The sequence below is a fragment of the Falco biarmicus genome, chromosome 3 (assembly GCF_023638135.1).
Source record: "Falco biarmicus isolate bFalBia1 chromosome 3, bFalBia1.pri, whole genome shotgun sequence".
NCBI lineage: Eukaryota > Metazoa > Chordata > Aves > Falconiformes > Falconidae > Falco > Falco biarmicus.
The window spans coordinates 28,391,496-28,659,570 of NC_079290.1; the positions used below are offsets into that span (position 1 = coordinate 28,391,496).

The following is a 268,075-nucleotide window of genomic DNA, read 5'->3' on the forward strand; positions in this document are numbered from 1 at the left end:
TGCCCCAGAGAGGAGGGCTCAGGAGCAGCCCTGACCCACTCTGCCCACACTTAAAACCACTGTGGTACTGAGCATCCCTCCTTCTGAAGCGGGAAACCAGACAGCTCCTTAAAAACCCTGGGTGTGTTTCACCACTATATATTTAACATAATTAGTTCCCAGGTCAAGGCTTACCACTCCGTATTTTACCCCCGGTGAACCCTGAACTGCTAACACCTTGCGGATTGGCTTTGCTGAATTTCCAGCACCTCCTGTCCTACCTGTTTGCTTCTCCCTCTTTCTTGTGCTCCGTCTTGTCATTGATTTTTCATTTAGTGTCCTTCTGTCTGGAAAGACAGGTCTTGTGTGAGAGGAAATGAATCCCCAGCCCACCTGCCCTCCTCCTCAGCACAGTGAGAGTGGGCAGTATAAAATCCTGGTGAGGGATCCCACCTACACAGCTCAAGTGCCCACAAACGGGAGGAGCAGGACTTGCTGGGCACGGCCCTTACATTTTGGCCGTGAGGGCAAGAAGCTGTTATTTGTTTTGCAGCCATTACCTTCATCTTTAGTGGCATCACTCAGCCACTTCTCAGGATCATTTAATGCACCTTAGTCCTCTACAACTGTCTTGCAAAGTGCTGCTTGCGTGTATGTTCTGCTGTATCTGGTGTTTTCCACAACACAGTCACTTTTTGGGCACAAACAGCTGGGTCCTGGACTTGCTCAGCTTGACTGTGGCTCTGCATAAATACAATTTACGTATGTCTTGATACGGGGCCATGAATTGTCAAAAACATACCTTAGGTGCTGGTTCAACTTCAGCTGGAGTAAGATTAGCCCAAAATTTCAAACTCCCTTTGCAGTTGGCATCTCTTCCTGCACATACATTTTTGCTTGGGAAAAAAAAACAAAACAAAACAAGCTGTTTATAACCACAATTTATAAAGCTATATTCTCAGCGTTAATCTTTTTGCTATTTTGTAGACAGAGCTACAGGGATACTCCTTCAAGCAGCTATCAGGGTATTCCCCTTCCATGCTGATTTAAATTAGCCAAATAATAACCCCTTCAGTAATTAAAACACTCACAAAAAATCAGAACAAAAAGCTTCCCATTTAAATGTGTTAAACCGATTCATCGGAGTGACACGATTAAAATCTTTGGGCGAAATCCTCCTTGTCCTCTTCATGTAAGCGGAGCTTTTGAGAGCAAAGGGATGAGTGAGAACAGCATTTAGTCCATACATTAATAATGTATATCCTTTGACTGACAGGGAATGGGCTGGCAGAACAAATGAAAGCACCCTGGGGTAAGAGGAAGAAAGCCTCAGCTTGCTGCTACAAACTGCACAGGCATAAAAGTACATTTTGTTCCACTATTAAATAAGGAGATTTGGGATACAATACTGTCTCCCTCTGCAGCCCTTCCATTTTCTGCTTGTGGCAAAGAGGATAAAACTGTCCACGGCTGTAATTGTTCCGTCCAGTGCTCACATGCCTGGGAGAATTAATCGTGATCCGCAAAATCTACTCCTCTTAGCTGCAAAGCAGCATGCTTCTGTACAGTAAACATCTACCAGCCTTTGCGTCCAAGTACACCAAAGACTGTCCTCCAAGTCCCAGCACTGCGCCCCGTGAAGCTGCTGGCTTCATGACTGGGATAGCTCGTGGTGGACATCCAGAGACTCCTTATTTCACCTAGCTTTTTCCTGGTCGGAAAGGCATTGCTGTCTTTCTTTTAATTAAGCCATTTGGGAACGGATCCACGGAGACAAGAGCTGCAATCCTACATGAGCAGCCCCAGCCCCTGTGGGCAGGACGCGCTGGGTGGGTGCCTCTGGCTGGTGGCACAGAGCTACCACTGCTGGCGCGCAGAGGGGGCAGCCTCCAGCTCTTGTGGCTTCGTCTCTATGTTATGTCTTACGGGGGGTTAATGCTCGTTCCAGCTGGATTCACTGCTTTCCTTCGTTTGCGGGCTGGTTTTTTGTTGTTTTGGGGTTTTATTTGCAAGAGGAATTCTAGACAGTCATTATCTGGTGAATTCAGTAAGATGAGGGAAACAAAGCAAATTCCAGGAGCAAACTACCTCAAATTCTGCACAGTGTAATAACACAGCACTTCCACCCTCCTTCCAGCCATTCGGTAGCAATTATTGTAGTTAAAATGAATTCACAATGTTCCTGTCTAGCTTCTGCCAAGCAACTCTTCCCTGTTTGTTACTGAGCTGTTTCTCTGGATGATTTTTGTGATCTTATTGTACCTGGTGCTTTTCATGCCTCCAGAGCAAAGCCAGAAAATCTTGCTTCAGTGCTGAAGGTAGTCGGGAAGGGTGAGTCAGCTTTTCACTTTCAATTGTAAAGTTAAGGCTCAGTAACCAACAAAGACCTGCTAATCAGGATAAGCACCTTGCCTTTTCCTTGGTCTTGAGCAGCTAATTTCTACCGTGATGTAATTATTACACTAAAATATCTTAAAAGAAGCTGGTTTGGATGCTTCACGGCAGGAAGGCAGGCGGACAGCCTCCCTCCCCCCTGGGCTCCCCTTCTGCAGAGCAGCTGAGCAGACCCATGTGCAGTTGCATTTCTTCCCCGGCCTGCACCCACACACGGTCAGTGCTGGGACACGTGCCCGAGGCAGCTTGCGGGAATGCCTGCAGCCACCCAGCCCTGTGGGTGGACTGGCGCTTCCACAGCCCAGCAAGCCTGGCGTAGGGACCCAAGAGGACAAGGGAGGACAGTGACGTGTGTGGGGCAGGGGTGCAACTGCCCCGCTGCAGGGGAAGCTCTCAGGATGAGGTAGGTGTTGTGGGGGTGGTGAAAAAATAATACCCTGGCTTGTTAGGGGTGAACATGTAATAGCATAAGTTTTTTATAAACACGTAAATAACCACTAAGAAACAAAAAATATGTAATCATCATGCACACTAGTTTCCATCATGCCATTTGAAAGCCTGCTTCTTCCATGGCTGAAAAGCAAAGTGCCTGAGTCAAGCTCCTCGTCTGGGCAAATGAGAGCAGGTGCGTCCTCAGAGGCACTGCTTCCCACCCAGGGAGGGCCTCAGGAGGGACTGGGGAGATGTCTCCTCAGGAGGCTTCCATCCCGTGTTGATTTTGACAATTAGTTTAGAAAAGACATGACTTTTAGACAGTAAATGTACATGAGGGCAGTCCTGCTCCTGAAGTCTGAATGGCTTTAAAGCATGACCCAAACTCCTGGGTTTCATGTATAGGCAGATAAACTTTAGTTTAAAAATACAATCAATTTAAAAATATTATTTCTCTCTCTAAAGTTTTTTTTAAAGACTTTTTAAATCCTCTTCAGCTGTCAGGGTGAAGCTTCTCCAAAGCTTTTGTGCCAGCCGGGCTGCTGTGCAGCAGAAGCGGGGGGATATTGCAGCTCTGCAGTCCCAATGGCAAACTGAAACCCAGGGCAAGTGACACCAGCCAGCTACTGATGACTGGTGCATGCTCGGGCCATCCTCAGCACAGTGCTACCTGTTGCTTGGCCATGTGAAATGGTGTCTGGCCACGCAGTCCTTGCTCTGAGGTTTGAGGAGCCTGAGGCTGGCTGGCAGGAGATGGGGAATGGCTGAGACAGGGCAAAGAAAGTAGAGAGGGGACAGACCAGTGGGGAGAACTGGGACAGTAGGTGAGGGGAGGGGGCGATTAACCTGGAGGAGAGTGGGGCAATGGGGACAGGTTGAATGACAAGAGACTGATGCGTGCAGGGGGTTGAAGTAAATGAGTTGCTGCTGTGGTACAGGTGGGAGTAGGTCTCAGCATCACCTGGGGATGTCCCCTCCCGAGCAGAGATGGAGCCCAAGCCCTCTGCTGTGAGCGAGCCCTTCTGAACTGGGGTGCTCACGGCAGCCGGGGGTGCTAGGGCCATGGGCTGGGCGCTCTGTCCATCCACACCTGTGTGTGGCCCCGACGGGCACCGGGGGGCTTGCTGGGTTCATTGTTTGGTGGTGGAGGAGTTAATTCCACGTATGAAACCCTGTGGGAAGGTAGCAATGCCAGACACCCACAGCTGGGAAATACCACCTACACAAACCTAAATTCAGCCTCTGGAAACCAGTTACCGTGATACAGTCTCCAACGGCAGCCCCACAGGCATCCTTCCCAGCCATGCAGGGCCCAGGCACCCTTCTCGTGCTCCAATGGCAAGAGAAGGTGCAGTCCCTCCTGCAGGGACACAAGTCCTCTAGCTCAAGTGAGGAGACAACCCCATTCTTTCATCGTTCATCTTTTCTTCGTTAGAACCTGATGTAAGTTTGAGCCTAATGAGATCAGAAGAGAAGGTGAGGTTGTCTAAAGGATGATGGTAGGAAGCTGCAGATCCCAGGAGGAGGGAAAGTCTCATGGGTTTTCTTGCCTGATTTGGGACAGACTATAATGTCAGAGCCCTGCAAGCTTCATGTGTTGTGTTGGGCCCAGAAATGCTACCAGGGCTGTCAGTCTGGAGGCATTCAGCCCTGGAAAATACTTAAGCCTTGTATTTACCCTGAAAGCACATTGTTTGCTCAATGCCCAAGAGCCACTGTCAGGGAGCAGGAAGGATGTGTAGAGGTTTTACTGACCAAATCAGAGCGGAATGTGCCATCAGTAGGGCTGTGAGAGCAGCCACCAATCTGACACTTTCCATTTTCTAGCTCAAAAGCTTTTGCCAGCGTATGCCGCGCAGCAGACGGTTAGCGACTTGCTCTCCCCTCAGATGTGGTACCACCACGATGCTGTTGGTTGCTGGTCCATCAACAGGGGAAGGCATAAAGCCACTGCAGATGCTGGTGCTTCTCCCTGCCCTGCTCACCAGCTCAGCAGCAGAGCTCCTGCCAGCTTTGGTGATGGTTAGTGCCTAACTCAGGCTTATGCCCATGGGAGTTTGAAACCAGGGGAGCTCCCCTGAACTGGAGACCCCATTTGCTGGTACCCATGTTACTGATACAAAAATCAGGAAGGTCATTGCCAGCAGATCACAAGCTTCTCCTCCTGCAGGGATTTGGTTAGCAGACCACTAGCAAAGGTCCTCGGGAGCTGTGTGTAAAGCGTATTTTTTCCAGCAAAGGGCTAGTGTTGGTTTGTGATGAGCTCATTGCCTATTACTCCAAGGCAGAAAAAGTAGATTTGGCCATAAGGTGGCCAAACACACTGCTGGAGTGTTTGAAAAATCAGACCAGAAGTTTCCAGAGAGTTGTTAGACGCTTGAGACTTTAAAATTTTCTATTTGGGTATTTGAAGTTATGAATTGGTCCGTAATTCCCACGCTAGCAGCACCACTGCCTTGGGCCTGCATAGTTCGTGTGCTCCATCTAACAATTAGAGGCAGCAAATGAGTGAGCTTGGGTCCTAGGCCCTGTGTCCTGGTTTCAGCTGGGACAGAGTTAATTTTCTTCTCAGTAGCTGGTGCAGTGCTGTGTTTGGGATTTGGTGGGAGAACAATGCTGACCGCGCACTGGTGTTTGTAGTTGTTGCTGGGTGATGTTTACACTAAGTCAAGGACTTTTCAGTTCCTTGGGCCCTGCCAGCGAGAGGGCTGGAGGGGCACGGGACATTGGGAGGGGACACGGCCAGGACAGGTGACCTGAACTAGCCAGAGGGATATTCCATACCATATGACGTCATGCTGAGTATATAAACTGGGGGAAGAAGAAGGAAGGGGGGGACATTTGGCATTATGGCATTTGTCTTCCCGAATAACCGTTACGCGTAACGGGGCCCTGCTCTCCTGGGGATGGCCGAACACCTGCCTGCCCGTGGGAAGCAGTGAATGAATTTCTTGCTTTGCTTTACTTGCGTGCACAGCTTTTGCTTTACCTATTAAATTGTTCTTCTCCCAACCCCTGAGTTTTACATTTCTTTCCATTCTCCTCCCCATCCCTCTGGGTGAGGGGGAGTGAGTGAGCGGCTGTGTGGTGCTTGGTTGCCAGCCGCGGTTAAACCACGACACTGGCAGACCAACCCCAAAGTGCTCATGCTGGGCCTGAGGGCTGCTTCCATACTTAGGGACCTAGATGGGTGCTGCCCGTCAGGTTTTCTGAGCCCGAGGGTCAGAAGTGTAAATCCCACTGGCCATCCTGGGGACTGAGGGCGAGGTCTGGTGTGTGTAACTTCTGGCTTTTGGGTGAGCTGGGGCCAGCACAGCCTGGCCAGGCACTGCTGTGAAGCCAGGTAGCTCCTGCTGCCATCACCCACCCAGCACCAGCAGCCACTGCAAAGAGCTTCAGCCAGAGCTGGTGGATGCCTTCAGGCTCCGAAGGATGTCCTCTTTTCACCAGGCTTGCAGGGCTTGGCAGGAGAGATGGATAGACCAGATGGTCCTTTCAAACCAAAAGGAGAATTTTGGCCTCCTCTGGGTAATGTAACAGTCCAAAAAAGAGGGAAGTTTTTGATTCAAAAATCATGGCTTTACACCCCTTTTCTTATAGAATTATAGAACGGTTTGGGTTGGAAGGGACCTTAAAGATCATCTAGTTCAACCCCCTGCCATGGGCAGAGACACCTTCCACAGACCAGGCTGCTCAAAGCCCCATCCAGCCTGGCCTGGAACACTGCCAGGGATGGGGCATCCACAGCTTCCCTGGGCAACCCCTGCCAGGGGCTCACCACCCTCACAGTACAGAATTTCTTCCCAATATCTAATCTGAATCTACCCTCTTTCAGTTTAAAGCCATTACTCCTCATCCTGTCACTACCTGCCCTTGTAAAAAGCCCCTCCCCAGCTTCCCTTAGGCCCCTTCAGGTACTGGAAGGCAGCTGCAAGGTCTCCCCAGACCCTTCTCCAGGCTGAACAAGCCCAACTCTCCCAGCCTGTCCTCATACGAGACGGGCTCCAGCCCTCTGACCATCGTCATGGCCCTCCTCTGGGCTTGCTCCAACAGGTCCATGTCCTTATGCTGGGGGCCCCAGGGCTGAACACAGCACTGCAGGGGGGTCTCACAAGGATGGAGTAGAGGGGCAGAATCACCTCCCTCGACCAGCTGGCCACACTTTTTTTGATGCTCCTTTGCTCCTTTACCTAGCCAAAGGTACAGGGGAGGTGATGCTCTCTCCAAGGGCTCCTGTGGGCTGCACTGCTCCCCGTGGTCACCCAAGACCTCTCGTGGGAGCTGGCTGCTTGCTGTGTGTTGGAGGGGGTGGAGGTCGTGCCCCCCAGACAGCAGAGGGGAGCAGGGGGACACAGTGCCCATGGCTGATTCACTGGCTGGCTCAGCTGAGTTCATTTGTTACTGGTTTAATGTTTGCTTTTAGCAATGCTGGATATATTATACTCTTGGAAGATTAATCGTCAGTGTGGCAAGAGCTTTGTGCTTTTTACTACTAACCAAAGCTAAATAAATAGAGTTCCTTTTCTGGACCTCACAACTCTAAGATTTGGCCAAATTCCTCGAGTGTTGCTGTGCTGCACTCAGCAGCATTATGCTAGTTGGTGTTTTGACATCTTTCCTTATCCTTCCTTCTTCCCAGCTTCCTCCTCTGCTGAGAAAACCCTCATGGCCCCACTCCCTCGGGCAAATGTGTCTTTTCACCCATAACCTGCTCAGGTTTTTCTCTCTCTCCTCTCTTCCTTGCACAGCTCCTGGGCCAGGGATCCTCCATGAGCTGCCCTGGACCTCTCCAGCACTATGATGCCTTTCTCCCTTTCCTGCAGTGCCTTGGGTGCCCAGGAAATCCCCCTTAATTAGGACATGCCCACATCCCTCCTCCTGTTCCTTCTGAAAACCATGGAGGACCTCACCTATTTTGTAAAGCACAGAGCCAAACCCACGGGGCAAACCAACCATGCAGCTGGTGTGCTGCCAACCAGAGTCTGCATTACAGCAGGACTCTCCCTCCTGCCCTCCCCTCCTTTCACAATCCTCCTTTTGCCTCAGAGCTCATTTCACATGGCCCCAACACGGGCTCTGCAAAAACACGGCTCTGTGAGCTGGCGTCCATGGCACATACCAATGTTTCAGAAGAAGACGTGGGATTTTGGCTAGTGTCCTGCAGTATTCCCCATCTTTGTGTGGAGCTGGGGCTTCTGCATTGCGTGGTGTGCTGGAAGGCAATGGCATTTGAGGCATCAGCATCCAACAGGGTTTTGATTGAAACATCCTTGGTTTATGGTGAAAACTGCTGGATGCTGGAATTTGCATTGGAATGTGGACTGGATGCTGCAAATAGGGCTTAAGCTACGTATGTATTTCGGAATCAAGGCAATAAGGAAGAGGAGGCTGAAATTATCCCTTTATCCCTTTCCTTCATGCTGGAGAGCTTCCACGCAGTGGCGTGCTGCTCTGGAGCCTGAAACCCAGTGAAATTCACCTTCCTTCAGCATTCCTGGGTCATGGTGCACCTAGTATGGTAGTGGCAGAGCCACCGGTAATACATAACGCTGCATGAATAGCTACCAAAAGACCAAGCAAAAGCCAGCAGTGGTTGGCTAGATGTGTCAGAAGCAACACAGCCAGAGCCGACCTTGCCCTGTGGCAGCCTGATAAGCTGTAAGTTATTTCCAAGACTCTTCCAGCTCTGCTTTCTGTGGTTTCCATGAGTCAGTCCCTCCTGTAATTGTCCCATCTGCAGTTTGGGGCTCTGCCCGTGGCTAGGGCTCATCCTTCTGCATGGTCAGCTCCTCAGAGGGCAGCTCCGCCTGCTAAATGGGGCTGGGAGGTGCTGGCAGGAGGTCCCATCCTGCTGGAAGCTCCCAACGGCAGTCCTGGCTCTGTTGCTGGCCTCCTGGAGCACAAATCCAGGCTTAAGGGTGTGTGCAGCACATCTTTTCTCCATAAACATATTCCCAGGTCAGGGCAGCAGCAGTTCAGCTCACACTCCCGTAACAACCAACTACCTGCAGAAGGAAATGCAGCTTCAGGCAAAAGGGCAGCATGGGCTTGTCGCAGTCACAGGCTTTGACTAGCAGGCAAGGACAGCGGCACTGGGCTGCTGTGTAAGCAGATGCTGAGGCAGAGCATCTTTCACCTCTGCAGTGAGGCTGTGGGCCGTGATCCAGCCGCTCTCCTGGCCAGCCGAGCCTGTGGATCACGCAGAGCACGGTGGCCCCAGCCCCACAGCAGCCGGGGTGGCTGCAGAGGGGCGGCAGCGACCCGCATCATGCTCCAGGAAAGCAGCTTCATTCTCTTTGCACTCTGCACTCAGAGAAGCCGAAAACATGTCTGCACCATGCGTTTGACAGCCGGGGCTTCTCTTCTGAAGGCTGCCAGGCTGGTAACAGCAGCAAAACCCAAATAACCCACATTTGCTAGAGCTCGGCTCCCAGCCCCGGTGCTGCGGAGAGGCTTGCCGCTCCGGTTCACATGGTTTACCACAGGGTCTCTCCTCTATCGCTGTATTTCTGCAGAGCAAATACCAGCTCCCTTCACTCTCCCATCTGTTTACCTACCATATCTAATCTGGATTTTTTTTTTTAAACGAGTTTATCTTCGTGTTGTCAAAGGTCCCTGCCTTAGGAAGGCCTGTATACCTGCCCTTGCTCTACTGTAGCCGTTCTTCCTAACCTCACTTACTGAAGCTCCTTGTATAGCGCACCCCGGGTTTTTAGCAATATTAAAGCTTGTACAAATTTGAGCTTTCGTAGCAGTAATTAGTTTAAAGAAACCAAGGGTTTATGAAGTGGTCCTGTGAGAGCAGAGGCAGCTCAGCTTGGACTATGGCCATGGCCTCTTGCGAACAGCTCCTCAGAGCATCTCTGCCAGCAATGCACAAGGCCAGAAAACGGGGACTCCCCCAGACCTGCTTAGCTATCAGGTTTCAGCATCCCCCTTGCTGTCCATGGCAATGTCTCCGATCAGAAGGTGCCTCTTCCCTACAGGACAGTTGAGTGACATGAAGGCCACGGTGCTGGGACAGCCATGTGTCTCAGGAACCGATAAGCTGAGTTTTGTAACCTGCATTCAATAAGTGCCTTTACATAAGAAGGTGAGGTTGGTCACTCTGGGTCAGGCCGCCCAGGCGTGGGAGCTGCCTGCAACAGAGCCCACGTGCCGACAGGAGCTGCGTGCACCCAGGAGGTATTTGCCCTCCAATTTCTAGCCACTCAGAGCTAAACCAGGTGAATAAAAGAAGCTGCAGCTGGCTGACAAAGTCCTTCTTTTTTTTTCCTTCCTTGTGCAAATTTCCCCTGAGCTGCTCGCTGTTGTTATTGTGCAAAAAATAGAGCAAGATATTTATTAACTCTCAAAGGAAGGAAACTAGAAAAGCGAGCAGGAGCAGGGCACCCTCACTGACTCCTTTGGCTGAAAGTGGGGCACTCGCCGGTGGCAGCGGACGCCTCTGCCCAGGCTGTGGGGACAGTACGTGGGGGCAGCTCACCCACCACCTCCGGGCAGTGTGGGGCGAGGGGAGGCGAGTGTCCTACAGAGACCACCAGCCACAGCCCTGCTGCAATCCTGAAACGGGAGGGACCCTAAAGGGCTGTGGTGCCCAGCTGACGGTCCCACCAGGTGCCACAGAGGGCAAGCCCTTGGTCTTAGGTAGAGACAAGCAGGGATGGGTGTCCAAAACCCTGTTATCACCCTGGCACTGGAGAACGTGATGTTTTCCCCGGGTGCTCGAATAACCTCTTCTCACAGCTAAGCAAGAATAAGGGGATTGAAATGCAACGATGGCCTCTGTTTTGCACAGCTCCCCTGTGCAACTGCCCACCGGCGAGGTGGCACTGAGTGTCCCCCTGGCTCCTGGGGCAGGTTGAGCCATGTCCGTGCTGCCAGGCTGTGGAGCTTCACTTGCCATTAACCAGCAACATCGCTGCTGGCAAAGCACACTCTGGGGGTGTGTTGCTAAAGATACACGCTGGGGCTGTAAGGCACGAGGCGTTTCTGCTGTTCCCTGAGACACTTTCGACAGCCCGTGGCCGTCTGTCTGTTCCTTTGTCCCCCCTGTAAAGCACCAGCCAGGGCTAAAACAAGGCCAGGGACTCTCAGCTGCCTTCATCTGACTTTCCTCATTTCCAACAGAATTATACTTTATGAATATCCTAAAAGCCTTTTCTATCTTTGTTTCATATTGAGATTTGACAGGACGGTGCCGTTGGAGAGCTGCAGCCCACACTTGAGCCAGCTCAGCCAGAATTTGGAAATCCGTACGGGGTCGGATTTTGCCCAGGTCCATTAGCAATCGCTCTGTTGGATGCTGTGATAGAAATAAGGCTGTGCAGTCAGCTGGCGAGCCCTTGCCTTGTTTTGTGCTGGGCTTCCGAGATCAAAGTTATCAGTGGCTGCATTTACTCTTTTGCCTGATAATGGCAAAACTTTTAGCATATTTTATGTATTCAGGGCTCAGCTTCAGCGCTTCCTGGAGAAGTAGCAGCCTTTAAGCAGCCCCGTGTAACATGTAACGCATCGCTGCAGTTTGAGGGGCGATGCAGAGGAGAGCTGCAACAGTAAGAGAAGCCTTAACAGGAAAAATAATTAAGCTATAGCACAGTTCCTGGTTATTACACCAGCAATATTTGGCTGGGGTACTGGAGCTATCATGTCTACCTCTACAGAAAGAGTCACAGGTATTTTACTTTTATGGATATTGCCCATCACGCAGAAAGCAGGAAAGCTCCGCAGGGGTATCACAGGGGAACGTAAAAATAACTTTAAACCCAGCAAAAGATAAACAAGCATCATCTCCTTGCTTTCTGGTTTGCTGAGCTATCCCAAGGAAGAAACGGTTCAAAGACTGACAGGAAGGGCTTTAACCCCCTGCAGACCTGGGGAGCAGAGCCCAGGGATGTTCAGTGCTGTCCTGGCAGGGTGTGGGTCTCCAGCCATGGGTACCGCAGTGTGGGGAGATGCTGGACAGGGGGTCATGGCCCCAGACACACTGGGAAGAGGCATGAAACCACCCTTCTCCTTTTATATAGAATTTTATGCCTCTCCCTGGCTTTAGCTATCTGCACACAAACATTTAAATGGATTTGTGTTTACAGCTGACAGGTAAGCGGAATGCCACCCTGGGACACCTTGAAATTCATCCCGTAGCTGAAGTACCAGGAATTCTTGCTCCTAACTCCATCCCCCAGGCTGCAAAGACAGCATTGCTGGTGGCAGGGCCAGGGGCTAGCAGGGGGCATGGGCTGGGGCTCATCAGCATCACACCCCCCCCGGCCAAAAAATACAGGCTAAGAGCTTGCAGGGCTGAGGCTGCGGCACCTGCACATGCTGGGGAAGCCATACATTTGTTTACTGCAAATGTCTCCATAGAAACTCCTTCTCTGGGGCTGAAGATGTGGATCTGAGCTGCACTGAACGCCGAAAATGCTTTCTGCCCCCAGCACACCTCCACGAGCAGCCTCGGCAGTTTTCACAGCAGAATTATTTGGCAGGAAATAATTCAGATTAATGTGCTCCTGAATTTGTGTGGAATTTAAAACACTAAATTAACTAAATAATCTTCAATGTGCAAGCACTGTTAATTATGAAGGGAGGCATTGTATAAATCCTGCCTGTTCCAATGTTTTCAGACTACAATTCTTGAAACCATCTAATAACACAGAGTGAGTTAAGAAGCAGAGAAACTGCACCAACAAAGAGCTGCTCCAGACTCTAAAACAGCACTGCAAATGCTGAGGATTTTTGAAGGACTGGGCTCCTCCAAAGCCCAGTACATTCAGAAACAGCTGAAATGGTTGAATTCTGAACCAGTCTTCAGGTAAACGCAGTGTCCCACGCTATCATGAGGTTCCCAGTTGCTGACCTGAGTGTGATAAAAGTGTCTTGTTGCCTCTTGGCCTGTGATTAACCCAACTGACAGGCAAGAGGATACATAAAGTGAAGGAAATCAGATGAAAATGAACAAAATACCCAGGGAAGCAAAGCTGGTGACTGAACTGAGAAGTAACTTTTGGTCAAGGGGCGGCTCTGGGACAGGGGAGATGAAACCTGTGAAAGCAGGAAATTTGGTGAGCAAGCCACAACCTTGGGTGCCAGAGGGTGTTAGAGGCTGCAGTGTCACAACGGGATAATCAGAGAGAAGAATGCGAAAGCCTAGGGTGGGAGAGGGAGCCAGCTGGCATCCCAGGTATTTAAGAAGCAGTAGGGGCAGGCACAGTCCACGTTTCCTTTGGACTAGCTCCTTTAAAAGATAAGGATAATAATTATGGCCCTGCATCATGGCTTCTTCCTCCCTTGCTGTCCCAGGGGCAGGACAAGCCCTGGGGACAGGCAGGGCCCCCGGGGGCAAGGGGCATAGCCAAGGAAGCACCTATCCCTCTTTTCTGAGTTACACAGCTGGGCAGCTGCTGCGGCGCCATGCCTCTCCACCCTCACCCTTTGCAGGGGCTTGCATCTGAGAAACCGTTTTCCTGGTTTAGGCCATCGTATTTCACTAATACGGAGGGAGAAAATGAGGGAGCTTGTAATGCAACAGCCCACAACAGTGCTGCGCTTTTGTACCAGGCTGCACTTGCATGACAGCTTTAAAGATGCTACCACGTGGCAGCCCTGAAGTGACCTTTTAATTCTGCCTCCCTTTGCTTAATTACTTTTTTTTTTAATATCTCTGGATTGTGTTTGCTCTGAAGTCTCAGTTGCCATCCTCTCCCCTTCCAATCCTCCTCTGCCTGCCCTCTACCCACACACCCAGTGCTGCCCCTCCCTGAGCTGGGATTCCGCTGTGCCACGTGTGCCTCCAGACCTCCCTGGGGAGCCAGAGCCGCCCAGCGGGAAAGGTCACACAAACCCAAGTGCTCAATTAAAAATAAAGCAATAAATAACACTAATAACACGTTTTGGCCTCACAGTAGTGCCTGCCATAGATCAAGAGCTTATCTTCGCTGCAGCGTGGAGCAGGAGCTGGCCCAGGACACAGGTCCTTCCCACCGAGCTGGCATCTCCAGCTGAGCCTGACAGCCACCCTGCAGCAGCGCACGAGCCCCGTCCGTCCTTCCACATCAGCAGTTACCTCCGAGGGACAAGCCCTGCCTGCAAGTCCCTGGGTGGGTTGCTGGCCAGCTGTGGACAGGAGGCAAGGGAGGAGGGTGAGAGCCAGGGCGAGGCTTCTGCCCACAGCCCCCCCACCAACATCAAGTCACTGCTTGCTCCTCATGGTGCTGGGAGCATTGCTGGCATGGCGGGGCCTGGTGTCCTGCTCAGGAGAGGCACCAGTGACAAAGATGGATTTGGTGGGATGTGTTGGGGCAATGGCAGATGCCACTGCGAGCAGTTCAGCAGGTGTAGTACAGACAACAACCCTCATGCTTGATGTGTCCCCATGTCCCCAGCAGCTGCCAGCCTGGGGCAAGGGAGATGGATGTGGCTTCTTTTATTATGATTCTTCACGGTTCTGCTGCTTTTGGCTTTCACCCTGATCAACATGGGCCTGTGGGGCAGAAATTAAGCTTAGCTGAACTTCATCTTCCTCTGCTGGAGGTACCTCCAGGCTTTTCCAGGCTGGTCCCTGTGGATGTCTAAGCGTGAATCTCTGCACCCCAGGAGGTGCTACACCTGCCCCCTGATCTGCTCCCCACCCCCCCACCCCCCTTCCTTTCCCATGGGTCTCGCTAGGGCCAGCCCTGGTAGAACCACCACTGGGGACAAGTTTCCTCTCTTCATGACCCACATGGATGTCGACAGCATTACACATACCCTGTATTGCAAATACATTTATTTGTGGGCCCAGCCTCTGTCTCATCAGGTACTAATGAGGTTTTTGTATGTAGCCGCAGTGCCTTGTGTGGCAGATGGTGTTGGGTTAGATTTGGATTATTCCTGTTCTGCTGGTTTGTCTCTCAGATCTGCTAACTCATGTACAGCTTGGCTGTGCTTGTTGCAGGAGCCCCATCAAGGACCCTTTCAAAATACAGCTGCCTGCATGTTTGCTGGGAGCTGCAGCTTCATCTGAAATGGAGAGCGATGCCTCCTGGTAGCCCTGAAGAGAATTATTTGGCTCAACTGCTCCTTGACCAATAAGGCACTTGGAAAAGACTGGGTTTCATTTCTGGTTAAAATAAACAGGTTTTATTGTACCTTGTGATTCCCTTGCCTGGTAATCGGTGTCATGGGTGGGCCACCAGCACAGTGCCCAGCTGGGCAGCAGGGGTAACCAGCACAAGCCCACTCCCTCTGCCAGCAAACAGTGCATGGGCACAGTAGGCAAGTCCTACAGAAACACACCGTGATCTCTTGCGTTTGAGTTCAATACACATGCTAGGGAATTCTGACTCTTCTTTCTTTTTTTGTCTTTAAAAATAAAACCTCACCCCATAGCAGCCTGCTTGAAGTGAGGCTGAGTGGTCCTTCACTGCAACCTTGCTTTGCAACCAACAGCAAACATGCAGAGCACGCAATGAGGCTGGCCGCAGCAGCGTGGTGGCTGCTCCTCAGTTGGCTTTGCCTCCAAATGCCATGGCACTTAAGCCCGGCATTGTGGAATGCCGGGGAGGAGACACTGGGCTGTGGCTGAGCAGGAACGCAGAGGGTAGGAAGCCCCCACGGCACCGGGCTGCTGGGCAGCCCACCTGCTGCACGTCCAGCTGCATCATGGCACGGGCTGCACCATGAAGGATGGGTCATCCCAAGCAGCTGGCAACAGCTGGGGCAGCATGATGATGTGATGTCCCACTGGGGCAGGGATGCCGTGTGCATGATGCAGCTTTGGAACAAGCAGGCAAGGTCTGTGAGGGAGATGTGAGGATGCGCGCCAGAGGCGAACAAGAAGATTCCGTTGCCTTCAAGGCTGGTCTGACGCTTAAACCAGAGCAACCAGAAACCAGTGCCTCTCTCAAGACGTTACAAAAAGGGAGGAGGAAGGTTCATAAGAGAATATCCCCATGGGGGAGCTGTGGATGGACCCTCTTCCAGCCCCCAGCTCTGCACGAGGGCAGGACTGGTGTGGGGTCACCACAGCTCCTGGGTCCCCCATCCGTCGGGGAGCAGCCAGCCCTCACTGGGGCTGACAGTGTGTTGTCTCACAGGACGGAGAGGAGCTGTGACAACCTGCTGCGAGGGACGACAGCTGACAGCTCGGTCACACCAGCAGTCACCGTGCTGTCCCCTCACCTTCCCAGTGCAATCATCCCCACGTCACCTGTTAAATGTCTGCTTGCTCATTTCTCAGCTGATTGATTAGGCTGCTCAAGGATTCATCAGATACTTGTGGCAGAGTCCTTATTTTTCTCTGGCTGCTGCTGCTGCCAGTTTGGAGAAGGGCTTAATCAGCCTCACAGACCTCATCTGTCCCAGAGCTACTGCACATTACAATTAATTAATACTCAAATTGTGGTAACACTCACAGGCATCAATCTTGTAAACACCATGTAAAAATAATATTTTCCCACTCTAGCAAACAAGGAGGATATTTGAATTATAAGCCCCATTTTTTGAGGGCCTGTTAAAATTGTGCTGTAAATTGATGGGTACCCTTCAGGATCTGGGAACCCCTGTAGATGGGTCCTCCTCTGAAGGAGCTGTTTGTGTTGGAAGCCCATACTTATCTTGCCCTGAGGCTATCCTTTGCTTTTCATTTGGCTTCCAGCTTGAATACTGATGGTTAAATACATGAGAGATTGAGAGCTTTGGCTCCTAAAGGGTGCTGTTCAAACAGGCACAGCATAATGTGCAAGACATGTGCAGATTCTTGGGGGATCTAAATCCCTCCAAAAATGCTTTAAATAGGCTGTCCCTCGCCATCCCATTTCCTTCCTTGCGCCCTTTAGTAATGAGCTTTCTTGTACAAATACCAGCCTTGCTCTCCAGGCTCCTGGGTCTGTGTCTTTCTGCTGAGCTGGTAAAAACGACAGGCAGGTCTTGTGCAGGTCCCTAGGAAGTCAGAGCACCAGTTCATTAAAATCCAAGTGACCAGACTCCCTGCAATCATCATTATGCTGAGATGATAACGTCTGTGCTAGGTGTGAAGTGGAGACCCAAGTACCCAAGGCCTCAGGAGCGCTGGTGATCTCCCAAGCCCACCCCGTCTCCTTTCCTCCACCTCCACCCCCTTCTCATGGGAAAGCCCAGTTTTAGCTCCTGCCACCGCAGCTCACAGTCACTTCAGGATAAGCATCTATTTGTTATCATTCATTCCAAGTTGCTCACTCTGGGAGGGAGGACAATCTTCTGCATCAAGAGATAGCTGGCTGCTTGGGTCACATGCCTTGCAAGGCAACTTTTCTTCTGTGAAAGGAACCAGAAATTCATCTGAGACTGCTTGACTTTGATTGCTTAAGTCACCTCCACTTTAAAAACAAGCAAATATGCCCATTTGAAAAGAAACTTTTCCTAAAGATGGTCATAAAGCAGCCTATAGCTGGAATAAATCAAGGTACGGATGCTCCAGGGCCCTGGGACGTCTCACTGGTCACTCTATTGGTATTATAATTGGTCCACTCAAGTATCAGAAGTTTTGCAGGCTGAGTAACAAGATAAGAGGTGCTCTTGATTGTGTGTGGAGGTGAACTTCAGGCACGTACCAAGCAATATCTCCACGGGAATTCTGCAGACTGCACAGCAACAGCCTCTGCCTCCCACGCAGGAGCCAGCTCACTCACTCAAAGGCTTCCTGCACCAGCTCAGCCACAGAAACCCGGCGGCCAAACGCCAGGGCAGGCGCGCAGGCTGCCCGTGCTGTACCATACAGCATGCCCAGAGAGAGCCCTAGCCTGCAAAGCCATGAAGTACTATTGTGAAAAGAATCTGCTGGCCTAAAACATGCGGTAGAACTTAATCAAAGCTGAACCTTATTCACAGAGCTGCGGTAGCCAGCCTGTGTGAATTAAATGTATCTCGTTGCACTGCAGGCTCCACAGGAGAAAGTCAGGGGCAATTTTCTTTACTCCTACACAGGCGAAGTCAGAAGGACCTGCAGTAAAAGCAGCTGATTTGCTCCAGTGAAAGTAAAACCAGCCTGGTATAGTCCCATAGCTTGAGCATTAGGCAATATTTCAATGCCCAGAGGTTTTTTCCTGTTCATGGGATAAACCAAGGCACAGAGTTGGGTAGCTGTGGTGCAGCACTGCTTGCAGTGGCTGCTGGCACCTCTGCATCCCTGGACATCACAGGAGCCTGCAGGAGGGAGCTGCTTTGCTTGGCAGTGCAGCTCTGTGAGCAAGAGGATCTATGCCCCAGCAACCTTGGCTCTTATGGGCCACTGCTCCTGCCTGCTTGTTCATTGGTCTGCCTTGCTTTTCCAGTGGCAGTCTCTCCCACTCCCCTAGTAGCATCCAATGCCCTCCCCAATGTGTTTGAGAAAATCCCATGGACTGTACGCTCTGTTTCTCCACCATTAGCCTGCTTGTCCAGGAAAACCTTTATTATCTCGCTATATGATACAGTATTTAGTTGCTGCCCAGCTAAGTTGAATAAAGGTGCCCTGTACAACTGCTGGCTTCAACTCCAGCAAGGACGGCTACAACATATCACTGTGGCGCAAACATGGACCAAAGGCTGTAGTCCTTATCCAGGTACAGCCAGGGCTTTCATCCCAGCAGGCATTTTGCCCAAGCATCTACTAGGAGTTTCATTGATTGTTCCCAGTAAAGCTCCGCAGATATTTCACATCAAGATAAACCTAAATTGAAAACACGGGTAAAAATGGAGTGTTGAGATGGAAGAGAAAATGGCACTGGGAAGGGAAATGCGGAAGAGTGCAGACAGTAATGAATGCAGGCAGGCGTTGTCATGATGAATCCCACATGCCTGTAATGAGATGGTCTTAAGGTCATTGCCTGTTCATGCTTTAATGTAACAGTGGAGACAAGAGGAGGCTGAGCTGGAGGAGACGTGCTTTCCACTCCCAATCTACCTGGGAACTTCTTCTCAGTCAAATGATGACAAGTAACTTCACCCCAGTGTGATTACGGAAAACTCTCTCGCTCTGTGCCAAGGCCAGGCTAGCACAGTGTGTTACACAGCCTCTGGCTAGTGAGCCAGACACCCCAGGAACTGAACCTGCCAATGTCCTGGAAAGCTAGATTGTGGGAAGCTCACACCCAGTCTTAAGAGTCATGCATAAGACTCTGGGCTTGAACTTTCATATTCAGTTACCCTATTTCCAAGACTGTTGCTGCAAGTAAATTGCTCGTGCTTGTGACTGGCCACCATCCAGCAGCTCTGGGGCACTATGAATGGGGACACATGGCCATTAAAGTGAGATTGCTAATTACAGCCGGTGGTTAATGCCATGGCCTCCGAGTTACTTGTTTTAAATAACTGCTGAGTGCAAAAATTACTGCTCTAGCTATGAGAGGCCCATAAAGCCATAAGCATCTCCCGTGAGAATCAGCTATGTAGTTCAGAAAAGGTGATTTTAAAGCAGCACAGTCGATCCAGGAACCTTAAAGCTTCATATCGTCCTAGCAGCAGCTCCTGAGATAGACTGGGCCGCTCTGGGGAAACCTGTGCCCTTTCCAAGACCTTCCACTTGCTCTTGAGGCCCATTTAAAGAAAAAAAAAAAGTATGGGAAAGGACCTTATGGTTGCAAAGATACCTTTAAAACCAGTGTGAACAAACACAGGGCTGCAGGTGGCGAATATCGGCTTGTATACAAGTGTCTTGCCCAGTTCCCCTGATGCCGATCAACACTCTGTCCCTGGTTAATTATTTTCCCACCCTATTAGCAGGTAAGGAGGACAAGTGTTTTGACCTTGCTGTAAGTGGTATTCCGTTTCTCTCCTGCAGCTTGATAGAGCTTGGGTCAATATGGTTCAAGTGTTGCCATCTAGGTCTGTGGTGCTGGGGGACCGGCTGCCGGCTGGCACGAAGCAGGAGCTGGTGCCCCAAAGCACAGCCCAGTGGCTACCGCAGTGCCCAGAGCTGGGGCTGCTCTGGGGCACAACAGGAGCTGAGCTGCTGCAGTGACCTGTGTTATGTTAGCAGTCACACTTCAGACTCTGGTCGGCAGCTGTGTGGAATAAAAACACTTTATTTTCCAGGGAAATCTGTTGCTGGTGACGCCAGGAGCTAGGGTTAGCAAAACCGCGCACACACATGCGTATACATACACGTATTTACCACCAGCCTTCTCTTTTATACAGCGTTATTCCACCTGTACAGCACTGGAGAACTGTATGGGATATGCATGCCTGACCTCCACACTAGCTAACCTGAGCCTCCAAAGCATTAACCACAGCTTGACAACTCTCTTGGGGTTAATTCCTTCCCTTAATTCTCAATAGTCCCAAAGGGTTTTGGTTTATTATAAAAAAATTAAATGCTTTTCTTGTTAAACTACAGATCTTAGATGCAGTAACTCTGTGCTTATTTTCTTTTGCCTGTAACAGTTCTGCAACTGAACGCTTCCAGCCTTCTTTCTCCCTCTCTGTTCCCTAGTGACTTATCTAGGCAGGTATTTTCTAACCATCCTATGCAGCCTCCTAAGAGATGTTGTTCTTTCCAGGTACCAGCTGAAAACTGCAGCTGCTCAGAATAGAGCAGAAATGGTAAGGCAATATGTCAGTCTGGAATGAATAATACAGTTCTTTGCATAGCAGGGGTTGGTTTTGTTGCAAGAAAAAAAAAGGTGATAAGATCTTAAAGGCAGGATACCTTTACCACAAGTTATACATTCCTCTGTTGAATTCACTCTTCAGGTGGAGTCACAAGCAGCTCTTAGTCTTCAATGCTCTACATTGTATTGTATAATTATAAATATTTTATATAATATAATATTTAGATTTTTATTTACATTTATATTATAACATAAACATTATTTTTAATTTATATTTATCTATATATATTATATATAATATATAATATATATAATGTTTATATTATAATATAAATGTAAATAAAAATCTAAATATTATATTATATAAAATATTTATAATTATACAATACAATGTAGAGCATTGAAGACTAAGCGCTGCATATATATATTATATTTATATAATAAATATATAAAATATAATAATAATAAATAAGTATTCTTAATTGCTGTGTCATTCTGCCTGCCCATAACATCCCAGGGATATTATTTTAAGGAAACTGTTTTTTTCCTGGGGGGGGGGGGGGGTTGGTGTGTGAGGGTGGTGGACCTTACAAAATTTGAAATGTTATTTCCACATGGTTAAGACCACATTTGTAGTCATCTCCTCAAGGGACCACACAGGTGAAGAGCATCACCTTCTGCCTTACACATCATATGAAAAGAGGATCTCACGTGCTTTGTTTTCTGGTGTTCTGGTCCCAGCGTGAACACTGCCTGTCAGCACCAGTCACTGGGAGGACTCCTGCCGACCTCATCTTAGTTTTGAAGTTTTTTTCTGTAGGACAACGTAATCCAAAGTAGCTCAATCCCAATTATTTCATGGCACATGCTAACATAGAACCAGGAGGCCAGGTCAGCCTCAAGTCCAGACTTGCTTGCCTCTGCTCAAGTGGAAATCAAAATTACAACTAAGCCACGAGGTTTTCTTAGACGGGTAAATTCTGATGGTGAACAAACCACCAGTGCTGAGGTCCCATCCAAAGAGTTGAGCTTCTGATTTATGGCACATAAATCGAGATGACTTAAATGATGAAAGCACCTGTATTATTTGCCTGTCCATGCAGTGCTGTCTTCCTTATTTTATTTATTATGGGGGAAAATTTGTAAAGGCTTCCCAAGTAGAGAAAATTACTTCTCTTATTTCCAGCTGGCATTCAGAATGAAGGAGATTTTCTTGTACTTTTTAAATTACAGTGTCCAAATCCTGAATTAAGACTATTCAAGGATGTTCCCAGTGCAGTAAAGGAAGGCTCTGCAAAAGGAGTAATCCCACCTCACCTAACCATCTTAGTGGAGTTCAACACATTTGCTCTGGAGGTGCCTGACAGCTGGATGTAGTCCATCCAGTTGTGGCCCGTCTTAAATAGCAGACAAGTTCCCTGCCTCATTCACCATCCTGATAAACGTCACACTTTCTGGGAGAAATTACTTCAGCTTTCTGAAGATTCAGAAGAAGCATGAAAACTTGAATAAGGCTCTTACTTTCTTCAGAGCTCTGAAGAGAGGGAAGGTTTCCAGCTCCCTGACTAGCAGCTCCCTTGCTGAGATGAAATTTGGAACTTTCTCCTCCTCTTTCTGACGAGAGGCAGCCAAAGAGGAACCAGTCTGCTTCTGCTCGTACATCAGAGACATGTTCACACACTCACATACATGCATGCATACTTGCACACTCAGACATTGCTTCCCCCAGATCCTCACAGTATCTTCTCCATATGTGGCAAACGAGTAAGTGGACAACTGCTGCTGCTGTAGCCAAAATAAGGCAAGAGCATGGAGAAGGAAGGAGCAGCAGGAACAGAAGCAATGAAGGCACAGCAGAGCTATGAAATCAGGCCAGGTGAGAGGATGGAGTAGGGCTGACCTGGTCAGATTAATCATTTCGGCTCCCAGTGCAGCAGCATGCCCATGCCAGGGACTCAGCAGACACACCAGAGGAAGGCAGACCTCATCCTGGAACATCACAGTCCTGAGAAGGACATTGGATTTGCCATGCCTGGCCACCACCACCACAACACATCCCATTTTTGGCCATGTTACCCCAAAGCCACCCCACCAGTGATGTTTTCTGTGCAGCTCCTTGTTGGCCAGCCCTGTGGTCACCTCTGTGCCACAGCCCAGCTCTGTCAGGTGGCTGACGCCCTGCTGGGGTCAGCGTGGCTTCCAAGTTTCTCAGGGCTAGTACGCATCAACCTGTCCTATAACTGTCTGTTCCCACCCAGATGGAGAAACCAATGGGCCTGAATGGGACCACGTGCCTCAGCGAGCCTCAGGCTTTCTGTACAAATACATTTCACCTGGAAATGGGTTGTGCAGCTATTTTAGGTCAGTGTTGTGGTTTAACCCCAGCCAGAAACTATGCCCTACACAGCCATTCGCTCACTGCCCCCACATCAGGATCGGGGAGAGAATCAGAAGAGTAAAAGTGAGAAAAGCTGCGGTTTGAGGTAAGGACAGTTTAATAGATACAGCAAAAGCCGCACACGCAAGCAAAGCAAAACAAGGAATGCATTCACCCCTCCCCAGGGGCAGGCAGGTGTTCGGCCACCCCCAGGAGAGCAGGGCTCCATCACACATGGCGGTTACAGGGGAAGACAAACACCATCACGCCGAACGTCCCCCCCTTCCTCCTTCTTCCCCCAGCTCTATATGCTGAGCACGGTGTCATGGTACGGGATATCCCTTTGGTCAGTTGGGGTCAGCTGTCCCGGCCGTGTCCCCTCCCAATGTCCCGTGCCCCTCCAGCCCTCTCGCTGGCAGGGCCCAAGAAACTGAAAAGTCCTTGACTTAGTGTAAACATCACCCAGCAACAACTAAAACACCAGTGTGTTATCAACATCATTCTTACACCAAATCCCAAACACAGCACTGCACCAGCTACTAAGAAAAAAATTAACTCTGTCCCAGCTGAAACCAGGACAGTCAGCAGGAGCCTGATGCCAGAGCACAAGCAGGGCCAGTGGCTCAGCCAGCACAAGAGCGGGACACCACGGGTGACACAAGGCAGGACAGTCCACAGCCCCTGCACAAGGAGAGCAGGGCAGGCCCTCGACTGTAGCCAGGGACAGCCAAGAGTCTGGGTCCCCAAAGTCTAAAGCTTCAGCCACCAAATCATAGTCATGTGTCTCAGGAACCTCAAATATGGCAAATTCAACTTCTGGCTCTGGCTGCAAAGCCAGATGGCCATCTTCAGTGCTCCTCACCAGGGAAGGAGCCGCCAAGACAGCAGGGTTGGAATGACAACACGCAGCAATGTCAGCTGGGACAGCCCAGTGTAGATGCCTTCAGAAGCAAACCACCTCCATTTCTTTCACAGGCAGATCTAATCAAGGAAAGACAAAAGACACAGTTGGAAGGGACCTCAGGAGGTCTTTTGTCCGGCCACCTGCTCAAGAAGAACCGTCACCAAGTCTACAGCAGGTCAGTTATGGCTTTGCCTGGTGCAGTCCTGAAAACATCCAAGGACAGAGACTCCAAAGCCTGGCTGGATAAATCATTCCAGCACTGTACTCCCTCCTCATGATTTTTTTCTTAATGTCCAGCCCAAAACATCCCAAGATGGAGGCCATTGCTCCTTGTTTTACCTTCTGCCATTGCAAAAAAGAGTTTGTCTCCACTGCCTTTGTAACTGCCCTTCCAGTAGATGCATGTTACTGCCTTTTCCCTCATACCTCCTCTTAAAAACAAGCCAGATTCTTCAGTCCCAGGCCCCTAACCATCACAGGAACTCTCCACTGGCTCTTCTCCAGTTTCTCAGCATCCTGCTGTAACTGGAACAGTATGCCAGGAGTGTCTCACCAGTGCAGAGCAAAAGGAGCAGTAACTCCCTCTGATCTGCTGGCTCCACTCCTCCCACTGCCGCCCAGCATGCAGTTTGCATTATTTGCCATGTGCATTATGAGCACATCGTTGGCTCATACTCTTCTTCCATGAACTTGTGAACTTATTTCTGAACTTCTTTTGTTAGTAGCATGCTTCTTCCTACCCTTTGTGACCCTAGCTAGTTTTACCCCCAAAGGGACTTTGACCTTCCTGATTTTGTTCCTAAATCCTCAAGCAGTTCTTTTACACTCTTCATGTGCTGTCTGTCCTTGTTTCCACTTCTTCTTTGCACTCCCTTTTGGCAGTTTGGTTCATTTGGAAGCTCCTTGCTTAGGCAAGCAGCCCTTCTCCTAAAATTCCTGGTCTGACTGACCAACAGGACAGTTTGTTCCTCAGGTCTTAGCGTTTAAAAATTAGCCAGCTTCAGGGTACCTTTTTGCCTTACGGCAGCTTCCAACTCTTCCTAGCAAATCCCTAAACATGCCCAGATCTGCTCTCCTGAAGTAGAGAATCCTGATTCTGCAGCTTGTGGGCACAGCCTTCCTCCAGAGCCTGAACCCAGTCACCTCAGGATGAGGAGGTAGCCCCATGGTCTCAGCTGTAGCTCACACACCATCAATGAGATTTTTTTCCGATTACCATCACTCATGGTGGTTAGATGCAGACCTGCATTAATATTCAGCATTTCAGTGCTAAGAGGTGCCTTTCTGGGCACTTCTCAACACACGCGCACAAGTGGGTGTGTAATGCTTTGTGCCGTCAGTGTACCAGACAAAGCCTAAGCAGTCACAGGTATGACACCAGCAACTCCTACAAAACACTGAAGGTTGGGCAGGAGAACAAAACCATCATTACAAAGGGTTTGAATAAAGGTGCTTCAACACTCCTCACGCAGGTACCTGGTGGGGTCAGGGCCTGGGGGCAATGGCAGCTCTGCTTTCCGCAAAGTCTGAAGGGGAAATAAAGTCTCAGCATATTTTTCTTACTTGACTTCTCTTCCCCAGGAGGAAGCAAGCATTTACATTACAGTGCGGCCAGTTTTGCACCTTTCCTTTTGCTACTAGGTTGTCACATCCAGTCCTTGGGGACCTCACTCTGATGGTTTCTGCTGTCAGAGGGCACCTCCTGGCAGAGGGTGCTGAGGGCTACCCTGACTCAGAAGCCAGGACCTGCACAGTCTCCTCTGACTGCTTTTTGAGGCAGACCAACTCATCCCTCCTCAGCCTTCTCCTTGCAAAACAGAAGAGAGTGGTGACTGTGCACAACGGCAGCACCCTCCCACACGGCTGCACCATCTTTGCCGTCTTCCCTGCCAGGGATCACTATTGCTGTAACTGCTTCCACCTGCTTTAATGCCAGGGTAGGTCTGGGCCATAATTAACCTATTTTCTATTATGTAACTAGCTACACCCATAAACGAGAAATAAGCTGAGTTTTACCCAGACTTCTTGCCCAAGGGCTCGGCCTCAGACTGCTCCCACAGATCTCCAGGAAGAGAGCTTTTGGTGGTGCTACACTCCAAGAGGCAGCTCCTGTCCCTGGCTCACAAGGTGCTGCTGTTGGAGACCCAACCTGTGCTCAGAAACCCAACTCTACAAGCCCTTGCAATCAATTGACCTAAATATCTACTGGCATTTCCTAAGGCAGGTGACTAAACCTGAGGGGCTGCAGCTGACAGCTGTTCACCCCAGAGACTAATAGTTGGGGACAGTGTGTGTGGAAGTCCACGAGACTTCCCCATAGACATCCACTGCAGCGTAAATGGAAAGAGAAGGGAGGTGATGAGAGGTGTCAGAAAGACAAGGCGGCCTTCTGCCTCCTGGGGAAAAGGTATCTGCTGGGAGGGTGGCTTTGCCCAGGGCAAGGGGAGGCAGCTTCTTTCAAGAAACCTTCCAAATAGCAGCAAGCAGGCTGGTCCCGTGAACCCACCTCAAGGCAGGGAGGTACGTGCCAGAGCATCAGGCACAGGCATGTCCACGTTTCTTTTCATGCTTATTAGACCAGCGGGTACTTGATTTTTACCATGTAAAACAGGATTTTGGGAGCACTGACTCTCCCTCCACTGGAAGAGCCAATAACCCAGTCGGCAAAGAATCCTTGTAGGAATTGCAGAAATTACTCCAAAAGTGACTTGCACCCTGTTGGAAAAGGGTTGCAGAGGCACCTCTTCCCTTCTGAAAGGCACGGTACCTCCTCCTGTCTAAGTCTGGAAGAAAGGTTTTGGCACCTAACTTCAAGGGGAAGAGGGAGGTAAGGGCAGTGAACCCCACGTGCAGGCTCACCTATCCCTCCAATTCTTACATTTTGAGGATGAGCAGGATCCAGTCACAAAAGCTGTCTTGCACGTTTTCTGCTGGCCACCTTTCGGGCTCAGCACACTTGTTCTGAGGATCCTGCTTAGGGGACCCTCCCTCCCTGCATGCCTCCGGGGAGTCTACAGCTATATGTAAGAGAATCCTACAAGAGCAGAGTGCCCAGCCTTGGCTGCAACTGATGTTGGAGCTCCGTGACCCAGCACCGAGACTCTCCATAGCTTCCCAGCTGGAGGCATAGATGGAATGATGGGGCTGTCGGTGCTGCACCTTCACCCAAGTGGGCCCAGTCTGCCTCCAGCAAGGCAAAGTAAATGCTGTTCCACTTGGCGTGCTGGGGTCTGCTCCCCATGCCCCACACAACCCCCACTCAACCCCACACAACACATGGCCCACTTAGAGGGATGGTGCTCCATGCCGAGCCCCACAGAGGCAATCACCCCAGATTCTGCCAGGCAGGCTGTGCCAGCATGAAAGAAGGTGAGCAGGGAAGGCAGAGAATTGTAAAGAAGCGCTGTGAGTTCAGGATGTGGGATTTCAGCTTTTCCACCTATCTCCAGTACAAGAGCAGAGTGTTTGTGGTATTATGTACTTCATCCACATTTCTTCTGGGTTTTGGACAGTGATATATCATCATGTTTATCAATAATACTTGCTCACAATGCTGGAGTTACATGAACATGTTCAACGTATAGCTCTGGGGACTCCGTGTTTTTCATGCAGGACACCAAGCTCAGACCAGCTCAGATAATTTGTCAGGAAAGATGCCACATCCCTTTTTGCTGTTGTCATCATCTGAGTCTGCACCAACACTTCAAGGCCCTGAGTTGAGGTTCTGCACTTCTGCCAGGACTGTAGGGAGCCCGTTTTCAACTCCTTCAGGGGCAGCCTCTTCCAGCCTGTTGACCACCTGAGGACCCAAATTTCACCATTTTTTTCTCATGCTAATCCTGATGTCTGTACTGGATTTCAGCTGGATGATTGGCAGTCTTTCTGGGGTTCCACTGGCACAGCTCACTTTCACTCCTGAGCTGAGCCCTAGTACTGCTGGGATGTGAGAAGGGACTTGTGTCCTTTGGCTCTCAGCTAGGTTTCTGAAGATGTAGTTTTCATTCCTGTCTCTGTCTTTGCTGCACAACATTAAGCAAATGATCTGCAGCGAGGTTTTTCAAGGACCTAGCATTCACCAGCACAGCTTGGTCTTCAAGGCATGCAGGTCTTGCTAATGTACCATGATGGAGGCACAGATTTTAGTAGGAGATTTGGGATTTAGTATTTTTTTTCTTTTGACCAGCCAGAGAACTGTTGTCTTAGAGCAGTCTGGCTCTCTGCTTTGCCCAAATGGAAATTACACTCTTTCTGCCCTGAGCTTGGCTTTCCTTATGCCTCATTTCTCCATCAGTGAAGCTGCACCACAAATTCTTCATTGAGGTATTTATAGGAGAAATACATGGGCTTTTGAGGCAGTGAGCCTCGCAAACCAATGCTAGGGTGTGTCCTGGGCACCAGATCCGGGTGGTCACTGCTGTTAAACTGCTTGAATGTCCCTCAGCATGCGAAAAACTTTCCAGGTGTAATTCAGGACCAGCGACGGGCCAAGGACCTGTCCTGACAACGTGTTCTGTTTTAGAGGCTGAGTTGAACAGGCAAGAGGTAGGGTGGTCTCAGTGCCTGAGGCTGGTTCAAAGTGTCTCTGATGTACCCATGTAAATATCACCCCAGATTCTACAGTACAGGAGAACCAGAGAAAATAAAATGCACAATATAAGCACTGATGTTGAGAAGCTCGTGTTTTAATTTATTTCACTGATGGGTGTAGAAGTCATATGGTTAATCCTATACATAAATATGCACACATCACACTTGGAATATGAAATAATACTGAGTCAAAAATGTAAGTTTAGACTTTGTTGCTTTGAATGCTACTTTCAGGCTTTCCTGAATGCAATTGTTATTTGTAAGTGTTCTCAAACACTTCAGAAAAAAACATCATTTTTATGCTGTGGGTTGTCTGCAAATGTTCATTTTGACAAGTTGCTGTCTGTTACTGGTATTGGACTAGTCACACAGTGTATCTTATGTTCCCTAACTGGATGACAAGCTTGTAAAACAGAAGAATAGCAAGTGACAGATACTAGCATGATTTCTGGTTATTTTTTATAGTTCCCGATTTCATGGGCACTGGAAGCTGTACAAATATCATGAACAGGATATTAGAAACAAGGAGATTATTGGCAAGTATGCCAGCAGTGGCTAACCTTGTCATAAAATGAAAGGCTTAATGATTCATCAGGTAGCTTTCCTTCATACAATTAGCATTCAGTTGCTAAGATGTACAAGGAAAGGTTTATAGGAAATAAGCGATAGGACACAGTAAGGTTTGGTATGTGAAGGACTCATCTCAAACCTCTTGGTACATCAGAGAAAATGTTTCACAGGTGTTTCACTCCTATTTAAACACAGGGGAGAAAAAAGGGAAATATTCCTAAAGCTCAAAACAAAAACCTAGCAGCCCAGAGGCTAATGATCTCTCCTCTTAAGATGTTCTCCATGCCACTCTCTTTCCACTCTAATGAATTCAACATAGTTTTGAGCTAGAACAACAATCATAGAGAAGTATCTTGTTCTCAGGAACTTCCACCTAACATATACACAGCAAGCACCTGGAGTCCCAATTAATTCTTGCACAGAACTGCAATAATTAACTGGCTGATTCCTGGATTACAGCTCAGTGCAAATTACCAGTCTAACAAAAAAAACCTAACAACCAAACAAGCTTTTAAAATTAATTATAAGAGTAGAAACAGTTCAGAATTTTAACTGATTCAAAAAAATACATTTCTGAATAAAAATTATGCTTAAAATATTAATGTTTAGCTAGAAGAATTATAATTCATTCAAAAGCGAAATTTCAATATGGAGTATGTGGCTTTGGTAGCATTCTTTATGCACAAGAAGAGCCAAGAAATTCAGCAGGGTACATAAAAGATGGTAGGATATTTCTCTGGAGCATCTTTTGCAGTTATTCGCCAAATTCAGTTCTACTCTGCTCAAGATTTCATGTTCTAACCTGTCAGAATTATGGAAAGGGATTTTGAAGGTGAAACACAAACTTCAAGTCAACAGGTGAGTGTATCCAAGTTGAGAGGTGGATGCTAAAGGAAAATGTTCATTTCAGTCTCCTTTTCCTTAAAGCTCCTTAAAAAGAAAACAGGCTTCCGTGAGAGGCTTTGGACTATGGCATCAGCACAAAGCAATGTGAACCTCTGGTTGGTATCAGATGGTCCAAGAGGTGTAATGTTGTGCACATGCTCTTATAACCTATATGATAGTAATGGATTTGGTCTGAATTAGATCAGAATAAGGAAACTGTTATCACAGTTGAAAGGCAATATCCATATTATCCACCCAGAACAAGAAGCATTCTTCCCATCATCCATGCAACCAAGTTTCCTGGAACTCAGACTTTATGCCTTTTGGTGGTTTATGGGTGATGAAGGTCAGGGGAGAATATCCACAGTCATCAAAAAGGTTTTCAAATAAGCAAAATTGTGACCATAGTGGTGAAGAGCTTTGAAGAACCTAATGCAATGCCGATAAATGCAAGAAAGTACCTGCTAGAAGGGAAAAAACCCCAGTGCCTGCTACACATTGCAGAGTCCTAAATGAACCTATTGAGTCTGTAAAGACCTGTGGGCATAAATCTAGCTTTAGGCAGGGGCAGTAGAAGTAGCAAGTAGCAAATGAAAAGAGCAAGTCTGCATACAAATAGAACCTGGTTCACCTACCACATCTCCCCTGCCAGCCCCTCTGAGTGTGATGGGAACCAAGACGAAGAAAGCACCATGGGCCCAGCAATCAGGCCACCCTCCCTCTACTTGGTGGACACCAGCAATTTAGAAAGGACTTATGAGTCCCCAGTGAAGAGCAGGGCTCTCCTGTAAATGCCTTCAGTTCAACAAACACTTCCGCAGGCAGCTCTCGAAGATGAACAGCACAGGCTTAGCGAAACGGAGGGATTCAAATTTGTATATAAATTGTGAACAGAACTGAAATGAGAAAGAGGTTCCCCAAGGAACTATTTCAGCCTCAGTACTATCATTAAATTCAGACCTCATTAATCACTATGCCAACCATCCAGGCTTAAAGGCAGAACAACCCATTTCTGGTGGGGGGTAGTACAACCAAGGGACTGCAAGTGTCATGCCCTCTCTGCAAAGGAAAGACAGAAAGGCCTGAGAAGTACAAAATTCACCTAAATTAAGGTGGTTCTAGACCTCATTCCAGCAACCAGCGCTACCTTCATCACCCCACATACTAAGCAGGGAAGGACAGAGATGTTACTCCTCCCTGGCCGCTACCACAGACCAGGTGGAGTCAAACACCCATCAGCTGGGGCAGAATTCACCTAAGACCATCACGGAGGAGCTGGGAGGCTGCTGTGTGTCGGCTGTCTCTGTCTCCTCTGCAATCAATGGAGAGGGACAGGCACTCTCAGGGATGACTCACCGCCTCCGAAGTGAGGTGTCTAAGTAGGTGGGATGACTCATCCTTGGGGTGGTCCTCTCCACCGATGTTCACAGAATCCTAGATCATAGCGTAAATTATATGCCTGCCTTTCAGACGGGAAGTGAAATGAGTTCCTGTCTTGCATGACAAGACATTATTTTCTCTGTTTTCTTGCACGTACTTATGACCTAGGACTTTTGAAGGAATGTACCACCCTGTCTGGGACCTGATGCGTTTAGTTAAGACCTTATGTATGCAGGAGGCTGAAACTACGAAACGGTTTTCACACCTTTAGATAATTCATACTTCAATTATTTCTCAGGCCCTTTCCTTCATGTAGTGACAGTGTCATAAAGGCCACTGTGAGGGTCAGGTCCACATTCTGACAGGTGACCAGTGTAGGCAGCACTACACTGGTTGTCATGTTCTAACCCGCAACACAGAATATTTCATCACTAAGGTGGTAACATATACGGGACATGAAACACAGAACATTCTGACACCCTGTTCTGTGTTTGCCACCTTCCCGTGAACCCACAGCATCATGAGCAGGCATGCTGAGGGGTGGACGGTCAGCAAGTCTGCAGTCTCACTTAAAAGATCATTATGTAAAGACCAAAACTGAATAAATTAGAATAGCTTAATAAGTAGCCTTAGTGTAAGGATTTTGTTTTTCTTGTAGTATTAGAACCAAGGAAAAAGTTCTTACCTTAGGTCAGAAGCAGAGAGAAAACCACTAGTTATCTGGGACCTGCACCAGCTCCCCAGTATGCCTCGGCAGATACCTCCTCTCTGCTTAGAGACTGACTGAACTGCCTGCACAGGACCCAGAAAACAAAAAGCAGGACTCAGAAAAGGTACTAGGATTTCCTTTGGGGGAAATCCAGAGATCTGCCAGTGGGCCATCGGGGATGCCACTTCTGCTCTCTGATCTTTGTTAACACATCTCTGGATCAAAAGTGTAAAGTCCTCCTGAAGACAAAAAAAAAGTTTGACTTCATCATTTATGGAGTCAGGCCACAAGGACAGGATCCAAAAGCTTTGCTTTGCATCCAGATGCGCTTTTTTGTTGCTGTCTTCCCTAAGGGGATAAAGATCTTCCTGTCTGTCAGATTGTGGTTATGTTAAATGCTTTAAACCCATGTCTCATAATGAACACCACTGAGAGCGTCAGCTCTGTACAGCAGATGGCTGCAGAACGTGAGTGCCCTGAGAAATCTAGGAGGTGGTCCTGAGCTGTGCTTTTGTTATCTGCCTTCAGCTGACGCTGGAAAACCCAATACACCACTTTGACACCGAGGATGCTAAGCCTCCACCAGCATCACCCTAGCACAGGTCCTGCCTTCTTGAGATGTGGAGTTTGGAAGTGTGATTTCATTTCTTACACATACAGTAGCCATTTTACACCTGTAAGAACACCTTTTGCACCTCTCATGACTAGCTGGTTTTTTTCTTGGCACAATTCAAAACGATACCTTTTTCTGGGCATCTTGGAAATCTAAAGGAGTGGATAAATTGCCTGTATTTCAGTAGAGAAACACAAAATGAGCATTGTATTTCAAAACTGGTTAGTAATGTTCATGGAGAGCTTGATTCCACCAAAGTTAGTCATGCTGAGTAGTTTCTTATTCCACAAGTAGCCTATTCATCTCAATTAGATTAGTCACAGCATAAGGAGAGTAGAATTGGACTCTGAATAATTTCAATTAAATTTCTTCTGTTAAAAAGTACTGTTAATTAATATTTCTCATTTCTTCAGCATTTGGTGAATATGTTTTAACTATGCATAAATATTACTCATTTTATAAATTTCCCTCCCATAAAACAAATCTTGATGCTTTGTCAAATTCTACTTAGCTTTTTAATACAGTTTTTGCCTAAGCATAATTCTCTGCATAATCTAAACAGAAGCGTCAGCCCAGAACAGGCATAGCTTTACCCTGCTAAAGTTTAGAATACCGGCAATTAGGGCCACATTTCTTATGCACAGAATTAGGAGAATTATATGACGGATCTAATGAAATTAATATTATCTTCTCTATGTGGAAAGTGCTTAGTCCTTTAATATTATCCTACCTATGTAGGGAAGTGCTAAGTTCTGCATTTACCCCCATGGTTGAACACAATGCAGTTTTGCAACTGGCAAATCAAACCCCTCCTCCACTCTTTCATGCTGCGTTGGTTCTACTTCTTTGTACATAAGAGGTCCTCTTCTGTTAACTGCAGTCGTGGTAAATACATTGCAGAGTGTCAGTATGCATGTATCTTTAAACACAGGTGAGAGGTGTCTTATGGAGAGTCTAAAGCTTGCTATGGCTTTGCTCGGAAGAATAACTGAAGGAAGGAGCTGTGCTTCTAGGAAGAGATGCTACAGCTAGATGAAGTCCATCCATCAGGGGGTAGTGCTTCCCCTGCACCCAGGTAGGAGGGCAGGGGGCACTGGCCTCCGAAAGCAGGGGTGAGGAGATTGTTCCTGGGTCTAGTTGGTCCCACGTGCTAAGGGCTCGGTTTCTGTATCGGTGCTGATCATAGGCAAGGGTATAACCAGCTCAATTAAAGGTTCAGCATAAGCTTCCAGAGGGAAATGGAAGGACATTCATCTGCCATGGACAGCACCAGAAGGAGACTGCAGAGGCCAGGGCAGCCAGGTGAACTTTGGGTTTGAGGTTCACCAGCTCCAGTCTGACAGGGACACTCCTGAACCATTTCTGGAGTGAGAGCTGTCCTGTGACTCGGTACAGCGGGGATGAAAAGGGGCCACCATTTGTTTGCCTGATCTGTCACCGGGTAAATGCCAGAACTTACTGGCACTTAGACAGGCTTCTGTCAGAAGTATCTTCAGCCGACAAAAATATCTGGCTACCTCTGCCCAGGGGAGGCTTCTGCGAGAGCCTCTGGAAACATCTGAACAACATGTTCCATCTGCTGGCCCCCATATCCACAGTGGTTTTAGGTGGTATTTGATGAGGTCCAAGTCTGTGCTCATATCTTAAGAGCTCGTCTTTGGTGCACTACAAGTGAGCTATAAAGGTTAGAGGGAAACCTGAAAAAGGGAGTATCTCTCTCTGGTTTTGCTGGATGCTTGGACATTTCTCTTTTTTACTTCTCCTGTGAAACTGATACCTGCCAGAAGTTTCACTCTGTTGTCTTACATAGCCATACCAATTGTCTCCCCTGTATCACTGCTCCTGACAGACACACAGCTGCCCCCTCCCATACAAGCAGCTGATCTCTGAGGCTATCTAGAAAATTAAGGAACCAGACCAAGAACCACAAAGCAAACAGATGCCTCACTTCCATTAATTTCTATGCGTATTGGGTTGTGTTATAGATCAGGACCTTCAGTCATTCTGAACACAGAATGTAAGCAAAAGTCATGTTACGAATGCAAAAGAGGTACACTTGTTTCATGATGCTACACTAGGATATTCAAACTACATTACAGAGGAGTAGCTTTGGGGAAAACAATGTTTGTCAGCATCCTTGAATACTGAAAGTTTAAAATCCATGAGCAGAGGCACTAAAGAGATGATCGAACCTCTCCAACCAGTCATCCAGAATGCAGTATTAATTTGCTGCTCTACCAAACCCTGAAATGCCATCCTTAATAGATAGGGACTGATTTGCTAAGTTTGGTGTTGCTTGCCTCTGGGATTTATAGGGAAAACAGCAAGATCAGAAAGAATTAACACTTTATCCTATAATATCTCATTTCTCTGAGAGCATCTGAGAACAATTTACAAATAGCAGTGATCCTTCACTGATGCACGGTATGCCAAGTGCGCTATTGCCTCAGAAGAATGGACAAAGGACCACTGTTGCTCTCCTCCTTAGCGAGTATAACAATAATGAAGAAACAAGGACAACTTTCCATGACTTTCATGGATATTTCTTTTAGAGCATTCCTTGTAAAATAATTAAAAATAAATGGTGCACATAGGTACTATTTTTCTTTACCATAGGAAAGATCTTCCCATAGGACCAGTAATGGCAGCCTACAGCAGTAATACTGGTTTCCATAATCTCAGAAGCTGCATTTTCTAGTTGCTGACACTGAACAGCTGGTCTGGTTTGTTTCACATAACAAAGACGGTATAAATTAAGTTGCCATGTGAATCAAGAATGAATCCCACACACAAAGAGATAAGCAATAACTTTTATTTGGCTTTGTGCACTAGAAACATTCGCAATACTGAAATCTACCATCCTGCAGTGAGGGAAAGATATATATTGTGCCATTTCTTTTGAACACCAAAGACATTCCTTTAGGCTTTGATTTTAAGAGTAGGTGAATCCATATAAAATATATTTTTTTATTTTTAAAGCTTTAAAGAAAATTTCTGCAGTGTGGCTGTGTTTTTCTTCAACAATGTAGGTCTTTTATCCTATTTGACATTCACATAAACACAGTTATATACAGGGGTTAATGAATATCCCGTTTGCTGATGGTACCCCACAGAGCTGCGTTTTATTGCAGTGACATAACTTCAACAGATACCTCACCTGTCAGCCTGGAGGTGTAAGACTGAGGGTTTCTATATTCTCACTTCACTTATACAAGTATGCTTTCAAAAGAAATTGTTTCTGGCAGTGGTCAGCTGGCATTTCTGGATGACCTAGTTCCCTCCTGAGGGATGATTCCTAAAACCACTTAATTCAAAGGCAATGATACTTACTTCTTTAAAAACACTGAAAAAAAAAAGAATACCAAACTCAGTGTTGTGTTTATCTGGCTGGTTCTTCTGTCCTGGCTCAGAAATACCATACTTTCAAGAGAAAGCTCATTTTTGGCATATCCAATCAAGTAAGGGTTAGTGTCTCTCATGTGGGAAAAAGTATAGAATAAGTAGCTTCAAAGGATCATCCCACCACCTTGTTCTTTGCCCGTTTTTGCTTTAGAAATACCAGCCTTTGCCGTCTTCCCAGCTGCCAGCAAGGGGAGGCAACTGGGAGCCTTGCAAAACGGGAAAATTCAGCCTCATTGGTCCACCTTCTTTCACTCTTTGAGCAAAAACCTCTCTGAACCCATTGGAAGGACAGGCCCTTTTCCTCAGATGTTTGAGCGTGTCTCTACATCATTTCCTCTTCTGGAATAGTGCCATCACAGTTCCCTTCTTGGAAGAGTTTTCCCAGTGTGCAAAGGCCCAACCAATGTGCAGCCCCCAGTGAAGGATGTGCTGATGGCTGTACTGTTGGAGGAACAACGCCGACTGCACCCTGCCCTCAGCCATAGCCTGCTGCATGGGTGTCCCCAGGACCCTGCAGGATCGATCACAGTGAGTGAAATGGAGTGCAAATGCTCTCTAAATCCTGCTTATCTAGCAAGAAGATTTGCAAAGAAAGAGCCCTGTGCCCCCTCATCTTGCACAGACGGTCTGACTCACTGGACTCAGGATTCCCATCTGGATGTCTCTTTGAAAGATGGGTGCAAGCCAAAGAGTTTGTCTATTCTTAGCCTTAGCTGTTACAAAGATAGTTTCCCCCATAAAAATCTACTTTCGTTCAACCATCTCAGAGAACACCTGTCTCTAAGCAAACACAGCAGCCAGAGCAGTGCGAATCCTGTTCCCTCCTCATTTTAATGAGGTGTTAATATCAGAGCTTGCTAGAGATTATGTAAGTGCTAACATTGCTAAGGAAAACCATGAAAAAAACCCCAAAAATAAATAGAAGTCAAATAATTTGAACCCCATCACCATGCAGTGCCAGCTACAGGAACGTGAACTGCGATTTGAGGCTGAAAAATCTTCTTACATCTCCTGTGCTCCAGAAATAACACCGCTTGCTTGCCAGCTTCTCGGACCAGCGTCTTCCCACTTTCTCCCATGCTGCCTGAGGATGTGGCGTGTCCTAGCTGATGTGATCCATAAAACTATGCCACTCTCCTCTTCTCCACAGCCCTGCTCCCCTCCCGCTCGCACTCCCGATTCCGGCAGGAGATTGGCACCTGGCAGCCAAGCAGCAGCAGAGAGGAAAGCCAGAGGGGGCAGTGTATATTAAAAAACAACCGCACAGTCTCTTAAACTGTCTGGAACAAAATTTTGCAATAACTGGCTTGTGCACCCATGTGATCTTATCACTGCGAGCCAGGGTTTTCAGAGGGAACTGAAAGGGAGTGAAACACCCACCAGATTCTGCCTCAGATCATCTGAAAAGCTCAGCTGTTTCCTTTATCCTCCTCTCTTCACATTTTACATTTGCTCATCGTGGTATTTCTCTCTGGGAGCTCCTGGGAGGCCAGGCTCGTTGCCAGATCTGTTTGTACACAGTCCCAGGGTACGTTTGGGTTGCTGGCCAGTTTCCCTCGTGTCCTGGCTTTCCCTGCAGCTTGGAGCTGAGGCAGCCCTGGTCATCTTCCAGCAGAAGGCTGGAATGGCCAAGCAGGGTCAACCAAGTGCGGTGAGGGATGGGCCCAGCTGTAAATAGCTCTGCAGGCTGCTGCCCTAACAGGGCTCGGGGTGCAGGGAGAACCCCGAAAGGTGTTGTCTTGGGATAGACAAGATGTGGAGGCTGAAAGGCCTGAAGGGAATGAGGAAAGAGAAATCTTCCTCACTAAACAGTTAAGACAAAAAATAAAAATAAATAAAGAGTCTGTAAACATAGGGAGAAATCATAGCAAAGGATACTAGCATGGTGGGTGGTTCCTGTGCTGGGTTTGTGAAGAACATTCAGGATCACCGAGTTTCTGGTCTATTGGCTGTCCGTAACAAATACCTGAGCCTCTTCCTTTCTCACAGATGTCCCTTGCAGCTTACCCCACCTTCAGGTGGGATATCTGGTTGCAGCACTTTCTTGTGTATCAGCCAAGGTCACACAGCGGGGCTGACTCTGCTTGCTGCCCACATCTGCTTCTTGTGGAAGCTGTGATCAGTTCGGGGTGCAGGGAGACATGAGTGATGCAGGGAGCAGGAGGCTAGGGTGCTAGGACAGCAGCTCCAAAGCAAAGCACTGGACTCCTCTGATAGTCAGTGGAGAGAAATCAACATGTCCAGAACCTGACTCCTCTCATCTTCATGCAGATCTCTCAAGGAGATCAGGCAAAACACCTTTTAAGAGCCTGTTTCTCTCTGACTACAAAGGGAGCCCAGATGCCTAAGTGAGACAAGAGACGTGGAAAGCACTGAAGCCAGGTGGTATCAATCCCATCACATCTTTAGAAAACAGGGCAATTTCACACAGGGGCTTGACAGATGGCACTTATACGTGGAGACAATTATGTGTGGAGGCACTTCTGTGTGTAACATTACTTATGTATCATCCTCAAGATGATATAAGCAGTGCCCATAATCCTACAGTCAGATAGGTGTAACATCGTACGGCCTTCTAGTACCTAAACCTGGGTGAAATACCAGAGTGATCTTAAATAGTCGCCAGGACAATGCCCAGAACTAGTCTGGGACCAGACTGATCCAAGAGCTGCTGAGCCCCATATTGGCAGAGTGTGTGACACTGGGTCTCCTCTAGAAGTCACGCATGTGCCACAGTTTCTTTTTTTTCTTTTTAGCACAAACTGCCCTTGATTAGTCATCGACCTCATTTAGAAGTTGCACCGCTACCACTCAAGCTGTGAGTGGAGTATGTATTTAAATATAATAGGCTCTGCGATCATTTTAATACTGGCCTAGATCTAAGCCCACGGGGGGCTATAACTAATTTGATAGAAACTGTAGATAGAACCACCTGAGACCTCTCTAGAGTTCGGCTGTGGGGTTCACTGTTCCAGCACAAAGTCTCAGCTGAGCGTCCCTGACTGCTTTGCAGCCCTTCTCGACAGACCGAGGCCAATCTTGGGGGGGCAGCAGGACCAAGTTTCGTGATGGGTATCCTTCCCCATGGGAATTATGAAGCAGATTATGGGAGGAGGGAATTATGGTTTCAATTCCCAAAACCAATGAAAGCATGCATTTTTGCACAATTCTGAGTCAAAACCATATGCAACTCCATGGGTTTGGCTGTGTTTTGCCTTGGGTTTTTTCCAGCAACAGTCAGTGATCCAAAAGGTAGGACTAAGTAAAGTCACCGTATGTTTTAAACCTCCCATACTGGAAGGTTTCGTGTAGTATGCAAGTCTTTTTGTAATGTCAGAAGCACTTCCCACCGGAGCTTTTCACTTCTTCGGCATTAACTAAGTAACTCTGCAAACTGGGGACTAAACATCTGCCTTTTATCACCAAGCACAATACTGTCAGTGAATTTGTTTGTGTTAGCAAGTACCACCTTGTTGCCTTAGCTGGTACTCCTGTAGCCTCCAGATCAGAACATCACAGGCGCTGGCTCTATATAAATAGCGAACAAAACTTTGATGGTGGGGGTGGCGTTTAGACGCTACTAAAGTAAACGCATCAGCCTTCAGATGGTGCCATAGCTGAGATTCCCTTGTCCATCTCTGACGTCTGCTGAAGTGGAAATCAGCCATTGCCCGAGGCTCTTTTTTCAAATTTCATTTCTTTCAAATTTCACCTTTTCCCTCTCCCTCTTCCCTAATGGAAGCTTTGAGTGAGAGTGTTATAACTGCTGTATTTGCCTGCAAAATCACTTTCCCACCTCTGCAACATAGTATAAATACCATAAAACCATGATAAAAGGGACAGTAAAGCAAATGTTAGTTGTACAAATGTGACATCTTTATTGCTGGTGATACTACAACATGCATTCTGAATCCAGTGCTACACAACTGACTGAATATTCCAGTGTAGATAAGGTTCATCTGTAAAAATGTGATAAATGTCAAGTGTAACTTACTTGCTAACTAACTTTCTTGCATCAAATGAAAGCAGACGTTCCTAAAATGTTTATTATTTTATGCCTTCTCCACACCAGTACAATCAGCATTGCAAAGTCTGCAGTATTCATAATGAACTCCACATTCTGCTGGATCCCAGTCATTAGAGCTGTATCGTGCCCCTGCCTGCCTGGGGCAGAGGAATAACGTTCGAACCTTGGACGTGCAAAGGGACTCTTTCCCCCAGGATCTGATAGAGGGAGGGACATGGCTCACTTTGCATGCAGACAGGGTTAATCTTTCCTTCTTCCTGCATTCTTTCACACAGCCATCCCGAGGGGAAGTCTCATATTACCTCACCTCTCATTCCTAGGTTTCTAAGTTGGACCTAGATTTGAATTTCCCTGGCATTAGAGAGGAGTCTCATTCAGCCATTCAGCGTTCTGGTTTGGATCCATCTTACAATGGTAGGTGGGACCTTCACACAAGGGGAGTTTGATTTGCTTATTCCCATTCCAGCCCATCTCATTTTGCACAAATCCTGGTGTCTGGTCTCCCCCGTTTTGTGCAGCTGTGGAAGATACTAGGGCAAGTCACTGCTTTAAAGAGGAAATAAAGCATTGCCTTCCCATGGGAGAATTCCTGAAGACAGAAAAGCAGGGTGGTTAGCAATGCAGCCTTGTCCTGGCTTGTCTACACATGAAAGTTATTCCAGAAAAAGCTGAATGTAAAGCAGGATAGACATTCCACAACTGCTGCGTCTGTTGCTGAGATCTCGGCAGAAGCAATGGGTCAAGATAGCTGTGTGTTGATTCATTGGGACTTAGCTATGTCCAACATAAAGAAACAGGCAAGGGTTCTGAGGACTTAGTATGCATTATAATACATACAAAAGCACAAGTAAACTATTGCAGAATAATCAGAATTAAATAAAGAATTATTTTCCTGACTTTATATAACTGAAGCAATGAGATATCTCCAGGATTTCTTTTCTTCACCCTCATGTCCTTGGCTTAGAGTAGGATGAGAGCGCAAGGAAAAGATGCCTGAAAAGGTGGCTTCAAACCATTTTGTTTCTCCTGGTTCTCACACACACACAAAGACAGCTTTGTCCTGTGTGCTACCTGCGTCCCCTTCAGCTGCACCAGGCATGGCACCAGCACAGTGGCTGGGAAGCTCACAGGTGCTCTTCACCGCCTGAAAGGCACACTGTGGTGCAGGATTCCTTAAAGGAGCCAGTTCCCAGTCTGGAAACATCTACTCCATTTTCCACACCAGCACAGATGCAATCTAAAGACAAACACTGCCTGGCATCAGTTTAGCCAGATTTCACCCAAGTATTCTACGTTACCCCTAAGCACCAGGGATAAAAAGAAAAGTTAATTTTCCATGACCTTAAACTGAGACTTTCCTTGAACAGCCCGGCAGTATGTATGCCTTCGGCCTCCACCTCCATCCCTCCCTGCTGTCCGTTTGCTGCAGGACAGAGGCAGGGCAGTCGAACCGACACAAACCCCACCTCGCAGGCATTGACTCCCGCTTTTTCCCAGTGCCATGTGCATCTTCTGCAGTGGTGGGCATCAGTTCATTTCTGAAACTAGATTCTGGTGACTGTCTGGATGCTCACTGAGACACCGGCTAATACCCCTTGTCTGACTGTGATAGCACCCAAGCATAATGATCATGCTCTTTATTAGACTCTTGTTTGCTTACTTAGGATAAAGTCCTCCTCGGTGCTCCTGCCATGGTTCTGCGCATTCACGGAGTGACCCATATGAGACCTGCCGGCATTATGTGGCATTAAACCAGTGCCATGGGGGCTCAATGGGCCTTAGGGACAGCAGCATGTGAGGGGCAGAGGCGATGGTGAACAGCAGATGGGTTTGTAATGGTCTCTGCAGGTTCCTACTCTGTAAACATAAAATAAAACCAAAACCCTGGGGCTTCTTGCTTCATCCAGCCCCACTGCGTCAATCCACTCTGCTCAGTGCCTTTATCCTCCCAGAAACAGGACGGCTGCCACCTCTTCCCCCTCCAGGAGCTTCTTTCCTTGCCAAATGGAGCTGCTTCGGTGACCAGCCCAGCCCGCTGGGCCATGCCCTGGTGCCTGCCAGCGCCGCCCTAAGATGGCGGTGGGGCCCTGCCCCGGGCTGGTAATGGCACCTGCCCAGCCCGCCAGGCCCCGCACCCCCCCGTCAGCACTCTGCCAGCCCTGACCGCAGGCTCAGATCGCCAATTAACCAGCACCCAAGCTAATTAGGGTTCCCCCAGCTCTCCCCTGATAGCATCACCAGGAGCGTCCCAGCAAGGGCAGCGATGCTACTGGGCCGGTGCCGGGGAAAACCCTCCATTTTGCTCAGCTTCACAAATCGCCAGTGTTTTGTGTTCACGCAAGGAAATAAAGACCTGTCAGCTCTGCAGCCGCTCTGGAGGGAGAACTCATCAACCCACCGGCTGCGGTGGAAAACAAGCAGAGAAACAAAATGTCTGAACTGGGCACCAGGTGCTGTGTTCTGCTTGTGGAGATGGGATGATTTCTGCTAAATTAAATGTAGGTTAAACTTGAAAAGGCTTTTAGGTGCGAAAAACTCAGAGGTTTCATTTTTAATATGTTGGAATAAAATATTTTCAGAAGGGTGACTGCTGAAACGAACACAAGTGCATTCAGCACAGATTTAAACATGTTGGTAACATGCTCTCCTCCCCCTAGTTTGGTGGACTCCAAACTCCCCAGCTGGCTGAAATAGAAACACTTTATGCCCCCCAAATTTAGGAAATATCTCCCTTGCATTTAAAGCATGCACTGCTTTGTCTTCCCTTGAACGTGATCAGACACCAACGAACAAAAATTACTTTGTGGCTTAAACACCTTTTCTTCTTTCTGAGAAGTCCTAGGTTATGACTTTATTGTGGGGAAAAAAAAAAAAAAAAAAGTATTTTGATGTAGCTATAAAGCCCAAGCTGAAACAGGCTTTCCTACTGTTCTGCCACAAACTGACTGATGGAGCAAGGGTTGGGTTCCATTTGTAGAGGGTCTGTGCAAAAAAGCACTTAAGCATTATTTTGAGCTTCCATGGAGAAATCTGTGAAACTGCATTCTATTACCTGGGCCTCATTGTGTGAAACATCTCCAACTGTGAGCAATAAAGTAAAAAAAATTATTTGAACAGACATAACATCTTTGGAAGGGGGTGAAAGAAAAGAACAATAAATCACATCAATTTAGTAAATCTGAACAACACTCCCCGACACCTTTCACGCGGCACACTGGCAGTGGTCCTGACGCTTTCTCCCCTAGCTGGGAGTGCGCTCTGCAGTGGGCAGCTCCTGCCCTCTCCTCTCCCTGCTTTCCATAGTCCTCTTTTTCCAGCCAACAGAAATGCAGTCAGGGAACACGCTGATGTCTTGCTCCTGTTTTCTGCAGCAAGGATGTAATTCTTTAGTCAAACACATCAATTCTATAGAGGTAAAGCTTCAAAAACAGACATACGCACAGTGCTCCAGCGAAGAGTTACCATCTGCCTTCCCCTCTCCCCCTCCTCCTCTTCAAAGGAAGGAAGAAAGAAATTTAACAGTGGCTTAGTTCCTCCGTACCTGCTCGCACTGACATTCATGAGATTCCCTACAGGATTTTTCTTGCTACCCAGGCAGGATGAACACCCACAAAAATTGGCAAGGAGATGACTTTCAACTCATTTTCAAAAGCTGGCTCTATTTCAAGTAGACAGTGTCTCTCTGGTATCAAACCAGGAAGAATTCGGTTTTGCTTTCCTCTGAAAAATAGAAAAGGCAAGTAGCCATCCTACTGGTTGCCTTGAATACTAACAGAGAAATATAATGTTTCAAGGATTAAAAGGAATACAATTTCACTTGTCAAAGCCTGAAGATGAAGTTCCATGTTTGCCTGATAATATCTTTCAGCTGAGCATCCTAAAAACCTAAAGCAGAGTTTGCTTTCTGCATAGTCTGCTCCTCTGCCACTACTCTAGAGATGCAGGCACTATTGCCTACAGCAGGGAACACTCAAATGTCAAATTCAGAGCTCTGCCATAGTGTGAGGAGAGAGCTGTTACTGCTACACCAGTTGTCAGTGTGCAACTTTACACATCTGAATGATATCTGTATGCTGGGAAAAGTTGACTCTTGGTCCAGGAGCAAAAAGGTAATTTTGTTGGGACAATATTTTTAGGTTGAGAAAAGTTAAACCAGCTCCATCAGCAAAAAAAAACCCAACCAAACTTCTTTAGCCAATGTACCTTTAGTAAAGAAATTCACTCTCTCAGCAGAACTATACAAGGCTTGACAAGGCTTGACATAGACTTGACAGATGACTAAGAGTTTAACAGAAATGCAGAGAAGAAGTGGGTAAGAAAGGACTGTTGTAGAGGTGTGGCTGCAGAGTTACTCAGCACAGGAAGGCACATGTATTCTCAGACAATATTAATCTTAATAACCTTTAATTTAAGCCAATTTATTGTCTGGGCACTACCAAGAAGTGTTATCCTGACAGGTTATCCAGGATAGTTCACTACCTTGGAACGGTTACTTCTGAGCTTTTGAGTTACGACTCAGCCGATGTGAGTTTCTCACGGCAGTGACGTTCTGTGACTGCATGTAGGAAGTGGCTTGTTTGAGAGACAACAATCGGGCTCTGCTTGGGCCACACAGAAAAAGACAAACTTGCTGTACAGTTCATATGCTGCATGTAGGGAATGTTTCTTTTGTATGGCCCCTATTGCAAGCCCAGCAAAGCACTGTGAGGAACTAGCACACAATAGAATTACATGACTGAAGCTTTTATCACTTACTGGAAGTCTTCCACAGCCTCAAGAAATGGTTGCAGTTTATTGCATCAATAAGAGTGCAATTTACATTAGAAAGTAAGAGTACAGTGTTTATTCCAGGAAATTATTGCCATAGCTTAATGCCACTTATTACCTTGAAGGTGAAGAACAATATCACTACCTTGTAGTCATTAGCAATAATTATGAACAGCTTATCAACCTTAATACCTCCTGTGGCAGACAGGGAAACTTTGCAATCTCTACCATCTACAAAGATAGAAAGCAAGTAAACTGAATACTGGCAACAATGGGTGGATGACACTTCCACATTGCCACAAATATATGCTTTGTAATGCAGCACAGGAGTCAGTTACCTTTCCCTTTGTCTTGATCGAGATTTTTCATAGGCCAAGCACGAGATTTTTACTTACCATTAGAACTTAAGTCCTTTCCTTTCATTTACGCTTTTCAAAAATACTGCAAGAAAAATTAATGTATTCTGTTTCCTGGTTATCTTATGTTCCTCCAGTGCTACAGCAAGTATGAGATCTTGCTCCATGTTAACACCAGCTGGATCAACTTACCTTGAACATGCTTAGGTCTAGATGGTCCTGCCACTGCATCTGGCTGTTCTTCACTTCAGATTCAAGATGGATTCCAAATAAATCTCTTTTTCAGATTTGCCGCCACTCCCAGCTGAGCACAGTCTAGCAGCAAGAGGAGACTCCTTCTGTTTCATTCACCTATAATGAAGGGTCTGACCCAAACTCTGAATCCACACACTCCTGTCATTGTAGATATTTGCATTTTGATCCTACACTACAGAAGTTTTGCTAATAACCATACACACAAATCCCCTGCTGGCTGGAGAAACATTTTATACTAGTGATGGAGACCTGCTGCTGATACAGTTAAACCATCTCCCTGAAAAATTTAAGCTATCTAGCCAAAAGGCTCTTTCGCCTGTATGTGTTGTGTCTGCTTTGGCTGTGGGTTCCAGGAGAAGTGCCGGCAAATCTTTGTCAGTGAGAATATTGTTTTTCCTTCTCCAGAGCCAGTGGGGCTGTGCCAGGAAAACTTGGTATCCAGGACCTGCCTAGCATGACTCCAGTCCACTTCCACCTCTCTCCGAGCAGACTTTACAATGAATGATGTGCAGTATCTCACTTCGGGCAACTCACCCAGTCTCCCTCCCCAGATTGCTGTAGCTGCTAAGAAAACCAGTATCCCTCAAATTAAGACACCTACTTTAAAGAACAGCGTGCCTCACAGTAACAGACATGATAAATGCTATGAGTAATGACAGATCCATGTGTTAACAGTACTCTATCAGCCACCTACTGGCTCGTTTCTTCTTTTGATAAAAGCTTTTCTCCTCTGGTTATGTATGAAAAGCAAACTTCTTGTGTGAAGGTGGATCTCTGTGCAGAAGCAGTGGGAGCAGAAGGCAGAAGTTCTTGAGTCTTGACTGCGGCTGTGAAACAGACTCGGTGCTGATCAACTGATCAAACAACTGGTGCTTTTTGCCTCAGTTTCCTCACTTGTAATATTAATAATGTCTGTGTTGTAATCACGCTGCAAGGCATAGTTAATACTTGCATGGTGGTGCTTTGGAGATGCCAAGATAATCCCAGGAGATACCAGTATTGTCACTAAATCAATTGTATCTACACAGTGAAAAAAAAAGCAAGCACAGATGCTAACATAATGTTATGTATTTTGGTGCAAAATGAAATAAAAATCTTGCCTTCTGTCCTCAGATTTCTTGTCAAATGTTCACTGCTTCACATGCTGAAGCAGTTAGTAATACAAAGTATATTTCTATCCTACTTTATTTTACATAAAAAAGTGAAGAACCATGACTGAATCTTAATACAAAAAAAGGGCTTAAGTTACATTCTCTTGGGATCATCTGTAGCAGAGCGTAATAAGTTTCTCAATATCTGACCTAATTATATCTGTCCTTCTAAGTTTTGTTTCCCATAAGAGCTAAATATCTATGGTTAAAAATAACATTTGAAACTCCTCCAAGTTCCAACAGAACTTTTTCAGCCTCTTTTAAATTTAAAAATCTATTTTTGTTTTAATTTTTCACCCAACTTTAAAAAATTATGATTTTGAGGCTGGCATTTGAGAGCTGGAGGGGAAAAAATTAATTACTTTTGTTTATTTCTTTTTGGAATAATACCACAGCTATCAAAACAAGTGACAGAAAGGCACCGGGAAGGAAGGATGCTTTTGTGGCTGAAAAGGAATTGACTTTGTTAGAAACTTATCTTCTAGATCATGTTGATGTCTCCTGACAGACAACCAGGCAATTCTGCGATGTTTGTGTGTTTGTCCCTACCTGAGCACCCAGTTTAAGCCGCTGCCCCAGAGCAACAGCAATGGAAGGTGACACAGGCCCCAGCCCCTGTGACCCATCAGTCCTGTTTAGAGCATCCTGTATCTGTGCAAAAGCTGGCAAATTGTGCTAGTGTTGGGACAGTAGAATCCTTCACACTCGTCTTTTTCTGCTTATTATTTTCTGGCCCTGTTATTAGAGGGCTGGCACAGGCCTGAGGCTGGGATGCCTTGCACCTGGATCCACTTCACACAGCAGTCAGAGTGGCCATTTACAACCTTTGTGCCTCAGTTTCCCACCTGTAATCCATGGAAAACAGTGCTGACCTTCCTGACCAGACACTGCAAGGCTGAAGTCCTAAACATTTGCCAAGGGCTAGAAATCAGCTGTAGGGTGTTTAAGAAATACAAGGGATTATTATAAGCAGTCACACTTCATTCCCAGGGAGGTTGATAATAAATAACATTTATACAGCACCCTCCATTGTGAAGAGACCAAGAAGAAAGGGAGTCTGCAAACAGGGACCCAACCAGGATTTTTGTATGGGAAATTTAGTTCAGCTCTTCTCTGTTGAGAAGCTTTTTCAGCCTTGTGGAAGGAAGAATCTGGAGATCAGATTGAGTATCCAGCCTTGCGCACCTGCAGGAGTTCTGCATCCATCACTGTGGACGGGCCATAAAGCCTCGTCCTGGAGCTTTATAAATGGTGCTGCCTGGTCGCGAGCACCGAGCTGGCCTGAGCTCCGTTTTCACGGTCCAGTTCACGGGAGGGGGGCACAAGCTGAACAACAAATGCAGTTTATAATTGCCCAGCCGTTCTGCTTCGAGGGTCTGGGAGACTTAAATGTCACAGTATACAAATGGGAATTGTTGGGAGAAATAGAGCAATGCAAGGCTCAAAGTGATTTCAAAGGCATCCGAGTCCGGTGCTTTCTTTAGTTCACAGCACAGGTTCCAGGCTGGAGCAGATAGCCTAAATTCCCTCAGAAAGAGGCAGCAAAGGGCCGGGGGATGAGGCGGCAGGTCCTCAGCCGGTCCCGTGTTGAAGGGGTCTGGTTTTGTTAGATGGGTGGCGGAGCACTTTGGGGGTTATGATATTCCCAAAGGATTTGTGCCTTCATATCCCTGCAGGCTGAGACGGGCCAAGCTCCCTGATTTCGCTGACCTTGCCTCAGCTGTGAGGTTGTTCTGCTGGTGCAAAACTTGATTGCACGCTCTGAATCCTAGTTTAGCTGAAGCATCTGGCTTTTCCCTAAAAACTCAGATGAGGGACACATTCATACCTTTCCTGTGGGCTGCCTTAGGACCACGGGCTGCTGTGAGTCCCCAGCTTCAGCTGCAGCCCTCTGCTACAGGGAATTCAGGGCAGAGCCAGCCAAAGGCTCCTCAGAACAGCTGGCGGCACTGAGCATTGCCATCCCGAGGACAAGGGGCCAGGGCTGGGTTGCTCCTGCCACAGGAAAGGGGAAGGAAGGGCAGCACTGTGACAGAAACCCAGGCTTGTTACCACTGCCTCTACTGCAGAGATAGGAAGGGTGAAGACAGAAGCGCTGTTGCAGGATGGGGCCCTCCACCTACCCCTAACGGCAACTGCTGCCCTACCTGCCTGCGCCCCTCAGCCGGCCACCACAGCCGTAAGCCTGGTTTCCCAAGGCTGATGCATCATGTTGCTGTGACAGCCGCCATCCTGTGCCCATGCCCAGCACTTGCCCCACGTGGCAGTGTGGCAGCGTACGTTCCCCTGGGGAGCTGTGGATCTCCATCTGCAGCACATCTGCACTTGGTGGCAAAACACCATCCAGTCCCTGCAGAAGGCTTGGGTAATATCAACTATCTAGATGATCATTGTAGGTCCCTTCCAATTGAACTATTCTACGCTGTTCTGTTCTGTTCTGTTCTATTCTACTCTATTCTATTATATTCTGTTCTATTTTATTCTGTTCTATTCCTCACAGAGCCATCTTACTCTACCCAGTGGTGGGATCCCATACAGCAGGCATTTTGCAAGATGTCTGGTATTAAGGCCTCTCCTCCAAACAGAGAAACCATCATGTTTCAAATCAAAAAGAGAATCTGCAGTGAGCAGAGCATCCCGCGTTCATCCCTGAAATAACAGAACCACTGGGCAAAGGAGGAAAGAAGACAAGACAGCAGAGCTGGGCTTTACTTACATGAGATCCCAGTAAATTTAGTTGGGGACTGGAATAAAGCACTGGTACCCTGGCTCACTTGTAATGCAAGGGGGATTTTACATGTGAATTAAATGCAATGTGCTTCTGTTCTCCATTTTCTAGCTGTTCTCCCCTGGATAAGGTGTTGAACTGAGGTTTTTTTCTTTTACCCATCTTTTTTTTTTTTTTAAGAGTAAAGTAGAAAGTAAGGATCCTAGACACTTCTGAAAGTTTAAATAGCCCCAATTTTGGAAAACGGTTCTTTTTCACTAAGATGTTTTCTAACCAAAAGATGGTTTGCAAGCATTGAGCACGTGACATTCTTTGATGATATATCACAGCTCTACCACAACCACTTTGGGAAGCAGCAGATGAGAAAACTGCTATTATAGAAAAGCCAATGTATATCTATCTTGAAATAAAACATCTACAATTCTACCAACATTAGGCATCCTATTTTGGGAAGACTGAATAAAGGACTTTTTTTTTCCCCCCAGAAAATAGTGACATTTCCAAAAGCAAGATATTCATAGGTGATGAGACTGATTTACAGAAATATGTGCACACAAACATTCACTTGCTCCTAGACTGTGAGCAGGAATGTCAGAGACTCATTTCTAAATTGGGCACTTGCACCTGCATGTGTAATATTCCAAACATAGTAGGTGCTTCTGACTGTTTTCTTATGTCTGATTTCAAAAAATATGTTCCTTGCTAGATTGAATTCATTACTTCCCAAATATCTTCTTAAATGCAAGTTTTCATGTGATATTTACCCCGGTGTTCTCTGCAGGATCAGTTTTGATGTTATGTTTTTGGATGTTATTTGTTTTCATTGTTCCATAACAATTTTCTGTCCTCCCTTTAATTTCTATCTGATGTACCAATAAACCTTTATAATCCTGATACGCTGTTTTCATAGTTTCACTAATTAGCTCTTTGAAGAGACTGGACAAGCTAGACCATCCCTCAAATAAGTAAAGCATTTCCCTAACGTGGACATTATATGTGCCAAGAAATTCCTGAATTTGAAGTTTGAGTGTTGCCGTACTGCATTCGAGTATGTCAGCAGCAGTCACGGCTGTCTGTCCTCACTAGAGACCTCTCATTCCCAGAGAGGCTATTTTGCACCTCTAGGTCACCACATCTGCCTCTGCCAGTTCCAGTAAAGGGTTCCTCATCCCTCACCAGGAAATATCCATATCCACCCCCAGCAATCACCTGTCCAAAGCTCATCATGACAGATTCTTTGCAGCATCCTAAGAAACAATTCGGATAGCCAATGTTGGTTTACATTTGTGGCTAAATACTGCCCACGTGCCTCTTTTTAAATAATGGCTGCTTTTTTTTCCCTTCTTTTTTGGTGTCTAGAGCAAGTTCTGATCACCCAAGCAAGGCCAAAGCAAAGACATTTTAAGCAGAGAGACATAAAAATAGGATCCTCTCCCATGGCAATTTTGTATTTCCAGCGGAGCTGCTCCTCAGTTGTTACAACAGCCTTTACACAATAGCTGCTCCTTTGCTCCTCTGCGTAGGGAGGTTTCAACCAACAGAGCTCAGCTCCCTGCGTCCCTTGAACACGACGGCTGAGCACAGGCTGACGGGCTGGTGTGACATGCAGCCCAGGTGCCAAGGCAGACTGGGGGCCCTGGCAGCTCAGTTGTGCAGCTCACCAGGAGGTCAGAGCCTGCGCACTGTACCCCTTCACCATCTGCTGACCCCTGCATCGAGGAACAGGGGTCCTCTTGTTTCTAACTGCTGCAGGCTTGCTGAAGGGAATGAGGGTTTGTTCTACCTCTATCTGTGAGAGCGTTCAAATACCAAAGTTAAATCCAGGCTTATCCTCTCCTTTCTTTACATAAAAGCTCCCACTCAAAGCAGACATGTTCTCAAATCTATTATCCCCTATATTGTTCATAGTGGTTCTAATTTTTCCCACGTTGCTCAAAGCTCTATCCTCAGGTGACTGTTCTCTGAGCCTTAGCAGCTCAGCTTTACCTTTCAAATAAAATTTATCCATTAAAAAACAATTCCACTGCTTTTTGCAGCTATCATTTTGTCACATATGGATTTATTCAATAAATGCTTTTAATAGCAGCATTTCTAGGCTTTGTTTGTCAAGAGCTGCCAGGCTTTTACAAGCCAGGGTTGGCACAGACACTGAATTGCCTCTCTGTACCCAGGGGAGAGTTCCCTGCTGGTCATGACAGAGGTCCTGCACACACAGCTAAATGAAAGGAAATTAAAAATATGAGTATCTACATAATTCACAGCCAGTAAATGGTGGAGTGTATCAGGCTACCAGCAACTTCTGAACCTCAGCAAATCTAATAAAAGCAGGAGTATGTGATTTTAATCTGCAGTTCCAAGATCTACCCAAAGACCTAAAAGCCCAGCTTCAACATGAGTACCAGGACAGGGGAACTATGTAAGGGCCATCAGCAAGAACAAATTCAGCCAGCCCAAGGGCACTGGGAAGTAACAGCTGACAGGACAGAAGAGAGAGGTCAAGATCAGTATGCCAAAAATCTTTCATTCCTGAGTCAGCCTGAAATTAAGCAGCATTGCTATTGTCCGTCTGCTGCCTGCTGTGGAGCAATGAGTGTCTAGCATTTGCATCTCGGTGTGCGTGGCATCCACCCATGCAGGACTTCACACGTGTCTCCTGAAGAACTGGAAAAGATCATGGTTGTTGAAAAAGAGAGTGAGTCTCTTCTTTTGTTCTGTTTCCCCAGTCCCTTGCTTTTTCTGAGGTCTTCAGATGTCTCTTGCTAAATCCTTGGCCCAAATTCTCCTCCTTGGAAGTGGCACAGTACTAAGTTTGTGTAAAGCAAAACTGAAGAAGAAAAGAGAATACATTGCCTAATATTCTTTTTTAGGTTTTCCAAGAATTATAAACTCCTTCTGGTGCCTCTTTTGCTTTCTTTCAATTAAATATTTAATACATTCAGACATTAGGAGGATTTCTTTTCACTCATCTTCCTCCGTTCTTTCCATAGTTACCCACAGTCCCACAAGGGCTTACAAATTAAATTCTCTCCATACAGCGTTCACTCTCTCTATTTTCTGTACTGCAGCTTGTATACATTGTCGAGAGGAGTCAGAGACAGCAAAGAACCAAGTAAAAAGATCCCTGCAGGAATGCAATGTTCGATTATACAAAGAAAACCCACAGTTTAGATTGCTCATCCTTATTTCCCAGAGGAGGCCTCATAATGTATTTTTTCTTTGGCTTTTTAAAAAGAATTTCCTTTTCTGGTAAAATCATTTTACCTGTGAACTGCAGGCCAGGCTTTTGGTCACATTTACCTCCTTTTCCATTATCAACTGTTACATACTGTTCTTCCCCACCCTCTGCCTCCAACAAACGGCTCTGGGGTGTTTCGCAGCACTCCCTCCCCGTGGCTTTGTGCCTGGGCTCCAGGACCTTCCACCAGCTCCGGGTTTCCTGGAGGAAGCCTGGCTTCATGCGAGCAGCACAGCGGGTGCTTCTCAGAAGTGACAGCGTGTCATAAATGCATTACTGTTGACAACAGTGATGATGAGATCCCTGGAGAGGCCAGGAAAGGCACGAGTGTGGGGCCCGAAGTCCCCTCTCATCTCCTGAAGTGCTGTACCTGTCTTATGGACAAAGAACAACTTCTGCTCCCGGAGCTGTCAGTCAAAGCCAGCTTCCTCAGTGCTAAAGTTACTACAGGATAACTCTTAAAAACATAAACGGGAAGTGCAGTAGTATATATAATTCACCAAGTGTTTCAAGCTGTGAACTCCCTGCCTCCTTGCAGTCCACAAATTTATATGACTCACAGCCATCACACCTATGTTATATGTTCATGCATATACGTGTTTTGATATGTTCGGTATTTTGCTCTTGTCTAAAAATAAAGCTGTAAAATGAAAGGGGAAAATCCATTTACTCCCTTACACTTTATGTTGGAAACCTGATATTGCCTCCAGTTTGCCGTCTTCCCAGCTGGCTAGATACTGTATCGTTTGTGTTGGACCTCCTCCAAGATTAATGGCATCATCCGTACAGTTTTAACAGTCTAATCTTGCTAAATCTCTTTGTTTTGAAATTTGATTGTGCCTGATCTTCATTATTTTAATTGTTTAATGTATTATAATTAAGGCTCAATTAGATCTAACAGATTCCAGTTTAGCCCAACATATTCACATCTGTCTGCAAGCTGCGGGAAGCACAAGACAAACCACGCTGATTCCACGCCAGTTTTTTAGTCCAGGGGCCAGGTACTATTTTTGCCACTGACTTATGTTTGACTGCAGGCAAGTCATCTACCTTTCTGTTTCTCCAAGGGATTCCAGTTTGCTGTGTTTATAGCCTAACGGGGTCTCAGCACTGGTTGACATCTTTACACGCAAGTGTTATGGAAATAATAACGCACAGCCCATCCCATACTCAACTGCCTTCTAACTGGGACTGACTCCTGTTTATACGGAGCACAGGAAGAAAGACCGCGAACACAGAGGCTTGTAAATATGCATGTCTTTTCAGCGTAAAACATGGAAACCTCCCTTTCCTCCCCACCCACCTCATATCAAGTTCTGGCAAGATTTTGGTACTTCCCGGAGGACAGGCTCTCTGCCTACGTAGAGAGGTACCTCCTACTTGCTGTGCACGATGCAGGCCCGTTGCAGCCATGCCAGTCATCTCCTGAAAACGCCGGCCTGGCCTCCGGATCCCCTGCACCTCCTCTCCAGCAGCGCATCTTCATTCTGCCTGCACCCAGGTTGCAGGGAAGGAACTCTCTTTGCCGGGGAGCTAAGAGCCGATTGCTTCTTCCGAAGATGGAGCTGAGAAACGAGCAAGCAGGTACCATGTCTTCCTTTCAAACAGTGAGCAAAGCTGCCTACCTCCTCTTCCCCATCACTGTAACCCAGTACTTCAGTGGGAAGAGCACCCTGGACACAGTGGACCCAGATTCAATTCATTCCTCCACCTGAGAGAAGACAAGTCCGTCAGGGTATGCTTCTCGCTGTCAGGCTTCACAAGGGGACCTTTAGCTCCTACTAAGTATGTGTTATATTTGTACAAAAATTAATGACAGAACATTGATCCTGAAAGCAATCACATCCTGTTGGTCTGCTGGCCAGAGCTCACAGCCAAAGGTGAGGAAATGTGGTTCTGCTCCGTGCTCTAGAACTATTTCTGTGTGTTATCTGGTGATTATTACTGTGTAAAATAAATAAACTCAGATTACCTTTCTGAGGAGTATCAGGGTTCCCTAGCACCTTCCTTGCAGCGGTAAGCAGCATGGTGAAACACCGAAACCACACTATAGATAACAAATCAGACCTTGGCTTCCTTCATCATAAAAAAAGATGGGAAGAAACAAACATATGCAGAAACCTGCCATTTTCATCTCCCCAAGGAAACCACATGTTAATGCCCCCCAGCCTGATAAAAGACTTTCCCTTCGGCATTGCAGCCAGCCAACTGTGCGGGGTTGCTAACTTGACAGCAATGAACATATGCTCAAAGGAAGACAACAACAGGTGTGACACAAAAAGAGCACATGCACTTGGCCCAGCAAAGATGCCCCCCACTAGGCTACAGAACAAGCCCCCACTGGTACTGCACCTCTCACAGACACTGGGTTTGGAGTATCGCTGGTTTTGCGGGCTCAGCAGCCAGCCTTCCCTCAAAGTGTCTAATTCAGATTAATTAAGATTAAGACCCTCCCCCAAAAAGACTAAGAAAAACAGTACCTTACTGTTCAGTAAGATACATACTGCTCAGTATAAAAGAAGCAGAGGAAAGGATCTCCAGCAAACATGGAGATAGAATTGAGATTTTAAAGCCCTAGGATCAAATAAAAAATATGTGCTTCCTTTATTTTTAAATCCTTTTGAACGTTTTTAGATCTGTAAAAATATTCAGTTAGAACAACTGTAATCAAAATAATATACTGTGTATTGTTGTAATCTAGTTTGGGGATTCTTTTCCACTCCCAAAACGTAACACAGGCTTGTTTGTAGGTAGAGAAACATTTTTATTTTTGCAATTTATCTTTTCTCTGAAGAAAATGCACTTTTAAATTACATGCAGAATGGATTCATAAATTTGAAGCAGTTTGCAGGCTGTTGGAGCTGAAAAAATAATTTGAGAAACTGCAGCGTTTTGGCCAGGTATTCTCACATCCAGCCCTTTCCACCGAGCCAGTCCCGGCGCTGGGTACAATTCAGCTGATGACTTGCCCTTTGTTAGGCTGTCAGTCGAGCTGCCGAGCATTTCTGACTCAGGTGGGCAGAACACTTCACACCCCAGTAGCCATGACCACAGACTGGGAGGAACCCAGCAGGAGCTATTGTTGCCAAGGGAGAATTTGTCAGAGCAAGAAGCTCGCTGGGGAAGGGAGGAGCAGGCCAAAATCACCAGCAAGGCTGGTCTGTGGGAAGAAGGGGGGGGTGGGGGTGATTTTTGGTTGGTGGCAAAGCACCAAGGCATAGAAAAAGAGCACTTTCGAGCCACATGTACCCAAATGAATGTATCGAAGAGCCATCTGAACACCGTTCGAGCTGCTAAGCCTTGTTTACTTGGAGAGATACGCAGGCGATGTACATTCTTCCGTGAATGTCAGAGTGGTGCCAGGGACCGCATGAGCCAGAGGCAGGGCATGGCTAGCACTCCTAAATCTTCCTGGGAGTGGCATGCTGCACAAGTGTCAGGGGAGGCTTCATTTACAGCTGAGGTACAGGTACGTCAGCCTGGCTTGTGACCCAAGAACGTGCAGGGAACTTCCCTGAGTTTGCGTCCAGCTGCTGGAGGGGTAGGTTTGGTATTGCAGATCAGGTGGCTGTGCACCGAGCTTAAAACTTTGGTTAGAGAACTCCGAACCGTGTCGGCCTCATCACCAGCTATCTGTGACATGGGGAAAACAAGTAGTTCAGAGAGCTTCTTGGTCAGTGGTGAGTAGCTGTGGCGTGCGTGCGTGCGTGTGTGTGCGTGCACATGTGCGTGCACATGTGCGTATATATATGTATTTACCTTCTAGTACAAACAGAATCCCCTGACCCCCTCCCAGTACAGGCTGCACCCTGTCCCAGTAGAAACTGGAACCCCAGTCCCTGTCCCAGTATAAACTGGCAGCTGTAGCCCAAAGCACCTGAGCCTGAGGACAGCAGGCAGTGTGCTGATTTGGTTTAGCGTTAAGTCCTGCAGGGCACAGGGAGCTGGACCGGATGATCTGTTCTGTGTCACTTCCAACTTGAGATCTTCTGTGATTCTGTATACTGCACTGACTCATGGATTTAAGCATGCTCTGTGGAGTTCAGGACATTTTAGGAACTTCCTGCCTGAACATCAACCATAGCTCTAGCTGGACACTTCCAAATCTCCACCTTGTCTTATGACCTGCTTATTAACACCCTCCCACCCCATGCGCTTTCCCCTAGTTGTGGGATGCAGCACAGATCTTTCCATGCTTTAAGACCATCTGAAGATTTCATCTGTAGTAGTGATTTCCACTACCTCTTTTTCTTCAGCCACATTCTGAAAACAGATACTCTTCATACTTCTTTTATTACCCACCTTCCTTTTCGTTTTCACAGCAGGTGGAACATTTTCTACAGCAGGTTTTTGGGGTTTAGGGTTTTCCCCCAGATCTTGTCCCTCCACCTATTCTCCTTAGAAAAGCACCCAATCTTTGCTTTTGAGTTCTGAGCTTTCATTGTGCAAACCATCTTCTCTGAAAATTGGCAGTGGTACACATCTTAATCCATGGCCTAGCAAGTCTTCCTGTGTGCTGTTATCTCTATACAACTTTTTGTATTTGTAGGCGTGAGCTGTAACCAGTCTTGGTGACAGTTTTTCTGTTAAAGAAGAAAAATGACATTGTAAAATCTAGAGCTGATCAACAAATCTGTTGGTGAAGCTCAGAGGAACTCACAGCATTCTGAAGCTAAGTCTACTGCTATTACAGCTGCTCACGTGCCACTTACTGTATCACAGAGATCATTTGGTTACAGTCTAGTTGCACTCTTAATGAGGCTAGTCAGGAGCCTGACAAGTTTGGAAGAAAAAAAATTTAACTTAGAAGTAAGACATTAAATATTTGAAAGATAGTAACATCCATAAACTTGGTAGTCTCCTTCAGTAGTTTAACTTTCTTCTCATTGAAACCTCATTTTCAGGTTACGTAACAAGAAAAAGAGAAGCCAGAAGTTGGGGGCGGGGGGTGAGGGCGGCACAGGGAAGAGTACCTGCACCGTGGGACCTTAGAGCTGGAGGTTTTGCTTCAAAAATCTTTCCTGGAGGCTTGGGTTTCAAAGTCTGCCCTCGATAAATGACGAGAAAGATTGGCTTGGTAACTCTGGCCCTGGCATGCAAGTGGCAGCATGGGATCTCAGCCCCTTCTTCAGCCTCAGTTCTTCCATATGGCCACAGGCAAATCTTGTGGGTGTTTGCCTGAGAGCTTTGTCCCTACAGAGCCTCACCCTGCAGGACTGACTGGGTGTAGATGTCAATTTGCTACTGACCTTTAAACGACTATAAAACTGTAACTTGGCCACACTACAAGCACTCCCACTAATTTTATACTTCCTGGGGCTTATCTATTATACAAAACCAGACAGGTTTCACAAACTGAGAAGTTGTACAGAAGAGCAGCTTTTATCACAGCCCACTATGCATGTGCGTATTCTTTGTTTTGACATCAGCTCAATCGTGTCCCGTTTAGATAATTGACCAGAGAAGAACTACAAAAACTTTCCTTGCTACATAAAGTATCCATCTTGAGGAAGAACCTGACAGAAAAGACAAAAAGGAGGCAAGGCATTTTTCTTTGTTTCTTCAGCTGAGCTTATTTGTAAAATATACAACTCTCACATGCTTTTTTTAGAGTAATACAGACCCTGTGGGACAGCTGTAAGTCTCCATACCTTATAGGAGTATTCTCAAAACATTGCGACGTTGGGTTGGATATACTACTTGAAATGTGTGTATAGATGAAAAAAAATTAAATAATTATCTTTTTTTAAACTAGATTCACTAGTCCCACCACACAACGCTGGGTCTTTAAAATGTCAGGTAGCTGTCAGGGGGGCACAGTAAGAATCCACAAATGTTTGATGAGTATAAATATTGAAGCAGGAGATTCTCCAGTCAGGATGGAAAGGGGTCAGTACCAAATAGTTTTGTTCCAGCTATTGACACGAGCACATCCTAACAGCCTGGTTGAACTTTTTGGATGAAGAAACAGCCATTAACTGGCTCCCACCAGGGTATATCTGAGACCTCATTACTAAATCAGACAGAATTCTTAGGCTGGTTAAGTTACAGGAACTGATGCTGTGCCAGGAGACCAAGGGGAATACAAAGATAGTAACAGACTCTGGAGATCCTTGGAGGAAAAACGGTGTTGAGGGTGGGAAGGAGGAAGAAGAGGCAGGGCATGAGAATCAAGTTGCTCTGCAAGAAATAAAACAAACAAGGTGGGGTTTGATTCATTGTTTTGAAGGACTTGCATTCTTTGCCTCCTAAAATTTCCTCTGCCGTAACAACCTCAGGTTCTCTTCAGAAACCCGTTCTCTGTATAGGGCACTTGCTATGCTCAATCAAAACTCTTTGAGCATACTCGGGCAGGCTGGCAGCTCTCAACCACTATATAAAGGCTGGCTTCCACCTGCCTTTTCCACAGCGCAGGCATTTAATTACGCGCTTTGTCCTCTGTACAGCTGCAGTTTTTCACAGACCTTATTTATCTTGAGATTTCAGCTCATCTTTCAAATTTGGTTGAAATTGGGTCCCAAAGTTTTTAAGGGGAATTGCTGAATGTACAGAGAGATAAACAACACAATCTCATAAACCTCCTTTCAAAGGCAACCAGGCTGAAAAATGCCAGGTTTTAATTTCTGATCCTGTTCATGCCAAATGTTGTCTAATATTTCAGCAGCAATCTGTGGCCCTGAGAGCCTCTTTCAATCCTATCAAGAATATAAAATAAATTGTGATAAATGTAGTCAGTATAAAATAAAATGAGTTGAAATTGGTTGCTGGGATGCAAAACTGAAGTTGACAGGCAGTTGTGAGGAAACTTGCAAGAAAATGCTTATTTTATGTATTTCTTTGGGGCTTAGCAGCCTGGAGCTGTCAAGACAGTTTTGCACATGCTCAGCAGCAAAAACAAGAGAACCGAGTGATGCTCCCAGTGGAAAATATAAGTTCCTACTGCATTACAAACCTTCAAGATTAGAAATGCTATTAATGCCTATAACTTGAATACAGTTAATTAAATATGTATTTAGGGGGCTAAGTTGGCCTTCTAAAACTACATCTTCAATTTCTTTAGTAGCCTGTTGTGATAATTCTGCCAAGGGCTTGTGAAAATCTAAATAAAATATATTAGTAAGTTCACCTTCATCCATACCTCTATTGAACCATTCAGGTATCAGTAGGACATTAAGGAGATTTTTCTTCCTAGAAATTGTCGGGTTTTAGACCACCTCATAAAATGACTTTGAAGTGCTGTGTCATTCCATTTTTAACTTCAAAGGATCATCTAACACACAATGCAATGTATTAGTAATTATTTGGATTACCTTATGAAAATATAGGCTTGGTATATTACTTATTGATCCTTTTAACGGCAAATGTTTATAGCAAGAGTTTGCATGTATCCTATAGCAGCTACACTATTTCATTTCTGAGGTTCTCCAGAAGTCCTCAGGGAGTACCCTGTGAGATGGGTAACATGCACCCTAGCATTTTTTCTGATGCCTTCAACTTTAACAGCTATTTCTAAATAGTGCATTTCTAAAGAATGTACAGAAAATAAATAATCTGTCATTTAAAAAACAAGAGACAAACTCAGGATAAATGCATACAAGACAAGAAGCTCTGAAATTAAGTGGCAGAACTGATTTGAAACAAGACATTATGGAGCCTTTTTCCTGACAGTCAACATTAAAATAACATTAGCTAGTAAGCACAAATAAATAAAAAATAAGTGCAAAAATAAATCAAAGTAGGTATAATAGAATAATGTTAGTCTGAAGTTTGCTTCAAGACATCCTGTCTCTTCTGGTAACACTTTTTAACTATTATGTTGCTTACTCAAGAGCAGTTACACATAACGGAAATGAATACAAGCTAAAAAGAGTTCCAAGTTCCCAAATCCCAGTGGCTATTGTTTGCAAAAATAAAAGAACTGTTTTCATCTATAAACCAACAGAATTACTTTGGATTCAGTAATTCAGCCCTGTGTGGAGGATCAGAATAAGACCAATGCACATTTACTTTAGCAATACCATATTAAATTCACTCAAACTTGTACTTCCAGCCCCGGAGGACCCATGTGCAGTCAGTGCTCCCAGCGGAGTGGGTGGCCAACCGCCTCCATGCATCCCACGGCAAAGCATGCCCATTTTGGCACCATCCATCCTTCCTGTAGGGAGAAATGGAGAAGAGAACATGTGATAGGCTCTTCCCACGTGTCTTTGGAAGACAGCAAATACCTCAGCATTGGACAATCGGTTAAGAATGCAAATATAATAAAATCATAGTATATAAACCATATATATTTCACTTGCAGACCTCTGTCTGGCCAAGTGTTTTCAAACGCTCATGTTAAATCTCCTTTTTATTGCTGATGCTGGGGATATTTCATTTGATTTCTTCACGGTTCTGATGACTGCAGCAGCATCTCTAAAATGCTCCTTACCTGTATCTCAAAATAGCCTGATTAATCAACCATATTCAAGAGTGATGAACTTTGTTCTTCCGTGCATCTTTTGAGTTTGCATCTAATATTGTAAAATCAACTCAGGTACAGAAACAAACTGAATTTTTCCTGGGAAAGTAGATACACCCAAAGCAATGCCAAGGTGCCTGATTTCAAAATAAGCTCTCAGCAATTCAAGAAGTTGTGCACTTGTACATTCAGTATGTCACTAATGCTCTTAAACATTACAATGAAAGGAACCAAATGAGATGCGTATATGGACCTATATATATGTGACAGCCTTGCCACCCAGACCTCTCAAATCCTCTTTTCAGCTAATTGGTTGCAGGAAGTTATTACAGCCCTTCAAGTGCAGCCAGGTCCTGATGTTCTCCCCCATCTCATATGCTAAATGTCAGAAATAAAAGTTCTTTAGATTAAATTCAGCTCTTGGTGACCCCTGTGTAAACTTACAGTCTTTCATACCTTTCAAGAGCTTTTTCTAAACAAGGAAGAACAGCATCTAGCTTCCTTTCTGAGAAAGATCAGTAGGAAGTAAAGAGCAATGCCAATTTATCTTCATCATTTGGTGACAAGTCCTGTGAAAAAAGTTGCCATTTTACCTTACTTTTTTTTCCAGCATCAGGGAACGTGCTAACTTACAATTCATCACTTCTATGCCATTTATTTGATGGGTATCCTGACATCCTTCTTGGACATTTGTCATTTCGGTGACAAGATGTATGCAAACATTTTAAAATTATTTTTGTGAAAATGACCTTTGCATTTTACTGACAGTTGAATGTGAGGAATCACCTGTGGGGACTCTTCCAGCCATGCATTAACTCTCTAATACGTGTACTTAAACCAGTCCATACACAAAATCATTTGAGAATTTTAATCCAAGGTACAGGATTACTTATGGAGGATGCACTGGTACTTTGATTCTTCAGCTAAATGCATCATTTTTTGTAAAACTAGACTACGGACAGGCAGGTGAGCAGGTTAGAAAAGATTCTGAGGACATCTTCAACAAGGCAAAGAGAAAGGCCATGTGAGATCCAGCAGCTCTAACTAGTTTCCACTCAGCAACGGAAAACAGCAGCCTTATCCACAACTTACATGTTTTATCACTGGCACCTAACAGAGAGTCAGATTCTGATTCATTTTAGACTACTAGGGGGGTGGGGAACGACGACAAAAAGAAAAGTCAAGTCTCAAGTGTAAAATGCATCTATCCCTCACTAAAGTGCCTCAGTTGGGTCAACCTTTAAGAGTGTCCTGAGGAGGAAGGGTGTCAGTTGATCCAAAAGCACGATCAGGCTACAAAGAAGAGGAATAAAAGATCTCATTCCCTTGTGCAAAGCTTGAAGTTTGGCTTGTAAATCACAGGCTGTGGCCAAGCAAAGAAATAAAGATAGCTAGGACATATTCCTAAAAATGTTAATGAAGGGTTTATTCCAGAAAGGTGGTAATACTCCAACACTCTTGCTTTTGCTAAGTGGGGTCAAGAATCTCAAAGCCCCCCAGAAGCACACAGAGGCTGCGTAAGAATACTCCTATATACAGTATAATCATGTTGCCTTGAAAATCAGCACAGAAAGGTATGTAACAAAGTCACCACAGTCAGGATTTTGGGCAAGCAGCTTTCGCAAGAGTAGCTCCTGACAGCAGGAGAGCACACAGCAGAGCTGCCAACTCATTTTTTTCCCTTGCAGGCTGTAGATTTGCAGAATCATCTCCTGGTCTCCAGAGAAGCGCCCTTTGCTAGGCTGCCTTTCCTCATTTTCCTGTTCCCAGGAAAAAAACCAATCAATCAGAACATCTCCATTTGCTAGCAGCAGCCTGGTTAGCACCACGAGTAACCACCACTGTGCCTTCCAGTCCTGACAGCATTCTCTGACTTTTAAGAGCTATTCCTACAGACTTCCTGGACTGCATTCCCTGGCCTGTGTGAGGGTGATCCCCCAAAACCCCTGCCATCCTCTTCCATAACCCTGCCTTGCTACCCATCCACTGTTAATTGAATATGGTTAAGCACAGGGAAGAATAACTAAACACTTATGAGAGAAAGGATGGGAGGGAAGAAGAAAGAACTATATAATGTGTTAGAAGGAGAATAAAAGGTATCTGGGATCATTTTCTTGCTCTCCCTCCTCCCATTTCTTCCTCTCATATAAGAAAGTAAAGTAAGAATGACTGTAAATAAACATACATATATGTACTTTCATATGCAAATGTGTCTAACTCTACAAATGAGTTTTTGCTCCTAGCTGCTGACAAGTACGCCTGACAGTCTGAGATAGTGAAAGTGCAAGTCATCGAACAAAAAGCTGTGTGGAGAGCAGCAGAGAAAATGCATTTGAAGAAAAGGGAAACTGCTTAAAGCCTATCTTTTTAAGAGACCAAGTTCCCTGGTCAAAACTGCAATAAGCAAGACAAAATAAAACATTCCACACTGGGGGGAAAGTGCAGGAAATGTAAGAATAGAAGACAGCAGGAGAGTATCTGTTCAAGAAACGACATATGCAAAGGTGAGTAAAGTCTCATTCCATGGATCCGTTTCAAATGGCAGTGTTCATGAAATCCAGAGGAGAGGAAATGGTGTTTGGCAAAAATACCCCACTTAAAGAGGAATTAGTTCAGTGTCTATTGACATATGGGGCTGTTAGCAAACAAAAAACATGGTTAGTGGCAATTAGGGTTATTGCAGGAGACGTTCCATTCACGTCAAAACCAGAAATAATGGAAAGGACTGAATGGAAAGGCTGATGTTTTCCTTCCACAAAACTATTAACACTGCCTACAGCATTGCAGCCTACTTCACAAGGGGTTCCCCTATATTTCCTGGAGATACCAAAACGCGATACATACTTGCGCTTCATCTAACGTATGCTCCCAGTCTGGATTCTTCATGCACTTCTAAGAATTACAATTTCTCCTGTATCAGTTAATTTTTCATCATGTTACTGCAAAATATTCAAGTACCTCTGAAAATGTATAGCCTATATTTGGGCGGTTGCCATTTCAATGAGACTTTTCTACAAACTAAAGGTTTAAAGCTTATGTTAAAAATGAACTCTGTAACATAACTTGAAGCAAGTTGCAGCAAATGCTGTGCCATCATACCATCTGTGTTCAAGTACAGTTCTCAAGCTCTCCTCCTATTGCTTCCTAAAGTGGAAAATAATGGTAAAAAATAAAAACATAAGATGAAGAAGCATTGTGTATTGGAATACATAATGATCCTGAGCCTTACAACACTTGTTTCAAAAATTAACTCTGCTGTATCTGAATATCCCAACAAAGCATCATTGGGGAAGTAAAAGGAAGGTTATATTCTTAACATTTAAATTAAACAGTGATGTTCTCACCTGACACAGCTAGTAAATTCCAGTGAGCTTTTATTTACCCAGCATTGCCCACTTTGCTTTTTTTTTCTTCTCTCTTCACAACTGTTCCAGCAATATTCCACAGTAATGCAGGTGAAATTCATTAAACCTTGGAGTAAATGGAAGGCACTAGAACTGACAAGAAATCAAAGAAAAAAATATACCCCACTGTTAAATCAATGTCTAAGATAACAGAAGTTTAGATGGACAAAATAAGTACGACAAACTCCAACATACATCTTAGGCCATGAGAAAGGGTAGTAAGGGATCCATAAACAAATCCTATAGGTAAAATGCCACCACAGAAAACCTAATGGTTCTTTATATGGTACAATTTTAAGGGTAAATGAAAAAAAAAAGCCCTATTCTTAACAGAGCTTAAAATAGCACCTTTCTGATACTTAGTCAAAAGGCAAGATCATTATTTTGAAGATTTAGAAATAAACCTCTGTTCTGGTCACTTTCTCTCAGGTCTACAGTCACTTGAGCACTGCAAGGTGGAAGGAAGACAGGGAGCGTGCAGAGAACCTACCTCAGAAGCGCCTGGAAAAGACAGGCATGCAGGCAAAACTAGGAAAGCGTGAGGCAGAAGGCAGCACATCTGCAGGGGAAACCGTTGACGCTGTTTTCTCTGGTAGCCTATCAACCTGGTCCCGGCCAGTCATTTGTCAAGAGCACTAACAGATTCCTAATTTCCTCTTGCTTTCTGAGAAGCAAGCACCTCATTCTTCCTATGCTATTTCATCATACGGCCCTACCAACAGATTTTTATGATTCTGTCTACAGAAATACATGCCTGTCCTGCACTGTGGCTATTTCTGCATGAGTTGTGTTGAATGATTATCCGAGCAGGAGTCACTCAGAAAGCTGGTAATGCTTGATTTCCAGTTATGGCTCCACAGCTGGGATACAGTAACTGACCATGTGACCAGAGCCTGAGGTTTTACATGAGACCTTGCATTGAAATGGAATAGGGTGGTGTGCTCGCGGGGGTCTCCCGCAGGCAGGAGAGCCTGGAGCAAGCCCCTGGGGAAGGAATCGCTCTCTCCTGCTAGAGATGCTCCTGTTCTGTGGCACTGCCAGATACAACCTGTGTCTGCATGAAAAAAATGTCTCTACCGCCTCTATTCTGCCTGGCCCTTTTCAAAAGATGTATCGAGGTGCCTTCTCCATCATATTACTTTCCATCTTCTAATTCTGTGAGAGGGTACTGATCCCCAGAGCGCAGGAGAAAGCATATGAGAGATGCCTCATCAACATCTGGGTGGTGCTGGCAGAAATACCCCTTTGCCTTTCAAAGGAGAGGCTCGCAGGACTGTATCTGCAGAGCCCGCCCGCATGTCCACCCCACCATCCCAGGCAGGGTCTCTCAGGGCCGGGTCACCACTCCTCGGGCTCCCCCCCAGGCTCCTTGCGCTGAACTCCTCTGGGCCTTTCCAACCCACAACCTCCTTCCCACTCCTGATTCAGGATTAGGTACCCGGCCCGCGGTTCCAGTCTTTGCTGGGCACATGCAGGCTGTGCCGGGAAAGACCCTGTCCCTTCAGTACCCCGGGAGATCACCCGCCAGCCCGCCTCCCTCAGGGGGACCGCACGCTTCGGCCCTGCCACGGGCATGGTGCCGGAGCTCGGCCTGCCTGCCCTGCGGGGGCTTGGCAAGGGGGGGTTAACTGGGAAAACTCGGCCCTCCTGGAAAACACAAAGCCCGGAGAGTGGGGTATGTCATATGGGGGGCGCGGGGCGGGGGTGGCACCAACACAACCCACGACCGCGTTACGTGGTGCCACCCCCCGAGCCCCGTTTCCACAGGCGCGGCGGCAGCTCCTCCACCGCCGATCTCCTCAGCCCATCAGCGGCGAAGGCGGGGGGGGGCGCGGGTGAAGGGGCCTCTGCGCCGGGCGGCGGCCGGAGCGGGCCGGGCCGGGCCGGGCCAGGCGGGGCGAGGCGGCTGGCGGGGAGTCAGAGGCCGCAGCTGTGTGGGCGGGACGCCGCCTCGCCCCGGCCCGGCCTTGCGGCAGCCCCGCAACACAAACGACCCCCCCCTCCCCCCCCCAGCTCCGCAGTCAGGGAGGGGCGGGGGAAGGGGAAGGCGCGCGCCCGCGGGCGGGGCCGCCACCTCTAGGCGTGTCCCGCCGGCCCGCGCGCCGCCGGCGCCCGCGGCTGTTGGCGAGGCCTCCACCCTGTGGCGCGCCGGGGGAGGCGCGGGCTCGTGCTCGCGCCCTCGCCGTTGCCATGGCCCCGCTTGACGTCACGGGCGGTGCGCTGCCCGTGCGCTGCGGCGCGGTGATTGGCGGAGACGCCGTGTGTGGCGCTGGGAGAGAGGCTGCAGCGCAGCGAGCCGCGAGACAGGCACAGTCCGCGCCGGCCACCCGCCCCGAGACACCCGCCGCCGCGCTCCCGCCGCGCACAGGTAACGGGGCCCGCCGCGCCGCCCCGCCTCCGGGCCCCGCGCCGGGCGGCCGCCCCGGGACCTCGCCCTCCGCCCCCGGGGGGGTGGGGTGGGGGGGCCGCGCGAGGGCGGGCGGCCGGCCGGCCGATCGGCCGGCCGGCGGGCAGCGCCGAGCCCTCCCTACCCGCCCCCCTGCCTCCGGGGCCGGCGGGGTGGCTCCGCGGGGAGGGAGCAGGGCGGCGGGAGCGGCCCGTCCCGCGGGGGCCGCTGCGGGGGGCGGCGGGGGCCGCGCAGGTGAGGCCGCGGCTGCCCCTCCCCGCCGGCGAGGAGGGGAGGGGGAGGGGAAGAGCGGCCGTGGGCGGCGGGGCGGGGGGAGGGGGCGGCAGGTGAGGGCCCCGCCCGTGGCGCGGCGGGCGGGGGCGACCCGGCGCCCGTGGGCGCGGAGGGGGGGGGGGGGGGCGCCGCCTCCGCCGGGCGGGGGCAGGGGCCCGGCGCGCGGGCCGCGGGCGGGTGCCGCTGGGTGTGGTCTCCCGCCGGGAGCGCTGCCCGGGCGCGGAAGAGCCGCAGGGGCCGCCCCTCGGTCGGGCTCGCTTCCCTCCCCTCCGCCCAGCCCCCCCCGCCAACCTCCCCCGCCCCGGCCGAGGGGTCCGGGCGGCAGCGGCGGCTCCCCCGGGGCAGGAGGGGAGTGTCCCCCGTGCCACCGCCCCTCCCCCGCGCGCCCCGTCCCCCGCGGGCTGTCCCCTCGTCCGGCCGCTGCCAGGGCGGGGACGCGGCATCCTCCTCCGCCGCCGCCCCCGGCGCTGGGCGGAGGTGAGCGGGATTAACGCGCGCTGAAGTGGGCTGGGCTCCGGAGCCCAGCCGCCATGACAAAGGCGGCCGGCGAGGCGCTCGGTGTCCCCGCGGCGGGCGGGTGCGGTGGCCGCAGCGCGGGGAGGGGCGGCGGGCGGGGCGGCCCGGAGCGTGCCTCCTCGCCCCGGGGGGCCGCGCCGCCGCTCCTCCCCCGGGCCGCTCCATTTTCTGCTGTCACCTCGCGTGTGGCGGGAGCGCGGGCGGCAGCGCCCGGCCCTCGCCTCGCCGCGGGCGGCCACCCTGGGGCCGCCGGGAGCGACGGGCGGCCGGCCCGCCGGGGAAGGATGCTGCCGCAGCGGCCTGCGGGCAGCCCGGCAGGCTGGCGCTGGGGGCCGGCGTTTTAACCGCGCTCGTCACGGTCGCGCCGGGTGGTAAACAACCGTAGCCAAAACCTTGCTTTAAAATGGCTCCTTAACCCCGCTGTTCACGGTGCGGTCAAGTTTTCAACGCGCCTTTGCAAACGCCGCGAAACGGCCGCTGAGCTTGTACCCCGGTGTTGGGGGTAGGAGCTACTAAAACTTTCCCTTTCAGGTGACTGGAATGTTTTAAAACGTGCGTAATTTATTCCTAAAAGGTAGACAGTGCTGCTATTGTTTGTGGTGACTTCACGTAAAACGGCAAAAAGGTTAATGGTTAAAGATTTAAGATGCTGGCTTGTTGTGTGTGGAGCATAAAGAAATACATACCCTCTGCGTGACCAAAATTGGTTCTTGTTTTTATAATCTAGCCTAAACTTTAAAGGATGGTGTGTCCCAAGGCACATTTGTCAGGGTCTCAAAGTGATCGAGTCAAGATATGTGAAAGCACGGGGGTTGAGGGAGGATTAGTCTTTTCTGATGTGCCAAAAAAAAAATTACCTGATAACTCTTTCTGTTCAGCAGAGCTTGATTATTTTTTTTAGTTTAACTTTTTTAAAAAGCGCTGATGAGATGCGGGTTATCGGGCATCTCGGCTGAATCGTGCTATCTCAAATACTGACGTTGAAGTAGTATTTTTAAACAGTAAAATTTCCTTTTGTCCCTGAAAGGTAGCCTCTCAGGCTGAGCAGCCCTGCCTGGCTCAGAGCATCTGCCATATCCCATTTTGTGGAAGGAAGTTAACATTGTTGAAGGGTGTGTGCCTTGAAATTTAGATACCTGTCTGGTGCATTCTGACTCTCTTAACATCCAGTGTGGGATTTGATTTGCAGATCTCTTTGCCAAGTCTTTCTGCATGTAACTGTGATTTTTTTTTTTTTATTAAGGCACAAAGAGTTGCCTGGTACTGTTTGTCTAGCCTTTATTTTGTCTTCCTCTGTGGAAAAACTTACTGTTGAGTATTTTCCTTGTTGATTTTATTATATTGATAATTGGATGCAGTTGATACTGCAGGTCTTAAAAGGGAGTGAGGGCAAAGAGCTAAGATCATTTACGTGCTTAAGATAGGAATGATTTGGTTTGAGTTTGCCTTTGGATGCTCTTTTTTGCATTTATTAAAAAAAAATCTAAAAGTTAACATTTTTTCAGGAGGAAACAGTGACTTTAACTCTTCAATCCATGCATCGATGCATTTGAGCATTGGGTGCTTGTATGCCTTGTGTTCTGGATTTCAGTCATACCTGTTACAGTTCCAAACTACTTAAGAGAATGGTTGTGCTGCATATGAAGTTAGAACACCTTTGTCCTTGATCAGTGTCTGAATAATGCCTCACTATTTTTCCTCTTCAGAAATATCAGCATGGATAAAAATGAGCTGGTGCAGAAGGCCAAACTGGCTGAGCAGGCTGAAAGATATGATGACATGGCAAGTTGCATGAAGTCTGTGACTGAGCAAGGAGCTGAGTTGTCCAACGAAGAGAGGAATCTTCTCTCTGTTGCCTATAAAAATGTTGTAGGAGCCCGTAGGTCGTCTTGGAGAGTCGTCTCAAGTATTGAACAAAAGACGGAAGGTGCTGAGAAAAAACAGCAGATGGCTCGAGAATACAGAGAGAAAATCGAGACTGAGCTAAGAGACATCTGCAATGATGTGCTGGTGAGAAATACTGAAACTGTTGATCCATTTTTGCTTAAGAGTTGCAGGGTAAATGGTGCTGGGCCCTTTGGGACTACTTCTGGTCTGTCAGTAAAGCTGTGGTCTCCTATGCTATTTCTGAAGGACAAAGTTTAAAAGATGTCTAACTTTTCTTTCCCTCTTAATGAATTGATAATAATATAAACAAATCGTCATAGTTACGAATGCTAATGAATTTGGAGACATGTTGAAACATTATTGTATGTAAAGTAATAGTTACGAAAAATCAACATATTACTTTGAGGATGAACTAGATACAGGTTTAGTTTGGGGTTTTCTCCTCTACTTTTCCCCCTCAGTGCAGTACTTGTATCCTAGGTCACTTTGATTTCTGCAACTTCAGTGTGCTGCTCTAGTTGTAAGAGGTAGTTCTTACTCTACGGAAATTGTGCCCCTCCCTGGGTGAGATGATGTAATGTTAGTTATGACTCAGCCATGCAGAAAATTGTCTGCAGGAAGAGGCAGTAGAAATGCTGTGATACCCTCTTAAACTTAACATTTTTTAGTGGCATACTAAAATGGTGTTCTAAAAGGCATTTTCTGTGGGTTGTAGTTACTTTAAAAGGTGCATGTACCCAACAACCAACCTTATATTTTCGTTAGGAGACTGGTTTGTGAAATCTGAACCTCTTCCAAATGCTTACTCCAGATCGTCAGGATTTTTTCAATTGCATATGCTTGTGGTGCTTCAGAGAGCACACGATTGATGGATGTCCAGTCCTGTGACCACTTGTGAGGTAGATGTTACTGTCGGCAGTGGAGTTGTCCACTGGACTGTGGACCCTGCTGGTGTGTCATCCCACAGGTTGTGACAAGGGATCACGTACCTGGAGGTGACAGAATGACATGTGATATGAAGAAACTGTTAAATAGCCAAGTATGTGCTTGAAGATCTGATGTCAAATGAAAATTGAGATCAATGAGTAGCATAAATTTTGCTTGCTGTGTAAGATAGATGATACAGGCAGTGATACCTTCTAGAAGACTGGTTCCCCAAGGGTGTGTAAAAGTCAGCATGGATAACTGAGTCTCTTGGCTTCCAGTGTAGGCTGGTTTCCATGGTTATTGTAACACACCCAGTTTCATATGCTTTGTTATCTTATGTAAGGATAACTTCTAAACTTCCACTATGAAAAAGGAAATGCCAAACTTTGAAAATAACTGATTTCCTAGTTCTTGTGTTGTTAAGTGGTGGCTCATCTATTTAAGCCAGGGAAATAAGGACTCCAAATGTGGTGTTCTAATTTCCTGTTACTTCTTTTTAAAATTATTTTATTAATGGGAAAGCCCTTGGAGGTGGATGCTTTCAGTTCACAGTGATCTGAAGTTCTCCTGTAGGCTATGTTTGGGTTTAAGAAATCATTTTGAGTCATTGGGCTTAGAAACCCCCTTTCAGAAGAATTTAGTGTTTACAATTAATTTTTTTCTGATAATGGAAACCAAAGGTGAAACTAGCTTTTACTGTGCATGCTAAATAAATAAAACTAAAACAAAAGCCCAGCTTTTGAGTTCGCTGCGGCAGCTGCAGCATCTAGGAGCAGGGGGAAACACAGGGAGGGAATCTTCTTTAAATCATGTATGTATCTCATTAACACGAAGAGAAATTCAAGTTCTACTTGAAGTAGTAAACACAGTTACTACTTTTAGGAAGCTAATGTCTTACTAATCTTTAGTGTTGCCAGTAGAGTTTTTCTTAATAGATTAAGGAAAAATTACTGTCCAGAAGAAACAATGTCTTAGGCAGTGATTAGCAGTAATAAAACTTTTTTTTTTTTGCTTAGGTTTAAAAAATAAAACTTTTTTTTTAATTCAAGGGATAGGATTTTAAAATGCTTTCAAGTGGCACGCGCTACCTTTGACATTCCTAACTGCATTGAGGAACTAGATTTACATTTAAAAACCTTTTCTCATTTTCATTGGAATATCCTTATTTACATACATTCTTACTCACCTGGAAATGTGACTGACCGTATTGCTTTATTTGACATTCACTTTGTTTTACCAGAGGAAAAAAGAATTATGGTAACATACTTGGTTGGTTTTTATGAACAGGAGCATGCACAATGCTACATGCAAACATAGAACTAGGGTGATTGTTTGCTTTTCAGAAGATCCTCTGTAACTTTTGCACAGCAATATGTAGTCTGTAACTGTTCATGGAAGTGAAAAACAAGGCTTAACACATCTTGATTGGTGTGAAGTATGCTGTTAATAAGACTTGAAGTGTTAACAAACTTTCAAAGCTCTCAGTCAGGAGCCCTATCAATTACAGTACAAAAGCAGTTCAGAAACTTTTGTATCTTTTATTAAGACTGTGAATCTGTTTGAGCTGTTGTTGTGTCTTAAGTTGCCTGCTAGGCTCTTAAGTAATATTTAATGCCCTGGGGTGTTACATCACAGCTGAGTGTGGAAGTGACTGGTGTCCTAACTTCAGCTTTTAAGGGAGGAAACCAATTAAGGGAATGTGTTTGTGACTAGCAGAATGTAGGCAAAGCTGGCTCCTTTGCAGCTTCTGTCTCTTCCCTCATTTGTTGGAATCAAATTACTACTGGATTGAAAGAAATAGCTCCTTTAATCCAGTAAACAGCAGAGTGTACCAAACTAGGTTCTGCCTGGTTGTGTTCCTAGTTCTTCCACTAGCTTAAGGAGTGAATAAGAGCAATTGATGCTGGACTTCTTTTTTGCTTCGTAACTATTAGACTCGATAAAAATGTTAGCAGTTATGTGCTCAGATCTGACTGTTTACTTTTCTCCTTTACACTGATATTGCAGCAGGAAAAGCCAACATCTACGGCCTTGTCACATCCTAAATCTTCCCTCACTTACACCTGCCGTGGAGTACCTCTACAGACAGCTGAACTACTTCTCTTGTTTGCTGCAGCCTCAGAGTGCTGCTGTATAAAGCAGAGACACCTAAAATGTCATGGTGCAGCACCAGTTGTTTCAGTTATACTACACCTGAATATACTCTAGTGTATAACTGACTCTTAATTTGGAGTTGGTCTGGTAGTGCTGATAAACTGCAAATAATTGTGATACATTGTACATATTGTTACAGTGAAAGGAACTTTTACTGAAGACTGAATTTCCAAATTCTTCAAGAATAATACAGTGTGTGTGTAAGGAAGTACATTGCCATACCCTAGCATCTTAAATGTACTTGAGTATTACAGAAAATTTCCAGCCTCAGAAGTTTCATATTGATACAGGAAATTAAGCTTTTTGTTGAGTACTTTTCCTCATGTTAGCGAAGTGTGTGCTTCACATTTTGTTTCACTTTCTATAGTGAAAGGGAGGTTCTGTCTAAAATACCAGTATAATGATCTTTTATTTGTCATTTCCATAATAAAAATTGTTATTAATCTAACAGGCTTGGATTTTCTTCAACATGCTTTTTGCAGTTAATAGGAAACGGAGCTGTAACTGAAGTAGTTCAGAATCCTCATTAGCTGAAATATTCCTCTTACTAGAGATTTAATTTGAAGTACAGATAATGTACTTCATTCTGTGGGAAGCTTTTTGAATAGTTAACATCTGATGCTGCTTGCATGTTAGAAGTTTTCAGGTGCTTTAAACTACTAGTAGCTTTCAGGCAGTTTCTGGCATGAGCTAAATGTAAACTAAAAATTTAAAAGACAACTGGCTATCTTCACTTCAGTGTGAATGTAATTCTAGACAGTTACACTCTTTCCTAGGCAGGCACATACAGCAGTAGTCCCCGCATGTCCTCCAGAGTGTACCATATGTGACAGTTCTATGTTCTTCCGCCGTGCCCAGTCTTCTGGGTGATGTCTCTTCCTCCCCCAAATTCCCCCCCAGTCGTACCTTAAGTAAATTTCTTTGCATGCAGTGCCCAAGCGCTGTTTCACTGTTTCTTTTCCCTTTTGGTTATTCCCCTTAAGGTCTAGAGAGCTTCCTGAAACGTTGGCTGCCCTTCAGTGTTCTAGAGTTACTGTTACAACATAGGTGCTCTGCAGCACTTTTTCCCCACTGCCTTCTTGTCAGACAGGGTGTAGGTTGACAGTGCTCTCAATAAGATTAATTATTTGCTTTCTTTGCCACGTTATTTCCTCCCAACTTTGTGCTCAGAAACTAAAAATGATACTTCTTGTGTGCTTGTACTATTTAGATCTCTTTGCACTTGTTAAAGATACTTAACTTTTTAGAAGTGGTAATTGTAAGAAGAAAAGGTGCAGTTAAATCTCAACCAAGTGACTTCAGGTTTGCGATTCTTTCATATGTATGTCGGTTGGGGAGGGTGCAGGGAGGAGGAGGTTTAGTAACCTGTTATGGGGCTGGAGTTCACTGGGGGAAGGGAGCGTAATTCCATTCAGATGCATTTAAATGGCTTTTAAAGAACATGCCACAGAATTAATGCCTATTGCCGTCATACTCTAATTACTGTGGGGCTATTTTCTAGTTGCCTGCAAACATCTAATAGGTTACTATTTTAACATCTATAAAACCCATTTCTGCACTGATTCTTAATGACAGAGTTAGAAAGTTTAGTCCTCTCTCATACAGGCAGCCATATGCTTTTTGCCATGCACATGTGTGAGGTTTTTTTAAAGTCAACCACCGTACACTCATTGTGTCCTTCCTGACAGTCAGTACAGCTAACCTATAGAGTGGTGCTAACTAGCAGATAAATAGCTTATGAGCTCGAGTGACTTACACCATAGCCCTTCTGTGCTGTGATCTAACAGAAAATTCAGTGTTCTGACTGAAACCTGCTACCTCTAGATCTGTGACTCTTTCAGTCTTGCTTAGTTTTTTATTTTTGACAGCATTTTGTTTCTGTTTTTGAGATCTGTGTCCTTCATGCTTAGTTTTTTATTTTTGACAGCATTTTGTTTCTGTTTTTGAGATCAGTGTCCTTCATTTGATCTTTTCAGAAAAGAAGGGGAGGTGTTTGTAGAATATTCTATTTGCAGAATGTTGATCACGGAGGGGCATTTGATTTGTTGAAATCTAGGAGTTAAGCTTTGTTTTGAAAAACTTCGTCCTTGTTTTAAGCTGTTTTGATTGAATAATTTAGGGTGGAAGGAAGGTCATTTAGTTCATCTGTGCTGAGAACGGATCCAGTTAGATCACGTTGCCTTGTCAGTCAAATTCTGAATATCTTCAAGGATGGAGATTCCATAACCTCTCTGGACAGCCTGTCATAATATTTGGTCTTACTTATGGTTAAAAAAAACCCAACAAAAATAACTTATATGTAATCAAAATTCCTCATATTCCAGTTTTGCTGGTGCTTCTCATCATTTCACTGTAGACCTTCAGGAAGAATCTGGCTCAATCTTCTCTAGGCAGCTGTACACAGCAGTAAGATCTGCTGGTCTTCTCCAGGCTGAAGAAGCCCAGCTCTGTTAGCCTTACCTTGTACGTCATGTGCTCTAGCCCCATAATCATGCTGGTGGCCTCCGTTGGACTCGCTTCAATCTGTCTTGTACTGTGGATCCCAAACCTAGACATAGAACTCAAGATGTCTTCTCAAGTTGTTAAAATTTATGTTAAAAGATGGTAATTGGTAATATGCTAGTGGTGTGTGTGAAAATATGAGAGTACCTCGGGTTCACAAATGCTTCTCTGAATGAACTTTTAAATATTGCAGGGTAAAATGTAGTCAGGGTTTACTGACTTCCCAGGGCGGTTGTAATTTTAAGCTTTTCATTAACTTTCCAAGTCTAGCTTTTTCAGTTAGGGTTTGTCTGGTATAATTCCTCACATATATTGAAGGTAGGAAGCTGAGGCAATTTGCATCAGCCTCATGATTTCACTTTGTTAATCCTTTAATCGCTTCCTTGATTGTAGCTACACCCCTTCAAGTTTTCTTGATAATTTTTTTTTTTTTTTTTTTTGGCTGTTGGGTTTTTGGTTTGGTTTCTTCTTTTGTTTGTTTTTTTTGTTTTATTGCAGTGAAAGCACTGCCTAAACTAAAGCAATTACCTTTATTTTTTTTAAGCAAATTAAATTATTGAAGAACTGTTGAATCTTGGAGAATTAAACATCTTTCATGGATCAGTTAAAAAATGAGATGACTGACGTTGGTTTTTATTTATCCTAGATTGTTCATTAATTGTTTGTAAATGCATGAAACTTCGTATTTGAAAGGATTTTAGATTCCAGCACATAGAAGTAATTTACCAGTGGTTGGGCTGCATGAGCAAATGTGAACTACTACTTATTATGGATGCACTTCTTGCTAAGATTAATGTTGATATGTGTGTTTAATGCACCCATTCATCATAAAATCAGCTAAGGTGTTCTGCATAAATGCAAAAAAACCATTTAAACAAGCAGTTACCTTTGGTACTTATATTAGCTATGCACACACGTGTGTATACACATACATACCTGGATGTATATCCTCTTGCATTTATTGGAAACAGGACAAATCTTTACTATAACTAGTAGTCAGCTGTATTAATTGCACTTGACATGAATGTTTAATAATTGGCTTTGATTTAAAAAAAATACATAGTGCTTACACATTTCAAAAGCACCCCAGTAAAAACTTGCTTTGACCGCAACCTTTAGTGTTCAAGTACCGTATGTGCTTACTGCTGATATGCACTTCTGAGCAGCAAAATAAAGTTGATCCGTTTAGTCACCTATGACGGGTATTCTCCTCCTTCCAGGATGTTCAAGCAAGAACTTCATTGTGTGTACTTGTAATTCTGTGAAGCTCTGCTGTGTTTGTTGCAGTGGTTGGTTACTTAGAAGGCTAAGAGTAGATACGCTGCATTGTTAAGATACCAGATTTACTGTGCTTGTGAAAGCCCTAAGTGGAAGAAACACAAAATCTAGAATATGAGCAGAGTTGGTGCATTATCTCTGTACATCTGTATAAAGAGATGCCATACTATCTCTGGTTTTATCTGGTAACTACTGTTGTTACATGCACTTGACAGAAGTACGTGTTTCTGAAACAGGTTCTCAAACACTTTATTTGTTCTTTGCTGTAGGCAGACATGGCGGCTGCTGGCTCTGAACCTGAAGTTGGTTGTCCGTTCAGGTGGAAGTTGACTACCATTTTGAAATAGTTTGAGAAAGCTTGTGCTGTTAAAATTGATTGAAGAGCATTAAGACTGATTATTTCTTAAACTTGTTTTTTACTAAATGTCAGCTCTTGTGTAGTTGCTTATTTTTCTTGAAATCTGACAGAAGATTGGCAATGCCTCTTCTAATGAGAAGTAATAATAAGCCATGCTGCTGCTAGATGAACAGTAAATTCCTGATTTTTATTTTTTTAACATCAGATTTAATACAGTTCAAATGGGGTAGAGAGCTGTTGTGTTTTGTTTGCGGGTTTTTTTGTCTTATGTTGTTACCCTTTGTGATTATGCAGGTAACAAAACACTTAGCAATGGGAATCTGATCTCTAACTGATCAGATTCTCCTAGTGCAGAGTAGGCTTACATGGCTAAAATGGCATTTTGGTTAATAAAATGCTTTATTATTAACACTGCATGCTCTAATGGACTCCTAATAGATACATAGTCTACTTCAGGAAGTTTCAGCCCTGCTTGGAATGCAAGCTGCTAAAGATATATAGCTCCTACTTCTGTTTCTTGTCAAGGATAAAAAAAAGTTACATCATTTTTGTGGGGGTTTTTAGTAGTAATTCTTCAAAGTCCAAAACTGTAAAGCCTTAAGACAAGTAGAGCATGTTCTGATTTGGAGTACAGCTAGAATAGCTATCGCTTAGACTACCTGTCTAAGCAGAAATTCTCATCCAACTCAATTGGTTTCAGTTCTGTTTTATCTCATGTTTCTTAGAAGTTGTTCTGTTTCTTCATACAGTGATGATCTTTGATGGGTTTGGCACCATTGTATTTTGTTGCAAGTTCCCAATATTCAAGAAATAGATTGAGGCGATGCAATTAAAAAAAAAAAGGTAAAAATTGCATATTGGCTTTGATCCTCAGCAGAGACTGTGTTGTCTATTAATGTCTACAGCAATGCCTCAGCAAATTAAATACTTTAATCCTAATTATTTTTCCTCCTGGCTGCTGCCTTTCGCATGAGTTTTCTCAAGAGTTGGTTGCTAAACTGGAGAGGTATTTTTGCCTGTGGATCAGAATTTGGTTCCTTCATTGTCACATGTTTGTTAAGCATACTTTGGTAAAAAACCTGTAATGACTGGCATGAAGGACTTCAGAAGTCTTTTGAATATCTCAAAGAGTATATCCTGATATCAAGCACATCTGCTTCCCTTGCATAAATACTAATTGGAAAGCAAAGTGGTAGAAGGAACAAGCTAGTAAAGGGCATGATAGCCTAAGCTGGTGAGGTAGATCTGCAAGGATAGCTACGTGTATGGCTGTGAAAGTATGAACCGAGATGCTGCTCCTCATTGCCTCAGTTACCACCTTTTTCTGATGCAAACTGGTGGTGTGTAGTTGTGCCATATCTTACCTCTGAGCACCCTGTAGGCGTTTTACTGCATACACCTACTTTTACTGAGTTCTAGTCCCCCAGCATACGCATCATCATGAAGATGATTTTTCAGGGTATCCTACCTCTTCCATGTTTTCCTCTGCTTGTCCATATGTGATGCTGCATTTTTTTCTTTTTTTTTTTAAAGAAACACGTTTAGACTTAGTATTTCTTTTGCATAACCTGAAATTTCTTGCCATTCTCTCTGTTATCCCTTTTCTCTGTTAGTGCTTTAGTTCTTTTTTCAGTTACCCTCTTATTACTCAGGCCTCATTTCTGCCATTTTTTCCTTTCTAGATCTTCACCAGATTGACTACAGCAAAACTGCTAATCAAGTGTATGTGTTTTCGTGCTCTTAACTCTAGATGTGTCTATGCTTGTCACACCTTCCACCGTTGCATAAACTCTGCAATAAAAGTCCTCCCTGCTCTCTGAAGGTCTTTTGTCCCAAATTCTGATCTCTTCCCTTGCTAAGGCTCATTGTTCTCACCTCATCTCTTCCAGCCAGCTTTTCCTTACCACCTTTTTCAAATTTCTGCAGCTGCCTGTTTGTGTGGGCAGCCAGTTTGATGGGAGGAAAGAGTAACTGGTACTGAGAATGGGCAGTAGGTTTGTTTCCTCCTTCAGCAGATGTTTTACCAGAGGGATCTCCAGTGCCACAACAGCCGCTAGTATTTGATAGATTTTCTTGTATTCCTGTTCAAGTGAACAAATGAGTAGATAGAAATCTGTGGCTAATTTAAACAAGAGGCTTTCAGCTGAAGTAGAAGGCTGGCAGCAGAGCAGTCCTTTTGGTTTTCCCTCAAGAGGGTTGGAGGTCACCCATGAGGCAGCAGTTGCAGAGCCCTTGTCCCAAACTCTGGCAAGAGCTGTAATCAGAAGTAGCATAATGAGCCTGTCTCAAAACAGCCTGGGTTTGGGAAGGGATTGTTTGAAAATATTCCCCTTTAAAATACAAATATTTGTCATTTTCCTCCAACAGTTGAGATAGATGTGTGTAAATAAAATTTCTACTGGCCACAAATGGTTTGAGTGCATGTGCCAATCTGTGCAGCGCAGCTAACTGCATGTGTTGCTTTATAGCCCCCATAACTTTCCTAACTGGTGCTCAGGCAGAAAACACATGCATGGAAAATCACTTGCTAGCATTTTATAGGAATGATAGGTGTCTTGAACTTGTCCAACACAGGTGGCCTACTTTAATAACTTCGTCATCAAAATAGAAGTCTGTAAAAGAATTGCTTAACAAAACTGTGCTGCAGTTACTGTGTTGGTTGGTTAGTGGGTTCCACTAGAAACCAGGTACATGTAGCTCTTCCCCCAGTGTACCTGAAAGCACTGATCTGAATCAATATTTTGAATGTCTACCTCATACTTTATATGTGTAATTCTTTCAAATACTCATGCACAGCTGTGCAGGTAGTCAGGAAACAGCAAGTCAACATTGTCACAGTAGTCTGAGTAGGTTTGTGTCTCCTGCTGCAAAGGAAGGCTTGTTGCCCTAGAAGCATTGGGACATGAGAGGAGCTTGGTACTCTCTGTCTGGGTTGCAGTTGGTAAGTGCATCTGGAAAGCTGAATCTTAAGATTCAATAGACTGTAATTTTATTGCTGGTTCTAACATGATGCTGGATGTCCCTCTTAATATCCATTACATCTTTCTTATTTTTCTTTCCGTCTTCTGCTGCTCACTTTCTTCCTTTGTAGAGAACAAAGTAAATGGCTATCTGGATGCTATGAAAGTGGAAGTGGAGGCTCTTGATTGATGTTTGGAAATGGTACTGAAACCGGTCAAATAATCTGAAGTTATGTGGTAGTCTTCTAAAAGAAATGCAGATTCGAGTACCAGTGCTTTTTAAGCTAAACATATATTATTGTTTTTAATGAAACTGAGAAGTAGATTTAGAGCAAAAGTAATACTTCCTCATGTGCAGGTAGTCATGTATCTGCAGCTGCTTCTCTATAGTGAATTGTGGGTGTTAAGTTTATGTTGATGTAAGAGGAGTTTGGACAATGTGTGGAATGCGGACAGGAAGCCTGCTGAAGGTTACTACATTCAAAGAAACCACATCTGGCTCAAGAAGTCCCTAGGCATTGATGGAGGCTAACAGAAGCATGGCACTTTTTTGCTTTCTTTACGTATTTTTCTAATGGCATCCTCTTTTGGGCAGTGTTACAAGTAGGTTAGCAAACGGAAGAGTCCTGTCAGCCAGTGCAATCCCTCCTTTGTTCTTGTGATCTCTTGGGAGAAAGATAGTGGCATGCTGCTTACATCATGAAAATATTAGACCATTGTCAGTGTGAAACAGGTTTCAGGCTGAGCTTAAAAAAAAAAAAAAACCACCAACACGGTTCCTTTAATGTCTTCCATGAATTTAAAACCCACAGTTCTTCCGTGTCATCTTCATGCCTATGCCGTATACCACAGATGGATGATAAGTGAATTAAACTTCACCTAATACTCCTGTGTAACTTATCTCCAGAACTAGAAATAATGTCATAACTAGGCCAGATATCTTTTTATACTGCATGGAGACAAAAGGCCTGCTTGTCAGGTCTAAGCAAAACTGATACTGTTTAAGTTACCTAACTTTTTATCAGTGTATTGTTTTGGATTTCTGCCATTCTGCAGCTTGGTTCTTTAGTGCAAGAACTGTATCTTTGTTTCTCCAGTAGTTCTAGGGTTTTTACTCAATGATGGATCTTAATAATTACTGGTATTTTAAATCAAAGGTTTTGGTTCTCTCTGACTTTGTATTAGCTGCTCATTTACAACTACAGTTTTCTAGAACCTGGTGATTTTATTCTTTTTCTCCTGTTTGTCAGGAGGGAAATATCTTAAATAGAAAATTGAGCTGTTCATGCAATCCTCAAATGCATTAATAATTACTAAAGTTCCCAGGCAGTAACGTGTACTAAGATGGAGCCTTTAATAAAGGAAAATAGGCACAGAACTATAAGCAACAAGGCAAAACTAAGGCCTTGAGTTTAATTCTCTTACAATAAATTTGGGAATAGTCTTCTGGCCCACACAGGTCATTTCCCAAAGATGTAAGCAAATTCTTTTAAAAAGTAGGATAGTTTTAGGCTTCAAGTGTCGGAAAGGACTGCTCAAGACTTTATGGGCTGGCTTCCTGTCTTCAACTGCAGTTCTCACCGCAGCTTGACAAACTGAAGCATGTCTGCTTGCAGTAGGAAGCAGACTTTTTTGTAGAGGGTTGGGTGTTGGGGTTTTTTGTTACACAGAATGACTACTCATCATGCTTCCTTCACGCTCTTAACTGAGTCTGCTAACTCTTACCTTCAGACTTCATCTTGCAAAAACAAAGGAACAAATCCATAGGGCATTTCATCAAAATGGGCTCAAAACACATTGTGCTTCATGTTGCCTACCATCTGTTGACTGTGTCCTGCTCTGGCAAAAGAATATGTGTAAGAATGAAGAAGGTTAATCTCTTTCCAGTTTACTGTCTAAAATAAGCCAGGATTGAAGTTTTCTAGTAGAATAATTAAGTTGTGTACATGCAGCCTCTTTGGAGACAAAGACTAGACACGCTCTAGTGCATACTTGCTGGGTCTAGGGGTACGTACCAAATTTATGTGATTTCTTATCTATGGTATGTGTGAACATAGCTGACATCTGAGTTTGAATGTGCTGTGTCTCCTAGTCCAGAGTACCAGAAAGCTGTTAACTTAGTCATAATCACAATTGCAGATGTGAAGTGTTGAAGCCTACTTTTAGGTGGTGGTTGGTTGTTTTGTTTTTTTTTTCTATGGCCAGCATATTAGTAAGTTTTGACATTCAAATTTAGTACACACATTTATTTATTTATTTGTTTAAGAATTTTCCACTGATTCTTTTTGAAAAGATTTGTGTATGACTTTGCTATGAAAAGTATTAGAAGTGCTTGTACAAGCTGTTACAGGTTTTGGCTGAAAAGTGCTCTAAGATGCTGCTGCATCTGCCTAATTGATTACAATGCTATGGTTTGTTTCACAGCAGTTAGTTTCTTGCTGCCAAATTAAAAGTTCTAATGACTATGGCTGAGTAGTTGTGGGGTTTAGGGGACAAGGAGTAGTGTTTTGGTTTTGTTTCAAAAGCTATTTCTACCAGATTCTGATCGAGGCACTGTAATTAACTGCCTGTAGAGCTGTAGTTAGTGTGAATTAGTATATATCAAAAATGGATGGGATTTTCACGTGATGGCAGGAATGTCGTGAATGAGCGTGAGGGCTCAGTTACATACCATGTAGCTATAATATGCCTGTGCTGTATGGACTTCAGTTGTCAGGGTGTTGTATGCATTACAGTTATGTGGATCACCTAACAAACTCAGTAATCACAGATCAGCTTATTGGTCCGGTGTTGAACTAGCTGTTAGCACTTCAGTGGCCCGTATGGCAATCAGCTCTGTACTGCTAAACATTGTCATGTGAACTGGTAAAGGAGAGAGGAGGTAGGCATGCGGTGGTAGCCCTATCGAAACAGTTCTTCCTGTTTCTTCTGCTTTGAACAAACAGAACCCATCAATAGGACTTAAATATCAATATATTCCTCCTTGTAGGGGGAAAAAAACCTATGCTCTAGAGAAGCCTTGCTGTTAAAGCTGTTGGAAAAAAAAAAAAAAGGAGAAAGATAAGCAGTATTCCCCATAAACAGATGTATTAGCAGACAACAAACTTTTAGATTAGTTATGCCTTTTGTTATGCCTAACATATACGTTATCTTCTGTAATGGAACTTCAGAAGGTCAGTAGGCTCACTGATCTCATCTGTATGGCTTTCTGTAGCCACACCATCTCCATGCAGATTGTGGCTTTCACAACCACTGTCTAGGATAAGTCACTATGATAAATGTCTAGGGTAATTCAGACTGCTCTGAATCTTGAGGCTAACTTTAAAGGAGTGTTTTGTGGTTACTTATGCCAGTAAAAGAAAATATATCCTGAAATAAAAAGACTGGTATGGACAGGAGAAACTGAATATATTGTGCTAGATAAATAATAAGGGAGAGATTTCCTTTCAGTAATTTTGCATGATAGCTTTTAAGTGTTAATTTGCTTTCAGGTTTTGTTATTGCTGTTTGTGAAGTATTTGGCATAAATAAAACTCTCCCAAAGATATGTTGCCTACCAGTCCTGTGTATTGTTTGTATAGAACAGAGGGTTTCATCCAGGTATGAGCAAGCTACCAGTGCATTCTCAGAGACGGAGCCTCTTTGCGTAGGCTGTATGTTACGAATAGCTATTCAAAGAGATTTTCTTAATGCATCGGTCTTCAAAGTTACACATGGGTTGAAAAATCTTCTTTCAGTAGAAGGTTTATGCACTGTCCAAGCTGTTCCTGCCCTCCTAGTATCTTACCCAATCAGGGAGACTTTCTCAGTTGTCTTTGTCTGTTGGTGCAATTCACCCATTCAGTTAGGTGTTTGCAAAAAATTTACCTCATTTGTGACCTAAGTGGTGTTTTAAGTCTGCAAGTTTGGTTGCTGCTTATGGGAGTGAGCAGAGCTGTACTTCTTAATTGAACAACCTTCTATATGGATGGTGGATAATTTCTGTTTCTAGAATCACTGAAAATATTTTGGTCTGACTAATTAATGGAGGCTACACAAGGAGGGCAGCTCCCCATGGTGCCAGAATGGTAGGTGCAGACTGACACACCTGACTTAATTGCAGTCCTACAGAGAAAAACCAATAAGGAGCCTTATTCTCAGTCTCTGGTAACCTTCAGTTGTCACTGAAGTTGGAGTTTCTTGGCACTCATGAAAAATCTCATAGCTGTGAATCTTGAAGCTCTCTAATGGTGTGAACAGAGCACGTAAGTAGTTAGTGAGCTGAAATGTGTGACCCGTATACCTTACAGCCTTCGGCTTTGTTCCAGTCACACCAGGGCAGAGGTGGTTTTGAATCCTTCTCCTCACATAGTGGTATGCCCTCCAGAAGGGTGCCTTTGGCATGAGGCAGATTGGCAGCCCATTTGACTGGTTCCATAAAAATACTTCTGCTGACGACTTGCTTGTGTTGTGTTCCCTTTGTTGCCAAAGGATTGTCATTCAGATGGGAAGCAAGGACATGCAGTATTTTTTTATGTCTCCCTGCGTGGTTATGAAATGAAGCTATATACTAACCCCCACAATACTGGAAATACCTAATATTAAAGGTGAAAGAATAAATGCTTTCCGTTATGTTGAAACCAATAAAGAGTGTCCACTAACAGGTTTTTATCTTGTCGGAGCATAGGCATAGCTGAACGTTGTCTGACTCTGCTTTCTGTCAGTCAGACTTCTTCATTACCCAGTCTGCTGAGACAGAAATAAGAGAGAGCTGCCATAACAGCTCACTTCATTTTCAGGAGTTTCACACCAGCTTGAATCTACCAGGCTAAATATTTGTGATTTATGTAAATGGACAAAGCAAAACAGAAAAACCCCAAAACAAACAAAAAAAAACCCCAACTGAACTTGTTGACTCTTGCTCTTTCTGTGAATTACAGTTTTCTGTAGCTTTATGTCAGTTGGCCTAGTATGCAAAGCAGGTGCCAAGGGTGTCTGTGTCACAGTACAGGGGTTACAGCCTACTGTATTCAGGGTATGTCTGTCCCAGGAGTATGTTGGGTAAGATAGCAGATAGTAAAGTAGCCATCATTCTGTGAGTTGGAGCTGAATTAGATTGTCCATTTCTGTGGTGTCATTGGAAATGAGCTAAAAAGTGAGGCAAAACTGAGATGTCAGTCATTAATTTACAGGGAAAAAAAGGACACCTAAAAATCCTTACTAAAACCTCTTAAAAATTTGATTGCTACATGGCCTTTGCAAAGTATATGTGAAAGCTGATTCAGTTTTGAGTATTCAGAAGCACTTCTGTACTTTTTCAGGCTTTCAGATAACTGGCTTTTCTTTCAAAGTCTGACTTTAAGCGCTCAATACCAAGAAATTTGACAAGCTTGTACCTTAATTTGACTAAATGTGTTGGAGCTAGTGATTATTTTTTTTTCTTATTTCTTTTCATCATAATAGAACTCTTGCTAAATGACATGATTGCCTCAGCTGGGAACTTGCTATGTTAATCTAATAATCAGTCAGCATCATCTAGAAAAACCTGGTCTTAACTGGCAGCCCACAGGGAAGATTTGGTAGAGAGACTCTGGAGAGCTACCTTTGGTTTGGAAGATACAGGAAACACCTGTTAGAGCAGCACATGAACTCGGATAGAGGATCCTTTTCAATGATACAGAACTAGCTGACTGTCAAATTGTCAGCTGTCTGGAAATGCAAGAATCCAGGTTCACCTTACACTTTCTTGGTGGCAGTGCCAGTACAGCATTGTAGTTAATGGGAACTAGGTTAATGAGGCTTATTTATTGCCTGTGTATGTAAGATACTTGGGTCTTTGATTTGTCAGCTGATACTTTGGATCCTTTTATTATCTTCTGTGGATGCAGGCTTTCTTCCATTGTTTACCCTTTGCCCAGACTCTAGGCATTACCTTATTTTTGTCAGGGTAGTATATAGTGGCTTAGCGAAACTCTTCCTTTGGTCATATGAGACTCATCTGCTAAATTAACACAGCCACCATCTCTCCATCCAGTTACAGCATGCAGCGTTCCTTTTTGTACCTAGAATTGTGATCCAGAACACGTTGTCCTTAACTGAACATGCTGTGTAGGATGTGAAGACAATAGGCAAAGAATAAAGCTAAAGCTGTCTTGACTTTGAAATAAATTGTAATATAATTGAATTGTTGGTTCAGCACACTGTAAAAGTAAGTATGTACAAAACACTGTGTTCTTTGTTTCTTTTTTAGTCTCTGTTGGAAAAGTTCTTGATCCCTAATGCTTCGCAAGCAGAAAGTAAAGTTTTCTATTTGAAGATGAAAGGAGACTACTACCGTTACTTGGCTGAGGTTGCTGCTGGAGATGACAAGAAAGGTATGTCATCTTGTGGCTAAATATTGCCAAATTAGATTGCTTTTGGTGGGGTGGTGATGTGACTCTTAGTTTTAGAATAATTCTGATTTGGATGGAAGTTTCTTTAGTAATATATTGCCTGTTTTCTGAAGAAAAATCTAGTTCATTGGCTTTCAAATGAGTTATGGACTTTTCGGTGTACCTGCTGTTTGAAGCAGGGAACAGATGTTCAGTCACGAAATCTTGAAATCGGCCCCAGCTTTAGGCATGCATGCATCTGGTTTATCACTGAAGTGCAGGTTTGTGCATCTTCTGTCTGGCCGAGTATTGGGTTTTTACCTCTTTGTAGGGGGACAAAGTCTTGTAGCTTTTTGAAGTTTTATTTGTGCCATTTCTGCAGAACACGGAAGCCTGCATAGGTTCAGTGAGCAAAGAGACTAGAAACTACCTAGAGAAGAAAAGGATTAATAAAAGTAATCTTACTGTTGGGAAAATTTCTTCCGTAACCATGGTAGTTTAATATCCAAATGTTTATTTCCTCAAGTTTCTCATACCTTCGTGTAAGCAGATTGTCATAATTGCAGGTGAGTTGCTTTCACCTAGATTTAGTTAGAAAAGTTAATATGAGGCGTTTAATATATTTAAGGTTGCTTAACTGCTGTAGTTGAAGAGACACCCTAAGAACATGCTGACTCGGTGCAGAGTCACCTTCAATTCAGAACGATACATTATGTTTAGATACAGCTCAGTGCAAACAGTGCGAACCTGCTTCCTGGAGCCAGTTTAGGACTGGTGGCAGGGTGCCCTGAAGAGCAATGCACTTCAGCACAGAGCCCAGTCTGGTAACTTCTGCTAGTCCTGAGCTGTTTTCTTGCAGACTCAGCTTAGTCTGCACTCAGTCTGCAGAAATATGGGATGCTTGGGACTGTGCAGACAATCTCAGTGCGTGGACTTAGGACCCTTGGGGGTTATCTGGGCTGTGCAGCTGATGCTTGGTAGCATTCTGCCCTTTTGTAGGACTTGCTAGGTTCCTTGCGGTGCTGTTGAACATGTGACACCCCTGTAGCCATGTGCTGCTCTCAAGCTAATAAGCTTTCCCAGTATGATACAGAAAGGTGTCTGCGTGACTTCAAACTAGATTGAGTTTGGTATGGAAGTGAAATAGACTTGGAATAGTTTCAAGGGCGGAGATGTGTCTGCTTTAGCTTTGTGGCATGTGTTGTATCAACACTACATAGGGTAGCTCGGTTTCCCCACTATGCTGGGTAATGGGGAGTTGCACAAAGCTACTAAGACTTAGTGTAATAGGGCTTGATTTGACTTCTGATGCTTACTGCATGCAAACCAACCCAGTCTTGGTGACTACAGAACTACATATGTAACCAGCACTTTAGATCTGGTACTGTACAGAGAGTAATTGTGTCTTCCTTTTTGTAATCTCTGTTCACATGCATAGAAGTTAAAATATTTTGAGTCCCAAAGCTTCTTTTCCTGTTGAGGATTAAGTTGCAGGCTCTAAAATCAAGACTGTGAAAATCTTTGTTTCAAGTGGTTTTAAAGTTCATTTTTGTTTAACCCAGTCTCCTGGCTGAGCAGTTTTTGTTGGGTTTACAGCTGAAGAAAAATGTTTGAAAGCCTATCTAGCTTGAGTTGCTATGGCTCCTAAACTGAAGATTTATTTATCTCGTGTCCCCCCCCCGAAGTGTTTAATATCGCGGGTTTTTCCTGTATGCTGCCTGTGACTTTGAAGAAGAACAGTTGATAATTATTGCTTAGGAAGTAACATCTGCTTAGTTGGAGTGTATTCTTTCAGCTTTTTGCAGTAAATAGAGCAACAGTATAAAGCTCCCAACTCTAGGGAGTTTTATTATGAAGATATTTTTATCTTCATAAACCAGGGTCATTATTTTATCGACTGGCGTTTTCTTACAGCAGTCTAATGGACAGGAATGTCAAGCATGTACCTCACCCTACTATTTTAGCCTTGAACTTTGGAAGTGTACAACACTTTGTAAAGAATTCAAGGTTAAAAATCTTACAACTTTTTTTGTACTGGGTGACTGATAGAAAAAGCAATGGAATACATCAAATGTTGCACTGAGTTTCCCAAATCACTGTTCAAAAGGTAACTGTGTTTTCTCAAATAAGGAGAAAAAATACGCTTTTGTTAATTTTTCTTTAACATAAATAACATTATTACAAAATAAAACGCTTAGTCTCATGCCTTGAAGTTACGTGTTTTTTCATGCTGCATGTTTTGCCTTTCATAAACAGTTCTAAGGCTTTTCCATTATGAGAAGAGTAAAACACTTCTCACTACTTCTGAATTTAATTTACAGTAAACCTGGCTCTTTTCAACTGTAACATACCAACTTCTGGTCACTTTCAAGGTATTATGGCAGTTGCCTGGTTTTTCTAAAGCATGCCATTATTAGTGATTAGTATAGAGAGGACAGAATGTTGAATAATTGTGCAGTGAGTGTTCTCCCTTTTCCATGCTGAAGAGGACAATATGATGCTTTAATTTTTGTGAATACATAAAGGGGAACAAACAGAGGTTGCATAGACATCCTGAATACTGGTATTCAGATTCAGTCTTTGAGTACTTCTGACTTAAATACTGATGTATTTTTGAGTCCTTAGCCTAAAATTCCTTTCTTTATTTTTTTAATACATGTGACTGGTGCTCTAGCAGAGATCATGCTGGATGCATTTCTGGTTTGATCCAGAAATGTTAAGACTGGAGTCCTTTTGCATCTGAATTCAATGACTTCCTGCCCACCTTTTTTTCAGATGCTGTTAGTGTTCTTGGAGAGCACAGGAACAGTGGTCCCTTTGTGCTCAGGGTCTAGTGCCTCAGTTGCCTTCTGCAGTCATCAAGGATGTAGTCCAGCTTGTGGGCTGCGTTGGGCCATGATCTCTGACCTGTGCAGGCATGGTCTCCTCATAAGTTCAAGTGCATTCAGTGAGAATGGAAGCTCTTGAGCTCCTCAGTCTTAGTATACACATTATAGTTGGTTCTTTTTTCTGCCAAGCATTTATAACTTGTACAAATATATACTTGTACAATTATTTTTTCTCCCTTACTTCGAAGTTCGTAAGTACTAGAACTTTTTAAGTTACGTAAAAGTGCTTTCCCTGCTGCATTGGGAATGGAACTATGTTGGAAGTGTTTAAAAATACATAATGAATTCTGGTTGAGGTATGCCGCAACTATCTTTACCAAGCAATTTGAATGGAAATACGTAGGTAACTGTTCCTGAAAGGATTCAGCATGATAGGCAAAGATCGTCAGTGTTTTCTGGGACTAAAATGTGGATCTGTGATGCTTTGCACTGTTTAAAGACGTTGAAATTGTGGTACTGTATCAAACCTGTGTGTAATTAAAATTTCATTTTTGTGCCTTTTCATGTGGGTGGTGGGTTTTATATTCCTTAAGTGCTACAGAACTGCTGCAAACATTTGTAAATACAAGTAGTCACCGAGTGGACAGGAGAGACTCAAACCTGTGATTTGGTCAATGACAACTTCTTTTTTTAAAAATTAATTTAAAAATGTGATATATAAAATCTTCATAAAGTAGTGACTTGTTGGGTAAAGTGCTCATTCACAGGCATTCACTCTTAACTTACTTTGTTCATGCAGGTGTGAACACAGTCCTGATAGTATGTCTGAATACAATATGTGAATTACTTGTGGGTTTTGTGTGTATTTTTTCCTCAAAGGGATAGTGGAGCAATCACAACAAGCATATCAAGAAGCTTTTGAAATCAGTAAAAAGGAGATGCAGCCAACACATCCGATCAGATTAGGTCTGGCTCTGAACTTCTCCGTGTTTTATTACGAGATTCTCAATTCCCCGGAGAAAGCCTGTTCCCTTGCAAAAACGGTAAGTCTAAAGTGGGGGGAAATTCCATTTTAAATTATTTGCATAACCTTTTGTCACATGGCCAATGGAGTTGTTTGTTTTTTTATAACACTAGGCTTTTGATGAAGCAATTGCTGAACTTGATACATTAAGTGAAGAGTCATACAAAGACAGCACGCTAATAATGCAGTTACTGAGAGACAACTTGACAGTGAGTATCATTAAAGGTTGCATATTGTTGATGAGGCGATTGGTCTTTGTGGCACACGGAGTTACCCTGTTCATTCTTGGCTGTGGAGCTGTGTCTGTCATTTACTTAGAGGAGTTTGCAGTACATTATGTTTCTGAGCTAATTCTTTTTCTCCTGCCTAGGCTTTTTTTGTCTGCATGTTAATTAACACAGCTGACAGATGACAAATTGACCAAATTTTTCATTATTTTTTTTTTTTTTATTCAAGGGCTTTAACATGTTTAAGCGATGTAATTTGGACTGACTAGCAAAGCTATTACCTTTTGTTAAACAGCATTTGAGAATACAGTCGCATTTGCCTCTTCAAAACTTATGTCAGGTTTCATATAGCTTTTCCTTGCACACACAATGCCACAGAACTAGATCCTGTGTGAAAACCTGCAAACAAAGCTAGCCAGTCCATTTAAGGACCTGTTGATGGGGGATCTTTTTGTTTGGTGTTTATTTTGGTAAAGCTGAAATTGAAGCTGGTGTTAGCCAGGCTATTTCCACGGCAGTTGTAAAACAACTGTCCTTGGTTTTGTTTTTTTTTTTCCTGGGGACTCACGGCTGTCTGTGGTGTAAGTTATGGATGAAGACTGTGTTGCTCTGTCACAGTAATCAAAATCTTCGTGTGGGTGGTTGTTTTGTTTGGGGTTTTTTATCTACTTTGAACTTTAAAACTGGCAAAGATAAACATCTAAAGCAAACGATACAGTAAAATGTAAGCAAATATGCAGTAGTGTAATTAATGGCATAGTTCACTTCCCAGTCTTCATGTGGGGAAGTTTGGCAAGCAAGAACTGAAAAAATAAGACCATTTTATTGCCAGATGTAGCCCCTTGCTCATGCTCTCTGCATCTGATATTGGAGACCTTTACAAAATAGCCGGGCTTCTTTTAACAGAACTAGAAGTAAAGTTGTGTAGTTGCATAAAATTGGACTTGCCATATTTTCTGCTTTTGTTTCTAACACTTTATTTCCCAGTTCCTTGGAACCTTTTCTACTAGAATCACAACTTTATACTACTGAAAAAACTACTTGTGATTGTTCCAGCTGTTGGTTACAAAACAAATGGAAGAGATTTCTCAATCTCTGTAATAGAGACAGATGAAGGGTTGCCATCGCTCTCAATGTCTGTGTACTGTCCCCTTGAGTGAGATTGCTCAAGAGCCGTCCTCTGAATGAGTGGTATTGAAATAGAGAATAGAAGCTTTTAATTGCTAGCTTCCCAGCAAAAATAATGTAAAGCTTGTCATGGCAATTGGAAAGCAAATAGTTTCATACAAGAGCAAAAGTTGGATTCAGCTGCCATAGCGTGAGGGTTACAGTAGCAGGCCTGATAATTGCGAGCTTTCAGTTACAAGGGAGAAGCTGTAGGCAGCTGTAGGGTTCCATATTCTTGAATGAATTGTGTCTTGCCTTAAATGTTTAGTGTGACCTGTACGAGTGCATTGATTCCATGTTTTTCCACAACTTGTTGAGGCAAAAATAACTTACGATGTATGTGTGACTGACAAAGACTGCAATGAATTTCATAAATGTAAAAAAGGTCTGGTTTGCTAGTTATGCAAGTCTGTTACAGTCTGTGAGGTAGGTTTTTGACAGTGATTCAGCACATTGATCGGTTATGTGCAGGAGCAGTTTCCTCAGTTGTCGATTCTTTTTGCATTGAGGCTTGTATGGCTGAAGAAGAGTCTGTGTTTGTTCTCAGCAGGGACTGAAGGCAGAGAAGTATTTAGAGGGTTCTTTAATGTATCAAGTCAAAATCTGTTTTACTGGGATTGCTAGGTAATTCCTTCTTTTGCTCTGTTGTAAAATTGTTTTGTTTTCTTTAATTAAAAACAAAAGGCATCCCTTCCGCCTAAGGGTTGGGGTTTTTTTTCCCAGCAGATTTGTTAAACTGTGCTCTCAACTGATAATCTTCCTTTCATAGCAGTCAGCCCCATGATATTTAATGAATAAATATATGTATATGTACCTATCTGTAGATATTCCAGAGGTGAGGATTTAGGGTAGAAGCCTCTGATAAAATTCTGATAAAACTGTTCTTACTAACTGTTGCTTAATAAGAATAGCACTGAAATTGAGAGTAATGTAGTACTATAATAATGCAGCATGAAATCTAGTGCAGGGGTTAGAAACAGACTAGTTAGTATGCTGTTGTCTCTAGTAAAATAACTTGTTGCTTAATGCCTTCAGCAAAGAACGCTTAGCGCAGATCCTGTGCATCCTGTTCAGAGCAAGAACGAGGCTACTGGTCTTGCAGAGGTTTCTCTATTGTCTTGTACTCCTGGGATGGATAAAATGTTTCTGTTGGATTATATTTTTTTAAATTTTTTTTCAAAGCATCTCATGAAACCTTCATGGTGTAATGCTGTGGGTAGGTAGAGAATTAGTTGTTCTTAGGTTTTATCACCTTACGCTATAGAGCGTGAAGGATTTCAGTTAATACTGCTATAACTTCATAAAGTGAGAGATTACAAATCATACTGGGCTGGTAATAGTTTGGAAGCAGTCAGCGTGGCAAAATACTCGGTTCACAAAATAATTTCTTTGCCCTGGGTCTTGCTCTGGAACTGATGCTTAGTTTCCTTAGGTGGTACTTAATCTTGAGATATGGCTCCTTAGTATTATTTTATGGAGCTGAAAATAAGATTTTGTGCATACTGCATGTTTAGCCTGATTTTCTTCCAAACTTAGAGGGCAGGGCAAGGAAGGAAGCTCTGCGTTCCAACCGTTGCTAAATGAGGGCACAACCGACTGAACAGAGCCAAGGGATGGAGATTTCAGCGACATGTTTTCTGTTTTAAAAAGAAAACGCAAAAATACTCAGATGCCTGTTCTGAAGGGAGCATTCACTATAATGCTGGATGTGGAAAGAGACCTTTGCTGAAGATGTTCCTTCAGAAGGGTGAAGAAAGTTCACTTGAGGAGATGGTAGAAATCCACAGGAAACCAAGTACTGTTAGTTCCCAATTCTCATGTATCTGTCCTGTGGGTCTGGTTCTTGCCTGCTTGTGATCATATTTTAGTGAGCCTTGTGGATATGAGACTTTGGTTTTGACTGTTGATGAACTTCCTCATTAAATGCCATGCAGAGTTGGGTCACCTAGAACTAGATTTCCATTTTGTAGTAGCCAAGAAATATATTAGTTAATGTGCCTCTTTCCCCCACCCCCCTTTTGGTTTTTTTTTCTCCCCTCCCTCCATGGTGGGACCTCTTACAAAATTATTTTAGTAGGCGGCTCTCTTTCTAATAATCACTTTACTAATTAGTAGTCATAAATGTTAGTGTCTTACACACTTCATTCTGTTTTTCTTTCCCAAACAGTTGTGGACATCGGATACCCAAGGAGATGAAGCCGAAGCAGGAGAAGGAGGGGAGAATTAACCAGCCTTCCAACTTCCGTCTGCCTCATTCTGAAATTTACACAGTAGACCATTTGTCATCCATGCTGTCCCACAAATAGTTTTTGTTTACGATTTGACAGGTTTATGTTACTTCTATTTGGATTTCTATATTTCCCATGTGGTTTTGTTTAATATTAGGGGAATAGAGCCAGTTAACATTTGGGGAATTTACCTGTTTTCATCTGAGGTGGCCAATATAGGGTTGTGAAATTTTTATACAAGTTTTACATGTTTGGCATAGTACTTTTGGTACATTGTGGCTTCCCACAAGGCCAGTGTTAAAACAGCTTTCTATGTCAAGCAAAGATGACTGCTTGCATATTGGTCTGTCATGATGGAAAAAAGGGATAATCAGTTGCAGCCACAGGTGTAGTTAGCATGAGTATTCAAGCTGGAGCACGCATGGCTGTGAATAAACTGATGTCCTATAGATATTGCATGTCAAGTCAACATGTGAAATCTGTGGAATATACCGATCAAGTGTACATCTTTGATTGCAGCTGAAGTGTTCCTTAAGACAGTTTGATAACCCAGGCAATTTTCTCTAGAGAAGGACAGAGAAACGGTTCACATTCCATTATTTGTAAAGTTACCTGCTGTTGCTTTCATTATTTTTGCTACACATTTTATTTGTATTTAAATGGTTTAAGCAACCTAAGAACAAATGTACAAGTAAAGATGCAGTAAAAAACGAATCGCTTGATATCCATAATGACACTGTATATCGAGCACAGCAGTAAAACAAAAACCCATGTATTTAACTTTTTTAGGTTTTTTGCTTTTGTGATTATTTTTTTTTGATACTTGCCTAACATGCATGTGCTGTAAAAATAGTTAACAGGGAAATAACTTGAGATGATGGCTAGCTTTGTTTAATGTCTTATGAAATTTTCATGAACAATCCAAGCATAACTGTTCAGAACATGTGTATTAAGTTGATGTAAGTGGAATAAAAGTTTTATGAATGGAGTTTTCAACTACCTTTGGTGTAGATTTCATGTCATCTGTCTTCCCACATCTTTTAGAGGAATAGCAGTGTTATACTCAAATTCAACAGGGAAGTATTTTTATTACGGAAAATATTATTACACATTTAGGCATTTAGTTAATTTCAGGGAAGTCAAGATTTAATACTTCGTATCTGTTAAGATTGCTCTAATTAATTAGTTTACAACTTTTAGATGCCTGCAGCTTTCTGACTGTCCGGCTGGACCAGTGGAGATACCTTAACAAACATACGGTCCCCACACTTATGGCAAAAGGCATATGAAGTTCTCGAAGAGCAGACTTACATGGAAACCCCAGGCTTGCTGCTTTTGGCTCTGTAAAAGAGAACTGAGCAGGCGTTTTAGAGTTCAGGGGGTTCACAGACCGCATCTGGGTTTGTGGAAAGGCTCCCCAGAGTAACGATGCTCTTCCTTTCCTCATGCCTAGTGAGGTCTGCACTGGTGGTATCCACAGAACGACTCTGGCACTTGTAGGTATGTGGTTTGAAACTGAAATGATCACAGGGAAACTGAGACTTGCTTCCAAACAGTATCGCATCTCTGTCAAGAACAGAGACTCTCGGAAAATAATTGAACTGTATTGAAATATTCTTATATTTATGTAGTTAACATGAGGGAAGCTTGAGTGGCCTTTTTCCTGATTGAGCTGCACCTTTAAGCACAGTGCAAGTATTTTCTGGGTTTAGATACTGTTTATTTGGGCATAAAAGTTATCCTGGGTGTCACCAGGTTAATCTGATACCTGGAACAGTAAGATGGATCGAGTCACTGAACATGAACTCCATTGCCTTACCTTTTTGCGTGTGCAGTGGACTTAAGTTACAGGTCTGAATTTTCAGAAATTCAGTATTAAAAGGTTAAAATACATCACATTCCGAGTGAAATTATGTTACGTTTCTAGAAGCATCTGAGCCCTTTGTCCCAGAATTTAAGGATTGGGATTGATAGAAAAGGTGGGTAGGATGATCTTAATCCTAAAAAAAAAAAGCGGTTAGGGACAGTAGTTATTCCTAGAATGGAAAGGTAATAATACATTATAATAGGTAATAAAAATTAGAATCTGATTAAGAACGGGAAGAATATGGAGGGCAAAGGTTAATGAGGCTTCCTAAGGGAGACATTAGTATATCCCTCAATTACCACTGAAAAAAAGTAACAGTGACTTCTTTAATACGAGAAGGACTTTTCAAAAGGAAAAAGCAGTAATCAAATACATGTACAAAACAAAGGGCTGCATTCCAGTCTGGAAGTGTTGCAAATTGGCAGACCATGACTAAAAAATTCCTTTGGGGATGTTGGATCCACTTTCAGAAAGGGAAGACCATAGCTTATTCCATAGCAAATGTGAGTTGTGTCACTTAGAAAAGCTTTAATGAAGATGTTGCCTACTTCCTTTACTGAAAGGATTTGACTTTCAACTTTTGCATGGTAAACTACTTTGCTCTAAACATTGAAATGTAAGCTATGTGAAATAACGTGACCTGGAAATGCTTGTGGTTTGTTTTTTTTTTTAAATCCAACTGTTTAAGATTTGAGTTAATAGGGTCATGTAAATTTATTCCATGTACCTGGAGAAATCAAGGTAATCACTGAAAATTAAAAAGCACATAATCAAATGAGGACCAGTGGAACAGTAGAAGAAATATTTTACTCTTGTGCCTTTAAACACAAAATATGAAGGTATCTTTGCATAGGAGGTCCTTGAATTTTTTGTGTGTGTGGTGGTGTTTGGTTTTCTTAAGGAAGCCACCTTTTTATTTCAGTACCTAAGCTGATCTGTTAAATATCACAGAAGGTTCACCCTCTGAGTCTTCCTTCATTTCCTTCAGTCTTCCACTCCTCATCTGCACTACTTGATCATGAAAAAAATTTCCTGTACGGAATGATCAGCCTCCTTTTATTACAAGGATATTTTTGTGTATTTTTGGTCTCTGTTCTGACATCAGTAACCCTGCTAAAACGTGGCAGCATTGCTTTCCATGCGGTGCATACCCAGTGTGGCAAGGTAGCCTCCTGCTTCATTGAGCAGAAAAGACTTTCAGGGGCCTGGAATTCTTGGAGCTTTCAGTGCAGCATGAGCACGGCACACGTCTGCAATACAGAATGTTTTTGTGGGAACTGCATCATGCTTGCAAACTGTCGAGTAGACAGCACAGGTTGAACAGGCAAAACAACACAAGAGGTTGGGGGTGTTTAAATCGAAGCACCTGTTGCTGAGGGCAGCCTAGCATCCCCCTCCAGCCGTGTGCTCCTGACGGGGAAGGTTTCCGGAACAGTGCAGAAACTTCAGAGATGTGAGTTCAAAATGCTGCAGAAGCGGCCTCTGACAGCCCAGTTACCACCTGCCTGTTGTCCTGCCTTTTGCTTCGGGTCCTGTTGGAAGGCAGGTAGCTAAATTTGCTGCGCCTTCTGTTGGTAAGCCACCTTTGTGACTGGGTCTGCTGCCTTATTTCCAGTAACTCGCGTCCCAGCACGGTGCGGGCAGGCTGATATTTCCAGGTTCTGAGCGGAGGAGGGAAGGAAGGACAGCCCTATCGATAAGAAAATGTATTGGAAGTCAAGATTTGGCTTCTATTCCCAACTCTCTCTCGGTTTTTTTCTTTATGGTAAGTAGCTTTATTTTCTTCCAAGGTGCACTTAAAAGTTGTTGGAAGATAGGGACCCCCAGCCTTTCTGAAAAGGGCTGCTCAAAGTACCGTTTCGAAGCGGGGAAGTTGCTTGCTACGGATTTGGCATTAAGGTGCCTCGATACTCATGTAAGGAACCCATGGAAAGCGAGAACTATTCTAAACAACCACTGTAGCCTTTGAGGTGTATTCAAAGGCTTTGCATTAATGTTGCAGCTATAATAGCAAATAATTCTTTTGCCTACCCCACCCTCAGAAAAAAAGAGTGTTGCCCATTAGCTGTAGTAGTAGGGGCTGCTAGTTGATACGAGTCCCAGGCATGCATTTCCACTCTTGAGGTTAGCTTAAAGGATGCTTGACTCATTCATTCTGCTGTTTTATGTAACAAAATCATTTGCCTTCAGGATTCTTCTCCTTTTTTTTTTTGTTTCTATCTTCTTGTGGCCTAGTCTGAAACAACAACAAAAAAGTTAAACCCACCGAGCGCTAATTGCCATAACAACTACCTGCTTTTTAAAAAATTCAGGAACATGAATGATGAGACACAACGTGAATCCAGAAAATGAAGCTCAATTCAGTGTCCTTTGCATTGTGGCCCTCTCGCCTCAGGCTCTGCTTTTGGCAGATGAGTGACAGGAAAGCGCTCCAAAGACTTTGTCCTGTGTAACTCACTTTCCAGCTGAAAACACAAAAAAGCTGAGGCTGCTGCCCTGGTCTGGTCTCGGGATGGGAGATCCGCCTTGGGCTGGTGTGGCTTTATGGGAGTCAGCACTTCACATTATTATTAATTTCTTGAGTTGTGGGTCAGATTACTTTCTACCCTCTCCTCAGCAAGGCTGACGGGGAGCTTCAGCAGGTGCAAGGCACAGCAGTCTCTAAATGGGTGCTTGAAGCAGAATAAACTGTTCTAGAGCTGTAGAAGTGCTTTGCGGATGAGCGGGGGCATCAGGTGTATCAGTCACTCCTTAGCACTGGGTGGTGCGGGAGAACTGGACCATGGGGTGTGGCTGCAGCTACACATCCCTTATCTCCACGGTTTAGATGAGGGATGCATCTGCTGGTTTTCCAGTGGGATAACAGTTACCAGCAGTGAAACGCGTGCGGGGTAGAGCCAGGTCAGTCATGCTACATACCAAATGGCCATTTTCTCTCTAGTTCTAAAACAGCAATTTCAGATTCTGTTCCTAGGCAAAATACAGCAACAATTATGGCTTGGAAGTAGGAGTTTCTAACGGCTTTGGAGGTTCACTGTGCAAGCCGTGCAGTTTTGCTTGGCCCCTCAGGAACCCACATTTTTGGAACATCTAAGGTTCCTGCAGTGAGCAGGGCAGTTTTAGACATGTTTGGAGAACTTTCTGGTAGAGCTGTTCTGCAGATTTTTTATTTTTTTTTTTTTTAAGGAAACTACTTCTAACACAGCTCCTTAGATGGATGCTTAGCCCTGGCAAGACATCCAGACATTGTCAGATCGTAGTGGCTGAAAGGAGCCTTGAAGGACGCTGAAACGTACGGGGCCCCCAGACTCAACTGCTAGATGCAGATCTGGAATGCTGTAATTTGTTGCAGATGCATGACTTCATGTAACTCCTGACTGGGAGAGGACAAAAAGAAAATATTTCAAGGACAGAACTTTAAGTCATGCCCTGGATTACGTCTGGGGCTTGTCTTTAAAAGGGCTTGGAAAACAGTTGGAGAAAATAAGTCTTTTTAACCACAGGCTACCTTTCTTTCTTTTGCTTTTTTTCTTTCTTTTTTTGGGGGGTGGGGGTGGTGGTTGTTTTTTGTGGTTTTTTTTTTCTAACTAGAAATGTGCTTCCCTGAAGCAACTTAGCAATTTATTTCTGTTGACCAGCCATTTTTTGCCTGACAAGAAACATTGATTTTGGTGGGAGGAGTTACTCCTCACTGTTTCTCTTTTGCTCCATGTTCTTTCTTCTGCTTGCTTTTAATCCTAGTCCGTTGTATAAACTGTGCTGCAGCGCTTTAAAGCTGGAGCGTTTAGTCAGGAATCTATGTATTTGTGGTGAGCAAAGTGGTATCTGCATATTGGAAGCATTCATTCACAATGCCATTATTGCTGTACGTTAGTGCCAGCTACATAAAACCTAAATACCATACACCTGAGCTGCCATCACAGCAGACCATCCCGGGCAGGCTGGCAAGCATCCATGGACCCCAGGTGACTTGTAAGGCGGGCATAACAGCTTGTCAACACGTGTGAATCTGCAACACCAATTCCCAAGCTGCTGAATTTTTTAAGTTCCTTAAAGGGGAAAGAATTGCTTAAGTATAAATCCTTATCGTGGTAGAATATCTTTATTCGTAGATGAATGTCAAATGTAATTCCATCAGGTTATTTCTTTCCATCTAAACCTGATAATTTTATTTCTTTACATTTCAAAGGTAATACTTACAAACGTTCTCACCTGCACTGATGCTCCCTGCTGCTGTACAGCCACACGCCGAGTACAGAGGAAGGCTGATCCCCAACCTTGTGCCACAGAACCTAGTGCTCATCCATTGCACTGAGCGTTTTTTAAGAGGCTTCTTATAGTTTAACCTTCTGGGGCAGGCAGTTAAGTTATTTTGCTGCTAATGCTAAGCCATTTAGCATCAGCATATCGAATTTGAGCACCTACTGCCAAAAGGAACTGGAGAACCTTCCAGGTCAGTGAGGTTGTCTCTGGTTTTCCAGCAAGTGGCATTTCATGAAGGAGAATTTTTATGACTAAAGGTAAGGATGTACCGTGGCCTCGGTTGGTTAATGTGTCCTGGGATGACCAAAGGTGACGGGCTGTAGGCTTTGTAGAGAAAACACTAAACTTCACCAAAACATCTGTATGCATGTTTTGAGACCTGACAGAATTTCTGTACTTGGTTTCACAGTTTTGTTCAAAGTAGAGAAAGATTTTCTCTTTAACACTTATAGCTGAGGTTTCACCCAAGCTGGATGACGTAAGGCATTTCAGTGTGAATCCAGACCATTCATGGATTCCTGTGTTCTCATCATTCCGTGTATCCACGAGCAATGGCCATGATGGGGTGACAGGCTCTTAGACTAGACCAAACATTACTCAGTTACTGAAGTGCTTCCCTTTTAATAGCAGGAAAACAGACATGTAAGTCTATTACCTAAAGCAGCGAACATCTGCAATGTGAATGGGATGCAGTTGCTTGGATATCCTCCAGGATGAAGCAGGTTGATGGCCAGTCTGCAGTTCTAGCATAGCTTGAACTTTACTCCTGACCTGCCAAGGCACAAGGATGGGTTTTACTTCCTGCTACCCATCCGTAGTATTAAAGAAGTCTAACTTTTGCACAGCAAATGTTGTGTGCTGTCCATCTTTTCCCAGTCTATGTTACCAGGTTTGAAACGCCTTGTGAGCTGAACTCCCAACAAAACAAGGTTGCACAGCTAAGGATGTAGAAATAGCTTACTTTTAAACATTAGGGAAGGTAAGTCTGTGGCATTACATATTCTGGAAGACAAATAAGTCTGTGGCATTATGTGTTCTGGAAGATAATTATTTTACAAAGAATGCAAACAGATACTTTGGGGAGGTGAGCAAAGGAAAGGCTAACAACAAGACTACAGCAAAAGGAAGTGAGAAGACATGTTGAGAGAGATAGGGAAGTGAGGCAGCAAGACTCTAACCTCAAAGCTCATAGGAGATTACACGACCCAGCTTCCGAGCCAGCCCTCAGCGTTTCGGTGAGGATGATGAGAGTAGCGCGTTTGTGGGACCCTGCCATTTTGTAGGACTGAGAGGTGTTTTGCAAGCTGTTCACACGTGGACTTGATAAATGAGGATTTTTAGACAGAACGTGACCTAGAAAAATGGTTTGGACTTTTGCAAAATGGGATCATTGCATAAATGTGACCTTCAGAGAAAGCAGAGTTGACTTGTATCTTTTTTCTTCTTTCCCTGCCTTTTTCTAAATCAAGAATTTGTATGTTAAGCGTATGTCAGGCCTGTGTTACTTACAAAACTGTGATGAGATTTTGATTAACATTTGAGTTTGGTTGTACTGTTATCCCCAGTAGAAATTCAGGTCGCAATTAAGGTCATAGGGGAACCTGTAAAATGACATCATCATCATCACCATTAAAGATATCAAATAATCAAATGCTGCACACATAGGGGTTCTAAGGAAGTGCCTAATTAATTTTGCTTTTTCTTCACTAAAAAAGCTGCCAGTGCCTGATGAGCCCTGGGGCACATCATCACAGACTCAACAGTCTTTCCTTTTCCATTACTGCAGGAGCTCAGAATGATTATCCCGAGGGGTTGGTCAGCGAAGGGAGTTCTTGCCTCAGTGACTCGAACAGTGATATAATATGCACCAGAACTAAACCTTACTTGCTTTTGAATCTGCCGTATATACCCGGCCCAAGGTTTTGAATATGCTTGCAAAGCAAAATCAGAACCAGACCTGACATTCCCAGTTGCCGTGTGTATGAGCCAAGGACAATCCCCAGCCGTGCCTGCCTGCCACCCACCCGGCGGCAGAGCAGAGGCAATGCGTTGCCTTCCACCACTGCTCCCGTCAGCCGGGACAGACAAACTGCCTAAGGAGGCCCTGGGGCTTCCCAGGGCTGTTAAGCAGCTGGGGAAAGAGGTATGGAATGAGGCAAGCAGAAAGTGAAAGGACTGGTGGGTTTTCAGGGAGGGGAAAGAAGTAGCTCTGATGGTTGGGATGCGGTGGGGAGTCTATGGTGGGATAAGTGATGTTATAATGGGGAAGAAATCTCTGAAGAAATCCCATGTTAAATATTTCGGCATTACCTCATGTGCCAGACTCATGGAAATGTAAAGGATGGATCCAAGGTGCCTTTCAGTCAAAATAGATTTAATTAGGGATACCACCTGAAAGTCAAGTCAAAGGCTAAAACTGATGCCTCGATGGACGTTTGGTGGTGGCAGAAAATGTATGTGCAGCGGGGGAGGGTGGCTATCAGTGATCACCGTCATGCAGTTTGTGATGAGTTTGCAGCCTCACCAGGATGGGCCTCGTACCTCCAAAGAGCCACGGTGATTCATGAGTCGCCTTCTCCTTTATCCAAGGAATACCTTAGGACTGACAACAAAGGGAAGTAAAGAAGAAGTTGCCGTGCTGGTTCCAGCCAGTAAGGTTTCTTAAGAAACTTTACTCAGACAAAAAAAACCATGGATTTTCTGTCTCTGAATTTCAAGATACTTCTTTATTTCCTTTACCCTATCAAACGGATGAAACAAGGTAGCCAATTACTGAGTTGTTTGTTCACTTTCTTCTGGTAATACTGCATACACAGTGTTGTGTTGCAAAATGAAAGGGAATTTTCTTCCTCCCCAAAGAAGTTCAAGAGCTTGGTGTCTCTGTCCTGTGCTGCACCTGCCTTTCAGGCCGTGCTGCTCTCCTGGCCCAGTGAGCATCCTGACCGGGCTCTGTGTGTTTAGCAGCTGTTGCTGAACATAGGAGCGCGCTGAGGGCTGAATGCCCACCTGTGACTTGCTTCTCTGAAACACCGAACAAAATAACTTGAAAGACAAAGCCACGCAGATCTCCTCCCCGCAGGCTGATACGGTGGACACCCGAGTAATTTTTTCAGATTAGTCAGTTAACGCATTATGGTCATTAAAGCTTTGGAACACGAAAATCCCATCCAAGGCTGATGATATGAATGACAAGTCAATCAGTGAAATGGAGAGCTGGTTCTGAGCCATCAGGAGAGCATCTATTTATGGCCATCCCCATCATCACTGATGCAATATTCCAAAATGGTTCCCTGAGAAGTTCTTTTGAACTTGGGAAGGTGATGTGACCAACGTGCTTCACCTGCCTGTCAGCTCCTCCTCTGCTTGAGAAGGCATTGCGCAAGTGATGAACCCCCAGGGAGCTGGATGGATTCCCCACAGGGGTCCGGTGCAGACTGGTGATGACAAAGTTCATCTGTCAAAGGCTGACCAAACAGCCCAGCTCTTTCTCATCTGCAGTCACACCATCTGTCACTGGTGCTCTCTCGGTTTTGTGGTGTGACAACAGGAAATTACATTTTCTTGGAAGGATAATGAGGAAGCCTAAACTCTTCTCGGTCCTTAAAAGCTGTCCCTAAGGGTCACAGCTGAGACATTGGCAGAGACATTCAAAGTGGCTGCTTGCCTTGCTCCTGCTCCTGCTCCCTGGCTAAAGCATGGACTTCAGTCTGCAGGGCTGCCAGGTTTGACTTAAATTCATAGAAGAGATCTGTTAATTGAAATGTTTGATTAAAGTATTTATTATGCAAGCGAGAAACTTCAAGACGTTATTTAAACCTTACAGAAAATCACAGATATTTTTGAGGAAATGTAAGCTGAATTTGGAGCAGACTTAATGCCACATACTGAGCAAAAGCTATGTCACATTCTCCCTAACAAGGTTCCTGGGACAAATTAAAGAATCAATTAAGTATCTTTTATGAGGAAATAAGATGTCCAAGAGGGGTGAGTCAGATGACCCTTTCTTGATTCAAGAAATGTCTGTTACATTCTGATGATACATTTTTCTTTTAGTTGTTAGCCCTACAGAATGGAGTGTAATTTTATTTTTTGTGATATTGGATCCTCTTTAATTATGTCTTGTCTTTCATGTGGCATGTGCTAAGGCTTCCAGTTGTGTCATGGACTTAAACTCCTTATGCTAAGACCATATGCAGCTGAAGATAAAAATGAAAAAAAAAAAAAGAAAAAGAAAGAAAAAAACCCAGATGGAGAAGCTATCAGATACCCTAATGCAATGTTATTAGCATATTACAGCAAGAAGTAAAATCTACCTTGCAAAAAATGATAAATGTTTGTGCCGTTGATGGAAAACCATTTGTAGTTACTTAAGAGCTACTGCTTGGAATTATCTGACACCCACCTTTAGCTGCATCTCTGATGGAGAGCCTGAGGATGCTATGTAGACGTTGGGCTCTTCTGTAGCTGAGGAAGGTGCAACAAGAGAAGGGTCTGTTGCTTCTCAGAATTGCCAGAAAATGCAGAATTATCTGAGAGAAGAGGGAAATCTCTTAGGAGATGTTTGTGCTGTTGATAATGGCAGCAAATGCTGGGCTGGGCTCTACAGAGGCAAACAGAACACATGCCCTGGGGGAGCTTATGCTCTCAGCCATTGTCTGGTGCATCTGCAGGATTCCTCCAGAGGCTGGATGCGATGCTGGAGTTCACATCTCTGCCTGTGACTGCCTGGCAGCTCCATCTGCTAGGTAACTCAGTGGAGAACTGTCCGGAGACCTAAATACTAAAGCCGTGGTGCCTGCACGTAAGTGCTATGGGCAATCCATGCTGAAACTCCATTTTCTGTAGTAAGTAATGAACTCGAGCTCTCTTAGTAGAGTGGCAACACATGTGTTTTCTGCCCAGAGGTACCTGTAATTGTTCTTTTTGCCTAGCTTGTAGGACAGCATCGTTGTCTGTCTCATGACAGCAAGCATCTGGTGTGCCAGGTCACGTAGCAGAAGAAAGATGTCAGGCTCCCCAGTTTCAATGCTGCATCCAGCCTAATGGAGCATTTTGAGCAGAAAGGCCCCTGGATGGTATTCCTCAGCACCAAGCCATAAAACGGGCCAAAGTGTTGAACTCCAGAGTATCTCACCTTTGGACTAGGTACTGTAGATGGAGGTGGCAGAGTGGCAGTGCTGCCTCCACCTGCCTCCAGGAGCAGGCGTCAATGTGCAGGGTGCAGATACAGGTAGTAATCCCTGTGCCCCCCCTCTAAAGCCAACAGAAAAGAAAGGGACCCTTTACTCAGGTGACTGACTGGCCGCTGTAACAGATGCAGGGTGAATTGGATCCCCTGGAGATGCCCCTCCCTGGTGGGCAAGTGAGTCCCTGGTTTTGATGGCTGGAAGCGGAGGAGCTGCCCCTTTGTGTACGAGCCCTTTGTGCTCGTACATGGCCTTGCCCACTGTCCTTTTCCCCAACACCAACACCAGGCTGCATATGCTTAAAAACCTGTGTCCCGGGGAGCGGGCAGCTGCAGCAGCGCTGCCGAGCTGACACGTGCGAGCAGCTCCCAGAAAGGGCACCCTCTGCATGGCTGGAGACGATGGCTTGAGGAGCAGGGAGATTGCAAACCCCAGTGTTTTTATAACCGGTTCCCTCGCTGCCAAGCGGCAGGGAAAGCAGCAGGGAGCTGCTGCAGAACCCTCCAGGTTTCTCTCACTTCTGTGCTTATGTAGCCGGAGAGGGGCAGCTGCACCCTCCATAGACCCTGCCCGCAGTGACCCCCTGCCCACAGACACCTCGGGGCCTCCAGAAGCTATTTCTTGCCAAAAGCATAATCTCTGAATAGAACAGAGGAGCTGTGCAGATAATAAACCCTTGATGTTTCAACCTGTCATACACACCCAGCGGAACGCTAAAGCAAAATGACATGCAAAGCTGCCACGAGTAAGTATTCAAGCGGAAAAAAGCATTCAGGGAACCTGCAAATGGGACCTGGGCATGTTCTTATCATTAATTCAAAGCTGTCTGCAGCGAGCTGATGCTATGTGCAGGGAGTGGTGCACGTCAGGACGCTGACCCCCTCTTCACCGCAGAGCAAAGGGAAGGAGCCGCAGTCGCCCGCGCGCAGCCGCCCATCAGAGCGGGTCACTCCAGTCCCAGAAGCCAGTCCTGCTGCTGTGCTGTGCCCCGTACCCGATGGGGAATGAGCTGTTCCTCAAATCAGTACAGGGTCGTGCTGCTGCCTTTCAGAGGAACTGGACTGGAAGCTCAGCAAGGCAGAAAGCACGTGTCACAACTGAAAAGCAAAAGTACCATGGCTAATGCAGCCTGATTTGCAGCCCTGCTGTGTCCCTCCCCCAGGAGGACTGGGCTATTGCGGTTTCACAATCAGAAAACTGATGCAGCTGAAAACTAATTTTTATTCTCTGCTGGCTGGGGTCCCTGATCGCAAGGGCACAAAGACACCAGTATCAACACTGGGAGAGCGCGGGGCCACCTTTCTCGTCACAGCCCGTTAGGAAACCACAGCCTGCACGCAGAGCTTGAGCCTGCAAGGGCTACGTGCAGTACTCGGCCTTTCCATCCCGTGGAGCAAAGGTGTGTTTTTTGTGGGCATCTATGACCTGAACGGGTCTGACTCATCCAGGAGCCACCCCTGCGTGAAGCAGAGGTCATGATGCAGCGCTGAACCCTGCCCTGCACGCTCGCTGCTCCTGTGTAAGAAGTAAATAGTTATCGAGCCTAAAAATGTTTACATTTTTTTCTATACCTGAAAAGAAACTAGGTTAGACAGTAAAGCAGCACATCGCTCTGTCTTTCCCCATGCCCACCCCCGAGGAGAGGGGAAGGTAAACTCTGTTCATAGACAATTCAAATAAAGGGTTTTCATCTGTGAGTTTACCTCGTCCTCGCGTTGCGTTGTTACTTGAAGGTAAACAGCGCGCTGATGAGATCTCGTAACGTTTGCCGCAAGATTATGGCTTTAGTAGCGTGCTGCTGTGACCGTGATGAGCTGGAGACAGAAGCCAAGCGAGGTCTGTAAGGAGGTACCACGACGTTGTATCGGACCACGTGTAGATCGTAGTTGCGGGGCACAGTGTTTCTCAGTGCATTTTTACTTGAGAATCTCTCCCTCGCACACGGCCAGGATCCAGGGTGAATAAACTGAATTTTACAGTTTCCAGCATTTGCTGTCTCCTACCAGCTCAGCTGGAGGACAGGGGATGGGAAAGGGAGAGCGGGGAGTTAATGCGGTGTCCATTACCCAGTGATCTTTTTTCTTAAAACACTTCACCCACCACAACCCTATTGTGCTGCCCAGAGTCCGGTGACTCTTCCAGAAACAACATGGGACTGTTCCCACTCACTCCCATTGCTCCCCAAAGCTCATGGCATGGCCAGCAGCTGCCTGCAAAGGGGGGTATCGCTGCCTGTCAAGACAAACCATGGTAACTGGAGAGAAGAAAGTAGTCTCTGGGGGTTCTTAATATTCCAAAATTCCTGAAGTACATCTGCAGTAAGATAAAAAAAGCCTAATTAATTTTGCATTTGAATAAGTCCTTTGGCGAAGAGCTTTGATTTCCTGAATCAAGAAGACTGGTGACAACTGCTAAACCAGTCCAAGTACAGCAAGATTTAGTGGCCCCACTCACTTGAGATCAAAAGACAGCCTGAGAAATCACCATTGAAAACACGGTGCTGGAGGGAAAGGTACAATTGAGACATCATTTTTCATTCTTTATAAGCATGATCATACAGGAGCTTCAACAGCTGATGTCCTGATTGCAGCCGCTCGGCAGATGCCACGCTAAGCTGCTGCGGCTTTGGGCAAGAACTGCTTTAAGCAGACCCTCTCCAAGACACCGGTGGGGATATGCTCCGTGGGCTGATGCCGTGGTGGAGGCCTGGGGAGGCTGCTGGGACGTGCTGGTGCCACGGGGCGCTCCATCGCTGGCGAGAGCCGCGGCCGTGTTGCTGCACTGAGGGTTACTGAACCGGACATGCTCATATTGGAATTAAACCCAAACCATTAGCAATAGCTTACACCGCTGAAAAAGAGATCATGAGATCATCTGAAGTTGTCTTAAAACTACACCATTTGGGATGCAATGAATACTGCTCACAAAGATTTGGGCGACCGCCTAGGAGTTAATATGATTAAGGTAATTTATTCCTTTTTGTAATTCTAAGAAAGCTTTCAGGTTCATCAAGTAAGTGGCTTCTGTTTCTTTTATTCTGAAATGGGTACACCTACTAGAGCTCACTGCATGTCACTTTGACAAAACACATTTTCTGAGCCTTATCGACATGAAAAAAATCCAGATTATTATAAACATTTCTATTCACATCAAAAGCATTTTTATTTTGCAAGCATTTCTTTGTTATTTCCGACTTAGACTTTGCTACTAAATCACAGCTGCTGAGAGGGGAGCTGGCACTGCTGCTTAGCCTTCCAACCTACCGCTGCTGCACTGGTGGGTTTCGGTTCCTGCATGGGGACATCAGGTCTGCCATCGCTGGCCCACAGACATGCACATGCTCAAAATAACCCCTGGACCGTCCAAGCTCAGAGCTTCAGCCCCAGGAGGGCCAGGAAGTGCTGCAGGATCCAGTGTCCCTGTATGGGGAGACCATCCTTCGCGCCCCACCACAAGCACTGATGACCAGAGGTGAGAGATGGCCACTGAGACCTCGGCAGGGAGCCAGGAGGAGAGCAAGAGCTGGCAGCACCCCGGCTCCCACCAAAATGCGAGCTGGCCTGGCAATGTGCAGCCTTCTGTGCCGGCTAGGCATCGTGCCCCCAGGCAGAGGCTGCAGGAGAGGTGCTGGCAGGCGATGCCAGCGTGAACGGGTGCTGGGTGAGAAGCCACCTTGGTGCTGAGCGCTGTGCTGCTGGGACAGGGCTCAGCCTCACGCCTGTGGAAGCAGGGGAGGCCAGAAGCTCCAGAACTTGCTCTGGCACTGGGAAGGATGAGCTGATGTGGCTGCTGGGGCCTTGCCTGCACAGCTGAGCCGCAGTCGCAGCACAGGGGTATGGGTGCTGCTGCAGGACAGCGGGGTGGCACCTGGCCTGGCCACACGACTCCCATGGCTAACCCTGGGGGAGGGTTTTGGCAGCTTTTTCTTATTCTGCCAGTAGCGTACTCGTTCGCCGTTGCATCTCTGCAAAGACCCCGCAGTCGCAGGAGATGTTACATAAATCAGTTACTAATTTCTTCAGGGGCTGAAATACCAGACAGGCTCTGGAATGGCTCAGCTAAAGGAGCAAACCTGGTGGGGGGCAGTGAGGATGAGAGACCACCCCACAGCCCAGCAGGGCAGGGGCTACAGGCAGCAGGCACTGATGGAGGCTAAGCTGAGAAAAGGGCTTCCACCTGTCCAGGGCTTGTCAGCAGGAGGAAAAGCTAACCCATCCGGCATGTTTTAAGCGTGGCTGTGAGCCTGCAGGGCACCGGGCAGCCAGGTTGACCCCGAGGCGCTCCCTGTGCCAGCGCACCGCTCTCCTCCCCCATGCCCAGCGAAGCCCACTTTGGCTCTCGCTGTAGCGACCACGTAAACTCATTGGTGCTTCAGATCCGAGCGAGGCAGGCAGGGCTGCCAACTCCCTGGGCAGAGGCAATGCCACCTCCTGCCCCGGAGGAAGAATAGTGCCCGGGGGTGAAAGCAGTCGGGCTAAACGTGGGATGGTGAGGCCTCAGCAGCACACAGAAGCTGAGCCAAAGGCTCCTGGAGGGCTGTGCCTCGCTGCCAGAGGCCATCTGCTTCTGCCTGGAGCCTCACACTGTCCTCATCCCCGCGGGCTCTGCGTGTGGTCTGGGTAAGAGGATGGATCGGTTTTGCCAGGGGTCCTGTGCAGCCCACATAGCCCTGTGACAGCCTGCCAAGGGCTCTCCTGGGTGTCTGCAGCGTCACAGACTGGCTAATAACCGAGTAATTGTACGAGGTAATTACAGGGTTACTTTTACCCTCTAAAATAAAGCGCTACCTCGTAATTAAAGATAAAGAGAATGGCAGTCCTAATTATTAGGTTTTCATTAGGCTGACAGAGGCACACGAGGCACTGCAAGGACTGTTCTTTTAACCTGCTCTCAGTCCCCACCCACACCTCTCCACGATGCTCCCAGGGAAGCCCAGGGCAAACTCTCCCACTGAAAACGGGGGGTAAGAAAGCCATTCGTCTCCACATACACCTCACCAAATGCCATGCAGATCTGAGGAACAAGAGGAACCTGCCCTTGAGCATCCCTGAAACTTTGATGCCTGCTGCAATCCAACCTGCAGGCTGCTGCCGACGCTCAATCCTCAGCCACCTTGGCAGCTCGTGGTGCCTTGCAATTTGAACACAAGAATCATAAATTACACTGCGTTTCATCTGTTCACATCCACACGGAAGATAATCATAGCCTGGTATCTCTTCCTGCTTAAAATACTGCAGCAAACAGCCCGTGCTGTTCTCAGCTCTCCCCGAGCAGCCTCAGCCCCGCACCCCTGGCAGGCTGGGGAAGGAAGGGCTGCATGAGGCCATTGCAGGCTGCACCTGCTGAGGTGCCAGGTGCAGGTGGCTTCTGCTGGAGGTAGGAGGGCTTCAAAATCTCTCTTGAGTTCAAGAGCAGCTGTAAGTCTTGCTCCCGCTAATAATGAAGTGACAAAATATTGTGTTAAAAATGCCAGTCTTGGAACCGCAACAAAAAAATAGTAAGCACTTCGGTACTGTTCGCAAAGCACTGCGGAAGAGATACCAGGCTGTTCCCTTCCAGCCTTTCTCCCTCCATCTCTAGTGCAAGCCAGCTTCAATTCAGCCTTTTGCAGTCGCTGGCCGTTGCAGACCATCTCTTTACATCAAAACAGTTGGTCTGGCTCTGACCAGAGAGGTAAACCAGAATTTCTCCTTGAAATCTCTTCTTGTGTCCCCACTCCCCCAGGCCAAGAAGTGCAAGACATCTCCACAAGCTCCAGCTCAGAGGAACCATCAAAGCACTAACAACCTCTGTGGGGGTGGTGACGTTCAGAGGACTCAGCACCCAGCAGAGCCAAGACTTGTCAAAACTGAGTAGTTCAGAGACCCCTGGCTGTCACCTGGTCATCTGTCCCCACTGAAAGCAGGGACAAGTTCAAAGTCAGACCAGGCTGCTCAGGGCCTTGCTCAGCTGAGTCTTGAATCTCTCCTAGGATGGAGATGACACCACATGTCAGAGCAGCCCCTGCCAGTGCTGGACCACCCTCTGAATGAGGATTTTTTTCCTTGTATTAGTTTGCATCTTGCCTCTTCTCTTTTCTCCATGCACCTCTAAGCACCACCTTCTCCGTGCTCTCCTTGGAGGCATCTGTAGCCAGCTTGGTCTTCTTATCTCCACCCTGGACATCCCTGGCTCTTGCAGCCTCTCCTGCTACATCCTATTCTCCAGCTCCAGAACCATGTCCGTGGTCTCCATGGGATATGCTCCCATCTATCAGTCCTCCTTTTGGCCCAAAGACCCCAACACTGGACACAGTCCTCCAGGCGCAATCTCACAAATGCTGAATCCACCTTAAAATCCCACCATTCCAGGAAAGACTTTCGCAAGCTCTGGCTCTGCCTTTCCCTTGCATGGCAAAGCTTTGGCTAAGGACTTGAAGGGCTCAAATGCACGTCCCGCATGCAAGCTCTGAGCTGCACTGCTGCACTCAAGCCTCAGGGTGTGAAGGATAAAAACGTGGCCATCAGAGGCCTCTCAGTTTGGGCAGACAGCGACTTTGCCCATGTTCTTTCACGAGTCTCTTCAGGAGTACACACAGGTCCCATTCACCCACACCGTTGGAGCTTCCCACCAGCCACACCAGCCATTTCAACTGCTCGAAACACACCAGAGCTCCCTGCTGGATAAAACCGCATCCCCAGCCCTTAGTCTGTCACAAAGTGGATCTGATGAGACCTCTCAGCAGATGGGTCCAGACCTGCAGAGGCAACTCCATTTGCTGGGAGCTGGGCTGGAGACTCTGACCAGAGGAGCCCCTATGATTCCGCGCTGCAGCCAGGCACCTCCGGGGTCTGTTTGCAATGCTGCAATGGAAAACAGCCAAGCAAACCTGGGGCTGCTGCAGTGCTGCCTCTGCCACCGTGCAGCTCACATCGCTTTAATTCCTGGGTTTCAGCAATTAAGTACAAACATCTGAGAACCAGGGAGCTCTGAAATGAGGTACATCCCAAAGGCAGCCCTGCGAGCCAGCTCCCTGTGGTGTGACCATGCCTCATCAACCCTTTCCCACTGCCTGACCCTGACCCTGTCCTCCCACCCCTGCTCCCCATCCTTTTCTCCCCTAGGGCAGCCCCTGCCCAGCCCTGATGCTTTCATGCTTAATTCCCTACTTAAAAGCAGCCAGGAACAGCTTACCCCATGTGTCTGAGGCCATGATAGAGGTGCACCATGATCTGAATCACTCTCTGCTCTGGTACTCAGGGAGCAGGATTAGGTTACCTGAGCTAGCTTTCCTCTGGTTAATCAGTGCTAATTGATTGATTGGGGCTCACCCCCCACACACTTGCGAGAGGCAGCACCACTCTATCTCAATGGAGCACATGAAACATATTTGCCCTCAGAAAACCACGAGCATCCTTTTCAAAGCAGCCGGGCATGTTCCCCAACAAAACAAGAAATCTCATTTAAGTGAGACGGAGGGCAGCTGCATGCCTGCCAATTAAACTGACACCTCTGCCTGGAGTGGGACCGACAGTGACAGTGCCCAAGTGCTTCTCAGGTGTGATGGCCACGTGCTGTTAAGAGCCTTGAAACCCTCTTCCCCGACCTCATGCCACACCGAGGCCCCTCAGTGCATTTAGCATGTACCACTCAGGACAGCTTTTTCCATCATCCTTCCCCTGGGGATCAGGGGAAGGTAAGGGGAAATGGTACGGGGACCTGGTGTTTCTCCCAGGGGCTGGAGGGGCACTGGGGAGGACAGCAGGCGCCCATCTGTTCCAGGGAACGGGGCAGGGAAGGGGCCAGAAGGGAGGTGGGGAAGGAAGTGGTGGTTTCCAGCAGCAGCAGGAGGGGAAATCCAGCAAGACGGCTGCTGCATCAGTGCCTGAGCCTCCCAGGGGGACGCGTCATCTTGCTGAAAAAGGAACTCGTGTGCTGGGAAAGTTAAAAATTGACTCAGGGGTTATTTAGTCACTGGCCACCAGCCACTACAATGGTAGTGGGAATACAGGCGTGACCATGTTGTATCCCCAGCACTCACAGCACCCAGGAGACAGGCTGCCTTTGCTTCCGCACACCTTGTCCCCAGCAGTGTGGTACAAGGGACATACAGTTGGTAGCCCTCAAAAGGCCAGAAACCCTGCCACCGTGCTCCCCTCACCTGCCACAGCAGCAGCCGTGCCCAGCTCTCCTCTGCCTGCACCCAGCCCCGTCACCCTGCGCATCACTGGCAGCCCGCAGAGATGGGGGCTGTGCCTGCCGGACATGCCTGGTGACATGAACCACTGGGCTGGTGGGAAAGGCTGAAGCATTTTGATTCAGTTATTCCTGTCCAGCTGGGAGCGATCTTGGACCTTCCTCCAGGGCACTGCATGGTTTAGAGGTGAGGCTATCCTCAAGTGCCATCATTTTTCACATTTTAACACAGGAGAGCATCCCTCACCCTGTGCCACAAGCAGACGATGGCAGGATCCCAGCTCAGCCCTCCCTGGACAGAGGGGCAGCACTGCCAGGAAAATAAAGTGAGTTAAAAGATGCAGTGGCATCCTCCCTTGCTCCACAAGGGTTACAGGACACGACCCCATCAGGGTCAGCAAAAGGAAATCAGTCGTTCTGGACAAGCTTCCCTGTCCTGCTGTTAACTTCTTTTTAAACCTCTGAAGGGTGTGAAGCAGCAGGGAGGAAGCCAGAGAAGCAGTAAAGGCTCTGATCTGAGATCTGTGTGCCGTTGATTTGTTGCCACAGAATGGGGATGGCAATTAACTGTCTAAAAAGTGGAACATGAAGGAGAGCCCAAGGAAGGAGCAATTAGCTTTTTCACATAAAATAAGCTGTTTTGAATTGCTGTGGTCACCTACATGGTGAGACATCAGGAGACAAATAGTTGGGAAAGACAACCTTCTTACACTCCTTTTTAAGTTGCATACTGCAGACGTGGCTTTTCACCCCATTGTTTCAGGGGGGTGAGCTGAAGGGAGGATTCTGCCGCTTCCAGGAGAAAGGACCTCTCAGGATGTAGGCTTGTAACCGGCAGCTTAAATTCAGCCTGTTAAATAAACGTGGGTTAGATTCAGGCTGAGGCTGTACAGGTGAAATAAGAGAGGTCTCCAGATGCCACACAGCTCACACATTCAACCTGAGATACAGCAGAGCAGAGACTAGCAGCAGATTTTGGACACGAATCAGATGTTTCCAGAAACATATGCAATTTCTGACATCCCAGCTTCTGGTGCAAGCCCACCTATAATTTATAGATCTGCTTTTCAAAAGAGAAAACAGTGGTTTTGGGCAGAGTGCCAGGCTGGAACACTTCATGCTCAGCAACAGACCTTGTATGAAGGTAGGCGTGTTTCCAGCGACATCATTTTTTGGAAGGGCTGCCCTCTCTCCTTGCTCTCAGCGGATGGTCCGCTTTGGAATACCCACTGGCTCACTGTCTGCACCTCTATTCTTAAGATTTTGAATTCAAAACACCAGTTAGGACATACACCACCTGCGAGAGCATATTGCTGTGGCAAAGCCCATGAAACTGCAGGGAGTGTTAATTAGCTAGAAAGCTCCTGTGCCAACCTTCTGTAAATGGTGTCATAGGGCTATAACTCTCCATTCAGCTCTCTGGGCAAGCTCCTGCAGACAGGATCTTGTTCCCTTCTGGATTGTTAGCGGATTTTACTGAAACTGAAACTGAAATGTTTCAATCCTTGTTGCTGCCAGAGAAACTAATAACTAGACAGCCCTACCTGGCAGGCTCTGTCATACAGCACATCAAGTTCCCCAACCTGAGTCCAGCAAAGTGATGCCATGCCCCGGATAAAGCACAGGAAGATTCCCGTAGAAGCCCAGCATAAGGGGCCAGCACCCTCCAGATCAGGCCACCAGCAACCCATGAAGAAGAAGCCATCAAGTGTCAAATGCTGCAATCACTGGATACGGTTCTTCAGAGTGATGGTGAGTCATGGTCAATTCCCAGTCCATACACCTCTGGTATGTATCACTGGTTTTCACTGCAAATATTTTAAGTTTCTCCAGTATGTGCCTCGCCCTTCTTATTTATAGAAATTAGTGAGGTGTTTCATAAAAAAAATACAAAGGTGGCTTCCTATTAAAGCAAGGAAACAATGACAAAGCAAGAAGTATCAGTGGTAAAAAAAAAATACAGCTTGCCTAGCAAAACAGCTATCCTATTGTCGCATCAACATGGCACAGACAGGAGAAATTATAAATAGCAGCAGTAGTAATGCCTGGGAGTTGCATCTCGGTACCGCTGCCTCTAGCCACCTCCTTCTGGCTCCCGTTCACAGCGACACACGAGGGCAGGGATAGCAGCTAGACAGAAGTTCCCCATCAGTTCTCTGACCCCGGACTCTGGCAGGGCAGACCCCAAGCTGGGAGCTCGCGGGGGATGCGGGGGACGCAGCAGGCAGGCGTACCCGACACTCGATCCCAGCTGAAACAGCAGTGGAGAACAAGGCTCTTTTGTTAGGAAACGCAGGGTTTTTTTGGTGCAACTAGCTGAAAGGCATAAGGGGAAAAGCCTGGAGATGGAGAAGGTAATTGTTTTTAACCGGTTGTCCAGTTACTTGAGATGCTGGTGTATAAAGCAGCCTTGGCTACAATAACCTCTGCTCACAACAGGGAGAAAGGCTTTGTGCCATTACTACAACACTGGACTAAAGAAAGGCAGAAGAACCAGGGGAGCCGCTGTGGGCTGGCTCTCAGACCAAACTGGGAACAGAGGATATCATCTGTTCATTCCTACTGGGAGGGCTTCATCAAGAGTGTAGCTATGTTGATGGAGGACAGCGAAGGAAACAGCCTGTGCACTTTCCTATTGCTTGCATATATTTTCAAAGACGTTGAAGACATGGATGTATATGAATACTTCATTGCGTGACCCTCGCACCACAGGACAGGCACGGACCCCCAGACCCAGCCTGGTACTCCAGAGCAGTTGAAACAGGCTCCCACCTTCTTCAGGGTTTCAGACTAGCACACACCACTGGCGGCACAACAGCAGCTCAATCCCAAGCAATGGTTCGGCTGATGGACAGAAACTCAGCAGCTTTGGTAATCTGAAACATGTTACCTTGTTCAGGAACAGGCCAAATTCAGCAGATGAGATGGAAGTTATATATAAGGAAGAAATTTTATACTGAGGGTCGTGAAACACTGGAACAGGTTGCCCAAAGAGATGGTAGATTCCCTATGCCTGGAAGCATTCAAGGTCAGGTTGGATGGGGCCCTCAGCAATCTGATCTAGTTGAAGATGTCCCTGCTTATTGCAGGGGGATTGGACTAGATGACTTCTAAAGGTCCCTTCCAACCCAAACTGTTCTATGATTCTAACTTGCTAACTTGACTGCTTCAAATTCTGTGTCCCTAGCCTAAGATCAGTATTTAGCCAAGATACTCACTCCTGGCCCCACAGCCGAGCCAAACTTTATCCCCAGCACCTATGTGAAGGTCATCTACACAGGGCATAAGGACTTTGATCTTGTTGATTGAGTGAAAAGTGCTGAGCACATTTCCTCCAGCCCACTGCAGCTGTGGGCATATGGACCTCCTCTGGCCCACTACAACCATGGGCGTATGGAGCAGTTGCATATCCCAGCAGGACTCCAGCAGCGTAACCCCGCTTGCAGCACAGTCTGGCTGTCACAGCACTGCCTGGTTGCCAGCCACTGCAGAAAAGAAACGGTAACTGGGTCAAAAATACAGGACACAGCTTATTCCCTATGGACACCTTTGCTGGCAGGTTGGTTGTGATACATACTGATGTTCAGTATGGAAATCGTCCTTAGGCATGGCTGCATGGCACGCTCCAGTTCATGACCAGCACAAGCAGGCAGTGGGTGCTCCAGCCCCTTGGTGGGGCGCAGGTTGTTCTGCACCAAATACAAGACCAAGCTCAGACCCCTCTGCTGCCGTTTTGTCTTCAAAGCTGATTTCCTCAGTGACAGAGAAAGAAATCATGCAGAATCTCCACAATGACAGTAGGAAATGCTTCAAAACAGGCTGTGGCTCAAAACCACTGGCCCGGTAGCTGCTTGCAGGTGGAGGGCTGGGGCATGGCAACCCATGTTGCACTGTACAAGCTGGTGTTTACATTCCACAGCCACGTACTGGCCACAAACCTCTGTGCCAGCAGAGTGGGGCGGTGACTGAGGGGTCCCAAACAGCCCGAACGAACAGCCAGGGATCTGCCAGGAAGCTGAGAGAGAGAAAACCCAATAATGAAATTAAGAAAACAAAAAAGGTAACTGACAACAGGAAACTCGGGTGGGGCTTTTCTTCTGACCATCTTGCAAAGGGGAAAAGGAAGATGAAGTGATTTCATAGAATCACAGAACGGTTTGGGTTGGAAGGGACCTTAAAGATCATCCAGTCCAACCCCCCTGCCATGGGCAGGGACACCTTCCACAGACCAGGCTGCTCAAAGCCCCATCCAGCCTGGCCTGGAACACTGCCAGGGATGGGGCATCCACAGCTGCTCTGGGCAACCTGTTCCAGTGTCTCACCACCCTCACAGTACAGAATTTCTTCCCAATATCTAATCTGAATCTACCCTCTTTCAGTTCAAAGCCATTACTCCTCATCCTGTCACTACCTGCCCTTGTAAAAAGCCCCTCCCCAGCTTCCCTTAGGCCCCTTCAGGTACTGGAAGGCAGCTGCAAGGTCTCCCCAGACCCTTCTCCAGGCTGAACAACCCCAACTCTCCCAGCCTGTCCTCATACAAGAGGGGCTCCAGCCCTCTGACCATCGTCATGGCCCTCCTCTGGGCTCGCTCCAACAGGTCCATGTCCTTATGCTGGGGGCCCCAGGGCTGGATGCAGCACTGCAGGGGGGTCTCACAAGGATGGAGTAGAGGGGCAGAATCACCTCCCTCGACCTGCTGGCCACACTTCCTTTGATGCAGGCCGGGGTTCAGTCGGCTTTCTGGGCTGCAAGCAGACACTGCTGGGCCATGTTGAGCTTTCTGTTCAGCAGCAGCCCCAAGTCCTTCCCCTCCGGGCTGCTCTCATTCCATTCTCCACCCAGCCTGTACTGATACTGGGGGCTGCCCTGACCCAGGTGCAGGACCTTGCACTTGGCCTTGCTGAACTTCATGAGGTTCACATGGGCCCACCTCTCAAGCCTGTCAAGATCCCTCTGCATGGCATCCCTGCCTCCAGCATGTTGCCTGCACCACACAGCTTGGTGCCATCACCGAACTTGCCGAGGGTACACCCAATCCCACTGTCCATGTTTTCAACAAAGATGTTGAACAGTGCTGGTCCCAGCATGGATCTGCAGATGCCTGTGGTGTGAGCAGTGCAAGGGCAGGAAAGGGAGGCTGTAGAGAGCCCCAGCACCAAAATCAGTGCCGGCAGTGAGCTGAGTGACAGGTTTCACCCACCCAAGCAGCTGGCTTCAGCTCTCCCCATGGCCCTTCGGCTGGCATCAAGTGCTTTCCACAGGCTGCTCAGAGGTGCTCAGAGATGGCCTGAGACTCTGCCCTGCCTGCACAATGTGCCAGCAGCCTGTTGCCTTAGCCAGGACCCAGTATCTCCAGGAAATCTCTTTCCATGTTTTCTTCCCCCACGGCACAGCCAGGGGATAGCAGTGTGGAGAGAGTGCAGGGTGCCTGGCTGCTCTGACTTCCTCTGTTAAGCTTAACGGCAAACTCTTTCCTTTGGGGAAGGGAGTTGCACAGCTGCTGTATTCCTGCCTCTTGCAGCTTCTCACCACACAACCAGCCTTCTGACAAACCAGGCGGTACGTGTCAGGGCCCCTGCTTGCTCCCCAGTCACATCCTGGCTACAAAAACGGCAGCTTTTGTGGGGGCCCTGCAATAAGAACAAAGGTGGAAAGGGGATAGGCAGGAAAACTGAAGTGGTGAGATGGGCTACAGGTATGGGAAACTGGACATCGGGTACAGCGTGGGGGTAAACCCCTTTCTAAGATAACAAAATGCAGAAAAGAAAGCCTTTCACCAGGGTGCTACAGCTCCAGATAGCCACTGTTTGGCTAGTGACAGAAGGCTACATCTACCACAAAGAATGGAAGGTGGGGTCAAACACGTAGAATTATATAGAAAATCAGGAGAGCCAAAGCTAAGTAGCAGCATAGCTTCCTATGGAGCGGTCTGTGTGGGGACGCTCATGCCTTACAGGGGTTGGTCCTTCTGGAGCAGAAGACAGGACTGTTTTCACTCTTAAAATCACCAAGATTACTCACAATGTGAGAATGAAGAGCCCTGGGAAGCCAGCCCTGTTTTTCAGCTCCACATTCCCATAGCCCATGGGTAGCTACAGATACTTCTCCCAGAGAGCTGTTCTCAGTTTCTGTGGCAATTTTTGTGATGACTTCCAGCTGGATCTGGGGAGGTTTTGGATTATAATCTAGCAACATCCTGGCTGCACTGCTGTGGAGAAATTGAGCTGTTAAGTCTGAGCTGCCCAGCCAGGTCTTACGAGGATGAGGATGGGGAGGGGGATTGCTTTTGTGCAAAACACAAACCAGCCATAACTTGGTTTTGAAGATCAGTAACCTGGCTCCAGAGGCACTGTTGCAAGGAGGCAGAGGTTGTTGTTATCTTCCTTTTCACTCCAGGGAGGCTGTGCTGCTGCCATGCGAAGCCAGTGCAGCACTAGGGAGCACATGAACTCCTGAACAAAACCCCGGTGTCAGCCCCACAGGGCAGTGCTGTCAGAAAAGACACGGAGGAGTTAGAGCTCGCCCAGTCCTCCCTGTTCAGCTACACTAACATCAGCGCCCTCGGGCTTTGTACTTCGCTAACATGATATGGAAGATGATTTTGGATCCCTGTGCTCACTGTTTACTGCAGATCCCTTGGGAATCTGCCAGCGCAAGGTACTGGATACCTGCTTATTCATGCCCATGCAGTGTGCACCATAAGCAAAGAGCCTGAAAACAGCAGCAGCAGAGCTGGAAGGTGCAGCTGGATGAAATAGGCTTGTTCTTCCGGAGAAAAATAGCCGGCACAAAATAACCCCCAACTAGTAGAAACAAGCCTATATTCATGTCTAAGCCAGATCTTCATGACTATCAAAGCCCTGTTGTTTGCCTTTGCATTTCTGTCTGTCTAAACGAAAAGTGCATGTTCCCAAAGATTTTGATGCTCAAATCCTCTGAAGCACCCGAGTACCCCTGCTCTCAGTACTGAGGCACCTTGCAAGTGTCACAGCCCACGCTGACAGCAGGGGAAGACGGCAGCAGCAGACTCCTACCAGGTGAGGATTTGCACCAGGGTGGCTGTCCCTGCACCGGCTGGACATCCCCTCTGGTGCTGCATGCACAGCTCTGTGTCACATTTGGCAAAGGTGCCAGGTGCCTCTGCGCCACGGAATGCATCTACGCGGCTCAGTCTCTGACACCCTGCAACAGCCAGAGCTATTCACCACTCTTCTGTGCTCTGAAATAATTTTTAGTCTGCATTTCATAAAGACAAGAGACCTGTATAATCCCAAGGCCTGTCTGCCTGTTTTTTTTCCTGTATCCCCAGGTAACCTCAATCAAATTTAGTCAAGATGCCTCAGATATACTGGAGTTCCCATAAATCTACTGACAATTTGTGGCCAGGCAGAGAATAGACCTCTATCAGTGACCCTGTCCATGGAAAGGAAGGCCATGCTCACCTAGTAGCACCTAGGTTTGACAGCAGATGACATGCCATTTGGCACATGCACCGGCCACCCCTCAGCACATGGGCACAGCTGGGGTGGCCATGCCACCACCTGCATCTGGCCTAGCAGCTACATCACTGGCAGCAAGATTTAGTGGGCCAGGCAGCTCAGGAGAGGTTGGAAGCCCAGTTTTCCCTCTTGCACCACTTAACAGCTTGTTTCCTGATGCTTTGAAGAAGTGGCAGCTTGCGGTGCATGAAAATACAGTTCCTTTTCCTATGTTCATTTGATATTTCTTTGGATTGTTTTTGCAATGACATTTTTAGTAGCTGTTTCTATTTGTTTTTCCTCTCTCTTTGGGTTTAACTGTGCTCAAGCTACTGCTGTTAAGAATCACGGGCAATTTAATGGCTCACCTCTAATTTTAAGCTGTCACACTTACAGTATCGCTTGTCCACAGGACTCTGCCACATCCCTGGTAGCTGACAGCTAACGTCCTGTGCTTGTTCAGGGGGTTCTGCCAGTTGTACAGATAGAGCAAGTACAGATCTGGGGGGAAGGCTGTATGTGAGCGTGGCAGGAACAGGAACGGAAGAGTTTGCCTCAGAGCAGCTCAGGATGCTCCCCAGATTATGCAGGCCAAGCAAAGACTGTATGTACCACAGCTGTTTTTAAAGTCCTTGCTTTGAGCTAAGCCTGCAGTGCTGGACTAGGTGTAATCCCCTCCATGATCCCTTTCTTCCAGTCCCCTTTTGGATGAGTTATACACAGCCCTGATGTCATACTTTGTCCTCCCTTTCTCCTCCCAGCCCTTGGCTCAGTGTGGAACAGAGCTCACAGTGCACCACATGACACCCATGCGCACCCAGCCCTGGCCAAGGCTAAGTGAGGCTGACGTTGCAATAGGCTGCTGATGACTCGCTTCTCTGGGTCAGGTCATCTGCGTCTGGTGCTCTCAGTACTGCACTAAACACATAAGCCTAGGGAAGGATGCTCTCGAGTGAGCTTGGGTGGGAGTAAAACACCACCGCAGCTAAGGGTTTGGTATTTCTTACCAAAACAGCCATGAGATGAGCAAGCGCACAGGAGGTATGGATGGACACCAAGGTATGGATGCTTAGAGCAGGATGAACATTTCTAGAAAGCAGAAAACCACTGAAACGTTCAGATGCCCTCTCAAGCCACCCACGAGCAGCATTTGCCACAGCCTCCAGCAGCCAGCGCTCTTGCTCTGCTCCTCTGCAAAGACGACTGGGACCCACAGCAGTCCCAGTTCAACGCATGCTTGAATATAAAAGCCTATTTGTTTCAACTCCCCCCCAGTGTCAAAGTAAGGCAGTGAGTCGTCATCTTTCCTAAGAGGGGCAGGGAATTTGTGCAGTGTTATGTCACTTGCTAATTTGTGCTTTACCTGGCATTTTGTTACCTGCCACCTTTGGCACTGCAGATGACCAGACTGGTTTGACTGCCATACTAGGGGGAGCAGGGTCCCTCTCAAGCTGGGAGGAGAAGCTGTTGAGGGCCAAGGATCATCCCCAGCAGGGCTCTTTGGCCATGGTGGGTAGGAGAGCTCCTGCTCCATTTCCAGCCCAGCTCTCCTCTTCCTCCGCTCACCGACTGTGTTTCTTTGCAGACTCATACAAAGCCCAAGGGGAAAGAAGGTAGCCTGTCAAGAGCGACGGAGGCAGCTCTGAGAGTCTAAATTGATGTCCTTACAAGACAAAAAAATTGAAGTGTGTTTTATATAACGCTGATAACATGGCAGCATTGGGACATGAATTAGGGCCTTCAGAGAAGCCAAGGTGCTTAGCCAGAGACGAACATCTATTTTCCACACTGGTTGGGCCCTGCCCTTCTGTGAAGAGAAAGAGGACAGAAGCCAAACATGATAGACATTAAATCCTGCCCTAGGCACCTCTTGCAGCTCTTGGTGAACCCCACCTTGCTCTGGTGGGGGTCTGCTCCCCTTCCTCTGGGCAGTCCTTGAATTCCTCTTCCCATCAGATCACTTCCCAGCCCCAGGGCCTGAGGTCCCCCTTGATGCATCACCCCTTCAATCCTTTTACCAACACTCAACCCTTTCATCTCTCCCCTTCCACTCTCCCACTTCAGGTAAAACCAAACAATTAGTGCTAATTATTCCTCCAGAATTGTGCTGCAAAGGGTATGGTTTCACAGGAAGCCGTTAAGGCCAATTAACATTTTGTCAGCACTGGAACAGTCTCCCTTTGTCCCCTGGGCCACGCACTCTGCTGCTTATCTTGTGTCAGCTCTGACAGAGAGGATTTAAGTCACTAAACTACCCCAAACTAACTCACTGCCAAAAATAAGAAAAACGCCTTATAACCGATCAACCCTTAAGAGGGAAGCAGTCAGGGCCGCATGGGCTGGAGAAGGGGAGAAAACCGTGAGGACAAGGGAAGAAGGGACCAAGAAAGGGGAATGGTATTCTCCCCTCAGTGGCAACAAGTCACCGGGCACATTCAGCTGCCAGTGGAACCACAAACGGTCAGTCAGTGCCCTCTAAAGGATGGCCAGGCAGGGCCACGCTCCCAGTCTTCCAAAACCACCAGGTTTGGCCATGTTGGGTCCCAGCTGTAACCCAAAATGCATTGGAAGCCATAGATCCCACAAAATGCACCTGCACTGAACAGTTATTATGATATAGAACAGTGGCAGTACCCTGCTTCCCACTTCTTACAGTTAAGAGCATTATTAGAAGACAGTTATTGACTGCCAGTATAATCCCTTGGAACCGAGCGAAGAATTCTGCTGTGGTGCCATTGGTAGAGAGGGGAACAGGGTCAGCTTTGGCTAGAAAGCCCACATCACGCTATGAGCAAGCTGTCTGGCTCCTTTCACAAGTGAGGGCCACAGTCTGATGATACAATAAATTGAGCTGTAATGTCCTAAAACTGAGTTAAAAGCAGTGTGTGACATGAACTCCTCCTCACGGTGGTCCACATTTGTCCAAACAATTGTGATAGATTTACTTCATAGCAGCAGGGCTTTACGCAGGTTCTGTCATCATGCGTCCAGGCCAGGGTTTCATGCCACCTTGTACAGCTACCTAGGAGGTTGCATCATTTGTTCCTTCTTGCTCTCCACCTGCCCCTTTAACATTGATGTCACCAGTTTCCTTCAAATGCAGATCCCTTCAATCCTGTTTGCAATTTTTCTCTACTATATGCAGCTCTCCTCCTCCCTCAGACCTCAGGTCTTGTGTCCAGCTCCTCCAGATGTTTGTCCAGACCCTCATGCAACTGTTTCAAGTCACCCTGGAAAGGTGAGCAGCACAGCACAGAAATTGTGCCGGCAGTAGGAGAGGGGAGCCCGGCAGGCAGATCCGCAGGGTCCTTAGGTGGGTGCAGCATTGTGGAGCTGATAGGCATGGACCAAGGTGAGGAGCTCAACCAAGCCAGCCCAGGCTCAATGGGAGCTCATTCGAGGACGACCCTCATTCTGAGGGTCCCATAAGGGCTGTCACCAGTCAACTCGTGCTGTGCATGGGCTGTTCCTCCATGCCCTGCATGCACTCTCCTCAGCAAGCATCCTTCCCATGCCACGCTGCCGCTGCAGACCCACCGCCACTGGCAGCAGGCTGCAGGAGGCACCGTGTGGTGGCCGTGCACAGAGACTAGTCCAGCCCTGCCACCCTGCCTCTCTCTGTCCTCTGCCTGGCTCAGTTTCACACAGGTCTGTTAATCATACTCTACTGCAGCTTCGTTTTGCTTTTTGTTTTCCCTCTTTGTACTTCATCTTCAAACAGTTCTTGCACTTTCCTTTGGCTCATCATGGGAGCCGAGATAATTAGTTGCAAGCTGCCAGGGCCTGCAGGGCTGCGCTAGAGGAGCTGCAGGCTGACATTTCAGAGACAGCAGGGTTTCGGCACTGGCTTAGAAGATGCCAGGCTACTGATTCAAAGGTGGCAGGGCTATGATAAAATGGTTAAAGGGTCTCAACTAAGACCTGTGAGAAAAGTTATGGGTGAAGTATCATTCATGGAGCCAGAAACACAGAAGTATGTCCTGCATAAGGGCAATCTCAAGTCATAGTGAACAGCTAAAGGACTTTATACATAGAGAAACTGGCCAAAGCATCCTTTGAGATTTGGTCCTTCCAGTTCTCATGGCAAATTAATTAACCGCAGCCGGTCCAGTGAAAGTTAATGTTTTCTCTCAGTCCACACACTCTTATGCTGCTGCCACCAGCCTTTTGCAAAGGGAATATGCACAGAATCTCTGCAACACAAAAGGGCTGGCACCCCATCATGCATGCGGTGTGCATGTGGCAGAGCAATAGCAGCTTGCTCTGGAATAGGGATCAGCAGACTGGTACATGCTGGCACAAAAATCACTATCAAGTATATGTGCTAATTCAGCAATGCCTATTTGAAACAGATTACCTCTTCGTGCCAGAGCTCACTCCAGTCTGAGCCAGCAGCACAAGACCAGCATGACCACTTTCCAATACATACCCTGCAAAAGAGACACAGCTTTGTCAGGAGAAAAATAGTTGGGGGAAAAAAAAAAAGGAAAAACAAAATGTTCTGCACTTCCACTGGGGATAGAATGAGAAGGAACTGCAAAAATTATTTCCAAGGTAAGGAGAGTAAGGCCCTGGAATAGACTGCCTTAGAGACTGCTGTATTGCCATCCTTGGAGGATTTCTATGGAAAAGCTTGAAAAATCTCAGTCGGGATGATACAGTGTTGTCACTTGGGGAAAGAATGGACTAGGACACTTACAATGGTTCCTGCCTCTTCTCCCCAGCCCCCCAAGTATGCATCTTTAACAGTCTACAGTCTGTCATAATCTAGGTGTTTGCATAGAAATGTAGCAATAATTCTTTCCCCCAAGTATACAACACTTACCAGTCACTGTGTGGCACTTCAAGGGCACTCAGGAACAGCAGTATGATACTCAAAATGTTTTTACTTCAAGTACTTTGGCTCTTAAGGAAGAAATACCGTAGCTACTGATGAAGGGAGCAAGCCTCAGAGTTAAGCAATTTGGATTCTAGCTAGTAACAGGCAGAGGGAGAGAGAAACACCTAACCTGTTTTTCACAATACCTTCATTTGGTGCTTTCTAAGCAAGGCGTGTGGGCTTCCCCCGGGCAGAAGAGGACAGGGGAAACAGAGCAGAGGATGTGGCTGTATTAGGGATAGGGATGGAGCAGCATGAAAGCTCACTCTCAGGAAAGGAAGAAGGGGTGAGAGACCAGAACCAGCAGGAGACCAGGAGCAGCTGAGCCTGTCCCACAGGGCAGCCAGTGAGAGCCAGGCACAGACTCCACCTGCTCCTGCACTGCACTGTCCCCATCCCTCCAGAGCAAGCCTTCCCAGAGCAGCTCCATCCCCAGCCCCTGCTCTAGGACTTCTTCCTCTGTCCATCCATTTCCAACCCTGCTAGTGTCTCCCAAAGCGTAATACTTAACCAGAGTTCTTAGAGCGAGGAGGGGGAGTATACTCTTGAGGAGATACGAGGGGGAAAATGCTGCAATATTCCCGACCAAAGTCATCTCAGTACCTTCCCATTTCCTCACCTGCACTTAGCAGTGGAGAAAATCCCACCGCACAAACCTCTTGCTTTGTTTGCTTCAGGCATGTTATAAAGTATCTAATCATTACCTCTCCCATGTCACGACTGCCTGAGAATGACACTTCCTTCACTGCCAAAATGACTGCTCCTTCACAAGTTCAGTAAGGGAAACACATACAGTTCTTCGTGTGAGTGAAGAAACACTCTTCTTCAAATAGCCCCAAATACAAGAAAGCAAAACTGGTTTTGCCCATATTCAAGAAGATTCAAAATACAGAGCTCTGCAATGTCTTGATGTAGGGGGTTTTTTTTCCCTCTTTATTTCTTATTAAACAAATTATTCAATTTGGGATTGGCTCTGCTCAAAACATTATCTAGCACTGAAAAGGCTATCTGGGCTAAGTAGGCTACCAAAGGCAAACAGTGTTATCAGCTAGGCTCTCAGTTTAAAGAAACCAGCACGCCCTTCAAAAGGTACACGTTCTTCCTTATCTCTTTAGCACAGGCCACCAAGGTTTTAGCTTTCACAATGCAATTTTAGCACATGGCATTGCTCTGTAGCTAAACAGAAAAGGAAAACACTGAGATGTGAAAAAGATCATGCAGTTCCTGAACTACAAAACTTTTTTTTTTTAAATCAACTATCAGCTGTGATAATTAAAAAAAAAAAATAACTTCAATATTAACACTTTTCGGGTACAATTTAAAAATGTTTCCTGTGGCTAACTATAAAGCTGGGTTTGTAGAATTTCCAACAGTTTAGTGCAATCCATCATGTATCAAAAAGTCATGATTCCTAGGCAACAGAAAAGGAAATTTATTGAAGTCTGAACACATTTCAATAACTTCCTTATTTCCATGACAGCCTAGAATAAAAAACAATTGCACTCACAAATCATAATACCACTGCCACAAAAGAAAATTCTTGTATCCACTTAGAGCTTTAAGTTACAAAGGATCTTTAACTTTGGCAGAACTTATGTTTAGAAAACACCTATCTGTGTAGTCTAACATTAATCAACTGCTGTAGTGAAAAGTACTGTGTAAACTTTGCTCTTTTTCACATTTGGTAGTTCTATTAACATTTACACGAAAGGAAGTAACACGTCCATCGTCCATCAGGTAAGTCATCTTATCTGGATTGCAAAATACTTCAAAGATTTACAGTTAAAGAATTATTACCCCTCATTCAATTCCTGTTTGGCATAGGTTCCCTGAAGGTGACAAAGGAAACGCTTGTGTCTTCCAGCTTAATCTCAAGCCTGGGGTTTCAAAAAAAGCAGTTTCTGTGAAGGTGGCCAACTTCTAGGCCCAGCCACATGTGTAACACCTGCAATGACAGGGTGTACGCTCGGGTCTGGGCAATAGGCCCAGCTGACCAAGTGTGCTACAGTAACTTTTATCAGCCACCACCGTAGAACTTGAAAGCAGCAGAGCTAAAGCAGATCTTGGAGAGAGACAGATGAGAATATCAGGTAATACGCAATAAGGGCTCTCCTGCCAGGACCCCTTCCTAACCCCAAACCTCAGTCGCGGCTCTGGACTGTAGTTCTGGGTGGGCAATCAGCAGAACCAAGCATGCAATCATCTAAGTCCTTGAGACTTAGTCATAATTGATTAGCAAAATGGACCAGCACCAGAATCTAAAGCATAATGCAAATCTTGTGCCTCAGCCACAAAACCCTCCTTTTTCTTGTTGCCCTAAATTACTCAGGCCACATTTTGAAAAGTAAGTTGAGCATGTTTGTTAACAGGAGGAGGACAAGGTAATTGTTTCAGGCACCATCAGCTAATTATACCTACCTCCTACCGTGAAGAGTTTTTTTTCTTATAAAGGATATCTAAAGTTCCCGTTTAACACTTAATGCAAGTACGGGGCTTTCACTAACCATTACGTCCTTGCTTCAAGTCAAAGCAACGGGAGTGCAATCTAGGAAGACAAGATCCAAGAAGTGTAATATTTTGCCAAAAGAAGAAATACTAGACATGCTTAATTAGAACGCTCCAGTGCTTTTGAGCAAAAATTTGAACTTTTCTGGATATCCATCTGAAGTTAAGAGGGCATTTTTACTGCCCTAATAGCATTTAGTGTTAGAAAACTCCGAAGCCATAGATTGGTAAGAGGCTAATAGTGAGATCACCATAAAGTCCCTCTCTGCTAAGCAGAACTTGCAATTATTTTTTTTAAATTGAGCAAGAGAGAAGAAATGCCCTACCACACTCTGGGCTCTTTCTTGTCATCATCCAGGAATGCTGAGGACAGAAATGGAGTGATCTAGCTCACATGACAGAGAAAGAACATGCCTAGGCAAAAAGAAATACGTAATTTGCCCAGGTGCCAACGACAGAGAAGTGCAAAAAACCCAGCAGTATGAAAAAGGACAGTTTGGGGAAAGGAGATGCACTGAAGAACAGAACTGGGTGAGAGCAGAAACTGAAACAGTACATTATACATCCTAGGGAGGGCATTATAAACCAGTATTTAAAGTAGAGGTATTTTTTTCCCTATAAAAATCCAGCTTAAATTTTAACACACGTCTCAAACCTCGCTATAAGATACTGTTGACTCTGGCCATTTGTTTTTACTCATCCGACCGAAGTAACCACTGCTATAGCAGGGCTTCCAGAAGAGGACATGCATTTGTCAGCTGCTCTGAATGCAAACTCAGCATCTCAGCTTGAAACACCAGTGCGGGTGGGTCTGAATGAAGAAGTCATACTTTGCCATGAAACAGATGGGGAGATGCCAGCTCTACTGTGGGTTTGGTGATCTCCAACAAGAGGCAGTAAAACTGCAGCAGCTGCTGAATGCAAGTGGAATCCTTCACATGTGACAGCAAAATTCTGTAAGTACTCCCTCCTACAGCTCTATTTAAACCTGAGATGGCAAACGCTGGTGAAAGAAAAATAAAACAAGATAGAAAATATAAAACAAGATATTAAAATGCAGTCAATTCTTCCTCTTTCTGTTGTAACTTTATTAGAAAACAAACAAACAAACAAAAAACCCCACAAAAATCCCACACAGAAGAAAAACTACATCAAACATAAAAGAGCTGTTATTTCCAAGACTTGTGCAAATCTAAGATCTGGCTTCTTTTGTACATTTGTACTAATTGTTTAGCAGGAATGAATCACATTTGATTTGATTCTACTCTTTTGTGAGAACCTAAAACACATATAATAAAGATCCGTGGAATTCTAAAAGACAGGAATTTTTTTTTTAAAGTCTTCATTTTTTTAGGACTGGGGAAGCTAGCTAAAAATAAACCAGCAGCATCCCTTGTCACAGGTTTTCTAAAATGCACAGGATCACTCTGTCTCTCTGAAATATTCTTTACCTGGTACAAATCACAATATGCATTTGACAAGCTTCTAACGGGCCATTATTGCCTTAAAGCATCCCTCCAAATTGCCTAGAATAATGGCAGATGCCTTCACACACATTAAAACTACAAAAAGATAGCCAGCTAATTCCCAACACTGTTTGATCTACAACCAAAACTTTAGTACCATTTTAAAGCAAAATATGGCAACAAAATACATTAAGCTTAAGGAATAAACTGAGCGGAGCTTAAAATGCTGTTTCCACTAAACCCAACTTGGCCAGTCTATTGACAACCCTGCTCCCAGAGATGCAGCTTCAAATTTTCCTCCAGCCTTTTATTGCTTCTTGAGCAAAATCCACGATACCGAAAAAGGTGCGGTTTGGGTTTGCACAGCTCAGGGGGTTAACGAAAAGGCACCGCCGCCCCCCTCATGAGCCAGCAGGCAGGCTTGCAAAGCTTTTGAATACCGGTGCAAGCACATCGAGCCCGTGAGGTGATGCTACCCAGCGGCCAAATCAGCCCTGGAAAGAACCTGCAAAAAAACACACCCGAACGAGGCCCGAAGCCGCGCACCGGCGGCAGAAACCTCTCGGTAATGTTAATGGCTGAGGCCCCCAGGACCAAGCCCCGGCCCCAGCAGAGGCAAGGCGCTGGGAAGCACCGGCGGGTCCCCGAAAGGCACCGATAGGTCGCCGCAGGGAGGGAGGACGCCGGTTAACCCGTGCCCCAAGCCTTCACTCGGACCGGGGAGGGGCAGCCCGGCCCAGCCCGGCCAGGCCCCGCCGCGCCGCGGCACCGCCCCAGAGCGGCGCGCCCTCACGACACCCCCACCCCCAGCGGAAGCGGCCCTCCGGCGCGTGCGCCGCGGGGCCGGCGGGCCCGTCCCTTTCCGGCCGGCACGCGACCTTCCTCGCCCGCCCGCGCCACTGGCGGCGGCGGCGCACTGCACCGGCGCACCGCACCCGCACCGCACCCGCACGCGCTCCCCGCACGCGCTCCCCGCGCCGGTAGGGGCGGGGCGGGGAGCACGCGCGCGGCCGCTACCGCCCGCCCGGCCCCGTTGGGCCGCTGAGCCGCTCAGCGCGCACGCGCCCTTTGACCCGCCCGCTCCCCCCGCCCGCCGCGCACATGTGCTCGCACGTAGGCGCACGCGCCCTGGCGCCGAACCCCCCCGCCCCCGGTGACGTCGGCAGGCGCAGGCGCGCTCCCTCCCGGCCGCTTCCCCCGGCCGCCGCGGCGCATGCGCCAGCGCTGCCGTCCACTCGGCCGGGCGCCGGCGCCGCGCGTCTCCCCGCCTTCCCCCGCGGCGGCGCCTGCGCGGTGCGCGCGGTCGGTGCGTGGCGTGCGGCGCGGTGGGGGCGGCTGGGGGCGGGGCGGGTATATATAGTGCGCGGCCGGGGCGGCGGCCTCCCCCTTGTCCCCCGGCCGCCGTCGGAGCTGTGTGCGCAGTGCGTGTGCTCCGGACACCCGGACACGCCGGCCCGGCCCCGCCGCACCATTTATTACTAAAAATATTTAAAAAGCCAAAAAAAATCCAAAAATCCTAAAAAACCTTTAAAAAAAAATAATCCTTCCTTCTTCCACCTCCCGTCAACCTTCTGCAACCGGCCGGTTTGATATAAAATAACCCGGTGAAGCGAAGCCCCCGGACCCGGCGCAGCCGAGAGGAGACACAGAGCGAGCCCGACCCCCGCCGAGGCCAACAGCAACCGCCGCCACCTCCGCCAGGCCCGGCACGGAGTGAGCCAGACCCCCCGCCCCTTCCATCCGCCGCGCATCCGCCTCCCGCCGCCGACAAGTTTCGACTCCGTCTCCGGAGTGCCCCCTCCGCCGCGCCGCCACCGCCGGCCCCTGCCCTCACGGACCGCCGGGCCGCCGCGGCCTCCTCGCCTCGTCAGCGCCCCCCCCTTGCCCTCCCGCGTCGGGAGACGGCGGCAGGATGAACCCCAGCGCCCCCAGCTACCCCATGGCCTCCCTCTACGTGGGGGACCTGCACCCCGACGTGACGGAGGCCATGCTCTACGAGAAGTTCAGCCCTGCCGGGCCCATCCTCTCCATTCGCGTCTGCAGGGACATGATCACCCGCCGGTCGCTCGGCTACGCCTATGTCAACTTCCAGCAGCCCGCCGACGGTGAGTGGCGGGGGCCGGACCGCGGGGGAGGCGGCGGGCGAGGCGGCCTGAGGGGAGAGCCGCGGCGGCCGCCGCCGGAGAAGCCATGTTTCTCCCCCGCCCCCTACTCGGCGCGGCCGCCCTCCCCCCCCCCCCCCCCCCCCCCCCCGCCCGCCTTGGCCGCCGCCGCCCTGCATCCATTTTCCCCGCCCGGGCGCTCCCGGGGCCGGCGTCGGTGTTGCCGGGACGCGGGCGAACTTGGCGCCGGGCGGGGGGGGGCGTGCGGCGGGGCCGCCGCTGCCTGACACGCGGCCTGGGGCCGCCCGCGCCTCGTGGCGGGGCAGGGGGGCGGGGGAGAGGCGCTTCCGCGCCCGCAACCGGCAGGCGACGCCGGGGGATGGACGGGGGGCGCCCCCGCCGAAAGCTCGTGGCCCGGCGTGGCTGCCCCGGCCCGGGGGCGGCGGGGAGGGGGCGGCCGGGGGATGGGGGGTGGGGGTGTGTGTGCAGGCGGCTTTCCCACAGGCTGGCACGTCCGTGCGCGGCTGCATCAGGAATCCGGGATGAAGGCTAGCTTCAAGAAAACACCGTAGTCATTAGCACCTTTTAACAACTACGCAGGAGCTGGGTGTGTATGCGTGATTAAGAGGCCAAAAGAAGGAAGTAGGACGTACCGGGAGGGTCTGGTACTTTCATAGCCGTCCAGCCAAGGCGTAATACCTGAAAACACCAGGCCGGTCTGTCACATGTGGGCAGGGGGTGAAATTACTTGCGTCTCCCCCCCTGCTTGCTCTCCCTTTAGTAAGCTGCTTTCTCATCCCTTTCTCTTCGCAGTAAACTCTCCGACGTTGTGTGTCCCAAGTTGTGCTTTTATTAAACTTGCTTTCCACGACGTCTTGCTGGCTCTCTAAAATGGGATCAGTAAAGAAACTTTTCATATAGTTCTGGTCGTGGCTGCGTTGAGTTGGGCAAACTGGCTTGTTCGTTTGGAGGATTTCGATACAAGAACCAAATGTGACCGGTTCTAAGTTGTATGGAGTCCAATGAAAAGAAAAAATATTTCGGCCAGCTAGAATGTATTTGATTTCAAGGAGAGTTAACAGTTTCCTATTATAATGGTTTTATTTTCAACTGTATGGAAGTGAGAGGCTTGAATTACAAACTTTTCAAGCAATTGGATTAACTGGCTTTCAAAACTGACTTTAGTATATAGCCATTATCAGATCAGGCTTTGCTGTACCGATGATATCTGTATGTAAGTAGTAAAAGTTACTGTCTCATCTTTTTAATAGGCAGATATTTCACCTGTTACCAGCTCTCTCACTTCAGAGAGCTAGTAATTTAATCAACTGTTGTTTAGGATAAGACGATTTGAATGCTGATTTTAACATACTGTGCTTTCACTCGACAAAAACCTATGGTACAGTTTATTCTCAAGAAGAAAAAGAAGGGGTTAGCCCAGTTCAGTACTGTGATGTGATGCGTCAGGCAGAAGTTGAAGGTGATTCAGATGCTGCTTCTCCTTTGTAATGACAGAATTCTGTAAGGGCCACCTTTATCATTGTCATTAGTTGAGCAACCTGTTCAACCCTATGTTTTGTGACTTATTTTGCAATTTCTGGGGAAAAATACAGCTTTTTCAGCTGAGCAGTGTTTGAATTTAGAGTTTGAGAATGTCCCTTTTACAAAAAAGCTGTTACTCTAAATGCTTACAAGTATTTTTCAGACTTCAGGAGGCACACATTGTATTCTACACTTGGTCCACTTCAGCTAAAAGTATTTGTCATCAGTATCACACCTGCATCTGGCACATATCTGGAAGAACTTCTTTAAAATATATGTAAATGATATTGTGTGACTACTGCAACATTTTTAGTGCTTTATGTTCTTGGCAAATACGTCAAAAGTGGTTTTGGTGATTATTTTTTTTTCCACAGATAATTCTGTCCGTTTACTGAAATGTTAAAATAGGAGCTCTGAGGATGAATGGTTATTCTTGCAGTAATACTGGTTTCATTTTGATTCCAAACTGACTGCCTTGTCTTGGTTTAGTCTAATTCTTAGCTACATCTCGGGCTATGCTTATTAAACAGCTAGTAACAACTAGTTTGGGTTTTGAAAAAGTCTTTGAAGGTGTGTTCAACATTACCGGCTGTCTGTAAACTGGGGATCTCAAAGCTGTTCCAAAACCTAATTAGACCTCATGACACATTTGTGAGGTATGCACACATTTCATAGTTGTGACTTTTCTGAATTTGAGTCATAGTCCAGAGTAAAACCCAGGCAGTCTTGTTTAATCACTAAACTAGAAATATTCTTGAGTAATCTGAAGCTGCACTTCCCCCTTCAGATTTTTCAAATGGCTGTTTCCAGAGGTGTATTATTTTGCAGCTCTTGATAGGTATGTTTAGCACAGTTTAGCATTAAGCGTATATTCTGTGTGATTTTGAAATCGGTACTGAAGTGGACTGTCCAGTTGCTCACGACTGAAATGGGAACTGGTGACTCATTCAATAAAGGCTTCAGCAGAATCAGCAAAAGTACAGCATGGGTAGGTAGGTGTGTCCACTTGGTAACAAGTTAACTGCTGAATGGAATTGCCTCCTGCAAACTAGCGGGTGACCTATAGCAAAATTGTAATGAAAGTAAGCTAGTTTTAAGAGTTGTGAATTTTAATGAGCAGCTTGTACCTGGTTGCATATGCATTCTAGTAATGGTTTTAAATCTGTTGTGGAATGACAGTGCGGCATTGGTTAAGCAGAAATCTTTTAATTTCTCGTACTTCTGCTCCATAGAAGAGATGAGAACTGGCGAGAGTTTCTGTGCTGTCCTTGCCTTTGTGGAGAAATGGCATTGGTCTAAGATACGTGCTCACTATAAGCTGAGAGTGGTAACATTTGCGAAAGCTAGTATGGACCTGCTTTGAGTCAGATGTTTGGGAAATGTGTCCAGGAACGTGCATTTTTGAGAAGTGTCAGGATTATTCTAGAAGCAATTAGCATGAATTAGAAAAGCCTCTTTTCTGGTAAAAGAAGCCCTGTTACTACTTCTGGAAATAATGAACTGTTTGTTGCTGGCACTTTTGCTGGTGCTGGCAGTAATAATTCTAATGACTTCCAGGGCAGTACCAAAGTGTTACATGTTTCTACTGTGGCCAGTGTGATACCCAAAGTTCTTTTTTTTTTTTTTTTCTTTTTTTTTGTCCATCTTTGGTTTTTTTCTTTTGCAATTTAAAGCCTTCCAAGTTTGTGAAAGATCTGTTAATGTATTTAAAAGACTGGCAATGCTTGTATTTTTTCATGACTTCAGCTTAAATCTGTTGTTGACTTGCTACTGCCATGTGAATATGGTAACACTATCAATGGATGATTTTTTTCTTACAAGAAAGTGTTAGGTGTCTGTCTTGTAAACTTCTACAGATGCCTTTCAGAGAATATAATCTTTAAATTCACTTTTAATCTGAAAATGTGGCAAGAAAGAGTGTGAAACATGGTATATCAGTTGAACCAGAGGCTGACAGCAAATTTTCTTTGGCCATGATATCCAGCAACATGGCTAAAGCAGCACTTAAAGAACAAAAACATAAAACAAGGGTTTTCACAGTGTGAATGGCCCTTGGTCCTCTCCTAAGAAAAGCAATTAACTGACCTGGTTACTGTTTTTAAACTAATACTAAATGAATTTCAGCCTTGCTAACATCACATTGCTCTGCCATGCAAACTGCAGTGAAGTGAGCTCATATTGACGGGTGTGACTTCAGATATCTGTTGGGACTTTTTTCAGTGCTCTTCCAGACATACAGGAGCAACAACAGAAAGGAGCTAACGTAGGAGATAAAATATGTCTGCCATACTTGAGAACTGTTGTTCTTTCTTGCTTAATACCTTGTTGACTTAAAACATCAGACACGTCTTGTTGCTTTGAAGGAACATGTGAGAACTGAAGAAGTCCTGATACTTCCCTAACGAAATACACTGAGATCTTAAATTCAGGCTTTGGAAAGTTAGTTATGGAGTTCTACTGGAAAAACTGCTCCATTGGAGTAACAAAACCTGGTTCATGTTACTTCATATTGCTGTTTTAATGCTTGCTCCTTCATTGAGCTTGTATGTTTTTATTTCATCATGAGTTTTGAATACATAGTTTCAGATTTTCAAAATTAAGTGCTAGTTTACAATCTCTTTGCACTTGTCCCTTGCCTGGAAGTCCATCGCGGATCTTTTTTGTCACTAAGGAAGGAGTTGTGTGGAACAGCCGTCTGAACCAGGCTTGAACTCCACCTAGCAAAGAAATGTTGCCAGCTTAGAGGTATTATTAATTTAGGAGGTTTTGTGTTAATGTTTGTAGAAGGCCCCTCACAGGCACAACCTGTACCCCTAAAAACATTTTTATTGATACATCTACATGATGTGAGAGTGGCCAGCTGATTTTCCACAGATGTTAAAACTTCCCGTCTTGTCGAACAGGTCATAATTGCCATCACTTCATGTGTTTTCTCTTGTCACCGTACCATCTTTTCATAGTGGAGTCCAATCCTTTAGGCTACTGGGATTTCTGCAGCTTGTTAGCTGACTCGTGCTCCTTCCTAAGTGCAGCTTTTGCTGAGGAGTTTCTGCCAGGTCTTACTTGCATAAAACAGAATGGGGTTTATTTACACTGGAGGTTTGGGGTTGCATCTTGGTGGTGATGCTGGACTTAAAATAGTAAAAAATGTTATTCATGTGCTTATTAAGATAACTTTAGCGTTCCCTACTAATCCTATGATGTTTTTCCAGCTGAACGAGCTTTGGACACAATGAACTTTGATGTCATTAAAGGCAAACCAGTGCGCATCATGTGGTCTCAGCGTGATCCATCTCTACGTAAAAGTGGTGTAGGAAACATCTTCATCAAAAACTTGGACAAATCAATTGATAACAAAGCTTTGTATGACACATTTTCTGCTTTTGGAAACATCCTGTCTTGTAAGGTTAGTGGAAAATTTTTCGTTTGTTTAATGGTTTGAGACAAAACCTCATTTTATGCTGGAAACATTCCACAGGTGTTACAACAGGGTTTTTCTTTAAATAGGTGGTGTGTGATGAAAATGGATCCAAGGGCTATGGATTTGTACATTTTGAGACACAAGAAGCTGCAGAAAGAGCTATTGAAAAAATGAATGGTATGCTGCTTAATGACCGCAAAGTGTAAGTACATAAATACGTAGTTGGGCATCAACAGATTGAAACTCATTTTACAGCAGACAAATATTTAAAGCTTACCTAGAAAAGACAGGTTGTTATAAAACCTTACAGTTTTAAAGAGGATTTAGAATTTCAGTGCTAAGAATACTATGAATTGTATCACCTGCCTATTCTAAAGTCAGAATAAGTTCAGAAAAGGCTAATAATGGACTAGGGAAAAAATTGTTGTGTTGGTTGTCTTACAAGCCAATGCAGTAATGAGGATTTGGGAACTTCTCTGGTTTTCTGATCTTACTGGTCTGAGATAAAATACAAGCCATCAGGTGTTCCGAATAATACTTCCTTTATAAAAGTTGTAAGGTAGGCAACATTATCCATTTTTTGGATGGAACTTAAAGCTCTACAGTTACTCAGTCCAGAATAGTGGTTGGATTACACAGATGTTTTTATATTAATGTCTGTTAATAGGCATATCTAGGGAATAGGAGTAGAAAATAAAACTTAGAGAAGTATAATGTTGTAAACATTATTGTTCTATACTGTAGGAAAAAAATTATTTGGCTTTTTTGTTAGTGATATCTGTTGGGGGGGGGGCGGGGAGGGGAGGGGAAGGTGAGTGTGCCTGACAGCTATGCCCAAGGGATCATTATGGTATTTGGTATAGCTGCAAAATAATAGCTCTGCAAATACTTGAGAGGGTTTGGAAAAAGGATCACAGAAATCAGCATCAGCTTACCATCATGGATTATTTGGGTTTGGAAAAAGGATCACAGAAATCAGCATCAGCTTACCATCATGGATTATTTGGGTTTGGAAAAAGGATCACAGAAATCAGCATCAGCTTACCATCATGGATTATTTTTACATGTAGAGGTGGATGGATCGAGTCACGTACAGGGAGAACATGTATTTTGAAACTCGTTTTCATGCTTGTTCTGGTCTTGACTGGCATTCTGTGGATGTTTTTACTCAGCTTCCATCTTTATACGACCTTTTAAAATTAGTAAACAGAGGTCAGCATGTAGTCATAAAAGCAAATGGTTTACAAAACTTTGTTTGGTAAAGTACATAATGAGAATTAATTTTGCTTTGAGTATCTATTCAGGCTAGACTTTTAAAAGTGCATTGAAGTGCTTCACTCGCTATCAAGATCTGCTAAACACATTGCACTATCATTCTTACCATCCTTGGTCACTGTAAATTGGGTGAAGCTGTCAGAGTTTAAGAAAATGTTGAATTACAATATGCTACTTACTGGATTTGTCAGATCTGGAACTATAAAGTTGGACAGTACTATAAAATTAGAGAGCAAAAGTCTGCTACAACTAGAAATCAGAGTTAGATATGTTACGTCTGTACTAGAGCAGATCCTTAGGATGCAGAGTGTTGTGTTCACCTTCTGTTCTTTCTCTGATGGTATGAACTGATGTTTGGTGTTCCCAGCCAATTTGCAATGCTATTTAACTAAAGATCAAGCTGAACTATGTATTTCTCTGGCTATTGAAAAACAAACAAACAAAAACCCAACAAATGCCAAAAGCAAACCGAAGTCTTGCTCTTGATATAAGCTGCAAAGGTGTGTAAGGTAGTGGGGGAGGTTAGTTAAATACCCCTTGCTTAAAAGCTGGATCAGAGAGTGGTAACTGCTTTAAGGCTGCCAAGTTTTTAGTATGGCAGAGGGATTATGCCAATATCTAGAATTTCTGTTTAGCCACTTCACCTAGTATTCTTTTCCCATTGCCCAGCTTCTGTTGTCAAAGGCTGTTTTATGAGTGAACAATCTTGCAAAGGGCTTGAAAGTGTTTTTATGCTAGTAACTGATAAGCACACTGACGTAGCAAAGGATAGTGAAATTGTTTTTCTGATGGAATTTTATTGTAAATATTTTTTCTAAAGAATTTAATGCTTATAATGAACAATAAGACTGATCAAGAGTAAAGTATACCAGAAGATTAAAGTAAGTTTTTAAACCCTGTCAGACTTGCTTTAATCTACACTATTCTGTTCTCCTGCAACTAGATTTGTTGGAAGGTTTAAATCCCGCAAGGAGCGTGAGGCAGAGCTTGGAGCCAGAGCAAAGGAATTCACCAATGTTTACATCAAGAATTTTGGAGAAGACATGGATGATGAGAGACTGAAGGAACTCTTTGGCAAGTTTGGTAATGCCTTAAACTTTAAGTTTTTATAAACACAAGTGAACCTGAGCTTCTTACAAGGCACTGTACAGACAAGATATACAAGGAATCAGCTGGCTGGCTGATGTTGGTTTGAAAAGATAAAAAATAATAAAAGGTACTGAAAATTGTACTTAATGCCAATTTCAGATTCAAAATATGGTAATATCCACTGCAGAATCTTAAATAGGCACAATAGCATATATAATAAATAATAGCATATATAATTCTGAAACTGTTTGTTTCAGAATTGTTTCTGAAAATCTGAAAATGTGTCTAAATAGTCTTTTGAATGGGGCTTGCACATGTTTTTAAGTTGCAAATGAAGTGTGTCGTATTTCAGTACAGATTGATGTTACGAGTTCACTACGAGTGAATTCGAGTATGACATGAGTTTGCTATTGCTTTCCTTGACCTGCAGACTTATCCTTACTCAGCCTATCTCGATTTTCGTTATTCTGTTGTGTTGGCAAGCTGTTAGTCTTGACCCTCAGTTATGCACAGGGCAAAATTATGGCAGGCATATATATATGATCATGATCTAATAATGTGTATGATGTGTCACCATTGAAATAGGAAATGGCAAAGTCTGTAATTCAGTTACAGATTCTTGTAGTGGGTTTTGGGGCACACCTATTTTATTTTCAGCCTCAGCCATTTTTTTGTATTTTCTTTCCTCCATGCTTTTGCTGTTCTCCAGTGGATATCATGTAAAGCAAGAGAAAGCCTTGTATATGAGATACTCTATAGTATGTAGTATATCATATGAAATGCTCTAAGCAGCATTTACAGAAAATTTCTTTCCACTATTGAAGTCTCTGTGGTTCAAACGGTAGCACGTTTATTTAGCTGCTGGTATCTGTCTCAGTTGAGTCTGTGTACTGCAGTTTTTCAAAGGCTTGGAATTGCTGAACTGGGATGGCCTTTTACTGGGATAAATGGTGAAGCACATACCTAATGTATTGAAAGGCCTCCTCTCTGGCTTTCAGTACCTGTTTCAAAGGATGGAAATGCTAATGCTTCTTAAATGTTGTATTTTTTAATGAGATAACAATTTCATTCACTTTGAGGTGAAGTTCCTACCCCATTTTGGTTGAAAATAGGTTAGGAAAGAAATTTAGCATCGCTGACTTCAGGCATAATGGCTGAAGTTCAGCATCAGGGTAGATCAGCAATTTTATATTAATGGATGATGCCTACTAGATACTACTATTGAAGCAGGAGTCCTTTGTAAAACAAGGGAAATAAACTGAATGGGGTTCTTCTTCTTCTCTTCACATTTTGAACATCCTGTTCAGAATACAGTCTGTTTACGAAGCATGAGTGTTTCATTCTCTTTTTAGGTCCTGCCCTAAGTGTGAAAGTTATGACCGATGAGAGTGGAAAATCGAAAGGCTTTGGCTTCGTTAGTTTTGAAAGACATGAAGATGCCCAAAAAGTAAGCGTTTGGACTTAACTTTTAGGAATTCTGTAACTGAGACCCAAATTATGTGTTTCATTGAGTGATTTTAAATCCTGTGAATTCATTAAGGGTGTTGAATTGGTCAAGGACACTGCAAAACCAGGTGTCTTGCTTCCTGAATGACTTAGCATAGTTTCTGTCATTTAAAATGCTTTCTTATGAGCAAACGTCAGTTGATTTGAGGAGCCTGTTAAGTCAAGATACTCTTGAGACAGCTGGAAACTAGTATAGAAGTAAGAAATACTGAATAATTGAATAACCTGTTGTAGTTGGGCTTAAAGGTCTCAGTGAGATTTGGACTCATTCATGCTAGGCAACATGCAGGTATAGTAAATTATTACATCTCTGCAAACCTCAGATGAATCATTGGATCCAATCTGGTTGCACAAAACATTTGTGCAAGGCAGAAAGGATTGTGTTTTCAGACTTCATCCCTGCAAAGTCAGCAGGAAAACCATTAGTTTTTATGGACCATGTTTGGCACAACTATAAGAAAATAGTCATAGAGCCCTGTGATGTTGCTTTTACTCTGAAGGGTAACTTTGGAAGAAGGGTCCTTTTTAATTTGTGTATATATCTATAACATGCTGTATAACTTAATTCTTTGTTAGCTGATTGCTTTAATGTATCAGTTGACTGTGGCAGTAGGGATATAGCATCAGGACAAAAACTCAGCACCGAACAAATCAGGGCAACAAACGAAGTTTGCTTTTCAAAAGGCATTTTGGTGATTTGTCAGTACTGCAAGTGTACAAGCAAGAGATTAGAACAAATCCTGTCTGTCTTACATCTACATTGTTCAGTCTTGCATACATTCATTTTTGAATTGTTTCTCTTACAGTAGTCTGAATCACGTGTTGGGTGTTTTAAATAACATAAAATTCTGATACCTCAGTAAATATGTGTTTAATGGCTTTGTTCATGAAGGTATACAATAAACTGGTGACTACTGGTTTTAAATTAATTGACTAAATCTGTGCCAGACGTTTCACATTTTAATAGCTGTAACTCAAAACAGCATAAAGGAAAAAAGTTGTTACTTTCATACTCTTTAAGTATTACATTAATGAAAGATTAAGAATTAAAAAAAACCAACCACCCACATCTGCCAGCTGTAGCTTAACATACATTTCTTATCTTACAGCATAAGAAAACCTTGTAGATATATTTTCAGATGTTACTTTTAAAAACAGAAGTGTGTGAATTAGAGCTTTTCATCTTAATTTGCTTTATTTTCTATGCCTTTAGCAAGATAAGGCTGGAGAAATAGTTCTTAATTATGCGACTTGATTTCCACCCCCCTCTGCGGACTTTATATGAGAAGAGTGTTTTTCATCGCTTGTGACTTCTCTTTAACCGGACAGAACCACACTCAGAAATAAATTTCCATTTTACTTTGTGCAGGGAAGTCTTGGGGTACTTTGTTTCAGCTAGTAATATTTTAGATGGATTGGGTCTTTTTCTGGAATCCATATGTAACTTGTTAGAATTTAATTACAGGGGTTTTGTATGCCTAAAAACCACTGGAATACAAAGCACTGCTAACCTGTTGTTTATTAATGAAGGCTGTAGATGAGATGAATGGGAAAGAGCTCAATGGGAAACAAATCTATGTTGGCCGGGCTCAGAAAAAGGTGGAAAGACAGACGGAGCTGAAGCGCAAGTTTGAACAAATGAAGCAGGACAGGATCACCAGATACCAGGTTCAGTTTTAATTCAAGAGGACTAACTTTATTCTGAGCTATTTTTAGATTTACACAGACAATTTGCTTTCAAAAATAACTTGTATTTTTTTTTATTTAGGGTGTAAACCTTTATGTGAAAAATCTTGACGATGGGATCGATGATGAGCGTCTTCGAAAAGAATTCTCCCCGTTTGGTACAATCACTAGTGCAAAGGTAAAGTTTATAATTATGCTTGTCCTTTCTCTGAAAACGGACAGCGATCCTTCATCAAGAAAGAGTGACTTCTGTGACTTAACAAATGTGACCCAGTCACCACTGCTATATACGTGGACATATGCTTTCTTGATTATTTTACATCTCAGGTTAAAGGATCATCCTGTCTTAAAATAAACTAAGTACTGATATTCATGTGAGAAAAATGACGTCTTTTTGGTGCAATAATGTGCTCATTATTGCTTCACTGAGATTTTCATCTGTATTCAGTAAACAGCTATTAAGCAATTATTTCTTTTTATAAATCAATTCTGTAAAATAAACCTGTGATCTTACTCCTGGTATGTTGCTGAAAAAAGAAAGTCATGTGAGTTGAGCAGGTATGACAATTTCTTGTTTTAAAACTAAATTTTGTACTGACAGGTCATGATGGAAGGTGGCCGCAGCAAAGGATTTGGATTTGTATGCTTTTCATCACCAGAAGAAGCCACCAAAGCTGTTACAGAAATGAATGGTAGAATTGTGGCTACTAAACCATTATATGTAGCTCTAGCTCAGCGTAAAGAAGAGCGCCAAGCTCATCTCACCAACCAGTATATGCAGAGAATGGCGAGTGTAAGGGCAGTACCTAATCCTGTAATCAACCCGTACCAACCAGCACCTCCTTCAGGTTACTTCATGGCAGCTATCCCACAGGTACGTATGGAGATTAGTAACTAAATGCTTTGTACTGCTTATAAAATCTGTTCAGATTTAACAGTAAAAATAACTATTAGCATTTGTCTGTAATATCAGCATTCTGATTTCACAGCAGAAGGGTGATGGACTGTTCAGTGCACCCTTCAAAGATAACAAAGTTACACGATGTTTTTGTATTTGACAGACTCAGAACCGTGCTGCATACTATCCTACTAATCAACTTGCTCAGCTTGCTAGACCTAGTCCTCGCTGGACTGCTCAGGGTGCCAGACCTCATCGTAAGTCACTTTGCCTCTTCGCAGTGATTGCGGTAAACTCCATGGCATTTACCTTTGCACTTTGATACTGTAATGCTGTGAAAATGTATTTAAGTCTTCTCTTTGTCATGTTAGTGGTATTTTCTCACTATTTGGTGTTTCAGCATGTGACAATAACTCTGTTTTTTCCTAAAATACAGCATTCCAAAACATGCCTGGTGCTATCCGCCCAGCAGCGCCCAGACCACCGTTCAGTACCATGAGACCAGCTTCTTCACAGGTTCCACGAGTCATGTCAACACAACGTGTTGGTGAGTTTGATTTATGCAAACTTTAAGTATTAGGCTTATTTTTTTTAATTTTGCTGATTCAGAATGATCTCTCAAAAGCATTCCTAAGTTCAATATCACATGTGGTACACTTCCTTTTCTGGCTCTTATCAAATAAATAAGTAAAGTTGTATCACCTCCTAGCAACTGCTTTAAATATTGTCCCAGCAAAGACTCCTGCTGTGGTCCCATCTCTTTAGCATGAAGCATTTCTTCCTTTAGTGTCTGCTTTAATAATACTGTATGACAGCTGCAGCCATTTCTAAACATGCTTGTGGCAATTGTAATGATAGGTTGCATGTAGGAATACTGAGATGATAAAATTTTAGCTTGTAGTATGTTGTCGTAGAATACTGTGAGCCACTATCACGTATGCAGAATCTGTACATCACTGAATGAACCAGAATTGATTCTAATGGAGTCTTAATTCTCTCTGAAGATCTTAGGCAGTAGTATTTTTTAGCTATCTACTTCATGAATGCATCTTTTTTAGGATGACTGTTGACATAATGTGCTCAGGAAATCAAGTGTCCTTTGAGGTTGGAATGAAATTAAATTAATACTCAACCAAAGTTAATGTTTTCTTACAGATCTTTTTTTCAATAGCCTGTAAGAAAAGCAATTCATTAGTGAAGTGACTGGAAAGTAATATCCAGTGAACTTCAACCTTCAAACCTTCAGATATGACCAGCGATGTGACAGTTGACAATAGTACTGAGAAAAATCTGTAATACAATACCTAAATTAGGTATTTAGTTTGGGCTGGTTGGTTGTTTTGGTTTTTAACTTGCACAGTATAGGCTAAATAAAATAATTATTCACGTATGCATTTATGTTATTTTTTTCAGCTAATACATCAACACAAACAATGGGTCCACGTCCTGCAGCAGCAGCTACTGCAGCTACTCCTGCTGTACGCACAGTACCACAATACAAATACGCTGCAGGTGTTCGTAATCCTCAGCAACATCTTAATACACAGCCACAGGTTGCCATGCAGCAGGTATGTCATTTTAGGAACTGGTCCATGCTTTTGCTGATGTTTTTTGCAGAGGAAGGTGGCCTGTGTTACTTTGTATTTTCCAGTTGCTTGATACCTTAGGCTGAATTCTCCTTGTGTTTGCTCTCTACAGTGGAGTGGTTGATACTAATCTCCAGCATCACTCAGCTCTTACACCAGCACTATTTGATTAAATTTACCTAGTTGTAATTTATTCCGTGTTTCTGACAGTGTAGGGATTGTTTATGCTGAGTTCTGGAACATGGGATATTTGAAGCTGTGCCTAACTATGGACTAGAATTTAATTGTGAAATGGTGTTAATTTGCAGCCTGCTGTCCATGTGCAAGGTCAGGAACCCTTGACTGCTTCCATGTTGGCTTCTGCCCCTCCACAAGAACAAAAGCAGATGTTAGGTACGTATGTGATACCTTTCTTTATGCCTTGTAGCAGAAGGACAGACTAAGTACTTTTATCAATCTTAAAATGTGGAATAAATAGTTTTACCAGTAGAACAAGGTGCTTTTTTCCCTTCTGTTTAGGCTGTTTGTCAGATGAGATTTGCTGCTCTGATTAACTTCTTTTTTTCTAGGTGAACGTCTATTTCCTCTCATTCAAAGCATGCACCCTACTCTGGCGGGTAAGATCACTGGTATGTTGTTGGAGATTGACAACTCTGAACTCCTCCACATGCTCGAGTCTCCTGAGTCTCTTCGTTCGAAGGTAGGTGAACTTCTGCCTTAACTAGCTTTATCAGCAATTAAATTTACACTGATTCAATAGGTGTTTATGTTGGCACAGTGGAGTCACAGCAATGTGACAGTGGCCAAGGGCAAGAGGATAGAATATCCTTTTTCAAAGGGTGGCAGTGACTTACGTTAGCATGAACTGGAACTGTAATGTTTAATAATGCACACATTATTTGTATGTATAATTTGAAACTGTTTCATTAACTTAAATATACAGAAATTACTATGCTTCCTTTTATTGATTTTTCTTTTTTACTTAACAGGTTGATGAAGCTGTAGCCGTACTACAAGCCCACCAAGCTAAAGAGGCTGCTCAAAAGGCAGTTAATAATCCCACTGGGGTTCCAAGTGTTTAATAAGTAAGTTTTCTGAGCACTGTAGTTTTATAGGTTGACTGAGGCAATAGTCTTTTAGTCCATGGCCTTAGAAGCAGCGTGCTTTCAGACTCTCTATCGTTTGCAGCCACAGAAAGTAGCAACTATGGTTGCATTTGTAAACAGATTTTGTCCTCAATCCAGTTCTGTAGCTCTTGGTTAGCAAATGTTACTGACGTGTCTTGCATATTTAACTGGTATTGAAACATTGTTTTTAACAGCATATTTAGCTGCATTAGTTCTAGGCATATGTGCAAAAATGGGCAGTTCTGTCAAACTTCATACTTTTTGTTCAAGAGGAACTTGTGGATTTGAAGTAAGCTTGAAATGATACTCCAAACCTATTTTTCCTTAGAAATTAAGTACCTGTTTGCACTATAATTTGTATATACTTGCCAATATCTGAAATTACACAGTAATTAAAAACTAACCTATATACTGTCTTGACTTCACATTTTGGTTAATTTAACTTTAATGTCAATTAAAGTACTCATTTTCTTTACTGCCTTCTGTGAGGTTGGTAGCTTAATGTTGCATGACAAGAAGAGGCAAATGTGGTATCCTTACAATTTTGAAAGGGGAAAATACGGAGTTGATAGTACAGGAGTCTGTTCCCTATTGAGTCCAGTTAGGTTTTGCCTGTCTGTGAACTTACTTTCCACATTTATAGCTATCAGTTGAAGATGTTTGCTTTAACATTTGATCACTTCAAATTTTCATTTTTCTTGGTCTTTCCATTTCTGTAGCTTCCCTTTTGGAGGCAAATTGAGTCATGTTTTTTCCACAGTTCGTTCTTTTTCCTTTTTTTGCTAGCGACACTTTCACACTGGAGATAAACAAGCGCTGAATAAGTTGTCTGACCTAAACTAAGATGCCCAAACTTTGAGACCATTACTTTGTATGCTGCGTGATGTTTTAGGAACTGGAACTGGAAAATACTGCTGGCGTAGTTATTTGATGAGCCTTAGTATGCTGGCCTTAAGAGTAGAGGTGACCTGCAGTCAGGTTAGCTACAGTAACAAATCAAATGTGCGTTAGCCATTGTCTAAGGCAGTGCTGTGCCGGGTACTGTTTATTTCTAGACTCTTTTCTCTTGCCAAGTATCGCAAACTTGAGGTACTTTATTTACTTCAGGGGACCAGCTCGAATACACTGCTTGTCAAGAACTTTGGTATGATTGATGCCATCAAAGCACAAAGTGCTGTCAGGCTTAGAGTTGCAGAAAGCATGTCAGAAAACATAAGGTGCTGCTTTAATTTTAAGACCTAACAGTATTGGTTTTGTTTGCAGGAAGATCCGGGACTACAATCTAGAACTTCGCTTCACCGAAGAAAAAAAAAATCTAAACATGGAAAAACTATTAAATATTGAGAAAAACATTGCAAAATATAAAATAAATAAAAAAAGGAAAGGAAACTTTGAAGCTTATGTACAGAGCAACGCCGGGGCTAGTAAAACAAGTGCTAGTCCTAGATTACTTACTGATTTAAAATTTAAAAAAAAATAGTAAAATAAAAAATACAAATTAATGTTTTATAAACCCGGGGGAAAAGAATTTTCAACACAGTACAAAAATTTAAAGCATTCCTTTCTTTAATTTTGTAATTCTTTACTGTGGAAAAGCTCAGAATATCACCACTGTTTTAGTTGACAGTGAGAATTGATAGCTGAGCAAAGAAACGTAATTTGGATTATAAAATTCTTGGTTTAATAAAAATTCCTTAAACACTGACTGACTTGTGATGGTTTCTTTTGTACAGTGTACTTCTCATACAGTCATTCAGAATGCCAGGTTAGAATCCCTACTCCAGTATGTTTTAGCAGTTTCTACAGAAGATTAGCCTACACTTAGCCACCTGTTACTGCTAATACAAACTTAGCATTAAAACAAATGAAAACAGCAGCTAGATCCATATCTGGGTTTTAAATCCTTAATAGCATGATGTCTGAGCACTTGGCATTGTCTCAGTAGAAACAGACTTTTAAATACCCTACTTGGAGAAGATGGGTAAGAAATGTTACTACAAAAGGCCTGTGTTGGAATTGTGTAGCCTACCAACACGATCCCATTTGACCACTTGCCTGTGGTGCGCATTCTCACAGGTTTTGGTGGAAGGAACAGTCTCTGCTAAGTCTCCGGCTGCATCTTTAGATGACTAATGAACCCTGAGGTGGAGGCAGCCTGTTACGGATAGAGGTGAATGAGCAAGGATTGGCTGCAATAGGCAAGTGTTGCAAAATTCCGTAATTATCAACATAGGAACACAAGGCATTCCTCCAACAAAAAAGGTGAGGCTTTGAGTGGTAACGTATTAAAAATTGAATGAATAGTAACCAAAAGATCATGCTTTTTACATAGTAAAAATCCTTCTGTGGACAGGAGTGCTTAATCCTCAGAGTCAGGTATTTCTCATGCTGTGTTTCCTAGTAACATGGTAGCATGGCTACTGTTACCTTTTTTTCTCTCTTAGTAAGAGACCCATTAGTTTCATTTTAGCTTTGCTACATTTTGGGGTTTTTAATGTGCTGAGCAAATCCTTCTAGACAGGCAACGTTGAAAGTCTTAGTCAGCTAGCTCTTTGGTAACTACATTATTGACTTGTTACTGAAAAAATACAGTTAGGGTGCTTTAAATGAGCAGATTTGAAAACAGGAAGTGATCTGAAATTGAATGCCGTTCCTTATTCACTACAAAGGTCTTTTCAGCAACTTCCAGTTGTAATGTATCACAGAACTCTGCATACAATGAGCTTGTGCAAAACTTTGTGGGGTTTTTTATCAAATTTGTGAATGGTGAAATAAGTCTAGCAGTTTTACTGGCTCCAGGAATCTGCTGCTTCTGCAAAAAGAGACCTTCCTGGTTCATCCTTATATTTGACTGTCATTTAAAAAATAGATTTGAAGGAGGTGTGTATGCCTTTTAAAAATAAATTGCTGCTTGATCTAAATCTGATCAAGTATACAATACCATAGAAGAAAATCCTGTCTGCACTTGGGGCTGATGGGTCCTTCAGGTCAGCTTTGTGTATTAGTCACTAAGAAGAGATCCAAGCAAATGACTGATGGCAGCAAAAGTCAGAAGCGCCAACACTAGCACATGAGCTGTTTAATTTGTTACAGGACCTGATCAAGGTGAAGAGTTTTGCAGGATTAAAACTGTTACATGCACAATCAAGAGAGTAATGAGCTGTGTCAGCAGATACATTGAAGCTGTTCATCTACAGATGGGTTATCCTACAGTTGCTGCCTTGCTTTTTCTTCCACTTCTTTTAAGGGAGTGCTTTCTGCAGATTTGCAGAATGGGAGGCATTTGCTACCCAGTTTAGCCCATAATTGGCTCTGTAGGCTGCTTAATCAAAATTGATAATGCAGGGGGAGAAAGAAAGCAGTGAAGATGGCATGTCCTCCTTTTACAGAGAAGAGAGGAAAACCTGGCAGGCTGGGATGGGGGAAAGGAACAGGTCTGTTGGTCATGAGGAAGGTGTGACTTAGCTGCTGCAGTCTGCCCGGGCTGTATGTAAAGGATGCAGTTTCTACAGAATTGCAGGGAAGGAGTTAGTGAGTTCCTTTCTGGAAAGCTTTCAAATCCGTGTTGTATGAGGACCTGTTCTTGAAGTCTTAACAGCTCTTCAGTATGCTTTCTGAAGCCCCCCCAAAAGACTATTCAAAAGTGCCCTTATTTTTCCCCTTGTGCGAAGATTTTCAGACCTGAGATTTTTCTGTTAAGTGAATTGGAGAAATAAGCCTAGCATAGAGGGGTGAAATTAATCTGGTGTAAATGAATCCCATTTAAAATCCCCACTTCACTATAAAGGCATTAGGTTAAGCTTGTTCAGTTCTTAGGTTCAGTCCTGTCCCAATGGAGGCAGGCTGGGTTAGCCTTTAATTTGCAATCTTGCTGAAGTGTATGAGTATTAAGAATTTCTGAAATTGGATGGTAAATCCTACAAAGGAGGTGGTTCAGACAAGATACGTATATAAGAGGTTGGATGTACAACATTAATTTTATGTAGTGTCAACTATAAAAACATTAAAGCTTTGGAGACTGTTTTAAAGACCTAAAAATACTTAGCACCATAATAGAACTGCTGAAGAATTGGGTAAAACTAAAGGTTTAATGGAAGTTCTAAGGGATGATGTAAAGACCTCACTATTTGCAGGGGTTTCGGGGCACTAGCAGTAAGGAAAGAGCCCGCCTCACTTCTGCTCCTTTCCCCAGGTAGGAGGTGATATGTCTGCTGGAGATAACCAAGCTAATTTTTATGTTTTGTAAGGTTGTGCAAGTTATGTACCTCATATATGGAGAAACTGAAAAAGGAGGAAAAGAGGGGTTCTGTGCAAGGCTTTTGTGGGTGTGTCAAGCACCAGTGTTGTGCCAGCCTGAAATGCTAGGTAATTTTTGTGATGGAAGGGAACACTGAGGCAATTCTGCTGAGGCAATCACGATGGCTTAAGAAAACAAAACCCTGGGTTGGTTGGGTTTATTTCTTCCCACTCTTGATGACATGGTAATTCCCCGCTGTATACCACAGATGCCTATTTGATCAATGTCCTTTTTTTCGTTTGTTTTTAAATCTTGGCGATAGTAAATTTATTGTTAGTGCCTCTATCAATGTATCTTCAGAGTACCTACTGTAAAACAATGCACCACACAAAAATCAATTTATTCAATAGCAGTAGAGCATTGTTCCCTTGGGTTAATAGGCAGCCTAACTGGCAGTCACTTCCTTCTGCTACACGTTCCCTCTAGCATTTGTCAGAGGCTTACGCTGATCCTCTACTGCCCTGCAGGCACCCAGCACTAAGCTGATTTTGCTGGATCCTCTGGTATTTCATTCTTTCAGTCCTTTCCCTGCCTTCCATTCTAACCACAGCAAATGCTTCAGAGTTTAGCAGCAGCCAAAAGCCTGCTCCAGCAATGAATGGCAATTTGAATGAACAGTACTACATCCACTGTCCACTTTCCCAAGCAGAATGTGGCTTTATGGGCAACCCAATCAAAGGTTTGGCGCAGAGGTAATCTGGGTTGCATGCATTCTCTTTGGTGCTCTGGGGAAGTCTAGGAAATTGGGATTCCACCGTGTCCTGGGGGAGGAGGGGGCAAGGTGGTAGAAATCAAGATGTTCCTGAGTCAGGCAATGTCATTACAGTTGCCAGTTTACACTGATGAGGTGTCTGCCCTGGAATGAATTATACCTTCAGTCTTTGCACCTGAATGCATTTCCTTCTCTGGAGCATTGTTAATGATTGCTATGGACAACTGGATGTTGAAAGACAGCCGCTTACCATTTTGGGTTAGGATTCTTGGCAAAAAGTTTTTCTGAATTCTGCTTGGAAAAACTGAAAAGAAACCCCACACTCCCAAAAAACCCAGCCAGGATTTGTATTCATTCTCAGTAGGTCCAGGAGTTCTGATCCAAACTGACATGCTAGAGAATGCCACAGACTTGTCCTTGAGACCACAATTCACTAGGCTTCCATAGTTACGTGTTTCTGGCCATCCTACTTGGGACTAAGTAGGAAGCTCCATTTCTATGACTGATCCTTCTGTTGGAGTTGCTCCCTGTACATAAGCAACATTTTCATTCCCCGCCGGAGTAGTTTAAACTAGTGAACTCTTCATAGCTTCCCATGTACATGAGTTGTCCCTGAGAGGTGATTCGAGGGTAGAAATGCCTCCCAAGTAAATCCAGCACAGGCTTGGATTTACTGGAATTGGTGGCTACTCAAAAAAAGTTCCAGTTCTTCTCTCAGATTAGTTTTTATGATGTAAATGGGCACTTCGAATTAAACTGTCCTGTTTCCCTTGCCTCCTTCCCTTTTTCCCTTTCATCAACTAGTCTCTCACAAAGAGAAATACCACATCTTATGTGCAGTTACATCAATTAGCTACCTCATCAACATCATGGTAAAGGGCTAAGAGCCCTACACCACCTTTGCAATGAAAAGCCATAGGAAGGCTACAAGGTCTGGCTGGGAAATGCTGCAGGTCCTCTGTGATGGTGTTTCAAAGGCAGCACACCGACTTAAAGAGGATCTGTAGCTCAGCTGCTAGCAAAAGAGGCGAGTCTAGGACAACTCCATTCTCATGTAAAGACCTGAAATCTGGGGAATCCTTGTACACTTACTCCCATTGGGTGACGATTTGCATTTGGGATCCTGTTCCTTCTGAGCCACAAATCAGCATCTCGCTCACCACCTCCCTTCTTCACAGGTTTTTCCTCATTTGACAATCCAGGAGGAGCACATAAAATGCCCCATGCAAAAAAAAAAAAACAATCCACAAGATAAAATTCCTCAACGAGGCTGGCAGAGATTTCAGCACATCAGCAGCCTAAACACTCTTCCTTAGGCAACTGTGAGTCCATGTGGTATGGCTGTGTCTGCGAAGGAAAACTTTTAGTCCTGCTTACCTTCTGTAGGATGTAGTCAATAGTGATGGAAAGTAGCTGTATCCAAATGAAAATGCTGCTGGCAGGGTTACAGATCTTTAGGATGTGGCATTTTAAGTGAATACAAATTTGAAACACATGTTTTACACTAAGACCACGATGTGCACCTGTAGTTGGAGCTCTCTTTGAAGGACATGGGCAACAAGAAGAAAGGAAGAATATTTTCAAAAAGTAATTTGAAAGTTAGATTTCTCACTTGTGATTGAATGTAATCATTAAGGAAAAAAAGAAATTATAAGCTAGGCCAACATAATGGGCCTGTTGCACATAAAGTACTAAAAGCAGTATCTCTATGCCAAGTAGTCTCCTATCGTCCATGTAACCTGCTGAAGAAACATCCCATGTTCCAGCTGGCTATAGCTGTCCAGACATACATATGTTTTTATAGCTCTGAGTACACTTGAAAACATTCCATGTGATATCTGAGTGCTGAGAAAACAAAAATGAAGCTCTGGGCAGGCTAACTGGTTGTGTCACACTGCAGTAACTGGGACCTTGGGTTACATGTGCTCTAGATTAAACTTGGTCAGCAGGTAACATAAAACAGAGATTACAGTTCAAAAAGCGGGCCACAAAGATACTGCATTGTCACATCTGTAAGTGGAAGCTTGCTTGATCCTGTCTTTTGCCACTGTTAGATTTGCCACCAAAGGTAGCTCAGTTTCCCCTCCTGTAGTTTTGCAGAGGGGAACCAGATTCAGGCAGATGAGAAGCAACTACCAACCTGGAATGACAGCAGAAGTGGAAAATTCCTGCCCATGGCCTGGAGATTAGATCTTTCTTTTGTCTGCCTACACCTGACATTTTTCCATCAAACTCATTCTGCAGCCACTTTGCCTCCCAGGTTACAAGTGGAGATGTGAATTTGTGAAGTGACTTGGGATACAAAGATGCACACAGTGGCCTTGCTCAGGAGTGGAAGGAAAGCTCTTGCAGAGCTCGCCAGGATGCAGGTGCCTCATCTCCCAGGTACAACAGGGCAGCTGTGACCCCAGGAGCTACACAGGTGACTCTGTTAGGAGAGCGGTTGTGTGGGTGCTCCAGAAGTCGTCAGACTGGTCATATTTGGCTGCACAAATGAAGAAGAAAAACAAATCAAATTATCAAACATGTTACACAATCTTATTTTACTTCCTCTTCTACATTTTCTCCAGAATGCCCACAGTTAATCCTCTTGCTTGAAAAACACATACAAACCTTGTTCCACTGGGAAGGGGTTTTCCCCAGGTCAGTTGGTGAATCATGGCCTTCCCAAAATCATTTTCTTCCTCTGAAGAAGAAGAAGCCTTTTGGTGAGGCCGGAGTACTGCACTTGTGTCAGGCCCCAGCTGGCAAGGGAGGCGTTTCAGCTGCATCACTTCCATGCTGATGCACTCCTTGCACGCCTCCGGCAGCAGTGCTCGCATGAGACCGCGAGGGCTTCCACAGCGACTCAGGCGGGAAGGCCCAGCTCCCGCAGCGCCTTTCCCTTGGGGGTACCAGGAATACGCTAAGGAAGCCATGAAATACAGCAAGCGTAACTTGTCTTTACTGTCTGGTAGCTAGTGATAAACAAAAGCCCCAGGCCAGAGGTGGACCTGCCATTTTAAGTATATTTGACCTGTAGTGAGGCACTGCGTCAAAAACCGACTTTCTTTTCTTATAAATCTGATGCATACCCCTTTCACCAAATGGCCCCTAGTTCTTGTTCCTTGAAAAACAGTGAATTATGGTCACTTCATGGTGCGTTATCCGCAGTCCCCTTCCCCAAGCTGTTCGCGCCTCCTGCCCTGCTCAATGCCGGCTCTTCAGTGCCTGGCTCAACCCCGCCGGGCTGCTTCCCCAGCCCGCACCGCTTGGCGCTTATTAACCTTTAATAACCATGAATAACTCCACGTTGCCCCTTTTCTGGAGGGGCGGCAAATAAAAGCCGCCGCCGAGGCTGCGCCTGAGGGACCGTCCCGCCCCAGCCCGCGGCCTGCACCGCGGCAGCGCCCCCTGGCGCCGTGCCCGCTCCCCCCTGCGCCGCCCCCGTCCCCGCCGCTGCCGTGAGGCGCTGGGCCCGGCCCGGCCCGGCCCGCCCCACCCCGTCCCGTCCGGCTCGTCCCGGCCCGGTCTCGCTATGAAGCTGCACTTCAGCATCACCACCGCCGAGGAGCTGCGGGAGAGGCGCGGGGGGCGCTACGTGGTGGGCACGGGGCGGGGAGGCGGGCGGCGGGGTCCGGCGGGGCCGGGCGGGGGTCTGACGGCGCTGTGCTTGCAGCTGTACTCGGTGTGCCTGGAGGGCTTCCTGCTGGGCAAGGCGCGGTACAGCCAGCTCCGCCGCTGGGACGCGCAGGTGAGGGCTGGCCGGGGGGGGGTTGGCGGGGTCCGGGGGCACCCCGAAAAGCCTGGGAGGGGGGCAGCCTGCCGGGGCGGGTGGGCGATGGGCTGTGCCCCTGAGGGGGCTGTGGGGCGGGAGGGACCCCCTGGCCCTCACAGGCCGCTGTGCGGTGAGGGCGGTGGGTTGTTTCACCCAAAATCCACGTTATTGAGGGCTGGCTCCGTGCGCCCTGCCCGGCCCCCCCGTGCTGTGCTGTCGGAGGGGCGCAGCCGCCGCTCGCAGGGCACCTGTGTTGGCAGGGTGAGATCCAGCAGCGACCGGGAGGCAAATCCATAACAAAAAAGCCAAGGGATGTGGCAGGAGGGCTGTGGTAAACTGGCTTCGTGGGGAAATGTCGGCCAAGCAGCGGCAGTTCTGGGCTCCAAGTGGGAGCCCCGCTGGGAGGGAAGTGCAGCTGCTTCGCTGGGCTCTTGGAACAGCTGTGGACAACGGTAGAAGGTGAATAGAGGTCAGCGCAGGCAAGTTGCACGGTCAGTTGCTGGGTTTTTTGGACAAGCAAAGGGTTAACCGAGTGTTGGATCCCTTGGCCTGAATTGCCTAAGCGAATACAGGCAACTGCTAGGCAATTACAAAACAGCTGGAATACAGGCCTGGAGTATTCTGAGGAATAGTGAGCGTCAGGGGATAGCATGTGGCCCCAGCTAAATGAAGTGGATTATTTCAGGGTGAATGTGCCTGTTTACCCCTGCTTTTGTTTCCTGTTGGGTCACCTCTCTCTCTTTCCTCTGGTTTTCTTAGGAAGATAAAAGGCAGCATGTGATGTTGAGCTCTTCTGTGGAAGCTGCGTGGCTACCAGCCTTCTCTTCACTAGCCTGATCTCTTTGGCTTTTGCCACTCCTTGACTCAAAGCAAAATCTCTCCCAGCTTTTCTGTCAGTCTGGGCATGCAGTCATCCCTGCTGAGCAGCCTTATTTTACCTTGCCAGCCCTACTTTAGGGCCCTGTTTGATGAATGCTTCTCGTGGTAATGGGTTAGTAGGTGTTCCTTCTTTTGGCAGCCTCCTTGCTGTGCTGTGTTGCGGTGATATGACCACTCTGGAGTAGTTTTTCAGCCAGGTGGCCCCAGATGGAGGCCCATCTCTCACATCTTTGTGTGACTTCATAAGCAGTTGGAGCTGCACAGCTAAAAGGCAGTTGAGTCAGTAGCAGGGCTGCCATGTTTGCTGAGGTGTGCTCTTGTGCCCCAGCTCTACAATTCTTTTCCCTGTGGGAGCTCTCGCAGTAATATTTTTGCTTTGGTTAATGGAGCATTTTGGATAACATATCTGAACTAATAAACCAGGTTATATATTTGCTTGCTTTTTCTTTAAGGCTTACTGTTCTGTGCTCAAGAGGTTTTAACTCCATTAATGCTCTCAGCAAAACCTTTCCCTTCTCTGCATCCTTTGTAACTGACAGTTTGCCTCTTGCTGGGCTTTACAACTCATTAGCTGATTTTTATTTTTAATTCCTTCATTCCTGCTGTTGGTAGCTGCTATACTTGGTCTTCAAGCTTACAAGTGTATTGCTGTCCCTTAATTGTCTTCCCTATACTTATGTGAGGTTACTTATCTATAATTATTTGTAGCCTGTTCTGATTATTTTGCTTGAAATACTCTGAAGGTAGAAAAAGGCACACACACAAGAAGTCTTGAACTCCAGGGTACAGTAGTTTCACCCTCTTGACCAGATCACACGTGGTGTCAATGAAGCCCCATACATGCAACAATTCTGTGATGGATGCAGGATGTGAATTGGAAATAAGCTTCCCTCATGGACAGACTTCTGAGTAAATATACTTGACGGTATTTCTTGAACATTACTCTGGAGGATCTGTCTCTGACTCCTGTTGGATGTGGTGTTGTTGTGCCTCTGATCTCTTTAAAGGTGGCGATTTCTAAAGCACTGCTATTCCACTTCTACAAGTTCCTCTCCTAACTTGAAATACAAAATCAGGACACATGATTTTTGTTTGTGATGCTGTGCCTTACCTGCCCCTTTTTGTCTTGCTGTGCACTTTCCTGCTATCAATCGCTTTATATTCTGAGAGCACTTCTGTTGTTTGACACTCCCAAGCTCTGTTCCTTGGTGTATCCCAGGGCAGTTTTTCCCTACAAAAGGCCTGTCTGAAGGGAGCAGCTGTTCAGGGGCAGTGTAGGTGATGGAGTGTATGAGGTTTTGAATACACCGTTGAATGGAGAGATGTCGGTATACTAACTCTGAACAACATTTCCTTACCTCTAGGTGCCTTACCTGCAAATGGGATTCTCAGCCTTAAGCTGAGCACCCAGGGCAGATGGTATAGAGGGAGGTACAAACAACCAAGAATGATATCCTGAGATCTCGCTTAGAAGGGGTTGCTTAGGCAGGGCTGGCAGAAATGCTGAGGAGAGCAATGCATCTTTAGCCTTTCTCATCTTGTGGAGATGGACAGCTGAAGGACAGTCTCCCATTGCTTGGGATGAATGCCATGCATGTTGGGCAGCATTCCTTATTTGCACTTGCAGAAGAACTAAGATTTGTGTAGCCATCTCTGCAAATGACTGTGAGCAGCATCAGCAGGAGTGTCAATGGCGGGTGGATGTGTGTTTTAAGGATTTAAGCTTTGGCCCTAGATTTATACAAGGACAGCTAGGCAGAGCTCTACTGCAGCCATGCTCTGCTCTGGCTTTAGTTCTGTGGGGACTGCACATTGACCAGAGCACCCCTAATGGAGCTGCGGGTCTTTATTCTGCTTATGGAGAGGCAAGGCACTTTTGCAAGAACATATGAGTGACAGAAACTTCTAGAGTGTGGCTAGAGATTAGCTGGACAGTGGTTTGTGCTCTAAAAATGTTACTGGATTCCCTTGAAATTGAACTGTTGCTGAAGACAGACTTCCCCTGGCTTCCACCTTTTCCACGTTTGCATTTGCCTTTTCATTTTGGCAGCTGTTTAGCACATCCCTCTCTCTAAACACATATCATAATAAACCTACGTTCTGTTGTAGGACTGAGAGGAACAGATTATTTCCTGCAATTGTCGAAGTATTCACTGGTTTGCTTCAAGGCAGGGGGTAAACAGGAAGTGCCCCCTGTAGGGTTGAGAGTGAAATCCAGCACTGGTGGGTTCTAGTCCTGATGACAACCTCTACTGAGTCGGTTTGCAGCATCTGTGATTGGTATGAAAGCCTGTTGAGGAAAAAAGTTCTAAAAAAAAAAAAAAATCTGTTAATCACGATAAAACAATTGGGGGAAAAAGTAATTAAATATGGAAAACATTTTTTAAACTTCATTTAGCCAGTCATGTACTAGAAGAGTCTCACACCTTTGATTTCTTGGACAGTTTCTGCATACGTATAGTTTTATTTTCACATGAAAGATGTTTAAGTGTTTTTAATCTGAAAATTGTGTCTCTTCCTCTTCTTAGTATTTAATCGTGTAACTGAGAAGGAAATGCCCAGAGGCCTGTGCATTCTGTATATAATCCATACATAATAGCTTTATAGCTATAATGCTGCTCTATTTTTTACAGGCTAGCACTTTTGTTTCTGGTGCTGTGCCTGACCTCGGCATCTGCACACCTGTGATGGAGCATGGCCCTGGGTGAAATAGCTTGTCTAGACAGCATAGGCAGGACCTGACACCAAAACCCAAACCCATGGGATTAGACTAAGTAGGAGATAATAAATTCTGGTTGACTATACTTTAAAAATTATAATGTCTCCTGCTGAGAAAGGAAATATTTATTGCAGAAACATGAAAAAGAAACAGCACCAACTATGGCATGTGTCTTTGCTCCCCTTTTTGAAAAAATTAGGTCTTAAAGCTTAAAACTCCCTATTTAGGGAAACTGCTCTCTCTCTTTTAGGTAGAAATTTTGGAGGAAGGGCAAGTACCTCTTCTACCAGGCTGGAACATCTTGTCTGGGCTTCTAGCACAGTCAGATTTAAGCTTGTTCTTGTGATCCAGCCTCCTGTGGCCTTTCCTGCTACTTGCTCTTGAAGCTGCCTCTGTGGTGGTGAGCTGGAAGTGGAGCTGTGCAGCCTCAGTGCTGGGTTGTGAGCTGTGAGGCAGGAAGGCACAGGTGACTGCTGCGTGTTGTTGGCAGGAGCTGCATGTAGGGTCTGCAAAGAAGCTGCTCAGTCAGCATGTAGAGAGGCCAAAGGATGGGAGTCTTCCCCTTGGACAGCTTGTGGAGCAGGATGGCTTGGTAGTAGGTCTGGTCAAGTAGGTTCAGTCCAGAGAAAATGGCAATGCACAGGGCACCCTGGTTGGGGCTGAGATGCATCTTCTGCAGAGTGGCTTTAGGTTGCAGAAACAAACCCAGAGCCATGGTGGGGGGTGGAAATAGTCAGAAGCAGATTTTGGGTAGGGAGCTTATCTCTTACGGTGATGCTGGCCTGACAGGGCAGCAGGCAGCTGGCACCTGGCACCACCAGGTACAGTGTTGTTGTTGACTTGAATTTAAAATGTAGCTTAGGCTGTTGGGTTTGTGAAGACAAATATTGGCTAGTTTCATTCTGCTAGAATGAAATTTCATGCTGGTGGCTGATAGTTTGGTGGGCTTTCAGCACTGTACACAAATACGCACTTAAAGTTTATTGGCATTTTTCTTCAATTCTTTGAGATGTGAAAAAGTCCAATCAGTTGGGAGAAGTTTCTCTTCTCTGTAGCCCAGATCCTGAGGACACACAATTGTGTTTCAAGAAACTTACCAAGCAGCTGGCACTGAGATGAATTAATTATTTTAAGTAGGCCAGAGTCTTAGCTTGTGCAAACTGATGATAACAGGCGGCACCACTTTGTAGGTGAGGCATGGCCTGAACACAGAGGGAAGAGAGAGGACCTCCTTGTTGTCAGTGTGGCTCTGGCTTTCTAACTTCTGGCAATTTTTTTTGCTGTATCTCCTCAGTTTGCCTGCCTGTAGAGCAGAGATAATACTTTTCAGTCCCTGGGGGAAGATCACGTATGTGAGAGACTTTGAAGATAAACAGCACTCTATAGTAGCTATTACTGCTAGCTTCACATAAAACCAAAGCATGTAGTGTTATCTAACCCTTTTATGCTGTGTATCTCGGAGCAATTCATGCATATCTAATAATCAAGAACTTACAAATGACGGTGTGTTGCCAATGTAGGGAATGTGGAGCTGTGAGAGTATGCGCCTCTCCTGTTTTCAGCCAACAGGCAGGAAAGGGTATTGCTAATTCTTGCAGTAGTAAACTTTTCTCATCTTCAAGCTTCAGCTGCTGGAGTCATGTGAAGGACTTGAGCAGCCAAGGCCAGAGGGGAAGGTGTCATCTTTCGTATGATTTAGTGCTACTGATTGCCAAGTTGAATACTGGTGTTTCAAATTTAATTAGTATTAATGTCTCTGCATACTGTAGGAGTCTCATTTTACTGGTCAGATGCTGTATTGCTTTGATTTAGGTGAAGGAATGTTTCCAGGCGAACTAGCTGATTTTGCTGTGTTTAGTAATGTGCATATTGGGAAGGTAAACATAGCCTATCCTCCTCTTGAAATAATTTGCCTATAGCAGATTATTTTTACACTTCCAAGTGACTAACTACTGCCCAAGCCTATATTGGAGCTATCTTGCGTTAACATAAGATAATGTAATTGCAGTTCTTTAGTCCTTTCAGGCATGTTTATAAATGAGGTGGGGGTTTGTACAGAGATATTAAGCTCTTATTAGCCAGCTGATACAGCTGGAGGAAGAATCAAACTTTCAGATAGTTTACATTCCTGAAAGATTCTCTGCTTTTTGTTGGAGGTTTTTTGTATTCTTTTTTCTTTTGACAATATGAGATGATCTGATAAAAGTTACTACCTCTCATGCACAAAATAATAAAAACCTCTGAGGTAGCACAAGTCAAGGGCAGAAGTAGCCAGCTCTTAAAGTAGTTTTGTGAGCATAGATCAAAGCAATCCTGTATGGATGTATTGGGAAGAGAGGACTTCTGTAATCATATCTTGTTTGTCCATGAGGTGTGTAAGACCTAGCTAATAAGGTTGATACAATCCTACTTTTCTGGCTTGGATCAGGAGCTCAGAAGTGGTAAGACTAAGAATGATAAACTCCTCAAAAGAGGTTGCTCACTTGGACTGTCATCTGTTGGCTGCCCAGTCAAAGGCTTTGCCCTTGCTGTGGGCCCTGAGGGCCATCAGGGAGGTGCCGGGTAGGTACCCCATGCCCTTTGTAGGTCATCATGTCTCGCTGTCAAAACAAGAGAGCACTGAAAGCTCCTTGGAAGCTATGAATAGTTCTTCACTGATGTGGAACTTTCCTTTTGGGTGTTTTGTAGCTCAGGCAGCTTTTTGGGAGTGCTGTGCCTGCTTTTCCTCCGAAGTATTACCTGGCAATGACCAAGTCTATGGCAGATGAGAGACAGTCACAGCTGGAGCAGTATCTCCAGAACGGTAAGCTTGGCTTAAACCTTTAAGGATATGTCTACAATTGTCTGCAGAGCACTTTACCTTCTATGCTGAGCAAGGATGTATCTAAAAGGCTGGGGCTAAGCATTGCAGATCTGTCCTGTCTGTTGGTTCACTGGCTCTAGAACAGCAGCATATCACGTTTCTCTTATTTCTGAGGTGGTTGCCTTCCTGTAGCTTTCCCAAAATGTAAGGGTACAGTTTCACACTTAAACTTGACCCAACTTGGCCTTCTGGTGGCAGCCAGTAGTCTGGCTGTTTTCTGTTCCTCTGGATCAGTGAACTGAGCCACCCATCTCTGCTGCTTCACAACTGCCAGACCTGACATGTGGCCGGGTGTGAGAACTCATGGCTGGTGGGTAAAAAGAGGGAGGCAAAAATGACAGGCACTTGGACTAGTAGAAGTGTGGTATGGAACTGGGCTCTATATAAGCCCCTTCCCTTCAAGGGTTTCTAGGCAGACTTGTGAGAGCTATAACAAGAGCTTGTAGAAAATTTAAATCTCAGGTGCCATGTATTGTGTTATAAACCAGGTCTGCAGGATCCCTAGAATGAACCTCATGAGTTTCATGTGAGCCACAAATAAAAAAAAAATATTACTATTTCAATTACCCAAAAAGAAGGGTGTGTGAGAAGATGAACTTAAAGAGGTTTTGTAGCCTCTGGCCTCAGATACTTTCTGCCAAGATTTACAAAATAGAAGTGCAAGATTAGTCTTTAGAACCTTATTTAGTGATTTATCTTTTTCACTTGAGTATTCAGCAGCTCCTTTTAGAGTTACTGGCCATGAATGACCATGGAGTTACGTGGCCAAGAACCTTACTGTAGACTTGCTTTGGGAGAACAGCAAAACTACATGTGTTTTGCACTGTTTGTAGCTTCAGTGATTTAACAACAGGGTAGTAAAGGTAGCTGTGCAGAAACCAAAGGATGAATAAAATAGCACTGATGTTTTAACCAACAGTCATGTTGTATGCATCTTGGTTTTGGACGGTAGCCATGTTTCTCATCTTTTGGCTAAGTTTGGTTTCCTCCCTCCCTGTTTTCCTCCTGTTTTTCAGTTACTTTGGATTCAAATATTACCAACAGTGATGTCTTCATAGCTTTTTTCCGAAAGCTACAGCAGGTAAATTTTGAATTTTTCAGCCAAATACTGTTCTGTGAAAGAGTTGAAATATTATCCTACCTCCTGAGCCTCCTTGATGCTTCTTTTGCTGTCTTCCTTGCCTTGTGTTCTTAGTGCATTGGTCTGTCTTGTAAAGCAGTGAGTTCCAATGACAGAGTGCTCTCTGTGAAGCCTGGGTGGCAGTAATAATAGTATTGTTTTGTCCGTGTACGAACTTGTTTCCCACATGGAAAGAACTATTTGCTTTGTTTTTATATCCTGTGGCATATCTGATGAATCTTTTGCCTCTAAACAGCTCCCAGAAAAGTCTTTGTCAGAGCTCAATAGAAGGATTACACACATTCTTGAATTTTGCAACTGTAGATGCTTTTTGGTAGTGTCAGTGCTTTGGACTGGTAAGTGTATTGATGACTGGTGTGAAAATGTCATGTTCTCTTATCTTGCAACTGCAGTGATGGGCAGAATCTGGCATGTGTTTTGGTGGTTCCAACCTAGATGACTTTTGAAATAAGTTTTAATGTGGTCCATGACATGTATGATCTTTCTTTGGCAGGCCTGGAGCCTGGATATAGCTCTTGTGTCTGAATTCCACAAGATGCCATATGTCGCTTTTCTTCCCTTACCTCCTCTCCACTTGCTGTGGCTCTTATGGATGGTAGTGTTTTGGAGTAGGTGTGTGCAGCATGACTCCCAACAGCATTTTCAGGGAGGGGGATGATGCTTTAATTTTCTGGCAAGTGCTTGGCATGCTGCTAGTGCTGTTGTAACCTCACTTGCAATGAGTTGTTCTGGAGAGAGGGAATGTTTTGAAGGACTGTTTTGTGACTTGAGAGCTCTTCACTTGCTATATTTGATCAAGGTATGTAAGGGGAGTTCAGAAATGCTATAGAAAATGGTGTGAAGAAATATTCCTAACAAATTCTGGAAAGGTTTTTCCTATATGCCTTGTAAATAAAAAGATACAGTTTATTTACAGTCTTTTAAATTCAGACCTACTGAAGTGCTCAAGACAGTGAATGAAAAGCCCCTGATTTTCTTTTGTGAAAACCAGTCTCTCTAGTTCTGATCCCATGCCTGTTACAGCCCTACAGATTACTCCCAACAATTACTGCTGAGTCTTAATTAGTCTTGATGAGACTGATAACAGGTCTGCTAAAGAAAGTTAAATCCATCAGGAGTGCCTGCAATTTGCCCTCAACAGTGTCAAATGACTTTTTTTTTTTACAAAGTTCTGGCAGGAAATAACTCTTCAAAATGCATGTTTGCAGTGTTTAAAGATGTCTTTTGGCATGCCAGTATTGTGGTTTTCTCTTAACATACAATCAGAAATTATGCTGTATATTTTAAGTTTCTTTACTGTATGCCCTTTTGGTGAAGAAGGGCGATTTGGTAAGTACATGTATAATACTTGATTTTTGGATTATGTACATATGTGTGCGCTTGTTAAGGCATTTGATGACTGTGCTGCCAAAAGAAGTCAGTTATTTTGTTGAGTTCAAGGTAGGCATTGAATTATACCTTAGTTAGTGCAAGGTCAGCATGTTCTCAAGATGTAAAATTAACTCAAATTTCTGTTCCACAATACAATGGATTTTCATACACAATGTTTAGGCTTCCTGCTTGGCAAAGGCAGTAGTTCTACAGCATTTTTGTTTACAATTTAAACTTAAAACGGTTACACTTACATAAATTACTGCTTCATAATACAAATAGCAATAGTGCTTTATGTGTTCTTTCATTCTGGTAAAGAACAAACTCCTAAGAGACGAAATAACTGTGTGAAAGACAGGAGTGCATCCACTGTCATTAGCTGTGCACAGTGCCCTTTAATTGGTGTAAGTGACGGCTGAGTAAGTATTCATTTTGGCTATTAAAGAATCTCACTCAAACTGGCTTTGTGCATGTTCCAGTATTTATTAGTATACTGTCATTTGTGAGATGTTTTATGGCAGAGTGACAAAATTCCTGTAACAGGATCGAAAGACATGGAGTGACGTTCATCTTTAAAGCACCTCTGTACTGTTCTTTCCTCCTTCTCCATTGTTGAAGGTGTGTAGGCAGCACTCTGCATCCTACACGTTGCTTAGGAGGGAAAACATAGGGTTGCAGTGTTACTGCTACTTAATGTTAAAACCAGGCATTACCCCAAACTTGCTGCTGTTCATGTTACATTGCAAGAAGAATGATTAATGAATAAATGGTCATTGAAATGATGAAATAACATGCTCCATGTCAATGACACGGACTGGCTTGGAGTAGTCAGTCTTGGCTACCTGAAACAAGCTAGTGCACACCTGTACAAGTGACCCGCCAGCTAATGTGGGGGAACTGGCAGGTGGTGGTGGACAGGGAGCAGTCAGCCACTTCTCGGCCACCACAGCTGTTCATTGAGCACAGGTCTGTCTGCAGGTAAAATCAGTGCAGCTTTCATAATGGAAACCTTCAGGTTTGATAGAATGAGAAAACGGGAAACCAGAAGTGAATGAGATTGCCAGACTAGGGTGGTTTTTTCCTAAAAATTCTACTGATTTTTTTTTTTTCACCTTCACTTCTGTCTTTCATTATGAAAGAGCATAGAGCTGTCCTCTTAAGTAGTCTGCTAGTGCTTGCATCGTTTTCTTGGCTTGTCTTAAAACCAGCAGCGTTTAAGCTTCTAGCTGAAGATACTTCTGTATGTAACTGACTAAAATAGAAGATGCAAAAGAAAAATCAAGCTGGATTTAAGACCTTTTTTTTTTGTCCTTGTCCTGTGTTTTGCTTCTGAATGGGATTGTGAAGGGTGTGCCAAGACCATGGCTTTATTGCAGTTGCCTGACAGTATTGAACGCGACTCCTCTGTATCAGGACTGTCACACCAACTAGCTATATCCTCCTGATCATATCTAACAGGGCAAACTTTTCAAGGGGGGACAAGCCCATGCAGGTTAACCCAGCTTTCCAGGCCCCTGTCTTTGTCCAGCACCACCTTTGCCTGTTGCACAAGTTGTTAATGTTTTGCTCCTTATAGCAGGCATGCTCTGGCTGTTTCCCCAGCAACGTAATCTCATGGGAGGAGTTGCCAGGGGACAGCAGGGCTCCTGACACATGGGGAAGCAGCTTGGCACGGTGGATCTCTTGCTCAAAACTAACATTGCTGAAATAATTACCAACAGTATTGTGTAGCAGAGTTGAACAACCTAACACATAACCTCCCTGTCCCTCTGCCCTTCCAAACTCTGCAAACTTTGTCAGTGACCACGCTGAAGAGACAGATTCAATATCTGCCCCACTACCTCCAGCCCCTAAAGATAAATGGCACAGCTCTTCACGAAGTCGTTTGAGATGACTGTTGTGGCTGTGTTGTGTCGTCTTTATCATCAGGAGAAAGATGGCGTGAGCAGGTACATACATCCCTATCAGTCTCGTTTTAATGCAACTCCTCTATGTCCTTGAATGTAATTTGAGACTACGAACTGTCTCTGTTGGGCACCCATGGAGTAACTTAGTGTATTCAGGATGTGGCTGTGAGGACAGCCAGTCACTATGCATTTATGAATAAAATTGAGACCTATTTTCTTGCAGCAGCAGAGGTTTGGAGTTAGTGATCTAGGAGGCTAACCTACCAGCAACACACACTGGAAAAAACAACAGCTATTAGCATGAACAAAAGGATTCAGGTGCTGGTGAAAGGACAGATGAAAAGTTTGAGTACTTGAGCAAATAGAGCCAAGCAGTGCCTGGTATCAGGCAAAAAGCAGTGTTCTTAAGTGTTCCTTTATCAAAGAACTCAAATGTAAGGTGGTTTTCTTTCTGAAGAGCAAGCATGGGGCTGAGGACTGAATACCATAGGAAAGCTGTGGTGTGTATGTGATTGAGAGAGTGTAGGTAAAATGTAACCCAGAAATCTTCAGGTGTTACCTGGAATCAAAGCTGGTTTGATTATGGGCTGCATTTTCTTGAATAGAGCCCCTGTCTCTGACCACGCAGCCTCTGCTTCTCGGCACTCGCAACACACTTACCATATGTGCATTCAATGAAGGAAGGCACATTTGTAACATCCCTCAGTATTCATTCATAGGAACTTAGAAATGTGTTCCAATGTGTATGGACATAAACAGAAGTCTAGCTGAGTAAGATTTCAGCATTGCTCCAAAAATATTATTTATTTAGTGTCAAACCCGGTTGGGCTTCTTATTTATGAACTTAAAGGTGCAGCTGGCAAATTCCCTTATTTTCAGACTTTTGTGTGCTGGCCAGGGGGGAAGGTTTCTGCCTGTTCTGAAGAATTTTATTCAAGGATGTCTATTCTATTTTTGTTTCAATGTTAACATACAGGTCAGTCCCCTGACCTGCTGTTATTTTCAAATACGTTGTAATAAGGTCCTCTGTTCTCACCCTTTCTCCTTTCATGTCCTATGCTGCTTAGCTGAACAACAAATCCATTGAGAGCTTGCTGAGGGCTCAGATTATTTTATCAGAGGTCAACACCAAAGTCACTTAAGTTTCTAATGGAAAACTGGGAGGAAAAAAGGTATCTAGGTGGTTTTTTTTTTTCTATGGAGCAAATATATAATGAGTATCTTCTTGGGGTTTTTGTTTACTTTTGGTTTTTGTTGGTTTCATGGGTTCATTCTGGTGGGGTTTTTTGTTCTGTTTGTGTGGTTGTTGTTTGTTTTTTTTTTAAACTGTTCTTTTCATCAAAACGAAAAGCCAAAGAAAATCCCTCACCAGCTCTGTATTATTCTGTGTTATTCTATTGACTGAACTGTGTTTCAAGCTACTGGGACAGGCTAGTGGGGGTTAGGCAGCAGTTCTAGATGTTTATGAGGAGATTCTACCACAGGTAACAGTGTCAGCATTAAGGGAAGGTTCAAATAAGCAGTAGTAAGGGATAAAAGAAAGTGTCCGATTCTAGTCACATGGTATCTTCCCTGAATTTCAGGAGCAAAAGAGTAGGAAATGTGAAAAGTATTACAGAACATGAACTGTTGCCAAAATACAGGTGGTTTTTTTGATGTTGGTGTCTGTTTTGAGTAGATGAGACTCTGACTTTACTGCCTTTTCCAAAACTAAAATAGCAGCCTGGGAGAAGATCTGAACTCTTCGGACTCATTGCTGGAAATTTCCTTCAAAAGTATTTTTCTGTCCATTTTGGAAGTGGTTGGGATTGCCTTGTACACTTACTAAATGGATTAATGCTAACACTGAATAAATGCTCTTCCGTTTGTATTTGTATTTAACTTGTGCTGGATTCACTTGTGTTGTTTTAGTGGCATGTCTGTATTTGTATTTCTTCACTTAGCACTGTCTTCTCCTGCCTTACAGACTGCACTGTTTCCTCCTTTTGTTTTTACGTAAGTAAATTTTTTTTGGTCTCAACAATACTTCACTGATAAGAGGCTAAACACAAATATTTATAACATTGAACAATGTATGGAGTTTCTGGCATGGACAATTCTGCCTCTGCCTTCTGGGGTAAAAACGTGTGATAAAAGGGGGGGGGGGAGGAATCCCCAAATGCAACGATTTGAGTTCTTACTTCTGGTTTGCTGTGTCGTAGCCGTATTAAGAGAACAATAATCAAAAGTTGGAGATAAGAAAGTAGGGAATTTGTCCCCAAGGCCGTGAAATCAAGCTGTGCCTGCAGTTCAGTAGTGTCAAATAAGATAAAGCAGTTTTTAAAAGAAGACTAGGAAAGCACTGGTTTAAGTATTTAACAGTGATACCTAATATGACCTTTCTAGATGGGACTGAGATTTTGCTTTGATACAGCCTTTCTTTTAGAGCCTCAAATCAATCTGCCTACTAATATGTTGCATGGTGTTCTTGGAGAACTCAGGCTGCTTGGGAATAGCTTGAAAGTTTGGATCATGCTTTTCTTCCCTGCATGACTGCTGAGTAGTGAGGTGGCAAGCAGGGTAGAGTGCGTCAAGGTGTGACTCTGCCTTTAAGTGGCAGAAGGGTAAAGTGACCTTTGTGTCTCTGAGCCTGGGCTGCCAGAGTGGATGAGGTGGCCTGCACCCAGGCTGTGAAAGCTGCAGGAGGAGCAGTGGAGAATCCGGCAGAAGTAGATGCATAAAGTGGTCCATGTCCTTTCTGCATTGGAGCTTCAGCATGAGCAGCCCACACCTAGAAGTGCTTACTGTACTGCATGAGCCTTTGCACTCGCCTTCACCCCCTGGCACTGCTGAGTCCTGAGTAGCAAACAGGCTGTGTAGTGACCTGCTTGCCCTTTGTTGAGTCAGTAATGTCTTTGCCTCACCCTGATGTTTGCATCCCATGCTTGTTCCACATTGCACATATAGTTTTATCACATACAAAATGTTTCATATTGAAATATGTGTGCCAAAGGTATTTGTGGGGAAGTGTCTGCTCCTTCCTGTTTGAGGAAAGTAGTAAAGTACTGGGGTAAGCACAGGAGATGATCCTCGATGTGAGAGAGAGAGGGGCTTTTGTATCTGTACAGAAGCAAAGTTATGCTTATTTTAACTAAGAGGAATGAACTAGATCTGTCTCTTGGATAAGAAATAAATTAGTCTGGGGATAAAGATTAAATCTGTGTGGATTTGTAGAAGGACACTTCAGACAGGGCATTGGCTAGTGCCTTGAAGAGGTTCTGTTGTTCTTTAATACATGCAAACAGATGTATAGGCATGCAGATGTGTGAAATACTGGGCATCGGGAAAATCTGTGGGAAGTCCATTTAAATAAAAAGATTGTCTTGGTTTGGTTTTCCTCAAGACCTTTTTTCCCCACATATCATTCTACAAACTTTTGACAACATGTTCTTAATTTTTAGATGCGGTGGAAGAAAACGCTTCTTGTTTGCATTTGATCTGACCTTGAAATAACTCTTAATTAAGCTAGATTTACTGGAAAATGTGCTCTTTCTGACTGAAAAGTTACCAGTCTGAGTCATACGTCCTAGCATGTTCTCCAAAGCACCAAAAGAGGGGTAATGCAGCACACAGCACAAATGTCAGCCCTGCCACCCTCTCTTGCTGACATCGCAGGAGTCAGGAAATGCTCCTGTACATGGGTACCATAAAGATTCTGCAGCGAGATACTGAGAGTACTTGAAACCTAAGGGCTCCCAGGGAGCCTCCCATATGTTCCACCAGGCTAGCAAAGGTGGATACAAGCAATTAAAATCTAATATTGCATGCAGTATATAAAATTACAGCATTTTTCTCCACTATGAATCTCAAGGGACGTACCTCTCCTTAATAAAAATGCCAGAAGGACCATTGCTGTCCTTTGATGCAGGGGAGTCAACAGGAAGAGAAGCTGCGGTGATGAGCTGCTGCTGCCTCATTCAGATGCATCCCCAGGGGAGTTGTCAAATTAGTCTCCATCCTCTTGAAACAAGTAACTGACTTCTCATGCATAGCAAGGCATGGGGCTTTCTGAGTTTGAGTCTTTTAGGGGAAATATAAAGTCTTGATATAAAACCAGTGGAGGTTACCCCATTGCTGTGCGCTACCTCAAAGTTAGAAAGATGTTTCACTTCTAGTCTGACTGTGTCTGTTGTCAGCTGACAGCTGATGGGTCTGGCTTCTGTACTTCAGTTTTCCAAATTGCAAATTGCCCTTTAATTATTTAAGGCAGCTCTCTGAGGCCACTTACTTTGAGACCTGTTTTCTCATTAATATTTCCAGGTTTCTTCTTTATATCCCCTCTCCGTTCACAGTGGGTTTGAACCTGGGGTACTGGCACTGTGCAGTATTCCAGTAGCAGCGGCGCTGGTATATTAAGATAACATAGCCTCATTATTCTTACTGGAAGCTTTCATATTTATAGGTACAGGGATGCATTTTTTCCTTTTGGCAAGATTGTGACTTTGAATATTCACATGCAACTCTTCATCCACCTCCTCTTTTTTGGAGTCTTTACTCCCTAGGACAGTGATGGCATCATTCCTACAAACAGTGAGACACTAGGTAGCATGTGCTCAGCTTAACATTGAAGTGACCCTCCTTTGATTCTGCAGTATCTTGCCACTTGCTGTGCTACATAGGGTTAGTTTTTTTTGTCATCTGCAAGCTTTAAATAATTTTAGTAAGTTACTGTTTACTAAATAGTAATTTCAGTTGTTCAGCACCTTCAGAAGGGTTCCAGCAGTATGGAAAGCAAAGTGTTCTGTTTCTGCCTAACAGGACACATTTAAGATCCAAACCCAGAGAGCCTTTTTGGATGTTTACCTCGCTGATGGCAGCAATATCAAACTCGATATCCAGACATCGGACACTGCAGAACAAATATTAGAGGTAATGGGTTTCTAGTATTGTGTTGAAATTTTCCATTTGTGAGAAGTGGACAAAAATGAAGATAAACTCGGTCAGGAAAGGGTAGAAATCCTTGTTTGAAGACATACAAGAATATATTCTGTGTTTTTTGAGAGGTTTATTGTACTAGGGGTGAAGGGGGTAGGGGGCATTGCTGATTTTGCAGATGAGCTTTTTTGGTTCCTACGTTTGTCCATAATTTACCTCTTAATGTTATGGGTCCTCTGCTTCTATGGCATTTGGCTGTCAAGTTCACGTTTTCTTCATGTATCATAAAATACATACTATTCCTTATGGGGACACATTCTTAATGAAAGACCCCTTTGGTTTAGCATAGCGTGGGTGAAAGTTCTTCCCACTAGTCACAAATTATGGTCTGGTCTTGACTTGTGTCTTGGCTGGTACACTTTTGTTAAAACTTAACGTGCAGCTGGTACATCTTCTTTTTCTGCATGCTTCTCCTTTGTTTTGTGTCCCTTAACGCTTGCTGTGAAATTGTGGGACTTCCTTTGCAGTGTTGGTGCAGTTCTAGCATTGTGGCTCTGGGATGTCCGTAACAGCTGTTGTAATACATACAGTAAACAATTGCTAGTTACATTTTGAAACCAGTAGCAACCAAATGTTGTTTACACAACTGGCTGGCTTGTGATTGAAACTTTCAGCTGAGGTTCCCTTCTTATGCCAGGAGAGGAGGAGCAGCAGTGGCTCAGCATACTTTGTGTGTTACACATGTGTGCATGAGCAAGACTGAAGCCTCTTCCTCAATTGCTCCCGTTTCCTAATCTTAACAGCAATAACAAAGCACACACTTGCTGGATTGGTACTCTTTGTCATGGGAATCTGAAAATTCCTATCATGATACAGAAAATTGTGTGGATCTCTGTGCCTTTGCAATCTGAGTTTGTGGAGATAGTTCCCAGGTGGCCATTGGTACAAGGAAACTGAACATGAATTCACTCTTAGTCTGGCTGCAGCACACACAGTATCTGTGCAGCTGCCATGAGTTGGGTAACACAGGGTAACCCCTTAAGAGTTTATTCTGCCACTGGGGTTTGCACCATCTGAGGTGATGCCAGGACCAGTTTTTCCAGGGGAAGGTAAGTGTCAGAGTTGGCCTTAGACCCTCCTAAGACAGGAGACTTGTGGGATGAGAGATGCTGAAAGCAAGTGTTGGGGTTGGCAGGGAGATATGAATTTTGATTTGGGGAGAGGGAAGCAGGTGTTAATAGGGTGGAAGAAGTAAGGAGACATTTTTAAATAGGAGACTTGCATAGGGACCTTGAGTACGGAAACAATTTGCTAATACACTTTAAAAAATACTAATAATTTGTGCTTGATAAACTTCTCAGTTTTGCAGTGGGTCGAGGTAACTTCCAAGCTAGACAGTGGTGTTGTATGTTGCTTTGTATATTGCATTTATAGATGTTTAATGTTTATGTGACAATGCAAAGAAACAGTGATATTTGAAATGCTACAGACACCATTTCTTCTCTTGTTATCTTACAGATGAGATAGGACTTTTAGGAATTATTTCGCTTTTGTCATTGTAAATGGCCTACCACATTCACTGTTCTTTTGCAGTGGAGGTACATTTTTGCAACCATCGCTCCTGAACATCCTGGTGCTCAGGCAGCATATACCAGCTTGTGCTTTGATCTGAGAAATAAAATAAGTCAAATTCCTACTGAATCCAAGATCTGTGTTTGACATTCTGGGAAATGCCATCTGGTACGCTTAGTGTTATGCTACTAAGGGATAACACGCTGAAGCTCTGTGGGCTAATTTCTAAAAGTAATTTGTGGGGACTTCTTAGAACAGAGGAGACAGAATGAAAGATGGTGCTGCTAATAACTTTTTTTTGTCTTTGTGTTCGGACTTAAACTTTCTTCCCATTATACCTGGTGTCTGAACAGAGTGTGTTTTATGCTCTGCTGCCCTCTCCGGTAACAGCCCTGATGTTAACAAGTATAAAGAAAACTTCATGAATATGTTTTTGACTTGGAACAATTCTTACCAACCTATATTTAGTTTTGATGTCTGCTTTTTTTCCATGCACAAAACCATAATCTGATTTTTAAATCAGCTGATATAGTGTGAGAAAACCCTTCTGAACTGTGGAGGTGAGTGAATTTACAATGCTGTCACTGACACAGAGCTAGAAGTGTTTTGGGATTGGCACTCTTTAGAAGATGACTGAAAAGCAGTACTTCCACCTTATGCTCAGACAAAGAAAGTCCAGCTTCTCTGACCAAATCACAACTCCTCTATCAGGCTGCACAATCTGCCAGATAAGTTACGACAGGAGTATTCTCAGGGGTGTTTTCTTGCAGTTGCCACACCACTTTCCTGAGCAAACTTCAGGAGTTTATAGTCGCTGCAGAACTTAGGAATGCTCTGATGGTACTGTGCTCTTTTGGGTTATGGCTGCTTTAATTTGTCAGAAGCCTTCACACAGAATTGTAGAACCCCACAAGTAAGACTGGTGCTTTCCATAAAGGGGCAGGGCTTGCAAATGTTTCCTAGAGAACAAGAGGATTCTATCAGCTTGGAAAATACACAAATCTTGTAAACAAACAAACAAACAAACAAAAAAAAACAACCCTATCTGTGATGCTCATGAGCAATGTTGTTAGCTCAGCACACAGTGCTCATTGTACAACAGGGTTTGAGGGTTTCGTAGTAAAGATCTGGAATAACATGGCAGATGCCTTGTGTTAGAGGATACTTAAAGGCATCATGAAGCAGTAAATGTTTTCTGTTTTATTACATTTTTATGTTCCTTTGAAACTTATGAAACTTTGAAACTCTCAAGTGCTGCAGTATAGGAACGGTTATATTTGCTTCTAAATGGGTAGTTAAATGAGACATAAGGGAAAATTTAAAAACAAGTAATTTAGGTTAACAGGTATTAAACTTTTTTCTTTATTCATGCTAATGGATAGCTAAGCTTCTGACCTTCCTTGTTTTTAAAGGTTACATTGTGCAAGATGGGGCTATCAAGAGAATTAACAAAATACTTTAGCTTATTTTTCTTTCAAGATCACGATGATGGAGTACTCTCTGGTAAGTTTTACAAGGTGCTTAACTTAGCCCTCCCTTGGCATTTTTTTTATTGTTGTTGTTGTTGGCTGCAGTTACTGAACCTGGAGTCTGAACAGAGCTTGCATGAATCTGCTCAGGCTGAAAGACCCATCCTGTCTGATAAACCCCCTCAAGCCCTCTTCCCAAATGGCTTGGAAAGTGGTAGTGGGAAACAAACTATGGCAATAGATAGTGTGGTGCATAGGTTAGACTTTCACATGTGAATATTATGTCCCTTTCAGTTTACAAGACATGTAGCAAGTTTAGCACATGGAAACTATTGAGCATATCATTCTTAATCAGATGGCCATACCTACATAAAACAGTTCTCAATTTACAGGTCACATGCTAAGTTTAACAATGGGACAGGAAACTCTTTTGTTATATTTATAAAGAATGTCTGTGGCTTACTTTCCTTGATATCATGACATGTTTCCTTTCTTAAGTGACAGAAACGTAAGTTTGACCACGATGGTACTGAGCAAGCTGTAAATCAGGCTTGCGATTCTCTTTATGGCTGTAAAATGTGAAGGGGCTTTTATGTCCTCATTGGTCTGCTGTTTCCCCTGTGGGCAGGGGTGTGGATGAGGCTGGATGCAGACCTGGCATGGGGATAGGCTCTGGCCACGTCAGGGAAGTGAATGCAATCTTTGCTGTTGCTTGGACTAAAGTTAGGCACTGCAGCCTCTCTGTGTGCCTTGACAAGTCATTTAGCTTTTTTCAGTCTTCTCATTGCCATAAATATGTTAATGCTCTTCTGAACCTTTTCAAGATGAAAGTCTGCTGGTAAACTCAGGCTTACTCAGTGGGGTAGGAACTTTACCGTCTGTGTCTATTTTAGTTATCATTGCCCTGCCTCCTTCTCTCTGGCTGTGAAAAGTACCTGCCAGTACACAGAATCCCTGGCTGTTACTATGTCTCAATGTATCTAAATATACAGTGTATATATAAAATGTGTTATATTTTATAATCTACTGCAGTTGCAGATGGATTTATTTTTGCCTTCTATTGTGATATATTCTGATACATAGAATAGAAAAGTTCTTCAGTTGATTACATTTCTATGCATCTCTAATAAGCCTCACAAATACATCATAACCCACAGTCCACTGCCAAAACGTTTAGGTGCTCACGTGCTTAAAATGTCATATTTAAGTGTTCTGCTAAATTGTGGCACTAGCTTAGAAATAAATGTTTACAGGTTTGGGTGTTTAGACACGTTTTCATTTTTAAAAAGTTAGCAGGAAAGTAGTGACCTCTGAAGAGTGTCATGCTTTTCTTACTGTACTTCAGTTACACTGCTCTTCTCTGGTGTTCTGTTCAAGGAAAGCACCAGTCCTGGAACTTGCATCCACATTTCCTTTAAATGCAGAAATATTAGTCCTGGTTAGCTGTGTATTGAGAGAACACTGTTCTGGAAGAGCATAGTTTAAAGGAGCAGAGATGTTCTGTAAGTAATAGAGCTATGTAACTTGAGACTCAGAAGTGAAGAAGATAACTAACCTGTCACCCTACTCTACCCCAGAACTTAAGTTCTCTTCCTTCTCCAAAAGCACATTGCTAACCAGCACTGATACATGAAAGTAGCTGGGTTATTTCACTAGATCTCAACAAATGTCTCTGTTTTTTCTTCTTTTCCCAGTGGTGAAAAAAGTGGCAGAATTTGAACTTCCTTATGTGAGTCTTCAGAGCATGAAAGTGTTGCACTGTAAGCTTGGGATCAGAAAGTGGTGAGCGAGAAGCTACCAAAATGCATGACGACTGCTAAGAACAGGGAAAGAAATCCCTTGAATAACTTAAAGTCTTTAAGCCTCAACAACTTGACCGCTTTTCTGAGGCCAATTTGTTACTGGAATTGACTGGTTTCTGTGGCCCTGCATGTTTTAAACTTTGTCACTAGTATTCCTGAAGTGTCCTTTACTGCAGCTAGCTATTTATTCCCTCTTTCTTTCAGAATCCATAGAGAGGTGCTTTGTAGCTGCCTGCCTCCGATTTTTATACCTGCATAAATGCAGTGATCACAAATGGGAATATACCTGTAAACAGTATAGATGAGAACTTTGAGTTCTGAGTTGTAAGCTGCAGCTCTGTTTGAGCAGAGTTTTTATTTGAAGTGCTCATTTCTGTATGCTAATATATGTAATATCTGAGGCCATAGCTTGAGCATTTCTTCTGGGAAGTGGCCTGGCTTAAGCAGCAGAGCGCTATTCTCCTTTCATTTGCTCACACACGGTTGCTTCTCCTCAGTTACACTGGTAGAACTGTGTGGACAGACATGATGAACTAGACTGGCAAGCTAATCTGACCTAAAAATAAGTTGCTGGCTGTTTATTTTTCTTTATTTGGTTTGCTGGCCTATTTTTAGCCTGGGTCAGCCCTGCAGTTTTGTTTGCTGCACAGCAAATGGTTGTGCTGACTTGTGGGTGAGGATAAACCCCAGGGACAGGGAGTCTGGTGCCAAAGTCCTGCTTGTCAAACAGTGCCCTAAGGGTGCAGTTAGGTAGTATAGCGAGCCAGACTAATGGCTCACTGCTGTGCTTGTGGTCTGGTCTACTCCTCCCTACAATGAAAAAGAAAAAAGGGCAATAGATTTTTGCATGCTTAGTGAATTGTATTGGCTACATCAGATGAATGCTAGAGCAAGGACTATGGTTGGGAGCAGAAGAGGAAGAATGGACCATGCCTTTTGGTGGCAGCAAGCAAGGTTGCATGGCTTGAAGGTATACAGAAACCTGTTGTCTGATGCTTGTAATTTGCCTGGTTTAAATCTACTGGGCTAGCGCCTGGCTTCTACAAAGCTTTCTCTGTTTCCCTATATGTGCCCATACAAACTGCAGAACCTAGCAGCCTAATGAAAGAACTGTGTGGTTCTAAGCCATGACAAAGTGACTGAGTAGATACTGCTTCATCTAGCACTGCTTTAAAGCACAGAGGTAGGAAATGACAATCCTGGGGTTGTTTGAATGTTGCAGCGTATCGCCTGTGCACTGTAATACATCTGTACTAGCCATGAAGCCCATGCTAGCCATGACAGTTCATACTGTCATATACACTTACCTAGGCTGCTTTAAATAAAATGGCTCAAGCTAGCTGTTCCGCTATGGCACTTGGATAACTGAATATTTAACTTGCTTTGTTGCTGTACTGATCTGATCCTGCAGCAGTTCTACAGCAGTTAGTACTGCAGATGGCTAGTTTAAGGTTAGGTCTTGTATGTCAGTGCTGCACCATGGCAGTGGGTGCTCTGGGAGCCTTACCAGTTTTTATGTAGACAAACCCTGAGTTGTTTGAGAAAAGGAGGAGGAAAGCTTTGGTTCTGAATTTTAACTGTTACGTTTGGTACCACCAAAATCAAAGTGGAGAGATTGGAAATAACTAACCTCAGGTTATCTATTCTGCTACAATGTATAAAGAATGAGTATGGGATGCACTTTGAAGGAACTGTGTTTTGTTCTGGTTTTGTGTTGGTTTTTTTTTTTTTTAATCTGAATAATGGATCTTTCTGGGTTGTGCTCCCATGGTATTTAGCTGAAAAAACCAAAATGCCATATTTAGAACCATATCTTCATATGTTATTACTTTGTTTCCCCCTTGGCTTGGAAAAGGTATATGGATCCTTCTCTTGATACACTGCTGATGGATTGTAGAGCTTCACTGAATTTGCTGTATATGCAGGTAAAACTGAAAGGGCCTTATAATTCTAGAAGTTAACTTCCCCACGTTAATTTCATGTTTTACACAGATTCTTGAAATGTTTGTAAATGGTTCCTGTTTAGCACTGCTTTGTTGCACTTTCCTAAGTACTGGGTATAGCTGTTGATCATGTTCTTCCCCTCTCCCCGCTCCCCTCCCTTCAAACTCATGTGCTAGAGATGCTAACTCATCTATGTGTTGTGCATGGGAAAAGTATTACACAAAAAAGGGCATATTTAGGTATCTATCCACTCTATTTTCAAGTGTCTGTATGTACCTGTGGGTCTCTAATGTGTAGGCATTCTGCCATGGTATGAGAGCATTTGATTTCTGAACTGTTGGTGTGTTGAGTTGTGCTAGCTTTGGAAACTACTAATTCAGGAGAAAAGAACAGTGTAGAGTGAAATTGTCCCAAAATCAAAGGCCTTGTTTAAAAAAAGGTTTATGTGTATGTGTTTTTGAATGCTTGTGTGTGAAAGGAAATATATTTTTGCTGACTCCTTTTGCTATTTTAAACACTACTTTTAAGGCAATCCAGGAAGTTGAGAGGAATTGGGTTAAACCAACAGAAGGTCAGATGCAGGAACTTGAACTTCTGCAAAAAAATGCACACAAAGTAAAGGTAAAAATTTTAAGACCAATTTAAGCAGATCAAAGGAGTGATTTTTTGAAGCAATGATACTAGAGGCTGTGATGTTAAATATAAGCATGATTTTGTGGGGTGGTTTGAGCTAGAGACCCAGGTCTCCCATCTCCTGGTCAGATACTGAACCACCAAACAGAAAAGGAGGTTCCCATCTCTGCTAGCACTTTAAAATATCCCAACAGAGTGACTTGGATCTCAAGGGCTAGCAAGAAGTTTTTGACTGTGAATCCTAGTCTTCTCTGTTTGCTAAACTCAGGTGTAAAGGTTTGTCATCGGGTTTAGGAAATCAGATGGAAATTCAGACTGCTGGGGCTGCCGTTCTCGGTATTTCTTACTGGTTAGTTTTATCTCTTCCCATCATCATTGTATCTGATAAGCATCCAGAAGACCCAGCTCATCTTATCCAATGGACAAAAGATTCAGAGAACAGCACTCACAGTCAAGACTTAGAATCAGTACTGATATGTTGTGGTGAACCTGTGTCCTCCCAGGAGAAAGAGTATCAATCTAACAATTTGCCTTTTCTCCAAATCACTAGGTTTCACTTGCTTTTACAGCAAATCACTCTAGTTCTATCTTTTTGCTGCAGTTCCTGGAGCTGATTCGAGAAATGCAGTTCTATGGGTATGTACGACTTGATCCTTGCATGTGTGACTATCCAGAAGAAGGCTGCACAGCTGATGTCTATGTTGGCAATAATGAGATTAACTGCTGCATAAAGCTGCCTACTAACCAAATCAAAGAGGTCAGCTTTAAAATCAACAGGTTAAGAAGCTGGCAGGTTACTTTTCTTGTAAGTACTTCGCTGACTTTTATCTGAATTCACTCTCTTTTCCTGAAAACTAAGGTTGGTCTAGGATAGGTCTAGAAAACTAAGGCTAGGTCTAGGGAGAAGGTGGTGGTCTGTTTTAAATCACTCCCATTTTCCCATATTCCCCTCCAAACCTATTCTGAAACATATCCCCTTGGCAGCCTTTACAGCAGTAAGCCATCTAGCCTTAGTCTGCTATGTTTTCTCCCTTCCCTGGCATTCTGTGTCATACTTTACCTGTCCCTTTCCTTTCCTGTTAGAGATGGTTGTCAGTTTTGTGGGGGAGCACAGGAACTGCTTTAACCAGCTTTATGCTTATAAAGACTCTGCCTTCCTACCTCCCACTTGTACCAGAACTCTTCTGGGGGAGGGAACACGTTTTCATCTGTTTTACTTATATACTGTATAAAACGAACCTAATTGACTAATTCTGAGTTAAAGCTGAACACCTTAATGGTGTTTGTAGCTGTTCTTTCTGTTCATCGGCTGTTTATTTTGGGTTTTTTTCAGGGTGCTACAAAGGGTGGTGAAGAAGACACTCTAGAATTCAGATTTGAGTACAATGATTCAGGCACTTGGCAGTGGATAATTTTGTACACAAAGCAGGTTTGTTTTCAGTCCTTTTAGGAAAGGACTCGGAGTAAAATGTAATCTTACAGCCATAAAGGATCCTCAAAAGTGATTAGTCCATCTCTACCAGAGAGCAACGGTTTTGTTTTCAAGCAGGTTAGCCTGGGGACAGTTATCTGGGGAAAAGCATTTGAGCTTCTAATATAAAGGGAAGTGAAATTTTTGATTGAAGAGATATGTCTAGCACTCAGCAGCAAGTCTGGGATGGAGTGTGGAGAGGTGCCATTTATTTATTGGACTCAGTAAGTATCCAAAATCACCAACTGGTCAGACTCACCTAAGGTCAAGGGCTCCCATTTTCCACAGTAAATCCTAATGTTCTAATATAAATCTATGCTATATTAACACAGGTTAATGGAGGGTGTGGATATGTGACAGAATAAGTATAATTTTTTTACATATAAAACCTTGTTTAGGAATTATTTATAGGGTGCCACTTCTCCCACTATTTTCAGGCAGCTCTTTAAAGAGAAAGGTATCCAGGAATTCAAGTCATTCATCTGTGGTTATGCTGCCTAGCAAATAATCTAGACTCTGCAGTATCAAAACCAGCACCAGTCTCAATTTAGGTATGGAGCATCTATAAAAAGTACAGAGGCTGTTATTCCAGTAAACTGCTGCTTTTGTCTCTGAGATCCACCCAGCAGCAGACAGGATTTTTCAAGCAAAATCAAAATGCTTAATTTCTCACACATGACTTCTCAATTCTGGGGTGATGATGCAGTCCACACAGCTGTTCAGTAAGTGTTAATTTCCTGCCACGCTTAAGTTTTATGAGAACATGAGCCATAGCAGTAAGCTTTCCAGTTTCTTTGCTGTTGGAGAACAAAATAACCCCAGAATTACCTCTGTATTAATTCTCCTTCGAAATCTATTAGGGTTATGCTTGATGTAGTGACTTGGTGATTAGAAAACCTGTGTCCCCCTTTCCTCAGAAGTGTGCGAGAGAGCTAAAGGTCAGAAATGTGCTTCTGTGGGGAAGAAACAAGGGTTTGATCCAAGACCCCACTGCAGAAAGTGAAAGACTGGATGATTTGGAGCTTAGTCAGAGATGGCTACCCCCTCCATCACTGATCAGATATTTTGGTCTTATATTCATCTCTCAATACTTGACAACCTACCTGAGATGCTTCTTTTTGGAGAGTAAGCAGTGAGGTGCATCTCCAGGGTGCGGTTAAGACCTTAACTTGGACTGCATTATCCCAAGGAGTTGTACATGCTCATCAGACAGCACAAGGAACTAAGAACAACTCCCCTCCTCTCTGAGGTGCCTCTGCTAGATACCTAATATGTGGGATGAATGCGTACTGCTCTGCTCATATTCACCGCACAAGATGCGACCTTGAACTGGCCTACAAACAGTTGCAGCTGTCTCCTGTAACCATGGGGACTTTTGACTGTGTGAGTGGCTGTGAACTCCAGCTTGCTTCGTTTGTTGAAGTGGTTTTGATGCCGATAGTGCCGCATTTGATTAACCTGACTTAGCCTTTGGTGTAATTTGGCAGCCTTTAAAGTAGGAGCCACAGACAACTAGAGAGAATAACTTGCCTCACAAAACCAGTCATAAAAATACTTATTCTCTGCTCTGAGCAGTGCTGTGAGGGTTAGTCACGCTGAGGCTGGGCTTTAAGAAACCGCAGCTAGTTTGGTGCACTGTAAGGATGTTAAGCATAGAGTAAAATTAACTGAATCGGAGAAGTAATAGTTCCGTAGTTAGGGACTCTGATTTTCTAGTGGAGGAAGAGTCAAGTACATCTTTTAATAGAAGAAGTCAGAATGTTCTCTGGTTTATCCTCTTTAGGCCTTTTTGCTCAGCAGCTGCTTGAAGAAAATGATATCGGAACACATGACGAAGGCAGCCAGAGAAGGCCAAGAAATGGTAAGCATATGTGTACGTTGGTATCAGAATCTGTATTTAAAAGAAATAAGCCTGCTCCTCTATCATTCTTTCAAATGTGCTGAGAGAAGCCCCATTGAGGAAAAGGATCTTGCACGTTCCAACACTTCAGTACAGAATTAATTGACTAAAAAGTGCATCTTTGCTCAGTTTTACTGAAATAATATTCTGAATGTTAAAGATGGTTTATTACCACAGTTTTAATCTGTTTTGCATTTTCTCCCTGACTTTAATTTTTGCTGCATATGATAAAGGATATTCGTGGCATAATTTTTGTATGTTCTGTACTACCCTGTTGTATCCATTTCTGGCTTTCACTTTTCCCCCACTTCACTTTCTTTCTCCATCTGCTGCAATGTTAGACTGATTTGAGATCTGTGACATTCACACTGATACTTTTTGGTTTTAAATAGAAGTGTTAATAAAGGCAAAATCTGATTTGTAGCTAAAATACTTCTGCTGTCTTTTGTGTAGGCCTTTAAGGATGAAAATATATTTAAATACTTGTTATATCTAAAAATAATTTCCAGCATTAATAATGCCTTTGTTTTAACCTTATACCTAAAGACTTTACATGTCTGCTAACTGAAAACTTCTGTAGGAAAAAAAGGAAAGGAACACATGCGATCTTCTAGACCAGTGCTGATTACAGTGAGCAATGAGGCAATGAACAGCATGTTATTTCATAGCTTTAAACTACAAGTGATTCAGAAGAAAAGACCAATTTTCATTTTAGAAAAATCTGATCTCTTTCAATCTAAGTTCATTTGTAATGCAAGTATAGTATCCCTTTAATTATGAAGATGAACATTCATTACTTAAATATTCAGCTGTTGGTAGTGCTCAGGTAGCTTGGACTAAAACAGAATTACAAGAGAAGAGTAACTTTGCCAGTTAATTTCCTAGACTGTTTCTGCTGGGTTTAACTGAACACTGATTTGCTCAGCATATTTTGTTAGAGTACTTGGGGGAGTATTTAAGCTTATTGTAAGTTTCAAGTTTTTCAATCCATTTATGAGATCAAGATGCCTGAATCCACAAAAGAATGGTAAGAAATACAGCATCCAACAAAAGCAGGTTACAGAGTGAGAAATTGTCTCAAAAATGTAAATACAATGTGTCTTGCTTGCTGGTGGTGTTTAGCCCAACCTCTCCCTTTCTGGTTAGGGAGACTCCTAATAAATTGGAGCTTTGGGTAGGAAAAGGAACTAAATTTGAATTTTAAGAGGAAGAAAAGGGCAAGAAACACCCTTGAATAGAAGTTTATGACAACTTGCTTCATCTTACCTGCTTTTTGCAAGTGTTTCTGAATGAGACATTTGAAGCTTACAGAAAGCCAGAATATATACAGAGATCAAGTGTGTATATTCACATGCAGCTGCTGACATAGTTTACAGGCTTGTACTTGGATTCCACACTGGGATTGTTTTTGCAATTATTTTTCCCTGTAGTTGGGAATTCTAACCATTTGGAAAGTCTGACATGTTACATATCTATACATACACTTTCCTATCATGTCTAAGATGTTCATTTGCTGGAATCGGTATTCATAGCAAATAGTTCCTGCACAGTTAAATGGCTAAAAGATGTGCTTTTCCAACTTTTTATTTGCTGAATGTGAGATAAGTAAATAGAAAGGTAATGATGTAAAATGAATGAAATACCTCTATTGTAGCATGTGATTAGCCAAAAGAGAATAATTTCTAAAAGAAAACAAAAATGTAATCTGAGTTCAGAAAAAAGTAATGTTGATATATCTTTACAAACAGCATAAAACCAGTCACTAACTGCTCTTCAATAAGCAAACTGGTTAACCTGTGTGGTGGGTTTTCTTGTCCCTTTCTTTGAAGTGCTCTGTGCTTGTCACTGCTGGAGACAACATTCTAGGCTAGGTGTGGCCTTCAGCATTCACAAATAACTTGCAAATGATAACGAGAGACAAAATTTTCTGAATAGACTTGCATCTGTGAAGACTGAAGGATGCGGTTTAGTGGCTTCACTGTGGTACAACTTTAGCAAGGACTAAGCTGCTTGGCAATCTGGGCTTGAGGCAATTGTTCTGACTTGAGCATACTTTAAAATACCTTATCAATTGTAAGCCTTTGGAGCAAGGCGGACTGTGAATGCTCTCTGAATTTTTGCAAGGAAAGGAGCCTTGGACAGGGTGACATAAAACCACTGAGCTTATCAGCTGTGTCTTGCTGATGCAGTGTCTGGCTGCTGATACGAAACTCGGTGAACTAAGAAAAGTACAGCTGATAATTAAATGGAGTTGTTTAATGCAACAGCATACCTTGACTTGCCTAAACAGTGATAGTGTGGCATGCTGTGCCTCACTTCATACAGCAAGTTTGAAGCAGTTTAGGTTAGGTCTTCATGCAGCAAGCTGTGTTTTTAGGCAGAATTAATATAAAATCTTAAACCACGCTTTAGCTAACTTCTAAATGCTGTGATTGCAATATTAAGGTTCTTAAGCCTTCCCTTTCCTATTCCTCTATTTCTCTTTGCAAAGTGCTTTAAAATGTATTAAAATTTTATCTTAACACTTTTTCAAATGAGAATGTAGTTTGAGTTGGGTCTTTATAATTTTGCCATTAGTATCCCCAATCTTACAAGTCTTTGCATTGAGTTGACAGAAAGTTTAAATGACTGTAGTCCAAAGACTCTGAAAACTTATGCCAAGTATCTTCTGCAGACTCATGAGAAGAAAAAGTTAACTTTTTTGAGTTCCTGTAGGAGTATACTGATACTATTAGATCAGCATAACAGCCTGTAAATTCTTGTTTGAATAGATAGTCTAGTGCAGCAGTAAGATTTAGTAGGAAAATCAAGAACAATCTTTTGAATGGATAAAAATGATTTAACTGGTATGCAATAGGTGGACTCTGCAGATAGTGAGGCTGTGCTGTAGAATGTGGCTGCATCTAGGCAATTCTGCTGTTATGTCATGCAGAAATCCTGAAAAAAAAGGTATGAAATAACTTGTACAGAGATAAATATGCAAATTTTGCTTCCAGTCTCCTAATGCCTTACTGTTAGTTATTGAAGCATGGTTGCCATAGCTTTGTGATACACACTTTTAGTAGGCTTTTTCAGGACATTTTACTTAACATGGTATTTTCATATATATGTTGCAAGAGGCAGAAGAAAAATCTGTGCCATAAATTTTCCTAGTACAACCAAAAACTGCAGATAGATGTAATGGAACATTATAATTTGCCTGCTTATACCCACTGGGTGATGTTGTGTTAGGAAGCTTCAGATAGTACATGATACCCTTTAGGAAAAGTAGAGTTGAAAGGTATAATTTATGCAGGTGCTATGGTTAAAGTTAAGAATGTGTAATTAACAGTAGTCAATCCTATTCAGCAGGCCTATTAGGCAGTTAAGGTACCTGTACATATGTCCTTGTGGTGACCGTAATGCCAGATAACATTGATGTTGGCACATCTGGAAGTGCTATTCAATCTGCCCCGCATTTAGTACATTGCAATCTTAAGAGCAGAAACATCTGTTCTTGTGTCCTATTCCAGCAGGAGGAAAACAAAATAAATCTGTTCAGTCTGAAATAATTTCAGAGATCAACCACTGCACCTGAACAGTATCATATCAGGTTTTCTAGCTTATGCTTGTATCTACCTAAATTATTGAAATGCATATACTCTTGTAACTGTTTGTTTGTTTCTCTGCAGGTAGTTCATTCGGGTTTTATATCGAGGAAAAGATTTTTGGTTAGGCCAAGTGAAGATGACCGTGTATTTGAAAAAATAGGAGAAGAGGACCTGTGATAACTTTATTGTAGATACTGCCTTTCAAAATTGTTGGATAATAAACCATTGTTAAACCTTGAATTATAAGGGAAAATATATCTTCAGTGTAATTTCTTGCCTTTGCAGTGTTCTTTATAGTATTTACAACTCTAGAGAGCCAGTTCAAATGGGCACTGAAAGTCTGGAAACATTCTGTATGTGTGCTTTTTTTTTCCCCCCACGGACCTGCAGTTGTTGAGGTAGAAAGGGGAAGGTTAATTAGGAAAAGTGCTACAATATTAGAGGAGGAAAAACTATTTATATAAGTTTATAGTTTGTCTGTGAGTATGGGTGTAATTAGTGTGGTGCTGAGCAGCCTATTGCAACCTAGCCATTGTCTGGAGAAGGCATGTATTTGCTATGATCATTCATCTTCCCCGGACCAGTCATTCCTTTGAAGTGGAACAGACTTGGGGTGCCCTTCTTGACCTGTTGTCCATCAGTGCTGATTCAAAAGCTGCCACAGTTTGGAGAATGAAGGTATTACTGTGCTCTCTAGCACAGCAGTGCAGCAGGCTATCAGTTGAATGTATGTGACCACATCAGAAATTGAGCTGGTTTATACTGATGATTCTGGGGTAAACAAGGACCTGATGTAGCTGGATAGAAGCAGGCACGCTATTAACCACATCACCAAGTTATTTGCTATTGCAAGAAGACTAGGGTGCTATATTCCATACTAGATCTTTGATTCTTCTTCCTGTCCTCACTTTGGAAGGCAGGATCAGTGCTGAGAGCAGGGGCAGGAAGTGAAAATAATAATAATAAAAACCCTATACTTATTTTTTGGGGGGGAAGTCTTATAACTTTACTTCACACACACAGACACACACACACCCCTTCCCTCCGTTTTCTCTGTTTGCTTATGGTTCACGTACCCCTGCTGCTGAAGAAGCTGCAGGTGCGGAGGAATCTGCTGATTTTTGTGGTGGTGTGGCAGGAGCGCATCCAGCACTGTCAAAAATAAAGCTCCTTGAGAGCCAGAGTTAGGGCAACTTCATGGCATTTCCTTTATTTAATGAAAACTGCCAACTGCTTAAATTTTGGACATTTTTTTTTCCCCTCTATAGAGCCGAGTCCCGATTCTTCTCCTTTAAGCTGCCGCCCCTTCCTCAGCTGTGTCTTCCCGCCTGGCCAGCACCGCACCCCTGCGGCTCCCGGGGCCCCGCTGCCGCCCCCGGGCGCCGAGCTGGGGCGCGCCCCGTCCGCCCCACTCGCTCCGTGCAGGATTTATTTCCCCGCCGCCGGCTGCCAACGCGCCAGCCGAGGAGCGATCCAAACCACGGCAGCTCCCGCGGGAGCCGGAGGCCGCGCCTCACCCAGCCCGGCCCCGGCGGGCGGCAGCCCTGTGAGGAGCGGAGCGGCCTCCTCGCCCCGGCCCTGCCCCCTCGCCGCTCCCCGCCGGCCTGCGGCGGGCGCTGCCCTGGGCGGTGCGGCCTGGCGTCCGCTCTAGCTGGCAAAGCGGCCCGGTCCCTCCCGGTGAGAGGAGCGCCGGAGGCAGCGGGCGGGCGGGTAGGTAGCTCGGCCGTAGCGGGCCCCGGCCCCGGGGCGCCCGGCGGTGGCCTCCGCCCAGCAGGGGGCGCGCAGCCTCTCCGCCGCGCCTCTGCCTGCCGCCGTTCGCCCGCCCTCTGCGTGCCGAGCCGCCGGCGGCCAGGGGCAGGTACGGCGGGGAGCGGGGGCGGCGTGTGGGAGCCGCTCGGCCCGCGGGGGGAGCCGTGGGGTCCTTGGTCGGTCCGCGGGGTGGAGGGGCGATACCGGTCGGTCGGTCGGTCTGTCTGTCTGTCTGTGCGGGGAGGAGTGGGTCGGTCGTGCGGCCTGTGAGGAGAGGAGGGGGGAGGGCCCGGGCCCGTAGCGAGGTGCGCGGGGGCTGAGGAGCAGCGCTGGGGGGGGGGGGGGGTTGCGGCAGCGGCACGGCCCGGCCGGGCCCGAGGCCGTGAGGCGCTGGCCGGAGCGGCGGCGAGGAGCGGCCCGCGGCGGCCCCAGTGCTGCCCCCGGGGCGGGTGCGTGGCCCTAGGCCGGGAGCGGGGCCGCAGGGCGCCGTGGCGGGGACCCGGCGGCGGGGCGTCCCGGCGGGGGCGGGCACCGCAAGCGGCGGCAGGAGCGACGCGGGGCCTGGGCAGCGCCCGGGCCGAGGCCCGGTGAGGTGAGCGCGGTCGGTGCCGGGGCGTTGGGCGGGAGAACAGCGAGAGGGCAGCCAGCCTTCGTCCCGGGAGCGGGGAGAGCAGGCCGGGGAGCGGCTGCCCTCCGGAGAGGACATCGGTAGGTGTGCAGCCCTGTGGCGTGATGCTTTGGGACATACTTTTTAGGCCAAAACAATGAAGATAAATGAAACTAAAAGGCAACATGTATTTTTGCCAGAAGAGATTTTTATAACTTGTCCTCAAAACTGTCTTTGATAAAATAATTATTGTTTTTAAGGGAAATGGAGTAGTTCTGCTTTTTTTTCCCCTAGACAACACTAAAGTTTTTGATCAGCTGCTGCAAAGGATGTGCTAAATATGAGTTATTGTGCTGAAAAGATAGGGGTAACACCTGAATTGTAAAGAGGATGGGGAAGTAGCCAGAGACAAACTATGGTGAGACTATTGAAAAGAAATTCCATGAAATCTGACTATAAAATACTACAAAGTTAGTTCTTTGATAATCTGCTTTGAGACTAGTCTTATTAAATATTTAATAGACATCTTGACTTTTAATTCCATAGTCATGGGGAGTTGGGAGGCATTGGCAATATAGAAGATGGTTACAGTACTACACTGAAAGAGTTGGGTGATCCTGAGAACTAGAGTACAAAATAAGTACAATAACAATTTGAAGAACAAGGGTTTGCAGCTGCAAACCTGTAAGCACACAATTTACAGAAGAAATTCTTACCAGTTGAAAGCAACACAAAACCAAAATAGGTGTTAGGTAGTTGCAAGATGTACAGTCGTGGAAAAATGAATGCTGACCTGTGATGATCCAGAAAAAGATGTTACTGTTAGCCATGAACAATTATCTAGAATAGTTTGTATAATGTTAATCATTCTCAGGTGAAAAGGTAAAGTGGAACAGCTGCAGGAAGATGTGCCTAGGACAGGCAGGGAAATTAAGAGTCTGTTGAAAGAAGCATTTGGCTTTTTCAGTTCTGCAGAATAAAGGCCTTTTATGCTTTCTATTGAACCATCAAGGTAAACACTGTAAAGGGCATAAATTGAGCTGAAGAATGATGTTTATATATTAATATTTTAACGTAGATTTTAAGATTAATAATATATGACAATTTCTAACTGTCAGAGAGCACTGATGTTCAGGAGCAGCCTTCTGAAAGGTCAGGGAGGAGCAAAAGTCCAACACTTTTTGAATGGAATGTGGCTGGTTTGTAAAAGTGATGCTTTTGTTTGCAGCAGCAGGGGGTTAAGTGTTAATCTGTAGACTTTAGATCTCTTTTTTTGTTTGTAAAATGGACTATTAACAAGAATTTGTTAAATGTGTACTTCAGAAGAAAAAGATTTATAGTAATGTTTACAGTCTGAATAGTAGGATAGGTGACAATCAGAAAATGACACTGGCTAATTGTGCTCTTTGAGTTGAAGAGAAGGTATTGGAGAGTAAGTTGAGTCGAAGGCTGAAGTGTAGTATGTGTACCTGCCGTCATCTTACCAGAGGAACGTTACTTTGCCTCTGCAAGAGGAAGCTATAAAAAACAGTTCCGATCTGCACTCAATGATAGGTTTCCTCTCAGCAGGTTTTGATATATGTTGTTTATAGAGTTGCCTTATCAGCAAGAGCAAGGGATTCAAAACAGTGCCTAAAGTTGGCTGTATTGTCCCACCTTACATGCTTGTGCAGTTAATTTCTGAGTACTTTGTGGCATTGAAGTCCTTGTTTGCAGCCCAGGACCTGAAATACCTGATCATCCAAGGAGTGAACTACTTAGTGGCTCTTTCAGGGATTTGGGTATGCTGGAATTTTGAGGGCTGTTTCATTTTTCTTTTGATCACTCTGGCAGTTGGTTGGCTTCCACATGATCTCGGTTGTGGATGCTCCACATCCAGATGGGCCACTTAATAAGCACATAAAATACTTCAGAGGGCATTGGTTTATACACATTATGTGCAGTACATGATCCCTGATGCATTCAGCTGTCTGCAGGGACCATCGCATGCTGTTAGTGTAGATAACAGGCTGATGGGTCTGCCTTGAGTGCATGGACCCGTTTCCCCAAATTTCAGTTGTTGGTGTTTACTGTTAATATAACATCCTGTTGTTATCTAAGTCAAGAGCACAAATAGTTCAATGTTCCGAGTTGTTGTGGTTTGCTTTGCTGTTTAAAGGCAATACGCTAAATATGTGGAAAAAAGTTTTATCTCGTATAGTACCTCACTGAACTCATATCTGTGCCCATGGAACTTAGATTCTGGCTTCAGTTCATGTAGCAACACCGCTTTTCTAAGCAACGTTTCTTTCTTTTACTCTACCAATAAAATTCCCGTTGACTAAGTGGAACAGAGCTGCATAAACCTTTTTTATTCGTCACTCAGCGAATTTCTCACATCCAAGTAGTGCAGCTACATCAGCTGAATTTTATAACGTAAACTTTAAAGGCGTAAGTCTTCTGATGTTCGTTGGTGGGGTTGTATTCTCCAGCATGCTCAAGCTCTGTCATAGTGTCAGACCAGCAATAATGGATGGCGACAGAAAAAGGACAGCAGTATATTTCAGGGAAGGCTTCTGGTGTACGCGTTTCCCGTGGATGGTGTAGAATGCTTGTCTGTTGTCTTCACCTCAGCATTTTTTGTGCAGAGAAACGCATACCTGTCCTTGCTGTGGGTTAGTAGGAGAGGGACTGATTCTGCCTGAGTTTGGATACATTTTTAGAGGTTTGCTACATTTAATGCTCATCAGCTTTTACTAAAGTTTACTGAGAAGGATTGTAGTTGCAGATGATATGATATATACAGTCTATTTGGATTTTCAGGAAACAGTAAAAAAAAAAAAAAATGTACCCTGCCAGAAGCTCTTGAGGAGACTGGTACTTAGAGCATAAAAGAGATTTCATACATGCAGAAATAGTTGAGTTGAAAAATTAAAAAGAGGGCAAAAAATAAATAACCAAAAAAAGGAAGGGAGCAGAAAGGTGGCACGTGAGCTTCAGTGTACACAAAGGTAAGGTGATGTCTTGGGTAGAATAGTGTAAGCCATGCTCACATGGTGCTGAACTCACAACTGGCAGCCACCACGCAAGAAAAAGCTCTTGGGGTCACCACTGACTGTTGCCTGAAAACCTCGGCTCGGTGTGCCGTGGCAGCCAGAAGGCCAGGGGCGACTGTCCTAGGGAGGCTGCCGAGATGAAGGCAGAGGGCACCATTTTGCTGCTTCAGGTTGGCGCACCCAGCTCTGGGGCAGCGTGTGCGGTTCTGGTCTGTGCGTCTGAGGAGGGATTCAGCGGGTTAGAGAAGGGCAACCGAAAGGGCCGAGGGGGTCAGCTTCCTTAAGGGGAAAGCCAGGATTGTTCACATTAGAGAGGAGATCACTGGCGCGTGATCAAGACTTGTGAAAAAAAGACAGTGTATACGGTGAGAGTTACTTATCCAGTCTTGCAACACTGGAATAGGGGCTGCTTGTTGGGGCTGGTGGGAGAGTGGTCTCGGATGGATATAGGAAAGGACTTCAGTGGGGGTGACAAGGGAGCTGTGGAGCAGAGAGTGTGGGCAGGTTCAGGAAGGGATTAGAAAAATTCATGGACAAGAGGTCCGTTGAGGGGCTGCTAAAAGGACTAGTCAGGGAGGTCCCCAATATAACAGTACTGCTGCTGGGGTATGTTTGTGGAATGGACTGCAAAAAGCAGCCAGACTCATGTGCTCTCCCAAAGAAGGATCCCTGATTGCCACTGTTGAACAGTGCAAGGCAAGCTGGATCAATCTGATCCAGGACAGCAGGTTTTTGTGAACTTACGATCAGTCTTTTCATTGGAAGAATTTAAGTTCTGCGGGCTTCACTTCTGAATTCTGAACTGTTAGCATTTCAGTTGAATAGCCTAGAAAAGGCAGTGAGGAACAAGGTCATAGTGTTTGCCATTGACATGGGTAGTAAAGATAAGGTCAACTATGAAAAGCTGCGGAAGGACCCTCTAAGACCGAGTAACTGGATAATATAACGACACATGAATTCAGCATGGGTAGAGTGATTCAGATAGCGTAAAAAGAACCTGAACTTCCATTATGAAATACCGGGCTCTCAGTAATGAGCAGTATTTTGTAGTTACGATGAATGGTTCCATGAAAATGTAACCACAGTGCTCATCAGCAGTCAAAAAGGTAAATCAGATAGTAAAAATTACTGGGAAACAAGTAAAGAACAAATCAAGGAATCTTGTCATGCCACTGTCTTAATTGATAATTGATTCACCTCAAACGTCCTGTGTGATTCCCCTCCTCCATCTCCCAGCTCAGAAAGCATATAGTAAAAATGAGTGAGATTCAAAGAAGCAAAACAAGTATTGTCAAAGATGCAGACTTCCTTCCATGTGAGGAATGACCAAGAAAGCTGGAACTCTGAAATGCGTCCTGGAAAGGGATGTCTGAGGAAGAATATGATGAAGGCCTGTGGGATCATGAGTGGCATGAAAAGAATGGGCAGGGATTGACTGTCTGTTCTTCCAGCAGGAGAGCTGGGGGGGTCCACAAGTGAAGCTAGTAAGGCCCTGATTCATCAAGATCAAAAGATAGGGTTCTTCACAGCTAGTTGAGTTGGAGAACTTACCACAGTATCTTGTGGGTATTAAAAATGTATGCGTTGAAGGGGAGAATGGGCAGATTCACAGTGGTGTGCGCTGAGGGATGCTAAATACACAGGACCCCCATCCAGCCGAGAGATTTTGAATGAAAAAAGCAGTATTGCATATGCTTGCCCTATTTTACTTTTTTTTGTTTCCTGGCCTTTGCATTTGGCCACCATTTGAAAAATTGTTAGGCTTAAATGGACCTTTGCTGTGATCTAATATGACTACTTTTATGTTGGCGTCTTACTCACAAGAGTAATAATTGACATGGAGTTTCTTCTGTATGGTTTCTCTTCACCCTTTATCAAATAGAACTGGGTTACCACCTCTCAGACCTTTTCAAAGAAACATGGCTATTGCTGTTCATTGTCTGGACACCAGCTTTCATGTTGAACATGGAGTCTTTTACGGATAAGTTACTAGCATTTACTAAGTTACATAAAGGCGGAAGTTTTCCCTTTACAAGGGATGTCTTTTGTTTCTAGGCTCAGCAGGAGGCATTGATGCAATTGGTAAACACCATTTGAGCTGCACCACTCTCGGGTTCCATAATTAACCATTTCAGATCCTTTTTACATCTTTCCAGTCATCTTCTGTTACATTTTTGGTCAGTTCCAGCCTTTGTGCAGATCAGGAGCTTAAGGGCGGCCTCCCCGATTCTCCTCAGACTTGCCAGTTGTCCTCGGAACCTGCAGACTGCCGATTTAGTCCCTTAAGACACGGTGTTGGGCAGACAGTGGTACTGCCGGTTTGCCTACATGGAGAAATTTTTTTTGAGCTTAAGCATGCTGAAATAACTATTTATGAAAAATAACATCAATATGTATGTATTAGTTAGAAATATGACCTTAATAGTTTTACCATTTCATCTTACCATGTCACATAACGTGATCAAACATGATACAATTAGGTATTTAAAGTTGTGCTGTATTGATAGAGATTTAGAATACTTGGAAGAAGTAAATCTGTCAGTTAACTGTTTGGCTTTGATAAACTGGTTTAACGGTTTGCTGTGTGAACATGAAAATTCTAAGCAGAGGTATCTGTATCCAGCAGTTGTAGTAAGAGTTGTGTATCTGACAATGTTAGTTGTCTTATCATTGGTACTATTTGTTGATATAAAATAATAAACTCTAATCTACAAGCAGAGCAATATATTATTTTGAGGTCAAACATACAAATGATTTACAAATTTAGGAGATGTCTGTTTTTTAAAGGGACCTGCTTCTGTTTACTAGCCACGAAACTGGGTTTGATGTTGCAGGTGTTTCTAAGGCCACGGCATCAAAGTTATACATAACAGAGCATATAAGCTATTATATACATTGTAAGAAATAAAGCAAGGAAATATGGACTGTATAGTAATTAGCAGTGTAGTGGCATGTTCTTGGTTTGCTTTATTGCTGGAATAAAGCTGACTAAGCTCTGACTTGATGATTCCTGGTGGGCACGAAGTTTTTCCCATTTTAGTAAATTCGTCAGACTTACTGTTTGTCTTGGTAAGGCTTTTTGTATGTGTGTATGTTTTGGGTTTAGGTTTTGGTTTTTAAGAAGCAGGCATAAATGCATGCTTTTTTTGAAGGAAGGACCTTTGTCTTAGAACTCAAGCCACACACTCAGGTCCTCGCTTTGCTAATACATGGTCAGCGCTTAAACGAGATTGCCGTGCGTGCCGCAGGGAGCGGCAGTTTGGCTCTCAGAATTCTTTTGCATCAGGTTTTTCAAAATCTTATTTTCAAGCCTTCCAGCACCTCCTCCTCAGGGAGCCAGACGCCGCCAGCAAGTAGCAGGAGCCGGGGGGCGGGGGGTCCCGCAGGTGCCCGCGCGGTGGCGGTGTTCAGCCGGGCGCCGCTGCGGGGCCCCCCTTGCCTGCTGGCTGGCTCTTGCTCCAGAATACAGGCGGCTTCAAGGTCTGCAGAAAATTTAAACACAAACACTTCATTAGAAGCGGAATGAATTCTCTCTAGTCTGTTAAAAAAAAACAAAAAACAAACAAACAACAAAAAAAACCCAACAACCCAAACAAAACCAGATAAACCAACGACAAAACGATATGCGATAACCTTTAATATTTTCTTGGCCAGTGTATGTTAGCACTCTGTGTTCCCAGCAGAAACACAGAAGGAATTTGAGTCAAGGTTTGTGGAGAGGTTGGTAGTTATGACCGATGTAAGTCAATAACTTTATATAAAACCAGATATATTCAAACCGACCACGATGATCAGGGAAGCAGTGCAGTTATTTACTGATTTACCTGAGACAGTTGTGGGGAATTATAGTTACAGATGATTTGAAGAAATCTTTAAATTGCTCTTCTTCCTAAATAGTTCTTTTGCAGGAGATGAAAAATGAGCAAGATTAAAAAATACTTAAATGTGTATTTGATAGAAGTGCACTGAAACATGTAATGCAACTGAGTGTAGTAAGGATGAAATATTTGTGAATCTGCTTGTCAATAAAGGTGTTTTAAAACTATGATCTCTTCCCTATTATTCCTTTATTTTGTGTACATAAAGACACAACACATGTACGTATTATCTAGGGAAGCATTCTACAAGCCTGGATTGGCATTTGAGATCTTGCTTGGTTTTTATATTGTAATGTTGATGTACTGTGGAATGATGTGCAAAGCCCCCTGTTGCCCAATGCCATTGTCTGCTGATCCATAAAAGAACAGCGGTAGTTACTCTAATTCTACCATAAAGCACTTTGCAGGCTGTATGTACAAAGCACTATGTATATGCAGTGCAAAGTTTCTAATTACAGGATGGTCCTGACATCAAGAGACTATACCTGTATGTTTCATGTCTGCAGAAGGGAATGGCTGAAAACGAATGGCATAAATATAATGTTCTTGTATTACCACTTACCCAGATCTGGCTAGAGACCTGAAAGGAGAGGTAGAGCTTATGAACCTGCTGTGATACCTTGAATCCAGGAACTGTTGAAAAAATAACTAAAATTACGAAGGGAAAATGCTGCAAAATACAGTTGTGTGTAAAACAGACATCATGCTGTACTGAATCTGAGCTGCTGCTTTTAGCAGCAGATCCATATTAGTGGTGCAATAAAACTGTTGCAGTTGGACTGAATAGGTAAAGGTTTTTAACAGAAGATACAGAGCTCTCAGCGGAACTTGATGTAGGTAACGGAGTTCTTTCCTGAACAGAAATGACAGCTCATCATACAGTTTTTTACTAAATATAACATGTATTCAGTTGAATGACTTCTCAGTAACTTACGCGTAAATACAAATGTGCATGAAAATTTACCGAGGAATTTCTCCTTCAGCCTACTTAGAAGGGGATTGTTGGGTTTACATTTCAACGTCGGATCAGTGTTCAGAGGATAGACAAAAGCAGGGCAATAATATGGTTCGGTTTTGTTTTTCTTATTAATTACACTTTTTTAAAAAAATTATCTTGTATATCCAAAGAGAGCTTATCTTCACATAGTGTTTTTAAGGGAACAATCCCATTTGACCAGGAAACGTTGCCTTCAGAGATCACAGGCTTACAGTTTAAGTGTGAAGTACTGGAATGTTTCTCATCCATTTAAAGGCTGAAGAGGAAGAGCTGTGCAAGCCGCTGCCACTGAAGTACCGTCAAGGTGCCTCACAGAAAGAGGAAGCCGTTTGCCCATGAGGGCATGAGATTAAAAAAATCTTTTTAATCAGAAAGATAAATCAAACCAGATGGTCCAGATTTTTTTTTTTTTTTTTTATGAATGCATTTGCTTAGTCCACAAAACAGGCATATTGTGTGTTTTGCTGGCCTGGGGTGGGGGATGTTACTTTTTCTTGGTTTTGTTTTAGTTTCTATTTCTTGGCAGTTTCTTTAGTGGTAGTCTTACTGATGCCTAGGTTCCGGATGTTAAAGTATATATTAATGTTGAGGTCTCAAGTACTGGGCAAGCTGATATTGTTCCATTGTCCCGACGTATTGTTTTAAAATAGGGACAATTACTTCATTTTTTTTTTTTTAAATGTTCTTGGAAATACTGTAGTTTTGCAGAACTGATATATCCCATGCAGCAGTGACTGAGTAATTACAACTCGTCAGGTTCATTAATATTTTTATAGTAGAGAGATGGGTCCCATTAGTGATTCTGTCTCACAGTCTAGCCATTCTCTCCTTTTTCTGTAGCTATTTGGTAGCAGTTGAACTTGATGAGAAGGCAAAGACAACAGCATATATTTACTGTAAAATAAAACTGTCCACAGTTAGCGCAAATTTAGGACTAGTTTAAGAAGCAACAGAACTTGCATCTTACTCTGCGGTTTGAATTATTCAGATCACTCCTGGCTTTTGCAGGTGTGAATGTATTATACAACAGATCAGCATGTGACACTGAGTTACCATTGTATGCAGTACAGTGAGAGACAAATGACTTCTAATAAGGAAATTATTCTTACAGAATCAATGTAAGCATTCCTGCGTTCCTTTGGAAAACAGAACAGTTCAGTTAAATTTTCTTATCCTGGACCAGCCCACATGTGTCATTGATGAAGTGGCTTACAGCATCATTTCTAAAATTATTCATAAAAGTACACTGTGCTTAGGCTATATCAGTGTTGTATAAGTTTAGGGAAAATGTATTTTTATATTATGTCTTTTTAATGGGAATCCTTCTTGCATGGGAGGACATCTTTGAGTTTACTTTTTTTCACAAAACTAGTATTCTATGGAAGTACCAAGTTATTTACAGCAATTTTTTTTTTAAAACAAAACCATTTAAAAGTAGTAGTAGTAATTTAGAGGGATATTCAGAATGCTTGTTTTGCAGTGCTTTTGTGTCTTATTACTAATGCAGGTCCATTTGTCCTAATTTGTACCTACGACATTAGTGCTTAATGGTGGGTATTCCAGCTTTTAGGCAGGTTCTGATTCACCTTTCAGAAGGGATTTAAAGAGAATGGCTAATGCTTTGGAATTTTGTTTCAAAATCCACTGCATTAGATATTCAGTATAGCAATAAGTTTTTTGATCAATACTATGGACAGAAGTGTAAACAGTTCATTTATTCAAAAAGATCTAATTAAGCTGACTATTGTAAATTTTTTCTGAGTTTTGTTAGGAAAGTTTGCTAAATTGGGTTAAATGTAAGGCAAGAATATATCATTTGGCAACTGTCATTTTATGGATGGTGTATAGTTCAGCCTTGTATGCAGCTGGTATCTGGCATAGGTTAGGTAGCCATATGTGAAATAGAATTGTGTTTGTAGAAAAAAATCTTTTTAATCACAAAGATAAATCAAACCAGATGGTCCAGATTTTTTTTTTATTGTGAATGCATGTGCTTAGTCCACAATCTTCAAGTGTTGGGAAAAGATGATTTGTTGGGCTTGTCTTTCTTACTGTGAAATACTACTTCAGCTAACTCTGCACTTCAGCAATCACTTCTAAAAAGTTCTACTGGTAATAAATTCTGAATCAGAATTACTTCCAGTTACACTTTCTGACAAATGCTAATCTTTCTGTTTCCTTTCCTGAGAAGGCGGTGATGGGGTTTTTTGGGGGTATTATTAGCTAATGTTTCATCAGAGTTGTATGTGAAGTGATGAGCAATTCTGTAAGGCTTTACCAGACATACATGTCTGGTATAAAAATACAAACATTAGTTTACATTTAGCAGAGCATGCCATACTGTTTCTCAAATAGCATACCTCTCTTTGAGTATAATATTCTCTTGTTGATTTATGTTAGACCTAGTTTTAGTAAACAGGTTTAAACACTCAAATATTATTTTACAAATTAATCACGATCTTTTTATGAAGTACAAGTAGGGTTTTGTGCTGTTGATATGCTGTTACTATGGCTGATAATTGGAGTTTTAAAAATTATTTATAATCTTGCTTTGGGGAAGGTTTAGTGTGGAATGTGAGGGTCACAATCACATCATATAGAAACTGGGCCCAATGTTTTTCTCAGCAAAGGCTGGGCTAGCAGAGTTGAAGAATTCTCATATCATTTATGATTTGGGTCAGAAATGGGCAAGAAATTTGAAATTGCTGTCAGCTGAGAATCCTAGCTTTACAACATCCAGGGGTTTTGTAACATATTCATCAGAAATATGAGCAAGTACATTGTCCTTTCGTCATGTGTGGGATTATAAGAAAGCTGTTAGTGCCCTAAATGACGCCAGTCTTCCATGAAATGTTTTCCAGTGCATTGGTGAACTGGCCTTTTGGTCTTGTAGATGATTGTGGAAAAGGGTGCTTGAGCCAGCGATACATCCTTACTTAAAAGCATACTTGCAGCCTAGGGGAATGTACTCTGCTTAAAATCTTGCCTTATGCAGGTAGCAGGATGTAGAAGTTACTCCTATCTCTTCCTCTTCTGTGTCCAAGAAAGAAAGAAAAGTTGTGCATTCCTGCACTGGGAAACTAGATGGTGTTGATACATGCAGCAGAATTTGTCCAGATAGGAAATACAACCTAGTGAAGTTTAAATATGATTTATTAACCTCAACAGCCCCAAATGCTACAGCTGTTAATCAGACCAGTGTGTAAACATTTTCAAATTACTTCTTCAGGTACTTTGATCTCGAATTTGATCTAAAACACAAGGGAAGAGCTATAAAATAAAGACATGACAAACTCTCAAAAGAAGGAGAGGTTTTAAATCGAATTCTTTGGCTGCTGGCCATGTTTCCATTCTCCCAGCTGACTGACTGCACTGGTGTGGAAGGATACCTTATATAGATGAGAAAATTTAAATCGGTGTATAGCAGTCTTACTAAGAGGTTCAGATAATTAATCAGAACACTGCTACATCATGAGCCCAAAACACAAACCCTGAGCAAGTGAAATAGAAACTCTTTCAATAGAAATTTCAGTTCAGTTTCCATTCAAAGCTTATCTAGTAAAATCACCTTTCCTTCCTGTCACTTGAACTCTCGTGTCTCTATTGAGATTTCTTCTAAGGATTGTTACTGGTTTATATGATTTTTTTTTTTTTTTAATTTATTTTTTGCCTCCTCTCCGAGACAGTGCAAACTATCACTGTCCAGTCTCCTAGATGTTTTCATTTCTTACCATTGCCTCATACACATTACCACCTTCTTGCATAGTCATTTTCTTTTTTTTTTCTTAATTGCTTTCAAGTAAATTTTTTTTGTGTCCTGTAAGCACACAGTGTCATCATACCGTCATTAATTTGACTCATCTTTAAAATATTCTTCTCCAAAACCTAGGTCGTGGTTCTTGAAATATTCTATATCAAGAAATCCATAGTGAAAGAACATTTATCTTCCTCTTTTACATCCTGATACTTAAAAGGACTTAATCCTTTATTTAGTATTAAACCAGAGAAACTACATTCGTGCTTCTCCATATTGGGGTTCTAGTTGAACCCCCAGTAGCTCTGTACTTGTTTTCACTGTTGTCTTCCTTGTACCCATTTCCAGTTTTCACTTTCAGGTGGGCAGTTGCACATAATACATTAAGTTTTCTGTAGTCTCTATTGCTTTTCTTGTTTGTTCAGTAAATTCTATGTCTGTGGCACAATAAAAATAACGTTCCGCAAAGAGTGTTGAAAAATATATTTCTTGCAGCATCAAGGAATTAGTATTTATAGTAATCAGGCATTTTCAGCAACAGACTGTACTTTGTGCATTAAAGTTCAAATTCAGATGGTGGAAATTCCACTGGAGTAGCTTTGCTTATAGGTAGTAAGAACTGCAGTTAGCGTCACTGCATCTGTTAACTGAATTGTTTGGTTTCCTGATTCATGAAAGCTGGTTCTTTCAGTTCTGATCTACAGTGTTTTGCCCTTTCATATCAATGCTACTACATGTGATCTCTTACTAGGTGAAAGCTAATCACCTGTCTTGCATTTGCGGCATTGATCTTACCAACTTTCTGTAATAACAAAGCTTTGCTGGTGTCTGCAGAGGTGTAAGACTAAAAGGAGCTCTTTCCATATGACCAGAAGTGAATGCAGTGCATGAAGTTGACAGGTACAACAGGAAGATTTCAGAGTTGGTTTATAAGCTAGTTCGCATTCTTGTTTGGGAACCTGAGCAACCTTCCGAATAATTGCATTGAGTTTATTTGCCTGGTTTCACCATCATTTCTTCCCACTTTTGCTTGCAGGTTAGTCATCTGCTCCAGCTCCAGAGAGAATCAGAACAATGTCCTACGTTTTTGTAAACGACTCTTCCCAGACAAATGTGCCACTGCTGCAGGCTTGCATTGATGGAGATTTTAACTATTCCAAGCGACTGTTAGAGAGTGGTTTTGACCCAAATATTCGTGACAGCCGAGGCCGAACTGGCCTTCACCTTGCTGCAGCCAGAGGAAATGTAGACATCTGTCAACTCTTGCATAAATTTGGTGCTGACCTACTAGCCACTGATTACCAAGGTAACACAGCTCTTCACCTGTGTGGACATGTGGATACCATCCAGTTCTTAGTTTCTAATGGCCTTAAAATTGATATTTGGTAAGTCACCTTTTTTTTTTTTTGTTACAGTACATATTTTATAATATATTAATCTTCTGTTACCAGAGCCTTGCATGTAAATCTGCTGTTGCTGAAATGCTACATTTGGTGCAATTCAACTTTTTTAAGGTATCACTCAATAAAACCACAAAATAAGAAGGCAGGAAGACAGTAAGAGGCCACTTGTGCTAGTCTGTGCAACAAGTAAAGCAAGTAAAAATAGCAGCTGCTGGTGTGTGCTGGTGTGTCTAATTCTGCCTCACTGATGACACTGCTACCCTGGTTTGGCCAGACAGCCAGGTGTGGGTGGTTGGCACCAAAGAAAAAATCACATTGACTACTCTAAAAGAATTTCCTCCACCACAGTTCTATTGTTTTAATTGTTGTACTGTATAACACAAAGAAAATACAGTATATGTGTGTGTCAGTTCATTCCCGTACTCCTTTGGTAACAATGCTTCCTTTCAGTATTTTCCCCTCCTGCAAAGTCTATGACTCAGTCCTTCTTTTAAATATTGTATATTCTTTTCCTTCTGGCTTCCAGCAGCTGTCAGATGCCAGGACTCAGATGTAAACTCTCAAGCTGCAAAATAACTAGCTGTTTCATTGCAGTAAATGAATTATTTTGTTTATGGAACTTTCTGCATATTCACAATGAATGCAAAAAACAGTAGTAACTTTGAAATCTTGGGAGTTTTTTAAACTGTCACTTTTTTTACCTGTCCCTCATTAATGTTTTCAACTCAGCAAAACTGGTTATTGGCAGACCAGTTTCTTTATGGGTTGTGGCTTGGTTGGGTTTTTTTCCTAATTTCAAACAACTCTGGTGAAAATCCCTGGTCTAAAGACAGTATTGGTCCTGTTCAGTGTTAATTTAATAGTAGTAGAGGGACCATCTGTATTTTATTTCATTTTTTCCTGATGTCCTAATACCCACATGGAAAAGGAACTGAGGAACCAGATTGCACAATTCCTTCTTGAAATTAAGCTTAAACTTGAACATTGCCATAAGTGTACTGTTTATTTTTTGTTATAACACCCAGAGATTCCAGTTAGGTTAGCGTACTAGGAATTTTTTTTTATTATTTAGAGGAAAAGGAATTGTGCAATTTCAGACTTGTACTGATTTTCCTCTATAGCCTATTACACTGTAACTTGTGTAGAAAGGAATTTCTTACTGTCTGACAGAAAGTAGTTCTGAGGATTTACTAAATTATAAAGTGATAAAGTGTTATGCCGAGTTGTTACAAAATTTCTGTATTAAAAGTTTCTTTTCTTCTTGTGCCCTTTTGTGGGGTTATTTTAGCAATCACCAAGGTGCAACACCACTTGTTCTTGCAAAACGAAGGGGCGTGAATAAAGATGTGATTAGACTGTTGGAATCTTTAGAGGAGCAAGAGGTGAAAGGATTTAACAGAGGAGCTCACTCAAAGCTGGAAACAATGCAGACTGCTGAAAGTGAAAGGTATTTACAAAACAAAAATAATTACTAGGAGAAATAATGTTTATGGCTTTTAGGTTTTTGTGATTGACTTGATTGTTTATTCCTCAAAACAGATAATATAAAATTCGGCCTGGTCAAAATAAAATTTTAAATTTTGGAAAAATCTCTTTAAACAGATCAAATGTAAGAAAAAAAGAACTTTTTCTATTGAGGTTTCCATTTTATGGTGGAAATTTAAAAAAATAATTACTCATTTTCCATTAGACTTCCCCAGATAGATACTTCTATGACTTATCACAAAGCCAAGGGGAAAATGGGGTGAAATGCAAAATGTCAGTATCACAGGCTGACCTAACATCCTTTTGATAAGGTGGACTGTCTGTGCAAAGAAGTGATAGCAAACTTTTCATCTATCTGAACTTGAATAAAGGATTTTATATGGTCCTATATTTGTACTTTTTATCAGTAGTAGTCCTGGAAAAGATGGAGAATAAAATACGAATTTCGTGGTTGCTGAAGAGATAGTTAAAGGAGAGCTGAAGATTTCAGGAAAATTGCTGACAATTTCAAGGAAAGTATTAGGTTAGAGGAAAGTTGCTAATGAATTCCTAAAGGCCTGGTTCTGGGACTGTGCTTTACACTTTTCATAAATTATACTGTCATAGAAAGTAGTTAGTGTTAGTGATACTAAGAAGTGAGATACAGGCAGCCCAGAGGAAAATGCAGATGGCATAGACAAAAACCTGGAATGACAAGGGAGAGGAAATTGGTAGGAATAAATTGTGATTCAGTAGCACAAAATGCAACTTCATTTACCTAAAGCTGTATGCTGTAAAATGGAAGTTCCTCAGTGGAAAATGAGAGTATGGGAGAAAAGGCTTGATGTATTAGTCAGTTCCAGGAGTTGATGCTACCCTCAAAAAGACAATGAAGTCCTACAAAACGCAGAACGAGGTATTTCCACTACATAAAGAAAACTGTCAGTGCTGTTGTTAAAAGCAACAGTAACTTTTGATGTGTAGTACATTTTATAATACTGTTTAGCCCCATTCAGAAAAGTTTAATTTATCCTTTAAGAAGCATGGAAAAGCACTGCTTCCGTGCTCAAGGGAACAGAGCGTCTCCTTATGAAAGGAGGCAACTAGAGCTCATTTTAGCCTGGCAGAGTGAAGGCTGAGAGATACATGGTTGCTGACAAGAAATACTGGTTTTGAACAACATAAAATAACTGAAGACAAAAAATAATGATAGCGCACAAGCCAAAGAATACAGATAAACGACAAATACTTCTTTCGATTGAAAATTGGGAGTGTTTTTTTACAATGAGCTTCCAAGACAGCCTTCTTGTAGATTTCAATGAGGCAAGAAGCCTTGCAGGTTTCAGAGGAGGCTAATTCTCTTGCAAAACTCATTGAATTGCCAGTAAACATGAAAGAACGTGGGACTGAGATTAATAATGCAAGAGATCTTTCCAGTACTGCTTTGTTTGGTTTTGGTGTTTTGGTTTTTTTTAATTGTTATTTGTATTGGAAATAGGATACTAATATTGTTTGAAGTACTTGTTCTTATACTGAATTTATTAAAAGGTATGATTTTTTTTCTATTGTCTGATAATGATCATGAACTGTGACCGCTGGAACATTATATCACAAAAGACAGGGAGTTTTGTCACATAGTTGTTGCTCAGTTTGTGTCAAAATGTACACAGCCTGTTCTGTAAATGAGAATTAAACTATGTAGGTGGACTTTTTATTTAAATTGAGTAAACAGAAAAGGCAAACCCCCCAAAAATTACAGAAATCATGCCATATACTCCCAGTGAGCAAACTGGAAGTTCTTTCTTACACATCAGGTGACCCTACACATCAGAGAGACTGTTTTAAGCACTGAAATAGAAAATTTAATATTATTCTGAAAATTACATAAGTATAAATGATAAGAATTTTTGCATATTTCCTTTCTGACTTAACTAAATTGTATTGAAAGTTGCTTGTCACACAGAAATGCATTTATGCTGGTTTTGTTTAAACATATGGGCCAACAGCTCAGCCCCATTTAAATTCCGATTTTTTTATTTGATAGTGTCCCTTTAATGAACATAGCTTCCTTTCTGTTATTTGACCTTCATAAATGTTACATTGTTTGCTTTGGCAAGGAAGTCAGCAGCTCTCCTTGGGGAGAGGCACAGAGACATAAACAGTGCACTACCCAGCTTGTTTGTGAACTTGTTTAAAATGTCTGAAATACATTACTTTTAAAATAACAAATAGCAGATGCCTACAGCAGCAAAAGCAAGCGAGCTTGTGTGCTGTTTGCTTTGTAAATAAATAATGTCTTTGTAACAGTTGGTTTTTCAGACCTCCACAGTTTCACTCCTCCCTCTTAGTATTATTTTCACATTTTAGAGACACTTAGATGAATGTCTTCTGTCGTCGTTGTCCCCCACCACCCCAACTGTCTTACATTATGTATGAACCTACAGAGAAATAATGGTTGCTCTTTCTAAAAACAGTCTCTGACTTAAGTTTTCGGCTCCTTATTACATGCAGTTGCTGCTGCTCTGGAAGCAGAGGCCAAAGCTAGGTTCCCAAGTCCAATTTATTTTCACTTGCTTTGCACTCCTCCCGGTGAGGAGTGGCACTGTGCTGGCAGGAGGCAGAGCTCGCTCTGTCTTTCAGCACAGAGAATCGTGGCCATCTACACAGCCCAGCACAACCCGTGACTGTGCCCACAAGTGCAAATGTGAACATCCAAATGTGAACTTCCATGTTGTGTGGGAAACAGAAGACGACATCTGTCTGGGCTCTGTGGCACAAACTCTTCTGTAGGATGCATTACTGCATTACTATTTCTTAAGCAGCTGTAATTCGTGATAAGAAAAAATATCTTGAATAACGTTGATTTTAATTGGGTTGTAATATAAAATCGCAAGTGTTTTCTGTGTACCCTTTTCTATTTAATGAGTAAGCATGTGATCTTTTCACTTAAACTGCATTGCACCTTTATTTAACCTCTCTGTGGTTATGTATTAACTAGTTAGTACTTAATGAGTGAGTAGTTCTGTTCTGCACCAATGGCTGTCTTGTATTAAACCCTTCATTTTGCTTGGGAAATCATAATAAGCAAGGAAGATGACTAAATCCTGCAGCTATGGGCAAGCAAAAATAGCTTTACAGCAAAAAACAGTTAAAAACCAAAAAAGACAAGCTCTTTAATAGGCAATTTCAGAAATCTTCTGCACGTGATGCTGCAATACTTAACAAGCTATGAGAGTTTAGGCTAATTATTCTTCAGTGGCTGTACTTCCTAAGAAAAAATACCACATGAATAGCATGAAGTTTTCCTGTTGTGTAATCTTAGATTCATAAATGAGACCTTTTTGTGATAACAATCATTTGTCGATTTATAATTGCCACTAAGAACAACAGCATTTCTACAATTAGTTTTGACTTGGACATTACTTTTCCCTGAAATGTTTTCTTTTGTTATTGCGATAAGAGATATCTAGTAATATGGTAACTGAAAGCAATTAGAAGGGAGGGGAAAATTGTTTTTTTCTGCTTACCTTCTGCTATTGACATCATTGTTACGTAGCTGGTTTCACTATTTCCTTTCCATGCTTGTCAGAGCCCAATCCTGTAAACACCTGTGTAATTTCACTCAAGTGAGTAGTAGGACTGTGCAGATGGCTAAAATTTTTCATAGGTGAAATCAAGTGATGAGAAAGTTTTCCTGTTTTTTCTGAGCTTTTTCATACAGCAACAGAGGTTTCCTGTTATAAACCAGTTGTGAAACCAGCAAAATTGGGAGGGTGATGCAAGAAGCCATGCGGTATATGAAACAACTTAGGTTTGCCAAGATGACTGCCTCATTATAATTTTGTATTTCTTTCTCATTTGAAAGTGAGAGTTCCAGTCCCTAATTTATATTCAGACAATTTGAGGGGGCCTGATGGGTTGGTAGTGGAATGTTAAAACATCAAAGCAGTTGCTGAACGCCATATGGCAGAAAACACAACAGTGCCAACTTGTCTTGAAGATCAGAAAGTTTCTGAACTATTTGTTATCCAGATTTATTGTTTGCTGTGGTATTTTTATGCTAGAGAAGAGGCCTCTCTAATAGACTTGCAGATCACTACAGAGTTCAGAATCTAAATTATATGGGTTAAAGTTTCCATTTTATTCATCGGATTTTATTTTTGAATCATAATTTGTTTTATTAACAAGAGCTGTGACCCTTGAGGTTTTAGCTTATACTTCATTAGATGTCACTAAGCCATATTTAGTAGGAATTAAAGATTGACTTTTGAAGGCTTCCAGGTGGCAAGCCTGCAAAATTTACTGCAGTTATACAGATGCAAATACCATTCTCTTTACACAGATTAATCAAACATCCTTTCAGCTAAAATTAAGTTTCAAGTTAGGAGTCTTTTCCTGATTTGCTTTCTCTTGATTTAGCAGAGGCAATGCTATAAATCTGCAGGTGGTTTAGTTTTTAACTTGGAATGTTGCAGTTGCTCTTAGTAGGATTACTGTCATACTTAAAGGTGCATTCTTTTGCTCTGATGTATTTTTAACTTTAATCCTTCGTAGTGCGATGGAAAGCCATTCCCTCCTTAATCCAAACCTACAGCAAGGTGAAGGAGTTCTTTCCAGTTTCCGCACAACATGGCAAGAGTTTGTGGAAGACCTGGGCTTCTGGAGGGTACTGCTCCTCATCGTTGTCATTGCTCTTCTGTCACTTGGAATAGCATACTATGTTAGTGGGGTGCTTCCTTTTGTAGAAAACCAGCCTGAGCTGGTGCACTGAAGCAAATGCAAAGAAGTGCACCATGCTTTTCCCTGTTCTAATCTTATTTTGAGTTCTTGGAATTACTCTTTTGGTGCAGGCAGTGGCAGCTGTATATACTGTTTGCCTTTTGTACTTATTATTAACCCCTTCGAAAGGGATTAATTCATTTCAAGTAAAACACTAAATTCTAAAGCATTCCTAAGCTACCTCTGACTTACCTTGACTTGCAAGCAAGATGAAAGATAATTCTCTCTGTTGATAAAATAATATGATTAGGGAGGGCCTTTCATAATGAATATTAAATTCCTGGGCATGAAAATTATCTCTTAGTACGGAACCAAATTGAAATAATTTTCCCCATGAAGAGAGGTAAATCTATTGTTGGATTTTTTTGTGTGTGCTTCACTTGAAACAAAAATACTCTTTTAAAAGTCCTCCTCAAGAAATCCGAATAATATAATAATGCATTCTGATACATAGACAGTAACAAGCTGCATAGTTCTTTTAATGCCTCCCCATAGTTTTATATCTGCTAGTTTATAAAAAGGACAAGACATAGTTCTGGTTTTACTATGTCTTTAATGTATAGATCACTCCTTTATTTATTAGGTTAATGTAGTATTTCTTCCCCAGATTAATTTGATGTTGTTAATACCTGCCTGAAGTAAATTTTGTAGAACAAAGCTGTTTGTTGTGCTTTGGAAGTAAAGTTGTTTCAGCCTTAGGCTGAAAATTTTTCCTTTTTGTTGAAATGTTACTAAGCAAACCTTTGTTTGTAAGGGTGTTTAAAAAATTATTTAGGTGTTCTGCTCTGTATATAATAATTCTGTAAGGTGATTGTCTTTGTGAAATACGTCATGAAGGAAAATTTTTTCTTCATCCCACAAGGACCAGACTGAGCTATATAATTGTATTGTTTTCATGTTTGTGGAGAGGACTTGATTGAATAGAATTCCTTTCTAGAATTGTTTTCCATTTCAGTTTTTCTCAGACAGCACTTACAGGCTTATGAATTATTTTCTGAATATGCAGAATTATAGTATTTAAAATGTTAATATTTAGGAACACTGTATGAAATGAAATCTTGACCTATTCTGTACTTAGCTGTGAAATCCTTTGTTTGTGAAGACCCTAGGGCTATGAATCAGTTAGATACTCTTATGAAGGCTTGAAAGGTACTAGTTGGAGGTTTTCAAAGAAAGCAGATTCTTTCCTCCCATGCTGAATAGACATCTAACTCTTTTTGTTTCCATTGCCTTGAAAAAGCCAAACAAAATGAATACTGCAAACCTAAGGAATCAATTTTATTTTTTATTATTTAACCACTCCTAAATAGTTGCTACGTAACATCAAACATTTATAAAATTGTAAATGACAATAAGTATTGATAGAAGTAACCTACTTCTCTCTGTTCTGCTATATTTTTCTTTCTTGTCATGGGTTTGAGTGAGGAGGGTTGTTGTCTTAGTTTTGATGTGTGAGCTGGGTCCCATTCTAAATTGTGTCTGAATAATTTTTTATCTCATTTCTTAAGTTAGAGGTTAATGAAATGATATTTTTCTAGCAGCGGCGATGCTGCAGAGAGGAAAGCCTCTTAAAAAAACCCACAAAACAAAAAAACAGAGTATACTCCTGAATATTTCAGTTATTGTACATCTGTTCATGAACAGAGAAAAACAAACTCATAGTATACCTAAATTTCATAGTATACCTAAATAGACTGAAATCTAAATAAGTACAGTTCGGATAATAATACTCTGTATCTTGAATAATCATGTTGTCTTTCAGTATGTATTATCTGCATAATTTGTAATTGTATTCTTAGTATGGATGAATGCCACAAATAAATATATGTAGTAAATGTGTTTTGTTTTATTACTACAGTAGTGCAGTGGTAATGATGCTACCCCATTTCTCTGAGTTTATTTTTCTGTTGTGTATTGATAATGAACATTTCAGAAGCAGGGAGGTTCCCTCCCTGAGAAATGGCAACCACGCTGTTTGTATAAATGAGGTTTTAGAGCAGTTTCTTTAGATTTGCCTGTTTTATTTTCAGTATTGTTACTACATTCAAGTTGCTGTCTGGCTGTCTCTCTCTTATCTAAGACTTCAGGTACTGAATATGTGACCTAGAGACCCCTCGAGATTTAAGACTACCTATGAGGGGGTACAAAATGTAACCAGGAAAACCAAGCTTGAGTCTTAAGTAGCCTTTCCTGCTTGCTGTACTCAGTTTATGCTGTATGCATAAGCAGTTTGAGCTACGCATTGAAAAGATTCGAAAAATCACATGTATGTTCCAAATTAACGTGTCACTTTTTAAACCCAAAGAAATCCAAAGCACTGTTTGAACTTCACTGTGTAATGACTGCTACTCTTTGAAATAAGGACGTGGTAAATGTCTGACTAAAAGAGGAGTTTGTTCTGTATACACCTCTGTTATAGAAAAAGGACACCTGCGCCTTTCAATATATTTATAAACATTAATGACTTCCTTTTCAAAGGTTGATTCTAAAGAATGACTTTACCTCCTGTACATGGGATTTAAGGAATACAATCTGTCTTACAGGAACAAAAAGAGGAGTTTAGCCTACTTCCTCCCGAAGCTGTTGTCATAGGGAGTTTCACTGTTTCAGCATAATAACACAGTTCAGTTCACATTGTCTGTAGGTCAGTAAGATTTCTTTTATTTATTATTGCAGTTGGTGTCTAGATACCTTGATCCAGGGACTCCGTTTTGCTAGGCGCTCTTAAAATCCAAGACAGATTGTTGTCTTGAGCTGTGTTCAGACTAGTAAGCTGAAATCAATGTGGAATTGAGAGAGAAAACAATCCTGGAGGGCTGAAGTGATTTGTTCCCAGTGTCATGAAACAGCTTGGTAGACAAGATAGTGCAAGGTAGACCAGAGTGTAAAATGGATACACATAGGCCACTCTGCAGTGGGCCGTCCCTCTCATTTGGTTTCACATTTATTCCATGGCAAGATCATACTATCTTACTTCATAGTGATTTGTTCATGTAGCGTATCTTTTTGTCTTCAAGGATTTCTGTTTTCACTCATATTGGTAGTTTGCTTTGTGTAGAAGGGGATGATCTGTTGCGTGACTGTCATGGGCAGGTATTGTTTCTGGTTGTCACAATACAACAGGTATTTCATTACTGGACGTGATCTGGCGCTGTGAGGTATATATCATCATGAAAAGCTCCTGTGAGAGAAGGAACATGGTTTCACTTCAAAGTATTGAAACAGAAGATCTGGGCAGTTTCTGCGTCTGGAGCAGATCTGGAATTTGTTTTTAGCATGAGTCAACTAATCTCTCTGGCTGTTTTTATTACCGTAAGTAAGTAAAACTGATCAACTTGCCAGTGTATTGTAGATGGGCTAGGTAGTTCTTTTTCTAATCAAAATATGTTTGGTCATAATTCATTCGTGTGATGCAAATTAAGTAATTTATTCAGAAATTCCATCGCGTCATTTTAAAGTAGTACTAGAAAGTACAAATTGCAAGTGAAAACTTTCCTGCAAACTAAAAAAAAAAAAGGTGATAGTGTTTGTTGTCATATTCAGAATTTTCAAAAGTCTAGCATATACTTACATGTTATCTGAAGTTGACTTTTAACAGAATTAATTTCTTCCTCAGCTGACACACAAGTTAAGTTGTTTCTGAAGTTGTTCCCATTTCTGAAGACAGTGCTTTGTTAAATTAATATTTAAATTTCTGGTTAGAATAAGTCTTAAATGATGTGAGAATTAGGTCAGAATGCTCTTCCTTTGTTCAGTGTTCTTTTCTTACATCTCAACATTAATCCTTGTAGATTGTAAAATTTCCAAAGTGATCCAAAAATGTTATGGAAATTGTTGTTGCCAATTGTTACTACATTTCTCATTGCTGGTGTCAGGGCTTTCTAGAAGAATTCAAATGTCTTTGCAGTTTCATAACCTGCAGTTCTCTGTGAACTTTGTAAGTGCTGAAATACCGCTGAATCATGGATCTGGAATCTATGTTAATATTATGAAATTAATTTCTGGTGACAGTAGAGATAATTCTGTACCTGCACTTGCAGGTTAGTATAATGCACCTGTTGTTATATTTAAGTACTTCAGCTGACTTGTGTGTTGCCTGGCTCCTTCTATGCTGCTCTTGCAAATGCTTCAAAGGAGGAACACTTAAAATACACAGTATTAGGAAATGCAACTAATTGGTAGTTCTTTGCTATTTATTGCTGGGAGGCGAAATGTTCCCAGGGTCATGCTGCCAGAGAAATCTGAGAAGAAAACTAGAAGTCTCCGACTGACAGTGATCTGGTCTAGTCTGTGCTTTTATGCAAAGCAGAACTAACGCTCTCATGTTGCAGCTGAAGCAGTCTGTTTGCAGAACCCTGAAAACTGCGTCTCTGCTGTAGGCATTTATATTTTGTAAATCACTGTTGTAACTAGACATTAAGCAACCAATATTTCCTAAAGACTGTGATGAGACAAAGCTATTGTTCTTCATTGCTGCCAAGGGAATGGGGAATCTACTGGAAATTGCCATAACTAAAAAGCTACAAATCAGAGCTTCTCAAGTCAAAATGTGAATAAGTCACAACCGTGGCTTCAAGTGACACGTTCCTTCCATTTGTGATTTTAAACTACCTTCTGGATAAGGAAAAACGAGGAGATGTTTGGAGCAGAATTTGTTCTGTGGTATGTATGGTTTGCAGAAAATAGGAGGGAAGTGAATGTGGTGAGCCAAGACGGACAGCAAGGGAGGCAGAGCAGTGTGATACCTTCATGAATCACTGTTTAAAGGCCAATCCCAATGCTTTTAAGAAGTGTGAGGAGTGACCAGTGATAGCCTCCTAGCAGGAGAAGCATTTCACTGGCTTGTGATTACACCATTTCACAGGGGTGGCTGTGCAGCCCCGCAACCTGAGCTGGTCCTTCTTGACTTTCAACGTCTAGAGTGCTGCTATTTCAGACAACTGCATGTTTGAATGGGTGCCTACATTAACAGCTGCTCATGTGGGAGCCAAACTGGTTCCTCTTATACGAGAATCTTTCTGCACATAGGTTAGCAAAAGAAGTTTTACCAAATGTGAACAGAAGCTCTTTGTAAAACATTAAATATTTCTGGTGTATTAAATTATGTTTATCTAAATATCAGAAGGCAGGAATCCAGATGAAGGATCAAGTATATGCAATAATACCTCATTTTCCTTGGCCAAAGAAAAAAGAACAGATATTCTCTTAATGCAGAGCAAGAAGAAAATGATAGTAAATCTGTTTTGAACTGTAGAATATGAATTCCTTATTGAGCCGAATTCCTTAGTATGAAGAATTTTTCAAATAACGTTATCTCTGACAGGTAAGTTTTCTAGTAGAAGGGCTCACATAGCCTTGCAGTGGTGTGAAGGTAGTGATGTTTAGGGTTTGTGCTGGCTTAATGAAGCGTGCATATTGAAACAAAACTAGTTAATAACGATAGTGGATTTCTGCTAGGATGTAAGAACTGAAATGCCATATGCTTGTCCTCATGTTGTTGTCTTATTGCGGGCTGAACATCTGGCTTGGTTTGTTTTGGTGCAGATATTTTCCGACAAAAAATGAGGTATGTAGACATCATAGATTTAAGCTGACAAGCACAGTTTCTGTGGCGGACATAAAGAATAATGGACTACCCCACTGAAAGTCATGGCAACTTGTATGGGGACTGCTCAATCCTGCCAGACGTTTTCCTTACAGAACTGGTGTTTTTCCCATTTATGGTATTGGTTTGAATCCTTGTCTTAGTTGATGAACACCAGTGGTTAACATGGGGCTTGAACTGAAGGCTGTTTTCAAAAACTTTAATTGTAATAGAAGTGAAAGCTTTAGTCTTTCAAAGTTCAAGGAACGTTTTTTTTTAAAAAAAATCTAATGTTTACTAGAATTACAGCCTGCAAATCCGCACAGATGATGAGTATGTGTGTGTCCTTACTCTGTGCACTCCTATGCCAAAAGGAGGTTTAGGGATAGCAAGCAAGGCTTCCAGTGAGATCAGTTTGAAGTAAGTCTGATTTAAGGAATTCTGGTTTTTGTCATTTGTCATCAGATTGGTATTTAGTATACCATGAGCTCTGTTTTCACTCGGTTTACTGACTTACTGACATATTTGCTTTGTCTCAGTGATACAGTTTGGGAAGTGTTGATGACATTAACTACCTCGCAAAAGTGTGCTTCACCCACCAAGCGCCATTATTCTGATAATAAGTGGGTTCTTCAGTTTCAAAACGTTCGTCAATTCTCTTTGGTTTTTAGTTACGCTGTCTGCTTTGCAAAGTGAGCAACTGATTTTCTACCATGGTACAGTTTGTTTAGTTAAGGACTTGGTAGTTTTGTCCATTTTTCATGTGAAATGCAACAATAGTTCGGTGAACTGTTGGCCTTGGCTTAACCTGGTTCTCCGGAAAGCCTCTGTAGACAGAGCAAACACTTGCAGAATTAAAAGGCGATCTGGCACTTAAGAGAGGTGTCTATTCCCTGCATTTTCAGGCTTTTCAGGACCCAGGGAATTTCACATTGGGCATTTGGAGTCACTCTTCCAGAAGGACAGAAGCTTTGTAGAAACTTTTGGCCTTTATGTATGTTCTGAAATTCAAAGGTGTACAGTTTTGAAAGCTCTTCTCTCCTCCAGGCAACAAGCTGTGCTGCAATAGAGCAATTAGGAATACTTTACACATATTTTTAAGGCAAGAAAGCAATCTAGCTGCAAGTCAGTTTTTAAATCTTAACTAACGTAAGGGTACAAGGCCACAGTCTTCACCTCCTGCTGGCACCCAGGCACCTGCTACTTTATTCCCAATGTGCTTCCCTGCCTGGGCACTAGTGCTAGCATGCATCTGACCCCAAGGATCTGAATTGGGAAGCTGTGCCAGATAGCCCCACCAGAAATTTACTCTCACACCCACTGCATTCTTCCTAACTCTGCCTCTCCCCATCGTTCCATCTCCTGCCCTCCACTCCATGCCTCTGTTGTGCTTCATGTAGGCTTGAGATTTACCACATTTCTTATGGGCCAAGGATTCTCTTCATAAAACATATTTCTTCCCTATAACTTCTTTCCATTTTGTTGTCTTGGTTGCTTACAGCACACTGTTCCCCATCTTGAACCATCATTCTTTACCAGGTATTTTTATTTGCCTAGCCTAGTCTATGCTGAAAGCTCTTTATGGGATGCAAGACACCGTATTTTGGAGAGAGGGTTATCATCTGGCTCTAATTCACCAGGTCACTGCTGTAAGTAGTTGTTGTCTTTTAAATTTACACTTTTCTGTAATAAAGATACAAGAAGCTAACCTTGTTGTATGCACCTTGTTTTCAGTTTTACTTCCTTTCTCTAATGCTGTACGTGCATTAACTGAAACTAAGTAATGTGTGGATTGCTTCAGATTTCAGTAGAAAACGTCCATAATCTGACCTGTGAACAATCTGAGCTTGGTTTAGGTCAGTGGAGATGAGGAGTCTGTGCACCACTTGTGAGGACAGTGGGACTGGATGGAGACCAGTCTCTGCTCCATGAACATTGTAGCTTTATTACTAACATTACAACTCTGCTCCATTGTAGCCTCCGGACTCTTGTCGCCTACAGCAGCGGCACAGATCACAAGAAGGGCATACAGCAATGCCCCAGGTTTACCACCCTTCTTTTGGCTGCGGCTCTGTGATAGACTTATGCTGAGCATATAGAGGATGCTGAAATAGCCTCTGGAGCGGACATACACCACTGAGACACTCCCCTTCTTTTACAAGACTTTAGATGTAGGACAGAGAGCCTACTGAGGCCAAAACAGATGTTAAGAGATGAGACCAGTGTGGTTGCCAGTTACTGCCAAGCATCAGTGAGCTGGTAGCACCAGCTGCACATCTAGCATGGTTTATGAACATACCTCGGCTTTTTCAGCTGTGCCTTGTCGCTTCACAGATGAGACAAGGCTGCACCTGGTACAGCCGTGGGAGGAGAGGAAGAGGAGTTGGTGCTGTGCAGTCTGTTATCTCTGCACAGGCAGTTAGCAAGCAGTTTGGAGGCCACAGACCATATGTGGGAGCCACTGGGGCACAAGATTAAGCATGTTTTCTTCATTAAAAATATTTTATGCTAGTAAGTTCACTCAGTTTGGGGTTTGTTTGGGGATTTTTGTAGGCAAGCAAGCATTAGGATCTGAGGTTCAGTGTGACTTTTTGGCACATGAAGGAAGAATGCTGCAAGTAATGAATCAAAAAAAGTCAAGAGAAAGATTCAGAGAGAGAGATTAGCAACTTCCTTAGAAACTGCAGATGTTTCTGAGGAAAACTGGGCAGACACAGACATGCTCCTGGCAAAAAGAACAGTTTTGAGAAAATCTTTTCATTTTCATTCTTCCAGTTATAGATACCTAAGTGTCATTTTACTGGAGCACTCAAAATGAGCAAAACATGCCCAGTTTTGTAACAAGAAACATAAGCAGAATTGGAGGTTTTCCTCTTGACTAAAACTGATAAGGTTTTTGTGAATTTTATTTGTAACATCATTTAAGGTGTTTCTGTATACTGGGACTCAGAAGGCTGTGGCGCTGAAATGGTAGTGCACAGCAGGAGTAGCGTCTGGTTCTGACTTAACTACCCACAGAGTAAGTTTAGAATGTCAGGTTCTAAATTAAGTATCAGAATTTGTGATTTCCCTATCTATTTTTTACGTGTGGGTATTGGATCAGGAGCTCTTTCAGCTGCTTGACTTTAACCAAAGCCAGGTTCAAATAGGGCCATTCAGTTCTGTATTCTCTACTTTTGGGGAGTGTGTGTGGGGGTGTTGATATTTTGTGCCTTGAATCTCAGTCTGTACCTCTCCTTCAGTTCAAAAAAAATATTGTTGTGGGTACTGTGTTGAATCTGCCAGCAGTAAGTTGGGATTTATCCCATGACATAAGCTGCATAAGCGTAAATGAGATGCAGTTGGAGGAGGGTGCGTGGAGCAGGCAGTTTGCAGCTTGAACTGCTCAGTGCATTTAAGGCCTTTACAAGCCCTGTCTGATTATTCAGGAGCTGTGTCAGGTTGGGCATCTCCCTTCTGTTTACCTGTAAAGGGAAATGAACTTTTTATGGATGGAGACTCTTAATGGAATGGAAATGAATTCTTTATTCCCACTCCAGAGCCAGATTCCAGACGGTCTGGTTATAGTATTGTCACGTAATCAGTACTTGCTTTCACACTCATCTTGGTTAATGTCTGGCAAAAGATCTTTGAAATTGCAGGGTCAGTTCCTTTTAATTTTCTTAGTTTTCCTAAAATATTTAAGAGGAGTAAATGAATATTTAAATTCTTGACTTGCTTAAAACAGGTTTGTTTTTTCTAAATGTTCCAGTACATACAGATATGTCAGATACTGAGGAGCAGTCTTACATGATATAGAGCAGTAGCATAGAAACACTCTTCCAGAGGCTGGAATAACAGTACCACTACTGGTTTCTTACAGTCTTGTGGGTGCAAGGATCTGCATGGAAAGGAACAGTTCTGGCTTCTCTGAACTTTAAAGCTACCTTGGGATAAATCTCCATAAATTTCATGTGAAATCTCAATCACATACTAGGTTTTCTTTGTACTAGAAATCTCATGATATAAGGTTGTTGTGTCTTTCACTTTTGTTAAAACCACTGTCAGAACAATTTCCCTTGTGTTATTCTAGTGCTCTTGTTTCTGGCTAATGCACTGGTGAGGTATGACAACTTCAACAGAAGTTGACTCTCGTTTTTTTGAATGGCTGAAACATTTCTGCTTTAGAATTAATGCTTACTTTATCTGTACCTTTTGTTCCTTTTGCTTCCTCTTGTCCCTTACGAGCGTGCTGGAAACATGCATTCCACAGTGAGTCAGCATGGCCTGATGGCCTGATTGTGAGTTATAAATCTAAGCACTTACTTGCTGTGTGGCCTTAAAAAACTTACTTAACCTCTGCTTCCCCACCAGTAAAATCAGTGTAATCTATCAATCTTTGAGCGGTGTTGCCATTAATATGCATTAAAAGATATTTAAAAATAAATATTGGTACTGATAGCCTGTACGCTTTTTTACTCTAAGTAATTATATTCATTTTACCCAATATATTCTAAGCATAATCTAATGACAAAGGAGTATAATTCCTTGATGTGTCAGTTACTAATCTCGTTTCCTATTCTTTAGCACTCTTAGGCATGCATGACTTGTAGACAAAAGCTCTGATCTTAGATCATCACTCTCCGGCTGAGACTCCTGCACCAGTGTGTGAAATCCCGTTGATTTCAGTGGCTGTGGGTAAGAGCAGTCCAGAGATGATGCAGATCCAGAATCGCAGCCAGGTGTGGGAGACCTGCCTGTTTTCAGCTAGGCATAATAGAAATGGAAGACAACTGAAATACAGAAGCTGAGCCAGGTGTCTGCTGTTTTAAAAAAAAAAAAGTTTTTAAGAAACCCATTCCCAGGGTCAGTGCCTCTGGCTGCAATTCAGCTTAGGCAGATTAGGAAGGATTGTGACCAAGGCACTTCCCTTTCTTCTTTCTGGTGGATGTAAGGGCTCTCGCATTTCCCTGTTGAGCAGGGGATCAGCTTTCATTCTGGAAACAAGTTTGGCAGCAAGAGGATGTGTGAGCTATGGAACTGGAGCTTTGGAAGCTGTTCAGTGACATTTCTCCACTCTTAGCACATCATTTAACGACAGCGCTTGATGGCCAGGTCCTAAATCCAGCACCCAGTCTCAGAAGTCAGGCCAGACATTGCATGTTTGTGTGCAGGAGGCTAGGGGAGTGCTCTCCAGCCGTGTCTCGGACTAGCTATAGAGCTCCTTTGCTCAGACTGCTCCAATCCCACAGTTACTGTCATTTTCACAGGGTGAAGATGAGTTTTTGCAAAGGGGCTTCGTTCTTTCCCATAGCATTTTCAAGTCTGCTCGCTCGGTTGCCGGTCCAGGCCCTCACCCAGGATCATATCTTCAAGGTCTGATTCAGGTCCTGTACGGCCCTTGCCAGCACCTGGTCCTGTGCAGTAGAGGTTAGTGCCAAAACCCCTCACAGCTACGGAGGAGGCAAGTATTTGTTCTCAGAGCAGACAGGGGCTGGTGGCCCAACATGTCTCCGGGTTTCCAGAAGGAACAAGTTCAGGGAACTTCAAAGGGCGGGAGCGGGGGAAGAAGAAGCAATCAAGAATCCACTGAGAGACAGGAGGGAGGAAGAGTAAAGGGAATTCAAGGTCCTGATGGCAGGTAGCACTTTACAAGGCTTTATTTTGGCTGCAAAACTCATTGCTTTCACTATCACTGTGCATAGTGTTGGACTCTGGGAACAAAATGCCGGTTTTCAAGCTGCTGCATTGTAAAAAGCTGCCTGGAAATGTTGCCTTGATTTTGGTGGGGCTCTTGATGTAACAGAGCTAACATCAGTGACACCTATCTAGTATGGAAACAGCCAGACTAAAGGGCATTCTTAGAGCTACAAGAGGTATGAGTTAGGCAGTCTTAGAGCTCCTGTGTAAGCTTCATTGATTTAGATTTTCTACTGTGCTGTGCTTTATAAAATATCCTTTACCACAGATTTTATTGCACTGAGCTGGGGCAAGATGAAGTGTGAACGTCTCTCGCTGGGTGTTCATGTCTTGGCCTCTGTTGGGCACATAGACCACCAAGAGATATGTTACACTGATTGTTAAATTTAAAAATAATAGTAATTGTGATTCTAGAAAAATCTTTCTCCCTCTGCAATCAAAGGTACATCTTCTTTTAGATCAGTTGCGTCCTTTGCATTCCCTTACTTGGCTGCTGGCTCATCTTTCATGAGGATAAACATAGAGTTTGAGGGAATTTCCCAGGTGGAAACTCCCTGTTCTTTATGAGAACACTGTGTGCAGTGTTAACTGTGTGTAACAGTCACTTCACTTTACTTTTGGTCCAGTATCATTTTTATTAGCCTCATTCTTTTTTGGGGATGGGGGTGGGTGGGCACGGTGTGGCAGGGAAGGTGAGAAAAGGACTTGCTAACTCCCTATTAGTTGTGCAGATTGCAGTCTCGCTTTCCCCACTGTAAATCCAGAGTAACTCCACTGAAGCAACGTTACTCCAGCTTTCAACTATGGAATTGCCCGTCTTCATTGTCTTGAGGCTGGTTGTACACAGAGAGATCAGTAGAGATTGATAAAGCTATCTAACAAACAGAACTGTCTTTCAGCTGTGTGAATTGCAGGCAACTCATCAACCATTCACAGTCCAGAAAAGTATTTTTGGATATGAGCAGCTCATCAGTTCGTCAGAGGTACTGCTGTGCCTTAGCAATACCTTAGGTCACTTATCCTGTCTTAGCAAGAACTTAGGTCACTTATCCAGTGGATTTTGTCTTACCAGTTCTGTGCATGTAAATATTTGGTTATAATTCATGATAGAAACACAAAAGCATGGGAATACTGATTGACAGTTACTCTGGGAATTTGTGCAGAGATGGGTAAGCTGAGTTACATTGCTGAAATGCTGTCACCGGCAGACTATAAGCATCTTTAAAACCCTGTGAAAAATGTAGATTCCTCTTCTAAAGAGATCACCTGTTTCCTTTTGCAAAATACTCTTCCAGGAGTTGTTACAATTTGTAAACAAATGAATTTCTTTACCATTACAAATCACCAGCTCAGGCAGATTTTGGTCAGTGTGTCCCCTCATCAGCCTCCTGCCCTGTCTGTGTGTGAAGTCACACACAACATCTGGGTTGTTGTTTTGTTGGGTTTTTTTAATGAACCAGCTCTAAGATGAGGTGCTTGCCTGCCTTTGTGAGTCTAGATGATAGAGTTGGTTGAACTGTACTGATGAGCAGGCTGAGGCTTTCCGAAAGCTCTTTCAGTTTAGGTTCGTTCAGTGCAACACCAAAATAAGCTTAAGTTTTGGAAGAGGTGGTTTTACAGCCAAATGATCTTACTGCTTTCCTAAGCAATTTTAAGAAAAGAGCTATATAATAAGTGCAAGCCTCTGGCCTGTTCTTTCAGTCCTTGCAGGTGCAGGTACTAATGCGCGGGAATTCAGCAACAGTGCTTCTATTGGTAAAAACTGCTTGTAAAACTAAGAGGTGCAAGATAATTGTTAATGCATTGGAACTTGGCTACTCAGTGTTCAGTTATCTAGCTAAATTAAATACTGATTAAAACGCTTAGGCTCTGCTTGCAACGTCTTCAGTTTTAACCTCTGAATGCATTTTCTTTGTATCGGGAAACAGGAAAAAAAAAAAGTTATTTGGAATTTTAGTAATGAGGCGGTTTGAAGACCAAGTCCTGAAAGCAGGAAAGTTATTCTGCATAGCGTATTGGAAAGCAAATGAAAGTAAAGCCAGCCCTCCATAGGGAAGAGAGAGTTGATTAGCCATCACAGCTAAGTAGAAAACAGAAAGTCTAAATGAACCAGACTAGATGTGTGTTTCTATATAACAAGTGACTTACACCAAATAAAAAGCCGTGTGATCAGGCAAGGAAAAATACTGTCACATTGGGAATAATGAAGCATGATTCTTTTTTAAATAAAATTAGAATTCAGTTCTGTAGTTCCCTCGCCCCATTGTATTGGTACCTGGCCTCATGAGTTTTCAGGGGCTTTGTCTTTACTTTCCATGTTTATTCCTAATTTTTATCACTGAATTATTTAGAATTACAATAAATTATAAATTGTAATATATTTATATGACTAAATTACAGTAATGTAATAATATATTGTATTACTGAAGGCCTTTTTGTGAGAAAGAAATGTTATCCTGCCACGATTACTTAATGGATATTAAAAAGGGAAATCATAAATTCTGTGCTGTTTTCTTAATTCATGTACCCAGCAACTTTTTTCCCCTATGCTAACAATGAAGGACAGAGTCCAGCACAGACTTTGTAAGTCATAGGCAGTGTAGTTCCAAAAAGGCTGATGTGCATGAGGTTGTCATCACAAAAGACTTTCAGAGACCTTGCAGGTACTGGATTTTTGAGAGGGACTGGCTCCTGTTCCAGCTAATGGCAATGCAATCTTTAAGAACATACCCCAGATTCCTCTGTCAGTGGGCGCATGCAGTGAGCTTCTGGAGCTGTGTAGCATAAATGTTATGGGTCAAAACCAGAGCTTTGGATTGTGAAATGCACAATAGTAAAAATTCCTGTAGCCACATTGAAATCCACCTCCTGAACTCCTGAAGAGTAGAACTGGGTTGTGCTGGTGGCAGGTAGCACGCTGGCAGCCCCAGCTGCAAGATCTGCCGCTTGGTTCTTAAGCTGCTTGGATAGCTGGACTCATCTGAAAACTTTCAGTTGTCCTGAGGTCTGAGTGCAAGGATGCCAGTCAGTGACCATCACCGTATAACTGATCTGATACTGTTCTTTTATCAGAAAGACTGTCGTTGACTTGAGGGACAATAGATCCAGCCCACTAGCTATGAGTGGTGTCAGAAACTACACCAAGGCACCCCAATTCTTTGTGCTGCTTGTTTTAACATGCCCCCCTTTCTTTGAACCATTGTAGTGACTTGGGGGAAAAAAGATGTAACAGGAGCTTTCTAAGGCTGTGAGAGAGACTGGGATGTGTGAAAACAAGGTTGTTTTGAGTAGACAGTATTTATGTGCTTAACTGTATTACGTTTGAGAAAAATACAGGGCAAGTACAGAAAGAATGTAAACACGGATGTGAATGGAATGGACTAAACCAGTGCAAGTCTGGCTGGTGGGTCTTGAGAAAGGATTTAAAAAAAAAAAAACAAAACCAACAACAACAAAAAAAAAACCACCAAAAAAACCGGACAGGGGAAAAAAGAAAAGGAAAGTACAGCATGGAAGATCAGGGGCCAGTTCTGTCAAACTACAATTAGGCAAATATGACATAGATTCAGTGTTGATGGAGTTACTCTGGATTTAAATATCCATTTACCTGAAAGCTGTATCTGGCCTTAAGCAGTGACTTCGTGCTTCTCTACAGTCTTCTGGTTCTTGCCTTCTTCCTATCAGTAGAACATGATTCACCATTTTACAAAGAGTGTCCATGTTCTGCAGAATGTGTAGCCTAGTGTTCCCCAGCTGAGAGCAGGAACAGTTTGTGTTAGGCATAGCCCAACTGTCCTGTTCCTCCACAGCGTGCAAACCCTTTTCAGACATTCCTCAAGTATTAATCACCATGGTACCCTAGAGCTGAGACTGCTGATGGCAAGGCTTGGTAATGGGTGGGTTATATCTTCAAGAAGTGCATCGGGAAGTAAATTACTTCTTGGAGAGATACCAACTGACATTACAGGAGTTTGAGCCATAGCCTGCAGGAGTCAGCAAGACATTTTCTGTAAATAGTTCCTGATGAGAGTTGCCACTTTTCACACTAAACAGAACGAAAAACACTGACCAATTGAGCTGACCTTAGTATTCCTCATTCTCTGACAAGCTTGTTGTATGGACAATTGTCATTTTCCTCCCCAAAAGTTACCTCAATCTGTTTCCTGTCTATGGCATTAATTTGCAATAAGCTTTGGGATCTCTTCTAAAACATACCATTGATTTTTAATTTGTGTATTTTAAATATCACAAAAATATTTGCATTATCATTGAATAATAACCATCACTCATACTATCCTGCCAACAGGTACATGGCTTGCTGTGGGGATCATCCTCACAGAGGAAGAACACAGTAAGCCATGGCTCTCTCGGGTCTCTCTGTCTCAATGTATGTTGTAAACTCAGTAACAAAAGCAAGAAACTATTTTTCATCCTAAGATACACCCATTTGAATGTACAGCCAAGCCAAATTTTACAAAGCTTTCATTCTATATGGGCTTTTCTGAGTAGCCACATCCCCATCATCTTTGAGTGCATTCCAGTAATGCCTTAAGCACTGTGCCCAGCATCTGTCTAGTGGGGTTTGTTCTTTCACTGTTGTCATGTGTTCATGCTTTCCATTGAGCTTTTCAACAAAAAAGCATCAGTCTCTCTCAACTCTGCTTCCTGCTATTTTTGCGCAGACTTCCCTTCCTCAGATAACGCCCATCTTCATCCAGATATCCAAAGCAACATAGCAGGCTACTGAGTAGCCTCAGTAGTTGCAGTTGCTGTGTGGGTAGATACAGACTTTTTTTTCTCAAAATAGCTCTTCTGTGAACTTGTGTGCTATTTCCTTTTCCTGCCTCCTAAGACCTTGAATAGTTCTCTAATTTTGGTTGTTGGAAAGCTGTCACTAAGCTCTTCTCATTGCCTAAGCAGAAACAAAACAGAAATTTCAGTATGCCTGACCGTTTCAAAACCAGCCCCTGCTATGAGCCTGCCGTTCTGGGATAGCTCTTCTGACAGCAAGACTCAGTCCCGATGGTGATGGCAGTGGTCAAGCTGCATTGACTCCACTGTGTTTGACCCATTTGGCAAGTGAAATACTTAATGTGTGTCTGTTGTAACATGCAGGGCTTTCCACCATCCAAACCTGCCCCAAATGCCTCCAGCTAGTCCTCTAGCACAGAAGACTCTTCTGGAGAAGTGGATGTCTTATTCTTGGAAGACAACAGTGTCACCAAAAGCCCTGGCTGCCTTTTTGGCCCAGTAAAGATCCCCTGAGCTTTCTCGATAAGTTTTCTTCAGTTTCCTTGCAAAAAGCCTTCCCTCTTCAAGTGCAATTTTTCCATCCCCCCTGCTGTCCCATTCAGTGTTAGGAATGAATCATGGTTGTGAAGTAAATTCATCATCTGTTCAAATAAAGTTCAAAGTTTCTCAGCATTGTAAATGAAACTAATTTTTGCTGTTGCAAGGATAGCCTGGCCTAATGTGAGAAGGAAAGGAATAAAGGGAGAGATTGGGTGGTCCTGAAGTCAGATGTGCTGCTTCTGCCATTGCCAATGCAATGGGAGCAGGGGAGGGTAGTGATTGTTGCAGCTGCATCAGCTGTCTTCATGAACCACAGGTGGCACAGAGAGGAACAACGGGCATGGAGCTGTACAGGCAAATGGAGAGAAACCGGAATAACCACGTAATCCACTACGACAGGCAGAAGTCTTGTGGAAAATCAGTGCATTAAGAGTCTTAGTCACTATAGTTGCAGTTAGTGAGATTCATTAGGAACAGTCACTCACAGTTATTCCTGCAGCATCCTGCAGATAACCATGGGATTGCAAAGCATCTACCAGAAAAAAAAAAAGCCACTAAAAAAGCCCCAACATTTAAAAGGTTTTGAGCCCCAAACCAGTACTCCCCACTTAGTATAGATATAAATAAAATTGTATAAAAAACCCCTCAGTTAATTTGCAAAGTCAAGCACTCAGAAATACTACAAATATATTTCTGTCCAATTTTATTGTGTTTTTTTCACACAGAGGCTGCAGCTTTCAGAGCATCTTGCAAACACCCAAACAATCCACTATGCCTCTGTAAGAAGGTGAGATATGGGACTGGATAAGTGGCAATAAAGTGGATAGAAAATTGGCTGGACTGCCTGACTCAAAAGGTTGAGATCCACAGTACAAAATCCTTCCGGTGGCAGGTTACTGCTAGTGGTGTCCCCCTGTGACCAGTACTGGGGCCAACACGTTTAATACATTTATTAACAACTGGAACCTGTGGATGATACCAAATTGCAGGGATGTGGTTGATATGCTGTAGGGCAGCACTGCTATTTAGGGGGACCCTGGCGCTGGGAGGAATGGACTGGCAGGTATCTCGTGACAATCAGCAAAGGCAAATCTAAGTCCTTCACCTGGGATGAAATAACCTTGTGCAACGGCTCAGCCTGGCCAACTGTCTAGAAAGCAGCTCTTTAAAAAAGGACCTGGGTGTCTTGGTGGACCTCAAGTTCAACACGTGGCAGCAATATGCCACTATGGCAAAGACCAACCATGTGTTGGGCTGTATCAGCAAGAGTGTAGCCAGCAGGTCAAGAGAGGTCATTCTTTATTATTCCAAACTTGTGAAACTGCAGCTGGAATAATGTATCCACTTTGGGGTTCCCCAGTTCAAGAAATTGACAAACCAGAGTAAGACCCACGGAGGGTCACCAGGATGATGAGGGGGCAGGAGCACCTGATGTTTGAAGAGAGGCAGTCACAGCTGGGTTTGTCCAGTCCCGTGATGAGAAGGCCAAGGGGAGATGGTTTTACTCTCCACAACTCGGTAACAAGAGTCAGACTCTTCTCTGTGGTGCATGCTGATAGCATGAAAGGCCATGGGCACAAACTGCAGGAAGGGAAATTTATTTGATGTTAGGAAGGTAATTTTCACCAGGAGGTAGTTGAACAGGCTGCCCAGAGAAGCATGTATCCCAGCAGATACATGAAACTTGACAAAGTCCTGAGCCACCTGGTCTCACTGGACTGTGTGTGGGAGGAGGGACAAGATGACTTCCCAAGGTCTCTTCCAACCTAAATGACCCCAATTCTAAAGGAAAGGGCTGCTGAGAGGAATTCAGCCTCACTAAAATCTATTGCTTGTGATATGATACCTACTGGTTGAGGAGGATGTGAAATGCTTTTCATGCCATCCCACGAAAACAATTTAGATTTTAGAATTTTCAAATTCTTTTAGTAGGTCGACACCAAGTCCTTTCTGGGTTTTGTCTTGTTTGGGTTTTGTTTTTCTAAAAGAATGTGAGAAAAGATTAGCTATTTGGTAATCAAATAGTAATTGAACCTGAACCTGGAGCTCTTTCCTCCAAGAAGAGTGCCCTGATCTACAGGCCAGAAAGTGCTGGCCTCCCTCCACCTCCCCTGGCACAGCAGATGCTCTGTCTGAAAAAGTAGCGCTGAAAAGGGTGAGGCATTTTTGCAAGGAGAATAATTTAGTTAGAAATTTCTGACCAGGTCTATGTGGCCCCTGCAGTGCAGGACCACACAGCAACTTTAGAACAAAAAGTAAAGAAAAAACTCACATTGTGACTGCTGTATTTCTGAAATAGAAGAAAATTGTGAAGACAAAAAAGTTGGCCAGTAATTTGGGATTAACACCTCTGAAACATGACATAGGTCCTAAGACAGATTATAGTTATAAATCATAGAGCTTTGCTTTTGTGTCTCATGCAGTAATGATATATTTGATCTGAGCAGGGAGTTCCCACAGAAAAAAAGCAGGAATGAGACTTGAGGCTTTCAGCTCACATGGTCATCAGGCGTCTTGTGACTGTGATGCTTTCATGTGTTGCAAGAGGGCCAGTGGTAACTAACCAGTTTTGGAGCAGACTTCATGAGCAACTACAAGATTGAAATGCTTTCAGTGATAAGAATTGTGGCCTTTATCTTCCTTGCATCGTTGTGCAAAGAAATGTAAATCTGTCCTAAGTATCACATCAAATCTTTTTTGGCTGCTTTTTCACCACCTCTTTTGCCAGAGATGTTAGTTACAGTTGGAAAGCGCTCTCATCTGCATGATAATGTCCTGGGCATCATCCCGTCAGCCCAGTCTGAGAGAAGTGAACATGGGGAAAAACCGCCCCTTGTGATTCTTCAGCTGAATGCAGACCACATTCAGATGAGAATCTGATACTTTATCTTTCCATTTTAATCTTCCATTGCAGCCTGGAGCTCTTCCGGGCAGGCATTGTCTCTGCCTGCCTGACCAGTGCCTACCACAGCAAGTTCCTGGCCCCTGGGCGCTACAGCGAGAGAGTAATACTTACCCCCAGCCATCCAGATGTGGGCACAGTTGTACTGTGGATAATGGTGATAGCAAAATGAGAACCAGGAGGAAGTTATTTTTATGCTGCTGGTAATTACAGGGCATTTGGGAAGAGCATGTGAAACAAAAAAAAGCAATGCTGTCATGCTGTGTGTTAGCTATCAGTGTTATACTACATTGTCCTGAATGTTATGAAGCCCTTTTATCCAGTTCCCAAATGGCTTGGTGAATACAGGGAAGGTTATGCTGAATGGATTTGATGGGCAAAACTTGACCATCCTGACTTGCAGCTGGCTGGCACTTGGGTGAGGCCCAAGAAAAAAAAAAGCTGCCCTGTGCCATCAGAGGCACATTTGGGGGTTCACAAGGGACCTAAGAGCATTTGGCTTCCCGCAACGCCCAGGGAATCTCAGGGAATCTTTTGTTACAATGTATCTGCTGTCTTGATTCTGATTCTGCTCAAACAGGGATCCTGGACCCTTGCTTTGACTGCTGGATCCCACTGCTCTGCCTGGTTCCTCGTTTCCTGCCCCGCGCTGCTCCCCCGCACCCTCTGTTGATGTGGAGGGGCAGGACATCCCTGCTAGGGTGCTAACAAAGGTTTTCTCAGAAAATGCTTCACCACGTCCAAAGCCAGGATGTATCTCCAGAGAAAAACATTGCTTTCCTGAACGGGGCCACTGTGTTCCAATTGGGCAAGGAAAGTTTTTAAATAGCTTTAGCAAAGCCTGTTTACCAAGCTTGTGAACTCTCAGGCCATGAGAGGGAGCTTTTAAAATGTTCTTCGTGTACAGGAAAGCCTTTTGTCTCCAAGAGTTCAACACAGGCCCCTGTCCCAGCCGCACAGTCCTGCTCACCAGCAGGCTGCCACCCTTCGCCCCTCTGCCCTCCACTGCGTGCTGCAAGGAAGGTGCCAGCAGTGTGCGGTGCTGCAGCAGCCCGGGCTGGGAGCAGTTCTTATCTGCTGTCCATGCTCTCGGGGTACAGTACACGGGGGGCACAGGAGAAGCCCACACCAGATCTGCCTGCTGGGGCTGGTGACAGAAAATGTGCTGCCAGACACATTCAGAGGGGCGACTTAAGTCAAAAGGGTTTCATAAGCTTTCCGTCACCCTGATGTTTTAATTTCTTCTTTCCCTTTTAATAAATCTTCAGGTTTAGAAAGACATTGTGTGTGAGTGGCTATACCCGATTTGGCAGGGAGGTGTTAGCTGTTAAACTGTTATCCTTAATAAACAGTTTTATCTCACAGTGATAACGCCAGTATTTCTGATAAGCCTGTGGCAATGAACATAATAAGTCCCATAACCACAGTTAAAATAATGAGAGTTTCTTACAGCTCGGAGCCAGAGGACAGGGTCAGGCACCCAGCCACCATGGCACCTTACGTTTGAACCAGTCAGCTGTGCCCTTGTGGTAGGTGCCACCCGGGGCTGACATTACACACAGTTATTCTTTCCTGTGGCCTCATTTCACGTCTCTGTAACCCTGGGGTCTTCACCAGAGAATAAACCCATGTGATACAGCGAGGAGCATGGCAGAGTTTAAGATGCGTGAGTTTCTTAGTTGTATTTGTAGATTATCCAGTGTTCAGCATTGGAGGAGATGGTCTTATTCGAAGTGTTTGACTTTCAAGTTTCAGAATTTCTCATTTTCAAAACAACCCTATCATGTTGTTTCACATTTTGTCCCTGTCAGAAGATACACCTATACAACAATTTGAGGCCCAGATGGATAGACTATTGTTCTTGAGCTTTTGGATGGAAATCTTCCTGAGCTTTCTAATATATATGCATGACTGGATTATAACACGTTGATATCTGGTCTTGTTTTTGGAAGGTGGGTTGGAATGCTTTATCTTTTAAGTCTGTAATTTTTCTTATTGTGCAAATCTCCCTAGAGGAGGTAGATTTAATCTTTTTAAGAGGCCACCTCAGGCTTGTAACCACTGCAGGCTGCATCCTATATGGGGACCCTTTAATGGTGTCTTGGAACATTTTATCTACAGAGTTATCAAAGCTGAAATATCTGATCAGTTTCAATATAGACAGCCTCTGCTCACATGCTCCAGCATCCATCCAGTACAACTTGCTTCTCCTTGCTTTGGATCAATAATGGCTAATAAGGATGAAGGTAACACATCAAACTCCTTCACAGTACTACTGCTGCTTTCTGACAAGCTTCTGGCTGAAAAGAGGGACCCTGCAGGCAGTTTCTGTTAAGAAGAAAAGGTAACAATAATCCATTTTTTAAATGCAGTCCTTTTCATTTACAAAGCATGTGCAGAAGTCTGTTTCTTTTAGAGCAGAAGAAATCGAACAGGAGTGACAGCATCTTGGAGCTGAGAACAAAGATGTTATCTTTCAGCCAAAAGTTTGTACCAGGGTGGGGGGATTTTCCCTGCTATGATGACTTCTGTGTTTGTCGACACTTAGTTGCTATCGTTTTTCTCTGCTGTGTCTGCATGTCTTTTACATACACAGAAACCACTAGAGATAGCAAAGGAGCCACTCTGCCTTTGTTCTGAGGAGAAATCTTCATTGTTTGAGCAATTTGGTTCCAGAAAGGAGCCTAAGCCTTTCTGTAATGGTGGGAAGTGGCTATGTCCAGCCCCTGACATTATTACCACTGTAATAGCTCTGAAGGTCTGAGGACACAGATAAGAAGAGGATTGTAAGTCTTAATTTTTCATGAGAGCAACCTATGCACTCCAAAAAATATGCATAAATCTTTGGCCAATCAAGTTTTTTTTATAAGTCTGAGACAGAAACTGCAATTTTCATGGTACTGGTTGGGAATGATTGCTTTGAGATCAGTTTACTTTTAATAAAATAATTGTAATAGACTAAACTAATGACACCCATGGGCCACAGCGGGTGTTGACAAGGGGAAAGGTGATACGCTTGGGGGGTACAGTGACAGGTAGGGAGCACCTGAGGACTGAGAGGGATTAGTGGGTGAAGGATCTGTGAAACATTGCAGGATGATGTGAAGGAAAGGTTTCTGCTGATCTGCAAATTTTTAGTAGCTAGTAATGGTGAAAGTGATTTCCTAGGTTTCTTTTTGGTAGGTCTTTCTCAAGAACTGGTGAGTAGAAATGGGCTAGTTGTTTTGTGAAAAATGTTCTTTCACAGGAAGCTGGTTTAAAGGTTGTCTGGGAGAGGTCATCGTGGTGGGTAGTGGTCCTGGGCTCGCTTCCTCAGAGGCTGCAGCACATCACAGCCAGACTCTTCCCCTCCTCAAAATCTGCACTGGGAAAAGCAGTAATAAGAAATCCAAAATAGAGTCATGTGAGTTTTCTTGTGATTTTAATATGTTTTTTCTTGTCGCCTTGTTTTGTCTGATAAACTTGTCCAGCCCATCCCCAAGTCGTTTTGAGTATCTTCTCTGACACATGGAAAAAACCACAGGACTGATTCCCTTCAGATTAGTTTAGCTGTGAGAGAGCGTGTGGTTCCATGTGGGTGTGGTGCATGCATACGCTTATCAAAATCAGATAACACTAGGAAACTAATTACAACTTCTAACTATTGTTGTGATTTCTTCTGTGGAGCAGAAGTTTTCACATGAATATTTCTTGCATTAGAGGTGAAATCAGATCCCCGTCCCCGCACTTACTGTGTTTGGAGCGTTGCCAAAAAAACTCTTTTAAAAAGGCATTCCTACTGGAATATGTCACGGACTATTCTCGCTCCCAGCTCTGACGGGCTTCAGATGGGGAGCTGGAATGCAGACCTCCCAGTCACACACAGGAGTGGCGGCTTTCAGGGGGCTCACGTTGCAATCTAGAGAAAACAAGCATCAGGGCAGGGGCAATATCACATGAAAATGACAGGGAGAAATAAGCAAACACCATGTGCTGTGTGTGGGGAGCTCGGCAAATCCGCACTCTACAAATCTGCATTTAACACTAGCCAGAGCTTAAGTCAGTGTAATGATTTGCTGGGATATACACATACGTACGTCTACTAAAAAGTTATTTTTATTGCTTTTAAAGGCAATATCCCCAGAACAGAATGGGCTGCCTAAAGAGCAGAGTGAAAAGCAAGGGGAGAAGGAAGCATCTGAGCTGAGTAGGGTGAGAATTAGATCATGGAAAACTTTAAGGCAGAGCATTAGATGAAGAGTCCTCTTCATTAATCTTCTGGTTAGCCCATCTCCCTTAGAAGGGACTACCGTGCTGGAAGGAGAAAGAAGTGTAAATATATTCTGTATATTCTGAGCTAGGGGTAATTTAATTTTAGGTTCTTTGTTTCCCAGGTTTGTTTTTAAACAAGCAGACCTAGCCCCTCCCAGTAAATATTTCCTACTTCCTTTGGTGTCATGTCGGATTAAACCTGGAATATCTTTTAGAGATCATGTGAAAATGGTTCTGTTTTTGCCGGGTAACTGTCGTGAATATCAACCTACCAAGTAGAACGGACTGTGATAATAAAAATATTGAACTCTGTGGCTGCCGAAAGAGCGACATTAAGTGAATCTCACTGATACTTAATTTGTAAACTGAACTGCACCTATTTAGGCAGGAGAAAAACAGCAATGCTCATATTGATGAGAAAATCTGCATTTAAAACCACTCCTTATTAATGATTCAAAACATACCATTCCTAGGAGCTGTAAACAATTTCAGTATTCTGCACCCTAATCCATAACCATTATCATATGTAGAGAACAAGAAGTTACTCACAAACAGATGTTCCCTCTGCCAAACCCATTCATTTAATGCACATTTTACTTTCCAAGTCGTAGTTAGCAACTTTCTGTGGTGGGCGGATTATATGAAAGGATGGAAAAGCAGGGATTAGTTCGCCTGCAAAGAAGAAACATCTTCATGTCTGTTCTGGAGTCTTTTCCGTCTTGTCTTGCAGTGGAAGAGTTATTCATCCTGGGCTTGCTCTCACTGCCCTGGGGGGCACTCAGCTTTATGTTTCCAGGCACTGTGAGGCACTATGAGATGCCAAACTTTTCTATTACCGAGACAGCTGCGTCATTAAATGTGCTCTCTGCACTGACTGGTAATGAAGCCTGGCATTCACAAATGCATATGCCAAGAGAAAGCAATTATCTTGCCATAAGTTACAGGTGAGCTCTCAGGGAAAGGTATGCCAAAAGCTTAGGGTAGAGGAAGAATTACTGCTCAAAGCATAACAAATTTTGAAGTCACTTCATGTTTCTCAGAGCCTAGTTCAGTCAGGTGTTGAGTACCTCCAGGTACAGAGATCCCACCACCTTTCTGGGCAACCTGTTCTACTGGTTGAGTACTCCGGTGAAAATTTTTTCCATATGTCCAGCTGGAATTTCTCTTGCAACATGTAACCACATCTACTCTCCTTTTGCTATGCATGTCCAAGAAGCACAAAACTCAGTCTTTGCTGTAATTCCCTCTTAGGTAGATGTAGGCAGCATGAAGACCCTTCCTCAGCCTTCTCTTCTCCAGGGCTAAACAAACCCAGTTTTCTCAGTCTCTCCTCCCGCAGTGTGTGCTGCAGCACGGTGACCACCTCAGTGACCCTCTACTGGACTCTCCAGTGTCAATGTCTGTCTTTTACTAGGAACCCCAGACCAGACACAGTATTCCGAATGCAGTTTTGTGGGTACTAAACAGGGTGGATCCTTACATGGATCGTTACGAGGAGAAGGACTGTCATGAATTAAAAACCTGACCAGGCTGTGCTGAACTCCCTGAGAACTCCATTTCTACAATTACTTAAAGGGGGCTTATAAGAAAGATGGAGACAGACTTTTTGGTAGGGCCGTAGCGATAGGACAAGGGGTAATCGTTTTAAACTGAAAGAGGGTAGATTTAGGCTAGATATAAGGAAGAAAATTTTTACTGAGGGTGGCACAGGTTGCCCAGAGAGGCTGTAGATGCCCTATGCCTGGAAGCATTCAAGGTCAGGCTGGACGGGGCTCTGAGCAACCTGATCTGGTTGAAGATGTCCCTGCTCATTGCAGGGGTGGTTAGACTGGATGACCTTTAAAGGTCCCTTCCAACCCAAACTATTCTGTGATTCTATAATTCTATGATTCAGTTAGCATGTTGCTAACCCTTTCTCTTACCTGAATGCTTTCTAAGCAAGGCAAGGAAAAGCATACGGAGCCAGACTCTTCTCAGTGATATTTAGTGAAAGGACAAGAGACAGTGGACACAAACTGAAATGCAGGAAATTCCATTTAAATGTAAGAAAAAGATGTCTGACTGTGCAGGTGGTCTAACACTGGAGCAGTTTGCCAGAAAGGTTGTGAAGTCTCCATCCTTGGGTATACGCAGAACCCAGCTGAACACAGCCCTGAGCAACCTGCTGTGGCTGACTCTCCTTTGAGCAGGTGCGGGTTGATGAGTGCGTCTCCAGATGTGCCTTCTAACCTCAACTATTCTGTGATTCTGTGAACTGCTAAGTGAGATGAAAGAAGCTATACATTTAGGGCAGATTATAGGCGGAGGGATCCACATTTGGATCGATGCCTTATCAACATGAGATGCAGAGACAAAATACATGATTGTTTTTTAAAAAAACAAAACCCAGCCATAGAACCCACAGAAAGATGCTATTCTGGATTTGTTGTGGGGGGATGCACAGCACCTACTTTAGGTAGGTTCTTAATGAGAGAGCAGTTCTGTGATAATAATGACAGTAGTTAGGTCAGTGTTGCAACGGGAAAGAACAACCCAAGCATATTCAACACATGGATATTGAGTTTCACAAGAGGTATTTAATCAAAATAGATTAAAAAAGAAAGGGAAAAAAAAAAGTGAGCAAGAAAGCCTTAAAAAGAGCAATCCGAAAACCAGCTTAGGTGCTGTTAAAAAATACTATATTAAAATCCCAGGTAAAATTTGTGTCACAATTTCAAAAGTAAACAATATGATCAGAAAAGGCCATTTCAGAGCTCAATAGGAACATTAAGGATGCTATCACAGGCAACAAGTTGATGTTTATAAAATGGGAAGCTTACCCAAATTAGGAGAGCAGGAAAGCCCATAAAATACAGCAAGTAAACCATACACCAGAAATTAAAAGGGCTAAAAAAGAATGTGGGTTGAGCCTTGCAACGACTGATAGTAAATAGCTCCTTACAGAGCAAAGGCAGGAAGCCAACTAGTTTGATGACAGATGTGTAAAAGGGCACTCAGGGAAGACAAGGAAACAGCAGAAACGTTCAATGAGTTCTATGTACCGATCTTTCCTGCTGAAGACATAAGGGAGAGCCCCAAATCCACATATTCTTGGTAGCAGTTCATCAAAAGAGCTAGACCAAACTGAACTGAATTCACAGGACATATCAGACGAGACAGACAAGCTGGAGGTCAGTAAACCAGCAGGACTGGGCACCGTTTACATGATAGTTCAGGTGTGAAGCTGCAAGAACTGCTGGCCAAGGTGTGTCAACTGTCGTTACAAATGGCCTCTGTGCTGGAGGAGGGCAGAGTTGCCAGTGTAGCTCCCAGATAGAGGGGTCTTGGGGAACAACAGACCAGTGAGTCTGACTTCCATCCCTCCTAAGACAGCAGAGCCATAAGACCACTGTACACATGGGGGAACATGGTGTCAAGGGAAGCAGACAACACGATTTCTGTAAGGGACAATCCCGTCTCACCAGTCTGCTGGACTGTTAACGTGGGAGTGTTAACAAGTATATAGATAAATTGGACATAATGTATTTGGATTTTTCAGATAGCTTTTGATGGTTTCTCCATGAAGGCTATGAAGCTACTAAGTCACCACGGACTGGAGAAAAGGTCCTTTTGTGTTTTGAAAGTGGAAAGGAAAAATTAGGGCTCAACAGTGACTTTTCAGGATGGGAAAGAAGCAGCAACAGAACACCTAGGTATCGGTTCTGGGTCTGGTATTATTCAACATCTTTACCAGCAGCCTGGAGTCTGTGTGTGTGTTGTGGGATGCCCAGGTTTGCAGTCAGTTGCAAGTTTATTTGTCTGGTGGAGTGCTGAGCTGTTGGTGAAGAACTCCGAGAGGACTTAACAAAACAAAGGGAGGGGGAGAAAGGTGGCACGTGAGCTTCAGTGTACACAAAGGTAAGGTGATGTCTTGGGTAGAATAGTGTAAGCCATGCTCACATGGTGCTGAACTCACAACTGGCAGCCACCACGCAAGAAAAAGCTCTTGGGGTCACCACTGACTGTTGCCTGAAAACCTCGGCTCGGTGTGCCGTGGCAGCCAGAAGGCCAGGGGCGACTGTCCTAGGGAGGCTGCCGAGATGAAGGCAGAGGGCACCATTTTGCTGCTTCAGGTTGGCGCACCCAGCTCTGGGGCAGCGTGTGCGGTTCTGGTCTGTGCGTCTGAGGAGGGATTCAGCGGGTTAGAGAAGGGCAACCGAAAGGGCCGAGGGGGTCAGCTTCCTTAAGGGGAAAGCCAGGATTGTTCACATTAGAGAGGAGATCACTGGCGCGTGATCAAGACATTTTTGTGAACTTATCTTTCAAATAATAGAGGTGCGTGCAAAATCCAGTCACCTGGCAGTGAGGAAGTAACTTGCTAAAAAGAAAAGCAGTTGTTTCCAGGAAGCCAAAGGCTTTGTTAATGGTGTTAGTAGTTCCCTAAAGGAACTTGTCGCAGACACCAAGATTGCTCCTCTGATCTCATCACATTCTGTGCCGAGGAGGCTCTGCAGATGGCTGAGCAACTTCCTATGTTCTTCAGGGAGTCAAGTTTTTGTTCTGTCACTTCTGAGCCAAGGACTGATCCAGTCCATGGGTGTGCGGTAGTGCTGGAGCTTCTACTTGAGAAGCAGAGGTCCTGGGATCAGCAAGAGGGCTGAGGCATTTCCATTAGAGCCAGGCATCTGCTCCAGTCATCTGGCCAACTTGTTTTGAGTGTCTTTTGCCATTATGTGGTTTGCAGTTGTGTCCCAAAGGAGAAGAAGTTATATGCATGCCCTTTATGCTCTTCATAGTATGTTAAAAAAAAAGGGAGGGGAGCGGGGGAAGCCTTTTTTTTTTTAGATTCCTTCCAAACCGGATTTTTTTGGTTGTATTTGGATTTTTTTTCCTTGTTTTGTTTTACTGGTTAATGTCATCATTCATCTTTCCTGTTTTTGCTGTAGGACTTCTTAGATGGTTCACAGATGTGCACTGGAAATTCTCTCACTGGAAATGAAAAGGTAGCATGCTGAATCTTGAACTCAAATAATCTTCATTTGTAACTTGGGTTGTTATTGTTTACAAAAGCAGGCAGAAAAGAGATTTCACTAGATCTTGCTGCTTTGGTTTCCCTTTTCCCTGGAATTTTTAAAAACTGCCTCCCAATACTTGCGCAACCCCCCAAAAAGGTTTTTTACAGTAACATCACAGCTCAGTTGGCAACATTCCCCAAAACAAGTCTTGCCTCATCCCATAATTTCTTCAGCCTTTTACTAAATGCAGTGGGACTTTCTAATCAACAAAACCTGGTTTTTTCTTTTCCTTCATCTCCCCATTTAAAGCAGCTTGTTGTCTTGTTCAATTTATGCTGTTTACTGCAAAAAGCCAGGCTGATCTGTAGACACATTTCTCTGGTTCTCCCTATCAGCTCTTCTTCTCAGGATTCCCTTTGTATTTATTTCTCCACTCAAACTGGTACTTGAGCTCCTAGACGTGACCCTCTCTCAACTTTCCAGGTCTAAGCAGAGGAGTTTCTGCCACATCTGCTCCACATACTGAGCATCTTTGGAGATGCTGAACCTTTTACCATTTCTGATTTTGCATCTTCCTGTTTCAGACAGGACATCCTCTTTTGAGCAGAAAGCTATGACTCTTGGGGCCAACAGTGACCATCTGGCCCGGTAAAATAGGATTCCTAAGTATTTCTATGTGTGTGTAGCATGTCGTATTTTCTTCTTAAGATGTGGTAAAAACCACTTGGTTGGAATGTGAACTATTCACTGGAGATGGTGGCAAACATACCCATGCCTGCTGTCCCACCGAGTGTTAGTTAATCATGTTCCGGTGGAGAAGCTCCATGACTGTTCAGCAGAGAAAGGTGGCTGAGCATCAAGCATATCAAGCATCTTTGGAAATTGTATCATGTTGTTTTCATTAGTTTCCGACCTTGGTAAGCTGGGATTGACTCTGAGGATGCTCTGAGGGAGTTCAAAATGGGAACAGCTGAATCACAGCAGACTCACTGGAGTGATCGAAGGCAACTGCAAGCAGAGATCTGTGTGAGTCATCCTAAAGAAAGAGGCCAGAGAAGAGGGTGGGTATGCTTTGTACTGAAGTACATAGCTCTTCTGGGAACATGAACTTCTCAGGAGCTTCTCCTTTCCTGTTCTGGTGTAAATCTGGAGGGAATCTGCTGATTCCTATGAATTGTTCTAGATATGGATGGGCTCTGCTGGGAACATGAGGTACAGCCCAAGCTCTTACACCTATGCCTATTCTGTCCCTAGACCTGCCTGTTTATCACTTGCTGCAGATCCACATATGTGTGAAGGCATCACTCCAGAACACAGGTCCAGGGCTGAGCAGGGACAATACTGCAGTTGGAGGTATTACAGGACCATGACCTCAGCTTCTTCCAGTGTGATATCCCAAATGTGTGGAGAAAAGGAGCTGCTCTTCTTGGGCAGAGGCTGGGAGCACAGTGCCTCTGGCAGCAGAGCCGTGCCTTGCCCTCGTGTTGCCGCTTTGCACAGCCTGGCTTTCACACCCTGTCTGAGCGGTCATGCCATTCACCCTTCTGCATCTCCGGTGCTTGCCAGCCCAGGCAGGAAAGAGGACTAACAAGAGCTAGTTGACTTGACAGAGGGATACATGGAGCTTTTTGGTATTTTTTGTGTGGATCGAGCGAATGGCAATGCCACCAAAGGGTGTTGGTCTGAATCCCACACATCAGCAGTGTCCCAGCACCCTCGCGTTTTGACAGTAGCTCTATGGTCTTTGTAAAATCGATGTTGTCTGGTTCATAGTGAACAGCTGCCTGGTAAATACAGCCACCACCAAGCCTTTGCTTGAAATCCCAGAAGGAAACTAACTCCCCATCCTCTACATATCCCATGGTTGTTTCTAGAAGGGCATGTGGTACCCTGCCATCCCCAAACCAAATAATAGTTCCCGCTGCTCATCTTTGGTGGAGACTGCTGTCTTTTCAACATGCTGAGCTGCTGGTGAGACCGCTCCCAGGTGACCTTCTGTCAGAATGAACTGGGTGAGACCAGGCAGCTTAAATCACCTGTCAGCTTGTTAATTTGGCTGCTTTTGACCCCAGAAGGTGAAGGATAGCCCAAATGAATAGCTGCCTTAGCAGGCTGCCTGTGCGTGGGGGCTGAGCAGCCAAGTGCTCCCTCACATGCTTCCTGCCATGGGGCAGCCGGGCAGCTTGCTCGGGGGACTCCTTCACAGCAACTCCAAAAGCTCCCTCTGGCCAGGCTCCTGCTGAATCTATTCAGAACACTGTTATTCACCCAGCGTCGAGCTTCTGCAGCATGGTCCGAGCAAGGATCTCAAAGCTCTTTGTAGATGGAAATGAGCGCCATCTCAGCAATGGCCTTCCAAGAGGGTGAGGCATCAAAAGCCTCAGCTTGGAGCCATAGTAATGGAGCTGTTTATCTTGGTCCAAGGATGCACGACTGTACCTCCCATCAATGAGGAAAGAGCCAAGGGCATTCAGCACACTGGCAGAATGGGCTCCCAGCCTGGCAGGGAGAAAACTCAGGGCAAAACCTAGCCAAGCTGTCAAAAGCATCCCACAGGTTACGCTCCCACAGAGGTGTCCACAGGCGAACCTCAGCACCTGTGGATACCTGTCCCTTCTCTGAAGGAGCAGCCAGCAGGGGTCCAGGTGACAGAAACAGAGTCTGTCCTCTGTCCCGCTCCCCCAGCTGCTCCCATAGCTCATTTCCTCTTTTCCTGGCTTTGTCTTCTTGGGTTTGTTGCTTTTGCTGCTCTTTCTGTTTGTCACAGGACGAGTGCCAGCGCAACCATAAATCTGCGTTCCCCCGCGGTGATGCGCCTTCACATTCAAAGGAAAAAAGTCAGGCTAATATTTACAAGAAATATTGTAATTCCAGCATGTGAAACCATCATCTTGACAACTTCTTTCTGTGGCTAAGCACTGAAATGTTTATTCAGACTGGACCAAGATTTATTTCATGTCAAAACTCCACAGTCAGATGTTCTTGCATCCTACAACAGTGTTGCCTCAGGCTGACTGTGACAGGGCAAAGCTGGCTGTAGCTGTCTGGGGGACGGAAAGGTCCTCCCTGCTCATACATCGTCCCCTTGTTTCTGAAAAGTGATGCACAGTGACAGTCAGTGGTGGCTCAGTACCTAAGAAGCATTGCTGCTCTGCATGTGCATGAGTGCCTAGCACTTCCAGGAAACTATGAGATGGGCAGTTCCCCTTGTTAATGCTGATGTCCAATAAAAATATATATGGTAAAATATAGGAACCAACTGTCTCCACCTAAGCATTGGATCTACCTGCATATTCGTACCAATCTTGAACAGCAGAAAAATATCTCCTGGGAGCTTTCTTCATTTCTAGTTTCTCTGTATCTCTATTAGATGTCTCCCAGAAAGTTTCTCCTTGTGATCTTATGGTATGAATACTCTTTGGGGTATTATGGTGTGCATCTTCCCAGACTAGTCCAGGAAATGTAACCAGGTGAACAAACAGAAGTATAATTACATATTCTCGCACCTTCTATACATGTAAGGGTCCAACAGGTGTATAAAAATACAAGGCTTGCATGTATAAATATGGTAAATGCAAAACAAAAGGATATTCTCTGCCTACAGACACTGCGGCGAGAAATGAAGGGACATGTATGTATCTCTATGTGTGTATATTGTGTCTTCCTGTTCTGGAGTATGGTATTACTAACTTGGAAAATAATCACACTTCATTAAAAATGATGAGATTTTAAAAAATTGATATATAGTGATTTCTCAGTCTTCCACTTTTTCAGCTTTCAGGTTCTTCTCTGGGATATACATTCAAGCTTAAAAAAAGCATTGTTGAGATTTCTATATAATCAAAACAGGGCTTGAAAGATACCATTTGTCATGAGCCACACACTGAAGCTGTGAGAGCTGGCAGCAGTGACAGTATTACAATTAAGAATAACATTTTTTCCAGACAGGATAAACACCATTTGTCACTTCATCAGCTTTAGAATTTGAAAATGGAACTACAACTATTTCCTTTTGTCCTCCAGATGTAGATGATATTGCTTCATCTTCTGACATCGTAAGTATTTGTAGACATGATTAAATGAAATTAAAAGCCTCCTCTCTTTCAGCTCCCCTCCCTTATTCTCCAGTGTTGACACTGTTTTCTTGAGCATTGATGTAGAAGATACCCAAGTGCTATACTACTGATTGCCTGTGTCGCTTCAGACTCAAAATGTGCTGTAATACAAAAAAAAAAAAAGAGAGCCAGAAAGGGTGGCAGAGAAGTGTGTGGGAATACTCAAAGTTCTTCGTACCCATACTGGAAAAATCTGGTATTTGTTATGGTAGTACATTTCAGAATTGCAGGTCTAGGGTCTGTATGACAGAGGTAAATTTGCAGCTAAATTGGATGCCTGGGTATCTTTTTGTTATGACAGTTGCATCCTGTATAGAAATGTCAATAAAGCTGTTAGCTATTCATTCCATATGTCAGCGAACAGGAGAGGGATGTGACTGCATCCACGGGTGCAGCTGGGAATGCTTACTGCAGCACCGTGGAGCAGAGGAAACCTATAAAAGATCGCAGCCTGGATTTCCAAATATTCACAGTGCCATAATCTGGTGCACATCACCCAGGAAAGCTGTGGGAGTGCTGGATGTATAACAGTTTTAAACACCTATGAAAATCCTTCAGCCAGAAGAAGTGTGCCACTAAATGAAACATAACTGCAGGGTGCTGGATAGACCATTGTTTTTCTTAGCAAAGTTAAAAAGGGATGTTTAATGACCACAGATAAATAGGATCCAGGTAACGCCTCTTGCTCCTGAAATGGTGTAACAGGGTGTCCCACCTAAGGGACACGGTGGAAAATAAGGCAAACGAATGGCCAGCAGCACTCCCTGTAGTTCTCATGTCTTTCTGATACCTCTCTCCTCTCTCATGTGCCTGGCTTTGAGGCACAGGGGGCATCTCCAGGCTCCCAGGCTGCAGGGCTTCTCACTTTACCTCCCTGAGTGTCTGTCAGAGCTCTGTTTTCTGGCATGCTGTGCTCCTGCCTGGGCTTTGGGCACTGACAATTCATAACCTTTCCAACTGTTTTTCTTTTACTGGTCTTGGTGTTGATGCTTTTTCCCCAGTCAGTGCCCTCCAAAGTGGTGAGAGGCAGCCTGGATGGGGATGGCCAGACCAGAAGCCTCTCCCCCTTGCAAAGCTAAAGAAAATGCGTATTCCTTTGCACTCATCATGAGACACACTTCTGCCCACCCCTGCCCTCACACTGGCAAAAGCCAGTGTCCGTGTTTGGGGAGAGAAGTGCTGCAGGACACTTCTTCCAGGATGCAGTGTCCTGCCCTCCATCGTGGACACTGGCCTTCCTGGGTCCCGAGTCAGTGCCCGTGTTAGCCTGCACTTGATACTCCAGCAAAGAAGAGCATAATGTAAGTATCCATGACTCAGTCCATCTAAAGGAAGGTTAACTTAAAAGAAGACACTGCATTTAGTTATGGTTCTTGAGAGAACAGTCTGGAGCGACCACTAGGAACAAAGCAACGACTTAGTGGGGGACAGAAATCATATGCCATGTGCAACAAGATGAGATGAAAAATTGTTAGAAACTGCAAAGTGACATAACCCAAAAAGCTAAAGGAGATGCTGAACCACCTCAGCTTAATTTTATGCATTGCAATAGTCTTTCCCCATGTCATTGCACATGATGCCTTCAGCAAGACCCCAGCACTGTGGTGCGCCATGAATGAGAAGTGCCGTGCCCAAGCTTCACCCCGTGGTTCAAGGCCTGTTCCCTGCCCCACGGGCAGCCCCAACCTCACCTTCTGCTCCCACACGAGGAGTGTCCTGAGCCAAGGACCCCTGCTTTGTCCCCCATACACTATCCCAATTCTGAGGAGAATGGGGACCAGCCAGAAGGATGGACCTCTCAGCCTCCTGTTCCCAAAATACCTCATTTATAACCTTAAAACATTCTTTATAACTTTAAAACAGCCTGGGAACTTGGCATCTCCGTTGTCTTTGATCCTCCAATTTCACTCTGGCTGCCTGCAGTTTCCAACCTGGGAAGCATGGAAATTTTGTGACAGTGCCCCTCTGTTTAAGCACATGCCTGCCTTAAGATTGAGTCATACCTGGTGAGATGATTTGCAAAGCCAAGCCTTGTTGACCTGAGTTCATTGGGGGTTGGCCATGTTGCCTTGCTACACTGCCTGGCCCCCTGGGCCATCAGAAGAACGCTCACATGTGTAAGTTGGTTCATGGTGCACAAGCTCAGATGCAATGGAAAAAGTGTTTGCCTTGCATGTGTCAAGTGTGCTAGAAACAGATCAGCATGCGGCAGCAGCGAGGCAGAGGTGCCTTCTGCACAGGAGAAAAAAGGAGCGTTACAAGCCTTTTGATGTGTCTCAGCAAGCAAGCAGCGACATCAACAAAGACAGGGAAAGATTTAGAAAAGTGTACTTGTAATAGCTGAACACAAAAGTGCACAAAAGTGACAATTCTGATAGCTTCAGAGATCATCTGCTTTGTGTTGTGCCTGATTTGCCCGTCATTTCACATAATATGAAAACTTGAATATAAGGCACAGTCTAAATGTTCTGGAGAAGTAAATGGCCGCTTCGTTTCCCCAGTGCTAACATCCTGCCTCGGGTGAACTGACTTCTGCAGCCAAAGCAGGGAGGTGTCCATAGGCCCCAAGGTGTGGATGGTATAGGCTATGTTATTCAGGGCACTTCTGAGTGAGAGGAGAGACAAAGAGATGGGAACAATCCTTCCCTTTTACCTGAAGTCTTTCTGCTTGTCCTCCCGCACTGAAAAATCTCCACAGCCATCACTCACCTTCCACTGGCTTTGCTATGACCCTGGTCTAGGGATGCCTCAGCTGTTTAACCAACAAAGTCAAGCAAAGCAGAAACTGAAATGAAGGACTGTGACTAATTAAAATGTTATCTTGTGAGCACATTCAGAAAAAAAGTTCCTGGGAAAAGAACATAAAGATCCTAAGTAGCTGCAAAGTGACTCCTTCCACCAACCTTAAAGCACAGTACCACATAATAACTCACAGCTGTGCATATTTGATCCTCACCCAGCAGCAGCTCCTGAATTATTTACATCCTTATTACTGGCAGTAGAGCTGGACAGAAGTGATGGTAGTATCTGTCGCACCTGGTGGGAGACAAGCATTTGCATAGCTCACACTTGTTGCTGAGCATGGCCCAGAAGGGCAGGGGAGGAAGAGGGGGGAAAGCAAGTGAGTTTGAAGAAACCTTTAGAAATCAGAAAAAAGGGAAGAGGAGGCATGTTTTGGAGTGGGAGCAGGCAACGGCTGGGAGAAAGAAAGAAAACTTGCTCACTTTGCCTCTATGCAGTGCTGCAGCAAGGAGCAGGTGAAGTGAGGAGAGGCACAGGTGGAAAGTCCTGCAGGATTAGCAACACATGAAGCAACAGCATGCTCTCAGTGAGTGAGCTGAAGTGCTTGTTGGTAGTGTCCTTTGATTGACACTTGCTGGCCTATGATAAAGGTGAGGGGGCAGGCAGGTTTCTTGACCACCAGCCCAGTCAGGGAGCTGCTCCCAGTTCAAAGATCCGTAATAGGCACAGAGGGCCTTAGTGGCCCCTACAAGAGGCAGTGAGGCACATCGCACCCCATGGCACTCAGGCAGCCTCCTACCATCAGGAGACCCAGGGCCACTGTCACGTAGCCTGGTTGCGGAGGTGGCTGGTGGTGGCTTTTGCATGGATGACTGCCCAGGGGGAAATGGATGGACACCACCAATTACACTCCTGCAGAGCACTTGACAGCTGAAAGCTTCCCTTCCTTTCCAGTGAGGTCAAGAACAAAACCATGAAAAGCTGTGTTTTCTGTGCCTCAAACCCATTTTGGCTCCCGCAATGCTGTCCTGCGGGCAGCCTGGAACAGATTTATTTCTGCTGCCTTTAAACCACTGCTCCAAAGTCCTTGCTGGACAGCAGGGACAACCTTCCAAGACAGGTTGTCAGGCAAAATGGTTTGGCTTTGCTGGTGCCTCCTGGTTACCACCAAAAGGATATTCCAGGACCACATCCAGCTGTAGGCAGAAACAGGCAGGAAGCTAGCACGCAACCTCCCATACACCATCTGCTCCAAAAGCTGGAATCAAAGCCCAAAGCAGCAGCCCTTCGGTCAGCAACATGACTAAACCCAGGTCAGCTGAAGCCAAATTCTCCGTTTCAATAAGCAAACCTCCAAGTATTACTTCTGTGACAGACACGGTAGCACCACGCTGGATCATCAGACACAAGATGAAACGAGCCCTTCCCCTGCTGTGAACCCTAAGTCAGAGGCAGCTTTTCAATGAATCATGGATCAGTCTGTCCAGCTGTGTCTGATCCATGTGGGTCATGCAACAGGAGCACCACGTTGCAAAAGCTCACTGTTGGCCTAACGTGAGGAAGGAGTCAGCAGCGTGAGGCTTGCGTCAGGTCACGTTCCTGTATACATGGAAGGTTTAAACTCAAGTACGCTACCAGCTGCAGCTGCACAAGGCAGCCAAGGCTCCAGGACAAGCAAAACCTTTGTGGATGTAGGTCACAAGAAGAAGTGAAGGTCCAGAGTGTACAAAAGCACCCGGCCCATTTGGAGGACCTTTGAGCAGTGGCCCCCAGGGGAGGCATAGCTGCCAGTGCATGATTGCCAAGAGTTTTACAGGGAAAAACCCACAGCACAGCATGATTCTTGATGTTGCCCAGATCAAAGCAGCTTTATGGTTTAGAAAACATGTCATCAGAGGGAGGGGAAAAAAATTAATGAGAACGTCTTCCAGGACAGCCTAGTAGTAGGTAAAGTGATAACCTGCTTGGTACAGACACTCCGTGTGGGATTTGTAAAACCCTCACTGACAGCCTGGAAAATTGCCAGTGGGCTTCAGAAAAGAGTACAGCATGCCCCAGTCCGAAAACAAGCTCATGTGCATGGGCTAGGTTTGCAGGCTACACCACATTGCAGCTAGTTCAGCTGGCTTCCCCCTTCTAGGGCATCTGGACAATTTTGCCTGGTCTTGCATCTTCTGTAGTGTCTTACAGTGATTTAGAAAAATGTCAGGAGACATAGCCTCAGCCTTCTGGGAGCCTGCCTTGCAAGGTAGCCCTGCACAGGACAGCTATAGGAAAATTCCTTATATTCCAGCCCCCCCTCCCCAAGTTCTTCTGTGCAGGGGTGAGGTAGAGGTGCACCTCAGCATTTGCTGCTTGGAGACAATCCCACACCTTGAGAGCTTTTTCTGGCTCACCTGATTTGTCCTAGCTCCAGCATGAGACTGATGTGAGTGGTAGGGCAAGCCTGGTGTGGGGGAATATGTTTGTTAGCACATTCCATCCATCCAGTTGTCCACAGATGCTTAATGAGACCCAGGAAGGCAGCCACGAGGCTGGGCAGCTCAGACCTCATCCATAATTGCTTCCTGTGCAGCAAGCTGCAATCATATGAGAACTACAGACATTAAGACTATTGCCCCACCAGGAACACAGGCAGGAGGAGAGACCTCCCTGACAAACTTTTAGTTCCAATCATCTCAGGATCCATGTGTGCTATGAGAATCACAATTCATGGGCTAAATCCTGAAGGCTTTGCTCAGTATTTTTTTCTGGAATTGAAAAGCAATTGTGGAAGCTATGAGAAGCCTTACCTGGCTAAATGCTTTGAGACCAGGTGTCCTGCTTTCCCTCAGCAGGTATCTAGCACCACAAAAGCCTGCCTTGCTTTACAAAGCACAGAAGAGAGAGGGATTCTCTGCACTGAGAAATTCATGATCTAGGAGGTGTCAGTATGAAGATGAGCAGTCTCTTAGTGTTGTGGTGCATTAGTCTCCTTTAATCTTCAGGTGTTTCAGATTTTGCCGCTTTTTGAAATGGCAGTGTTGTGAATCTCTTTAGAAACCAAAGGTAGTGGACCGCTCCTGCATGTGTACTGGTAAGACTTGACAGGAGCAATGGCAGAGCAGCTTTGGAGATGTTCATAAAGTGGTGGCAGGTGCTGGGGGTGCATTTCTCAACCCTACCAGCAGGATGGAGGGAGATCCGGGAAAGAACAGGCCCGTGATTCCTTGTATTAAAACAGACGATCAAGTTCTACATGCTGCGTGTTCTGGCAATGCCTGCTGAACCCAGCGAAGGCAAGGGGTCCTGTCGTATTCAGCACAGGTACTCAGCCTAGTAATAGGCTTCCCCATCACTTCTTACAGAACAATCCAAGAGGTCACAAAGAAAGGTGTCTCCTCTGTTCAGTATTTAGCATTAGGGCTGAAGCTTGTTCAAGGACTCCCTGTCCTCCCACCCCTGAAAGGTCAAATAAGGTCAAATGAGAAAACAAATCTCACTTGAATGTCAGAGATGATTAAGAAGGAAGATAACAGCGATGTGATAACTCATGGGGAGGAGACTGCTTAAACCAGTTGTAAAAATGGAGAATATGCTAAAGAAGGCAGCAGAGCCAAGGCAGAGTGAAGGGGTTTGCACTGCAGAGCAAAAGCCTAATCTGGGTGCCAGTGCAGGAAACTTTACTATGAGCACACTGGTCACTGCAGGAGGGCTCAGAACATCTGCAGGGAAGTCACCATCTTCTGGCATCCGAATGCTTCTGGGATAACTTCCAGAGACACCTGTGATTTCATTGCGTTAATGTGTTGCATTGCATTCCCTGGCATACAGATTGTCAGCCTGGACATGTATCTAGCTGAACTATCTGAGTGGTGGTGGTATGTGTCGTTAAGAAGTTTAGTTCTTTAACACTGTGGTTGTGCAGCAGAGCAGAAATACAGAGGGAGAGAAAATCCCCACGTATACACCATTTGCAGGATTACAAGGACAACTACAAGGGCCACAGCTTCCCCGTTTCCTTATTAGCATCAGCTGCTGTGGCATACATGCTCCAGGTCAACCAGGAATGGCCATACGGCTCCTGTCGCTCAGATTACAGTTGTTTCCAACCCTACACATGTTTGCACAAGAAAAGGCTGGAGGCTGAGGCGGAGGGGGAAGGGAAAGGCCAGGCACAGTACTGCACTGCTTTATCAAAGAGAGTAGGTGAAAGGCAGGACAGGTTTTACAATGCCCTCTCAACCATCCCAAAGCACCTCTCAGCAGAACTGAGAGGTGATGTAGTAGGGGTGAAAAGCACATCACCCGTACCCCAGAAGAAACCAAGGGAAGAGCTCTTGCTTTCTTGGCTCGTGATTTCTTGCTTGTGCTGCTTCCGAGACAGTGGCCCCGCATGATGCTTCAGGCACAGAACAGGCCACTTCACCCCAGTCTCAGCCTCATTTATTGCCCTGGGTTCCAGTTCATTATTGTGAAAGAGCTGGAGAGAGCAGACCCTGGCAGCTGAGCCTGGCACACCCTTGGGCCCTTTGGGTACTGTGCCCATCCCCTGTACGCCCTGCCTGGGCACTCCCCTTGGCACGCTCTGCCTTTCCCTCCCCAGCCGCACCAACGCCCGCCTCTTCCCCAGCACCTCTGTGCCACACAAGACCTGTGGGTCTCCAGTGAGCCAGTGCCACCACCTTGGCCGGGCTGAGGAATAAACAGCAGAGAAAGCAAGTTCTTTGCACCTGTGAGAGGGTGTTTCTATGTAAACTGTCCGTATACCGAGCTGTATTGACACACAACCCTGGCACAAGTCCATGCAGCTGTAACCTACACACAACAGAACTCCAGGCAAGCTGATCGTGGGAGTTGGGGTTGTGGCAAGGGAGCAGGTTTCTGGCCACCAACATCAGAAATCTGTGTTAATCTTTTATGCCAACAAAGCTTCCATTTTCATTTAAAGCGCTCTCTCATCTTTCTGCCTTCCTACTCTAAACCGAACATGCTTTTACCTACGGGAGACTTACTGCTAGTGAATCAGATGAAAAAACCATTTTTTTTGCACTGTCACAAAGCCCCATTCTGAGGCAACTGCATATGTGGAATTTTCCAGGTAGCTGCGATAAGCAGCTCATGCGTACAGAAAAATAAACAGTACGGCTTTTAGATGCTAGTCAAATTGCCCTGGATTATTTCCGCAACAACTGTACAGGCCCTTAACCAAAGCCTCTGGCTGCCTCCAGGTGAAACAGGGCATTCAGTGCTATCAAGATGACCAAATGTCCAGCAGAGAATTTAGAAAGTGTCAGCATACAATACTGGACTTGTTGGGATATTGAAAAGTCTCAAGTAGCTGTAGCCAGATAAAGTACATAAAAGGGAAAGGCAATTAGTTCACTGTGGTCCACACCACTGATTTAATGCACACAAACTGGAGAAGCAGGTGCGTAAATGCCATGCCCGTGGCTTGCTCCTGAAGCCCAGGTAACAAATGTCCAGTTTGTTACCAGAAGGTGAGGTAGAAAAAAAAAAAAAAGAGCAATGATTTGCTGCAGGGGCTGTGGAGTCAGGTAACTCCAATACGAGGGGTTATTTTCTCTCATCCATAGACGAATTAAACTAAATCCCCTGCCTCTATGTACGTATAGGAAAAAGTCCAGTTCCAGTTCAGCTGCTTCCCTGCTGTTTTCTTGGATATATTTTAATTTTCACATTTAGCTGAAATGTTTCTAATCGGTGGTACAATACATAACTCAGTCTTACCTGAAATCAGAATTTCACAGATTCCTTAGTCCACTCCCACTCTTCTTAAAGCCAACAGGAATTTTGTTGATGATCAGTAGAACTAGCTCCAGTGCAGATCCTGATCATGAGACCCAGTGTACAGCCATCAGCAAGGTGAAGACATTTACATGGGAAACCAATGTACCTCTGTCCACACCTCTGCTTTAGCAAAAGACACAGAAAGGGCGTACGTAGCAGTCAGTCCCGCTTCTGGGCTTGGCAGGGATGCTGTTTGCTATTTGAACCTAATGCACCCAGCTGAGGTGTTACATAGCAATATATATGCCTGAGCTAAAGAAAAAGGACTAGAAGGGGCTCTTGGAATCGTCAGGCTGAGCCCCTGACTGCCACAAGCACTGCATCTTAATTGCCAGTATGAATTTTCAGACAGGACAGGAAGGGAAATACTCATCTTCCCCTTGCATCCCAGCCCCGTGGCACCGCACAGCACACAGCGGCCAGGCTGCTCAGCCCCTCCGTGTGCCCAGGAGCTGGACTATCACCTGGCATCCACTTGGCAGAGCCCCCGAGGTTTTTATGTGTCCCTGAAAAGCCTTGGAATATTCTGGCAGTCTTGCTCCCCAGCCTTAAGCATTCCCTATGTAAGGGAAGAAGGCTGTATACCTCGTTGCTCCTGCAGCCAGGCCTGTCATCCTGGCCTCCCCTCTCACCCCTCCCAAAGTCCTCAGTTGCCAGTTTCCTACAGAGGACCCCTCTTTACATCACTCACCACCTGCCCCACAGCAAGGACTCCATCCTCCCTCATTTTTTCTCTGCCACACACCTGAGCTTCTCCATCCCTCATATCTTCTGCCACTCACACTGTCACCCTGCACGCTCCTTCCCTGGCAATATTCTGCACTTTCAGACTTCTGCCTTCCCTATCGCCCTGTGAGCATTTGGCTGCAGCTCCATGGCCCACAGATGATCCAACAGAGGCGAGAAGAGAGCGAGCCCTGTGACACCGAAGCCTACGTCTCCTTCTCTTTGCTTGTACTGTCATATGGGACTGAAGGGTACCAGAAAGGTGCAGGCATGGGGCACCATCCAGACAAGCTCACCTCTCTTCTATGAGTTACAAGGAGGAAAAACTTATGGGGTGTTTGTGGGTAGTTTCCAAAAACAGCCTCAGTGATTTTCTTCAACCGGCAATGCACCTCAGGTAGCCCTTAAAGGCTGGAGCAGAGGCAGCACGCAGCAGCTCAGGGACCACTGTGTGCGTGGGCATGAATTCAAAGGTCACAAGAAATGCAGAGGTTCTTGCAGTCACGCACAAGGGCTGGCTGTGCCTGTTGAGCCGGGAACAGCTCACAGAGAGCAGACAGCAGAGCCAAAGAGCCCATGGAAGGAAAAAAAAAAAATCAGCCCAAAGCCTTGAAAGGAGACAAATTTCTCACAAACCACACTTTTTCTGCAATGCTAACAAACTGTGCTCAAGAAATCCACCTCTTCTTTTAGAAAAATTCACCCAACTTGCTGCTTCTCGCAAGAAATGTTTCTGAGCCCGAAGGGAGTGCAAACAGATGCCAGCATATTAGAGGCTGTGAAAAGCTGAGGAGTTTTTATGGGAAGTGGAAGCCCCACAGAAATACACCCGAGATTGGCTTTGAAACTTAATGACAGTAAGTTCAACCTGAACACCAGGAGAGGTATCAAGGGAGGCCATTTTCATGAAATATCCAGACAGCTCACCTGTTCCACAGCTCACAGTACCCCTGCTACCTTCCCAAGGGCCGGCAGCTCTGATTCTCCCTGCCTGGCTGCCAAAACCTCCACCACCGCTCCTGGGATGTAGCCCAGCATCTTCACTTTAGCGTTCTGTAGTGCAGTGACAATGTAATATTTAAGAGAAGCATGAAATTAAATGTGGTCTCAAACTTGGTCTCCTCAGGAGCGCTGCACAAGGTGCATTATTCATTTTCATATTTAATTCATTTCCAAACTCCATTTGTGGATCCTGTGACATGTACTGTCCTGGAGCAGCACAGAATCAAAGTTTCTTACCACAGATCATATGGGGACCCACATCGCAGGATGGGGAGAGTTTGGAGAGCCCTCTTCTGCTTCTTGGGTGTCTTGAACATAACTGCAGAGGCACATGCCTGGGTTCCCATGGCTCAGCAGCTTGGACCGGTGATCTGAGGTTAAAGGTCTGTCTTGGTGCTCTCTGGGCTCATTTTTCAGAAGGGCTGAGCACCAAACTGAAATCTTTGGGAGCTGAGGTTTGAAATTATAAGTATTATTTGATTGTGGATACTGTGAAAAATAAGGTATATCTTAAACTGTGTCCCCCAAGTTTTTTTTTAATTTTTCACCTTAATTACCTCAATTTTACTAAATCAAATCTACCTGACCTTAATCTAGGTCAGTTTGCCATCAGTGATGGACGTCATTCCCACCAAAGAGAGCATGTTTTGAACAGAAACTCATGAGGCGCTCCGTGGTGGTAGAGATGAGCACCAATGAAGGAAGAAATGAGGAAACAATTTCCTCTCAGCAGCAGGGTTTGAACAGCATGCGGTAACTAGGATGTAAATTCACATGTGGAACAATCAGGGGAAAACCCATCTTGCCTCATTGCTCTGTAGGTTAGTATTGCACATTTCATACACTGAATGAGCCAATGAAAGGGAAAAGCAGAATATATGGTTGGGTAATTAGCAGTATGCAAAGGAGTCTGAATTAAAGTGACACAGGACTCCCCAATCCTGGTCTTTCTTATCTTTAGCTGCTTGACTTTGCAGCTTTAGTGTTCTTTGAACACAGAGTTTGAGTTATAAATTAGTATTTATATTACAGGAATGCCCTCATTTCCCCTTAAGACGAGATGTGCCAGTACAGGCACAGCATCTGATCCAGCAAGCTTACAATCTACGGAGACAGTAAGTATAGAAGGAAGAGAATGAAGGAGAAAGAAAATAAGCTTAAATGCACATGGCTCTGTGTGTGTGTATATGTATGCACACACATACACAAAAATGCATTTATACATACAGATGTTACATATGTACTGATTCAAATACTCAGCATTTTAAATATATATGTATATGCACAGAGTATCCACAGAATTATATATATGTCTTGAGTATTTAATGAAGCACTGCCTTCCCACAGCTGCCTCACAGCCTAGCTAACGCAGAGCGGCTGGTTTTCCTGCTGGTGTTGTAGCATCAGCAAGCTGTGAGAGGCATATCAAAGACAAGGGCTTTCAGGTTCATTCAGGGAGATGCCCCATGCATAAGGTGAAGTGTGGTGATATTGCAAAAATGTATGTGAAAGGAATAGGTAAATTTTCTGAAAGCTTCTAGGAAATTACCTTTCTAATTAGGTTTGATTGAAAATGTTTTGAAGAAGCATTTAAATTGGAAATTATTTGTAAATTTCTTCTATTTACTTATTTTTTGTAGAAATTGTCCATTTTGCTTACTCCGTTTTGAATGAGAGAGAGCAAACCTTGACTTTTTTAGTTTCCAACATTATTTGTGTGTGCATCACATGAAACTTGAGACTTAATGCATGAGCTTTAGCTTGAGAAAACACTTCTTCACTGTGAGGGTGGCCAGGCACTGGCACAGGTTGCCCAGGGAGGTCGTAGAGTCTCCGTCCCTGGAGACATTCAAAAGCTGTCTGGACACAGTCCTGGGCAGCTGGCTCTAGGTGGCTCTGCTTGAGCAGAGGTGTGGTGGTTTGACCCTGGCTGAATGCCAGATGCCCACCAAAGCCACTCTGTCACTTCCCCCCTCCACCAGACAGGGAAGAGAAAATATAAGGAGAGGCTCGTGGGTCAAGGTAAGGACAGGGAGATCACTCGGCAATTACTGTCACAGGCAAACCAGACTTGACGTGGGGAAAATTAGTTTAATTTATTATCATTCAAATCAGAAAAAACACCTTCCCCTGACCCCCCCATTCTTCCCAGGCTTAACTTAATTCCCAGTTTCTCTACCTTCTCCCCCTGAGTGGTGCAGGGGGACGGGGAATGGGAGTTACACATTGTTCATCACACGTTGTTTCTGCCACTGCTTCCTCCTCACACCCTGCCCTGCTCCCGCCTGGGTCCCTCCCACGGACACAGCTCTCCATGGCCTTCCCCAATGCGAGTCCTTCCCTTGGGCCACAGTTCTTCACGAACTGCCCCAGCTGGGTCCCCCCACGGGCGCAGCCCCTCAGGCACAGCCGGCTCCAGCGTGGGTCCCCGCGGGGTCACAGCCCGGCCAGCAGCCCTGCCCCAGCCCGGGCTCCTCGCCATGGGGCCACAGGTCCTGCCAGGAGCTGCTCCAGCGTGGGCTGCCCATGGGCTCACAGCCGCCTTCGGGCACCCACCTGCTCCGGCGTGGGGTCCTGCACGGGCTGCACGTGGGGATCTGCTCCAGCATGGACCTCCCTGTGTCACCAGCCTGCCGCACCACGGGCTGGGGGAGAATCTCTGCTCCGGTGACTGGGGCACCTCCTGCCCCTCCTGCACGGGCCTAGGGTGTTGCTCTCATGTTTTCCCACTCCTCTCTCCCACTGCATTTTTTTTTCATGGATTCCCTGCTCCACCACACCCCCCACCCCCCACCCCCCACCCTGGCCTCCTTCTTAAATACATTGTCCCAGAGGCTCTACCACCATAGCTGATGAGCTCAGCCTTGACCAGTCTGGGAGCCGGCTGGCATTGGTTTTGTCGGACATGGGGGAAGCTTCTGGCATCTTCTCACAGCAGCCACCCCTGCAGCCTCCCCCACTACCAAAACCTTGCCATGCAAGCCCACCACATTGGACCAGATGACCTCCAGAGGTCCCTTCCCACCTCAACCATTCTGTGACTGTGGTTCTGTTTGGGCTAATATCTAACTGATGATTTAGATGCCTCATTTATGTAATGTCATTTATGCTTATCTGCATATGGCAAAGGTGGTACTAGGTAGTCTTCAGTTATCTTTGAGTCACTAACCCCTAAATATTTTCCAGTAGAAATACAGAATCCTCTCCAGTGAAATGACACCTAATCACAGCAAGTGTAACTTCTTTACTCATGGTTTACTGAATCTCCTGGTCCTGGGCCAGAGGACCCCAGCAGGGTTCCAAAGACCCCAGTAATGTACTTGTTATCATTATTAACTACATTTTCTTAGAAGGACTTATAAGGCACATTCAAATGGCTACCAGTGAGTAATATTTATCATATGTGCGTATTGAGACACCTGGCACTACTCCCATCCTTCAGGTCCTAGCAGAGATGCTCTATAAACATCTGTGGGCTATTCCTGGCACACATGTATTTCCTTGTCAATCTCACACACAGCAACCCTTGCTTCTAACCTCCAGTGTGCTTTGTTTCTGGAGTTTCATTGATTAATTTCTGAAGTAGACAACTACCTGTTTTAACCAATCTTACCAAAACCAACACAAGGGTTTACAAGAACGCCAGACATCCCAGGAAACCCACACAAACACTCTAGCTTTCTCAAAAGCCTGCTTGGGCTGTGTACAGACTAACAAATCAAAGTGCCTGCAGTGGTGACTAATGCCTCCCTTGAAGAAAAAAACTGGTTTTGTGTGATCTGCTGTACTTAGCAAACCTGCCTTTCTTCATGCTCACCCGTGTAAATAAAGACTAATTTAACTGAAATCAGTGGTTATACCAGTGACAAACTGGGGTGTAGTAGGATCTGATTCAAGCCCACAGGGGTGAATATACTGTTGTTGACAAGTGTGCATATCACAGGCCAGTGCCTCAGCTTTCAAAAAGACTGGGAAGCCTTGAACTTGTGTATTGCATCTGTACTGGCTAAAGTCTGCTCTTTGAAATCCCCCTTCTCATCCTGACCCAAAAGGAAAAGGAAGAGAAAAATTCCTCTGACTCCTCTGTTATCTTCATTCGGTTATTAGTTAGCATTTCTCTACATATTAGTAACACTCAAAGTGCCCACCCTTACTTCAGGGCCTGCTATGAAGGGGTGAGTGAACAAGGAATTGACTTTTCAGTGTAGGAAACTGGTGGACCAGTGAAACAAGGAGATAGCTCCTTCCAAAAAGTGGGGGGAAGACAAGGAGAGGATGGCTGAGAGGAGGCAATCATTCACACGCCACATGCTTCTGAGAATCTCTGCAAGTCTCTTCTTCGTTCAACCTTATTTCACAGCTGCATTCAGTTGCTCCAGCCTTCGCATGAGCACAGTTGTCAATCAGCGTTACAAATGGTCTAGCTCTCAGGCTGCAGTTGTCTGCTGTCACACAGATTTTGTATTAATCCTGGCTGCCTGGAACACATGGCTCATAGTCCCATCCTGAGCACCTTGCTTTAAGTCTGAAGTTAAACACGGGGGGTGGGGGTCCTATTTCTGATACAACCTACTTGAAACACATGTACTCAAACTCAGGAAATTTCTACTACCTTATATTCCTTGATAAAGGCACTTCCAAAAAAAGCACCTGTGTGTGTTGCAGTGTTTGCTAGAGGCGCACTGGTAAATGGGTACTCTGTGTCCTTTCGGTTGGCATTAAGATTATAATGAATCATTGATAAAGCTAATAATGTACTCAGTTTAATCTAATATTACAGCACAGTGGCTGTAGCCAGTGCTTACAGCACAGGAATATACAGAAGTAATTAATTTTACACTACTGAAGCTAACTGCAGTTGAACCTCTCCGGGTTATGGAAGCTTGCTAAAGCAAGTGATGAAAATGATCACCATGGACTATGCAGGGGCTGAGTTTTAAACAGCTGGGCCAGGCTCAGTGGCACTTTAACAAATGTGGATATAATATACATCTGATGTATCCTAAGCAGCCCATAAATATTGCTATCGTCACCTACATATGAAACTGAGCTACGTGGGAGCACACTTCAGGTAGGTATTGTTGCTTCCCAGGTCTTTCATGGAGCATGACGGATGTTTACATTATGAGTAGGCTCATTTCGTTTGTAAAGTAAGAATAGATAATACAGGTCAAAATTAATCATAGCCCTGAAGCCAGCCTCTTTATTGGTATGTACCGTAACAGCTCTTTGATGGAGTCACACAACTGTGGGCCAGACGAAGCTCTGATGCACTCGCCCCCTGAGATGGCAAACTAAGCATTGTCTTTTAAACTATCATTTTTTACTTCAATCAAAATGTTATACTCCAGCTTACTATACACTGAAGTAGTATCCATGGAAGACAACCATCATCAGGCATCATATCCTGCTGTCCTCATTTCGGGTGGGACGGAGTTAATTATCTTCTCGGTAGCTGGTGCAGTGCTGTGTTTGGGATTTGGTGGGAGAACAATGCTGATTGCACACGGATGGATTTGATTGTTGCTGGGTGATGTTTAAGCTAAGTCAAGGACTTTTCGGTTTCTTGGGCCCTGCCAGCGAGAGGGCTGGAGGGGCACGGGACATTGGGAGGGGACACGGCCAGGACAGCTGACCCCAACTAGCCAGAGGGATATTCCATACCATGTGACGTCATGCTGAGTATATGAACTGGGGGAAGAAGAAAGAAGTGGGGAACATTCAGCATTTGTTTTCCTGAGTAACCGTTAGGTGTGATGGAGCCCTGCTCTCCTGGGGATGGCCAAACACCTGCCTGCCCATGGGAAGGGGTGAATGCATTCCTTGTTTTGCTTTACTTGCGTGTGCGGCTTTTGCTTTACCTATTACATAGTTCTCATCTCAACCCTTGAGTTTACATTCCTTTCCGATTCTCTTCCCCATCCCTCTGGGTGAGGGGGGAGTGAGTGAGCAGCTCTGTAGAATTAGTTACCAGTTGGGGTTAAACCACCACACCTACCCAGGTAGACAAAATGAGTTGAACTCATTCTTCTGACAGCAGAAGCCAGAACCAAATTTAGCCCAAATTTATGCTGGTCTGTGGATCATCACAGTCCAAGACATTCACAAGGGAATGCACTGCTTCCTCACTAGCAGCAATGCTGCATGTTCTGCCTCTTCAGAAACTGCAGTGTTAGCTACAGCAGGGTCGGACAGGAAAGGAGATGACGGGACAGGACAAGGATACATGACTGGCTTGAACTTGTGAGGCCATCAAGCCCAGTCCCCCACCACATGTAATTCTTTTCGGAAATGTTTCCAGCTCAGAGACCAGCATCACATTACCCATCTGCCACGCTCACTCTCAGGGATGATCAAAGAAACATCAGCTCAAGCCCCCAGCCAGCCTCTGAGGAAAACCGTCCTCTTCCTACCCAAATGCCTAGCATGTCACAGTTCCACAGGAAAATCAAACCGATGGACTTGACCAAACAGAAATTTATTGGGCAGGAGAGCTGAAGAGCAGAAAAAGCTCCCCAAAGAGAAGCAGTCACCCCACAGCCCCAGATGAATAAGGGCTTGCCTCCTGGTGGAGGCGTGTTAGGCTAGATGGCCACTACCCCCCACTGCACAGGGTGGGCTAAGCAGAGGTGTCCTTCTCCTCAGACCCCTGAAAACTGCTCTGCTTTGACTGCCACCATTCTGAAACACATTCAGCAGCGTGCAGGGAGAGCAGCGAGTCCCCTGCCTGGGAGGGAGGCTTGCTAAATAGTTTCTCGCTTTCACTCCTTGTCCATAACTTCTTTACCTCAAGATAACAAAAGCAGGTAGTGTTACTGCTCAGCCTGCTCACGTAGGGTTGGTTTGCCCTCTGCTATCATAACAAAAGGATGTATTTCACATTAGGTTATGACATGGCTACCCTTCTTGCTCAGGCTATCAAGGCTAGGTCAAGCCAGACATGGTGGGACAGAGCTGGGCATCAGGTCCTGGCAAAGTCAACAGCCCCCCAAAACATCTACCAGCCTCCTGTGTCATGTTTAGTAGCAACACTAAGGAAGCAGGAGACCTCAGTGGAAAAAATAGTCCAAAGACAGATATAAAACATTAACAGAGATGGAACAACACCAGGAAACAAGAGTACTGTAGCCAACTGAAATAACACTGAACATTGGAAAATTGTTATTAATCTGGGAGATAGCCTGTCAGAGCTAAAAACCAGGGCTTTGGCACAGTCTCCCCTGATTTTGCCACCTCTTGGTTCAAGCTTTAAAGCTAATCTACTTTGTTGTATTTATTTTACGAACCTTGTCCAGCTGGGCCATGGATGAGTTTTACAGAGAAACTTCACCTCATTGATCAACAATGGGATGAGTTTTGCCAAAAACAAAACTCTGCTGGCAGTATGTTGAGTTTTATAGTGATAGTCGCTTTGGACTGTTATTTTGAGCATTCTGCTGGGAAGCCTTTATCATTGGGACCACTTGTTTAAATAGAGAAGAATCTTACAACCACCCAACGTGGCTTTTTAATTTTTTCTGCAGTCACCATTTTAATTCTAAAGTTGCCATAAATTTCCATCAGCTAGTTTACGCTCTCGTTAGAGATCTATCATGACAACAACAACAACAATAGATCATAAACAATTACGAAAGACCCTAGCCAACTCATTTATATCCACAAATATAGGACCTGTTTTGACTATTGTCCTTGCTGTCCGCAATTCCCTTCATCAGTTGAAGTCTCTTCTGTTCCTGTGCTCATTTTCTTGCCATTTGGCCTGGCTTTCTTCAGCTTCTCTTTAGCTTCACATAGAGGAGATTAAAAGAGAAAAAAGAATAACGAAGAAAAAAGACCCAATTGCTGAGATGATTTTTCTTCTTGGTGAGAACGTCTGTCTCTTCAGAGAGACCAATTAACATTCTCATCATCTCTCCGGACCTAATCTAAATATGAATAAAATATCAAACCCTTCCTAAAATTGTTCTTTGTTCTTCTTACCACACTGAAATTAACTTTTTGACATGATGCCAGGCAGAAATTCAATACAAAATGCACAATTCCTCCCCCTCCACATTTGCATACTGAAATGCCACTCCGTGTGTTGCTGGGCACTGCTGCTGTAACAACGGACACCCAGTCTTCCCCAAAAAATCCCAACTGTCAAGCGCAACCATTCAGAACTGCCCCAAAGTTTGAGGCTTTTGGGTATCTGGATTATGACACATCATTTATGAACATACAACAGAGTCTTTCTTTGATCTAACCACAACTTTTTACTGGCTTAAAGAAAGGAACTTGTACTAAGCGCCAAACATCTCACAGAAAGATGAAGAAACCCTTGTATATGGAAACATTTGCAAGGTTCTTGCTCATTTCTGACTAATTATGGTCATTTTCACATGTAATTACCCAAACTGCTCTTGCAATCAATGTAATTGTGCTAAGTTGTTTAAAATCAGCCTCATTAGATTCTGCCTGGTAAAATCTACTGGTTTTCAAAACCTAAATTTTGATCTGTTAGCTGCCAACAGGCCTTTAAAAGTAAATAGGGTTTCTTTTGTCTTCTTCCTCCCTTTTTTGTGTGCCGGTGTGAGTTTTTTACATTCATTACAGCTTAACTGTAGTCAGAAAATTGTCTATAACCTCCTGTAAAAAGCTATTATGTGTGTCTCCAAGTTATTGTATGGTTCTCTTTCACTTTCAAAACTGTAAAATCTCCAGTCTTTGTGGTTGTGGAATTAAAAGAATATTTCAAAATGTGAATATTGAGTGTTTAGGTAATTCTACCCTGAGCCTGTGGTGGGCTGAAATAAGGAATAGCCACATAATAAGCGGAGATGTTCACTGACTCCTGCTCCAACTGCACAACCACGCTTTGGAGGCAGGGAGCAATATGCCAGAAGTGTGCTCGCTCCCAGCAGTTTCGATTGCCTTCTTCTGAGGATGTAAAACGCCACCTCTCCTTACCTGACTCCAACATCTCTGCCTGGCCATCCACCTTGCTGCTTTCATTTCCTTTCTGAAAAGTTTCCTCTCTCTACGATGTCATTTACAAGGAGAAGCCATAACCGCAGTAGGGTGCCCTACATGTTCTTGACGGCGTCTAGCACTGTTTCACAGGACCTGCTCACGCTGTTAGCCAGCACTTGGGCTGGCATCACAAGCATGTGCTGCTCAGAACTAGTGAGAAGTGGGGCTTGAGCTCTGAGGGAGAGAAGAACACTGGGGTGAGAGGGAAGAACAGTGCTGTGGAGCTGCCTGAGACGGGGCTGAGGCTGGCCACAGCTCTGCTCCAGCGGCACATCAGGAAGACGTTGCCCCTTCAGTGGTGTGTTTAACCTCAGTGGCACCCTCCTCGGGGGGAGAGCCAGCTCTGTATCAGCTCAGCAGCCCTGGGTTATGCCGGGAGGTGATAATTGTCGAAAGGGTAGCAGTAAGTGCCATGCTGAGTGTCAACATCCACTGATACGTCTCTGCAATCCTCTGTCTGGAGGATACTTTTTCACATCATGTTTTCTTTTGGAATAAAAGCTATTTGCTCATCAGTAGTAGGTACTTGAGCCTTCCTTCCCTGCTTTATTTTAGCTAAAATAAATCTCTTGTAGCCCTAAGGACATGCCAGGGTCAGGATTTGTTCCAGAGAGGAAGGCATGAAACAGGAGAGGAAGACTTACAGAGAGAATCTCATTAAACAGGACCTTGAATTGGTGTGGGGCACTGACTGAGTATTGTGAAAGGGACGGTAGCGTGAAAGGGGCTCTTCCCAACTCCAGTGCTCAGAGGTGAGTGGGGTGTCAGGAGGCTGAGCCCCAGGCAGCCCCTCTGTGGGCTACATGTGGAGCCAGGTGAGCCCTTCAACTCTCCAGCCTGCAGTGTGGTCCCACGGGTGCAAGGGCAGGATTTGACCCACATCATCTTCTGAAAAGAAGTAAGTGACAAGCCTAAGCACAGCCACAACTGATTATTATCTGAAGATCTGTTAGATCTGTTACTTTCCATGCCTCCCTTTGATTGTAAAGGAGGTTATATCAGAGTCATCTGTAAGACCTGCATTGTAAAATACCTCAGCTGTGGTTTTAAGCAACTGAGACAAAAACCCCAGTTATTTAAAGAAAGATACATGTATTCTTGTGACATTTCCATACAATTGCAATTTTCAAGGGAACCAAACACTCATTACTACACAGGCTGTTCTTTAGAGGCCAGACCTGACCTTTAGTCAGAGAGAATTCCCATTTGGCTAGGCTTATTCATACAGCCTACAGTTTTGTTTGAATTCTGCCTCAACTGAGAAAATTTTAAACTAGACTGAAGAGGTAATTAGATTAAGAGCAGGATTATTACAAAGTCCTGCACTGGCAGAGAAATGGCCCTGCCTCAAGAGGTAAGGATCATATCCTACATGTAGTTTCCAAGGATCTAGATTCAGAGGAAAAGTGTTTTGTAACAGTGTATTGCAATTGTAGGAAGGAAGATGGGGATAAAGAATGGCCCCAAAGAGGTTAATCAAACCATGAGTTAAAAGGCCACTCAAACATCCAACTTTTCCATATGGTAGATCACAGGTCAACAAAGAGAGTGTCTTGCAAACTCCTCCCCCCTGCCTTCAGGGTTGTGGAGATCATCCTTTCTCCAGCACACATTCACATAATACTCCTGGGGCAGCCGTTTTCATTATTTCTGTGGAATACCGTTTTTCCCTTGCTTTTATTAGAAGCTAGCAGCTGGAAAAGATGAGGAGCCAGCAACATGTGATCAGACAAGTCTGTGGGGACCACCAGGCAGTTCTCCATAGATCGCAGTTGGGAATTTCTAGGCAGATTGAAAGGAATTGGTCTCACTCTCGCTCTGTGCACTGACACTGAGACTGAGCCACTGTCTTTAGTTGTGCCAGGAAGGATATTTAGTAGAGTATTATATGGGTTAAGTTACATTTTTTCTGTATTTTTCTATTAATAATCTAAAGGCAGGCACAAACAACAGGCTAATGAAAGTTCACAGTATGCAGTATTTCCAAAGCTGTACTGAAGTCTTGGCCTTTTGGGTAAGATCTTAGTAAATATGATTATTCATTTTGGGGGAAAAAAAAAAAAAGAAGAAGAAGAAGAAACAGGAAAAACCTGCAAAACACCAAGGTAAATTAATCTCATTAAATCAGAAGAGACATAAGAGCTGGGGAAGTGACCAAGCTACAGAGAAATGGGGGTACATGGCAAGGCTGCGCTCTGGCAAACTCTGGCCAAGCCGTTTGGAATAGCTCCCCATAGTTCCCAAAGGAAAGTAAATGCCACCAACACTCTCTACAAATCCAAGCCTATTTGTGCATATGAAAGAGGGGAAGGAGACAGTCTTCTTTCCATACAGCTATTTTCAAACTGTCTTTCATTTACCTGGCTCTAGAGAATGGCACTAGGGTTAGATATATACCAAAGGATCAGGTTTATTTATCAATCAAAAAATTGCCCATTGATACATTCTAATGTGAAGAGATCCTTGGACAACAGAGATGAAGTAACTTTGAAATTGAAAATGCCCAGAAGGTACATCTAGGTGCTTTTCTTCAGCAACAGCCAGTTTGGATGCCCAAAGATACGCCTAACTCCTGTTAAAACATTACGTACGGTTTCTTGTTGCCCTGCTACTTCATTCCATACCTTAATTATTGTGAATATTTCTTTGCAAGTTGGTATGGAAGTGCCTTATATTCTGCTAGTGTCCATTTCAGTTTCAGGAAACACAATATTTAGATATTATGGTTTATTCTTCTTGCAATTAAATTAGCTCAACAAGTTTAATTGCTCAACTTGTTTAAGCTCAACTTCATTTGTGGCTCAGAACCTCTCTGTTTTCTCCAAAACAGGGCATACTTAAGCAAAGTTTCACTTGCCTTTAATTTTCCCTTTTCTATAGATAACAATATTTTCTCTACACATTTTTCTTAAATTGATTTCTCAACTGGATGCAGCATTTTGTCATCTTCTTCAGAATTCTGCAACACTACTGAGATGGCCAGAACTGACAGCCTCATTGCTTTTGTTATGTGTATGTGTCTCCGTGTAAAAAAGAACACTAGATCTTGCAACAAAAATATATATTCAAATTACAGGTTTACTGGCATCATGTCTTCATACTGTGCTAAAATAATCTCCTGCAGTCTATATTCAGTGTTTCTATTTATGTATTATGCTTAGCAGTAAGACAAAAAGAAAGCAGGCCATCACAGGCACAGTGTTATGAGGATGTTAACACTCTCCTCTCTGGGCAGTTCCTAACCTATCAGTATTGAGGATGATTCTTTTTTTTAGCAATATGTGTAGAACTATTTTTTCCAGCTTCTGTGTGGGAAATAGGGGCTTGGACTCAGAAATGTGATGAGGCTCAAGAGCAGATGCTCCAGGATAGCGTTCTGTCTCCTGTTTTATATCATTCATCTCTTTGAAGCCTCAGCTATAACTGAAGGGAATCATGGAAAACCTCTTATCATCAGCTTATTTGTTGCTGGACAGCCCTATCACTTCTCTTTTGAGGCTGGCTTTGAGCCCCTCAACAGCTACACAGGCAGAGCCAATGCCTGTGAACTGTTGCATCTGGGTGCCCGTGCCAGCTGCATCCCACACATGCCAGCCCCTTCCCTCTCTCCAAGCAGGAGATGCGAATGGTCTTTTGGGGAACCCTGTCTCCCTGAGTAAGCTTTATAGCTTGTCCTGGATCCTTCAGGAAAAACAGACTCTAAAAAGGGTAAAAATGACAGTTCAGAAAGGTACAAAGATCTTGTACTTTCTCCTTCTACCCATGTTAACCCTCCATTAGTCCTGAGATGCTTTAATCCCACTCTCAATGTGGGGCACTCTCAATGGCTTTTACTTGGCTGTAGTGTCCCTTACAAACCTCTGGTACTGCATAAGCACTAAATCAAGGTTTTGTGTGCAATAAAGAGGAATAAAAGCTATCAAGCTGCTAGCTCACATCTTTGCACAGCAACAAAAATCCTTGCAAAGAGCTCTCACTCTTTCCTTCCAGTTACCTGTTCTGAGCTGGCTGACAGAACCCTCCAGATGTGGAAAAATTGATTTAAGGGTCTTAGAAATGGAGTAAGAGTTTACTTGCAAATTAAACTATGCAAGCTATCATCACTGACTAATTACCTTACTTTGCTTTTAAGTATGAGCATTTATTATACCAAATAGTTCTGCAAGAATCACTATCTACATTTTTAGTAATGCTGTGGAGGAAGGAAGAAAGGACCATTTGATATCTTTTCTGATATTTGACTAATCCCAGGTCAGAGCTCCTCTCACCTAACTTTAACTGTTCAAATGGTAAGCATGAACCTAAGACCACAGTCTGTGCTTTCTCTACACTGAAAGAAAAAGGCAGATGCAGCCAGAAGGTGATTCATACAGGTTCTTCACAGACAACTAATTGACATGAAGCTACAATATGTCATGGGAAAATGGCATGCCTTGGATATAAGATAAAATATTTACATTAACCTATGACCTCAATGTCAGAATATAAACTGTTTAAGTACCTCCAGTCTTCAGAACAGTATGGTTCATCCTTCATACCCCAATTGCAAGTGCTCAGGCTCCAAGTGTTTTGTCTTACTATGGTAAATAAATAAATAAATAAATTTTTTACAATGCAGTCTTCCTGCATTCCTATTACCACATGACAGGAACCCAATTTGTGAGCTGGAGATTTTTTCCTTTTTTGTCAACAAAACTGAAACAAGCAAGCATCTCTCCATACCTTTACAACTGCCTTATACTCACTTTTGGGGTGCAGTAGTGTTTCACTGGCGTAAACTGCAACCTAGTAAAATGCGAACAGTGACACTGGATTCTAACTTGTAGCAGCACACAGAAAGAAACTGCAAACTGGAAAGCTGTCACATCAGAGCAGTGGGAAGTTGCAAGCAATGAAAACATTCAGTCGCAGTAAACGTAAAATCCCACAAAAAGGAAAAACAAAAAATACAGAAGGCAAATAGGAGGTGGCAAAGAATCCAAAGATTTCATAAGAATAAGTTTATTGTAATTTTATCTTCCTCTTAGGCAGAGATGTTGTTTTTTTCATGTAACCAAGCAATACAGCTGTCACGAGGCAGGTGGGTAATCAGAAGCAGGAGCGTGTCATGAGATTTCTGATGTCAAGCTGTAATTCAGTACAATGAAAAGGATCTACATTGATAGCATTGGAGTATCTGTCATTATGACTAAGGTAATTACTCCATTGAGCCCTGTTTCTAGCAACAGGCAGTATCAGAGGCTTCAGAGGAACTGCTCTGCTATGAAGACTGGATGCCCTTATAGAGGTGTAAAATTTTCCCTGGTCAGTGGTTAGTAAATTGCATCATTTGCTTACTGTCTTTTTCAGCTCTGTAGTTATGTGAATTTCTTATCGATCATGAACTCATCCAGCCTTTTGTAAATGTCAGCTAAGTATCTGGGTGTAATAAGGAATTCCAGCCATCAATAACATCAGATTCTATATTCCACGGCCCAGATCTGATGGCTAAAATAGGTGGTGAACTGGGGTGACTTAAAGCTTAAAACACACACTTCAGACATTGCAGAAAGACCTACACATAAGCAGAGATGTGTGTTGCCAGTTACTGTTCCAGGGAATAATTTTGTACTAAATCTTATAAACTTTGCTTTGTTCTAACTCAGCATTCTTTACTGAAGTGGAGAAAACAATCAAGCAGCAATGGCAAGAACAGGATCTCATGATTTCAACCAGCTTGGTCACTGCCAGCATTAATGCTGCATGCAACATCATGGAGTACTTTTCAGCCTGGAAGGCTGGTGAGCTGTTGTCCCTCACTGGGCTCTGGGCTCCGTGCTTGCACAGGTGGCTGAACACATGTAGACCTAACCCAAACGCATCTACATACCCTGCATTATAGACAAACCCCAACAAAACATCAGAGAGCCTGCTTGCTGAGCAGTATGGCTGCCCTTTTGCTGCTTCAAATAGAAACCTAGACTACCTCAGTGGTTAAACTTTCTTGAAACTCGAAACAAAAAACACATTGAATAAGTTTCAGTGCCAAGTGTCAGTCCTAACCCTTTAGGAATAAATGTGGTGCAGAAACACCTTCCAGAATGTGAGGAGTAGTACTGCAGTCTCCAGACAGGACTCACTTCTGCAGGTCTTGTGGCAGACGGCATCTGCAGTGAGTATAGGATTAGGAATGGTATCTGAAGGAGAAAATGATCTCCCAAAAGGCAGGTGAAACCCTAACCCTTCCTCCTAATTATCCAGACTTTGTGACTCATTACCCTTGGGTGAGAGGAAATCTCTGTCCGTATATCTTGGCCAGAATTGAGTGCGGGGGGTGGAGAGGGGGCAGAGTGAAGTCTTAGGTGTCATGTGTTTAGCTGATCTAATGCAAAAATAGAAAGGAATCAAGGGGAAAGAAACCCTGTGAAGATAAGCCAAGACAAAAAAAAGGAAGCAACACCAACACACAGAGCACCTTCTGCAGAACCTGAGGCAGACGCAGTCCTGGGTGAAGACAAATCCACTGATTCCTGCCTTGGGTACTTCAAGACAGTAGGCAAATTCTAGCACAAAAGAAAGTAAGGGGGTAACTCAAGACACCTGGTTCTAGGAATTAACAAGTGTGGCCTAAAACATACATTAAACATATTTTAAATCAATTCAGTTTTCTTTTTGAGAAGGACAGGCAAAGTCAGCACACTACCCAAAAGCTGTATCACCCCATTTGTAGCAAGGCAGAGGTGAAGCCAGATGGAAGGCCAGCTCCTGGGGACCTTGTTGGACAGCAGGGGAACAAAACGCGTCACAGAATTTTCCTTGCTTTGCCACCAATGGAAGTGCACATAAAGTCCCCTGAGTACAAACTGTATAATACGTTTTCTAGTCCTATGGTTTTGAGTATGATAAAGAGGCTGAACTGGACAAGACTCTGCAAGATGTAGTTCAGAGGATTAACCTATAGCTGATCCAGAAGGTTGTTAGCATGGAAGCTGTTATGGATAAAGACCCACTGCCCGTTCTCAACAATGCACAGCTGATCCTCTCCCAGGTACCATGGTCTGTAGCCAATCTGAGATATTCCCAGGAATGTTCTGCCAACTATGTAGTTAAGTAGCTAATGGATAGCAAAAACCCTAGACCTTCCCTATGAAGCTGGTGAGACTCACTTCTTGCCTTTCATGGATTCAGAATCCATGTGTTCTTCCACTGAATAAAGCTGCCTGGTCCATCTCTGTGCAGACAAGAAACTAAGCTGTCAAAGGCTTCAAGAATGCAGAGAAGAGTTAGAAAGTAGACAGAGGTACTTCAGACTCCAAAACAAATATTAATACGTTGAAGAAAGCTATTTAAAATGTCCTTTTACCGTGAAGGAACTTGGTATTTAAGCAAACCAAAAGAAGAAAGGACTCCCACAACGCTCCTGTGGTCATCTCACCCCTCACAAGCCCTCTCAGTGTGCAGGCTGACTGCTATGGACCTAGAAGGAAGAAGCTTGTGGGAAGTGCTCCCTTCCTCTCTCTCCAGGCCTGGAGCTCGCAGAGGCTGCCCTTGAAGTCTCAGCCCAAACACTTCATGGATCATTTGCCAGTTCAGCTTCCTTCCCCGCACATGCAGGAGAAAAGATTTCCGTCAGGGCTGAACCTGTAGCTGATGGTCATACTGGTGGAGACAGTTCTGTTGCCACTCCTCTGCTGTAATGTCCTTCAGGTGCCCGCTGGAACATGGCTCCTGAAGACACCTGTACCCTCAGGGCCAGCACTGCAACCTTGTGTATGGATGCAGGGGCTTGGCTCAACCCTTTGCAGGCTGCATCCTGGGAGCATTACTTGGAGCAGAGCTCCAAAGCTAACTGCTCAGGTATCTGGGAGAGGTGTCAGGAACTGGGGCTCAGCCCTAGACAATGTACATTTCTGTGAGCACCAGCTTAGACTGCAGGATGAAGAAGCTTGGTAGATGGAAGCTAATCTCTATTAAACATTCGGGGCATTACATCAATGGTCTTCATTGGTATTTCTCCTTCTCTGTAGCCTGGTCTGAACGCTGACTAGACTGAAAACCTTCAGCTGCTTCAGATACTTCCCTTGCATGTGGAAGGGACATTGGAGACCAGCTGGTATCCTGCAGTCATGTTGCATCATGGCCTAACTAGGCACATCTCAGTATGCTGCCTACCATGAATCAACACTATTTAGAGCTCTCTGTCAGAGATTTAACTATGGACCATTCCTGGGTAATCTTATGGCACTGCTGCCACTGCCCTCTCTCTATGCAATGACTGCCCCAAAAGCAGCTTGAAGCCTTGGGCACTGCTGGAGGGATTACTGGAGCTGGATGCTCCTGACCATGGGAAAGTGCTGTTACTTGCGTCTGGATTCAGCTTCATGCAGGGAGGCAAGAGGTTCCCACCTCACCCCAGAGGAGATCTGGGAGGCCTGCTCCTGGCTATCCTGAGGAAGGAGGGACCACAGAGAATTCTTCTGGTCTGGGCAAGAGGTAAAGGCCACAGTTGCTGCTTCATGAGGGTCATGCTGAGAGTAATCACAGTAAACAGCAGGCTTGCCAGCTGTTGGCAGGAAGGCAGGCACAAGTGCCACGGCGAAACTGCCATCCTGGCAGTGGCCTCAGCGCAGAGGACAGCAGCTGTACACAGCACACAGAATTCAGCTGCTGATGCTGGGGAGGACCAGGCTGCCTCAGTGCCCTGCTCATGTCCTCGGCCCTTGGGCAGTGGCCGGGGCTGCAGGGTGTTTTGTTGCAAGTGGGAATTGCCAGACAACCTGGCAGAGCTATGCTTGCAGCTCTGCACGCAGAGCAAGCGGCTCTCCCGTGAATGGCTTGTCTGCCCTGGCGAGGCCAGGAAGGATGACACATTTCTGGAAAGTTCTCCCTGTACAGAGGTCCTGTGTCCTACCACTGCTTGTCTGTTGGCTCTCACAGACTTAGTCATCATGTCAGAAACCACGTACCTTCTAAGCAGGGGCTGAAGGCAACTACTCCTCATTGACCCCCACCTCTGTCCTTTTCCACCACCAATAGGTTGCACACACCAATGCTCCCGCCAGAGCTCCGCTCGTGTGAGCTCCTCTCGAAGTCAGCAATAGTCAAAGCCATATGGAGTCTCTCCATAAGGATGTGTTGGGGCCCTGACGGCACCCACAATCCTGACTGTCCTTGCCCAGGGACCCCATTTCAGCCCTTGGGGCTGTTAGCCCCTGCCCGAGCGATGCTGCAGCAGGGCCAGTCTCCAGCTCCCACAGTGTTGCCCTGCCCACCATGGGTCCCACCGAGCCAGACTCACGTGTGGGCTCATGTTCCAGCCTGGCCTCAGTCTGTCCCCAGGCAGGTGCCCAGTGCCCAGAGCTGGGGCCACCCCAGTGCCTTCCAGCTCTGCCCTGCTGCCACGGGGAGACCCTGGCCTGTGGTGTTCCCTGACAAGACGTTTTTTTGGCCTCAGGAGAGTCACAGGTTGTACACTACAGGTCCAGGCAAGGAGGACATCTCCCTTGCTGTCTTTGTTCAACATGCGCTCATGATGGACATGCAACACCTGGCACGACCGCAGGTGACAGCGTGTGGCAGTAGGTTGTGTGGTGTCACGCCTGCCCAGAATCTCCTCCTCCTGCTGTCCAGGCTGGCAGCTGTTGCTCTGGGTGCAAACACACGCTGCCTTCAGGTCCACTGACCTGCTCGAAGTTGGCTTGAGGCAGGTCAGCAGGCGCTGTGAGGTGCTCCTGTCTCCTGCATACCCCACAGACACAGTGACAGAGGCTCCCTTCGGCCCCTCGCTGTCACACAGAAGACATTTTTTTAAATGCCTGTGCGTGGACCAATGATGCTTGGCTGTGGCATGAGCATATACAGAGACACAAGGCCACAAGGCCTGCTGTGACACTTTTGGAGGTGCCGTACCATCAGTAGCAGAGTGTGGCCATGGTGCACACTGAAGTGAGACCTCCATGGGCACCAAGCACCTCCATCACCAACCTCCCTGTCCAAGTTTATTCATGAGGGAACCTGTAGATACACTGCAGATGAGCCACCCCAGGAAGGATTATGCAGTAATGCGCCAACCAGTGGAGTAGAACTTTGGGGTGCAGTCAG

The 268,075-nt window shown here is 44.3% G+C and overlaps 4 protein-coding genes and 3 long non-coding RNA genes across 28 annotated transcripts; 5 read left to right on the plus strand and 2 right to left on the minus strand.

Annotated features, from left to right (window-relative positions):
- Window positions 1–55,014: 55,014 nt before the first annotated feature.
- Window positions 55,015–64,775, minus strand: LOC130145472 (uncharacterized). Of its 3 annotated transcripts, XR_008820575.1 has the most exons (5): window positions 64,653–64,775; window positions 64,103–64,255; window positions 60,336–60,452; window positions 57,010–57,070; window positions 55,015–56,880 (listed from the first exon to the last, which is right to left on the minus strand). It is a non-coding gene; the product is annotated as an uncharacterized LOC130145472 (long non-coding RNA). The 3 variants fall into 3 exon arrangements; XR_008820573.1 differs by having other exon boundaries at window positions 57,010–60,452; XR_008820574.1 differs by having other exon boundaries at window positions 55,015–55,930; window positions 56,600–60,452.
- LOC130145469 (uncharacterized) lies at window positions 62,963–64,931 on the plus strand. Its single transcript, XR_008820567.1, has 2 exons — window positions 62,963–63,262; window positions 64,592–64,931. It is a non-coding gene; the product is annotated as an uncharacterized LOC130145469 (long non-coding RNA).
- Window positions 64,932–66,373: 1,442 nt separating this feature from the next.
- On the plus strand, window positions 66,374–94,236 carry YWHAZ (tyrosine 3-monooxygenase/tryptophan 5-monooxygenase activation protein zeta). Its single transcript, XM_056330256.1, has 6 exons — window positions 66,374–66,530; window positions 69,065–69,368; window positions 85,654–85,777; window positions 89,482–89,645; window positions 89,740–89,835; window positions 93,188–94,236. The coding sequence occupies exons 2-6, from the start codon at window positions 69,075–69,077 to the stop codon at window positions 93,245–93,247; spliced, it is 738 nt and encodes a 245-aa protein (XP_056186231.1). The 5' UTR covers window positions 66,374–66,530; window positions 69,065–69,074; the 3' UTR covers window positions 93,248–94,236.
- On the minus strand, window positions 93,324–130,002 carry LOC130145470 (uncharacterized). 5 transcript variants are annotated; one of them, XR_008820569.1, is made up of 5 exons: window positions 129,589–130,002; window positions 125,716–128,604; window positions 124,575–124,647; window positions 116,317–116,754; window positions 93,324–116,224 (listed from the first exon to the last, which is right to left on the minus strand). It is a non-coding gene; the product is annotated as an uncharacterized LOC130145470 (long non-coding RNA). The 5 variants fall into 5 exon arrangements; XR_008820572.1 differs by having other exon boundaries at window positions 93,324–103,907; window positions 106,268–116,754; XR_008820570.1 differs by having other exon boundaries at window positions 93,324–106,079; window positions 106,268–116,754.
- A 402-nt stretch (window positions 130,003–130,404) lies between these two features.
- Window positions 130,405–147,004, plus strand: PABPC1 (poly(A) binding protein cytoplasmic 1). 3 transcript variants are annotated; one of them, XM_056331464.1, is made up of 15 exons: window positions 130,405–131,172; window positions 135,924–136,117; window positions 136,219–136,334; window positions 138,351–138,490; window positions 139,849–139,943; window positions 141,533–141,670; window positions 141,771–141,866; window positions 142,290–142,562; window positions 142,750–142,843; window positions 143,023–143,133; window positions 144,000–144,154; window positions 144,481–144,565; window positions 144,742–144,872; window positions 145,162–145,257; window positions 146,545–147,004. In XM_056331464.1, the coding sequence occupies exons 1-14, from the start codon at window positions 130,980–130,982 to the stop codon at window positions 145,252–145,254; spliced, it is 1,914 nt and encodes a 637-aa protein (XP_056187439.1). In that variant the 5' UTR covers window positions 130,405–130,979; the 3' UTR covers window positions 145,255–145,257; window positions 146,545–147,004. The 3 variants fall into 3 exon arrangements, with proteins under 3 accessions (XP_056187439.1, XP_056187438.1, XP_056187440.1); XM_056331463.1 differs by having other exon boundaries at window positions 146,563–147,004; XM_056331465.1 differs by lacking the exon at window positions 141,533–141,670 and having other exon boundaries at window positions 146,563–147,004.
- Window positions 147,005–153,722: 6,718 nt separating this feature from the next.
- Window positions 153,723–184,509, plus strand: SNX31 (sorting nexin 31). 10 transcript variants are annotated; one of them, XR_008820617.1, is made up of 16 exons: window positions 153,723–153,891; window positions 153,967–154,041; window positions 160,352–160,466; window positions 161,543–161,607; window positions 161,903–162,002; window positions 166,912–166,940; window positions 169,743–169,853; window positions 172,844–172,934; window positions 174,595–174,682; window positions 176,558–176,627; window positions 177,175–177,267; window positions 177,830–178,084; window positions 178,613–178,708; window positions 178,829–178,974; window positions 180,534–180,611; window positions 184,322–184,381. XR_008820617.1 is itself a non-coding variant. In XM_056330583.1 (15 exons), exons 1-15 carry the CDS (start codon window positions 153,826–153,828, stop codon window positions 184,415–184,417), a joined length of 1,428 nt encoding a protein of 475 aa, XP_056186558.1. In that variant the 5' UTR covers window positions 153,723–153,825; the 3' UTR covers window positions 184,418–184,509. The 10 variants fall into 10 exon arrangements, 9 of the variants coding, with proteins under 9 accessions (XP_056186558.1, XP_056186559.1, XP_056186560.1 ...); XM_056330583.1 differs by lacking the exon at window positions 178,829–178,974 and having other exon boundaries at window positions 184,322–184,509; XM_056330584.1 differs by lacking the exon at window positions 178,829–178,974 and having other exon boundaries at window positions 177,881–178,084; window positions 184,322–184,509.
- Window positions 184,510–185,959: 1,450 nt separating this feature from the next.
- On the plus strand, window positions 185,960–238,346 carry ANKRD46 (ankyrin repeat domain 46). Of its 5 annotated transcripts, XM_056330597.1 has the most exons (5): window positions 185,960–186,098; window positions 199,297–199,645; window positions 200,952–201,110; window positions 221,476–221,520; window positions 222,285–238,346. In XM_056330597.1, exons 2-5 carry the CDS (start codon window positions 199,335–199,337, stop codon window positions 222,421–222,423), a joined length of 654 nt encoding a protein of 217 aa, XP_056186572.1. In that variant the 5' UTR covers window positions 185,960–186,098; window positions 199,297–199,334; the 3' UTR covers window positions 222,424–238,346. The 5 variants fall into 5 exon arrangements, with proteins under 5 accessions (XP_056186572.1, XP_056186568.1, XP_056186569.1 ...); XM_056330593.1 differs by lacking the exons at window positions 221,476–221,520; window positions 222,285–238,346 and adding an exon at window positions 205,682–207,741; XM_056330594.1 differs by lacking the exons at window positions 185,960–186,098; window positions 221,476–221,520; window positions 222,285–238,346 and adding exons at window positions 186,144–186,165; window positions 205,682–207,741.
- The last annotated feature ends 29,729 nt before the right edge of the window (window positions 238,347–268,075 follow it).

Excerpts from the sequence above, each read along its gene's own strand:
- YWHAZ (XM_056330256.1), top strand. The coding sequence starts at position 69,075 with ATGGATAAAAATGAGCTGGTGCAGAAGGCCAAACTGGCTGAGCAGGCT. Across the intron at positions 69,369-85,653 it reads ACATCTGCAATGATGTGCTG|TCTCTGTTGGAAAAGTTCTT; the intron begins GTGAGAAATACT and ends TTTCTTTTTTAG. Across the intron at positions 85,778-89,481 it reads TGCTGGAGATGACAAGAAAG|GGATAGTGGAGCAATCACAA; the intron begins GTATGTCATCTT and ends TTTTCCTCAAAG.
- SNX31 (XM_056330583.1), top strand. The coding sequence starts at position 153,826 with ATGAAGCTGCACTTCAGCATCACCACCGCCGAGGAGCTGCGGGAGAGG. Across the intron at positions 174,683-176,557 it reads AAGCTTGGGATCAGAAAGTG|GTATATGGATCCTTCTCTTG; the intron begins GTGAGCGAGAAG and ends GGCTTGGAAAAG. Across the intron at positions 180,612-184,321 it reads CCAGAGAAGGCCAAGAAATG|GTAGTTCATTCGGGTTTTAT; the intron begins GTAAGCATATGT and ends GTTTCTCTGCAG.
- ANKRD46 (XM_056330593.1), top strand. The coding sequence starts at position 199,335 with ATGTCCTACGTTTTTGTAAACGACTCTTCCCAGACAAATGTGCCACTG. Across the intron at positions 199,646-200,951 it reads GGCCTTAAAATTGATATTTG|CAATCACCAAGGTGCAACAC; the intron begins GTAAGTCACCTT and ends GGGTTATTTTAG. Across the intron at positions 201,111-205,681 it reads CAGACTGCTGAAAGTGAAAG|TGCGATGGAAAGCCATTCCC; the intron begins GTATTTACAAAA and ends AATCCTTCGTAG.
- PABPC1 (XM_056331464.1), top strand. The coding sequence starts at position 130,980 with ATGAACCCCAGCGCCCCCAGCTACCCCATGGCCTCCCTCTACGTGGGG. Across the intron at positions 142,563-142,749 it reads TCATGGCAGCTATCCCACAG|ACTCAGAACCGTGCTGCATA; the intron begins GTACGTATGGAG and ends TGTATTTGACAG. Across the intron at positions 144,873-145,161 it reads CTGAGTCTCTTCGTTCGAAG|GTTGATGAAGCTGTAGCCGT; the intron begins GTAGGTGAACTT and ends TTTACTTAACAG.